Below are 288,358 nucleotides of genomic sequence, written 5' to 3'. Positions count from 1 at the left end.
GCGGGGAGTGAGACACAGTACACAATACACATTGAACCCTGGTTGCCAACAGTTCAGAATTCAAAATAACAACAGAAAATGCTGGAAAAACTCAGCAGGCCAGGCAACATCCATGGAGAGAGAAATAGAGTCAACGTTTCAGGTCGAAACCCTTCGTCAGTTCAGAATTCATGTTGAATTCAAATTATTGGTTGGTCTGTTTGAGTTTCTCTCTCTGCAGGAAACATTCAGGGGAACTGAAAATATAAAGGCAATCACTCGACTGCAATAACTCGGTCATTCCGAAGTTCAGCTCCCAATCACTGTCCAATGGCCCCCCACTGCAAAGTCCGTCTGTGGTTTTGGGGTGAGGACAGGATTGGGCTGTTTGGTGATGATTGATTTGCATGATGCCACTCACTGTCTCGGCTTACACAGAAGACTGGCCACTTAGTGGTACATCACTGCAACACATTTTTGTTGTATTGCCTCAAAGCACTTCATATGATGAATTACTACATAATGAAGAATGGCCACTTGGGCAAGGTACTGAGCTTCACGTGCCTTTAGAACTGTGCCCCAGCGGGGGAGGTGGGGAGCAATTTTTTTTTAAACTGCATCGTTAGTAGTTTCTAACTTCTGTGGTCTCTGATTTTTTTGGCTTGCATATCCTGCCCATGGGCTTATCTGAGGAAGGACGTTCTTGCCATGGAAGGAGTGCAGCGAAGATTCACCAGGCTGATACCTGGGATGGCAGGAATGACGTATGAGGAGAGATTGCGTCGATTGGGCTTATACTCACTGGAGTTTAGAAGATTGAGAGGGGATCTCATCGAAACCTATAAAATTCAGTCAGGCCAGGACAGACTAGATGCTGGAAGGATGTTCCCGATGGTCGGGGAGTCCAGAACCAGGGGTCATAGTCTAAGGATAAGGGGTAGGACATTTAGGACTGAAATGAGGAGGAATTTCTTCACCCAAAGAGTGGTGAACCTTTTTTTTTTATTCATTGATGGGATGTGGGCGTCACTGGCTAGGCCTGCATTTAGTGCCCATCCCTAATTGCCCTTGAGAAGATGGTGGTGAGCCGCCTTCTTGAACCGCTGCAGTCCATATGGTGTAGGTACACCCACAATGCTGTTAGGAAGGGAGTTCCAGGATTTTGGCCCAGCGACAGTGAAGGAACGGCGATACAGGTCCAAGTCAGGATGGTGTGTGGCTTGGAGGGGAACTTGTAGGTGGTGATGTTCCCATGCATCTGCTGCCCTTGTCCTTCTAAGTGGTAGAGGTCACGGGTTTGGAAGGTGCTGTTGAAGGAGCTTTGGCGAGTTGCTGCAGTGCATCTTGTAGATGGTACACACTGCAGCCACAGTGCGCCGGTGGTGGAGGGAGTGAATGTTGGAGGTGGTGGATGGAGTGCCAATCAAGCAGGCTGCTTTATCCTGAATGGTGTCGAGCTTCTTGAGTGTTGTTGGAGCTGCACTCATCCAGGCAAGTGGAGAGTATTCCATCACACTCCTGACTTGTGCCTTGTAGATGGTGGAAAGGCTTTGGGGAGTCAGGAGGTGAGACACTCGCCGCAGAATTCCCAGCCTCTGGCCTGCTCTTGTAGCCACAGTATTTATATGGCTGGTCCAGTTCAGTTTCTGATCAATGGTAACCCCCAGGATGTTGATAGTGGGGGATTCAGCGATGGTAATGCCATTGAATGTCAAGGGGAGATGGTTAGAGTCTCGCTTGTTGGAGATGGTCATTGCCTGGCACTTGTGTGGTGCGAATGTTACTTGCCACTTGTCAGCCCAAGTCTGAATGTTGTCCAGGTCTTGCTGCATATGGACACGGACTGCGTCAGTATCTGACGGGTCTTGAATGGTGCTGAACAGTGTGCAATCATCAGCGAACATCCCCACTTCTGACCTTATGATGGAGGGAAGGTCATTGATGAAACAACTGAAGATGGTTGGGCCTAGAACACTGCCCTGAGGAACTCCTGCAGTGATGTCATGTGATTGAGATGAATGACCTCCAACAACCACAGCCAACTTCCTTTGTGCTAGGTATGATTCCAACCAATGGAGAGTTTTCCCCCTGATTCCCATTGACTTCAGTTTTGCTAGGGCTCCTTGATGCCACACTCGATCAAATGCTGCCTTGATGTCAAGGGCAGTCACTCTCACCTCACCTCTTGAGTTCAGCTCTTTTGTCCATGTTTGGACCAAGGCTGTAATGAGGTCAGGAGCTGAGTGGCCCTGGCAGAACCCAAACTGGGCGTCAGTTAGCAGGTTATTGCTGAGTAAGTGCCGCTTGATAGCACTGTCGACGACACCTTCCATCACTTTGCTGATGATTGAGAGTAGACTGATGGGACGGTAATTGGCCGGGTCGGATTTGTCCTGCTTTTTGTAGACAGGACATACTTGGGCAATTTTCCTGTGGAATTCTCTGCCACAGAGGGCGGTGGAGGCCAGTTCATTAAATATATTCAAGAAAGAGTTGGATATATTTCTTAAGGCTAAAGGGATCAAGGGATATGGGGAGAAGGCAGGGACAGGGTACTGAATTTGAATGATCAGCCATGATCTCATTGAATGGCGGAGCAGGCTCGAAGGGCCGAATGGCCTACTCCTGCTCCTATCTTCTATGTTTCTATGGGATCTGGAAAATCATCAAACGATGTACAAGAGAAGTAGGATTTCAATAGCCTCACGCTTGTGGATTTCAAAGTAATACGGAAAAATTAGTCTAATTTATTCTTTCCCATGATCACAAAACTTTAGGAAGTCCTCACCTCCCTCAATTTTCCCTTCCTCCTACAATGCACAGACTTGTAAAATCCAAGCTTGGTGTTACCTAATCACTAGCTTGTAGGAATGGTCAAATTCCTATCTAGAGATTGAGTTCGATGCAGGCAATCAATCAAAAGGGTTTTTAATGTCAAACTAAGTTTAAACAGATTGATGCAAGAGAACTATGAATACAGGTCTTAACAAGTCGGAGGCTCCACGAGGACTGCCTGGGCGGTCCCGTGGATGGCGTCATGACGTCATCATGTTTTCCCACGTTTGGGTGATCACGTGATTAGCGGCATGACGTCATCGCGTTTGCCCGCGCTCTTAAAGGGACCGCGCACTGTACATGCAAACAGTATATACAATGGTACAGATTTAATCTGTAGCTAACACATCATTAAAGGGAATTATGTACAGTTGTTCAGAGTCCCTCAGTGGCTCTGCCACAAGCTGTTGATTTATTTTCTCTTCTCTCCCATTACTGCCAACCTTGGTGGCATCCTGCACAATGGGCCTTGGGTCTACACCCAGGTTTCTCAACAGTAAAAAAGGCAATTGGAATATGCAGGTCCCCAAGAAGCAGTTTGAATTTTTGTAATTGCTTTCCTGTGGACTCCATCTCTGAGGCCCAGTTTGTTTCATGTTAGCTGTAGTTCTAGTTTTTACTGCCTGACCTCTTAACCCAGTTGTCCACAGAGTACAAAGACATTGGGAATCATTTGAGCCTAAATCGCCTGCCAGGAAATTGATGGGATTGGGTGCAACTCTGATTTTACACGTCGCCCTATTTTACTCTCCATTGAAGACCATTGAAGGACAGAACAACAAGAAAATAGCTTGAGGCCCAACACACCTGTCCCTTTTTTGAGAGAATACGTCCACCCACTGGCCTTCTCAGCATATCCCCAATTCCTTCTCTCTCAAGAAGCACATCTGTCCCTTGAATTCATTTGTACCATCTGTTCCAATGGTTTTGCCTGGTGTCTTATTCCAGAACACTAATAGACTTTGGGTGTCTGGCATCCCTTCTTACTCTTAATTTTTTAATATTTAAAATAAAAATAGAAGATGTTGGGAATACACAGCTTGTCAGTCAGTATTTGTAAACAGAAAAGACAAGTTAACCTTTTGGGTGTGTATCTTTTGTACTGGGTATTTAACAATACTTTACCATTATGAATAACTATAATGGTAAACAATGACTCTTTGATGGCTTGTCATCTCCAAATCCAAGCTACCATAGACTAACATTCACGCCAGGGAATGCTGGTAGATTCATTGACCTAGAACAGTTTAAAATGCAGAATCATAGCTACATCAAAAATGTAAAATCTCACAGGTATTTAGACACTTGCAGCAGTTCTTCTGGCTGAGCCACAGCAATACGAACCCAACAGCACTGAACCAGCATGGCACAAAAAGACTACGGGCTGGATTTTATCAATGGGATCGCGTTGGGGGCGGGACTGCTGGTTGTCGGGTTTCAGTCCCGCCCCCACGACGTCCAACCAACCCATGCTATTTCCCCTTGATTGACCTTGTTAAGCCCGCCCTGCGGGCTTAGCCGGCCAATTAAGGGAAAGCCGGTGACAGAGGATATCAGCGTATGACATTTCATCTGACAAAAAATTTTGACAGATGAATTGTCAGCATTTGACAGCTTTGAGAGGCTGTCAAACACTGACAATCTCTGTTCTGTGGTGAGTCCGTGTACTGAAGACTCACCAAAACTCTTTCCTGAGCAGAAATCAGATGGCTGTTGCATCTGAGAATGTAGCAGCCATTCTGTCATCTCTGCCGTTGAGATGAGGCACCTCCGGATCCCCAAGGATTGAAGCCTGCAGGAAGAAGCAAAGGTAAGTAAACTTTTTATAACACTTTACACTCACCTCTCATACTTACCTCTCCATACTTGCACCCATCACTCACCTTCACAGCGGACTTTTCGACCCCTCTCACCCCTGCAGACCTACTGCTCGCCTCACTGACCCTGGTGAGGTTCGCAGCCATCTGAAAGCCCGCACTTGCAGGGGTAAAATGGGGATAAGCCTCTTAACTGCCTATTAACTACCTGTTAACAAGCAGTTAAGTGGCTGTAATCCCCTTCCAGCCTCCCGGGAAGATGGCATGTAGGCAGGGTGGGAGCGGGTTCGGTACCCGCTCTCAGTTTCTGCCATTTCCCCAGCAGTCCCGCCTCCATACCCACCTCCCCAGGGCTGGCAAAATTCCCCCCTAAGATTCCTGAGCCAACGGCACAGAACCATCAAGGCAAAAAGAAACCTGAGACGCACAGGCCAGCTACAATGAACTAGCATAACAAGCAGAGCAAGCGCGATACTGAACTAATGAACACCGTGGCATGTATCAAACAGCAACTTACATTTATAGGGCACTGCAAATGTGTTTTCAAGAAGCTTTTGAACGCTCGGAGAGAGGTAGCAAGGTAAAGTAGTTTTGGAAGCAATGGCGTGATAGCTGACAGATCAGCCTCCAAAAGGTGGAGCCGATGGGATTGAGTAAAAGCAGTAATCTGGAGTCAGATGAACAAAGGATTGATGCTGTAATGTATGGCTGGAGAAAATTTGAATTAGGGAATAGCAAGGCAGTGGAAAACTTTGAAAACAAGTGCAAGGATGCTGAAATCCATTCAGTTGGCCACAGAGAGCAGGCGGAGCTTGATGAGGATGGGGGTGATGGATGTACAGGACTTTGTGTGGGAGAGGACTGAGGCCACACGGTTCTGAAGGAGCTGAAGTTTGTGAAGGTTGGAAATGGGGATGCAGCAAGAAGAGCTTTTAAGAAATCAGTCCTCAAAGTGATGCAAGGTTTCAGCGGTGGTGAGGAGAGATAGAGGCGTAAGCGGCAATTATTCTGCAGGTGGAAGAGATCTTGGCGATAGATGGGATATGGGATATGAGACTGAAAACTTATCCAGGGTTGAACAAACAGCAAGGTGCACTTCGGTGAATTCAGCTTCATCATGCAGCCGGGGAGGTTGATAGAGTCAGAGCCAGAGGCACAAAGGATTCGGTGAGTGTTAAACAGAATGGCTTCGATCTTGTTCACGTCAAAGTTTCAACTCATCGAAGACTTGATGTCAAAGTGTCAACTGGACAATATAGCAATGGTCATGTGCTCAGCAGCGGATGGAAGAGATAGAATAGGGATTCAGCGGCGCATATGGGTGTAAACTGACCATATGATTGTGGATTAGGTCATCAAGGGGTAATATATGGGTGATAAATAGAAGGGGAATTGAGGATGGAGCCTACTGGAGGTAGCTGTGAGGTGGTGCAGTGTGTTGCACTCAATGAGTGAGTGTGTGTATTGAATGAGTGAGTGTGTGTATTGAATGAGTGTGTGTATTGAATGAGTGAGTGTGTGTATTGAATGAGTGAGTGTGTGTATTGAATGAGTGAGTGTGTGCACTGAATGAGTGAGTGTGTGTATTGAATGAGTGAGTGTGTGTATTGAATGCAGGACTATATGGCAAGCAGCGGGTGGAAGTTTTGGGCAGCCATCTTTCGCCTGGTATAAAACTGGCTCTGGGCAGAACATTCTTTTAAAAATCTACAGAATTGCGAGAAATGGGGTCCAGTCTCGCAGTTCACTCACAAATGCACAAAAACCAGACTGGCCCACTCACACATGCCATAGCCAGCTTTTAAATGACAGCCAAACATCAGACATTTAGGGGGCAATTTTAACAGGCAAGAACGGGTGGGTTGGGATCGGGTGGGTAGTTAAAAAATAATCGCAGCCACAGCCTGGCTCCAACACGCGGATTTCCAGGTTTCACTGAGGCGCGTTTGGCTGTGCGCGAGTAACCAGCTCGCCGGAGTCATTAGCGCAGGCGGGTGGGCAATGGAGACATCATTTATGGTGATAATTGGATGCAAATGAGGGCCTTTTCATAGGAATTTAACTCTCCTTTGGATTTCCTTCCTTCAGCACCGGTTTTCCGGGGCTCGGGAAAGTGACCAGTTAAAAGGAAGCATGTTGCAGGTGCACTTCATGGTGGTCTATCAACTTCAGATAGCCTGAACGTAATAAAGGCTTACAGCTGCTTTGTTAGTTCTCTCTAGCAAACGTTTAACAGGGACTTCATGTCACCATATCGGTTTTGGAGAAGTTTGGAGGCTTTCAAACAGACACCAGCAGGATGGGAGCTGCCTTGGATGTTTTTGACAGTACATAAGAGGAAAGCCATCACCATCCATGGCAGCAATGATGTGCTGTGGTGGGATAAGCGGGTGCAGAGGAGGGAGACGCACAGGAGGGGGGTGCCCAGGAGCGAGGTGCCCAGAAGAGGGGTGCCCAGGAGAGAGGTACCCAGGAGGGGGGAGCCCAGGAGAGGGGTGCCCAGGAGGGAGGTGCCCAGGAGGGAGGTGCCCAGGAGAGGGGTGCCCAGGAGAGAGGGGTGCCCAGGAGGGAGGTGCCCAGGAGAGAGGGGCACAGGACAGAATGAGCAGGCACTCACTTTCACCTCATTGGCTGGCTTCCCACAAGTACAGGGTGCCACTGATTGCACACAAGTGGAAATCCGATACCCACCACAGCAACCAGGAGTTTTTAATCAACTGCAAGGAACATCCTTCCATCAATGCATTGGTGGTGTGCAACCACAAGAAAAGGTTCATGCAGGTGTGCACTAGATACCCTGGGAACTGTCATGATGCCTTCATACTGCAGCAGTCCAACAGTCCAGATCTTTTGGTTCCAGGAAGCAGACGTAAGGGTGTCTCGTAGGGGACTGGGGATACTCCCTTCAAACTTGGCTCATGCCACCAGTGAGGAACCCCACCAATGAGGTGCAGGATCGCTACAACGAGAGCCACATGACCACCAGGTGGGTTGTAGAGAAAGCCATCGGCCTGTTGAAGATGCCCTTCAGGTACCTAGATAGGTCTGGACATGCCCTTCAGTACTCACCCATGAGGGTGTCCAGAATAATAGTGATATGCTGCATCCTGCACAACATTGCGTAACAGAGAGGATTGCAGGTGCAGGGGATGATAGGGCTCATCACTCATCTTCGGATGAGAACATTGAAAAGGAGGACTATGAAGATGGGGCACCCATCGTCAGACCAGCCGCGTGCATGGATGCCAGAATAGCTCGAAAGATCAGCTAGTGGTGACTCACATAGGAAAATATCACAAGTGAAATCCTGCAGTTCACTCCCACCACCAGGACAACCACCACCTCCGCAACACCCCACCCCCACCCAATCCCCCACCCCCGCTTTGCACTAAACATTCCTTCAACCACGCATTCACCCACTGCACATCTGACTAATGGGTCCCGGCATGTATTGCCATTCATCATGAAACAAGTGAAAGGGCGAGTTGACACTCAGGACGAAATAATGGGCAAGACAAGGAAGTGGTGCTAAGCAATACACTTCTTGTGTTGAAAAGGAAACTTAACAACATAATGTTTTATCAATCACCCATGTGCATACCCTTGGTGAATTACAATAGCTTTCTCTTGCGCTTCCTACCGCTTCTACGTGGTGCATCCCATGTGGCTTCAGCAGAGCTAGAGGCAGGCTTCTCAGATCCCTGCCCCGATTGCTGAGATGCCTTTGGCCTATGCCCTCTGGGTTTGGAGCCCCTGAGGGCCCTGCCAAAGACTGCTCCATCCACACCTGTGCAGAGGCAGACTCAGCCATCGTGGAGTTCCCACTTCCACATCCCCTTTCACCACCATCCCTCTTCTGGGCCAGTGCAACATCACTCCTACCACTTTGCTGCAAACCAGCTTGGTGACCATCAGTGATGTGTTGCAAGGCCATGGATAAGGTGTCTGTCATCCTGTTTAAGGCAGCAGACGTGTTGGCATCCAAAGACTGCACAGCCGTGCTAATGGCCTGCATGGACTTATTTGAAAGCAGTGCTTGAAGCTCCATAGAGGCGGCCAATCTCTCCATGGCAGACATTCTTGCAATTACCTGCACCATCAATCCACTAGTGATTGAGTTGGGCATCTCCATCCTCTCCGCTTTTGTGGAGAATGCGAGTGGCCATCTGGTCAGTACCTGGATATAATTGCTGATGCACCTCAAGCATTCTCCTTCTCAATGATAGCCCCCAGGGTTCAGCGTCTGGGACAGCTGAGCAGAGCTTGGAGAGGATTGCGCCCCCCGATGCGGACTCTCCACAGCTGTCCCTGTCACCAGTGTCTGCTCGTGCTCACTTGCAGGTGAAAACCCAACTAACTAAGTGGACCCACCGAAGTGCTAGTATTTGCGTTGGTGAATGGCTGTACGTCCTGTGATGGTGCACCAGAAGGAATGAGGTCCTCTGAGGGATTTTCCTCATGCATGTCCAGCAACATTTGCTGTACGCATGAAGGCTCTGGAAGACAAAAGAATGGAATATGAATTAGTCTTGGCAAAGTTACTATCTTGACAATCAACATACTCAGTCTTCTCATAGTTTAGTCACTGATGATTTAAAGTCAGCCTATGTGCATCAGACTATTTGTGATTCAGTCACCAGCTGCCTGTGGGTCCCCAGCATCTCCATTGCCGATTGAGAGGGGCGCAAATGTGCCACTTATCACCATGACATCCTGCTCTGTATCTGTGAGCTGGACTATTTGTTCTCCAGTTCTCTCCCTTGCATTTTGCGCTCTCTTCTCCTACAAGGGGCGAAGAAACAGACCTGTGAGTGACTGAAGGTGTGGTAATCACCTGATAGATGCAGTGCATTTGGTGAGGGTGACTATGAGACAGATGCATCACACTGCATAAGGATTGGGGTGAGTGGCAATGGTGGCTGGATAAATGGGGAAGTGAATAAGTGAATAGAGTTGTGATCCTGCCATGCAGATGCACAACACACCTGCTGCTTAGCTTGGAGACGCGAAACCCAAAAGTCACAATTTATTGCCTAAATCAAGCTGAAATAGAAGAATCTGACGCGCTTGACTTGACTTCCGGGTTTCAGAATTCCACACCTCTGCTTGGAAGCAGCCTTCACATTAATATCGGGGCATTACTGTCCTGTTTTCCTTCTTCACATTCCCTAGCAGCCCACCCTGAAACCAAACATAGAAACATAGAAGATAGGAGCAGGAGTAGGCCATTCGGCCCCTCGAGCCTGCTCCGCCATTCAATGAGATCATGGCTGATCATCCAAATTCAGTACCCTGTCCCTGCCTTCTCCCCATACCCCTTGATCCTTTTAGCCTTAAGAAATATATCCAACTCTTTCTTGAATATATTTAATGAACTGGCCTCCACCGCCCTCTGTGGCAGAGAATTCCATAGGTTCACCACTCTCTGGGTGAAGAAATTCCTCCTCATTTCAGTCCTAAATGGCTTACCCCTTATCCTTAGACTATGACCCCTGGTTCTGGACTCCCCGGCCATCCGAAACATCCTTCCTGCATCTAGTCTGTCCAGACCTGACAGAATTTTATAGGTTTCGATGAGATCCCCTCTCAACCTTCTAAACTCCAGTGAGTACAAGCCCAATCAACACAATCTCTCCTCATACGTCATTCCTGCCATCCCAGGTATCAGCCTGGTGAATCTTCGCTGCACTCCCTCCATGGCAAGAACGTCCTTCCTCAGGCAAGGTGACCAAAACTGCACACAATACTCAAGGTGCGGTCTCACCAAGGCCCTGTACAACTGTAGCAAGACATCCTTGTTCCTGTACTCGAACCCTCTTGCTACGAAGGCCAGCATACCATTTGCCTTCTTAACCGCCTGCTGCACCTGCATGCTTACCTTCAGCGACTGGTGCACAATAACACCCAGGTCTCTTTGCACTTCCCCTTATCCCAATCTATTGCCATTCAAATAATAATCTGCCTTCCTGTTTTTGCCACCAAAGTGGATAACCTCACATTTATCCACATTATAGTGCATTTGCCATGTTTCTGCCCAATCACCCAACCTGTCCAAATCGTACTGGAGTTTCACGACATCCTCCTCACAGCATACCCTCCCACCCAGCTTTGTGTCGTCTGCAAATTTGGAGGTATTACATTCAATTCCCTCGTCCAGATCATTAATATATATTGTGAACAGCTGGGGTCCTAGGACCGATCCTTGCGGTACCCCACTAGTCACTGCCTGCCACTCGGAAAACGACCCGTTTATTCCAACTCTTTGCTTTCTGTCCGCCAACCCGTTCTCTATCCAAGTCAATACCTTGCCCCCAATCCCATGTGCCTTAATTTTGCACACTAATCTCTTATGTGGGACCTTATCGAAAGCCTTCTGAAAGTCCAAATACACCACATCCACTGGTTCTCCCTTATCTATTTTACCAGTTACATCCTCAAAAAATTCCAGCAGATTAGTCAAGCATGATTTACCTTTTGTAAATCCATGTTGACTTTGTCCGATCCTGTCACTGCTTTCCAAGTGCTCTGCTATTACATCTTCTATAATAGCCTCCAGCATTTTCCCCACTACCGATGTCAGGCTTACCGGTCTATAATTCCCCGCTTTTTCTCTACCACCTTTTTTGAATAGTGGGGTAACATTAGCTACTCTCCAATCCATGGGTACCGTTCCAGGGTCTATCGAGTTCTGGAAGATGACCAGCAATGCATCTACTATCTCTAGGGCCACTTCCTTAAGTACCCTGGGATGTAGACCATCAGGCCCTGGGGATTTATCGGCCTTCAGTCCCATCAATTTTCCTAACACCATTTCCCTACAAATACTGATTTCTTTCAGTTCCTCCCTTTCATCAGACCCTATGTTCCCTGACATCTCTGGGAGGTTATTTGTGTCCTCCTTTGTGAAGACAGAACCAAAGTATGTATTTAGTTGGTCAGCCATTTCCTTGTTTCCCATTATAAATTCCCCTGATTCTGACTGCAAGGGACCTACGCTTGACTTCACCAATCTTTTTCTCTTCACATATCTATAAAAGCTTTTACAGTCAGTTTTTATGTTCCCTGAAAGCTTACTCTCATATTCTATTTTCCCTTTCTTAATTAATCCCTTTGTCCTCCTTTGTTGACTCCTAAACTGCTCCCAATCCTCAGGATTATTGCTTTTTCTAGCCAATTTATATGTCCTCTCCTTGGATCTTATGCTATCCCTAATTTCCCTTGTTAGCCACGGTTGAGCCACCTTTTTTGTTTTATTTTTATGCCAAACTGGGATGAACAAATTCTGTAGCTCATCCATTCGGTCTTTGAATGTTTGCCATTGCCTATCCACTGTCAACCCTTTGAGTGCCACTCCCCAATCAATCCTACCCAGCTCGCTCCTCAGACCATCGTAGTTTCCTTTATTTAAATTGAGGACCCTTGTCTCTGAGTCAACTACTTCATTCTCCATCTTAATGAAGAATTCGATCATATTATGATTGCTCCGACCCAAGGGGCCTCGTACAACAAGATTGCTAATTAATCCTTTCTCGTTACATAATACCCAGTCTAAGATGGCCTGATCTCTGGTTGGTTCCTCGACATATTGGTCCAGGAAACCATCCCGTAAACACTCCAGGAATTCCTCCTCCACAGTATTGTTACTAATTTGGTTGGCCCAATCTATATGTAGATTAAAGTCACCCATGATGACTGCTGTGCCCTTATTGCACGCTTCTTTAATTTCCCTTTTAATGCCATCCCCAACCTCCGCCTTACTGTTTGGAGGTCTATATACCACTCCCACTAATGTTTTTTTCCCCTTAGTATTTCTCAATTCTACCCATACAGATTCCACGTCATCAGAGCTAATATCCTTCATTACAATTGTATTAATCCCTTCTTTAACCAGTAATGCTACCCCACCTCCCTTTCCTTTTTGCCTATCTTTCCTGAATATTGAATACCCCTGGATGTTGAGTTCCCAGTCTTGGCCATCCTTGAGCCAAGTTTCCGTAATCCCAACCAAATCATATCCGTTTACCTCTATTTGCGCAGCCAATTCATCCACCTTATTACAAATGCTCCTCGCATTAAGACACAAAGCCTTCAGGCTTGTTTTTTTAACGCTCTTAGACCTATTAGAATTATTATTTACTGTGGCCACGTTTGATTTAAACCGTTGATTTCTCTGACTGCCACTTTTGTTTTTCTCCTTCCTATCTTTTGCTTTTATCCCTGTTTTCCTTTCCTCTGTCTCCATGCTCAGGTTCCCAACCCCCTGGCATTTTAGTTTAAACCCCCCCGAACAGCACTAGCAATCACTCCCCCTAGGACATCGGTCCCAGCCCTGCCCAGGTGCAAACCGTCCCGTTTGTACTGGTCCCACCTCTCCCAGAACCGGTTCCAATGTCCAAGGAATTTGAATCCCTCCTCCTTGCACCATTCCTCTAGCCACGTATTCATTTGAAATATCCTCCTATTTCTACTCTGACTAGCACGTGGCACTGGTAGCAATCCTGAGATTACTACCTTTGAGGTCCTATTTTTTAATTTACCTCCTAACTCCCTATATTCTGCTTTTAGGACCTCATCCTGTTTTTTACCTATATCGTTGGTGCCTATGTGCACCACGACAACTGGCTGTTCACCCTCCCCCTCCAAAATGTTCTGCAGCCGCTCCGAGACGTCCTTGACCCTTGCACCAGGGAGGCAACACACCATCCTGGAGTCTCGATTGCGGCCGCAAAAACGCCTATCTAATCCCCTTACAATTGAGTCCCCTATCACTATAGCTCTTCCACTCTTTTTCCTCCCAGCCTGTGCAGCAGAGCCACCCATGGTGCCAGGAAGTTGGCTGCTGCTGCCTTCCCCTGATGAGTCATCCCCCCCAACAGTATTCAAAGTGGTATATCTGTTGGAGAGGGGGATGGCCGCAAGGGATTCCTGCACTACCTGCCTGCGCCTCTTACTCTGCCTGCTGGTCACCCATTCCCTTCCTGCCTGTACACCCTTTACCTGCGGTGTGACCAACTCGCTATATGTGATATTCACGACGCCCTCAGCATCGCGAATGCTCCAAAATGAATCCATCCGCAGCTCCAGTGCCGCAATGCGGTCTGTCAGTAGCTGCAGCTGGACACACTTCCCGCACACATGGTCGTCAGGGACGCAGGAAGCGTCCCTGATTTCCCACATAGAGCAGGAGGAGCACACTACGGGGCTGGGCTGTCCTGCCATGACTTACCCTTTAACTAATTAATTAAAATTAAATGAATCCCACCAATTTCACTGCAGTTAAATGATATATTTAAGGGCCCTGGTTTACAAACTGTCCCCGCTACACCACAGCAACCTTAAAAACTATAAACCACAGACTTAAAGTTTTAAAACGAGAGAAATACTCCAACCAATCACCTACCTGTTTTGTGGTGACGTCACACCTCGAATACTTTTTACCTCTCTCCTTGCCTGAGATTGGAGATTGGTATGCCTACCTGAGCCTCTGGGGCCTTTTGTAGTCGCTCTGCCGCTCTGTTCCGCCTCCACCCGCTGCCGATGCCGCACTGAGGCCTACCTGAGCCTCTGGGGCCTTTTGTAGTCACTCTGCTCCGCCTTCACCCGCTGCCGATGCCGCACTGAGGCCTACCTGAGCCTCTGGGGCCTTTTGTAGTCGTTCTGCCGCTCTGCTCCGCCTCCACCCGCTGCCGATGCCGCACTGAGGCCTACCTGAGCCTCTGGGGCCTTTTGTAGTCGCTCTGCCGCTCTGCTCCGCCTCCACCCGCTGCCGATGCCGCACTGAGGCCTACCTGAGCCTCTGGGGCCTTTTGTAGTCGCTCTGCCGCTCTGCTCCGCCTCCTGGATGGCCACCCTAGTGACAGGGAGTGCGTTAATCCGAGAGTGCGTGCCTGTATGATTTAATGCAGGACATAGATTTATTCAGGATGCTTTAGAGGGGACTTTGATGCATTTTGTATTTCATTTCTGTATGTAGTTTTGTAATTGCAGTAAGGTTAGCCTCTGTAATAGAAATTAGATAGTTACTCTTGACGTCAGCCTATCTCTAATTAAAAGGACACAGCAATTCTGTATCTGGAAAAACTTTCTGTTTTTGCTCTGAGGGTAGAACCAGAAGTGCTTTGTGTCATTATTGTCGCAATGTCATCATGAGTTGTTTGGCATGAGATTCATGTAATCCTGATCCATGATAAGGTTTGCCAAACACTCACTCTGATCTCAGACACTCTCTGAAATGGAGAGCCACACTCACTTACTCACACATACACACTCACATATACACACATTCACACTTACACTCAGAAACCCACGTGTGCACTCACACTCACACATACACACTCATACACACATTTGTGTAGAGCAGCTTTAATTGACATTTGTCATATCATGCATGTGTTTTCATGCTCTGATGTCGCTGGCAGTAAGTGGGCTGATGTCAGAGCCCTGTTCCCGAGAGTACTGTGTGCCAGGATAGTCACATTGCACATCCTGCTGTACTCAAAGGGCAGACCTGTTGGAGGAAGGTGAGCGTTCCGTCATTTTATTTTCTCGAATTGCAGGCCGGTAGGTAGAGAGAGCGGCAAGCTATGGAATTGCATTAAACATTTACCCCCACATTGGCACAATAACACTGATCTACATGACTGGAAGGGCAGGTGATGTGTTCTATGGAAAACTAACAGGTTTTCTAAAACCTCCCCTTCACAACAAACCAAATTAGTTTGAGAAAAACATTAATGTTGGTAATTAATGCCTGGCTTCCCTAGAGGTGCCCAGCTAACTAACTTCTGTTCCCGGAGGTCCCTGGCCTTTGTTCCTTGCATCGCCTGAAGTAAATAAAAGTTATAGCATTCTGCAACAATTTCTGAACTGAGAAACCATTCCTTATTCAAAATGTCAAATATAAAGGCCTTTCTTGACAAGAGCAGCCTGTCCCTTTAAGACAGGTAGCGCCTAAATGGCAGTTCTGGAAGCTATAGCACGATGTCTTTTTGGAGCAGTTTTTCCCTGAACTGCACCCAGTGCTAGAGCAGGAAATGTGAGTGCAGAACTGTCTGACATTCATTTTCATACCATTTACATTGCTGCCCCCTTTTCTCAGACATTATTTGGGCACTAAACCCAGGAAAATCGCCCCCAATAATCTAACTGTGGCCTAATAGGTTCAGTACCCTTATTTTAAAACTAGGATCTCATATGCTGTTTTTTTTTTAACAGCTTTATTAACTTGTCCTCTCACTTTTAAAGATTTGTGTATCTAAACCCTTAATTTTCTCTGCTCCTCCAGACCTTTTAAAGTTTTACCATTTACTGTATATTTTGTCTCCTTATTCTCCACATTAAATGTAATCTGACATCTAGCTGGCCAATTCAATGATCTCCTCCTGAAGTCACTTACAGTCATCTTCATAATTAATCACACTCCCTATTTTTGTCCCATCTACAAATTTTGGGATAGTGAGCCCTCATACCTCGCACCTACCTGCTGTTCTTTAAATTGCCTGTTCAAATTAGCTGCATCCACAGTAGTAACCAATGCTTTATATTAATTCTACAGGCCCTATAGATTGAATAGAGTGTTTTTTCCAAGAGAAACTGGTTGATTTGGGCCAACTGAGGAACTCCTTGCCTCCCTCAGTCTTCCCTTTCTTCTACAATCTGCAGATTTTTAAAACCCAAGCTTGGCGTCACCTAACCATTACTGCTTGATTTAACTCACCGTCTCGCATTGTGAAGGGGAGGTTTTAGAAAACCTGTTAGTTTTCCATAGAACACATCACCTGCCCTTCCAGTCATGTAGATCAGTGTTATTGTGCTGAGGTGGTAATAATTGACAGAAAGTTCCTCTTTTATGAATCCCTCCTGTACTGGAAGCCCAGCCGTGTACATTTTCATTTGAAGCCCGGAACATTGTGACGAATTCTTAGATTCTACAGGACTGACTCGTCCCAAGATCAAAACAGTGAGTAAACTGTATGTCAAAAGGGTATTTTTTCTCTTAATTTCTTTTGCCGTTGTGTGTGGATTAGTCAGTAATGAGAACTGCCTGCTCCAGCAAGCTGGGATGCTCATTGTGCAGGTCACTGAAACGATAAGTGTCTCATAATTGAAGCACTTTAAGCAGAGCAGAGGGTGTGATGATAGCCCAGGGACAGATGGTATGAAGGAAACAGTGAGAGTGAAGTTGGCAGCTGTCAAGCAGCTGTATTTGCCTCGACTGCAACCTTCTATTCTGGGTGACAGACTGACAGTGTGTTTTTGGCCCTCTTTATGCTAATTCCCTTGGAAAGATTCTAGAAACAGTAAACCTTGTCTAATGCATAAAAGTTTTTTAAAAATGAAGAATTAATTTTTTTTAGAAAACGTGAGAAACCAATGGTGAAGGACCAAGGCTGATGCCGTAGGACACCACCAAATTTGAAAAGAATAGGGGAGGTGGTGAGTTAAATCAAGCAGTAGTGGTTAGGTGAGGCCAAGCTTGGGTTTTAAAAATCTGCAGATTGTAGAAGGAAGGGAAGTCTGAGGGAGGCAAGGAGTTCCTCAGTTGGCCCAAATCAACTACTTTCTCTTGGAAAAAACACTCTATTCAATCTATAGGGCCTGTAGAATTAATACAAAGCATTGGCTACTACTGTGGATGCCGATACAGCAACCACCTCCATCGCATTTTACAGCAACAAAAACACATCAGCATAATCCTAAACTGAAATGCGGAAGAAATATGATCTCATGCACGAGTCTGTGTCGTATGCGGGACAGCTGGTCAGCTATTCTACCTTTGTTCTAAGAGCTGAGGTGGTAATAATTGACAGAAAGTTCCTCTTTTATTAATCCCTCCTGTTGTGGCAGAGCCACTGAGGGACTTTGAGCAACTGTACCCTTTAACGAGGTTTGACTCCAACCTAAGCCTGTACCAGTCTGTTAGTGATTTCTGTGTTTGTACATACTGTTTGCATGCACGGGGCGCGGTCCCTTTAAGACTGCGGCAAAGCGCGGGTAAACGCGATGACGTCATGCCGCTAATCACGTGACCACCCAAGCGCGGGAGAAACGTGATGACGCCATCCACAGGACCACCCTGGCAGTCCTCGTGGAGCCTCCGACCAGCAAAGACCTGTTTTCGTGGTTCTCCTGTATCGATCTCGACAAAACTGTTTAAACTCGTTAGTTCTGCATTAAAACTTGTTTATTTGATCGCCTGAGTCGACCTCAGTTCTTAGATAGGAATTTGGCAATTCCTACACTGTACTGGATAAAAATCATCCAAGCATGTTAAAACTTTCCCAAACACTGCTATCCATGGTTAGGTCAATCAAGTCTCAAACAGAGTACCCTGAAAGATTCCGGTACTCAGAGCAGTGACACCTTCTAACTACCTCAGGAAAATTCATTTGGCCTTGAAGACTCGAGAGTATATTCACTCATGGAGTCAAGTGTCACGTCATGGACTGGGTAATAACTGCTCCTACACGGATTGCTCTCCTATGGACACAGTTCCTTGTTCCACAGCCCTCCCCAATTTTCCCATCCCTTTTCTCCCACCTACTGTGAAGGTGCTGTCCCTTGCTGGATAATAGTCCACGAGCAACAACAGCCCTCTGGTCCTTCATCCAAGTGGGCATTCTTCTTGTGTGAGCCTGGACAGTGAGTGTCAATTGGCTTATTCACCGTGGAATCATCAGAACCAAGGCACATTGGGCCTGAATTTGCGGTCGGAGGCTTCCCATGGGCAAATGCCTCCGAACCGCAATAAAAGTACGAACCTACCTAATGGTCCCGTACCTACGAAGACTCACGCTCCTGGGCTTGCAGGCATACGCTTGAATAAAGGCCCACGTATCCCAGGAGCACATGCGATTCGCAAGCGTCCCTGGGATCACGTGGGCCAGCCCAACCAATGAGAAAGGGGGAGTCCCATTATGCTTACGGGGATTCCATTTACATACGGCATAATAGGAATCACATAAAAAACACAAATTTCACACAACTGAAATAAAAATAAATCATTACATAGTCAAAATTAATTAAAATACACTGTAATTAAACATTTAAAACCAAAATGTAATTTTTTGAAAGATAAATGTAAACATTTTTAAAGGTTCCAAAATAACCTGAACTAATTTTAAAGGTTTTTTTTAAGTTTAAATGATTTAAAAAAAATGTATTTTAATATTTCTTTAAACCATTACATAAGAACATAAGAACATAAGAAATAGGAGCAGGAGTAGGCCAATCGGCCCCTCGAGCCTGCTCCACCATTCAATAAGATCATGGCTGATCTGATCCTAACCGCCAATCCACTATCACGGGACTATCTCCTGAATCTAACAGAATTAGACACACGAAACAGGAGCAGGATCAGGCTACACGGCCCCTGGGCCCGCTCCGCTACCCACAGGGCCATGACCGATCCGAACCTAGACTCATGTCCAAATTCCTGCCCGCTGGTAAAAGAAGGCCCTATGCCTGCTTTCACCAGGCGCAAGAGTTTTGTGGGCATTCGCTGGGCAGTACTCTCCGCCAGCGAATGTCCATTTCCTTCGGATTCGTACGATCTGTCAAGCTGAAAATTGACAGATCGCATGTTCGGGTTTTTGCGCATTTGCATCGCATGTGGAAACTCGGAACTTGCGGGGCACTTACGGCTGCCTACGCTGTGCGTACATGGTCACAGGCCCCGGAAAATCCAGGCCAGTCCATCTTCCGCCAATGTCCACATATAAGCAATTTCCAGCAAGGGGGGGGGGGGGGGGGTCACTAAATATTTTGGAAATTTAGAGATTTATGCTGAAAGTTCTGATAAGCGTTTTAAAAAGTCTCATTGAATTTTGAGATCCTCAAAATTATGTCAGTGCAGGGAAATAATTATTTTATGAACTTTAGGCAGGTCAATGACAGAATAGTTAGACACAGACTAAAGTGCCCTGTACAATGCCCTAATCAAGCATTCCTTGATCAGGTACAGTATGGGTGAAGTACGGAACAAAACTCCCTGTAGACTGCTCCATCAAGTATTTCCAAGTTGGATTCAATAGGAGTTAGCTATAACCCTTTCTCACACTTGGCTGTCTTTCAGCTTTATTCCTTTACTTCTCTGGCACCTTCCCAAGACATTTTAGAGTGTTTAGCAATACAATCAGGGAAATGGAATCAGTTTCTAATTTCTGGTGAGATATGAAGAATCCTTTTTCCAGTGTGTAGGTATTAGTTGCTGTTACATGGATTATATGTGCTCAATTCATAGATATAGATAAGGTTGACGTAAGCAAGCTATTTAATTTGGTCAATGAGCATAGGACTAGAGGGCACAAATACAAAATTTGCAAACCTCAAGCAAGGTTAGAGATCAGAAAAAACTTTTTTTCACACAAGATATGTAGAATAGACTTCAAGAGAAAATAGTTGATTTGGGGTCAACTGACCCCTTTAAAAAGGAAGCTGGATGGATATCTGTTGAGAAGGGGGATTGAGGGTTAGGGAGCTGGTGTGATGACTTAGACATTGGTCTCTGGGTCCTGGATTCAAATTCAGCCAAGATTAATGGCATCAACATCACTTTTTGTCTATTTTGCTATTGTCACTTTTTGTCTGTTGGATATAAGAATCCTATGTGTAATGACTATGAAGTATCAATCTCGTTTATGTCCATGGGCCCGCAGAGATAAACTGCCCATATTCAGGCTAACTGGCACTCGCCCTCAGAGAGGCCACTAAATGGCTGATTTGGGAAATGCAAAAATGTCACAATAGTACACCAGAAGATTCAGGCAGAGCCACATTATTGGAGGCAAGGGAGCTTTATTCTGCATCTAACCATAGCTGTGGCTGACCTGGGAGTGCTTGGTGCTGGCACAAATGGAGCAAAATGAAAAACATTGCATTCTGTAGCGTTGCCATCGCTCACCTCAGTACGTACAACATTCTGCAAATCCACAGAGACTGAAATGTCGTTAACTTTCTCGTCATTAAAAACAAGATGCGAGGATAGAAAAGGATCCCTATTTACAATAATTTACATGAGCCCTCACAGTCTAGGTTACAACGTTACATATCACCCCAGGCTTGACAGGTTGCGGGGGGGGGGGCGGGCAGCGGAGTTTCTGTCGGGAAACCTGGAATTTCAGGTTTCCCTCCATGGTGTGGAATTTTGACTCCACAGCATGCATAGTTCTGCTTTGGCACATTCTCTCACGTGATTGACAGGCTTGGCTTCCAGTCAGGTGGGGAGCACTCCAGAGGAGGCTGCAGCTGCAGGTAAGTCAAAAAGACAATTAGGGAGACAAAGAGGAACTATGAAATTAAATTATCAAGGAGCATAAAACAAAATAGTAAAATATTTTACAGGCACATCGATAAAAAAAGGAAGGTTGGGATGGTAGGGCCATTAAGGGATAGCCAAGACAATACCACAGGTAATGATAGAGAGATGGCAGAAATATTAAATAATTATTTTGCTTCGGCGTTTACCAGGGAGATAGAACAGGTGGACATGACATTGGATGATGAAATTAGTAATGAGATAAGTGCATTTAAAATTTTAAAAAGGGGATATATTAAACAAACTAATCAAACTCAAAGAGGATAAAACCCCTGGTCCGGATGGATTGCATCCACACATTTCGAAAGAATCTAGGGAAGAGATAGCAGAGGCATTAGTATGCAAATTTAATAATTCATTAGAAAAAGGTGTAGTTCCGTGGACCGGTGGATAGCTAACGTAACACCGATATTTAAGAAGGGGGATAGAACATGTCCAAGGAATTATAGACCAGTCAGTCAGCTTCACATCAGTGGTCAGAAAAATAATGGAATCCCTACTAATGGAAAAAATAGAAGAACATCTAGAAACCAAAATTATAATAATGAATAGTCAGCACGGATTTCAAAAAGGAAAGTCTTGCTTGACCAACCTCATTGAATTTTTTGAAGAGGTAACAGAGAGAGTAGAGAATGGTAATGCAGTAGATGTAATTTATCTGGATTTTCAAAAGGCCTTCGATAAGGTCAGAGAATGGGGAGTCAGGGGACAAGTAGCAGAATGGATTGCTGGCTGGCTTCAAGACAGAAAGCAGACAGTAGGAGTAAAGGGTAACAACAGAAAATGCTGGAAATACTCAGCAGGCCAGGCAGCATCCGTGGAGAGAGAAACAGAGTTAATGTTTCAGGTCTGGGACCCTACACCAGACCTGAAACGTTAACTCGGTTTCTCTCTCCACGGATGCTGCCTGGCCTGCTGAGTATTTCCAGCATTTTCTGTTGTTATTTCAGATTTCCAGCATCTGCAGTATTTTGCTATCATAGGAGTATAGGGCAGCTATTCACAGTGGCAGAAGGTGGGTAGTGGTGTTCCACAAGGATCAGTGCTGGGATCACTGCTGTTCACAAGTTACATTAACAATTTAGACTTTGGAATCAAAAACACAATTTCTAAATTTGCAGATGACACCAAATTGGGTGGGAGGGGGATAGTCAATACTGAGGAGGACTGCAACAAGTTACAGGAGGACATTAATAAACTTGCAGAATGGGCATATAATTGGCCAATGAAGTTCAACACAGATAAATGTGAAGTATTACATTTTGGTAGGAAGAATAGGGAGGTCACATCACTTGGAGGTGCACGTCTAGGTGGGGTAGAGGAACAAAGGGATCTCGGAGTACAAATACACAAATCATTAAAAGTTGCAACACAGGTTAGCAAGGTCATAAAAAAGCAAGCCAAGCACTAAGGTTTATTTCTAGAGGGATAGAATTGAAAAGTAGGGAAGTTATGTTAAACCTGTATCGAACCTTGGTTAGACCGCACTTAGAGTACTGTGTACAGTTCTGGTCGCCATATTATAAAAAGGATATTGAGGCACTGGAGAGGGTGCAGAGAAGATTTACAAGGATGATACCAGAAATGCAAGGGTATACATATCAGGAAAGCATGAACAGGCTGGGTCTCTTTTCTCTTGTAAAAAGATGGCTGAGGGGTGACCTAATAGAGGTCTTTAAAATTATGAAAAATGTTGATAGAGTGGATAGAGAGAGAATGTTTCCACTTGTGGGGAAGAGCATAACTAGAGGCCATCAATATAAGATAGTCACCAAGAAATCCAATAGGGAATTCAGAAGAAACCTCTTTACCCAAAGAGTGGTGAAAATTTGGAACTCGCTACCACAGGGAGTGGTTGAAGCGAATAGTATGGATGCATTTAAGGGGAGGCTACACAACCATACGAGGGAGAAGGGAATAGAGGGTTATGCTGATAGATTTAGATGAGGAAAGACGGGAGGAGGCTCGTGTGGAGCATAAATGCCGGCATGGACTGGTTGGGCCGAATGGCCTGTTTCTGTACCATATATCCTGTGTAATGTAATCCTATGCTTCTGCTAGTGGGACTGTGGTGGGGAGTTCAATCCCCAACTCCGGGGGGGCGGGGGGGGGGTTGTGACCTCTGACCCTAGGAGTGGGAGGAGCGTCTGATCCCCGACCCCAGGGTAGGAGGTGGTTATTGGGGGGGCTGGGGTGGGGCGCTTCTGATGGGCCGAGGGGAAGCACTATCCTTCTCCCCAAAGCTGTCCTTACCTCCCTTCAGCTGCCGAGTTTCCTGATGTCTGGGGGCCTCATTAAAATATTTAATTTCTAACCCGTCTCCTGGGAGCGGGTTAGCTGCTTGCCCCTTGTCCCGCCTCTGTTAAACCAAAATAAGATACTAAAATGCAGCTCTTAATAACTTATTTTCTTTAAAAGGAACTTTCTGGGTCATGCCTCGGTGAAGGTTTGTGTTCTTCAAGACTGCTTATAGCCACTTTTTTGAGCTAAAGGTGATGTTTCTTGGTATAAATGCATTCATTTGTTTCATGTAGGCTTTCCTGCCACTGCACTTGCAAGATTTGGAAATAAAATAGTGATATGGTTAAAGGAATGTTGAGGTTCACACTGATCCCTAAATTTAGGATTTTATAAGTGGTGTATTACTGTGATGTATGATGCTGACCATTGGCGTTTTGTGCGTGAGTGAAGGGCATGGTTATGTTCTGTAACTTTGAAAACTGTTTTCAGTTTGTTGACATATTTATAGTGGAAGTCCCTGGTATTGTACAGTAAACAGGAAGAGGGGGCAAAATTGGTCTTCAGTGAATGTCCAAGACCAATTTCCATCCCAGGGAGCCCACACCATCCATAGTAGAACAGTCAACATCTATGGTGAAATGTGAGAAGTGATATTAAAAACCAATAAATGCAGAATAGCTTGCAAACCCCAGGTTGCAGTCAGCTGCCCGCCCACCTCCCCCCTCCCCATCCTCACAAAAGGGCACAAAATTCAGTTCTCCATGTCTGTTCCTGCAAATCACTTTTTTTGGCACTTTAGATTTAATTTTAATGATTACAGTGCATAATTATATTTCTTTCCAGCACAAGATAATAAACTATTTTTTTGGCAGAGCCAAAAGAACAGTTCAGACTAAAATTTATAGTTTGAGATAACTGCAAGACAAATTATTAATTTGTTCGTATAACACATATGTTAATGAAGGCATTAAACAATTTAATTTAAGTAGGTTAACATCTTGATAAAATAATGGATAGAGCGGAGTATACAAACATGTGAACCACTTGTCCATTATTATTGCCATCGGAAATTTCTATCCTGTTAAGGTTTTAAAAACAGAAAATTTTTGAGAGTTGATCAGCATCTAAAAAAGTGGGGACAACGGGTTACTGTTTGGGTGCATCTCTTCATTAGAACTTGGCTAAAAGGTTTTGTTTTGATATCAATTCAACCTGACTCCCCTGAAGCTACTAAAAAATGAAAATGATTTAAAATAGTTAGAGCAGCATATCTGTTGTGTATGTACCTTTAAGAGAATAACTGGTCTCAGACTGCAGTACCGGCAGTGACCACCCCTGTATAAAAGGCGCTAGTGAGCCTCTGTTGTTTTCAGTTTCACTATTGACTTCCATCAGTAAAGACTTGTTTTGTTCAACTCCTGCTGTCCGTGTCTCAATCATTCATGGACATAATACTGGCGACGAGCAGATACGAACTTACCTACAGTCTGCACCACCTCCTGGGATCCATTCCTACAGCGAAGTGAGCAGAGGTCGAGGCCAGAAAGAAAAAAACAAGTAAGAAGCAGTAGAAACGGGCGTCGACCGTGGGCATCTGCCCCTGTGTTAGCGGAGTTGAAGATTGCTGGAGAAGCTGTCGAAAGCGGGGCCTGGTTCCTGTCGACGGTGCTTCAGCTAATCGGGCTGGTGGCAGGTAGTACACTGATCCTTCCTGGGCTGCGGCGGTCGCGAACTCGGGCGGGTGGCTTGCAACGGGGCCGAGCAGCGTTGTCGGGAAGAAGAGAGAGAGAGGGTGGAGCACACAGGGCGCGGCTGGTGCTACGAAGCCGGGCTGCGTATAGACCCGAGAAGAGGGAGGCAAGAGTCCCACAGGGTTGTTCCACGACGGGAAAATAATAAAAAAAGAAATATTAAACGCGCAAGAAACCGCGAGGAGCTGCAGGTTGCAATGGGAACCGCGGAAAGCAGCGCTAGCAACAGCGGGGAAGAAGGCAAAGCGCGGGAGGCGCCATTTTGTTAAATCGGGGAAGAAGGCAAAGCGCGGGAGGCGCCATTTTAGATTGCAAGATGCCGAAGACTGGCTGTATCACTGCTTTTGATAATACAGTAGAGGACTGGACCAAGTATGTGGAAAGAGTCGAGGTATATTTCGAGCCAAACAAAATAGCTGATGAGAAAAAGGCATCGGTATTGCTAAACGTAATGGGCGCTAGAACGTACGGCCTATTGCGGGACCTGATTACTCCAGCCAAACCAAAGGCGAAGAGTTTTAACGAAATTGTTGCTGTCCTACAGGAACACCTAAACCCTGCACCGCTGTTGATAGCAGAAAGATTTAAATTCCACAGGAGAACTCAGCATAAAGATGAGAGCAATGCTGAGTACCTTACGGAACTACGCAAGCTATCAAAGCACTGCCAGTTCGGAGCAGGACTGGCAGATACCCTACGGGACAATTTTGTCTGTGGACTCCTGAGTGAAGGAACACAGAAGAAGTTTGTGGTAAACCACTGTTATACCTGCCTGTGTGGGTGTTTGTATTCCACTGTGTACATGTCTGTACATGCCTCGGCTGACTCCTCCCACGAGTCCAGGTATAAAGGTGACTGCTCCACAGTCCCTCTGTATTCCGGACTGGTCGACCACTCGAGGCACACCTTCATTCTCTTGTTAATAAAAGCCTGTTAGTTACTCGCTTAACCTCAGTCTTTTGAGTAATTGATAGCGCATCAATTTTATTAACAAGATTTTTTTATAATGGAGAAGATCCTCACACCAGCACGCCTGGACTTAGACCATCGGGAGGCGGACGCATCCACCAAGTTTGCTCACTGGCTTAGGTGCTTTGAAATATTCCTGATCGCCTCCGCTGCAACGGTCAAATCGGATGAGGACAAACTGGATGTCCTGACCTCCAAAGTGAACCACCGAGCGTACTCGGTCATCCAGGACGCGACCTCGTACACGGCTGTTCTCAAGCTCCTCAAGGACCAGTACACGCGCCCAGTGAATGAGGTGTACGCCAGGCACCTCCTGGGGAGTCGTAAACAACAACCTGGGGAATCGACCGAGGAATACCTTCAGGCCGGGCCTGTGGTTGTAAGGATGTAAAGGCCGCTGTGTACACAGAGGAACTTATCCGGGACGCTTTTGTAGCGGGCCACAGGTCCAATTACACCCGACAGCGACTGTTGGAGCAGAGTGACCTCGACCTCAATAAGGCCTCTGAACTCGCACTATCATTGGACGCAGCCTACCGGGGCATGGATGCCTACTCCTCTGCACCGTGGACGCCGCGGGGAACGACAGCCTGGGACACGGTAGGACCGTCTCATAGCGCCGTGCCACCCCAGCCACATCCCAGCAATGGCCCAACTACCGCAGCAGTGTCCCAAGGCCAGAAATGCTACTTCTGTGGCCAGGCCAAACACCCCAGAGCGCGCTGCCCGGCGAAAAATGCGATCTGCTCGGGCTGCAGGAAGAAGGGACACTACGCCAGCGTCTGCAGGGCCAAAGCCACCCCGAACCCCAGCAGCGCCGCGTGTGGGCCGTGCGGGCCGCCATCTTGGGCCTCCCCAGCCATGTGCGAACCACCGGAACAGCAGCCATTTTGGACGCCTCCAGCCACATGGGGATCATGGATGCCGCCATCTTGGACGCCAGCCGGGACGCAGCAGGCCCCCAACACCGCCTCATCTGATACCCGCAGCGACACACCGACCCCTACGCTGGCCTCCGTTATGCTGGACCAAGCGAGACCGCACCAACTGGCCCGGTCCACAATGGACATTAAGGTAAATGGTCACGAAACAACCTGCCTTTTTGACTCTGGGAGCACGGAGAGCTTCATCCACCCCAACACGGTGCGGCGTTGCTCTCTCCCAGTCCTGCCTGCGCACCAGCGGATTTCTATGGCCTCCGAGTCCCAGTCGGCGGACATTAGCGGCTACTGCGTGGTGACACTCTTAGTAGACGGGACTGTGTACGATAATTTTAAACTTCTGGTCCTGCCCCACCTCTGCGCTGCCATTCTACTAGGGTTAGATTTTCAGTGCCACCTTAAAAGTGTTACGATGGCGTACGGTGGACCCCTCCCCCCACTCACAGTCCGCAGCCAGCAGCTTCCAAATTGCCCGCCGCGCACCAGGTGCAACCTCTCCACACTCAGAGTCACCCCCCCCCCCCACTGTTTGCTAACCTCACCCCCGACTGTAAGCCCATCGCCACAAAGAGCAGGCGGCCGGGGACAGGGTTTTCATTAAAACCGAAGTGGAGCGGCTCCTGAAGGAGGGGATTATTGAGGGCAGCACCAGCCCCTGGCGAGCCCAGATTGTGGTCGTTAAGACCGGCGAGAAGCAGCGCCTGGTCATCGACTACAGCCAGACAATAAATCGCTACACCCTGCTGGACACTTACCCACTCCCCCGCATAGCTGATATGGTCAACCAGATCGCGCAGTACTGCGTCTTCTCGACCATTGACCTGAAATCAGCGTACCACCAGCTCCCTATCCGCCCTGAGGACTGCCAGTATACTGCCTTTGAGGCAAACAGCCGCCTCTATCACTTCCTTAGGGTTCTCTCTGGTGTCACCAACAGGGTCTCCGTCTTCCAAAGGGAGATGGACCGGATGGTCGATCAAAATGCGTTGCAGGCCACTTTCCCATATCTGGACAATGTGACCATCTGCGGCCATGACTTGCAGGACCATGACGCAAACCTCGAAAAATTCCTCTGCACCGCCCAACTCCTGAACCTGACGTATAACAAGGAGAAGTGCATATTCCGCACAACCCGCCTCGCCATCCTTGGCTGTGTTGTGGAACACGGAGTCATCGGTCCCGACCCCGACCGGATGCGTCCCCTTATGGAACTCCCACTGCCTCAAGGCCCTGAAGAGGTGCCTAGGGTTTTTCTCCTATTACGCCCAGTGGGTCCCCTACTATGCGGACAAGGCCCGTCCGCTGATCAAGTCCACCTCTTTTCCCTTGACGGCAGAGGCCCGCTTAGCCTTCCACCGTATCAAGGAAGACATTGCCAAAGCCACCATGCACACAGTGGATGAATCCATCCCCTTCCAGGTGGAAAGCAACGCGTCCGACTTTGCCCTGGCCACTACCCTTAATCAGGCGGGGAGACCCGTGGCCTTCTTTTCACGAACCCTCCAGGGCCCGGAGACCAGACACTCCGCTGTTGAGAAGGAGGCCCAGGCTATTGTGGAGGCTGTGCGTCATTGGAGGCACTACCTGTCCGGAAAACGATTTACCCTGCTCACTGACCAGCGTTCAGTTGCTTTTATGTTTAACAACAAGCAGAGGGGCAAAATCAAAAACGACAAGATCTTGAGGTGGAGAATCGAACTTTCCACCTACAATTACGAGATCTTGTACCGGCCCGGGAAGCTCAATGAACCCCCGGATGCTCTATCGCGTGGCACCTGCGCCAGCGCGCAGATCGATAGACTGCGGGCCCTCCACAATGACCTCTGCCACCCGGGGGTCACCAGGTTCTTCCACTTCATCAAGGCCCGCAACCTGCCTTACTCCATTGAGGAGGTCAGGACCGTGACCAGGAACTGCCAAGTCTGCGCTGAGTGCAAACCGCACTTTTATAGACCAGACAGGGCTCACCTGATAAAAGCCACTCGCCCCTTCGAGCGCCTGAGCGTTGATTTTAAAGGGCCTCTCCCCTCCTCCGACTGCAATGTGTACTTCCTCAACATTATTGATGAGTACTCCCGTTTCCCGTTCGCCATCCCCTGCCCGGACATGACCAGTGCCACGGTCATTAAATGTCTGAACGACCTCTTCACCCTGTTCGGTTTCCCCAGCTATATCCATAGCGACCGGGGCTCATCGTTTATGAGCGATGAACTCCGCCAGTACCTGCTCGCTAGGGGTATTGCCACAAGCAGGACCACCAGTTACAACCCCCGGGGGAATGGACAGGTGGAAAGAGAGAATGCGATAGTTTGGAAGGCCGCCCTGCTAGCCTTAAAGTCTAGGGGCCTTCCGACCTCCCGCTGGCAGGATGTGCTCCCCGATGCGCTCCACTCTATTCGGTCACTGCTCTGCACTGCCACTAACGCCACCCCTCATGAGAAAATGTTTGTCTTCCCAAGGAAGTCCACATCGGGGACATCGCTACCGCCATGGCTGACGTCCCCAGGGCCGGTCCTACTGAGAAGACACGTGAGGACCCATAAAACGGACCCCCTGGTCGAGAGGGTCGACCTCCTCCACACCAACCCCCAGTATGCTTACATTGCGTACCCGGACGGGCGGGAGGACACAGTCTCCATACGAGACCTCGCACCCTCGGGGGCCCCAGTAACCCACTACCCACTACCACCCCGCCCCACGATCCAATATCCAACCCCAGCAGATGGCACGCCTGGGCCCCGCGACCCGCTCGACACCCACGAGGACTACACACCAGTGCCCCAGCCTATGCGGGACTCGACGCCGGAAGCTTCACTACCCCTGCCGTCGCCACGTCGATCACAGCGGCAGACAAGACCTCCGGAGAGACTCCAATACACAAACTTTTAATACACTTCACCCCGCTGGACTCATTTTTAAACAAGGGGTGAATGTGGTAAACCACTGTTATACCTGCCTGTGTGGGTGTTTGTATTCCACTGTGTACATGTCTGTACATGCCTCGGCTGACTCCTCCCACGAGTCCAGGTATAAAGGTGACTGCTCCACAGTCCCTCTGTATTCCGGACTGGTCGACCACTCGAGGCACACCTTCATTCTCTTGTTAATAAAAGCCTGTTAGTTACTCGCTTAACCTCAGTCTTTTGAGTAATTGATAGCGCATCAAAGTTACTCTCAGAGAAAGAGCTGACGCTAGATAAGGCTTTCAGCGTGGCAGTATCGTATGAAGCAGCAGCCAGAGGAGCTGCAGAAATTCAACAAAAGCCACAGGAATACGGCACCCACGAAATGACACGGGGATTTGCAAAATGTTATCGCTGCGGTAGAACTAACCATGACCAGAAGGACTGCTGGTCCAAAGACAAAATATGCAGGCAATGCGCAAAGATGGGACACATTGCATGAGTTTGCAGGTCTGGGAAGAAGACCAGCGACAACAAAAAGGCTACTAAGGAACCGTACAAGAAAGTACAAAAGATGACGGACAGTAGTTCCGAAGACCAGATGAGCGATAGTGAATCTGGGAACAGGAGACTAAGCTGTCTCAAACTTCACAATGTAATCGCAAAAGAGGATCACCGAACCATTTGGGTCACCCTCCCAAGTTAAAATGGAATTGGATACAGGATCAGCGCTAACCGTCATGAATCGACGAGACTACGAGCGGCTATTCTCACACATACCCTTGAGAGAGACATCCATCGTCTTGACGACGTATACGGGGCAAAAAGTATACCCCAGAGGGATAATAAGGGTGCCTGTCGAATACAACGGCAAGAAAATACGGAAATTGTATCTCTACATACTGCCAAATGGTGGACCACCGTTATTGGGACGTGAATGGATCAGGAAGATAAATTTAGATTGGCACTCCATTCATGCAATGACGGTGGACGGTAAAAAAGATGAAGACGTCACTCCTGGACGATTGTCAACAATCTTAGCTAACGCCAAAGAGGTATTTCAACAAGAACTGGGCAAGCTTAAAGGCATAACCGCCTCGATAAAAATAGAAGAGAATGCAGTTCCCAAGTTTTTCAAAGCAAGACCGGTACCATATGCAATTCGCCCAGCCGTCGAGGCAGAGCTGGAGAATCTGGAGAAGGCAGGCGTGTTGTCTAAGGTTGACTGGAGCGAGTGGGCGACACCCATCGTTCCTGTCATGAAGAAAACGTTAAGCAATAAGTCCAGGGAGCCAAGGAAGATTCGCATCTGTGGGGATTTCAAGGTGACGGTGAACCCAGTCCTTCACACAGTACAATATCCTCTTCCAAGGATAGAAGACATCTTCGCCTCACTGTCTGGAGGGAAGCGTTTTACAAAAATTGACCTAGCACAAGCATATTTGCAGATGGAGGTTGAAGAATCCTCTAGGAAGTATCTCACGATAAACACTCATAAAGGTCTTTACCAGTATCATCGATTGGTATTCGGAGTAGCATTGGCTCCGGCGATATGGCAAAGAGCGATGGAACAAGTCCTGCAAGGGATTCCGGGGACTCAGTGTTACTTGGACGACATCCTTGTGACAGGTGAAGATGACAGTGAACACCTTAACAACCTAGAACAGGTGCTCACTAGACTACGGGAACATGGGCTACGAGCCAACCGCCCCAAGTGCGAGTTTTATAAGAAACAGATATCGTATTGTGGCCACGTGATTGATGAAGAGGGGTTACATAAGTCCCCTGACAAAATTGAAGCAGTTGTTAAGGCCCCAGCACCTGAAAATGTGTCGCAACTGAGGTCATTCCTCGGATTGGTGAATTACTACCATAAGTTTTTGCCGAATTTGTCGACAATTCTGCAGCCACTGAACGCCCTGCTACGAACGGGGTAGCATGGAAATGGAGCAATGATTGTAAGCGGGCCTTTCAGAAGAGTAAGGACTTAATCACTTCAAGGGAAGTATTGGCTCACTACAACCCAGCACTGCCGATCAGACTGGCGTGTAATGCGTCTCCCTACGGCATTGGGGCGGTACCGTCACATAAATTCCTTGATGGTTTAGAGAGGCCGATAGCTTTTGCGTCACGCTCGTTAACTTCTGCCGAGCGTAACTACGCCCAGATTGACAGAGAGGCCCTCAGCCTAGTGTGGGGGGTGAAGAAGTTCAATCTCTACCTGCACGGTCAAAAATGTACTCTACTAACCGCTCATCAACCTCTTGTCTCCATTTTCAACCCTCAGAAGGGCGTACCGATAATGACAGCACAACGGCTGCAGAGGTGGTCCCTTTTCCTAGGGGTGCACCAATATGACATCGAGTACAAAGGAACTAAACAGCATGGGAATGCTGATGGATTGTCACGCCTACCGTTGCCGACGGTGGAAGAAGAAGACCTTGCAGTGGATCCAATGGAGTTATTCCACTCGACCATAGTCGAATGTCTCCCGGTCACAAATGCAAACATAGAAAAGGAAACACGGAATGATCCGACACTATCACGGGTCTATGATTTAACGGTGAAGGGATGGCCAGCACATGGCGAACCACTGCTGCCAGCATTCTCGCCGAGAAGAGAACAGCTGTCAGTGTGCAGAGGAACCTTGATGTGTGGATCCAGAGTAGTAATTCCACCTAAGTTGACGGAGAGAGTGCTCAATGAGCTTCATGAGGGTCATCTGGGTGGGGTAAAAATGAAGAACTTAGCCAGAGCGTTTGTGTGGTGGCCGGGAATCGATAGAGAAATCGAAGAGATGACCAAGAGCTGTGCAGGATGCCAGAAGGTCCAAAACGCCCCACCACAAGCTCCTCTGCATCCATGGGAGTGGCCCTCATCTCCATGGCAAAGTGTGCACATTGATTTTGCTGGTCCCTTCATGGACTCGATGTTTTTAATTGCGGTGGATGCAAATTCAAAGTGGCCAGAGGTAATAAAAATGTCCTCAACCACCACGGAAAAAACTATCACGGTTTTACGAACCATATTCGCCAGGAATGGGCTGCCTGAACAGATTTGCTCTGACAATGGACCACAGTTTGTGTCTGAAGAGTTCCGGAGGTTCTTAAAGAACAATGGTGTTAAGCATTACACATCTGCCCCATATCATCCAGCCACTAATGGATTGGCCGAGAGGTTTGTCCAAACATTCAAGAAGGCTATCAAGGCAATGTGTAATGAAGATATACCCCTACAACACAAGGTGGACAACTTCTTGTTTGCCTACCGGAATGCGACACATGCGGTTACCAACCAAACTCCAGCCATGATGTTCTTCAATCGAAGACTACGATGCCGCTTGGGTTTGGTTAAGCCAAACGTCCGAAGAGATGTGGAGGACAGGCAGTTTCAAAATATGAATGAAAGGCCGACCAGGAGTTTTAAGATAGGTCAACCAGTTTTGGCCCGGGACTACCGCACTGAGAAATGGCAGCCAGGAATGATTTGTACACGGCAAGGACCTCTCATGTATACCGTGGACGTTGGAGAGAGCATTGTAAGACGCCATACTGACCAGATTCTAGAGTCACTGGAAAACGTCAACTCCACACCACGATCTGATACACCTGGCAATGAAATCGACGTACCAATTGCAGCTACTGCAGAACCGGTAATATTGGAAGCAGATGAACCAAACAACGACATTGATCCCGACTCAACATTGCCAGAAGAACCTGATACCCCAAAGAGGCGTTATCCAGACAGAATCAGGAAGCCTCCTCAAAGGCTGAACTTATAATTGCTTAAACTTAACCAATGTATCTAGCAACCGTAATTGTGATTGTAATTAGTTATCATTTAGTTGTTAAATGAATGTTATGTACTGTTTATCTAAAAGGGGAGGAATTGTTGTGTATGTACCTTTAAGAGAATAACTGGTCTCAGACTGCAGTACCGGCAGTGACCACCCCTGTATAAAAGGCGCTAGTGAGCCTCTGTTGTTTTCAGTTTCACTATTGACTTCCATCAGTAAAGACTTGTTTTGTTCAACTCCTGCTGTCCGTGTCTCAATCATTCACAGACATAATAATATCCTCAATCGAGGTAATCCTCCACCTGGCTCTGGGCTGCCATCGAGTCTGGGACAAAGACAGATGTATTGGAGAATACACTGCCGGATGAGTTTATTGTAGGTGTGCATTGTAAAAGCTTTCACGTTAACCCGCTCCTGAGCGAGGTGCCTGCTGTAGCTACCCCAGCCAGGCGAAGCTGTCAGTAAGTTAAGAAAAACTTTCCTCAGTGAGGCCAGGAGGAGCAGGTGTGCTCCTCTAGGCCCCCACAATTAAAGTACGAGCCTTTTTTGCCCCAGGCTCCCCTCCCCAGTCGCCAGACCCTCGCAACACCCACCTCTTCTCCCCCAGACTTATCTTGCTGCCGACAGTCTTCTCTTGAGGCTGCCCGATCATTGTCCCCCCTCCCCAGCCCTGGAAACAGGCGAGCCGCTGGCCTGCAACATTCAATTGAGGCCCGGCAGTTAAAATCAGCTGGGCTTCCGACAAAGATTCCCGCCTGGGATTGCCATCCGCTCCCACCGGCTTCCCGCCAAAATCGGCTCATTGATTGTAGTAAGCTCCAAAATACCAGAAAATCTTTCAAATAGTGTTAAAATCAACATTTTCTGGCGGATGAAATGGTCCCAGTCCCCACTAGAAAATAAATTGCATGACTTCCGCACTCTCATTCGCCTGCAGTAGTTTCTAAATCCACCACCACAGCAAACTGCACTTCTGTGTGGTTTAGGTTTGTTCCGTACAATAAAATGAATGTTGGGCATTACTTCAGCTTAAGTGATGATGTATCGATGCCCCACTGGAGTTTTAATCTAACTCCTGGTCTTTATGTATCACAAGGCCTATATTCAGGGATTTTTTTTGAACGGTGTCAGCTTTTGCTAGTTTACTAGATTGGCATGAATGCCATTATTAAAATTTTACAACCTATAAATCTAATAGTTTATAAAATTAATAGTGTGTATAGTGCTATGAATGCTGAAATAGCCCCACTTCTCTGATGTCTTTTGCTTCTTCCCGTGGTGCATGGGACAGATATAGTTTGCACCTTTAACCATGTTTATGTTTTCAGTGCAGGGCATGTCTCGAATACACGGCTCATAACTGAAAATCTTACAGCTGGGATTTGACAGTCTGGATAAAGCAGGTAATGAAAGAGTTGATGAAAGCTGGATTCTGAATGAGGCATCTTCCCTGTTGTCATTCTATGCTGTATTAGGGCACTGTGCACGACCAACATTTTATACCTAATCTCAACAGTAAGGGAGCCAGGAAGGACATGACTATGATCAGACCACCAGCGGCTCGTTAATCAGAGTACACAGTGGGGAGGGGTGTGCATCAGAGGACAGCGAGTCCCGCCCTAAAGGTCAAAGACAGTGCGGTACTGAAATCAGCAGAGCAAGGCTGTCAGACACTGCGTAAAGACAAGGTGACTGTAAGCTGGGACCGCGGCACATTTTTCTCTCTCTCTCACACAGACTTTCCATTCTGTGATTACTTTCTTCCTCAGTCCCATCCTCTCCGTACATTGCTAAACTCCATTTCACAGGATAATTATGAATGATGAAGGTCATTTCGTCCATCTTAATTCATCCATCTACAAAGACACTAAAAGTGTCTCATTGCAGCATCCAATTGTTTCTTGAATGATTCCAGGATTTTTGTCTCCACTGATCTATCCAAAGTTCTTTTCATGTACTGCTCACTCTTTGTGTGAAGAAAACCTTCCTGATATCAGTCCTGAATTTGCCTTTATTAATTTGAATCTGCATTCCCTTCTTCTGCTCTTGAAATTTAAAGTAATTTTCCAGTTTTGCCTTTTCCAATCCTATTTAACTCTAAGATCACCTCTCAGACGTCTCCTTTCAAGGCTAAAAAGCCCAATTTTCTCAAGTCTTTCCACATAAGTCTTTCCGGGCATGGCGGCCAGAGGTCGGATTGTGAGCGGGAGAAGCCACCACTTGGAGCCGGTAACAGTGAGGAGGAGGCTGCGGTGACGAGGAGGACGGAGTGGCTGAGGGACATCGTGCTCCCACTGCCACTGGAAGCCATTGTATTGACTTTCTGAACACGGCGCTGTATGAATAGCTGACGTGTCCCTACGGGGAGTAAGCATTCCATTGTAAATGTACTTGTACTGGTTACATATGGCAAATAAAATTGAATTGAATTGAATAACTTAGATTCTATGGATCAGCCTCATGGCTCTTCTCCGTACTGCCTCCAGCATTTGAATATCTCCCTAGTGTTTTGCGAGCAGAACTGGATGTAGTACTCAAGGTGTGATCTGACCCGACTACTCTACAACTTGACTGGGACTTCCTCTGACTTGTATTTTACTGTTTTGACTGCATCGTTCAATGTGTTGAGTGTTGAGTCTACCAAGAATCCAAAGTCTCTTTGAATTTCATCCATAACTATTTCAACATGAGAACATGTCACCCATTTCTTTTCCTATGTGCAGTACTTTACACTGTTCAGCATTACATTGCATCTGCCATGCTTTTACCACAAATATATTGGGCGAGAAACTCGTGGCCCTAGTGCCACTCCGTAGCGCCCTTAAATGGCGCTAAAACAGCGGCCGCCACTCTTTTGCCAGCTGTTGGCGGGTCCCGTGGCGGCTGTCGTTTTGGTCCCTACCTTTGCGCTGCCAGTCACTGGCAGTGCCATCTCCAATAAAAACGGCAGCGCTGTGATGGAAATTGCCGTGCAATGCCAACTTTACGTCACAAGCACGAACTTCGACCCTAGCCACCACAAAGCAAACTTTCCAATCCACCTATCTATCCATCCAATGTGACATCAAGAAATCAACTCATCATCCATATGCATTCTCTTAGTGACTGTCTTGTGTGGGCCTTTGCCTCTCCTACTGATGTCACGCAGTGCTACGCCAGTGGTTGCAGCATGGCTGGTGGAAGGCTGCTGACTTTCAGTGGGGGACACTACAAATGGCCTTGCTGGTTGACCTTGACGAGCTGGTGGCTGGGAGTGTCAAATCAATCTTCTTCTTCTGGTTCTTCTTCACGCTCCTCTCCCTTTTCTTGGTCACCCACTGGTTGAGCAGGCTGCATTTCTTGGGTGTGTGAAATGAGGAAGGCACAAGGGTAGAGATGTGGTGATAGGAGGGCAGGAAAGCATGAGGTGCATGCCAGAAGGAGGATAATGTATGAGGATATCAGCATCTTGAATCCTTTCAACCCCACCGCTGGCCAAGGGCTCAGCCATGCTCCTGCCAAGAATGGCCTGCACCATCTCCTCCAAGGAGGTGAGGTGAGGCTAGGAATGGGAGATGTGTCTCGTCATTGGTGCAGATTGTTGGTAAGTGAGTGATTGGGGGTGGGGGTCGTGCATTGAGCAGTGTGTGAGGTAGTGGTGCAGTTGGTAGGAGACGGCTTTTGAAGATTCATTCACTGACCTTGACCAGTGGTCTGAGGTCATGAACCTTCTTTGGGCACTGGAGCCAGGTGGTGGGGGCGACACTGCTGGCAGTGATGTCCTCGGTGATGTACTCCCACATCGTTCTCTCTGGAAGGCCTCCTGGCCCCTGTGGGTAGAGGGCCGCACTTGCAGTGTTGACTCCCTGCACAAAGCTGGAGTGCTGCATGCGAGACCCTGGGTGCCCCTTCCCTGGCTTGCTGAGCCATTTGTGATAGTGCTGAGGCATATTTCACATTTTTTGAGGCTAGGAAGGGAAGTCACATTTGGGACTTCATTTTAATGTTAAATATTTTTTTAAAAGGCAGAAAGGGCTGAAAAGTGCATTGTTTCACTTCATTTTAATTTGTATTGCTTCAGTGTGCATGGCCCATTTAATTCTCCGGCCTCTTCATTGCCCACAATTCCTTGAGAGCTCCACAGCCTCGCTTCCAGAAGCTGTGCGTGGCTCGAACGCCGCACCTGCACACAAGCTTCAGGTTGGATGCCTCCAGTAACGCCACCGGGATGGCGTTGCACGGCAGATAAGCGCTGCGCCAACAATCTCCATCCCCAAGAGGAATTTTGCTCAATTAGCGTTGCGGCCATTTTCAGTAGCCGTTAACTCCAGTTGCCAGTGACGCTGGCAACTTTACTGGCTAAAACAAATTTCTCCCCCATTTTTTCCAATTCATCCTGTAATTTCTGAATTGCCTCTTAGTTTGGTACCATCAGAAAATCTGACTCATTTGAACTAGTTTCTGAATTTAAGTCATTAATGCAAATTAGAAACAGTAGTTGGTCCAAAACTGAGCTCCCCACTCAGTACTCTTCCCCCTCCCCACCCCCAACCCACACTGATACAACATATCTTCTACCCTTCAGTCAGTTTCTTATTCAATCCCAAGATTTACCCTGAATCCCTACCGACTTAAGCCATTCGTGTGGAACTTTGTCAAAATCTTTTGGAAATTGAGATGCAGAAAATTATAGGGCTTACCATAGTCCACTCGGGTTATCACTTCCACAAATAAGTTTAAATTTGTTGGGCAATATCTTCCCCTTGTAATGTCATTATTGTAATGAGTTGGAGAACATATTTGGGAGCCACTTCTGCACTGGGACAGTTTGCATAGGCAGTGCAGCACAAAAACCTCCCTGTGCCAGGAGTACAATTTCAGGCCCTTAGAAACTGTAGCATCGTCACTGTAGAAAATAGAAATGTCATGATGGAGGTTAAGTATAAGATTTTTAAAATATGAGAAAGCATGGTATGAGAAAAGACCATGGTATGAGAAAAGACCATGGTATGAGAAATGACCATGGTATGAGAAATGACCATGGTATGAGAAATGACCATGGTATGAGAAATGACCATGGTATGAGAAAAGACCATGGTATGAGAAAAGACCATGGTATGAGAAAAGACCATGGTATGAGAAATGACCATGGTATGAGAAAAGACCATGGTATGAGAAAAGACCATGGTATGAGAAAAGACCATGGTATGAGAAATGACCATGGTATGAGAAATGACCATGGTATGAGAAATGACCATGGTATGAGAAATGACCATGGTATGAGAAAAGACCATGGTATGAGAAAAGACCATGGTATGAGAAAAGACCATGGTATGAGAAATGACCATGGTATGAGAAATGACCATGGTATGAGAAAAGACCATGGTATGAGAAATGACCATGGTATGAGAAAAGACCATGGTATGAGAAATGACCATGGTATGAGAAAAGACCATGGTATGAGAAAAGACCATGGTATGAGAAAAGGCCATGGTATGAGAAATGACCATGGTATGAGAAATGATCATGGTATGAGAAAAGATCATGGTATGAGAAAAGACCATGGTATGAGAAAAGACCATGGTATGAGAAAAGACCATGGTATGAGAAAAGACCATGGTATGAGAAAAGACCATGGTATGAGAAATGACCATGGTATGAGAAAAGACCATGGTATGAGAAATGACCATGGTATGAGAAATGACCATGGTATGAGAAAAGACCATGGTATCAGAAAAGACCATGGTATGAGAAATGACCATGGTATGAGAAATGACCATGGTACGAGAAATGACCATGGTACGAGAAATGACCATGGTACGAGAAATGACCATGGTACGAGAAATGACCATGGTACGAGAAAAGACCATGGTACGAGAAAAGACCATGGTACGAGAAAAGACCATGGTACGAGAAATGACCATGGTACGAGAAAAGACCATGGTACGAGAAAAGACCATGGTACGAGAAATGACCATGGTACGAGAAATGACCATGGTACGAGAAAAGACCATGGTACGAGAAAAGACCATGGTACGAGAAATCACCATGGTACGAGAAATGACCATGGTACGAGAAATGACCATGGTACGAGAAATGACCATGGTACGAGAAAAGACCATGGTATGAGAAATGACCATGGTACGAGAAAAGACCATGGTACGAGAAATGACCATGGTACGAGAAATGACCATGGTACGAGAAAAGATCATGGTATGAGAAAAGACCATGGTATGAGAAAAGACCATGGTATGAGAAATGACCATGGTATGAGAAATGACCATGGTATGAGAAATGACCATGGTGTGAGAAAAGACCATGGTATGAGAAAAGACCGTGGTATGAGAAAAGACCATGGTATGAGAAATGACCATGGTATGAGAAATGACCATTCAGCCCAATAATACCCCTTTCACAGCCCATGTATGATTTATATCACAATAGATTTTACTCCATCCATTTAATCTGGAGGGAAAATCTGCATAAATACTCCCTGATCCCTGAAAGTAATAAAGCAAAATTCTAAAATATTCATTCACCCTCACATCACTTACATATTTTGTCCAACTCCTTCTGTAATTTCTGAGCTGCCTTCTCTGAATCCACTGCCCCTCCTAGGTAGGTATAATCTTCGAATTTGACCAAATTGGAATAGAATTTCTGAAGGAGAGGAAGGAATAAAAATTGAAAAACAATCCGAGAGTTACAACATTGATACTTTTGAAGTGTAGTCACTATTTGTTATTTGGCAAATGTGACAGTCAATTGGTGCAGGGCAGAATCCCACAATTAGCAAGTGAGATAATGGCCATGTTATGCTTTTGGGCTCTTTCAACTTTTATTTTCCTCTAGATATATTTGGCTTTTGACTAATCTCAAAGTCTGCCTTGAGTTCTGTGTCCTAAATAGTGTTTTCACTTGTCTTGATATCTAGGTAATATATCGTAACAGCCTGGGGTAACAAACAGAGAACCTGTTTTCAGATTACTTTAGCTACTGGTTCTGTCCTGCACCTGCATGGGATCCTCCTTGTCTTTGAAAGCAGAAGAATGACACTACACTCAAGTCCTGCAGTGGGGCTTGAACCCATGACTTGAAGGACCTGAGGACATAATCTAGGCCGACACTCAGTGTAGTGCTGTATTGTTGAACTGCCATCTTTCAGATGATTAAACGGAGGCCCCATCTGCCTATTCAGGTGGTCATGCAAGATCCCATGGCACATTTTCAAAGAAGAGATGGGAGCTCCCCCAATGTCCTGGCTAACATTCAACCCTCAGTCAACACCATCAAAACCGACTCACTGGTCATGTATTTCATTCCGGTTTGTAGGACCTTGGTATGTGCCAAATGGCTGCTGCGTTTACCTACAAAAAACAACAGTAACTACACTTCAAAAGTAATTCATTGGTTGGGAAGCTCTTTTGGATGGTCTGAGGATACAAAAGGCACTACATAAATGCATTTTTTTCTTTATTTACACTAGACTTTGTTTTGCATTGTAATTAGCCTTAACATAATAGTTCCTAAATTCTTCCATCACTAACTACTGAAGTTGTCTGGCTTATCTAATCTCTGCAGACAAATAGATAAACCAGACAACTTCAGTAGTTAGTGATGGAAGAATTTAGGAACTATTATGTTAAGGCTAATTATAATGCAATTTTAGCAGAGTTGTAAACTATTTATTTTCTACATTATGGGGAACTACTACTGTGAAAAAAAAATTATGTTATTGTTATTCACCTCTTCTATTACTGTTTAATACAGTAGGCAGTTAAAGTGCAAAACAAAGTCTAGTGTAAATAAAGAAAAAAATTGCATTTATGTAGTGCCTTTTGTATAGTGCCAGTGGATCTTTAAAGTTCATCTGAACAGGCAGTCAGGGCCTCAGTTAAACATCTTATCCAAAAGAAGGCACTTCTGACAATGTGTCAGCTTAGATTATGCAATTAAATCCTTGGTGGGGTTTCTGAGTTAGAGAGGAGAATGCTATTAACTGAGCCAACCTGACCCATAAATACTGTGGCTACAAGAGCAGGCCAGAGGCTAGGTATTCTGCGGCGAGTGTCTCACCTCCTGACTCCCCAATGCCTTTCCACCATCTACAAGGCACAAGTCAGGAGTGTGATGGAATACTCTCCACTTGCCTGGATGAGTGCAGCTCCAACACTCAATAAGCTCAACACCATCCAGGACAAAGCAGTCCCTTTGATTGACACCCCATCCACCATCTTAAACATTCACTCCCTTCACCATCGATGCACCATGGCTGCAGTCTGTACCATATACAAGATGCACTGCAGCAACTCGCCAAGGCTTCTTCGACAGCTCCTCTCAAACCCGCGACCTCTACCACCTAGAAGGACAAGGGCAGCAGGCGCATGGGAACACCACCACCTCCAAGTTTCTCTCCAAGTCACACACCATCCTGACTTGGAAATATATCGCTGATCCTTCATCGTTGCTGGGTCAAAATCCTGGAACTCCTTCCCGACCAGCACTGTGGGGCTACTTTCAACACGCGGACTGCAGCGGTTCAAGAAGGCGGCTCACCACCACCTTCTCAAGGGAAATTAGGGAAGGGCAATAAATAGTGGCCATGCCAGCGACGCGCACACATCCCAGGAATGAATAAAAAAAACTCCCACAGTAATGCTATATTAGATTTTTTGTTTTTTTCAAGAAAGGCTGGGTTTGTTGGTTTAAGAAGTTTGTTTTGATCAAATTGATTAAATGATTTGATTTCTTCAATGGAAAACTTCTGCACTGTAATGAACGTTTTCTTCACAAGTCATCATAAGCAACTGTAACAAATCAGTTTGGTGAAGGGGCACTTGCTAGATTTGTCTGAACCGTGTTCTAGGCACATTCTGAGTTAATCCGGTTGTGTATGTGAGATGCACAGCAAACTGTGGAAGTCTTGAGTTTCATGCAGTGCAACTGCTCCCTGCAGTACCAGATTAGCATGCCTTAAGCATTCATACCATGCAGTAGAAAAACTAGGTCAAGTAATGTGACTTCTAATAGAGGAAAATATTGCATCAATGTGGAAAAGACATTAAGGAGTAGGAATCACAACAGAATTAGTTTTATGTTCAATCTTAAATTGTATTCAACTACAAAATGTAGACTTTGAATAACTTGATATATTATCTCACGTTCTAATAGCTTATTCTAAGTAACTGGTTATTGAGCTGTCCCTGTATATCAGTGACTTTGTGACTGTTTTGTGTGCCTGTTTCCACCAGGAATTGGGTTATGACTGTTCTCAAACTTATTTCATGATCCTTACGACATGTACAGCGAGGAGACTTTCATCCTCTCAGTCAGGCTTGGAATCAATTCCAGATTTGAGGGAAATAACTTGGGGTATTCAATGTTTCAGAAATATTTTTTAAGACATAAAAGTTTATGCTGAGGTTAATCTTTACTCCTTGTAATTTTGTGTATCAATACTGTTACGTAACATTACTTGTCAGATTGCTGAGTATAATTTTTTTTCTTGCAAATTTGTTGCTTCCATCAACTCCTTTACATGCTAGCTCTACTGGAGTACTGTTCCATGGGTGCTTATAGTCGATTCTTCATCTGTGAGTGCAATTATTCAACCTAAGATGGTATTAGATTTGAGCTAAATCCTGTCTTCACCATGTCCACACACACTTTCAAGTAGGAATCAAGAAAAAAGAACCCTGGCCAATTTTCCTCTCCCTAACCCAAGGTGCTGAGGCCAATTATAGTGCCCCCTATTGCAGCCCAAGATGGTCAATGGAGTCCTTTGTGCACGCTTTACCTATTGGTGCAGGCAGTGGCCATCTACTTGTGTGGCTGATCAACACTGGTGAAAATCTACAAGTGGTGTCCTCAATGTACCACCTCACATCAATGGTTAGATTGCCACTGAGCTCGCCGAGTCATTTTCCTCCACCAGATCAAAGATGGCTTCTTGCACAAAAGATAGAGTAAGGCATATTCAGTAGACCACTGTGATCCTGGTGAATCTCCTGAGATTACAGTACCAGTTGAGATAGATGCTATAGGCAGCATCTTGAACTCCCATTCAGAGGGTTTTGCAACTCTAGAGAATGTAGTATATCAACTGTAGTGTGTTGGACTCCCATTGAGAGAGTCTTTCTTTTATTCGTTCATGGGATGTGGGCATCGCTGGCAAGGCCAGCATTTATTGCCCATCCCTAATTGCCCCTGAGAAGGTGGCGATGAGCCGCCTTCTTGAACCGCTGCAGTCCGTGCGGTGAAGGTAGTCCCACAGTGCTGCTAGGGAGGGAGTTCCAGGATTTTGAGCCAGCGACGATAAAGGAACAGTGATATATTTCCAAGTCAGGATGGTGTGTGACTTGGAGGGGAACTTGGAGGTGGTGGTGTGCCCATGCATCTGCTGCCCTTGTCCTTCTAGGTGGTAGAGGTTTCGGGTTTGGGAGGTGCTGCCGAAGAAGCCTTGGCGAGTTGCTGCAGTGCATCTTGTAGATGGTACAGACTGCAGCCACGCTATGCCGATGGTGGAGGGAGTGATTGATTGGCATCCCATCCACCACCTTAAACAAACGGGCTGCTTTGTCCTGGATGGTGTCGAGCTTCTGAGTGTTGCTGGAGCTGCACTCATCCAGGCAAGTGGAGAGTATTCCATCACACTCCTTACTTGTGCCTTGTAGATGGTGGAAAGGCTTTGGGGAGTCAGGAGGTGAGAGAGTCACCGCAGAATACCTAACCTCTGACCTGCTCTTGTTGCCACAGTAATTATGTGGCTGGTCCAGTTAAGTTTCTGGTCAATGGTGACCCCCCAGGATGTTGATGGTGGGGGATTTGGCGATGGTAATGGCGTTGAATGTCAAGGGGCGATGGTTAGACTCTCGCTTGTTGGAGATAGTCATTGCCTGGCACTTGTGTGGCACGAATGTTACCTGCCAATGTTATCAGCCCAATCCTGAATGTCGTCCAGGTCTTGCTGCATGTGGGCATGGACTGCTTCATTATCTGAGGAGTTGTGAATGGCACTGAACACTGTGCAGTCATCAGCGAACATCCCCATTTTTGACCTTATGATGGAAGGAAGCTCATTGACGAAGCAGCTGAAGATGGTTGGGACTAGGACACTGCCCTGAGGAACTCCTGTAGCGATGTCCTGGGGCTATGATGCTTGACCACCAACCATCACAACCATCTTCCTTTGTGCTAGGTATGACTCCAGCCAATGGAGAGTTTTCCCCCCCGATTTCCATTGACTTCAGTTTTACTAGGGCTCCTTGGTGCCACACTCGGTCAAATGCTGCCTTGATGTCAAGGGCAGTCACTCTCACCTCACCTCTGGAATTCAGCTCCTTTGTCCTTGTTTGGACCAAAGCTGTAATGAGGTCGGGAGCTGAGTGGTCCTGGCTCTCGTGCCATGCCCCCATTCAAGAGACATGATTACTCTTGTGGTAGAGTGCTGGGCTTCCATTGAGACCAACTGATGTACCTTGTGGTGGAGTGTTGGACTCCTGTTCCAAAGGCCTGGCATCGCTAGTGGTAGAGTGTTGGACACCCATTGCAAAGGTCTGGTATTACTGGTGATTGATTAAATAAACCCATTCAGAGCATCTGATAACTAGCGCTAGAATGCTGGGTCCCCATTCATTTTCTGGTGATTTGTTTGTAGAGTGCTGGACTCAGATTCAGAAGATCAGTTATTTCTAGATGTAGAGCACTTGGTTCTCATTCATAGGGTTCAACAACTCAATATGGATTACTTGGCACCCATTCAGAAAGCCTGGTATCTCTGTTAGTTTAAGAAGTGGACTCCAATTCACAGGGTCTTATAACTCAGTTGTGACATGCTAGACATTCATTAAGAGGGTTGTTACTTGGTTTCAGAATGCTGGAAAGTCAATTTATAAGGCCCTGCATCTCTTACAGTTGATTGCTGGTCTCCCACTGCAAGGGTAACTCCAGTGCTAGAGTGCTGGACCTGCATTCAGAGGTCTGGCATCTCTACTGCAAGCATGTTGGACTCCCATCCAGAAGGTTTCTTAACTCAAAATGCTGTATCCTCATTCTGATGGTTCAGTATCTCTAGCAGTATAGTGCTGCAATTCAGTTGGGAGAGCTGGTTACTCTGGTGGTAGAGTCCTGGTCTCCCATACCAGAGGTTCTGGTATCCTGCCAGTAAATGTAGGATTGAAAGCCTGCCCCAGCCCAAGGCTATATTACAGGAGAGTAGGGCTAGATCATCTGACCATTTTAGGTCATAATTGTTTCAAGGGACACTGTCGAAGGTAAGAGGAACAATGACTATTTCTCATTCGTCTGAAAGGCAACAGTGTAATGCAATTTGAATCAGATTTTTGGTAAATAATCACAGCCTAAATACGATTCGTATTTAAACAGGAATTAAATTCTTGCTTCTGGTCAAGACGTGTATTGGTTGCAATAGAATTTACAACCTTCAGATGCTATTGATTATTTAATTTGGTTTGTGTTACAGCTCCATTGACACAACGGGAATGCTTAGGACCAGAAACTGTTGAAGCTTCCTACTTTAATAGTACAGTAACCATAGTAACTCTTGTATTAATAATCAGAATTTGATTCCCCCCCCAATTTCTTGCTCCTCTCCTAAAGGCACTGGCAGCCTTCCCAGTACCTCACTCGGTGGCTATTCTGCATGTGCAAACTTAGATAGCAAATGTCAGCAGGTTATTCGACACAAAGGGCATTATAGCCCAGCCCAATCTTGTTTTCACTGAATGTCCACATTACATGCACATGTATAGTGATCAGGAATGGGAACACAGGATGATTTCTTCCCCTTTGTCCAGGGGCGCAGAATCCAACTCCCACACTAGATGGCGCCCCAGCTGCAAAATTAGTATTTTTTATCTGCCCTTAATAAAACACGCCATGTTGCATCACAGCTGACCTGTTACAAATTTCAGGTCTACCCTGGATATTTTCTTGGGTTCAGTGTCACTGGTCATTTCCCTAAATGGAGCCCACATTTGGGAAGCTTGTAACTCTCTGAGGGTTAATCCTTTGTGAATGTAATCTAACTTCATAACTGCAGTATAATATAAATTAAACCAAAATCTCTTCTATGCCAAATAGATTTTTAAAAATCTTGAAACATGGCACTCACCATGAGTGTATCTTACACTTTGGGTCCTGTGTGTCTCATACCCATTAATGTACAACACAGATTATAATGCTGTATGTGTGGGGCTATGGGTTTGTTAAAGGTGTAAGGATGTTCAACTGAATTCTGTCATCATCTCGAATGTACCACGTAAGAGTAAGGATATTCGATTGAAGCCGTGTTTCATATTTAGCAAGAAATCCTTGGAGCAGGATCTTGGTCTAGTGCTATGGGGAAGACTTATATGTCTGGCAAAACTCCACAGTATTGGGCAGTGGAACTGTGGGCAGTGGAATTATCACTCATTCTCGATAATGTCTGAAAACATTCAGTTTGAGATCCATTTTCTTAATATTACATTTCATTCAGTCTCTTCCACTTTCCCTGGAGCCTACCATTGAACTGGAATGAGTTGTCGCAGTGGGAGTTCAGACACTCTGGTTGTCAATCTGTAGAACTGTGAGATCGAGGGGTGGGAGATCTGTCAATAGAGGGCAGGCGACCAATCAGATTAATAAAACAGCTGATTGAGGGGTGAGGAACCAATTAATGGAATGGTGAGAGATCATGGGTGATTGAATACAATTGCGGGCAGAAGATCGGTTGACCGAGGGGCGGAAGATCGGTTGACCGAGGGGCGGAGGATCGGTTGACCGAGGGGCGGAGGATCGGTTGACCGAGGGGCGGAGGATCGGTTGACCGAGGGGCGGAGGATCGGTTGACCGAGGGGCGGAGGATCGGTTGACCGAGGGGCGGAGGATCGGTTGACCGAGGGGCGGAGGATCGGTTGACCGAGAGGCGGAGGATCGGTTGACCGAGAGGCGGAGGATCGGTTGACCGAGAGGCGGAGGATCGGTTGACCGAGAGGCGGAGGATCGGTTGACCGAGGGGCGGAGGATCGGTTGACCGAGAGGCGGAGGATCGGTTGACCGAGGGGCGGAGGATCGGTTGACCGAGAGGCGGAGGATCGGTTGACCGAGGGGTGGAGGATCGGTTGACCGAGGGGTGGAAGATCGGTTGATTTGAGGGGTGGAAGATCGGTTGATTGAGGATGAGAGATCGGCCAATGGTTGAGAGATCAGTCGATTGAGGGATTGGTCGAATGAGGTCGATATCTGTCCCTCGAGGGGTAGGGGATCAGTTGATCGAGAGGTGAAAGGTCAGTTGATCAATGGGTAGGTGATGAGTCGATCGAGCAGTAAAAGATTTGTCGACTGAGAAGTGGGCTTCCCTCTAATAATCCAAAAAGTTTTAAAAAGTTGTGTTATATGCAAGTTCCATTCAGGCAGAATCTCATTTTAATGATTCATTATTTCCGGCTAATAAATATTCTTAATTCTTCCAGCCCTTGTATGATATTCAAAGACTCCATCTTTCCCAGCGGCCCAGCTTCCCCTTTCCCTGCTCATTTCCATGTTTTCAATACCAAGCAGGAAACCGAACATCTCCCACTCTCTCGCTGTGCCGCTTGTACACAACGCCGGTTTTGCGCAGGTACATCGTGTTAACAATCCCGGTGAGTGATGTGTGCCAGCTGTTCTTAGATCTCTCACTCCTCGCTCTTTCGATGCTCTCGTCTCTGTTGTGGCAGAATGAATGATCCTGCCTTTGATCAAATTTCAGTTCCCTCCCACTCTGTTCAGGGAGATCTACTGGCCTCTTCATTAGCAACAAAATATATTCAGCTTCCACTTTTAGAAATTAAAATGAACCTTGGGCCTTACATTCACGTCTCATTATTCTGAAGCTGTTTATATTTTCTCAACATTTAAGAATCAAAACTAATATCAATTTGAGAAGGTTTTCTTTGTGCTAATTTTCTCTTCTATGATGAAGGGAAACCAGTGCTTTAGTTCCATGGGATCCATGTGCCCTCACTTACCGCGAGAAAGTGGTTATTTGTCATACCATAGAATCCATAGAATAGTACAGCACAGGAGGCCATTCGGCCCATCGAGTCGGCGCCGGCTCTTTCGACGAGCAATCCAGTCAGTCCCACTCCCCCGCTCTTGCCACGTATCCCTGCAGTTTTTTTCTCCTTTAAGTATTTATCCAATTCCCTTTTGAAGGCTACAATTGAATCTGTATCCACCACCCTATCAGGCAGTGCATTCCAAATCCTAACCACTCGTTGTGTAAAAAAGTTTCCCCTCATGTCACCTCTGGTTCTTGTGCCACTCACCTTGAATCTGTGCCCCCTCCTTCAGCCACTGAAAACACTTTCTCTTTTTTTACTCTATCTAAATCCTTCATGATTTTAAACACTGCTATCAAATCTCCTCTTCGCCTTCTCTGCTCCAAGGAGAACAACCTCAGCTTCTCCAGTCTATCCACGTATCTGTAATCCCTCATCCCTGGAACCATTCTAGTAAATCTCTTCCATACCCTCTCCAAAGCCTTCACATCCTTTCTAAAGTGTGGTGCCCAGAATTGGACACAAAACTCCAGCTGGGGCCAAACTAGTGTTTTATACAGGTTTAGCACGTTAGCCTGGACAGTACGTACCAGTAGGCTATTCGACTATAGATGGCATCATAGTTGAGCCCAGTCCTGTCCGCACACAACATGCATATACGGCCTTCCCAGCAGGATCACTGGATGGGAATCTAGAGTGGGAGCCCTGCTGATTTTCTTTCACTGAACCATAGCACCACCAATTCTGCCCCAGTGAGATAAGCTAGTGAGTGAGCACACAACTGTGATCAAAGCTGGGACCTTCCTGGTCTGTATGGCTCAGTACCAAAATGCCTGAGGCATTTACACACTGAGCCAGAAAGGGATTTGTTTGCATTACTGGACACTTAATACATCCTCCACACAGTAAAAGGTACAGTCACTCTACTTAAGGATAGTGTTTCCAAACATCGAAATCCATATCCACTTTAAATTGCTACTGTTCCAATTGCATTCATGAAGTTGGGGAATGGAACATGTATCCACTTTTGAGCACCAGTGTCAACATGACGCACTCCCAGGTTTGACTAAAGCTCCAACTATACTGCTCAATCAATCATTCCTGGGGCAGTTACACATATGTTAGATGTAGAGTAAAGCTCCCTATACTCTGCCCATCAATGGCCTCAGCCCCCACCTCAGCAGGGCAGCCCCAACTGCACCAGTGTGATATTTCATTCTTCCCAATATCCTTATGATCTCTCTATTGAGACTGGTGATAATTTGTACTGAACCTGTTGGTAGTGTTGTGCGGTGAACCTGCGCATTGCAAGAACTGAGCTGTGACTACCCAAGGAGCTCACTTTGCTTAGGACCCTAACAGTCAGAAGAGAGAGTGAAGACTTTCATCCCATCAGTCCCAGTGGTGATAGGCCTGTCTGCTAACTCAGGTTGGGAGATGCTGTTTTGTTGGATCCAGTTGGAACTGTGTTGTGATAGATCAATGATAACTGTCTGCCATGAAAGGTTACTGTTAGATCCGTGTATCTTGATGTTGTGTCCTTCAATAATTAGACAAGAGACTGCAGGGAACGATCAACAGGTGTTTACTGAATGAGGGTTACTCTAGAACTAACTGTACAGATCACTACTCAGGGTTTATATACAGGTGTGGTCACTGCCGGTACTACAGTATACAGGAGCTGTAAAAAGTAGTTCTCCCCTTAAAGGTACATACATTACAATTCCTCCCCTTTTAGATTAACAGTACCATAACACTCATTTAACAATTAAATATCAAACTAATTACAATTAACACTTTTAACATGCAACATTAACTGAAAATAGTCTATTTATAAATTCAGTCTTTGGGGAGGCTTCCTGATTCTTTCTGGATAACGCCTTTCCCGAGTGTCTCGCTCTTGGTGCGGAGGCGATTCTAACACCCTGTCGTCAGTTGATTCATCAGCTTCCAATGCTATTGTTTCTGAGGTAGATGCGACCTGTACGTCGGGTTCCTCACCAGGTACGTATGGCCGAGACATGGGGTTGACTCGTTCCTGTGACTCTAGGATCTGGTCAGCATGGCGTCTCACAATGTTCTCCCCAACATCCACTGTGTACATTAGTGGCCCCTGCCGTGTGCATATCGTTCCTGGTTGCCATTTCTCTGTTCGGTAGTCGCGGGCCAAGACTGGTTGCCCTACATTGAAGCTCCTTGTCGGCTTCTCATTGATGTGCTGGAATTGCTTATTCTCAACATCTCTTCGTACATTTGGTCTGAGCAAATCCAGACGAGATCTCAACCTTCGGTTAAAGAACATCATGGCCGGGGCCTGGTTGGTGACTGCATGTGTCGCATTTCTGTAGGCTAACAGGAAATTGTTAGTGGAATTGCAGTGGAATGTCGTCATCGCACATGGCCTTTACTGCTTTTTTAAAGAAGGTTTGTACGAACCTCTCAGCCAATCCATTTGTGGCTGGATGATACGGGGCGGATGTGTAATGCCTCACCCCATTCCTTTTCATAAATCTTCGAAACTCTTCGGACACAAACTGTGGTCCGTTATCAGAGCAAATCTGCTCTGGCAAGCCGTTCCTGGCAAATATGGTCTGTAGGACTGCAATAGTTTTCTCCGTGGTGGTGGAGGACATTTTGATCACCTCAGGCCATTTCGAGTGCGCGTCCACGGCTATTAAAAACATCGAGTCCATGAATGGACCAGCAAAATCAATTTGCACCCGTTGCCATGGAGATGAGGGCCACTCCCATGGGTGTAGAGGGGCATGTGGTGGTGCATTTTGGACCTTCTGGCATCCTGAGCAGCTCTTTGTCAGGTCCTCGATTTGCTGATCGATCCCCGGCCACCACACATAAGCCCTAGCAAGGCTTTTCATTTTCACCCCTCCCAGATGACCTTCATGAAGCTCATTGAGCACTCTCTCCCTTAACTTGGGTGGAATTACCACTCGGGATCCACACATCAAGGTCCCCTGGCATACTGACAGCTGTTCTCTTCTGGATGCGAATGCTGGCAACAGTGAGTCGCCATGTGCTGGCCATCCCTTCACCGTCAAATCATATACCCGAGACAGTGTCGGGTCATTTCGGGTCTCCTTCTCTATACCAGCGTTAGTTACTGGCAAACATTCAACTATAGTCGAATGAAATATTTTGACAGGATCCACTGCTGGTGCTTCCTCCGCAATAGGCAGTGGCAGGCATGATAGCCCATCAGTGTTTCCATGCTGTTTCGTGCCCTTATACTCGATTTCATATTGGTGCGCCCCCAGAAAAAGGGACCATCTTTGTAGCCGTTGCGCAGTCATCACCGGAACGCCCTTCTTTGGATTAAAGATGGAGACAAGTGGTTGGTGGTCAGTCAGCAAGGTGAACTTCTGCCTGTGCAGATAGTGATTGAACTTTTTCACTCCCCACACTAGGCTGAGTGCCTCCCTGTCAATCTGGGCGTAGTTACGCTCGGCTGAGGTTAGTGACCGAGACGCAAAGGCTACTGGCCTCTCCGAGCCGTCCGGGAATTTGTGTGACAGCACCGCTCCAATACCATAGGGTGATGCATCACACGCCAACCGAATTGGTAGTGCTGGGTTGAAATGAGCCAACACCTCTTTTGATGTGATCAATGCTTTGCTCTTCTGGAAAGCTCGTTTACATTCGTCACTCCACTTCCATGGTACCCCCGTTTGCAGTAGGGTGTAGTACGGTAGACAAATTCGGCAAGAACTTATGGTAGTAGTTCACCAGCCCGAGGAACGACCTCCGTTGTGACACATTTTCCGGTGCTGGAGCCTTGACTACTGCCTCAATCTTTTCAGGGGACTTATGTAACCCCTCTTCATCAATAACGTGGCCACAATACGAGATCTGCTTCTGGAAAAACTCGCATTTGTGGCGATTAGCTCGGAGCCCATATTCCTTCAATCTAGTGAGCACCTGCTCCAGGTTGGCGAGGTGATCACTGTCATTTTCGCCCGTGACCAGGATGTCGTCCAAATAACACTGGGTCCCTGGAATCCCTTGCAGGACTTGTTCCATTGCCCTTTGCCAAATAGCCGGACCTGATGCTACCCCGAACACCAGCCGGTTGTATTGGTAGAGACCTTGATGAGTGTTGATCGTGAGGTACTGTTTCGAGGCTTCTTCTACCTCCATTTGCAGGTACGCCTGGGCCAGATCAATCTGAGTGAAGCGTTTCCTCCAGATAGCGAGGCGAAAATATCTTCAATCCGTGGAAGCGGATATTGTACAGTGTGAAGGACTGGGTTCACTGTCACCTTGAAGTCCCCACAGATGCGAACCTTCTTTGGTTCCCCAGGCGTATTACTCAATGACCTCTTCATTACAGGAACGATGGGTGTAGCCCACTCACTCCAGTCCACTTTGGACAGTACTCCTGAACGTTCCAAACCTTCCAGCTCTGCTTCGACGGCTGGGCGGATCGCATAAGGTACCGGTCTGGCCTTAAAAAACTTTGGGCTTGCATTTTCCCCTATTTTGATCGTCGCTGCTATGCCTTTTAGTGTTCCGAGTCCCTGCTGGAACACTTCTTGTGCGTCAGTTAGCATTTTCGACAGTCGTCCAGGTGTGACGTCGTCATCCTTTTTGGCATCTACAGTCAGTGCATGTATGGAATGCCAATCTAGCTGTATCTTCCGGATCCATTCACACCCTAGTAGTGGTGGTCCTCCATCTGGCAATACATATAGGTCCATTTTTGGTGTTTCCTTGCCATTATATAGAACGTTCACCCTTATTTTTCCTTTGGGGTAGACTTTTTGCCCCGTGTGCATCTTCAAGACAATCTTTGTATCTCTCAAGGGTATATGTGAGAATAGCTGCTTGTAGTCCCTTCGGTTTATGACTGTTAGGGCTGATCCTGTGTCCAATTCAATTTTCACTTGGACTCCTGCTATCTTGAGCGTGACCCAGATAGTTTGGTGATCCTCCGTTTTGATCACATTATGTAGTTTCAGACAACCCAGCTCTTTGCTTCCGGAGTCTGTATCACTTTTCTGTTCGTCTGAACTACTCTCCGTCACCTTATGTACCTTCTTGTACTTCTCCTGTGGAGATTTCTTGCTGCTGGTTTTCTTTCCCAACCTGCAGACTCTTGCTATGTGTCCTACTTTTCCACACTGTCTGCACACTTTGTCCTTGAACCAGCAATCATTATGGTCATGTGTTGTTCTGCCGCAGCGATAGCACTTCACTGTTCCGTATGACATTTCATTTGTGCCATATTCTTGTGGTCTCCGTTGTATCTCTGCCGCACCCTGTGCTGCTGCTTCGTGTGATACTGCAATGCTGAAAGCCTTGTCCAGCGTAAGATCCTTTTCTGATAGAAGCCGTTTCTGGGTTCCTTCACTTTGAAGCCCACACACAAACTTGTCCCTTAAAGTATCTGCTAGTCCCGTTCCAAACTGGCAGTGTTTCGATAGCTTGCGCAGTTCCGTCAAATACTCAGCATTACTTTCATCTTTAGCTGGTTCCTTTTGTGAATCTTAAATCTTTCTGCTATCAGCAGCGGTGTGGGTTTTAAGTGGTCCTGTAGGATTGACACTATGTTTTCAAAATCCTTTTCTACTGGCTTCTCTGGGGTTACTAGGTTTCGTAGTAAGCCATATGTTTTTGCACCCATTGAATTCAACAATACCAGCGCTTTCTTGTCATCTGGCACTTCATTCGCCTTGCAGTATACTTCTATGCATTCGACATATGTCGTCCAATCTTCGACTTCATTGTCGAACGCTGTGATACTGCCACTCTTCGGCATTTTTGGGTGTGGTTAGACTGGCTTAAAATGGCGTCTCCCGCGCTTTCCTTTCTTCCCCGCTGCGGCTTAAAATGGCGTCTCCCATGCTTGAACACCGACTGCGCTCTGCGCGTTTTCCTGCGCGCCTCTCTTCCCCCGTTGACGCTGCTCGGCCCTTGAACACCGGCTGCGCTCTGCTCTCTCTCGCCTCTCTCCCCCGTTGACGCCACTCGGTCCTGAACACCGGCTGCGCCCTCTGTGCTCTACCCTCTCTCCCCCGTCGACGCTGCTCGGCCTTTTTCTGTGCCATTGGTCGGCTCTAGCTGCCGCTGTCCGGGAAGAGTCTGCGCAGTACCTGTTGCCAGCCCGTTTCGCTGGACCACCGTGACTGGAAAGCCAAGCCTGGCTCTCGACAGCCTCCCCTGCGATGCTCAAATCTCTGCTGGATGACTGGGGTGTTTCCCGTGGTCGACGCCCATGCTTCTGGACTCGGCCTTCTTCCACTGTTCTCCAGGAGCGAATCCCTGGGAGGTGATGCAGAGTTGCAGGTAGGTTTGAATCTGCTCATCGCCAATGTTAGATCCGTGTATCTTGATGTTGTGTCCTTCAATAATTAGACAAGAGACTGCAGGGAACGATCAACAGGTGTTTACTGAATGAGGGTTACTCTAGAACTAACTGTACAGATCACTACTCAGGGTTTATATACAGGTGTGGTCACTGCCAGTACTACAGTATACAGGAGCTGTAAAAAGTAGTTCTCCCCTTAAAAGGTACATACATTACAGTTACCTCGTAAGCAGAGTGAAGTATAAAGTAGAAAAGAATCCCATGCATCTATGCACCCTCGTTCTCGAATCCCACTTCACCCGAATACTACACTCACTTGGTCTTGATTCCCCTTGTGCACCACCATGGGAAATCAAGTAATATATATAGATTAACGTTTATCTCATATACATTTGTGAAGTTTTGTACTTATGATCCTTAAATTACCAATGCAGCAGGTGACATTGTTATACCCATGTACGATGAGTAACTGGCACGGTTATAACCATGTTTATGTGGCAATCAGCACCACTGTAGACATGTACACTGAGCAAGTTGCACTATTTTATTCATGTGCATAGGGCTATCTACACCATTATATCTATGTAGATGGGATAATGGGTGCCAATATATCTGGGTACATGATGTGATTGTTTCATGTATCTGGGTACAACTGTGCCAATCAGCGTGGTTATATCTGAATACACAGGGAAATCATGCGGTTTATATCTGGGTACACAAGATGATCCATGCTTCTATACCTACATACATCAGGCAATCAGCACCATTATGCCTGGGTACAAAACCCAGTACAGAAGGTGATCAGTGCCAATATAGCCAAGTAAAGGAGGTAATTGGTGCCAGGCACATGGGGGTGGTCATTGCTGTTACTCTAGGTACGAGGTACTGGCATCCTTACTCTTCTTGATTACTTAGTTCATGTGATTAATATCTAGTTGAATAAATCACACAGCTCCCTGAAAGGGTTAGTTGGTGAAGTCAGCATGTTGCACAACTATAGAGACCAGGAGGTGTTGGGTTCAGTTCTCAGATTGTGCTGAGTTAGTGGAGCTTGACACGGGCAGCAGTAGGAGCATTGCAATTAGTCTTTATTGCTCCTGGGCATGGGCGAGGAACATAGACCATGCAGGGTGGCTACACTTGATCACTAGCAAGTGACAACTGTTGGAAAGTGTACATGTGAGGATGTCAAGTGAGGACAGGAGTGGGTTGATTGTGATGGCCTCCATGATAAAACAGTAACATTCACTCTGCTTCTCGGCTTCCACATAAGAATGACCACTTGAATGAGGTACAAGAGTCAGGACCTTCAGGGAAGAAGATTGAGAATAAGGAATAAAATAGAATGAAAGCATAAATTCAGGTTTGCAACCTAGAAGGGAAAACAACGGCTCAGCATTCAATATTTTAATGGGCATCTTGGTGACTGAGGAGCTGTCATGTTAATGTCTGGTGAAAAACAGTAGTGAGATCGGAAACCAACAGCACCACCTGCCGACGGCACAAGTAATGTCATCTCATTTTACGAGAAACCTAATTTTATGCAAATAATGAAGTCTGACAATGCAGATTGACCTCATTAAGCTGATAGTTTCTGTACAGTAGGTGCACTGTACAGTAGGTGCACTGTAATCAGCTAGTCTCCAAGCAACATCTCCTGTATGTCAACAGGCAGTCAGGTACAAGGGCTCTGAAGTTCCAAATAGGTGGTTTTAAAGAAAAAGTTTGGCTGCCATCTTGTTTTGCACAAAGCTGAATAATCTAATACTGTTCTAGAAATAAGATTTCTAACATAAGGATTAAAAAAATGCAAATATGCAAGAAAATGACCAAATTTGCCTAGACAGTAATGTGTCCTCATTCTCCTGCTGCTCCACCTCTCCTTCACAGTATATGAAGAGAGAGATTCCAATTGGGATAGCTGTGTTTCCGAGGAGCAGAGCTAAGTGAAAAAGAGCAAGAGTTCAGACTGAAATACCTCTGAAGTACTAAAAAGATCAATATACTGTTAAAGCAACACCAGCCCAAGACATGGCCTTCTCAATATGGTATCCACCTCAACGGTAGTCCGCCTTCCGGGAGCTCCTACCCGATCGTACGTGTGCGGATTTGACACCAGATTGAGTAGGCAGCATTTAACATAATTTTCTAGTAACACTTGAGGGGGGGGGGGCTCCAAACCAACCCTTTGCTCGAGGCCCTTGCAAGGCAAACGCCACTCCTGTTTTTATCTATGAACGCAGGCACAGAGATTGGGCTGCCAGGATGCTGGCTGTCCAGCCAGACATGGACAGTTGGTATGGATACAATCTATTTTATTTATTTGTGTACCTGAGAGATGTGCAAGTGTGATATATCATTTGGCTGAGGTGTAAGTGACTCGGGCAAGGGTTTTTGATAGATAAACAGATAAATACCTACATTCACACACACACAGACACACTCATTCATACATGTACATAATAAAGGCTCTCATCCAAAAACACAGGCTGGAGCGGAAAACGCGAGCTGAGTTGAACCATGGGAGGCTGCAGTGACACTGAGTGATAAGCTGGAGAAGGACAGCCCACACCTTCCTGTAACGTTTAGAAAGTTAACACAGCTGCAACCATGAGGATCGGGTGTCTGATCAGAGCCACAAAATACCAGCTCCTGGGCATCAGTATCGCCTTCCTGGTAAATATTAATAACATTTAGCACGAATTCTAATGTTAACCCATTCTAATGCGCGCCGTGCTGTGCTGAGACAGAAATGTTTTTGCCGACTGAGGGGAATTTAAAAAAAAGGAACGAAATTTGAAGTTCGTTATTTTTACTTTAATACAAAACTGGTTATTTCCAAACGACGTCCTTTGTAGAGTTTAGAACTTCTGGTATAGTAAACTGATGTTTGTGATGTACCAGGCGTTTTTAACTCAACAATTTTTAAAACGCCTCATTGGTTGGGCTAAGGCTGTTCCTAGAGTTGAGAATTTATTTTATATTTTAATGTTTTGTTGGTCGCCTCCACCCCGCCCCATCACCATTGTCTCCCCTCCTTTCCTTAAAAAAGACTTGCATTTATATAGCGCCTTTCATGACCTCAGGACGTTCCAAAGTGCTTCACAGCCAATGAAGTACTTTTTGAATTGGAGTCATTGTTGTACTGTAGGAATCGTGGCAGCCAATTTGCACACAGCAAGGTCCCACAAACAGCAATGTGATACTGACCAGATAACCTGTTTTTAGTGATGTTGATTGAGGGATAAATATTGGCCAGAAAGACTCTCCCGCTCTTCTTCAAAATAGTGCCGCGGGATCTTTTATGTCTACCTGAGAGGGCAGACAGAGCCTCGGTTTAACGTCTCCTCCGAAAGACGGCACCGCCAACAGTGCAGCACTCCACTAGAGTGTCATGGTTCTGATTCTTGCGTATGGTTTACCCCATCCCAGGCCCAAATAGTGAATGTCTGCAAGCTATTTGAGCCTTCGGTGCATCATAACTGAGCAATTATTTCCTCATGATGATTCATCATTAAACAGTACAATCACATGGTAGCAACATTCATCTGTGCCATATTTCTAAACTCGCAAGATGAAACAAGAGACAGTTTTCATTTTGGACACTTCCACCGTAGGCAATACGTGGAGTGAGTAAAGCTCACTCTGCTCGACTGCAACAATTTGCCTCAGACCCAGCTTTAGAAAAACACCTCTTATTGCACCAGTGTGAGTTTCCATTTCCTACACCAGCCATCTTAAGGTCTCTGAGAAATTGCCAGTTTAGTGACAATTTGTTTTAAGTGCAGTGGACCCATGCCCACTGAGAACTGGATTGAAAGAGACTAATTTACCTTATCCAGAATCATCAGTAGTTAAGTAAAACCATAATCTGTACAGACTCACAGTCAAGCGGTCCATGTTCATTGTAAACAGAGATTTCAACCGCCAAGAACATGTGGAGTTTCAGCCCTGAATGATGCTGTTTTTTAAGTCCTTTTCCATCAGCTGTCATCAAAACAGGAGAGATAGGCGACACTACAAATTTCAATTTCTAATGGGACAAATCCATTTATCAAAGCTTCATGACCTATCTTGCTGTTTGTCATGAGAATGGACATGGATTGGAAAGCCCTATTTTTCCAAGAGTATCTCCAACTTCCCCCAAAAACAGACTCAGTATTCTACCTCTTATTAATACACACACACACACACACACACACACACACTTGTGCTTTTCCATGAAGGGCTACTCCTCAAGCATTTGAAAAGGAAATGAAGTTTCCCAACTTGAGGATTGCAGTTTCTGTCATAAGAACTTCTTTTTCAAGAGCAGTTCATATTTATGTCACAGAGAGAATTATAGCTTCAGGGTAATTTTGTCAATGATAAAGGGAACAGAGGGCAAAAAAGTTGTCCCAAAATGCAGCAAGATAAAGTTTGGAAGAAAAACAAAGTGCTGATATCTATGGCAGAAGATTGGAGAACAATTTGGTGATCTAGATAATAACTTAGAAAGCAGAAGCTGATGTCAAACTGTTTTTAACCATTTAAGTTCAATAACTGCACCATGGATATTATATCAATGTTTTATTTATTAACCCCCATTCCGCCAAGGAAAAAGTCATGTTATAAAGAGTTTACCTTGGTATAACCCACAATCAGTTCCCGCAACCCTGCTGAAATCAGCAGGATAACTTTCTATGCTTGAGTTGAAAACATTAACTCAAACTCTTTTTGAAAAAAATCTGTTTAATCCAACATTGTTTCAAAGGAAGTAGTTAAGAACCACATAAAGTATATTTCCTAAAAAAGTAATATTCCAAAAAAAGGATTTTTTTCAGAAGGGGGAAATTCAGTTTAGGTTTCCTTTGTTCATTTGGGTTTTGCGACATACTGAGAATAGCACAAGTCCCTACTGCACGCCCAGCAGTAAATAGTTAATACATAATTAATTAAAATATATAGGTCAACCAGGTCAGAATGGAAGGAAGCCAGCATGTTTTGTTGTAACCAATTGTGTGCTTTGTTCTGTACCTTTCACATAGGGACTGAGTGGATGGATAGAGAAGCTAATTAAAGCATTGCAGCCACAGAAAAGCCACATATGGCTTAAATGACGCCAGTTGTCCACCCCTAGTGTAGAAAAACAGCTGAAGGCAGTGACAGTTTTAAGCTGTTGATGGCTTCCCCAGAATATTTGGCCAGTGGAATTTTTACATCCTCTGTTTGAATTGAGCGCTCAAGTGCACATACAAAGAAAAATCTGCATTTATATAGCGCCTTTCATGACCTCAGGACGTCCCAAAGTGCTTTACAGCCAATTAAGTACTTTTTTGAAGTGTAGTCACTGTTGTACTGTAGAAAACACGGCAGCCAATTTGGGCACAGCAAGCTCCCACAAACAGCAATGTGATAATGACCAGATAATCTGTTTGTTGATTGAGGGATAAATATTGGCCAGGACACTGGGGATAACTCTCCTGCTCTCCTTCTAAATAGTGCCATGGGATCTTTTACATCCACCCAAGAGCGCAGACGGGGCCTCAGTTTAACGTCTCATCCGAAAGGCGGCACCTCCGACAGTGCAGCACTCCCTCAGTAATGCACTGATTTTTGTGCTCAAGTCTCCGGAGTGGGACTTGAACCCACAACCTTCAGAGGTGAGGGTGCTACCCATGGACACTATAGGCTGACATACAGAATAGACTGTCAGCGAGTAGTTAATGCTGAGTTGCCTGATACCTTAAAGTTTAATGTTGATTTATCTTCTGGAGACGGAGAAAAAAAAACTTTCCAGAATCCTTGCACAAGAATGGGTTGGTTAGAATCCATGAAATGCAGATTGTACATTGTACGTGGAAAGAGGCAGCGGGTGGGCGGATTGTATTTATACAGAACAAGGAAAGGACAAAGAAGTTACAACACAGAAATAGGCCATTAATAGGGCACTTGTTACTCATGAAACTGTTACAACAAGAATCAGTGCCTTCAGAGGAGTTGTAGGAGAGAAAGTCAGAGTGGGGGAGGAAGCTAAAAGACTATAAATAAAATGTTCAATTTATTATCATCGCTGTCTTGTAATGAGCAGCTTAGCGCAGTCCAGACTCTCTCATCTCATTACTTTCCTCTTTGTTGTGTTTCACACTAGTTCCTTGGAGTTGCAGTTGCTGCAGTGACCTTGTGGACCTGCTTCAGTGATGAGTTAATTGTTATCCACAATATCACCATTGAAACCAACCGATACACTAGATTTCATGATCTTGGTGAGTTAACTTGCAGACAGCTAAAAAACAGACGCCTTTTCCATACTGACAAAGACATTTCTTCAATCCTGATGAATCACAACCTGCTAATATATCACAGTTCTGTGTCAGGACTATATACACACACCAGAATTTAGTTAAAATAATGAGCTAGCAATAATTTTAGTATCTTGACCCACTTAATTATTCATTCTCAGTAGAAGCTAAATTAAAACTAAGCTGAAATGTTATGACCTATACTGACGGTTGAGCTGACAGGGTCAATGTGCGACACTGTCAACCGTGAGGGATTATGGAGTGTCCTCCTCAAATTCAGCTGCCCTCAAAAGTTTGTCACCATCCTCTGCCTGCTTCACGACGACATGCAAGCCATGATCCTGACCAACGGATCCACCACAGAACCAATTAACGTACGAACCGGGGTCAAACAAGGCTGTGTCATCGCACCAACGTTCTTCCCGGTCTTCCTTGCTGCAATGCTCCATCTCACCCTCAGTAAGCTCCCTGCTGGAGTGGAGCTAATTTACAGAACAAACGGGCAACTGTTCAACCTCCGTCGCCTCCAGTCCAGATCCAAGGTCGTCCCTTCCTCTGTCGTCGAATTACAGTATGCAGACGATGCTTGCATCTGCGCTCACTCGGAGGTCGAACTCCAAACCTTCATCAACACCTTCACCGAAGCATACGAGAGCATGGGCCTTACACTAAACATCCATAAGACAAAGGTCCTCTACCAACCTGCCCCCAGCACACAGTACTGCCCTCTGATTATCAAAATCCACAACAAGGCCTTGGACAACGTGGACCACTTTCCATACCTCGGGAGCCTACTGTCAACAAGGGCAGACATCGATGACTAAGTCCAAAACCGCCTTCAGTGTGCCAGTGCCGCCTTCGGTCACCTGAGGAAGAGAGTGTTAGAAGACCAGGACCTCAAACCCGGCACTAAGCTCATGGTCTACAGAGCAGCAGTGATACCCGCCCTGCTGTATGCCTCCGAGACATGGACCATGTACAGCAGGCACCTCAAAGCACTGGAGAGGTACCACCAACGCTGCACTCCGCAAGATCCTGCAAATCCATTGGCAGGATAAGCGCACCAACGTCGGTGTTCTTGCTCAGGCCAGCATCGAAGCTTTGACCATGCTCAATCAGCTCCGATGGTCGGGTCACATTGTCCATATTCCCCTTACGAGACTCCCAAAACATGCGCTCTACTCGGAGCTCCGGCATGGCAAGAAGAGCCCCAGGTGGGCACAGGAAATGCTTCAAGGACACCCTCAAAGCCTCCTTGAAAAAGTGTAACATCCCCACCGACACCTGGGAATCCCTGGTCCAAGACCGCACAAAGTGGAGGAGAAGCATCCGGGAAGGCGCCGAACACCTCGAGTCTCTTCGCCGGGAGCAAGCGGAAGCCAAGCACAGGCAGCGCACGTCAACCCAAGCACCCCACCCACCCGCACCTTCAACCACCATCTGCCCCACCTGTGACAGAGACTGTAGGTCCCGCATTGGACTCATCGGTCACCTGAGAACTAATTTTTAATGTGGAAGCAAGTCATCCTCGGTTTCAAGGGACTGCCTAAGAAGGAAGAGTCCAATAATAGGCACAATGCTAGGAATCACTAAATTTGAACACAATGGGGAAATAAAGTCTCTCAACTGGTGCTTCACATAATGGAAAACTGTCCACTGGAAGGCTATATTATGCGAGTAAATATGAGCCAGATATTGTCTTTCATAACTGGGACCCGAGTTCAAAACTAGCTCATAATCATGGAATGAAAGTCCCTCTGTCTGCTGGCAATAAGGGTCCAACATGAAATGGGTAGTATCTCAACAACAACTTGAATTTATATAGTGCCTTTAACATCAAGAAACATCCCAAAGAGCTTCACAGAAGCATAATCAGCCAAAAATCAACACCAAGCCAAAGAAGGAAATATTAGGATAGGCGACTAAAAGCTTGGTCAAAGAAGTGGGTTTTAAGGGCGAATCTTAAAGGAGGAGAGATGGGTAGAAAGGTTTAAGGAGCAATTTCCAGAGCTTGAAGGCACGACCACCAATGGCGGAGCAAATGGAGCGGTGGATGCACAAGAAGCCGGAATTGGAGGAACGCAGAGATCTCAGAGGGTTGTAAACTGGAGAAGGTTACAGAGATACATATGGGAGAGGACACTAAAGGACTTAAACACAAGGATGAGAATTTTAAATTTAAACCGTTTGGGGACTGGGAGCCAATGTAAATCAAGAAGAACAGGGCCGATAGGTTAGCCTTTGTGACTGTGACAAAGGTAAACTATCCCTCCTTGTCCTTCTCGACTTGTCTGCAGCCTTTGACACGGTTGACCACTCCATCCTCCTCCAACGCCTCTCCACCATCATCGAGCTGGGAGGGACTGCACTCGCCTAGTTCCATTCTTATCTATCTAATCGTAGCCAGAGAATCACCTGTAATGGCTTCTCTTCCCTCTCCCGCATCGTTACCTCTGGTGTCCCCCAAGGATCTATCCTTGGCCCCCTCCTATTTCTCATCTACATGCTGCCCCTTGGCGACATCATCCGAAAACACAGTGTCAGTTTCCACATGTACGCCGACGACACCCAGCTCTACCTCACCGGCACGTCTCTCAACCCCTCCACGGTCTCTAAATTGTCAGATTGCTCGTCAGACATCCAGCACTGAATGAGCAGGAATTTCTCCAATTAAATATTGGGAAGACCGAAGCCATTGTTTTCGGTCCTCGCCACAAACTCCCTTCCCTAGCCACCGACTCCATCCCTCTCTCTAACATCTGTCTGAGGCTGAACCACACTGTTAGCAACCTTGGTGTCATATTTGACCCTGAAATGAGCTTCCGACCACATATCCTCGACATACCTAAGACCACCTATTTCCACCTCCGTAACATCACCCGTCTCTGCCCTTGCCTCAGCTCATCCGCTGCCCTAACTCTAACCCTAACCCGCTGAAACCCTTATCCATGCCTTTGTTACCTCTAGACTTGACTATCCCAACGCACTCCTGGCTGGCTTCCCACGTTCTACCCTACGTAAACTTGAGGTCATCCAAAACTCGGCTGCCCATGGCCTAACTCGCACCAAGTCCCGCTTACCCATCTCCCCTGTGCTCGCTGACCTACATCGGCTCTCAGTTAGGCAGCGCCTCGATTTTAAAATTCTCATCCTTGTTTTCAAATCCCTCTATGGCCTCGCCCCTCCCTATCTCAAATCTCTTCCTGTAAAACTTCCTCTACACCAGGGATATTCAAATTATGGTCCGTTGTCCAGATCCAGTCAGTGAGCTTGGGCTGTTTGGCCTGTAAACATGGATCGGGTCTCTTGGATCCTCCCTGCATCGGCCTGGCTCCCAGCTCCTCCCCTCCATGTGGTGCCCATATCCTACCACAGGCTGCTGCTGCTTCAAGTGACTGACACTCTGTGGGTTGGAATTTTCAAAATATCAAGAATTCCCATAACATCCATAATATGCAGGGGTGTTCAATCCCATAGCAACAGGAAGTTGGGGATGGGAGCTCATTTTTTCCCGCCTCTGTGGAGCACCTAGAGACGTTTTTCCATGTTATAGTTGTTATACAAATGCAAGTTGTCATTTATTCACAATCTGACAGAGAGATCACAGGATGGCTGTGTTGGAAATGGAAAATTATCACAATTGTGCAATATGGGTCTGTATTCGGAGGTCGGGGCTGAGGCGCATTGTTGGAGAAAGCTTTCCTTTGCATTTAATCGTGCTGCACCTTGCCTGGTAGTGCTTGATGGGGCAGCACAGAGAGAGCTTTACTCTGTTTCTAACTTATGCTGTGCCTAATGGGGCAGTGTAGAAAGAGCTTTACTCTGCATCTAACTGTACTATAGCTGATCAGGAAGTGCTTGATGCTGAAGGTACCTGAAGTAGAAAACGTTCTATTCCCCAGCAGTAACCTTGGTGACCAACCCGCCCCCACCCTGCCAACCCACCTCTTCCCCTAATCATAAAGAATTAATAAAAAGTGTCCATGGAATAGTTCTGTACAGAAACCTTCTGGAGCGGGATCATAGTTTGAAGAGACAGGTGTTCGATAGAAAGTTTGTTTGGCTGCAAGTGTTTGAGTTCAGCTCAGGAAATTAGTTTGCGACATTGCAGGCTCAAAGATAACTCAGCCCCCTGCTCAGCAGTGAGGGCCTCAGCACAACAGGGTAAAAATGCTCATTTATCATGCCACCAGCTAAAATTGTACAAAAGTTATGCCCTGACACATTCTTTTCATCATAACGTCTTAAATTAATCAACCGCCGAATTATTGAAGCAGTTACGGACAACTCAGTGACTTGGTAAAATCAAACAAACTACGGCCTGGTGGTTTTTATTCACCAGTTAAATGTTGCTGTTCAGCCAAATTGCATCAGTCACATAAATTCTCCTGGGCGCAGTTGAGCCACATGGAGGGTGCTTTCATCGCACTTTGTAATGATACAGATACTCCTGAATTCAGCTAGATGTAGCGCTGCCTCTGCATGAAATACTTCCACAATCCTGTGGAAGATAAATACTCACTGATCTAATGAGGCACAGTCTCATACTGTCACAGAAACATTCTCGTCGTCTTGTATAATAGAAATGTTCCTGGAGCCAGCAAGGAATGGAATCAGCCCAGTTGCTGAGTTCAGACTGTTCCATAATACACAAGACTGTATTTCCCTGCATATAAAATCACATACATAAAAGGTCAATCCCTGAACTATTAATCATATGGCATAATGCCACGCTATTTAGAGCACCTTCCCTTGGTGAATACCTCAGCAATAGCCTTAAAGGGACAGGCCAGGTTAGCAGCTGAACATCACAACCATGCGGCAGACCCTGGATTTCCACGAGGAATGCCACGGCAGATCAGCTAGTATATAAACAGCAAGAGGTGCTACAGTGTGTTTCAAAGTTACACCCGTGGAGCTTCAAATGTCAAAGATAAATACCACTCTGTGGTCCAAACCCATCAATATGCTGCTTCTTGTACAATATTCCAGCCTATATATTAATTTAACAACTCCAGCCCATGTAATATTCTCCTTGTGCCACATTCAGCCTGTATGATAGTCTTTCTGTATAACATACTCAATCCGTGTAATTTCTATCTGTATAACACACTCAACCTCTGTGATGCTCTTTCTGTAACATACTCCTATGTGGTTTCTTTCTCAATCTTTCTCTTTCGAACACTTTACCTGTGTAACACAATCCAAACTGTAATTTCTCTCTGGCCTGTGTAATGCTATCTCTGTAACAGGCCCAATTTTTTTCCCCTCTCTCTGACACACTCACTTCATGTAACACATTCCATCCTATGTAACATTCTGTCCCTGATACACTTGTCCCATATAAGACTCTTTCTCGAGCACACTCCAGTGTGTATGATTTCTATGCAACACTGTGTGTTGCTGTGTGACAATTTGCTGTGTAATCCACTCCAACTTGTGTAATATTCTCTCTGTGTAGCACTCTCCAGCCTGTTGAATACTTTCTGTGGAACTCTCTCCTAGTTTCTGTTCCCTGATAGGGTTAAACAGTGCCGCTGGGAGTGCTCAGTGCATTATCTGAGGGGCCCTCGCTCTGCTATCTCTCAGTGACCATGCTATGTACTGCTTCTGCTATCAGCAACTGACAGCTCAGCAACAAAAATCACCCTGGTTATTTTTCTTGCTTCAAGTCACTAGTTCTTGTAAATTTTGAGCAGAGTCGGGAGAGCTGGTGCTGTGTACGTGTCCTGAGCTGTTTTCTTCTGTCTCACCGAACAGTGAAACCTTCCTCTCTAACTGTAACGTGACAGTAGGAGATTCACATTGAAGTGGAATAAACTTGTTTAAATAGTAAATTCTGGCTCTCCGAATGGCCATGGGGTAGATGCACTGTGTAGTGTGGGACTGAACCATGTAAACCGGGAAGGTGCCAGAACCACCTAACACTCACTTTCCAGTGTTTCTCCCATGGGCGATCAGGTAGTATACAAGCAGCAGGATGTGCTATAGTGTGTTTCAAAGAAGGAACACACACTGGGGTTCAGATATCAATGATAAATACCACTCTGATCCAAACCCATCAAAATGTTGCTGGGTTGTAGAATATTCCAGGCTATATATTAATGCAACAACCCAGCACAATTAATACTCTCTCTCTATAATACGCTCAATATGTACTGAGTACACTGATCTCAGTCGGGGCAGTGCCCTGGGATAGCAAAGGGAAATCCAACTCCTGATTTTTATCCAGCCACTCCTGCTGCAATGTGCACGTGTGGATGTTGAGTGAAGACGGGCCTGAGTTCAGCTGTTATCCCTTTGATGGGCAAATAGCCACCTAATACTCACCTTCCAGGCTCATGAATAATGATCACTTGTTTGAGGTTTGAGGAAAATTGCTGCCCCGCTGTGGAACTGTACCCCAGTAATAGTCAACACCTTCAAGGGTAAAGAAGAGGGGAGAGGGGGAGAAACTGGGAAATTGCAGTGGAAATGTCATGCAGGGAAGGCATGTAGAATCAAAGAATGGTAACAGCACAGAAGGAGGGCATTCAGCCCGTCGAGCCCGTGCCGGTTCTATGGAAGAGCACTTCATCTAGTTCCACTCACCCATCCTTACCCCATAGCCCTGCAAATTTCTTTCCTTCAGGTACTTATCCAATTCCCTTTTGAAAGCCATGATTGAGTCTGCCTCCACCACCCTTTCAGGCAGTGAATTCCAGATCCTAACCACTCGCTGCGTAAAAAAGTTTTTCCTCATGTCGTCTTTGGTTCTTTTGCCAGTCACATTAAATCTGTGTCCTTTGGTTCTCGACCCTTCCGCCAATGGGAACAGTTTCTCTCCATCTACTCTGTCCAGACCCCTCATGATCTTGAACACCTCCATCAAATCTCCTCTCAACCTTCTCTGCTCTAAGGAGAACAACCCCAGCTTCTCTAGTCTATCCATGTAACTGAAGTCCCTCATCCCTGGAATCATTCTCGTAAATCTTTTCTGCACCCTCTCTAAGACCTTCACATCCTTCCTAAAGTCCGGTGCCCAGAATTGGACATGATACTCCAGTTGAAGCCGAACCAGTGTTTTATAAAGGTTCATCATAACTTCCTTGCTTTTGTACTCTATGCCTCTATTTATGATCCCATATGCTTTTTTAACCACTTTCTCAACCTGCCCTGCTACCTTCAACGATTTGTGCACATACACCCCCAGGTCTCTCTGTTCATGCACCCCCTTTAGGATTGTACCCTTTAGTTTATATTGCCTCTCCTCATTCTTCCTACTAAAATGTATCACTTTGCACTTTTCTGCGTTAAATTTCATCTGCCACGTGTCCGCCCATTTCACCAGCCTGTCTGTGTCTTCTTGAAGTCTATCACTATCCTCCTCACTGTTCACTATGCTTCCAAGTTTTGTCTCAACTGCAAATTTTGAAATAGTACCCTGGACACCCAAGTCCAAGTCATTAATATATATCAAGAAAAGCAGTGGTCCCTGGGGAATACCATTGTATACCTTCCTCCAGTCCGAAAAACAACCGTTCACCACTACTCTCTGTTTCCTGTCACTTAGCCAATTTTGTATCCATGCTGCCACTGTCCCTTTTACTCCAAGGGCTTCAACTTTGCTGGCAAGCCTATTATGTGGCACTTTATCAAATGCCTTTTGGAAGTCTATGTACACCACGTCAACCGCATTGCCCTCAGCAAAAAACTCGATCAAGTTAGTTAAACACGATTTGCCTTTAACAAATCCATGCTTTGAATTTCCTTTATGTTAACTGCCAATCTATTCTCATACTCTCTCTTTGCCCCTCTTATTTTCTTTTTCACTTACACAGGGGGCCGAGGAGGAGACTCCTTGGGAATTCTGGGGTGTCCTAGGCTCGTCCCCCTCCTCCCTGGGGGGCAGCCAGACACTGGATTTGCTGGCAGCATGGGGCAGGCAGGCGCCAGAGATGCCTCCATAGAGGCACAGGTGCCCACCTGCTCTATGCTAATAATCAAATTCCCTCCTGCTGACCCCACATAATCCGATGGGATCAGTACTGGAGCACACGTCTGGCCTAGAGAAAGTGGATTATACTAACCTTCACCATACAGTGGTTCAGCACTCCCTCTATTGGCCTTTCTCTCGATTATAAACACATAACAGTACCTAATCCTACATCATTCTGTGGCCTCTTTGGGTCAGATTGCCAATACATGATAAATTAAAGGAAGTTTTGTGCTGTGTGCTCAAGACTACTAGTAAATGGATTAACACTGCCCAAACTAAATTTCCTTGTAGGACCCTTACAGCAAGTAGACAAGAAGTGTTTCAGCCTATCATTGGTTAGATTTGAACCCGGGTCCCAAAGGTTAAAGGTCAGTGTTGAACCTGCTCCCTACTGTGCATTTCGTCAATTGCTAAAGATGGTGAGATTTTCGTGTGAGCAGCATTCGCCCAGTCTACCACAGGTGAAAGCCAATTGTGTTGCTATGTCTATCCCTACAGCTGTGTACAGTGGCCTGTCCACCAGCATCTTCCTCGCTCTCCTTGGAATCATCTGTCTGATTGGAATTGTGAAAGAATCAGAAGGCTTGCTCTGTGTGGTAAGTAGTACATTGTTTGGAATACATCACACAAGGTCGCAGGTCATTATTCAGGTAGCAATGAATAAATAGATTGTGTCGGAGGCACACAAAGCTTTGTGTTTCAAGCAACGATCTGACTGTTGTGTGTGTGCATGCACATTTTGTGTGTCTGTCGTTCTCTTTCAGTCCTTTGTCTCTCGTCTCCTGCAACTGCTACATTGCTGGTGCCCTCCCAGCACCAGCATGGTTCCGGGGCTCCCAGCAGCATTATATATCCCAGCCCAGACGTGTGTGCCACCCAGACGTTTTTTGAAAATGCCAGTCACTTGGTATCTAGAAGGCTAAACAAATAAAAAAGAAAGTAAGAGCTTAGGGCCATTCCCAACACGTAACCTACCTCCAAGAAGGCCAGCTGTCCACGAAGAGACAGTGGACCAAAGCAGGAGAGAGACTAAGCCAGCAAGAGCAACCCACCTGAAGCAGGTAAAAACTAAGAACAAAACCAGAAGTACGATTAGTTAATGTAATCAAGTGCCCCTGCTCAACAAGGTAAACCTCAGGAACCATATCCAAATGAATTTATCCAACTACTAAATGCATGTTTTCTCTAGCGTATGCTCAACTGATGAAAATAAGCCCAAAGTACCAAAATATCAACCTATAAGACTCCAAAAAAACACACATTTGCCCGTAAACTTTGGAAAATGAATTAAAAAACAAAATAAGACCCCAATGTGAAAAGGATCAGTAGACTTCTATGTCATTTCCACTAGATCCCCATTAAACATTAGTTTCCCTTCTTTACTTACACTGGGTAAAGAATACCAATTGTAACTTCAGGGAATCCAGGACCAAATTACTTGATATGCGGTTTGTGCTGGGTTCAAATTGCAGCCCAAGTGAGCTGCAACCTGCAAGAACGTACTGAGCGCACACTGCAAAACAGAATTAATCTGAAAGTAAAATGATAACAGTTGTAGCAATTCCCCCAATTGTGAATAAAGCACTGACGAAACACTGACAGGATCATATAAAGACTGAAAAACAATTTAAGATGATAATTGAGAAGGACATAAGTATGATGAAAACCAGGTTAATAGATTGGAGAAAAGCTGATTTTGAGGGGCTGAGAATAGAACGTGGGGAAAAAAATGGGCAACATTATTATCAAACAACGATGTAGAACAGCAATGGGAAACATTTAAAACGGTGTTCAACAGAGTGCAGGAACAATATATTCTGCTAAAAGGAAAGAACAAACTAAACAATAATGAGACTCCATGGATGAATAAATCCATAAGGGAACAACTGAGGGTAAGGAAAGAGGCATACATTAAGTACATAGACAGCAGGGGAGTGCATGATAAGGGAGAATATGAAAAGATTAGGAGAGAAGTCAAAAAAACAATTAGGGAGGCAAAGAGGAACTATGAAATTAAATTATCAAGGAACATAAAATAAAATAGTAAAATATTTTATAGGCACATCAATAAAAAAGGAAGGTTGGGATGGGAATAGGACCATTAAGGGATAGTCAGGATAATACCACAGGTAACGATAGAGAGATGGCAGAAATATTAAATAATTATTTTGCTTCAGTATTTACCAGGGAGATAGAACAGGTGGACATGACATTGGATGATGAGATTAGTAATGAGATAAGTGCATTTAAAATAAAAAAAGGGGATATATTAAACAAACTAATCAAACTCAAAGAGGATAAAACCCCTGGCCCGGATGGATTGCATCCCCGCATTTTAAAATAATCTAGGGAAGAGATAGCAAAGGCATTACTACGCATATTTAATAATGTCAGAAAAAGGTATAGTGCTAGAGGACTGGTGGATAGCTAACTTAATACCGATATTTAAGAAGGGAGATAGAACATGTCCAGGGAATTATAGACCAGTCAGCTTAATATCGGTGGTAGGAAAAATAATGGAACCCCTACTAAAGGAGAGAATAGAAGAACATCTAGAAACCAAAAATATAATAATGAATAGTCAGCATGGATTTCAAAAGGGAAAGTCTTGCTTGACCAACCTTATTGAATTTTTTGAAGAGGGAACAGAGGGAGTAGACAATGGTAATGCAGTGGATGTAATTTATCTGGATTTTCAAAAGGCCTTCGATAAGGTACCCCATAATAGACTGATGAACAAGGTCAGAGAATGCGGAGTCAGGGGACAAGTAGCAGAATGGATTGCTGGCTGGCTTCAGGACAGAAAGCAGAGAGTAGGAGTAAAGGGTAGCTATTCACAGTGGCAGAAGGTGGGTAGTGATGTTCCACAAGAATCAGTGCTGGCACCACTGCTGTTCACAATTTACATTAACGATTTAGACTTTGGAATCAAAAACACAATTTCTAAATTTGCGGATGACACCAAATTGGGAAGGAGCTAGTCAATACTGAGGAGGAAGGCAACAAATTACAGGAGGACATTAATAAACTTGCAGAATGGGCATATAATTTGGCAAATAAAGTTCAACAGATAAATGTGAGGTATTACATTTTGGTAGGAAGAATAGGGAGGTCACTTACCACTTTCCATACCTTGGGAGCCTACTGTCAACAAGGGCAGACATCGATGACGAAGTCCTACAGAGCAGTAGTGATACCCGCCCTGCTGTATGCCTCAGAGACATGGACCATGTACAGCAGGCACCTCAAAGCACTGGAGAGGTACCGCCAATGCTGCCTCCGCAAGATCCTGCAAATCCATTGGCAGGATAGGCGCACTAGTGTCAGTGTTCTCGCTCAGGCCAACATGCCCAGCATCGAAGCTTTGACCATGCTCGATCAGCTCCGATGGACGGGCCACATCGTCCGCATGCCCGACACGAGACTCCCAAAACAAGCGCTCTACTCGGAGCTCCAACATGGCAAGAGAGCCCCAGGTGGGCAGAGAAAATGCTTCAAGGACACCCTCAAAGCCTCCTTGAAAAAGTGCAACATCCCCACCGACACCTGGGAATCCCTGGCCCAAGACCGCACAAGGTGGAGGAGAAGCATCCGAGAAGGCGCTGAACACCTCGAGTGTCTTTGCCGGGAGCAAGTGGAAGCCAAGCACAAAAGTGGAAGGAGCGCACGTCAACCCAAGCACCCCACCCACCGTCTGCCCCACCTGTGACTGAGATTGTAGGTCACACATTGGACTCGTCAGTCACCTGAGAACTCATTTTCTAGAGTGGAAGCATGTCATCCTCGGTTCCAAGGGACTGCCTAAGAAGACGAAGGAGGGTCTTGGCTGGGGAGAGAAACAAAGGGATCTCGGAGTACAAATACACAAATCACTAAAAGTTGCGACACAGGTTAGCAAGGCCATAAAAAAAGCAAACCGAGCACTCGGGTTTATTTCTAGAGGTATAGAATTGAAAAGTAGGGAAGTTATGCTAAACCTGTATCGAACCTTGGTTCGACCACACTTAGAGTACTGCGTACAGTTCTGGTCACTATTATAAAAAGGATATAGAGGCACTGAGTCCGGTAGGGGGCGACGGAGAGTAAACAGAGAAAGGAAAGGAATAAGGAAGCTGATGGCTGAAGGAATACATCCCGTGTCCGTGTGTTGAGCACATTACATGGTGACAGAGGTGGCAAGTACCTGAAATACCCACGTTAAAGACTGTCCGCGTCAATGGAACTAACTTTCCCAGTGAAACCAGTCAGCTCCCGGTGAGTGAAAGTTTACAATACGGGTGTAGCATAGTAGCTAGTTAAGCCAGGATGGAGATAAACAAGAGAGACTGAAAAAAAGTGTACTTACCCCACGTTGCTTACTATCATGGCCACTCAAAGTCCTGCATTCTTTCAGATTTCTCCCCCCTCCGAATTTGATTTTACACGGCCAGAAGAGTGGCCGTTGTGGCTCAGCAGATTTGAACGCTTCAGACAGGCTTCAGGCATTGATAAACAGTCACAGGAAAAACAGGTCAACACGCTATTATATTCCATGGGAGCGGAGGCTGAAGCGATCGTCCAGTGCAGGAATATTACGGCTGATCAACTGAGCAGCTATGACACAGTTAAAATGGAGTTGTCGAATCATTTCATCCCGCGGAGGAATTTGATATTCGAACGTGCAAGATTCCATAGGCGCGTGCAGGAGAGAGGGGAATCGGGTGATAGCTTCATCAAAGTGCAATATGAGCTCATAGAACACTGTGAATATGGAGCTATGCAGGACAAACTAATTCGTGACAGATTGGTTGTTGGACTAAGGGATCTTAAACTCTCTGAAAAATTACAAATGGTTCCAGACCTCACAGTTGACACAGCAAAAACACAGGTTTTCCAAAGTGAAGCAATAAAGAAACAGCAATCAATGCTTCAGAAAGATAGTAATGAGGAGGAGAAGTCCATTGAAACCATAAGTGCCCCTGACAATCAGCCCCCCAAAAACAATTTTCTACCAAATCAAGACAAACTGACTCACATGATTATGTACAGAGGCCTCGCACTGGAACTCAAACTGGAACACATTCCAACCACAAAAGCGGAGTTGCAGATGGTGTGCCCGGAGTACACACAATAGACAAATCTGTCCAGCCAAAGATGTTAGCTGCAGGAATTGCCAGAAAAAGGGACATTTTGCTGCAGTTTGCCGATCCACACCTGTGGTTGCTGAAATATCAGAGGATGACGACAATGAGATAGCTGTAATGTATGTACCTTTAAGGGGGAGAACTACTTTTTACAGCTCCTGTATCCTGTAGTACCGGCAGTGACCACACCTGTACATAAACCCTGAGTAGTGATCTGTACAGTCAGTTGCAGTTTGAACCCTCATTCAGTAAACACCTGTTGATCGTTCCCTGCAGTCTTTGTCTGATTATTGAAGGACACAACATTAAGATACACGGATATAACATTGGCGACGACGCAGATTCGAACCTACCTGCAACTCTGCATCACCTCCCAGGGATTCGCTCCTGGAGAACAGTGGAAGGAGGTCGAGTCCAGAAGCACAGGCGTCGACCACGGGCAACCGCCCAGTCATCCAGCGGAGATTTGAGCATCGCAGGGGAGGCTGTCGAGAGCCAGGCTTGGCTTTCCAGTCATGGTGGTGCACCGAAACGGGCTGGCAACAGGTACTGCGCAGACCCTTCCCGGACAGCGGCAGCTAGAGCCGACCGAGCGGCACAGAAAAAGGCCGAGCAGCGTCGACGGGGGACAGAGAGAGGGCAGAGCGCACAGGGCGCAGCTGGTCTTCAGGACCGAGCGGCGTCAACGGGGAGAGAGACGAGAGAGAGCAGGGCGCAGCCGGTGTTCAAGGGCCGAGCAGCGTCAACAGGGGAGAGGGGCGGGCAGGAAAACGCGAGGCGCTGCCATTGCCACGAGGACCGCCGAGAGCGGCGTTGGCAGCAGCGTGGGAGACGCCATTTTAAGCCGCAGCGGGGAAGAAAGGAAAGCGCGGGAGACGCCATTTTAAGCCGCAGCGGGGAAGAAAGGAAAGCGCGGGAGACGCCATTTTAAGCCAGTCTAACCACACCCAAAAATGCCGAAGAGTGGCAGTATCACAGCGTTCGACAATGAAGTCGAAGATTGGACGACATATGTTGAACACATAGAAGTATACTGCAAGGTGAATGAAGTGCCAGATGACAAGAAAGCGCTGTTATTGTTGAATTCAATGGGTGCAAAAATGTATGGCTTACTACGAAACCTAGTAACCCCAGAGAAGCCAGTGGAAAAGGATTTTGAAAACAGTGTCAATCCTACAGGACCACTTAAACCCCACACCGCTGCTGATAGCAGAAAGATTTAAGTTTCACAAAAGGAACCAGCATAAAGATGAAAGTAATGCTGAGTATTTAATGGAACTGCGCAAGCTATCGAAACACTGCCAGTTTGGAACGGGACTAGCAGATACTTTAAGGGACAAGTTTGTGTGTGGGCTTCAAAGTGACGGAACCCAGAAACGGCTTCTATCAGAAAAGGATCTTACGCTGGACAATGCTTTCAGCATTGCAGTATCACATGAAGCAGCAGCACGGGGCACTGCAGAGATACAACGGAGACCGCAAGAATATGGCACAAATGAAATGTCATACGGAACAGTGAAGTGCTATCGCTGCGGCAGAACAACACACGGCCATTATTATTGCTGGTTCAAGGACAAAGTGTGCAGACAGTGTGGAAAAGTAGGACACATAGCAAGAGTCTGCAGGTCGGGAAAGAAAACCAGCAGCAAGAAATCTCCACAGGAGAAGTACAAGAAGGTACATAAGGTGACGGAGAGTAGTTCAGACTAACAGAAAAGTGATACAGACTCCGGAAGCAAGGAGCTGGGTTGTCTGAAACTACATAATGTGATCAAAACGGAGGATCACCAAACTATCTGGGTCACGCTCAAGATAGCAGGAGTCCAAGTGAAACTGGAATTGAACACAGGATCAGCCCTAACAGTCATAAACCGAAGGGACTACAAGCGGCTATTCTCACATATACCCTTGAGAGATACAAAGATTGTCTTGAAGACGTACACGGGGCAAAAAGTCTACCCCAAAGGAAAAATAAGGGTGAACATTATATATAACGGCAAGGAAACACCAAAAATGGACCTATATGTATTGCCAGATGGAGGACCACCACTACTAGGACATGAATGGATCCGGAAGATACAGCTAGATTGGCCTTCCATACAAGCACTGACTGTAGATGCCAAAAAGGATGACGACGTCACACCTGGACGACTGTCAAAAATGCTAACTGACGCACAAGAAGTGTTCCAGGAGGGACTCGGAACACTAAAAGGCATAACAGCGACGATTAAAATAGAGGAAAATGCAAGCCCAAAGTTTTTTAAGGCCAGACCGGTACCTTATGCGATCCGCCCAGCCGTCGAAGCAGAGCTGGAAGGTTTGGAACGTTCAGGAGTACTGTCCAAAGTGGACTGGAGCGAGTGGGCTACACCCATCGTTCCTGTAATGAAGAGGTCGTTGAGTAATACACCTGGGGAACCAAAGAAGGTTCGCATCTGTGGGGACTTTAAGGTGACCGTGAACCCAGTCCTTCACACTGTACAATATCCGCTTCCGCGGATTGAAGATATTTTCGCCTCGCTATCTGGAGGGAAACGCTTCACCAAGATTCATCTGGCCCAGGCGTACCTGCAAATGGAGGTAGAAGAAGCCTCGAAACAGTACCTCACGATCAACACTCAAAAGGTCTCTACCAATACAACCGGCTGGTGTTCGGGGTCGCATCAGCTCCGGCTATTTGGCAAAGGGCAACGGAACAAGTCCTGCAAGGGATTCCAGGGACCCAGTGTTATTTGGACGACATCCTGGTCACGGGCGAAAATGACAGTGATCACCTCGCCAACTTGGAGCAGGTGCTCACTAGATTGAAGGAATATGGGCTCCGAGCTAATCGCCACAAATGCGAGTTTTTCCAGAAGCAGATCTCGTATTGTGGCCACGTTATTGATAAAGAGGGGTTACATAAGTCCCCTGAAAAGATTGAGGCAGTAGTCAAGGCTCCAGCACCGGAAAATGTGTCACAACGGAGGTCGTTCCTCGGGCTGGTGAACTAATACCATAAGTTCTTGCCGAATTTGTCTACCGTACTACACCCACTGAACACCCTACTGCAAACGGGGGTACCATGGAAGTGGAGTGACGAATGTAAACGAGCTTTCCAGAAGAGCAAAGCATTGATCACATCAAAAGAGGTGTTGGCTCATTTCAACCCAGCACTACCAATTCGGTTGGCGTGTGATGCATCACCCTATGGCATTGGAGCGGTGCTGTCGCACAAATTCCCGGACGGCTCGGAGAGGCCAGTAGCCTTTGCGTCTCGGTCACTAACCTCAGCCGAGCGTAACTACGCCCAGATTGACAGGGAGGCACTCAGCCTAGTGTGGGGAGTGAAAAAGTTCAATCACTATCTGCACGGGCAGAAGTTCACCTTGCTGACTGACCACCAACCACGTGTCTCCATCTTTAATCCAAAGAAGGGCGTTCCAGTGATGACTGTGCAACGGCTACAAAGATGGTCCCTTTTTCTAGGGGCGAACCAATATGAAATCGAGTATAAGGGCACGAAACAGCATGGAAACGCTGATGGGCTATCACGCCTGCCACTGCCTACTGCGGAGGAAGCACCAGCAGTGGATCCTGTCAAAATATTTCATTCGACTATAATTGAATGCTTGCCAGTAACTAATGCTGGTATAGAGAAGGAGACCCGAAATGACCAGACACTGTCTCGGGTATATGATTTGACGGTGAAGGGATGGCCAGCACATGGCGACTCACTTTTGTCAGCATTCTCATCCAGAAGAGAACAGCTGTCAGTATGCCAGGGGACCTTGATGTGTGGATCCCGAGTGGTAATTCCACCCAAGTTAAGGGAGAGAGTGCTCAATGAGCTTCACGAAGGTCATCTGGGAGGGGTGAAAATGAAAAGCCTTGCTAGGGCTTGTGTGGGGTGGCCGGGGATCAATCAGCAAATCGAGGACCTGACAAAGAACTGCTCAGGATGCCAGAAGGTCCAAAATGCACCACCACATGCCCCTCTACACCCATGGGAGTGGCCCTCATCTCCATGGCAACAGGTGCATATTGATTTTGCTGGTCCATTCATGGACTCAATGTTTTTAATAGCCGTGGATGCGCACTCGAAATGGCCTGAGGTGATCAAAATGTCCTCCACCACCACAGAGAAAACTATTGCAGTCCTACGGACCACTTTTGCCAGGAACGGCTTGCCAGAGCAGATTTGCTCTGATAACGGACCACAGTTTGTGTCCGAAGAGTTTCGAAGATTTATGAAAAGGAATGGGGTAAGGCATTACACATCCGCCCCGTATCATCCAGCCACAAATGGATTGGCTGAGAGGTTCGTACAAACCTTTAAAAAAGCAGTAAAGGCCATGTGCGATGACGACATTCCACTGCAGCATAAGGTGGACAATTTCCTGTTAGCCTACAGAAATGCGACACATGCAGTCACCAACCAGGCCCCGGCCATGATGTTCTTTAACCGAAGGTTGAGATCTCGTCTGGATTTGGTCAGACCAAATGTACGAAGAGATGTTGAGAATAAGCAATTCCAGCACATCAATGAGAAGCCGACAAGGAGCTTCAATGTAGGGCAACCAGTCTTGGCCCGCGACTACTGAACAGAGAAATGGCAACCAGGAACGATATGCACACGGCAGGGGCCACTAATGTACACAGTGGATGTTGGGGAGAACATTGTGAGACGCCATGCTGACCAGATCCTAGAGTCACAGGAACGAGTCAACCCCATGTCTCGGCCATACGTACCTGGCGAGGAACCCGACGTACAGGTCGCATCTACCTCAGAAACAATAGCATTGGAAGCTGATGAATCAACTGACGACAGGGTGTTAGAATCGCCTCCGCACCAAGAGTGAGACACTCGGGAAAGGCGTTAGAGAAAGAATCAGGAAGCCTCCCCAAAGACTGAATTTATAAATAGACTATTTTCAGTTAATGTTGCATGTTAAAAGTGTTAATTGTAATTAGTTTGATATTTAATTGTTAAATGAGTGTTATGGTACTGTTAATCTAAAAGGGGAGGAATTGTACTGTATGTACCTTTAAGGGGGAGAACTACTTTTTACAGCTCCTGTATCCTGTAGTACCGGCAGTGACCACACCTGTATATAAACCCTGAGTAGTGATCTGTACAGTCAGTTGCAGTTTGAACCCTCATTCAGTAAACACCTGTTGATCGTTCCCTGCAATCTTTGTCCGATTATTGAAGAACACAACATTAAGATACACGGATATAACAATAGCGTTCCTGGGGTCAATTGGAGATGGGCAGGACCAGCCGTGGACCATCACCCTAAGCCTGTGTGGTCACATGACTGAATTCAAAATCGATACAGGGGCTGATGTCACTGTCATCCCGGTGTGCCTCTACAACGACCTAGGTCAAGAGGCTCTTCAGAGCACCACTAAGATTCTTCAGGGGCCTGGTCAAGTCCCGTTGAATGTCAGAGGAAAATTCTCAGCTACCCTGACCCGTGGTCCACGGTCTACAAAACAGGACGTGTATGTGGTACGCGGTCTACGAACAGCGCTCCTCGGTCGCCCCGCCATCATTTCCCTGCGTCTGGTGTCCAGGTTGGACCCACAAGTAGCAGAGACAGTATCTACGGACCTCGAACGGGAGGTCAGACAGCGGTTCCCCAGACTGTTTCAAGGCATTGGGTGACTGCAAGAGGAGTATCACATTCACCTCAAGCCGGATGCTAAACCTTTTGCTCTCTCTACACCCCGACATGTCTCGCTCCCCCTTATGTCCAAAGTTAAGGAGGAACTCACCCACATGGAGCAACTGGGGATAATTGCAAGAGTTGAGGAACCCACAGCCTGGTGCTCCGGAATGGTTGTAGTCCCAAAACCAAACGAAAAAATCAGAATCTGCGTAGACCTAACAAAACTCAATGAAAGTGTCTGTAGAGAGCTGCATCTCTTACCCTGCATAGAGCACACTCTGGGGCAGCTGAAAGATGCAAAGGTTTTTACAAAGCTTGACGCTCAATCTGGTTTCTGGCAAATACCCTCGTCAGAGGAGTCAAAACGTCTCACCACGTTCATCATGCCATTTGGACGTTACTGTTTCCACAGACTGCCCTTTGGAATATCCTCCGCCCGAGCATTTCCTCCGCCCCTGAGCATTTCCAGCGCCGCATGTCCCGCCTCCTTGAGGGACTTGATGGTGTCTTATGCCAAATGGATGATGTGTTGGTGTTTGGCGCAACCCAAGAACAGCACGATCAGCGACTTTTTGTAATTCTCAGTAAACTACAGCAAGCTGGACTTACTCTTAACTCCAAATGTGAATTCGCCAAAACACAGGTGAAATTTCTCGGCCAGGTCATCGATGGGACCGGTGTCAGAGCAGATCCTGACAAAGTCAAGGCCCTCGCACACATGGCCGCGCCAAGGAATGTATCTGAAATACGCCGCTTCATGGGCCTGGTCAATCACTTGGGCAAATACATACCACATCTAGCCGATAAAACCAAGCCACTCCGGGATCTCCTCAACAGGCAGACCTCATGGTATTGGGGACTCCAGCAGTCCCAAGCTTTCACTGAGATAAAGACGGAGCTAACCACCCTGCCAGGCCTTGCACTGTATGACCTCAATGCACTCACTAAAGTGTCAGCTGATGCCTCATAGTTTAGCTTGGGTGCAGTCCTTTTACAAAAGAGACCTGACACTGACTGGTGCCCTGTAGCCTATGCTTCACGAGCCCTTTTAGAAACAGAGCAGCGCTATGCGCAGATTGAAAAAGAGGCCCTGGCCATTACATGGGCGTGTGAGCGCTATAGAGACTTCCTAATAGGCATGACATTCCAGGTCGAAACAGATCACAAGCCCCTCCTTACACTATTGGGATCTAAAAACCTGGACGAGTTGTCCCCCCGCATTCAGCGCTTTCAGATGCGACGCATGCACTTTCACTTCACTATATCGCATGTGCCAGGGAAGAGCCTAGCAACTGCCGACTTCCTCTCCAGGGCTTCCTACCAGCCGCCGGTGGATGATTCCCCTGAGGTGCAGTGCATAGAGAATTATGTACACTCAATACTCGCTGCACTGCCCATTACCGAGAAACGCCTGGCTGCACTTCGTCAAGAACAGGAAACGGATGAACTACTTCGTCAGGTCTTCGCATACTGCCGTGGGGGCTGGCCAGATCATGCGAAACTTGACAACGCTCTTAGACCTTACGCGGCTGTTTCAGGTGACCTCACTAATGCACAAGGATTGCTGCCACAAGGGTGCCGGTTGGTCATTCCAGCATCAATGCAGAAAGACATTCTGGACAAACTGCATGATGGCCATCAAGGGATCACAAAATGCAGAGCACGAGCCAGGTGTTCTGTCTGGTGGCCTGGATTAAGCGGTCAACTACAACGTAAAGTACAACAATGCCCAAGCTGCGCCCAAATGAGACAACAACCACCAGAGCCATTGATTCCAGATGACACCCCTGAGGGCCCATGGCAGAAGGTTGGGGCTGATCTATTTCATTTGGATAACTCAACTTACCTGGTAATGTTTGACTACTTCTCTAAGTTCATTGAAGTTATCAAGCTCCTCTCCACCACCTCGCATGCAGTCGTTGAATGTATGAAATCCTGCTTTGCCCACCTAGGGGTCCCCCTGCTGGTCCGAACAGATAATGGCCCCCAATTTGCCTCGGACACCTTTCGCTCATTTGCCGACAGCTGGGACTTCACCCATGTCACATCCAGTCCTCTGTATCCTCAAAGCAATGGGGCTGCCGAGCGCGCTGTCCAGACAGCAAAACAGCTTTTTAAAAAGTCACCTGACCCATACCGGGCACTCCTTGCATACCGCTCCACACCTCTTTCTAGCGGATTCAGCCCTGCTGAGTTGCTACAAGGCAGAAAACTTCGTACAACCGTGCCAACTATGCCATCACTCCTGACCCCAGGCTGGCCCGACCTCCAGAATTTTACAGACAAGGACAAACAATCTAAACTAAGACAACAGGCCAACTTTAACAGTCGCCACAGAGCTAAGCCCTTGTGTCCACTCCTTCCAGGTGACTATGTGTGGATACGTGACTCCCGCAAAAGAGGCATTGTGCAAGGACAGGCCAACACCCCAAGATCGTATCTGGTTGATATCCAGGGCCAGATTGTTCGCAGGAACCGCAGACACCTCGCACTTACCCAGCAGCCCCCAGACGCTGCTGATGAGCCTTCCATTCCCGATGACTACAATGGGGATGCGGGTCCTGGAACTCCTCCACCCACAGGGGATACCCCACCTCCGTCTCCTCCACCCACAGGGGATACCCCACCTCCGTCTCCTCCACCCACAGGGGATACCCCACCTCCATCGGGTTCCAGACGATACCCTGAAAGGGTCCGCAATCCTCCTTCATACCTCCAGGACTTTGCAACATGAATAGCTTAAGAACCAAGACACCTCATTGGGTGAGAATAATAGCCGAGGTACTTGGTGGAGGGTTCAGGCACTCACCTTGTCCCTCCAAGCTTACTCTGCTTGCATTATTCGTGTTTCTCTTAAAAAAAAAGAAGAGATATATTGTGCATTAGAGATGTTATGTTTGTTAGAGTTTGTTATTTCTTAAGCACAGCAAAAATGTAATGATTTGAAAGAAGGTCATTTGAAATGTTAATAGTAAAGGAATAGTACAGTATTCAAAGTCTGTTCAGAAAGGGAGATGTGGTGATAGTTACCCTCCGCCCCGGTAGGGGGCGATGGAGAGTAAACAGAGAAAGGAAAGGAATAAGGAAGCCGATGGCTGAAGGAATACATCCCGTGTCCGTGTGTTGAGCACATTACACTGAGAGGGTGCAGAGAAGATTTACAAGGATGATACCAGAAATGCAAGGGTATACATATCAGGAAAGGATGAACAGGCTGGGTCTCTTTTCTCTTGAAAAAAGGCTGAGGGGTGACCTAATAGAGGTCTTTAAAATTATGAAAGCTTTTGATAGACTGGATAGAGAGAGAACGTTGACACTTGTGGGGAAGAGCATAACTAGAGGCTATCAATATAAGATAGTCACCAAGAAATCCAATAGAGAATTCAGAGGAAACCTCTTTACCCAAAGAGTGGTGAGAATGTGGAACTCGCTACCACAGAGAATGGTTGAAGCGAATAGTATGGATGCATTAAGGGGAGGCTAGACAAACATATGAGGGAGAAGGGAATAGAGGGTTATGCTGATTGATTTAGGTGAGGAAAGACGGGAGGAGGCTCGTGTGGAGCATAAACGCCGGCATGGACTGGTTGGGCCGAATGGCCTGTTTCTGTGCTGTGTATACTATGTAATCCTATGTAAAAGAGCATCCCAAGGAATTTGAGTTGTCACCTCATTGTGCAAGTTGTACTGTGATTCAGTCACGTTCCACTGGGGAGCAGTGAAAGCCTGACTATTGTCTGCATCTCCTGCTCAGACTAGTTCAAATGGAGGGCAGGAGTTTCCACTAGGTGGCGCTGTTTTTTTTCCCAAGCGCAATTCGCTCGAAATTAGCAAAAGATCGTGGAATTTTCAGCGCAAATCGAGATTTTGCGGTCTTTTGGGCTAGTTTAAAAAACATTGCATTAGAAGCCTGCCTGCCCACAAAAAAGGCCATGCCCCAGATTAAATTAATCACCATTGCGAGTTTCCACTAATTGGCGGGTGTTCGAGGAGGCTCAAAGCTTTTTTTGGCACAAGGACACTAATAGGCACTCTTTAAAAGCTTTCAATTTTTTTTTAAATTTACTAAAAACCGGACTATTGTACACCAATGCAACTAGTAAATGGTTCTGTATAATTTAAGTCATTTTCAGTTATTTAAAATCAGATTACTCACAGCTGATGGGCTAGACACTCTGATTAGTCTCTGATAGTGATAAACCCATTTTCAGCTGTATTAATAAAAGCACACCAGGTTACCACTCTTAAATATATCATGGATATTATTAATGCACTTTTTAAAAAAAATTACATTCTAAAACGCTGCCCGATTGCACTGGTTCATTGCGAATGTTCAATTCATTTGCATATTGCTGAATGTGAGTGGAAACTTGAAAAAAATAATCCCTTCTGAAAACTAGCGCAGCTTGCGCCCAGATCAGCGATTGCACCCAAAGCGGAAACTCCAGATCGGAGTGTGCATACTTCTTCTTCTTAGGCAGTCCCTCAGAACCGAGGATGACTTGCTTCCACATTAAAAATGAGTTCTCAGGTGACTGATGAGTCCAATGCGGGACCTACCGTCTCTGTCACAGGTGGGGCAGACGGTGGTTGAAGGGGCGGGTGGGTGGGGTGCTTGGGTTGACGTGCACTGCTTGCGCTGCTTACGCTTGGCTTCCGCTTGTTCCCGGCGAAGAGACTCGAGGTATTCGGCACCTTCCCTCCACTTTGTGCGGTCTTGGGCCAGGGATTCCCAGGTGTCAGTGGGGATGTTGCACTTTTTCAGGAGGCTTTGAGGGTGCCCTTGAAGCGTTTCCTCTGCCCACCTGGGGCTCTCTTGCCGTGTCGGAGCTCCAAGTAGAGCACTTGTTTTGGGAGTCTCGTATCGGGCATGCGGACAATGTGACCCGTCCATTGGAGCTGATCGAGCGTGGTCAAAGCTTCGATGCTGGGGATGTTGGCGTGAACGAAAACACGGCCATTGGTGCGCCTATCCTGCCAATGGATTTGCAGGATCTTGTGGAGGCAGCGTTGGTGGTACCTCTCCAGTGCTTTGAGGTGCCTGCTGTACATGGTCCATGTCTCCGAGGCATAAAGCAGGGCGGGTATCACTACTGCTCTGTAGACCATGAGCTTGGTGCCGGGTTTGAGGTCCTGGTCTTCAAACACTCTCTTCCTCAGGCGACCGAAGGCTGCACTGGCACACCGAAGGCGGTGTTGGACTTCGTCGACGTCTGCCCTTGTTGACAGTAGGCTCCTGAGGTATGGAAAGTGGTCCACGTTGTCCAAGGCCTTGTCATGGATTTTGATAATCAGGGGGCAGTACTGTGTGGTGGGGGCAGGTTGGTAGAGGACCTTTGTCTTACGGATGTTTAGTGTAAGGCCCATGCTCTCGTATGCTTCGGTGAAGGTGTTAACGATGGTTTGGAGTTCGACCTCCGAGTGTGCGCAGACGCAAGCGTCGTCTGCATACTGTAATTCGACGACGGAGGAAGGGATGACCTTGGATCTGGACTGGAGGCAACGGAGGTTGAACAGTTTCCCCTTTGTTCTGTAAATTAGCTCCACTCCAGTGGGGAGCTTACTGAGGGTGAGATGGAGCATTGCCACAAGGAAGATCGAGAAGAGCGTTGGTGCGATGACACAGCCTTGCTTGACCCGGTCCGTACATGAATTGAGTCTGTGGTGGAACCATTGGTCAGGATCACGGCTTGCATGTCGTCGTGAAGCAGGCGGAGGATGGCGGCAAACTTTTGAGGGCAGCCAAATTTGAGGAGGACACTCCATAATCCCTCATGGTTGACAGTGTCGAAGGCCTTTGTGAGATGAAAGAAGGCCGGGTGGTGCTGTTCCCTGCATTTCTCTTGTAATTGGCGCGCGGTGAAGATCATGTCCATTGTGCCCCTTAGTGGGCGGAATCTGCATTGCAACTCTGGGAGGAGCTCTTCAGCCACTGGGAGAAGGCGATTGAGGAGGATTCTTGCAATGACTTTCCCTGTGGCAGACAGCAGGGAAACTCCTCTGTAATTACCGCAATCGGACTTGTCACCTTTCTTGAAGATGGTCACAATTACGGCGTCTCTGAGATCCCCTGGCATGCTCTCCTCCTTCCAGATAAGAGTAGCTGCTTAGCCAGAGGTGAATTTTTCACTCTAAACCACAGAGAATCAGCAACAGAAACAGCTATATATATATATACACACACACATCAGAACTCGCAGGTAAATGCACTGTAGGTATTATGAATTAAGGTTTAGGTTTGTATCTAGTGCTTTTATACATGTCAAATTGGCTCTTGAGTTGACACACAAACCAACTGCACTATAAGGACCCATTTAACTCTTAGCTCAACTCAAAAATATCAAGGGTAGAACAGAACACAATTTTGTTTCCAACTAATAATTACTTTGTTAATCTACATAGTTAAGGATAAGGAAATTGTTGATTGAATCATCAGAAACAGAACAATAACTTGGATGCAGAATTCCAGTAACCCATTTACAGTACTAGGTTCAGTGTACGGTAGAATAACTCAGTTTAGTTACACTGTCAGGGTCTCAGCTGGTTTAAGTGTGATATTGTTAATATTCAACTTTGAGCCTTGTCAAGCTTACCCAGCTTCGGTCTGTAGAGTAAGTATCTGTCAGCAACAATTACATAAGACCACTCTTAAATATATCAGGAGCAGAAGAAAACACTGCAGTCAATCTGGCAGGTTCAAGGTTAGAATAATACCGTACATCTAGCAAGATGAATTGAGAAAAATACCCTACATCTCTCAAACCCCTCAATCACTTTCTCTACCCAAATATCTATCCTGTTTCCCCTTGAATTTACTGACACTCTCTGCCTCCACTGTCTCTCTGGCCAGTTGGTTCCACACATTGATCGCCATTTTTGTGAAGCAGTTGAATCTAAACTGCCTCTTCACCTTCGTTCTTCCAGGCTAGAGTCTGTGGCCTCTTGTAGAAATTGAAGATGATGTCGAACATATCATCTGCATCTCTTAAAATCTTGAATACTTGAATAAAGCCTTGCCTTAGCCTTTTCTTCCCTGATGTCAACATTTCTCCGTTTAATTCTGCAGCCTCCTAATGACTGGGTTAGCTCAATACAGGGCTTAACTGAGGATCACTTGATGAGAGTTATTAAACACTGTGGTAAAGCCCTCGTTTTACAGTTTCCTGGAACTGCACTAAACCTTGCCTTTTAACACATACACTGGGCATCCAACGAAGCTGAAGCATCAATAATATGGACCGTCAGCTCTACACTGCAATAAAGAGCCATTTAAAAAGCTGGAATATGCAGGGGAGTCTGGAGCTGCTGTTTACTGAGCAATATTCCTGAGACAGAGAAAAGCCTGGTTTACTGACTAGGTGTTGCAAGGGGAGGGAGTGAATGTACGGGGCTGATGCCTCCACCGCCCCCCTCCACCCTACACCAATGCAGCAGGTGTTAGAGCAGGCAACTAAAAGGATAAATGCTGTGCCCAGAACCCACAGGAACTGACAAGATATTAGAAAGAGAGAGATCAGGCCTGAAAAAACCTGCTAAGGTAAGCCATCAATAGTGTGATACATGGCAAGCACCTGCCATATGCTGGAAAACCATTTCTGCTCATTTTTTAAAAATCCTTTAATGCTTGAAGAGGCTAAGCAGTAAGGGAAGCTTGCCAAAATGCAGCATTGGCATAATAGAAGCAGGACAGAGAATGCTTTGTTTGAATGGGGCACTTAGGATGTATTCTGCAGTTACAAGAGAGCAGTGTATATGGTAACCTGTATGTACAGCAACTATGATTAAATGGGCTTCACACTAGCAGTATATATCTACAACCTGTAACAAGCACTATGCTCTGAAGCTGTGCAGCTGTGTGACATTGTCACTGCTCCATAAACTTTAATGCTCCGGTACAATTATTAAGCTTGCAAGACAAGGTGACCTTTAACTGCAAGGAACAGACCCATTTCGGAGTTGGACCCAAACAACTGAAAGCTTGGACTCCTTTCAAGGATGCCATACTGGAAATCATAGACTGGTCCAACGGTTAATGCCTCTGCTACATCACCAAGGGGTTCAGACTACACACTGTCTGCTTACATACAGAGATCACTGTCTGAGAATTGATTACATTTCATGTGTTCATGCAAAGCACACTGCAAGATCAGGCAGGGTGCCTACTACCTGGGTCTACACATTAGTGGATGAAAGTTAGTCTGTACTGCTGTCGGTTATGGAGTATATGCAGCCGCTCCTGAGGCATCTGCACTGAAGACAGTGGCAGAGGCCGTAGGCAGTGGGAGCTTCTGTCCTGAATACTATAGAGGCCTTGGGCTTCAAAGCTAATACCGCTATTTTGGCTTGTTTCACCATACTGAGCAAACAGAGACTTGGGGAACTTCAAGGTGGGGATTCACAGATCTCGGAGCTGCCCAAAGTTCTGCTCTCACACAGATCACTGGACATGGGGAGGTCATGGCTAACAGCAGTGAGATGCCTCCAGTAGTCAGAGATGACTTGTTCTCAAGTCAACACCATATCTGGCGAATCAACCATCTCCACACAAGTGTTAATCAAAGTGCAGCCAAGACAGTATCAAATGTGGCTGACTCAGATGCAGAGCTGCACACCACAAGGAGGTCTGGGAGAACCAGGTAACCAGCAGGCTGTCAATGAAACCCTGCAGCTGGACATCATACTTGGTCCTTCCACAGGGGAATCACCTCGAAGAAATACGAGGTTAATTGCTGGCATCACACACAGTGCACTGGCACAAAACACACTGACCACAGTCACACATCCATTTGAGGAACTGTGCAGGATTATGTGGGTGTAAATGGTTTTTGGGAAGGTTATTTGCTTATGTTGATTGCAGCTTTAAGAAATGGTGTAGCTCTGGCATTTATTGGATGATATCTTGGTTCACTGTCGGGTGTACTCGTCCTCCTAACTACATTGGTGATTGAACAGCTAATTGCTCATTGTCATTTTCACCCTCTTGCTCTTCCATGACTTTGCCATCCTATTTTTCAGGCTCCATGGTAAGGCAGTTATGAAAAGTGCAGCAGACATTATTTGTGAGACCACAAGGGACGGTTTACTGTAAGGTGCCTAACGATCATTTGATACATACTAAGCATTGCTTTAAGATCCCAAAGGAATGTTCAAAAAGTCATTCTAGTTGTAGCAAGAGCATGTACTTTGCTTCGGTCCATATTTGGCATAAGTCATGGCTGCAGAGGGTACCATCGGACTGTTAGACATATCTTTCTACTCTTCCTTCCCCTTCAAATAAAAGTGGCACAGATGATTGGCTTAAAATGGAAAACTGTTAGAGCTCCCTAGGAAGCAGGCATTATTCTACATTATTCTCTGCTGTTGGTCACATGCTAGATGGGCATTGAGTGAAAAATAACCTTTTCAGTTCATTTAGGGCATAGTGTTGTGTCATGGGGTCTGAATGGCAATATGGATACAATCATTGATCCTCTGGACTCCCGAAAAGCCAGTAGATCTACCGAATATCGTGTTGTTGCTGGTCAGCGCCTGAAACGATGAAGTTGTCAGCCCTGCTGAATAATGAATCTATGACCTCTGTGATACATCTGTGGATATCAAACTAGCCAACATTGCAGATCTCCTCAGTGCTTGTCTGGACAGGAGCCTTGACACACAAAAATTGGAGATTTTAACACCCACTGGAAGTGCCCTATAGATGGTGGAGCTTGTCTATTGCTCTTCCTGAACATGTCACAATATCCTTGATAGGCCTCAGTCTCCTTAAACACAGCTTTTCTATCAAATATTTGGTTTTATGTACCAGCAAGATTTGCTGGTACACCTAGCATGTCACCTGACATCACAAAGCACCCTGTTGTGCTCTTGCTGGTTCACCTTTATGAATCCCCAAATAATATTAGAGGAAGTGTAGGTTTCAGCTTTAAGTATATAGCAACTTACCAATCAGTGAATATTCAAGCAAACAGACTGCAGCCTCTTCATCAACACTTTATAAAATGACTAACAACACACCACACATGCATTTTATTAGCATTGGCATATGGTGTGTTTTCAATTGAAGTACCTATTGTGCCAGACATAATAAGCTTAACTATCATCAGCACAATAGTGCACCGAAGCCACTTCCTCTGAACAGCAATTTAATGGCATCCAATAAACAGGCAGAAACTTTGGGAAACATCGTACTCCCAATATTACTGCTCTCCACAAGTGCAGGTGTTACAGCTAACATTGATTGTCATTTCCAGGCTTATCTCTGTGATATGCTAATAGAAACTTAATGAATGCAGGCAAATCTGGGTCCTATGATGCCATTTGGACCCCGGTGCAACTTTAAGTTCCACCCACCGCTGAATCCACTCAGTAAAGCCTAGCGGGATGGGTTTCAGAGATCCTTTGGAAGCAGTATTTTAAGGGACACTCCGATCACAGGAATCTGTTTGCTTTTGCATTTTGGGGGATTTCCACAGGAGAGTTTGCCTTGAAGACTGATTTTTTTTTCCTGCATTTATTCTGCTTAGACACTCTCAATAAACACACAGCTTATGAAGGGTGCCCATTTTGCTACTTGAATCTTGTTGCATGAAGAGGAAAAGGAAGAGGAGCAGCAGCAGGCTGCCCTGCCACTAAGCGCAGCAGTTGGGTCTTTTAGCAGGTGAGGGGGTGCTCAAAGAAGATCTTACCCAGCCCATAGGGTCTATAGGCCCAGAAAAAGTTTGCTGGACCTGTCTTAAGGAGTAATGCATAAGGAGGCCATGCTTTTCCAGGCAGGCTGTCGGAGACCTCTGCAGCCTCCTGCAACGAGACCTGCTGGCATAGGTGGCCATGCTTTGTCTGTGGCAGTCAAAATCACCAAAGCTCTTAACATCTTTGCCTCAGAACCTTTTTAGGGTCCTACACAGGCCATTTGCTGCATTACTTCAGATATTTTGACCTTGACTCACTCTTCATGAAGTCTGAAACTGATATTGCAGCTATACAAGCACCTGCCTAAATAGCTTTGCATCAAGAAAGAACACTTGGTATATTGTCAATAAATTCGGTTCCACACAGATATTTTTTTCTGATTGAGACCTTGCTCACAAGGTTTCCTCCTGTTTCATCCAGGGCTAGGTTATATCCAAGTATTAGGACAGAAATTACCCATATACTGGCAGGTTAGGTAGAGCTTTTCTTATGGGACATGCCATAAGAACGTTGCTAAATGGATTACGACTAGCTGAAGAGATAACCAGAGTTATTGGCTAGGGAAAAGGAGAGAGAACATCACTAAACGGTCATCTCACTGAAAGCATCACATGATCAAGCACCTCATGGAAGATTGTTCCCTCATGGCCTCATCAGCTGGCTCCATGCAACCCAGTCCAGCACAGAGCTGGAAAGGTCCATGATACCCATTCACATACACACTGCGAGCCAATGCTTACTGCCTACTCATAAAGACTGAGAACTGCACTGCCTACTCGCCCACACATTGCGAGGCAAGTCTTACTGCCGATTAAAAGACTGAGAATCTGAGTGTAATACCTACTCACATACAGACTGTGACCCTGAGTGTAATACCCACTGACACACAGACTGTGACCCTGAGTGTAATACCCACTGACACGGACTATGACCCTGAGTGTAATACCCACTGACATACAGACTGTGACCCTGAGTGTAATACCCACTGACATACAGACTGTGACCCTGAGTGTAATACCCACTGACACGGACGATGACCCTGAGTGTAATACCCACTGACACAGACTGTGACCCTGAGTGTAATACCCACTGACACAGACTGTGACCCTGAGTGTAATACCCACTGACACAGACTGTGGCCCTGAGTGTAATACCCACTCACACAGACTGTGACCCTGAGTGTAATACCCACTGACACAGTCTGTGACCCTGAGTGTAATACCCACTGACACAGACTGTGACCCTGAGTGTAATACCCACTGACACAGACTGTGACCCTGAGTGTAATACCCACTGACACAGACTGTGGCCCTGAGTGCAATACCCACTCACACACAGACTGTGACCGTGAGTGTAATACCCACTGACACACAGACTGTGACCCTGAGTGTAATACCCACTCACACAGAATGTGACCCTGAGTGTAATACCCACTGACACAGACTGTGAACCTGAGTGTAATACCCACTGACACAGACTGTGACCCTGAGTGTAATACCCCCTCACACAGACTGTGACCCTGAGTGTAATACCCACTGACACAGACTGTGACCCTGAGTGTAATACCCCCTCACACAGACTGTGACCCTGAGTGTAATACCCACTGACACAGACTGTGACCCTGAGTGTAATACCCACTGACACAGACTGTGACCCTGAGTGTAATACCCACTGACACAGACTGTGACCCTGAGTGTAATACCCACTGACACAGACTGTGACCCTGAGTGTAATACCCACTGACACAGACTGTGACCCTGAGTGTAATACCCACTGACACAGACTGTGACCCTGAGTGTAATACCCACTCACACAGACTGTGACCCTGAGTGTAATACCCCTGAGTGTAATACCCACTGACACAGACTGTGACCCTGAGTGTAATACCCACTGACACAGAATGTGACCCTGAGTGTAATACCCACTGACACAGACTGTGACCCTGAGTGTAATACCCACTCACACAGACTGTGACCCTGAGTGTAATACCCTCTCACACAGACTGTGACCCTGAGTGTAATACCCACTGACACAGACTGTGACCCTGAGTGTAATACCCACTGACACAGATTGTGACCCTGAGTGTAATACCCACTGACACAGACTGTGACCCTGAGTGTAATACCCACTGACACAGACTGTGACCCTGAGTGTAATACCCACTGACACAGATTGTGACCCTGAGTGTAATACCCACTGACACAGACTGTAACCCTGAGTGTAATACCCACTGACATAGACTGTGACCCTGAGTGTAATACCCACTGACACAGACTGTGACCCTGAGTGTAATACCCACTCACACAGACTGTGACCCTGAGTGTAATACCCACTGATATAGACTGTGACCCTGAGTGTAATACCCACTGACACAGACTGTGACCCTGAGTGTAATACCCACTGACACAGACTGTAACCCTGAGTGTAATACCCACTGACATAGACTGTGACCCTGAGTGTAATACCCAATGACACAGACTGTGACCCTGAGTGTAATACCCACTCACACAGACTGTGACCCTGAGTGTAATACCCACTGACATAGACTGTGACCCTGAGTGTAATACCCACTGACACAGACTGTGACCCTGAGTGTAATACCCACTCACACAGACTGTGACCCTCAGTGTAACACCCTCTCACACAGACTGTCACCCTGAGTGTAATACCCACTGACACAGACTGTGACCCTGAGTGTAATACCCACTGACACAGATTGTGACCCTGAGTGTAATACCCACTGACACAGACTGTGACCCTGAGTGTAATACCCACTGACATAGACTGTGACCCTGAGTGTAATACCCACTGACACACAGACTGTGACCGTGAGTGTAATACCCACTGACACACAGACTGTGACCGTGAGTGTAATACCCACTGACACACAGACTGTGACCCTGAGTGTAATACCCACTGACACAGACTGTGAACCTGAGTGTAATACCCACTGACACAGACTGTGACCCTGAGTGTAATACCCCCTCACACAGACTGTGACCCTGAGTGTAATACCCACTGACACAGACTGTGACCCTGAGTGTAATACCCCCTCACACAGACTGTGACCCTGAGTGTAATACCCACTGACACAGACTGTGACCCTGAGTGTAATACCCACTGACACAGACTGTGACCCTGAGTGTAATACCCACTGACACAGACTGTGACCCTGAGTGTAATACCCACTGACACAGACTGTGACCCTGAGTGTAATACCCACTGACACAGACTGTGACCCTGAGTGTAATACCCACTGACACAGACTGTGACCCTGAGTGTAATACCCACTCACACAGACTGTGACCCTGAGTGTAATACCCCTGAGTGTAATACCCACTGACACAGACTGTGACCCTGAGTGTAATACCCACTGACACAGAATGTGACCCTGAGTGTAATACCCACTGACACAGACTGTGACCCTGAGTGTAATACCCGCTGACACAGACTGTGACCCTGAGTGTAATACCCACTGACACAGACTGTGACCCTGAGTGTAATACCCACTCACACAGACTGTGACCCTGAGTGTAATACCCACTGACACAGACTGTGACCCTGAGTGTAATACCCACTGACACAGACTGTGACCCTGAGTGTAATACCCACTCACACAGACTGTGACCCTGAGTGTAATACCCCTGAGTATAATACCCACTGACACAGACTGTGACCCTGAGTGTAATACCCACTGACACAGAATGTGACCCTGAGTGTAATACCCACTGACACAGACTGTGACCCTGAGTGTAATACCCGCTGACACAGACTGTGACCCTGAGTGTAATACCCACTGACACAGACTGTGACCCTGAGTGTAATACCCACTGACACAGAATGTGACCCTGAGTGTAATACCCACTGACACAGACTGTGACCCTGAGTGTAATACCCACTCACACAGACTGTGACCCTGAGTGTAATACCCACTCACACAGACTGTGACCTTGAGTGTAATACCCACTCACATACAGACTGTGACCCTGAATGTTATACCCACTGGCACAGACTGTGACCCTGAGTGTAATATCCCCTCACACAGACTGTGACCCTGAGTGTAATACCCACTGACACAGACTGTGACCCTGAGCGTAATACCCACTGACACAGACTGTGACCCTGAGTGTAATACCCCCTCACACAGACTGTGACCCTGAGTGTAATACCCACTGACACAGACTGTGACCCTGAGTGTAATACCCACTCACATAAAGACTGTGACCCTGAATGTAATACACACTGACACAGACTGTGACCCTGAGTGTAATACCCACTGACACAGACTGTGACCCTGAGTGTAATACCCACTGACACAGACTGTGACCCTGAGTGTAATACCCACTCACACAGACTGTGACCCTGAGTGTAATACCCTCTCACACAGACTGTGACCCTGAGTGTAATACCCACTGACACAGACTGTGATCCTGAGTGTAATACCCACTGACACAGATTGTGACCCTGAGTGTAATACCCACTGACACAGACTGTGACCCTGAGTGTAATACCCACTGACACAGACTGTGACCCTGAGTGTAATACTCACTGACACAGATTGTGACCCTGAGTGTAATACCCACTGACACAGACTGTGACCCTGAGTGTAATACCCACTGACACAGACTGTGACCCTGAGTGTAATACCCACTGACACAGACTGTGACCCTGAGTGTAATACCCACTGACACAGACTGTGACCCTGAGTGTAATACCCACTGACATAGACTGTGACCCTGAGTGTAATACCCACTGACACAGACTGTGACCCTGAGTGTAACACCCTCTCACACAGACTGTCACCCTGAGTGTAATACCCACTGACACAGACTGTGACCCTGAGTGTAATACCCACTGACACAGACTGTGACCCTGAGTGTAATACCCACTGACACAGAATGTGACCCTGAGTGTAATACCCACTGACACAGACTGTGACCCTGAGTGTAATACCCACTCACACAGACTGTGACCCTGAGTGTAATACCCACTCACACAGACTGTGACCTTGAGTGTAATACCCACTCACATACAGACTGTGACCCTGAATGTTATACCCACTGGCACAGACTGTGACCCTGAGTGTAATATCCCCTCACACAGACTGTGACCCTGAGTGTAATACCCACTGACACAGACTGTGACCCTGAGCGTAATACCCACTGACACAGACTGTGACCCTGAGTGTAATACCCCCTCACACAGACTGTGACCCTGAGTGTAATACCCACTGACACAGACTGTGACCCTGAGTGTAATACCCCTCACACAGACTGTGACCCTGAGTGTAATACCCACTGACACAGACTGTGACCCTGAGTGTAATACCCACTCACATAAAGACTGTGACCCTGAATGTAATACACACTGACACAGACTGTGACCCTGAGTGTAATACCCACTGACACAGACTGTGACCCTGAGTGTAATACCCACTGACACAGACTGTGACCCTGAGTGTAATACCCACTCACACAGACTGTGACCCTGAGTGTAATACCCTCTCACACAGACTGTGACCCTGAGTGTAATACCCACTGACACAGACTGTGATCCTGAGTGTAATACCCACTGACACAGATTGTGACCCTGAGTGTAATACCCACTGACACAGACTGTGACCCTGAGTGTAATACCCACTGACACAGACTGTGACCCTGAGTGTAATACTCACTGACACAGATTGTGACCCTGAGTGTAATACCCACTGACACAGACTGTGACCCTGAGTGTAATACCCACTGACACAGACTGTGACCCTGAGTGTAATACCCACTGACACAGACTGTGACCCTGAGTGTAATACCCACTGACACAGACTGTGACCCTGAGTGTAATACCCACTGACATAGACTGTGACCCTGAGTGTAATACCCACTGACACAGACTGTGACCCTGAGTGTAACACCCTCTCACACAGACTGTCACCCTGAGTGTAATACCCACTGACACAGACTGTGACCCTGAGTGTAATACCCACTGACACAGATTGTGACCCTGAGTGTAATACCTACTGACACAGACTGTGACCCTGAGTGTAATACCCACTGACATAGACTGTGACCCTGAGTGTAATACCCACTGACACACAGACTGTGACCGTGAGTGTAATACCCACTGACACACAGACTGTGACCGTGAGTGTAATACCCACTGACACACAGACTGTGACCCTGAGTGTAATACCCACTCACACAGACTGTGACCCTGAGTGTAATACCCACTGACACAGACTGTGAACCTGAGTGTAATACCCACTGACACAGACTGTGACCCTGAGTGTAATACCCCCTCACACAGACTGTGACCCTGAGTGTAATACCCACTGACACAGACTGTGACCCTGAGTGTAATACCCCCTCACACAGACTGTGACCCTGAGTGTAATACGAACTGACACAGACTGTGACCCTGAGTGTAATACCCACTGACACAGACTGTGACCCTGAGTGTAATACCCACTGACACAGACTGTGACCCTGAGTGTAATACCCACTGACACAGACTGTGACCCTGAGTGTAATACCCACTGACACAGACTGTGACCCTGAGTGTAATACCCACTGACACAGACTGTGACCCTGAGTGTAATACCCACTGACACAGACTGTGACCCTGAGTGTAATACCCACTGACACAGAATGTGACCCTGAGTGTAATACCCACTGACACAGACTGTGACCCTGAGTGTAATACCCACTCACACAGACTGTGACCCTGAGTGTTATACCCACTGACACAGACTGTGACCCTGAGTGTAATACCCACTGACACAGACTGTGACCCTGAGTGTAATACCCACTCACACAGACTGTGACCCTGAGTGTAATACCCCTGAGTATAATACCCACTGACACAGACTGTGACCCTGAGTGTAATACCCACTGACACAGAATGTGACCCTGAGTGTAATACCCACTGACACAGACTGTGACCCTGAGTGTAATACCCGCTGACACAGACTGTGACCCTGAGTGTAATACCCACTGACACAGACTGTGACCCTGAGTGTAATACCCACTCACACAGACTGTGACCCTGAGTGTAATACCCACTCACACAGACTGTGACCTTGAGTGTAATACCCACTCACATACAGACTGTGACCCTGAATGTTATACCCACTGGCACAGACTGTGACCCTGAGTGTAATATCCCCTCACACAGACTGTGACCCTGAGTGTAATACCCACTGACACAGACTGTGACCCTGAGCGTAATACCCACTGACACAGACTGTGACCCTGAGTGTAATACCCCCTCACACAGACTGTGACCCTGAGTGTAATACCCACTGACACAGACTGTGACCCTGAGTGTAATACCCCTCACACAGACTGTGACCCTGAGTGTAATACCCACTGACACAGACTGTGACCCTGAGTGTAATACCCACTCACATAAAGACTGTGACCCTGAATGTAATACACACTGACACAGACTGTGACCCTGAGTGTAATACCCACTGACACAGACTGTGACCCTGAGTGTAATACCCACTCACACAGACTGTGACCCTGAGTGTAATACCCTCTCACACAGACTGTGACCCTGAGTGTAATACCCACTGACACAGACTGTGATCCTGAGTGTAATACCCACTGACACAGATTGTGACCCTGAGTGTAATACCCACTGACACAGACTGTGACCCTGAGTGTAATACCCACTGACACAGACTGTGACCCTGAGTGTAATACCCACTCACACAGACTGTGACCCTGAGTGTAATACCCACTGACACAGATTGTGACCCTGAGTGTAATACCCACTGACACAGACTGTGACCCTGAGTGTAATACCCACTGACACAGACTGTGACCCTGAGTGTAATACCCACTGACACAGACTGTGACCCTGAGTGTAATACCCACTGACATAGACTGTGACCCTGAGTGTAATACCCACTGACACAGACTGTGACCCTGAGTGTAACACCCTCTCACACAGACTGTCACCCTGAGTGTAATACCCACTGACACAGACTGTGACCCTGAGTGTAATACCCACTGACACAGATTGTGACCCTGAGTGTAATACCTACTGACACAGACTGTGACCCTGAGTGTAATACCCACTGACATAGACTGTGACCCTGAGTGTAATACCCACTGACACACAGACTGTGACCGTGAGTGTAATACCCACTGACACACAGACTGTGACCGTGAGTGTAATACCCACTGACACACAGACTGTGACCCTGAGTGTAATACCCACTCACACAGACTGTGACCCTGAGTGTAATACCCACTGACACAGACTGTGAACCTGAGTGTAATACCCACTGACACAGACTGTGACCCTGAGTGTAATACCCCCTCACACAGACTGTGACCCTGAGTGTAATACCCACTGACACAGACTGTGACCCTGAGTGTAATACCCCCTCACACAGACTGTGACCCTGAGTGTAATACGAACTGACACAGACTGTGACCCTGAGTGTAATACCCACTGACACAGACTGTGACCCTGAGTGTAATACCCACTGACACAGACTGTGACCCTGAGTGTAATACCCACTGACACAGACTGTGACCCTGAGTGTAATACCCACTGACACAGACTGTGACCCTGAGTGTAATACCCACTGACACAGACTGTGACCCTGAGTGTAATACCCACTGACACAGACTGTGACCCTGAGTGTAATACCCACTCACACAGACTGTGACCCTGAGTGTAATACCCCTGAGTGTAATACCCACTGACACAGACTGTGACCCTGAGTGTAATACCCACTGACACAGAATGTGACCCTGAGTGTAATACCCACTGACACAGACTGTGACCCTGAGTGTAATACCCACTCACACAGTCTGTGACCCTGAGTGTAATACCCACTGACACAGACTGTGACCCTGAGTGTAATACCCACTGACACAGACTGTGACCCTGAGTGTAATACCCACTGACACAGACTGTGGCCCTGAGTGTAATACCCACTGACACAGACTGTGACCCTGAGTGTAATACCCACTGACACAGATTGTGACCCTGAGTGTAATACCCACTGACACAGACTGTGACCCTGAGTGTAATACCCACTGACACAGACTGTGACCCTGAGTGTAATACCCACTCACACCGACTGTGACCCTGAGTGTAATACCCACTGACACAGATTGTGACCCTGAGTGTAATACCCACTGACACAGACTGTGACCCTGAGTGTAATACCCACTGACACAGACTGTGACCCTGAGTGTAATACCCACTGACACAGACTGTGACCCTGAGTGTAATACCCACTGACATAGACTGTGACACTGAGTGTAATACCCACTGACACAGACTGTGACCCTGAGTGTAACACCCTCTCACACAGACTGTCACCCTGAGTGTAATACCCACTGACACAGACTGTGACCCTGAGTGTAATACCCACTGACACAGATTGTGACCCTGAGTGTAATACCTACTGACACAGACTGTGACCCTGAGTGTAATACCCACTGACATAGACTGTGACCCTGAGTGTAATACCCACTGACACACAGACTGTGACCGTGAGTGTAATACCCACTGACACACAGACTGTGACCGTGAGTGTAATACCCACTGACACACAGACTGTGACCCTGAGTGTAATACCCACTCACACAGACTGTGACCCTGAGTGTAATACCCACTGACACAGACTGTGAACCTGAGTGTAATACCCACTGACACAGACTGTGACCCTGAGTGTAATACCCCCTCACACAGACTGTGACCCTGAGTGTAATACCCACTGACACAGACTGTGACCCTGAGTGTAATACCCCCTCACACAGACTGTGACCCTGAGTGTAATACCCACTGACACAGACTGTGACCCTGAGTGTAATACCCACTGACACAGACTGTGACCCTGAGTGTAATACCCACTGACACAGACTGTGACCCTGAGTGTAATACCCACTGACACAGACTGTGACCCTGAGTGTAATACCCACTGACACAGACTGTGACCCTGAGTGTAATACCCACTGACACAGACTGTGACCCTGAGTGTAATACCCACTGACACAGACTGTGACCCTGAGTGTAATACCCACTCACACAGACTGTGACCCTGAGTGTAATACCCCTGAGTGTAATACCCACTGACACAGACTGTGACCCTGAGTGTAATACCCACTGACACAGAATGTGACCCTGAGTGTAATACCCACTGACACAGACTGTGACCCTGAGTGTAATACCCACTCACACAGTCTGTGACCCTGAGTGTAATACCCACTGACACAGACTGTGACCCTGAGTGTAATACCCACTGACACAGACTGTGACCCTGAGTGTAATACCCACTGACACAGACTGTGGCCCTGAGTGTAATACCCACTGACACAGACTGTGACCCTGAGTGTAATACCCACTGACACAGATTGTGACCCTGAGTGTAATACCCACTGACACAGACTGTGACCCTGAGTGTAATACCCACTGACACAGACTGTGACCCTGAGTGTAATACCCACTCACACCGACTGTGACCCTGAGTGTAATACCCACTGACACAGATTGTGACCCTGAGTGTAATACCCACTGACACAGACTGTGACCCTGAGTGTAATACCCACTGACACAGACTGTGACCCTGAGTGTAATACCCACTGACACAGACTGTGACCCTGAGTGTAATACCCACTGACATAGACTGTGACACTGAGTGTAATACCCACTGACACAGACTGTGACCCTGAGTGTAACACCCTCTCACACAGACTGTCACCCTGAGTGTAATACCCACTGACACAGACTGTGACCCTGAGTGTAATACCCACTGACACAGATTGTGACCCTGAGTGTAATACCTACTGACACAGACTGTGACCCTGAGTGTAATACCCACTGACATAGACTGTGACCCTGAGTGTAATACCCACTGACACACAGACTGTGACCGTGAGTGTAATACCCACTGACACACAGACTGTGACCGTGAGTGTAATACCCACTGACACACAGACTGTGACCCTGAGTGTAATACCCACTCACACAGACTGTGACCCTGAGTGTAATACCCACTGACACAGACTGTGAACCTGAGTGTAATACCCACTGACACAGACTGTGACCCTGAGTGTAATACCCCCTCACACAGACTGTGACCCTGAGTGTAATACCCACTGACACAGACTGTGACCCTGAGTGTAATACCCCCTCACACAGACTGTGACCCTGAGTGTAATACCCACTGACACAGACTGTGACCCTGAGTGTAATACCCACTGACACAGACTGTGACCCTGAGTGTAATACCCACTGACACAGACTGTGACCCTGAGTGTAATACCCACTGACACAGACTGTGACCCTGAGTGTAATACCCACTGACACAGACTGTGACCCTGAGTGTAATACCCACTGACACAGACTGTGACCCTGAGTGTAATACCCACTGACACAGACTGTGACCCTGAGTGTAATACCCACTCACACAGACTGTGACCCTGAGTGTAATACCCCTGAGTGTAATACCCACTGACACAGACTGTGACCCTGAGTGTAATACCCACTGACACAGAATGTGACCCTGAGTGTAATACCCACTGACACAGACTGTGACCCTGAGTGTAATACCCACTCACACAGACTGTGACCCTGAGTGTAATACCCTCTCACACAGACTGTGACCCTGAGTGTAATACCCACTCACACAGACTGTGACCCTGAGTGTAATACCCTCTCACACAGAATGTGACCCTGAGTGTAATACCCACTGACACAGATTGTGACCCTGAGTGTAATACCCACTGACACAGACTGTGACCCTGAGTGTAATACCCACTGACACAGATTGTGACCCTGAGTGTAATACCCACTGACATAGACTGTGACCCTGAGTGTAATACCCACTGACACAGACTGTGAACCTGAGTGTAATACCCACTGACATAGACTGTGACCCTGAGTGTAATACCCACTGACACAGACTGTGACCCTGAGTGTAATACCCACTGACATAGACTGTGACCCTGAGTGTAATACCCACTGACACAGACTGTGACCCTGAGTGTAATACCCACTGACATAGACTGTGACCCTGAGTGTAATACCCACTGACACAGACTGTGACCCTGAGTGTAATACCCACTGACACAGACTGTGAACCTGAGTGTAATACCCACTGACACACAGACTGTGACCCTGAGTGTAATACCCACTGACATAGACTGTGACCCTGAGTGTAATACCCACTGACACACAGACTGTGACCGTGAGTGTAATACCCACTGACACACAGACTGTGACCGTGAGTGTAATACCCACTGACACAGACTGTGACCCTGAGTGTAATACCCCCTCACACAGACTGTGACCCTGAGTGTAATACCCACTGACACAGACTGTGACCCTGAGTGTAATACCCACTGACACAGACTGTGACCCTGAGTGTAATACCCACTGACACAGACTGTGACCCTGAGTGTAATACCCACTGACACAGACTGTGACCCTGAGTGTAATACCCACTGACACAGACTGTGACCCTGAGTGTAATACCCACTGACACAGACTGTGACCCTGAGTGTAATACCCACTCACACAGACTGTGACCCTGAGTGTAATACCCCTGAGTGTAATACCCACTGACACAGACTGTGACCCTGAGTGTAATATCCACTGACACAGAATGTGACCCTGAGTGTAATACCCACTGACACAGACTGTGACCCTGAGTGTAATACCCGCTGACACAGACTGTGACCCTGAGTGTAATACCCACTGACACAGACTGTGACCCTGAGTGTAATACCCACTCACACAGACTGTGACCCTGAGTGTAATACCCACTGACACAGACTGTGACCCTGAGTGTAATACCCACTGACACAGACTGTGACCCTGAGTGTAATACCCACTCACACAGACTGTGACCCTGAGTGTAATACCCCTGAGTGTAATACCCACTGACACAGACTGTGACCCTGAGTGTAATACCCACTGACACAGAATGTGACCCTGAGTGTAATACCCACTGACACAGACTGTGACCCTGAGTGTAATACCCGCTGACACAGACTGTGACCCTGAGTGTAATACCCACTGACACAGACTGTGACCCTGAGTGTAATACCCACTCACACAGACTGTGACCCTGAGTGTAATATCCACTCACACAGACTGTGACCTTGAGTGTAATACCCACTCACATACAGACTGTGACCCTGAATGTTATACCCACTGGCACAGACTGTGACCCTGAGTGTAATACCCCCTCACACAGACTGTGACCCTGAGTGTAATACCCACTGACACAGACTGTGACCCTGAGTGTAATACCCCCTCACACAGACTGTGACCCTGAGTGTAATACCCACTGACACAGACTGTGACCCTGAGTGTAATACCCCTCACACAGACTGTGACCCTGAGTGTAATACCCACTGACACAGACTGTGACCCTGAGTGTAATACCCACTGACATAAAGACTGTGACCCTGAGTGTAATACCCACTGACGCAGACTGTGACCCTGAGTGTAATACCCACTGACACAGACTGTGACCCTGAGTGTAATACCCACTGACATAAAGACTGTGACCCTGAGTGTAATACCCCCTCACACAGACTGTGACCCTGAGTGTAATACCCACTGACACAGACTGTGACCCTGAGTGTAATACCCACTGACACAGACTGTGACCCTGAGTGTAATACCCCTCACACAGACTGTGACCCTGAGTGTAATAGCCACTGACATAAAGACTGTGACCCTGAATGTAATACACACTGACACAGACTGTGACCCTGAGTGTAATACCCACTGACACAGACTGTGACCCTGAGTGTAATACCCACTGACACAGACTGTGACCCTGAGTGTAATACCCACTGACACAGACTGTGACCCTGAGTGTAATACCCACTCACACAGACTGTGACCCTGAGTGTTATACCCACTGACACAGACTGTGACCCTGAGTGTAATACCCACTGACACACAGACTGTGACCCTGAGTGTAATACCCACTGACACAGACTGTGACCCTGAGTGTAATACCCACTGACACAGACTGACCCTGAGTGTAATACCCACTGACACAGACTGTGAGCCTGAGTGTAATACCCACTGACGCAGACTGTGACCCTGAGTGTAATACCCAGTGACGCAGACTGTGACCCTGAGTGTAATACCCACTGACACACACTGTGACCCTGTGTGTAATACCCACTGACACCGACTGTGACCCTGAGTGTAATACCCACTGACACAGACTGTGACCCTGCATGTAATACCCACTCACACAGACTGTGACCCTGAGTGTAATACCCACTCACACAGACTGTGACCCTCAGTGTAATACCCACTCACACAGACTGTGACCCTGAGTGTAATACCCACTGACACAGACTGTGACCCTGAGTGTAATACCCACTGACACAGACTGTGACCCTGAGTGTAATACCCACTCACGCAGACTGTGACCCTGAGTGTTATACCCACTGACACAGACTGTGACCCTGAGTGTAATACCCACTGACACAGACTGTGACCCTGAGTGTAATACCCACTGACACACAGACTGTGACCCTGAGTGTAATACCCACTGACACAGACTGTGATGCTGAGTGTAATATCCACTGACACACAGACTGTGACCCTGAGTGTAATACCCACTGACACAGACTGTGACCCTGAGTGTACTACCCACTGACACAGACTGACCCTGAGTGTAATACCCACTGACACAGACTGTGACCCTGAGTGTAATACCCACTGACGCAGACTGTGACCCTGAGTGTAATACCCACTGACACAGACTGTGACCCTGAGTGTAATACCCACTGACACAGACTGTGACCCTGAGTGTAATACCCACTCACACAGACTGTGACCCTGAGTGTAATACCCACTGACACAGACTGTGAACCTGCGTGTATTACCCACTCACACAGTCTGTGACCCTGAGTGTAATACCCACTCACACAGACTGTGACCCTGAGTGTAATACCCACTGACACAGACTGTGACCCTGAGTGTAATACCCACTGACACAGACTGTGACCCTGAGTGTAATACCCACTCACACAGACTGTGACCCTGAGTGTAATACCCACTGACACAGACTGTGACCCTGAGTGTAATACCCACTGACACAGACTGTGACCCTGAGTGTAATACCCACTGACACAGACTGTGACCCTGAGTGTAATACACACTGACACAGACTGTGACCCTGAGTGTAATACCCACTGACACAGACTGTGACCCTGAGTGTAATACCCACTGACACAGACTGTGACCCTGAGTGTAATACCCACTGACACAGACTGTGACCCTGAGTGTAATACCCACTGACACAGACTGTGACCCTGAGCGCAATACCCACTGACACAGACTGTGACCCTGAGTGTAATACCCACTGACACAGACTGTGACCCTGAGTGTAATACCCACTGACACAGACTGTGACCCTGAGCGCAATACCCACTGACACAGACTGTGACCCTGAGTGTAATACCCACTCACACAGACTGTGACCCTGAGCGTAATACCCACTGACACAGACTGTGACCCTGAGTGTAATACCCACTGACACAGACTGTGACCCTGAATGTAATACCCACTGACACAGACTGTGACCCTGAGTGTAATACCCACTGACACACAGACTGTGACCCTGAGTGTAATACCCACTGACACAGACTGTGACCCTGAATGTAATACCCACTCACACAGACTGTGACCCTGAGTGTAATACCCACTGACACAGACTGTGACCCTGAGTGTAATACTCACTCACACAGACTGTGACCCTGAGTGTAATACCCACAGACACAGACTGTGACCCTGAGTGTAATACCCACTGACACAGACTGTGACCCTGAGTGTAATACCTACTGACACAGACTGTGACCCTGAATGTAATACCCACTCACACAGACTGTGACCCTGAGTGTAATACCCACTGACACAGACTGTGACCCTGAGTGTAATACCCACTGACACAGACTGTGACCCTGAGTGTAATACCTACTGACACAGACTGTGACCCTGAATGTAATACCCACTCACACAGACTGTGACCCTGAGTGTAATAACCACTGACACAGACTGTGACCCTGAGTGTAATAACCACTGACACAGACTGTGACCCTGAGTGTAATACCCACTCACACAGACTGTGACGCTGAGTGTAATACCCACTGACACAGACCGTGACCCTGAGTGTAATACCCACTGACACCGACTGTGACCCTGAGTGTAATACCCACTCACACAGACTGTGACCCTGAGTGTAATACCCACTGACACAGACTGTGACGCTGAGTGTAATACCCACTGACACAGACCGTGACCCTGAGTGTAATACCCACTGACACAGACTGTGACCCTGAGTGTAATACCCACTGACACAGACTGTGACCCTGAGTGTAATACCCACTGACACAGACTGTGACGCTGAGTGTAATACCCACTCACACAGACTGTGACCCTGAGTGTAATACCCACTGACACAGACTGTGACCCTGAGTGTAATACCCACTGACGCAGACTGTGACCCTGAGTGTAATACCCACTGACACAGACTGTGACCCTGAGTGTAATACCCACTCACACAGACTGTGACCCTGAGTGTAATACCCACTGACACAGACTGTGACGCTGAGTGTAATACCCACTGACACAGACCGTGACCCTGAGTGTAATACCCACTGACACAGACTGTGACCCTGAGTGTAATACCCACTGACGCAGACTGTGACCCTGAGTGTAATACCCACTGACACACAGACTGTGACCCTGAGTGTAATACCCACTGACACAGACTGTGACGCTGAGTGTAATACCCACTGACACAGACTGTGACCCTGAGTGTAATACCCACTGACACAGACTGTGACCCTGAGTGTAACACCCACTGACACAGACTGTGACCCTGAGTGTAATACCCACTGACACAGACTGTGACCCTGAGTGTAATACCCACTCACACAGACTGTGACCCTGAGTGTAATACCCACTGACACAGACTGTGACGCTGAGTGTAATACCCACTGACACAGACCGTGACCCTGAGTGTAATACCCACTGACACAGACTGTGACCCTGAGTGTAATACCCACTGACACAGACTGTGACCCTGAGTGTAATACCCACTGACACAGACTGTGACCCTGAGTGTAATACCCACTGACGCAGACTGTGACCCTGAGTGTAATACCCACTGACACACAGACTGTGACCCTGAGTGTAATACCTACGTGCATGTAGCAAGAAAGACGTGCATTTATATAGCGCCTTTCACGACCATCAGATGTCTCAAAGTGCTTTACAGCCAATGAAGTACATTTGAAGTGGAGTCACTGTTGTAATGTGGGAAACATGGCAGCCAATTTGTGCACAGCAAGGTTCCACAAAGAACAATGTGATAATGACCAGATAATCTGTTTTCTTTTTGTTATGTTGGTTGAGGGATAATTATTGGCCAGGACACCGGGACAACTCCCCTGCTCCTCAAGCCTGACCTCTGTCTGTATTATCCACTCCTGTACAGAACGGAGCCTGGGTATGCTATCAACCCGTATACAGATTTCAGCCTGTGAATATTACCTACTCACACATGTATATTTCAGTTAAATATTCAGATGGACAGCTATTACCAATTCACATATAACCATCCACCAATATGACCAAACTGTACCTGTAACATGAACTGATCAATATTTAGAGAATTAATGCTCGAAACTTCAGCAGCACTATAAGATTTGGGCTAAAACTAGAGAAGAGAGGAGCTTGAGGCAAAGTGCTTTTCCAGTTTATTTGCCGGAACTTGTCTCCTATTTTCGAGGGCGCTGACTCTTGCTGAAGTACAATTCCACAGGCACAGGCTATTCTTTGGTGTCTTGGCCAAATGTCTATCCTTCATGTCTCAGCCTGGAAAGTGATTATCAACAGACTATTCGGTTATTGAGAGAATCACAGACAAACCTGAAGCTCGTGCCATATAAATGGATTCTCTAGGAGGACTCACTGGACAGTGATCAGGAGCTGGAGCTCGAATTGATTATTTCCCCCCTATCTGGACAGAACCAAGGCTAATTAGCATCCTTACCACCGCCCCGGTGGAGATCAGCTGTCGGCACAGACCAGAAATCAAGCCGGGGACCAGGTCTGCGTGAATTAGTTATATAGTGGGCTGTGTTTTTACCCACTAGGCCTTTGGGGATGCTGAAGCCCAGGCCCTTTGAGGAGATTCTATAAATAGAGGTTACCTCATTTGAGGCAAATCAATTCTGTGAGGAATGCGGTTATTAATCATACAGTCAATATTTTAAAGAATGTTAATGTTTCAGGCTGAGAGATGTGCTCACTAAAGGTTTAATATTGCAGTGTGTGCTCGCTCTCTGCGAGAGAGTAATAAATCCCCAGCAGGGCTGACAGCAAAGACTTTGAAATGATCAGTCGCTCCGACCTCTGTAATGGAAGCTGGAATGCAGCGCTCAGATTTTCAGATGGTATTGATGATTTTCAGATGGATATTACTAATCAAATTCCCCCGGCACCACTCATCGCAGCTGGGCAACAGTCAGGATGCTACATTTGGCCTCTCCCAGGGTTCCCGCTCCTGATCGCTATCCAGTGACACCCTGCTGGAAAATGCCGGAATGTGGATATCAGGCAAGGGCAGGATCAGGCTTCACTGTGATAGTCAAATAGCGTGCCAACATTTATTGTCTAGGCTCACACAGAAGAATGGCCACTTGAATGAAGTAGCAGAGGGTGGCCGGTAGCTTTGGAACTATCCACTAGCAAGAGTCGACATGTTCAAGAGCGGAGGGAATGGGAGAAACAGCACAAAGACCATAAGAAAGTACAGAGTGAGAAAAAGCAAGATGTCCCATTCTAGCCAGCATCCATATATGAATTCTATTATGGACTTCCCCACCACCACCGATTAATCCTCTACTTGAAGGAATATTTCCACTAGCTCCACTGAAAAAAATCAAAGTACCACTAAATAGCTTTCTAAATATCAACTACCCTTCTCAATGGTAAAGGCTATTCTGGTGTATGGTGTGCTGTTTTGGTTACCCTACCATAAAAAGGATATTGATACATTAGAAATCTATATCGTTCCAAGTAACTACCTTTTAAAAGCCCCAATTGAACCAAAACCAATGACCTTCTCTGGCAGTCTGCTCTACTAGTCCTGTAGCCTGTAGGGGAAAAGATTTTTTTTCTCATTTCTAAACTTGCTCTAAGCTCATGCATTTTATTCTTGTGTCCTCCAGTCCAATTTAAACAGCTTGCGTACTTTCACTTTATATAGTTAAAGGTCCTAAAGGTCCAATATGGCAAGCGGTGTGTGCACTCCCAACCTGCCCCGGAAGTCTACTGCCCAGCATCTTCAATCAGGTGTCCAGGGCGCACCCCAGAAGTATTCAAAAACCTCATTATAATATTAAAATAAGGCTCCTACACTGGTTGTAGCACCCATTTGTGAAATCGGTCTGCCCCAGCACTTGACAAACTACGTGATAAACCTACCAACAAACCATGGCACAGTCAGCAAGAGCCCTGCAGGAGCATTGTTTAAAAAAGCCCAACCTGCCAGACAACTGAGTGGCTGGTTAGTCCTGTTAGGCTGCTGGCCACTGGATCACTCTCTCTCTCTCAGATACCACTGTATCACTCTCTCTCTCTCTCTCTCGCTCTCTCTCTCTCTCTCTCTGTCTCTCAGGTCCACTTTATCGCTCTCTCAGGTCCACTGTATCACTCTCACTCTCTGGCCTAGAAATTCACTAGCCTTAGCGCCGCTTTTGAGGCGCTAGAGGGACTCGCGCCAGAGTTATGGCCAGTTGAAAAATTCCCTGGGGCCCTAAAGCGACGTTGCACCGGTAGCGCTGCGCCGGCACCGATGACGTCATCGGTGTGCGCAGCGTCCCGGTTGCCATGCCGACGGGCCCCAGCGCCGAAATTCAGTTGCGGCCGCCTCGCCCGTGGCAGCCGCAACTAAGACTCTGGCAACCGAGTCTTACACAAGTTAGCGCCGGCGCATTAAGGTCGCGCGGCGGCCGGCCGCTTTCCCGCCGGCCGCCTGCCCGCACCTCCCTCCCCGGACTCCTCCACCCCCCCCCCCCCGCGGAACAGATGCGTCTGGCCTGCAAGCCCGGCACTTGTCCGAGGTGCCGGGCTCATTTTTGAAAAAAACAAACGGCCAGCGATCGGGTGAAGGCAGCGCCTCCTTAACGGGAGGAGGAGGCCTGCACTTCCCCAGCCTGCCGCACCGCATCGGGTGCCGCAGCGCCGGATTAGCGCCGCAATTCGGCACTCAGCGCCCATTGGGAGGCACTCACGCCCGCCAGTAGCGCCGGCAGCCGTCTGGGCGCGGCGCTACTGAATTTTTGGCGCGTGCAAGGGAATTAGCGCCGGCGCTAAATTTCCAGCACTAAAGCCCTGGCGCGGCGTCAACTCAATTTCTAGGCCTCTGTCTCTCTCTCAGGTCCACTGTATCACTCTCTCTCTCAGGTCCACTGTATCTCTCTCTCTCCCTCTCTCTCAGGTCCACTGTATCACTCTCTCTTTCTCTCAGGTCAACTGTCTCTCTCTCAGGTACCACTGTATCACTCTCTCACTCTCTCAGGTCCACTGTATCACTCTCTCTCTCTGTCAAATTCAAATTCAAATTCAAATTCAAATCGCTTTATTGGCATGATAAGGTACATCTTATGTTGCCAAAGCATCAAAATACATTTATGGTTGAACACATAAACGCAGTTCTATTCATACAGTGTATAAACAGGTATATCCCTGAGTGTATAAATATACATTCGCCTTGTTTATATATACTCTTTTCTTAGTTTACTGGTTGTCCCTCTGTTCATGGCAAGCTGTAACATAGTGTGCCGCCAGTGTTACACAGCTTCTCTCCTCCCCCAGTAGGAATGGGAGTTTTTGGTTGTCATTCAGATTTCTGAATTCAGGGCATATTTGTGAGAATTTTTGGTAGAAATTCTCCCTGATGCCCTGATATTTTCCACAGGCTGTGAGGAAGTGCATCTCTGTCTCCACTACTCCCTGACTGCAGTGAGAGCATATCCTGTCTTCTCTTGGCAGCCTGGTCTGCCTGTGTCTGCCTTTTTCGATCGCTAGGCTATGTTCGCTAAGTCTGTACCTTGTCAAGGTTCTTCTCAGTTTGTTATCCTTTACCATGGTCAGGTAATCAGCTATGTTGTATTGTCTGTTTAGGGCCAAGTAGCAATTGAGTTTGCTTTGGGTTTTTGTTGTTTCTGCCCAATATGTCAGATATTTTTCCTTTTGCTTAGCGACGATTGTGTTGGGTCGAATTCTTTGTGTTACCCTGTCACTGTCCTGGGGCTGGTTATTGTTAGTATTGTTAGTAGTTACTTCACTGAGTCCCAGGACTAGTTGACTGAGGGTATTCTTCTTTATGGTCAGCTCTTGGCATTTCAGGGCGTCGTAGTGATAGCATTGGGGGTTGCTCATTTGTAGGTGATTCCAAAATTTGGTGGCTCTTTTTTGGATAGTGATTATTAATGGATATTGGCCTAGTTCTGCCCTGCATGCATTGTTTACTGTTTTCCTTTGAGTCCGGAGGATACTTTTACAGAATTCTGCATGTAGGATCTCAATTGGGTGTTTGTCCCATTTTGCAAATTCTTGTTGTGTTAGCGGTCCCCATACCTCACTGCCATAGAGTGCAATTGGTTCAATTACTGATTTGAACATTTTTAGCCAAATGCTAATTGGGATTTCTATTTGGATTGATTTTTTGATGGCATAGAAAGCCCTTCTTGCTTTCTCTTTCAGTTCACTCACAGCCAGTTTGAAGTTTCCCGTAGAACTGATTTTTAAGCCCAAGTATGTGTAGTTAGTGGTTTGTTCAATTTTGGTTGTTCCTACTGTGAAATTTATTTTGGGTCCCTGATGTTTGGATCTTTGCTGGAACACAAGGACTTTGGTTTTTTGGGGATTTATTGTCAGGGCCCAAGTCTGGCAGTATGACTCCAGCAGGTCCAGGTTCTGCTGTAGACCCTCCTTAGTTGTTGACAGCAGAACCAGGTCGTCTGCATAGAGGAGGAATTTAACCTTGGATTCATATAGGGTGAGGCCGGGTGCTGTAGATTGTTCAAGTAGTTTTGCTAATCCATTAATGTAAATATTAAAGAGTGTCGGTGAGATTGGCGAGCCCTGCATCACCCCCCGCCCCTGTGGGAAGTATTTTGTTTGTTTGTCTCCAATTTTAACTGCACATTTGTTGTTTGTATACATTGATTTAATTACATCATATGTTTTCCCTCCTACCCCGCTTTCGATAAGTTTCAGGAATAAACCGTCATGCCAGATGGAGTCGAAAGCCTTCTGGAAATCTACAAAGCATGCGTAGATTTTGCTTTTGTTATGGTGAACGTGTTTGTCAATTAGGGTCTGTAGGGTGAAGATATGATCGGATGTTCTATAGTTTGGCAGGAATCCAATTTGGCTTTTACTCAAGACATTGTGCTCCTCAAGGAAGTTTATAAGTCTTTTGTTTATGATGCTACAGAATACCTTCCCCAGGTTACTGTTTACACAGATGCCTCGATAGTTGTTTGGGTCGATTTTGTCCCCACTTTTGTATATGGGCGTTATGAGTCCTTTGTTCCAGATGTCAGGGAAATAACCGACACTCAGAACCAAGTTGAAGAGTTTTAGGATAGCCAGTTTCATTTTGTCGTCTGCGTGTTTAATCATCTCGTTTAGTGTGCCGTCTGTCCCGCAAGCTTTTCCTGGTCGCAGGTCCTTGAGTTTTTCAAGAAGTTCTTTTTCTGTTATTATGGCGTCTAGCGGGTTTTGGTTATCTTTTATGGCCATTTCTAGCTTTTCCAGTTTTTTGCATATTGCCTCTCTCTCAGGTCCACTGTATCACTCTCTCTCTCAGGTCCACTGTATCTCTCTCTCTCCCTCTCTCTCAGGTACCACTGTATCACTCTCTCTCACTCTCTGTCTCTCTCACAGGTCCACTGTATCACTCTCTCTCTCAGGTCCACTGTATCTCTCCCTCTCCCTCTCTCTCAGGTACCACTGTATCACTCTCTCACTCTCTCTCTCAGGTCCACTGTATCACTCTCTCTCACTCTCTGTCTCTCTCTCAGGTCCACTGTATCACTCTCTCTCTCAGGTCCACTGTATCTCTCTCTCTCCCTCTCTCTCAGGTACCACTGTATCACTCTCTCTCTCTCTCTCTCTCTCTCTCAGGTACCACTGAATCACTCTCTCTCTCAGGTCCACTGTATCACTCTCTCTGTCTCTCAGGTACCTCTGTATCACTCTCTCTCACTCTCTCAGGTACCACTGAATCACTCTCTCTCTCTCTCTCTCTCTCTCTCAGGTACCACTGAATCACTCTCTCTCTCAGGTACCTATGTATCACTCTCTCTCTCTCTCTCTCACTCTCACTCTCTCTCTCTCACTCTCTCAGGTACCTATGTATCACTCTCTCTCTCTCTCGCTCTCACTCTCTCTCTCTCACTCTCTCAGGTACCACTGAATCACTCTCTCTCAGGTACCTCTATATCACTCTCTCTCTCTAAGGTACCACTGTATCACTCTCTCTCGTGCTCTCTCTCTCTCAGGTACCACTGTATCACTCTCTCTCTCTCTCTCTCAGGTACCTCTGTATCACTCTCTCTCTCTCTCTCTCTCTCTCTCTCTCAGGTACCACTGAATCACTCTCTCTCTCTCTCTCTCTCTCAGGTACCACTGAATCACTCTCTCTCTCTCTCTCTCTCTCTCAGGTACCACTGAATCACTCTCTCTCTCTCTCTCTCTCTCTCAGGTACCACTGAATCACTCTCTCTCTCTCTCTCTCTCTCTCTCTCTCAGGTACCACTGAATCACTCTCTCTCTCTCTCTCTCTCTCTCTCAGGTACCACTGAATCACTCTCTCTCTCAGGTCCACTGTATCTCTCTCTCTCCCTCTCTCTCAGGTACCACTGTATCACTCTCTCTCTCTCTCTCTCTCAGGTACCACTGAATCACTCTCTCTCTCAGGTCCACTGTATCACTCTCTCTGTCTCTCAGGTACCTCTGTATCACTCTCTCTCTCTCACTCTCTCAGGTACCACTGAATCACTCTCTCTCTCTCTCTCTCTCAGGTACCACTGAATCACTCTCTCTCTCAGGTACCTATGTATCACTCTCTCTCTCTCTCTCTCACTCTCACTCTCTCTCTCTCACTCTCTCAGGTACCTATGTACCACTCTCTCTCTCTCTCTCTCGCTCTCACTCTCTCTCTCTCACTCTCTCAGGTACCACTGAATCACTCTCTCTCAGGTACCTCTGTATCACTCTCTCTCTCTAAGGTACCACTGTATCACTCTCTCTCATGCTCTCTCTCTCTCAGGTACCACTGTATCACTCTCTCTCTCTCTCTCTCAGGTACCTCTGTATCACTCTCTCTCTCTCTCTCTCTCTCTCTCTCTCTCTCTCTCTCTCTCTCTCAGGTACCACTGAATCACTCTCTCTCTCTCTCTCTCTCTCAGGTACCACTGAATCACTCTCTCTCTCTCTCTCTCTCTCTCTCTCTCTCTCTCTCAGGTACCACTGAATCACTCTCTCTCTCTCTCTCTCTCTCAGGTACCACTGAATCACTCTCTCTCTCTCTCTCTCTCTCAGGTACCACTGTATCACTCTCTCTCATGCTCTCTCTCTCTCAGGTACCACTGTATCACTCTCTCTCTCACTCTCGCAGGTACCACTGTATCTCTCTCTCTCTCTCTCTCAGGTACCACTGAATCACTCTCTCTCTCTCTCTCTCAGGTACCACTGAATCACTCTCTCTCTCTCTCTCTCTCGCTCTCTCAGGTACCACTGAATCACTCTCTCTCTCTCGGGTACCACTGAATCACTCTCTCTCTCTCTCTCTCAGGTACCACTGAATCACTCTCTCTCTCTCGCTCTCTCAGGCACCACTGAATCACTCTCTCTCTCTCAGATACCACTGTATCAATCTCTCGCTCGCTCTCCGTCCCACGTACCACTGTATCACTCTCTCTCTCTCTCTCAGGTACCACTGAATCTCTCTCTTTCTATCCTGGGTACCAATGTCACACTCTCTGTGTATGATTCAGCTACTTTGTGAACATTAGCTCAGATTTATTACCCTTCTGCCCAGACAGTAATGTCCTTGTTGCATTCACTAGTGAAGAATATTAGGTTTATTTTGGAGGATTGAAGGGTGAAAATTGGAGAGCCAGCCTTGTGGTTAAAGATATTGATTTATTAAGGCAGGGCACAAAAGGAACTAGGATCTGGAGATCGGCTGCTTCAACACAGGGATTGAGCCTGGATTTTATTGGTCTGTGCAGCTCTAAACCACACTGGGCAGGATCTGACACATCTCCGTCCTCAATGATGGCGGAGCCCAGCAAGTGAGTGTAAAAGACAAGGCTGAAGCATTTTCAAACCTCTTCAGCCAGAAGTGCCAAGTGGATGATCCATCTCGGCCTCCTCCTGAGGACCCCACCATTACAGAAGCCAGTCATTCCACGTGATATCAAGAAACGACTAAGCGCACTGGATACAGCAAAGGCTATATGGGCCCCGACAACATCCCGGTTGTCATGCTGAAGAGTTGTGCTCCAGAATGAGCCGCACCTCTAGCCAAGCTGTTCCAGTATAGCTACAACACTGGCATCTACCTGACAAAGTGGAAAATTGCCCAAGTATGTCCTGTCCACAAAAAGCAGGACAAATCCAGTCCGACCAATTACCGCCCCATCAGTCTAATCTCAATCATCAACAAAGTGATGAAAGGTCTCGTTGACAGTGCTATCAAGCAGCACTTACTCACCAATAACCTGCTCACTGACACTGAGTTTGGGTTCTGCCAGGGCCACTCGGCTCCAGACCTCATTACAGCCTTGGTCCAAACATGGACAAAAGAGCTGAATTCCAGAGGTGAGGTGAAAGTGACTGCCCTTGACATCAAGGCAGCATTTGACCGAGTCCTGGTAAAATTGAAGTCAATGAGAATCAAGGGGAAAACTTTCCACTGGCTGGAGTCACAAAGGAAGATGGTTGTGGTTGTTGGAGGCCAATCATCTCAGTCCCAGGACATCATTGCAGGAGTTCCTCAGGGCAGTGTCCTAGGCCCAACCATCTTCAGCTGCTTCATCAATGACCTTCCCTCCATCATAATGTCAGAAGTGGGGATGCTCGCTGATGATTGCACAGTGTTCAGTTCCATTCGCAGCTCCTCAGATAATGAAGCAGTCCGTGCCTGCATGAAGCAAGACCTGGACAACATTCAGGCTTGGGCTGATAAGTGGCAAGTAACATTCATGCCACACAAGTGCCAGGAAATGATCATCTCCAACAAGAGAGAGTCTAACCACCGTCCCTTGACATTACCATTGCCGAATCCCCGACCATGAACATCCTGGTGGGTCACCATTGACAAGAAACTTAACTGGAGCAGCCACATAAATACTGTGGCAACAAGAGCAGATCAGAGACTGGGTATTCTGCGGCGAGTGACTCGCCTCCTGACTTCCCAAAGCCTTTCCACCATCTATAAAGGCACAAGTTAGGAGTGTGATGAAATACTCTCCACTTGCCTGGATGAGTGCAGCTCCAACAACAATCAAGATGCTCGACGCCATCCAGGACAAAACAGCCAGCTTGATTGGCACCCCATCCACCAGCTTAAACATTTACTCCCTCCACCACTGGCGCACCATGGCTGCAGTGTGTACCATCTACAAGATGCACTGCAGCAACTCACCAAGGCTTCTTCGGCAGCACCTCCCAAACCCACAACCTCTTCCACCTAGGACAAGGGCAGCAGGTGCATGGGAACACCACCACCTACAAGTTCCCCTCCAAGTCACACATCATCCTCACTTGGAAATATATCGCCGTTCCTTCATCGTCGCTGGGTCAAAATCCTGGAACTCCCTCCCTAACAGTACTGTGGAGTACCTTCACCACACGAACTGCAGCGGTCCAAGAAGGCGGCTCACCACCACCTTCTCGAGGGCAATTAGGGATGGGCAATAAATGCTGGCCTTGCCTGCGATGTCCACAACCCATGAATGAATTTTAAAAAAAATTAACATCTGCAGACACCAACATCTGCAACTCAAGAAAACCATTCAAGGACATCTTGAGCAATGGCAAGATGTGTTTCCTGATGGAAAGTTTAAGTGAGTCGTTGAACAGTACTCAATTAGAACCTAGATGTAACAGTTCCATTAAACTGGGGAAACCTAGCCATAGGTGTGAGCCGTGGCTCAATGAAGCACTCTTACCTCTCAGTCAGAAAGTTGTGGGTTCAACTCCCACTCCAGAGACCTTTAGTACTGCACTGCCGAGGTGTCGTCTTTCGGATGAGACATTAAACCGTGGCCCGTCTGCCCACTCAGGGTGTCGTAAAAGAGTCCAAAGCACTATTTAGAAAAAGATCAGGGATTTGTCCTCAGTATCCTGGCCGATACCAACATCGCTAATTCAGAATATTTAGTTACTATTACATTGCTGTTTGTGGGACCTTGCTGTGTGCAAGTTAGCTGCTGAGTTTCCTACATTACAACAGTGACTACACTTCAAAAGTATTTAATTGGCTGTAGAGCACTTTGGGACATCCTGAGCTCGTGAAAGGTGGTATACAAATGAAAGTCTTTCTTTCTCTATCCTAGGAGTCACTATATCACACTCTCTCTATCCTAGGTGTGTCTGTATCCCACCATGTCGATCGCAGGAGTCTCCTCATAGCACAGTCTCTATCCCAGATGTATGTATCTCTAAATCATCCTATTTCTTTTATCTGCAGGTGCTGTTCTGTTTTGCTCTCCTGTTCTGTGGAGTGGTACAGCTGGTATATTGGAGGTCTACCTATGAGCAGCTGGTGAGTCACATTCCAAACCTAGACACCAATTACATTTATTCATCTTAATATAACCTGTAACTGAGTGGAGAAGTGGCAGATTTTAAACAATGTACACATTGTAGTTAGTTACAGAGAACAGGTATCACTGGGCGCCATGGTGCCTCTATTAAGTGGGCAGTGCTGTTTTGTGAACAGGTCATTATCTCCATCAAAGCAAAATTGACCTTAATTTGGCCATGGCCACCAACAAGTTAGCAGTTACATTCAGATGTGATGTGGGAGAAGCAAAACTGCTACACTAGTCCAATGGAAAGTGCTCGTCAGTGCTTGAGACAGTAGAGAGAATGTTTTACTCTAGGGCAAATTTTAACCCCCAACAACACATGGGTTTGGGTCGGGTGGGAAGTAAAAATGTAAAAAATCTCAAACCTGAACCCAACCTGCCTCGAACCCTCCCACTTCCGGTTTTAATGGAGGCGGGCGACCAACCTGCTCCCAGGAGCCGTTCCCTCATTTAAATATTTTAATATACCCTCCCAATGTCCTCCATGTCCATAATCTACTTCCGCCCCCCCCCCATTTCCTCCACTGACCCCCGCGATCTTCTTCCCTCCTCCCCCGATCTCTCCAGCCCCTCCGCTATCTTCTCACCACAACCTCCGATCTCTCCCTCCCTCCTTTCCACTCCTGAGCTGTAGCCTGGTGCCGCAGGCCTACCCGCCCGACAGCCAGCCAGCCTCTCAATCTGTCTGTCTGCGGCCGGGAAACGGAGTCCAAAAATGGTAATCAGGTACTGCTGTTACATTTGCCTGGGCCTGAGGGAAACCCGTTCTTCTGGGTTTCCTGACCTAGCGGAAAGTTTTAATTTAACATATAATATATAACTAAATTTTAAAAACTAAACTTAATTTAATTAATTTAATAAACTAAACAAGGTAAATAATTGATTAACACTAAATGAATTAATTAAATAAATAAAATAATGGGAGAACAAGAGATGTGTTGCTGCTGCAATATGTGGGAGCTTGTGGGCATTTTTGTCCAGGGTGACTACATCTGCGGTAAGTGTCTGCGGCTCGAGGAACTTCGGCTCCGAGTAGAGGAGCTGGAGTCCGAGCTGCAGACATTGCGAGACATCAGGGAGGGAGAAAGTTACCTGGACCTTTTGCTCCAGGAGGCAGCCACACACCCTAGATTAAATACTTTAGAACTGACACGTGGTCAGGGACAGGAGGGTGTGACTGTGAGTGAGGCAGGTATGGGGATCCAGGAGGTTGTATTGCAGGAGCCTCAGTCCCTGCGCTTGTCCAATAGATTCAAGGTTCTTGCAACCCTTGTGGACAAGTGCAGGGACTGCGGGGAGGACGAGCAAAGTGATCACGGCACCGTGGTACAGGAAGCCGTTCAAGTGGGGGGAGTAAAAACGAAGGTGGTTGTAGTAGGCGACAGTATAGTTAGCAGATAGACACTATTCTCTGCAGCCAGGAGCGTGAGTTCCGAAGGCTATGTTGCCTATCCGGTGCCAAGGTAAAGGACATCTCCTCTGGGCTGGCGAAGAACTTGGAGTGGGAAGGGGAGGATCCAGTTGTCATGGTCCACGTAGGTACCAAAGACATAGATAGGAAAAATAAGGAGGTTCTGCTGAGAGAGTTTGAGCAGCTAGGGGCTAAATTAAAAAGCAGAACCACAAAGGTACCTGAGCCACGAGCAAATTGGCATAGGGTCAATAGGATCAGGGAGATGAATGCGTGGCTCAAAGATTGGTGTGGGAGAAGTGGGTTTTGATTCGAGGGGCACTGGCACTAGTACTGGAGAAAGAGAGAGCTGTTCCGTTTGGACGATTACACCTGAACCATGCTGGGACCAGAGTTCTAGCGAATTGAATAATTAGGGAGGTAGATAGGGCTTTAAACTAAATAAGGGGGTGGGAGGGTCCCGGTGGAGAGAAATCTAGAATGCTAAAGAGAAAAGACAAGGAAGCAGTGCAGGAAAGTGATTGGGGTAAGGATAACCAGATTGTGTCAGGAAGGGACAGAGCGTACAAACAAAGGAGTGCACTAACAAATAGGGTCCGGGTAAGAAAAAATGGTAATAAGACAAATAGGGCCATAGTACAAAAAAATGTTAAGATGTCTAAAAATGTTAAAAAGACAAATCTAAAGATAGATGAATTAACAGCGCAACTAGATGTAAACGGATACAATTGCAATTACGGAGACATGGCTGCAGGGTGACCAAGGCTGGGAGCTGAATATCCAAGGATATTCGATATTTAGGAAGGACAGGCAAAAAGGAAAAGGAGGTGGGGTGGCGTTTGTACTGTATGTAACTTTAAGGGGAGAACTACTTTTTACAGCTCCTGTATACTGTAGTACCGGCACTGACCACACCTGTATATAACCCTGAGTAGGGATCTGTACTGTTTAGTGTTAGAGCAACCCTCATCCAGTAAACACCTGTTGATTGTTATCTGCCGCCTCTGTCGATTATTTGAAGGACACATTACCTAAAGATATCCAGATTTAACATTGGCGACGAGTCGTTTCGAACCTACCTGCAACTCTGAAGAAGAAGGCCGATTCCACCAGTGCGGGCGTCGACCATCCAGGGAGAACTTGAGCATCGCAGAGGAGGCTGTAGAGAGCTGGGCTTGGTGCTCCAGCCGCAACGATCCAGCGCAGCGTGCTGGCAGCAGGTACGGCGCAGACCCTTCCCGGACAGCGGCGGCGGGAGCCGACCGACGGCACAGAAAAAGGCCGAGCAGTGTCGACGGGTAAGAGAGAGGGTAAAGTGCACAGGGCGCAGCCGGGGTTGAAGACCGAGCGGCGTCAACGAGAGAGGGGAAAACGCGCAGAGCGCGGCCGGTGTACAAGGGCTGAGCAGTGTCCGCGGGGGAAGAAAAGAAGGGAGAGCGCGGGAAGACGCCATTTTTTTTGAGCCGCAGTGGAGAAGAAGGGCGAGCGCGGGAGACGCCATTTTGAGCCAGTGGAGAAGAAGGGACCGCGCGGGAAGAAAGGAAAGCGCGGGAGATGCCATTTTTAGCCAGTCTCACCACACCCAGGGATGCCGAAGAGTGGCAGTGTCACAGCGTTCGACAATGAAGTCGAAGATTGGGCGACATATATAGAACGCATAGAAGTGTACTGCAAGGCGAATGAAGTGCCAGATGCCAGGAAAGCACTGGTATTGTTGAATTCCATGGGTGCAAAAACGTACGGCTTACTGCGAAACCTAGTAACCCCAGAGAAGCCAGTGGAAAAGGATTTTGAAAGCATAGTGGCAATCCTACAGGACCACTTAAACCCCACACCGCTGCTGATAACAGAAAGATTTAAGTTCCACAAAAGGAACCAGCATAAAGACGAAAGTAATGCTGAGTATTTAACGGAACTGCGCAAGCTATCGAAACACTGCCAGTTTGGAACGGGACTAGCAGATACTTTAAGGGACAAGTTTGTGTGTGGGCTTCAAAGTGAAGGAACCCAGAAACGGCTTCTATCAGAAAAGGATCTTATGCTGGACAAGGCTTTCAGCATGGCAGTATCACACGAAGCAGCCGCACGGGGCGCTGCAGAGATACAACGGAGACCGCAAGAATATGGCACAAATGAAATGTCATATGGAACAGGGAAGTGTTATCGCTGCGGCAGAACAACACACGACCATAAGGATTGTTGGTTTAAGGACCAAGTGTGCAGACAGTGTGGAGAAGTAGGACACATAGCAAGGTCTGCAGGTCGGGAAAGAAAACCAGCAGCAATAAATCTCCACAGGAGAAGTACAAAAAGGTACATAAGGTGACGGAGAGTAGTTCAGACGAACAGAAAAGTGATACAGACTCCGGAAGCAAGGAGCTGGGTTGTCTGAAACTACATAATGTAATCAAAATGGAGGATCACCAAACTATCTGGGTCACGCTCAAGATAGACGGAGTCCAAGTGAAAATGGAATTGGACACAGGATCAGCCCTAACAGTCATAAACCGAAGGGACTACAAGCGGCTATTCTCACATATACCCTTGAGAGATACAGAGATTGTCTTGAAGACGTACACGGGGCAAAAGGTCTACCCCAAAGGGAAAATAAGGGTGAACGTGATATACAACGGCAAGGAAACACCAAAAATTGACCTATGTGTATTGCCAGATGGAGGACCACCACTACTAGGACGTGAATGGATCCGAAAGATACAGTTAGATTGGCATGTCATACAAGCACTGACGGTAGATGCCAAAAAGGATGACGATGTCACACCTGGATGACTGTCAAAAATGCTTACTGACGCACAAGAAGTGTTCCAGGAGGGACTCGGAACACTAAAAGGCATAACAGCGACGATCAAAATAGAGGAAAATGCAAGCCCAAAGTTTTTTAAGGCCAGTGCCTTATGCGATCCACCCAGCCGTCGAAGCAGAGCTGGAAGGTTTGGAACATTCTGGAGTACTGTCCAAAGTGGACTGGAGCGAGTGGGCTACACCCATCGTTCCTGTAATGAAGAGGTTGTTGAGTAATACGCCTGGGGAACCAAAGAAGATTCGCATCTGTGGGGACTTTAAGGTGACAGTGAACCCAGTCCTTCACATGGTACAATATCCGCTTCCGCGGATTGAAGATACTTTCGCCTCGCTATCTGGAGGAAAACGCCTCACTAAGATTGATCTGGCCCAGGCGTACCTGCAAATGGAGGTAGAAGAAGCCTCGAAACAGTACCTCACGATCAAGACTCATAAAGGTCTCTACCAATACAACCGGCTGGTGTTCGGGGTAGCATCAGCTCCGGCTATTTGGCAAAGGGCAATGGATCAAGTTCTGCAAGGGATTCCAGGGACCCAGTGTTATTTGGACGACATCCTGGTCACGGGCGAAAATGACAGTGATCACCTCGCCAACCTGGAGCAGGTGCTCACTAGATTGAAGGAATATGGGCTCCGAGCTAATCGCCACAAATGCGAGTTTTTCCAGAAGCAGATCTCGTATTGTGGCCACGTTATTGATGAAGAGGGGTTACATAAGTCCCCTGAAAAGATTGAGGCAGTAGTCAAGGCTCCAGCACCGGAAAATGTGTCACAACTGAGGTCGTTCCTCGGCTGGTGAACTACTACCATAAGTTCTTGCCGAATTTGTCTACAGTACTACACCCACTGAACACCCTACTGCAAACGGGGGTACCATGTAAGTGGAATGACAAATGTAAACAAGCTTTCCAGAAGTGCAAAGAATTAATCACATCAAAAGAGGTGTTGGCTCATTTCAACCCAGCACTACCAATTCGGTTGGCGTGTGATGCATCACCCTATGGTATTGGAGCGGTGCTGTCGCACAAATTCCCGGACGGCTTGGGGAGGCCAGTAGCCTTTGCATCTCGGTCACTAACCTCAGCCGAGCGTAACTACGCCCAGATTGACAGGGAGGCCCTCAGCCTAGTGTGGGGAGTGAAAAAGTTCAACCACTATCTGCACGGGCAGAAGTTCACCTTGCTGACTGACCACCAACCATTGGTCTCCATCTTTAATCCAAAGAAGGGCGTTCCGGTGATGACTGCGCAACGGCTACAAAGACGGTCCCTTTTTCAAGGGGCCAACTAATATGAAATATAGTATAGGGGCACGAAACAGCATGGAAACGCTGATGGGCTATCACGCCTGCCACTGCCTACTGCGGAGGAAGCACCAGCAGTGGACCCTGTCGAAATATTTTATTCGTCTATAATTGAACGCTTGCCAGTAACTAACGCGGATATAGAGAAGGAGACCCGAAATGACCCGACACTGTCTCGGGTATATGATTTGACGGTGAAGGGATGGCCAACACATGGCGACTCACTGTTGCCAGCATTCTCATCCAGAAGAGAACAGCTGTCAGTATGTCAGGGGACCTTGATGTGTGGATCCCGAGTGGTAATTCCACCCAAGTTAAGGGAGAGAGTGCTCAATGAGCTTCACGAAGGCCATCTGGGAGGGGTGAAAATGAAAAGCCTTGCTAGGGCTTATGTGTGGTGGCCGGGGATCGATCAGCAAATCGAGGACCTGACAAAGAGCTGCTCAGGATGCCAGAAGGTCCAAAATGCACCACCACATGCCCCTCTACACCCATGGGAGTGGCCCTCCTCTCCATGGCAACGGGTGTATATTGATTTTGCTGGTCCATTCATGGACTCAATGTTTTTAATAGCCGTGGATGCGCACTCGAAATGGCCTGAGGTGATCAAAATATCCTCCAACACCATGGAGAAAACGATTGCAGTCCTACGGACCATATTTGCCAGGAATGGCTTGCCAGAGCAGATTTGCTCTGATAACGGACCACAGTTTGTGTCCGAAGAGTTTCGGAAATTTATGAAAAGGAATGGGGTGAGGCATTACACATCCGCCCTGTATCATCCAGCCACAAATGGATTGGCTGAGAGGTTCGTACAAACCTTTAAAAAGGCAGTAAGGGCCATGTGCGATGACGACATTCCACTGCAGCATAAGGTGGACAATTTCCTGTTAGCCTACAGAAATGCGACACATGCAGTTACCAACCAGACCCCAGCCATGATGTTCTTTAACCGAAGGTTGAGATCTCGTCTGGATTTGCTCAGACCAAATGTACGAAGAAGTGTTGAGAATAAGCAATTCCAGCACATCAATGAGAAGCCGACAAGGAGCTTCAATGTAGGGCAACCAGTCTTGGCCCGCGACTACCGAACAGAGAAATGGCAACCAGGAACGATATGCACACGGCAGGGGCCACTAATGTACACAGTGGATGTTGGGGAGAACATTGTGAGACGCCATGTCGACCAGATCCTAGCGTCACAGGAACGAGTCAACCCCATGTCTCGCATACCTGGTAATGAACCCGACATACTACTGTTTCTGGGGTAGATGCTACCTGTATCGGAAGCTGATGAACCAACCGATGACAGGGGGCCAGAATCGCCTCTGCACCAAGAGCAAGACACTCAGGAAAGGCGCTATCCAGAAAGGATCAGGAAGCCGCCCCAAAGACTGAATTTATAAATGGACTATTTTCAGTTAATGTTGCATGTTAAAAGTGTTAATTGTTAAATGAATGTTATGGTACTGTTAATCTAAAAGGGGAGGAATTGTAGTGTATGTACCTTTAAGGGGAGAACTACTTTTTACAGCTCCTGTATACTGTAGTACCGGCAGTGACCACACCTGTATATAACCCTGAGTAGGGATCTGTACTGTTTAGTTTTAGAGCAACCTTCATCCAGTAAACACCTGTTGATTGTTATCTGCCGCCTCTGTCGATTATTTGAAGGACACACTAACTAAAGATATCCAGATTTAACAGCGTTGTTAGTAAAGGATGAAATCAGAGCAGTAGTGAGAAAGGATATTGGCTCAGAAAATCAAGTGTAGAATCAGTCTGGGTGGAGTTCAGAAGCACCAAGTGGCAGAAAATATTGGTGGGAGTTGTCCATAGGCCTCCAAACAGTAGTGGTAATGTAGAGGATGGCATCAAACAGGAAATTAAAGATGCATGTAACAAGGATACTACAGTAATCATGGGTGACTTTAATCTACATATAGACTGGACAAACCAAATTAGCAATAATACTGTGGAGGATGAATTCCTGGAGTGTGTACGAGATGGCTTTTTAGACCAGTACATTGAGGAGCCAACTAGGGAACAGACTATCCTAGATTGGGTATTGTGCAATGAGAAGGGGTTAATTAATAATCTTGTTGTGCGGGGTCCTTTAGGGAAGAGTGACCATACATGATAGAATTTTTCATTAAGATGGAAAGTGAAGAAGTCCAATCTGAAACTAGGGTCCTAAATCTAAACAAAGGAAACTACGAAGGTATGAGGAGTGAGTTGGCTATGATAGATTGGGGAGCTTCATTAAAAGGCATGACGGTGGATAGGCAATGGCTAACATTTAAGGAACTAATGCATGAATTGCAACAGTTATACATTCCTTTCTGGTGCAAAAACACAAAAGGAAAAGTGGCCCAATCATGGCTAACAAAAGAAATTAAGGATAGTATTAGATCCAAAGAGGAGTTATATAAAGTTGCCAGAAAAAGTAGCAAGCTTGAGGATTGGGAGCAGTTTAGAGTTCAGCAAAATAGGACCAAGAGATTGATTAAGAGGGGAAAAATAAGAGTCTGAGAGTAAACTTGCAAGGAACATAAAAGCGGATTGTAAAAGCTTCTACAAGTATGTAAAAAGAAAAAGGTTAGTGAAGACAAATGTAGGTCTTTTACAGTCAGAAATGGGAGAATTTATAATGGGGAACAAGGAATTAAACAAATACTTTGGTTCTGTCTTCACAGAAGAGGACACAAATAACTTCCCAGAAATGCTAGGGAACCAAGGGGGCTAACGGGACGCAAATCAACTAGCGCTTGGACGTGGCGCCGCTAACGCCTCCCGTGAAATTCAGCGTTAACCGTTAGCATCACGCGGCACTGCACCGTCTGTGATGACATCATCACCGTGCACAGCGCCCTGCTCGCGCCCTGGCTGTAACATTGGGTGGCACCCCCCGACTTACAGCCAGATGCTATGTCCGCCGGGGTCAGTGGGGCCTATCTGCAGCCGGGGCGACGCTAGTTAAAGGGGAGGTGGCGGGTGGCCATTTTTGTTGCTGGCCACCTGCCAGCACCTGCCCTCGTTGCTGTCCCTGGCCCCTGTGAAATCCCCCCGTGGGGTGTCGGGTGCTCGCACTCCCGATCCCTGGTGACCCAGCCGGGCGCCGGGACGCACTGCGCCAGGCCCCTCCCCTTTAATAAATGGAGGAATACCTGCAGTACCGTGGTTCGTAGCGCTGCGATATTGCCAAGCAGTGCCCCAAGAGGGACGCGGGGCACTTCCAGTAGTGCCCCTTCTCCCTCTCGGGGCGCTACCTGGGAAAATCAGCCGCGGGGGCGCTGACTTTTTCAGGGTGCTAAAATTAGCGCCCCAGCGACGGTAGCACCCCAAAGGGGGCACTACCCAATTTTTACCCCCAAGGGTCTAGTGAGAAGGAGGAATTAAAGGAAATTAGTATTAGTAAAGAAATAGTGCTGGAAAAATTAATGGGACTGAAAGCCGATAAATCCCCAGGGCCTGATCATTTGCATCCCAGAATACTAAAAGCGGTAGCCATGGAAATAGTGGATACATTGGTTGTCATCTTCCAAAATTCTATAGATTACGGAACAGTTCCTGCAGATTGGAGTGTGGCAAATGTAACCCCACTATTTAAAAAAGGAGAGAGAGAGAAAACAGGGATCTACAGGCCGGTTAGCCTAACATCATTAGTAGGGAAAATGCTAGTCTATTACAAAGGATGTGATAACAGGACACTTAGAAAATACCAAAGGGATTAGACAAAGTCAACATGGATTTATGAAAGGGAAATCGTGTTTGACAAACCTACTGGAGTTTTTTGAGGATGTAACTGGTAGAATAGATAAGGAGGAACCAGTGGATGTGGTGTATTTGGATTTTCAGGAGAGGTTAGTGTGCAAAATTAAAGCACATGGGATTGGGGGTAATATACTAGCATGGATTGAGAATTGGTTAACAGACAGGAAACAGAGAGTAGGAATAAATGGGTCTTTTTTGGGGTGGAAGGCGGTGACTAGTGGGGTACCGCAGGGATCAGTGCTTGGGCCCCAGCTATTCACAATATATCAATGATTTGGATGAGGGAACCAAATGTAATATTTCCAAGTTTGCTGATGACACAAAACTAGTTGGGATTGTGAGTTGTGAGGAGGATGCAAAGAGGCTTCAAGGCGATTTAGACAAGTTGAGTGAGTGGGCAAATACAAGGCAGATGCAGTATAACGTGGATAAATGTGAAGTTATCTACTTCGGTAGGAAAAACAGAAAGGCAGGGTATTATTTAAATGGTGATAGATTGGGAAATGTTGATGTACAAAGGGACCTGGGTGTCCTTGTACACCAGTCACTGAAAGCAAACATGCAGGTGCATCAAACAGTTAGGAAGGCAAATGGTATGTTGGCCTTCATTGCAAGAGGATTTGAGTACAGGAGCAAGGATGTCTTACTACAGGACGTTGGTGAGATCACACCTGGAGTACTGTGTGCAGTTTTGGTCTCCTTACCTAAGAAAGGATATACTTGCCAAAGAGGGAGTGCAGCAAAGGTTCACCAGACTGATTCCTGGGATGGCAAGACTGTCATATGAGGAGAGATTGGGTCGACTAGGCCTGTATTCACTCGGATTTAGAAGAATCAGAGGGGATCTCATTGAAACGTATAAAATTCTGACAGGGCTAGACAGACTGGATACAGGGAGAATGTTTCCCCTGGGGGGTCTAGAACAAGGGGTCACAGTCTCAGGATACAGGGTAGGACATTTAGGACTGAGATGAGGAGAAATGTCTTCACTCAGAGGGTGGTGAACCTGTGGAATTCTCTACCACAGAAGGCTGTGGAGACCAACTCACTGAATATATTTAAGGAGGCCAACTCACTGAATATATTTAAGAAGGAGGTATATAGATTTCTAGACACAAAAGGCATCAAGGGGTATGGGGAGAGAACGGGAATATGGTATTGAGATAGAGGATCAGCCATGATGATATTGAATGGCGGAGCAGGCTCGAAGGGCTGAATGGCCTACTCCTGCTGCTATTTTTCTATGTTTCTAAAGAGTAAGTAGGAAGGTGGCAAAGGCTTTAAACTAGTAAGATGGGGAGAGGGATCTACAAGAAACAAAACTGGAAAGGAGAGGAGAGGACAGATTTAAGTAAGGGAGTAACAGGAGTGTAAAAAGATGGTTAAAAATAAAGTGAGAGGAACTTCTACTAAAAATGAGCTAAACTGTCTGTATAGTAATGTACACTGTGTTCGTAATAAAACAGAGGAACTGGAGCCAATAATACGTTGCAAGGAACCAGATTTAGTAGGAATTACTGAGACATGGCTACAGAAAAATCAGGAATGGGAATTAAACATTGTAGGGTATAACATATTTAGAAAAGATAGAGAGGGAAAAGGGGGAGGTGGAGTAGCTGTACTTATTAGAGATAACATAATGGCTGTAGAAAAAAGTGATGCAGCCGTCTGTAAGACAGAATTAGAATCCATGTGGATAGAGATAATAAAAGGTAATAAAGGATCAATCACACTAATAGGGGTCGTCCACAGACCACCTAATAGTGGAAGGGAGGTGGAGGAATAAATATGCAAACAAATTAGGGAAATGAGTAAAAAGATAGAATACTAATCATGGGGGATTTCAACGACCCCAAAATTAATTGGCCAGAAAAGATAGGTAAAGGGGATAAGGGAATGGAGCCCCTACAATGTGTACAGGATTTGTTTCTAATCCAATATGCAAGAAGCCCAACAAGGGAGGATTCGCTATTGGCTCTAGTAATGGGGAATGAACCGGAGCAGATAAGAGAAGTAAAAGTAGGAGAACATCTAGGCAATAGTGACCATAATAAAATATGCTTTAAGATAATAATTGAGAAGGACATAAGCATGATAAAGACCAGGATAATAGATTGGAGAAAATCCAATTTTGAGGGGCTGAGAATAGAACTTGGGAAAATAAAATGGACATCAATATTGGCAAACATCAATGGAAATTATTTAAAACTGAGCCCAAGAAAAATATATTCCACTAAAAAACAAGAACAAACTAAACGAGACACCATCAATGAATAAAGACATAAGGGAAAAATTGAGGGTAGGAAAGAGGCATAGACTAAATACATGGACAGCAGGGCAGAGCATGGCAAAGGAGAATATGAAGAGATTAGGAGAGAAGTCAAAAAAATAATTAGGAAGACAGAGAGGAACTATGAAGTTAAATTATCAAGGAACATAAAACAAAATAGTAATATATTCTACAGGCACATAAATAAAAAAAGTAAAATTAGGATGGGAATAGGGCCACCAAAGGAATGGACAGGATGAAATCACAGGCAGCAATGGTAAAATGGCAGAAGTATTAAATAATTTATTTGCTTCAATATTGGTGTAGTGTCAGAGGACTGGCGGCTAGCTAATGTTAACCTATTTTTAAGAAGGGAGATAAAACATGACCAGGGAACTATAGACCAGTCAGCTTAACATTGTGGTAGGAAAAATAATGGAATCCCTACTAAAGGAGAAAATAGAAAAACATCTAGAAACCAAAAATATAATAATGAAGTCAGCATGGATTTCAAAAGTAAAAGTCTTGCTTCACCAACCTCATTGAATTCTTTGAAGAGGTAACAGAGAGAGTAGACAGGGTAATGCAGTAGATGTAATTTATCTAGATTTCATGGTCAGAGCATGCGGAGTCGGGGGACAATTAGCAGAATATATAGCTAGCTGGCTGCAAGACAGAAAACAGAGAGTAGGGGTAAAGGGTAATTATTCAGAGTGGCAGAAGGAGGAAAGTGAGGTCCCACAAGGATCAGTGCTGGGACCATTGTTGTTCACAATTTATATTAACAATTTAGACTTTGGATTCAAAAACACAATTTCTAAATTTGTGGATGACATCAAATTGAGGGGAATAGTCAATACTAATGAGGGCTGCAACAAATTTCAAGATGACATTAATAAACTTGCAGAATGAGTCTATAATTGCCAAATGAATGTGAGGTATTACATTTTGGTAAGAAGAATAAGGAGGTCACATATTACTTGGAAAATAAGATTCTAAATGGGATAGAGGAGCAAAGGGATCTGGAAATACAAATAAACAAATCACTAAAAGTAGCCACGCAGGTTAATAAGGCCATAAAAAGCAAACCAAGCATTAGGGTTTATTTCTAGAGATAGAATTGAAAAGTAGAGAAATTACGCTAAACTTGTATCGAACCTTGGTTAGAGCACACTTGGAGTATTGTGTACAGTTCTGGTGACCATATAAAACAATATCTGTATCAAACGTGAGCTATATCTGACCTAGGTGTGTCTGTTATTGATCCTGAAAACATCCTTAACCTCGATAAGCGCAGAAATTCACAAAAATGTCAACAAAATCCTTTCAATAACTGATAAAGACAAATCAATTAATCTTTTTCCCAGCTGCCATCCTTGTGTATCAGCCAATGAGGTTATTTGATGACTATCTTTTTTCCAAAGTGCTCAATCCCACACTGCCTCTAGCAGGATGCCCATTCCTGAGATGCCCTCTCTCTCTTTTCCTTTGCTTTCTATAACAGCAGGCCCTGACAGGTGGCCAGTGCAGCAGCTGGCAATCTGCTGGATGGCCTTCTCCTGATGCGTTCGTGCCTCTGCATTTCTCTATATGGTGCGAGTTTTGATAGCGTCAGATCTGATATTAAAGTGGTCAATTGTAACATGTTTGGCCTGGCGTTAACAGGGCAGTAAAGACCTCAGAATGGGGCGGTAGCCTTAATCCTGATGTTGCGGCTGGCTTCATTTTGAAAGCGGCCTGCTGCTGGGCCCCAATTGAAATTCATGTTTAGAACTGGTCAGAGTGTGTGTCGTGCACATTCCAATGATTTCCATGGACAGTGAAGCCCAAGAGGCCTAGTTAGGGTTGCTAACTCTGGTTGGAGGCATTCCTGGGGGTTTGATCACGTGACATTCTGACCCCATTACCATGTGATGCCTGATCACATGACATCTGATCATGTGACATTTGATCGCATGACATTTGTTCACATGACGTCTACAAATGTTATTGCATTTACTTTATGAAGGTTGGGTCCCCTGTAGGTGATTATTTATGCTTGTGATTTCATGCCAGCAGCTGCTGTGGGACAAGTTCCAAGAACCAGGAGGCCGTCCATGAGGCGGGGTAGGGGGGGAACCCGAGGGCAGGGTAGAGGGGTAACCCGAGGGCGGGGTAGGGGGGTAACCCAAGGGCGGGGTAGGGGGGTAACCCGAGGGCGGGGTAGAGGGGGTAACCCGAGGGCGGGGTAGGGGGGTAACCCGAGGGCGGGGTAGAGGGTAACCCGAGGGCGGGGTAGAGGGGGAACCCAAGGGGGGGTAGAGGGGTAACCCCAAGGGGGGGTAGAGGGGTAACCCGAGGGCGGGGTAGAGGGTAACCCGAGGGCGGGGTAGAGGGGGTAACCCGAGGGCGGGGTAGAGGGGGTAACCCGAGGGCGGAGTAGAGGGGTAACCCGAGGGCAGGGTAGAGGGGTAACCCGAGGGGGGGGTAGAGGGTTAACCCGAGGGCGGGGTAGAGGGGGAACCCAAGGGGGGGTAGAGGGGTAACCCGAGGGCGGAGTAGAGGGGTAACCCGAGGGCGGGGTAGAGGGTTAACCCGAGGGTGGGGTAGAGGGGGAACCCAAGGGGGGGTAGAGGGGTAACCCGAGGGCGGAGTAGAGGGGTAACCCGAGGGCGGGGTAGAGGGGTAACCCGAGGGTGGGGTAGAGGGGTAACCCGAGGGCGGAGTAGAGGGTTAACCCGAGGGCGGGGTAGAGGGGGAACCCAAGGGGGGGTAGAGGGGTAACCCGAGGGCGGAGTAGAGGGGTAACCCGAGGGCGGGGTAGAGGGTTAACCCGAGGGCGGGGTAGAGGGTTAACCCGAGGGCGGGGTAGAGGGGGAACCCAAGCGGGGGTAGAGGGGTAACCCGAGGGCGGAGTAGAGGGGTAACCCGAGGGCGGGGTAGAGGGGTAACCCGAGGGCGGGGTAGAGGGGTAACTCGAGGGCGGGGTAGAGGGGTAACCCGAGGGCGGGGTGATGCGCTATCAATTACTACAAAAGACTGGAAGTTGAGTGAGTAACAAACAGGCTTTTATTACCAAAGAACAGAGCATGCCTCTCGTGGTTGCCTGGTATCCAAGAGGGCAGGGGGCTGCCGAGCAGTCACCTTTATACCCGGCCATGAGGGTGGAGCCAGGGGCGGAGTCAGCTGAGGCATGCACAGACAAGTACAACAATGTGCAAGAGTGAACAACAGTGAACAACAGTGAACAACAATACTAACAACAGTGGTTTACCACATTCACCCCTTGTTTAGAATTGAGTCCGGCAGGGTGAAGTGCACTAAAAGTTCGTGTACTGAAGTCTATCAGGAGGCCTTGTAAGCCGTCCTGAGCGTCGCAGCAGCGGCGGTGATGGTGCAGCATCCAACGTTGAACCCGGTGTCTCATTCAGAGGAGGTGTAGCTGGTGGCGGGCCCTGGGGCTGCTGCATGCCGTCTACAGGGGTCGGAGCGCGCGTAATGGGAGGTAGCGATGGTGGTCTCTCAGAGGCACCCGAAGGTGCGAGGTCTCGTGCGGGGACTGTGTCCTGGGGGTAGGCATGAGTAGCGGTGGGTGGCGAAGAGGGTGTTTCAGGAGCACCCGCAGGTGCGAGGTCTCGAATGGAGACTGTGTCCTCCCGCCCGTCCGGGTACACCACATAAGCATACTGCGGGTTGGCGTGGAGGAGGCTCACCCTCTCAACCAGGGGGTCCGCCTTATGGGTCCTCACGTGCTTCCGCAGTAGGACGGGTCCTGGAGAAGTCAGCCATGTTGGTAGCAAAATCCCCGACGTGGACTTCCTGGGGAAGGAGAACATTCTCTCGTGAGGAGTGGCATTGGTGGCTGTACAGAGCAGCGACCGAATGGAATGGAGCGCCGCAGGGAGGACCTCCTGCCAGCGGGAGGTCGGAAGGCCCTTAAATTTTAAGTTTAAAAGGACTGCCTTCCAGACCATCGCATTCTCCCTTTCCACCTGGCCGTTCCCCCGGGGGTTGTAGCTGGTGGTCCTGCTTGTAGCAATGCCTCTCGCGAGCAGGTACTGCCGAAGTTCGTCGCTCATAAAGGATGAGCCCCTGTCGCTATGGATATAGCTAGGGAAACCAAACAAGGCGATGAGGTCATTCAGACATTTAATGACCGTCGTACTGGTCATGTCCGAGCAAGGGATGGCAAATGGGAAACGGGAGTACTCATCAATTATATTGAGGAAGTACACATTGCGGTCAGAGGAGGGGAGGGGCCCTTTAAAATCGATGCTCAGCCGCTCGAAGGGGCGCGTGGCTTTGATCAGGCTCGCTCTGTCTGGCCTATAAAAATGCGGCTTGCACTTGGCACAGATCTGGCAGTTCCTGGTCATGGTCCTGACCTCCTCGATGGAGTAGGGCAGGTTACGGGATTTGATAAAATGGAAGAACCTGGTGACCCCCGGGTGGCAGAGGTCATTGTGGAGGGTCTGTAATCTATCAACCTGCGTGCATCTGGGGGCTCATTGAGTTTCCCGGGCCGGTACAAGATATCGTAATTGTAGGTGGAGAGTTCGATTCTCCACCTTAAGATCTTGTCATTCTTGATTTTGCCCCGCTGCTTATTGTGAAACATAAAAGCCACTGAACGCTGGTCAGTGAGCAGGGTAAATCGTTTTCCGGCCAGGTAATGCCGCCAATGCCGCACGGCTTCCACAATGGCCTGGGCCTCCTTTTCGACAGGGGAGTGTCGAATCTCGGGGCCCTGGAGGGTCCTTGAGAAAAAGGCCACGGGTCTCCCCGCCTGGTTAAGGGTTGCAGCTAGGGCAAAGTCGGATGCGTCGCTCTCCACTTGAAAAGAGAGGGACTCATCCACAGCGTGCATTGTGGCCTTCGCAATGTCTCCTTTTATGAGAGTGAAGGCTGCACAGGCCTCTGCTGTCAGGGGGAAGGAGGCGGACTTGATGAGGGGTCGGGCTTTATCCGCATAGTTGGGCACCCACTGAGCATAGTAAGAGAAAAACCCCAGGCATCTCTTCAGTGCTTTCTGGCAGTGGGGGAGGGGGAGCTCCATAAGGGGGCGCATTCTATCGGGGTCTGGGCCGATGACTCCGTTCTCCACTACGCAGCCAAGAATGGCAAGGCGCGTAGTATGAAACATACATTTGTCTTTGTTGTATGTGAGATTCAGCCGCTGGGCCATCCGGAGGAATTTCTCTAGGTTAACGTCATGGTCCTGCTGGTCGTGGCCGCAGATGGTGACGTTGTCTAGATATGGGAAAGTGGCCTGGAGCGCATTCTGGTCAACCATCCGGTCCATCTCCCGTTGGAAGACAGAAACTCCGTTGGTGACGCCGAAGGGAACTCTGAGAAAGTGATAGAGCCGACCGTCAGCTTCAAAAGCCGTGTACTGGTGGTCCTCAGCCCTGATGGGGAGCTGGTGGTATGCCGACTTCAGATCAATCGTCGAGAACACCCGGTATTGTGCTATCTGATTGACCATGTCAGATATGCGGGGGAGTGGATATGCATCCAGCTGGGTGTAGCGGTTGATCGTCTGGCTGTAGTCAATAACTAGGCGCTGTTTGCCGCCAGCCTTCACCACCACCACTTGTGCTCGCCATGGGCTATTGCTGCTCTCGATAATCCCTTCCTTCAGGAGTCTCGCTACCTCGGATTTAATGAAACCCCTATCCCCGGCACTGTAACGCCTACTTTTGGTAGCGATGGGCTTACAGTCGCGGGTGAGGTTAGCGAACAAGGAGGGGGGGGAGACTTTAAGGGTGGAGAGGCTGCAAATGGCGCGCGGTGGGCGATTTAAAAACTGCTGGCTGCAGACTGTGAGAGGGAGGAGGGGTCCACCGTACGCTAAAGTGACACTCTTAAGGTGGCACTGAAAACCCAACCCCAGTAGGACGGCAGCGCAGAGATGGGGCAGGACCAGAAGTTTAAAATTTTTGTATTCAGTACCCCGCACTGAAAGAGTCACCATACAGTAGCCACCGACGTCCGCTGACTGTGCTTTGGAAGCCATAGAGATGCGATGACGCGTCGGCAGGACCGGGAGAGAGTAACTGCGCACCGTGTCGGGGTGTATAAAACTCTCCGTGCTCCCGCTGTCAAAAAGGCAAGTAGTGGCGCGGCCGTTTACCATAATGTCCATCATGGACCTGGACAGTTGGTGCGGGAGAGATTGATCCAGCGTCACGGAAGCCAGCGTATGTTCAAGCGCATCGATGCGGTCGTCCGATGAGGCGGTGGTGGAGTCCGGGTCCCCCATAACCGAAGTCGGAGGCGTCCAAGATGGCGGACAAAATGGCGGCGCCCATGGTCCCGATCCCCACGCGGCTGGGGGAGCCCAAGATGGCGGACAAGATGGCTGCACCCACGGTTCGCACGCGGCGCTGCTGGCGTTAGCGGTCTTCCCTTTGCAGGCGCTAACGTAGTGACCTTTCTTCCCGCAGCCGGAGCAGGTAGCATTCTTCGCGGGGCAGCGTGCTCTAGGGTGTTTAGCTTGGCCACAAAAATAGCATTTTTGTGCCTTGGACATCGCTGCAGCAGTCGGAGGTGGCGGTCCCATGGCCCAAGATTGCGGCGTCCACGGCGCGGGGCGATTAGGGGAGAAAGCGTCCATATTTCTGTGGGCCGCGTCGAGCAAGAGCGCGAGGGACACTGCCTTTGTCAGGTCTATTTCACCCTTCTCTAGCAGCCTCTGCCGGGAGTAGTCGGACCTTAGACCCGCAACGAAAGCGTCTCGTATCAGTCCCTCCGCATGTGCCGCGGCTGATACTTCCTTGCAGTCGCAGCCGCGTCCGAGTACCCGCAGTGCCCGTAGGAAGGCCTCCACCGATTCCCCGGGCTGCTGTCTGCGAGATCTTAAAAGGTGCCTGGTGTAGTGTATGTAACCGTCTACCTTTAAGAGACTATTGTATGTAACCGTTCACCTTTAAGAGAACTATTTTAGGTGCGGCACTACTTGTTTGGCTTCTGTATACGGTAATACCAACGGTGACCACACCGGTATATAAGTGCTGTGGCATGATTTATAGGGCAGATTCGCCCTGACCTTCGAATAGTAAAGTCCTGTTGTATGTTACTCCTGAAGTCTGTGTCGTAATTAACTGCACAACCCACAGACTTTACAGTGGCGACGAGTCCGATCGTACCCTGCGGCAACAATATTTTCAAGCAACGAAAGAGCGTCGAAAAGAGGCAACCGCCCTCGTCATTCGGCTGGGAGAAAACTCAAGGCTGCAGCAATAGAAAGGAGGAAGACTTTAGCGACAAAAACTTCCATCAGCAACAGGCACTGACTGTCCCTTCTGCCACGGTGACTGTGAGTAAGGGAAAGTGAAAAGAATAGCCGGAGGATAAGGGCTGGGCACTCGACCACGGTCGAGGGGGAAAAGGAGCCGGAAAAAAAAAAAAGTCGGGTCCAACGGCGTCGTGAGAGACCGCGACCGGCAGGAAAAGCCGGGCGGTGACCGAAGCCACGAAGCGCTGCGACCGGGAGCGTAGGCGCGGGAAGAGAGAAACTCAGCCGCAGCCGGGGAGAGAAGCACCGGACTGCGAGAGGGCTGGGAGGCGCGATTGGGGTCCGAGCGAGCGGGAGAGGCAGAGCCGACCAAGAGAGACTGCGCGAGAGCCAGTCCAGCGGCTGAACTGTCCTCCGTCAACGGGGTGTAACCAGCGCCGGTAGAGCCGAGCGAGCGGGAGAGAGGCAGAGCCGAGCAAGGGGAACTGTGCGAGAGCCAGCCCAGCGGCTGAACCTGTTCGCCATCAATGGGGTACCCAGAGCCGGTCGCCCTGCCATAAAATTTAAAAAAAAGGGAAAGCCTTGAAGCCGACGCGCAGGCTGTGAACCTGAAAGCCAGCGGCCGTCGCCCGTGGGGGAAAGTGTACCCCTCCCACCAGGGAAGAAACGCGGGAAGCCGCCATTAGGCGGGGAAGAAGACAGAAGCGGGAAACCGCCATTGAAGTGGGCGGGGAGAGAAGATAAGAGCGGGAAACCGCCATTTTCGCGGGAAAACCGCCATCTTAGAAAAAAAAAAGAAATAATAATTTAAAGAAATACTTGTGTTGTTCCCAAAGAGAGGAAGATGCCTAAGCGTGGTAACATCAACGATTTTAATTCGGAGATAGAAGACTGGGCCACGTACGTGGAACGCATTGAGATCTATTGTGAGGCCAACAAAATAGAAGAAGACGACAAAGCTATAACCTTGCTAAACTCGATGGGCGCAAAGACATACGGGCTCTTGAAGCATCTACTATCACCAGCTAAACCATCGGATCAGACTTTCGATGAGATAGTGGCTGTTCTGAAGGATCACTTGAACCCCACACCGTTGATGTTGGCTGAACGATTCAAATTCTATGCGAGAACGCAACGGAAAGACGAAAGCAACGCGGAATACTTGGTCGAACTGCATAGACTAGCGAAATACTGCCAGTTTGAAGGGAATCTGACAGAGGCATTGCGAGACAAGTTCGTATGCGGACTGTCCAAGGAAGGGACGCAAAAGCGACTACTCGAAGAGAACGACCTTACACTTGACAGGGCTGTCCTTATAGCAGCATCGCACGAAGCCGCAGCGAAAGGAACTACGGAAATGCAGCTAAAGGCAGCGGCACTCGGTGTGGACCAAATTACCTCGAGTATAACAAAATGCTATCGCTGTGGGAAGACAACACACGATCAGAACCAATGCTGGTTTAAGAACCAGGAATGTAGGAAATGTGGCAAACTGGGTCACATCGCTAAGGTATGCCGGTCAGGGAAGAAGACCAACAACCAAAGGAAGCCATCACAGGAAAAGTACAACAAGGTACACAAGGTGGCTGAGAAGAGTTCAGACGAACAGAATTCAGACTCAGACCCAAACGGCCAGGAGCTGGGTAGTCTGAGAATTCATAATGTGAGTAAGGAAGCTGACCTACAAACTATCTGGGTCATGCTAAAAATAGCTGGAGTCCAAGTGAAAATGGAGTTGGACACTGGATCAGCTGTATCAGTCATAAATCGAAGGGATTACCACAGGCTATTCTCACATATACCCTTAAGAGATACCAAGTTCGTATTGCAGGCATACACGGGGCATAAAGTATACCCCATGGGAAAGATAAGAGTCAAGGTGAGAGATAGGGGTAAAGAACACCCAAGAATGAACTTATACGTACTACCTGAGGGAGGACCACCACTTCTAGGACGGGAGTGGATCAAGAAAATAGACATGGAATGGCACTACCTACAAGCAATGACGAGTGAGGACTCGGTGCAGACAAGCAGCTCAGACTCTGAGCCGGAAGACAATAAGTCCAGCCCAAGTATGAAAAACAAGGTTAACATGAACTCACTGACTAAGGTTGGAAAAACGATGGCGTGTATAAAGACAGAGAATTCTGAGTCTGTTCAAGTTACAGACATATGCATTACGGAGGAACACCGGGCTCGAACTCAACGTTATCTCAAAGTACGACAACAATTAGAACAATTGAGTTACCATCTCGTACAAGAGATGAAAACAATGAAAAAGTTCTATGACACCGAATGGGAGAGTCTGGAAAGACAACAGAACCTGCTGGCTCAATCAGAGAGCGACCATAGAGCCATCGTGACCAATTACCGATCACATCTCCCTTATGATGTTCAGGAGTTAGAATATTTGCATGATCTAGAGATACAGCATAAAGGCAAACCACGTTACACTGAGGATTTTGTCCTGCAATTGGAGACGGAGCTAGTGCAGGCAAGGTTAAGAGAAGCTGAATCGCAATGTGCACTTAAAGAGATGCAGAAAAAAATCTTGGACATAGAAAAGAGAAACGCTTCTTTACCTGATGAGAATAATGTGGCCATGTTGCAAGAGGAGCTTATAGGGGCGAAACTGAAAGAAGCTAAGCAAAGGATGTTGGAACTTGAAACACAGAACCAAATCAGCAGTAACCAGCTATGTCGAGCAGAGAAGGAGTGCAATGGTCTACAGGAGAAGGTGCAATATCTCTCAGCCCAGAATAAGGGACTACTCACTCAGTTAAATGAAAGTAAAGTGAAAATGGCTGAGATAGACTGCAAGAATAAAGAAGATTTGATGGCAGTGAGACTTCGAGAGGCAGATAGCATAGCAGCCTTGGCTGAACTCCAACAGAAAATTGCGAAAGAAGCAAATGAAGAGGAATCTTCAGGAAGCCAGGATTTTATTCCAGTTCTTCTCTACGACTCCTTACAAGCAGAGTGTGAGAAGTTGAAAGAACAGTATGAACAGGCCCAGGCTATAATTCTGGAGGGGGTTAACTCGGCAACCTCCGAAAAGCTAGTTTCAGTAGAAGCATATGAGCAACTAAAGGTTGAACATGAGCAAGAAGTCCAAAGGCTGCAGGAAATTCTTGATGAGCTCAAGGCCAAGACAGACTCATCGGTAGAAGTTCCATCCATAGATGAGAAATTAGAGGTGAAAGACATGGCAGAACATGAAAGACAAGATGTCCAAGAACTCATAAAAATATTGAAGGAAACCCAAGACAAATATGAGGTGGCAATGACCGAGGTTCAACAACTTGAAGAACAGATTCAACTGGGAATCCTTTCAGTGGAAGAAAAGGAAACTGTAAGAAACACAGAGACTGTAAGAATGGCCCCTGAACATGAGCTAGAGAGCATCAAGGCGCAACTTCTCCGAGCGCTGAAAGCCAAAGTACAAGAGGAAAAGAAGGTGAAAGCATTGGAGGAAAAGGTGGATGAAATGGAGAAGACTCTGATCCACAGTGTTCCCATGGAAGAGTTAACGGTCAGCCAACTCCTTCATATGCTGAGGGACAAGACTCTGCAATGGGAACAATCTGAACACGAGCTTCAATCTTCAAAGGGAAGGAGTTCGGAGCGCTCAAAAGTTATGGAAATAGCTGAGGTTGCAACACAGATTTTACTGGGATGCCAAAAGTACGCTGAATCACGTCTATGTGAACAACAGAATGTTGAAACAGCTGCTCCAGTAGAAGGATTGAATAGCCCGATCAATCAATCCCCGATGGAAGGGGAAGTATTGAAATCACAAATGAGGTCCTTAGTGAAGGATTTGCAGGAAACCCAGGAAGAGCGGGATGACTATGAACGCATGAAGTCCCTTCAGGAAAGATGTCTAGGGAGGGAACAACAGTCGGCTAACGTCCAGTTGGGTAAGGAAGAAGTAGCAGGCCCTCTCGCTAGACTAGCTCAGGATGACACCGAATATTACCATGACCTGTTGAGTGACACGGAATATTACGAGGACTTGGTCTGCCCAGCTTGTGATGAAAACTCCCAAAGTGCAGAAATCAGGATGAAGCACTTAAAGTCTAAAGAACATAGGGAGATGGTGGCGCTACAGCTGGCAGCTGATAAGGGAGCCCCGAGAGTCTCCAAGAAGCAAAAAAGGAAAAGACGAAGCCGAAGATGATAACCATCCAAATCATTATCACTTCTAATGGGAAAGTAGGGAAAAATTACTAAGGCAGTCCAGCTGTTTGTAAAAGTCAGCACTGCTGGCTCAGCAGGACGGAAGTTCAAGCTGTTACGTCAAGGGAAAGACTATTGGATGAGTCACTCTAGCAATGTGAACCGGCTACACCACAGAGATGTTGTTCGGACCGAGTCAAGACCAGAGACTGAATCTGTGAACTGTTCCCACAGAGACTGAACCTGTGAACTGTTTCCCGCAGAGACTATATCTGTAAATTGTTTTACATGAAGTTGAATATATGTTATGTTTAATGGGGAATACGTATGTTGTAAGCTAAAAAGGGAGGATTGTAGTGTATGTAACCGTCTACCTTTAAGAGACTATTGTATGTAACCGTTCACCTTTAAGAGAACTATTTTAGGTGTGGCACTACTTGTTTGGCTTCTGTATACGGTAATACCGACAGTAACCACACCGGTATATAAGTGCTGTGGCATGATTTATAGGGCAGATTCGCCCTGACCTTCGAATAGTAAAGTCCTGTTGTATGTTACTCCTGAAGTCTGTGTTGTAATTAACTGCACAACCCATAGACTTTACACCTGGCATAGACCGTGTTAACCGGGCGTGCATACTGCCCTTTCAGTAGGTCGATAGCCGCTGCGTAGGTCGTCGCATCTTGGATTAAAGTATAGACTTGGTGGCTCACCTTCGAGGCCAGGATTTTCAGTTTATTTTCATCGAGAGTCACGGTTGAGGCTTCCAGATACGCCTCAAAGCAACGCAGCTATTGTGCGAATTTAGTCGATGAACCCGCTTCTTGGGGGTCTAGGTCCAGGCATGTTGGTCTGAGGGCTCGCAGCAGCGCCTGCTGCTCAGCGTTTTGCGCCATCGGTTGATCAGCATTCGGAGCCAACATTTAACTTTGGTAATAAAATTGATGCGCTATCAATTACTACAAAAGACTGGAAGTTGAGAGAGAGTAACAAACAGGCTTTTATTACCAAAGAACAGAGCATGCCTCTCGTGGTTGCCTGGTATCCAAGAGGGCAGGGGGCTGCCGAGCAGTCACCTTTATACCCGGCCATGAGGGTGGAGCCAGGGGCGGAGTCAGCTGAGGCATGCACAGACAAGTACAACAATGTGCAAGAGTGAACAACAATGAACAACAGTGAACAACAATACTAACAACAGTGGTTTACCACACGGGCTAGGGGGGTAACCCGAGGGTGGGGTAGAGGGGTAACCCGAGGGCGGAGTAGAGGGGGAACCCGAGGGCGGGGTAGAGGGGTAACCCCGAGGGCAGGCTAGGGGGGTAACCCGAGGGCGGAGTAGAGGGGGATCCCGAGGGTGGGGTAGAGGGGTAACCCCGAGGGCAGGCTAGGGGGGTAACCTGAGGGCGGAGTAGAGGGGTAACCCGAGGGCGGAGTAGAGGGGTAACCCGAGGGCAGGCTAGGGGGGTAACCCGAGGGCGGAGTAGAGGGGTAACCCGAGGGGGGGGGCAGAGGGGTAACCCCGAGGGCAGGCTAGGGGGGGTAACCCGAGGGCGGAGTAGAGGGGGAACCCGAGGGCGGGGTACAGGGGTAACCCCGAGGGCAGGCTAGGGGGGTAACCCGAGGGCGGAGTAGAGGGGGAACCCGAGGGGGGGGGTAGAGGGGTAACCCCGAGGGCAGGCTAGGGGGGGTAACCCGAGGGCGGGGTAGGGGGGTAACCCGAGGGCGGGATAGGGGGGTAACCCGAGGGCGGGGTAGGGGGGATCCCGAGGGCGGGGTAGGGGGGATCCCGGGGGCGGGGTAGGGGGGTAACCCGAGGGCGGGGTAGGGGGGTAACCCGAGGGCGGGGTAGGGGGGTAACCCGAGGGCGGAGTAGAGGGGGAACCCGAGGGCGGGGTAGAGGGGGATCCCGAGGGTGGGGTAGGGGGGTAACCCGAGGGCGGGTTAGAGGGGGAACCCGAGGGGGGGGTAGAGGGGTAACCCGAGGGCGGGGTAGAGGGGGATCCCGAGGGGGGGGTAGGGGGGTAACCCGAGGGCGGGGTAGAGGGGGATCCCGAGGGCGGGGTAGAGGGGTAACCCGAGGGCGGGGTAGAGGGGTAACCCGAGGGCGGGGTAGGGGGGTAACCCGAGGGCGGGGTAGAGGGGGTAACCCGAGGGCGGGGTAGAGGGGGAACCCGAGGGCGGGGTAGAGGGGGATCCCGAGGGCGGGGTAGAGGGGTAACCCGAGGGCGGGGTAGAGGGGTAACCCGAGGGCGGGGTAGGGGGGTAACCCGAGGGCGGGGTAGAGGGGGAACCCGAGGGCGGAGTAGAGGGTTAACCCGAGGGCGGGGTAGAGGGGGAACCCGAGGGCGGGGTAGAGGGGTAACCCGAGGGCGAGGTAGAGGGGGAACCCGAGGGCGGGGTAGAGGGGTAACCCGAGGGCGGGGTAGAGGGGGAACCCGAGGGCGGGGTAGAGGGGGAACCCGAGGGCGGGGTAGGGGGGGAACCCGAGGGCGGGCTAGGGGGGTAACCCGAGGGCGGGGTAGAGGGGGAACCCGAGGGCGGGGTAGAGGGGGAACCCGAGGGCGGGGTAGAGGGGTAACCCGAGGGCGGGGTAGAGGGGGAACCCGAGGGCGGGGTAGAGGGGTAACCCGAGGGCGGGGTAGAGGGGTAACCCGAGGGCGGGGTAGAGGGGGAACCCGAGGGCGGGGTAGAGGGGTAACCCGAGGGCGGGGTAGAGGGGGAACCCGAGGGCGGGGTAGAGGGGGAACCCGAGGGCGGGGTAGAGGGGTAACCCGAGGGCGGGGTAGAGGGGGAACCCGAGGGCGGGGGTAGAGCGGGAACCCGAGGGCGGGTAGAGGGGGAGCCCGAGGGCGGGGTAGAGGGGTAACCCGAGAGCGAGGTAGGGGGGGTAACCCGAGGGCGGGTAGGGGGGTAACCCGAGGGCGGGGTAGAGGGGGAACCCGAGGGTGGGGTAGAGGGGGAAGCCGAGGGCGGAGTAGAGGGGTAACCCGAGGGCGGGTAGGGGGGTAACCCGAGGGCGGGGTAGAGGGGGAACCCGAGGGCGGGGTAGAGGGGGAACCCGAGGGTGGGGTAGGGGGGGATCCCGAGGGCGGGGGTAGAGGGGTAACCCGAGAGCGGGGTAGGGGGGTAACCCGAGGGCGGGTAGGGGGGTAACCCGAGGGCGGGTAGGGGGGTAACCCGAGGGCGGGTAGGGGGTAACCCGAGGGCGGGTAGGGGGTTAACCCGAGAGCGGGGTAGGGGGGTAACCCGAGGGCGGGGTAGAGGGTAACCCGAGGGCGGGGTAGAGGGTAACCCGAGGGGGGGGGTAGAGGGGGTTACCCGAGGGCGGGGGTAGAGGGGTAACCCGAGAGCGGGGTAGAGGGTAACCCGAGGGCGAGGTAGAGGGTAACCCGAGGGGGGGGGTAGAGGGGGTAACCCGAGGGCGGGTGGTAGAGGGTAACCTGAGGGCGGGGTAGAGGGGGAACCCGAGGGCGGGGTAGAGGGTAACCAGAGGGCGGGGTAGAGGGGGAACCCGAGGGCGGGGTAGAGGGTAACCCGAGGGCGGGGTAGAGGGGTAACCCGAGGGCGGGGTAGAGGGTAACCCGAGAGCGGGGTAGGGGGGGTAACCCGAGGGCGGGGGTAGAGGGGTAACCCGAGGGCGGGGGTAGAGGGTAACCCGAGGGCGGGGTAGAGGGGTAACCCGAGGGCGGGGTAGAGGGGGTAACCCGAGGGCGGGGTGGAGGTGGAACCCGAGGGCGGGGTAGAGGGGGTAACCCGAGGGCGGGGTAGAGGGGGAACCCGAGGGCGGGGGGTAGGGTAGGGGGGGAACCCGAGGGCAGGCTAGGGGGGGTAACCCGAGGGCGGGGTAGAGGGGGAACCCGAGGGCGGGGTAGAGGGGGTAACCCGAGGGCGGGGTAGGGGGGGAACCCGAGGGGAGGTAGGGGGGTAACCCGAGAGCGGGGTAGGGGGGTAACCCGAGGGCGGGGTAGGGACGGGGGGGTAACCCCGAGGGCAGGCTAGGGGGGTAACCCGAGGGCGGGGTAGGGGGGGAACCCGAGGAACCCACCCATTTCAGAGCTCCCACATTTCAGAGCCCCCCCGCCTCGCAAATTCTGAAACCTGCCATTCCTGACACTCCAGCCTCCTCCGCGCAGTCGCTACTCTCTGCGGGGTTACGTCACTGAGCCAGAGGCTTCTCTAACAGCAGGAAAGTTTGGGGGGGGGTGCGGGTGGGGGCCATTGCGCTGGTAAATTAAAATCACTGAATCTCCTGGGCTGCTGGAGGCAGTGCTCGGGGGAGGAACCCCCAATTCCGGGAAATTCCCTGTCATTTCCGGGAGGGTTGGGAACCCTAGTCCTAGCCAAGGTAAGTTTGAAATGATTTTAGTGGGGCCCGGAGGAGCACTCCTGCACTGACAGCAGCATACTATCTCTATCCTCATTGATCAGTATCTCACCTAGTTTGTTATCCAATGTCTCCCTTAGTCTGCAATCAGTTCCCTCAGCTATTTTGCTGTTCTTTGTTCAGTCTGTGACATCATGTCCCATGTAACATTGCTAACACCAGGGTCTGTGTTCTGAGTCATTACCACTTTATGCTTCTAAAGGCACCAACTGTAATTAATCAGCCCCTTACTAATACTGAACACACTCTCCTCAGAGGCTTCCTGACTCTGTCCGGATAACGCCTCGGTGGTGTAGTAGTTTTCGGCGGGGTAGTAGGTTCTTCTGGCAAGGTCGATTCGGCTTGAAGGACAGTGTCAGGTTCATCTGATTCTAGTATTACCAGATCGGAGGTAGGTGCTCTGGGTATCTCTGCTTCAACATTAGCCGTGTAAGGTTGTGGAGTAGGTTGGTCCTTTGTGGATGACCCTATGATCTGGTCAACATGTCGCCTTATGATGCTGTCACCAATGTCCATGGTATACATCAGCGGCCCTAGCCTTTTCCCAATAGTTCCAGGCTGCCATTTCCCGGTACGGTAGTCCCGGGCCAAAACTTGTTGACCTATCTGAAAGGATCTAGTTGGCCTTTCATTCATGCCCTGAAATTGCCGGTTCTCTACGTCCCTTCTGACGTTTGGCTTAATCAAATCCAGCCGGCATCTTAGTCTTCTATTGAAAAACATCATGGCGGGAGTTTGGTTTGTGACCGCATGTGTTGCATTCCTGTACGCCAACAAGAAGTTATCTACCTTATGTTGTAGGTTGATGTCTTCATTACCCATGGCATTTATGGCCTTCTTGAAGGTCTGGACAAACCTTTCAGCTAATCCATTGGTGGCGGGATGGTATGGGGCTGACGTGTAGTGCTTGACCCCATTCCTTTTTAAGAACTTCCTGAATTCTTCGGACACAAATTGCGGTCCATTATCAGAACAGATCTGTTCCGGCAGGCCATTCCTAGCAAATATGGTCCGTAATACTGTGATGGTTTTTTCCGTGGTGGTGGAGGACATCTTTATTACCTCCGGCCACTTGGTGCATCCACCGCAATTAGAAACATTGAGTCCATAAATGGACCAGCAAAGTCGACGTGTACCCTTTGCCAAGGAGATGAGGGCCACTCCCATGGATGCAGAGGAGCTTGTGGTGGCGCGTTTTGGACCTTCTGGCATCCTAGACAGCTCTTGGTTATTTCTTCGATGTCTCCATCAATACCTGGCCACCACACAAACGCTCTTGCTAGGTTCTTCATTTTCACTCCACCCAGATGCCCCTCGTGAAGCTCCTTTAGCACCTTATGCTGAAGTTTGGGTGGAATCACCACTCTAGATCCACACATCAAGGTTCCTCGGCACACTGACAGCTGTTCTTTTCTTTGCGAAAATGCGGGCAGCGTTGGTTCGCCATGTGCTGGCCATCCCTCCACCGTTAAATCGTAGACTCGTGAGAGAGTCGGATCATTTCTTGTTTCATTTTCGATCATCGAATTTGTTACTGGTAGACATTCCACTATGGATGAGTGGAACATCTCTACCGGGTCCACTGTAGCCGCCTCTTCTACTACTGGCAACGGTAGGCGCGATAACCCATCAGCATTTCCATGCTGTTTGGACCTTTTGTATTCGATGTCATATTGGTGTGCCCCAAGTAACACGGACCACCTCTGTAGCCTTTGCGCTGTCATAGTGGAAACGGCCTTGTTAGGGTTGAATATGGACACCAACGGCTGGTGGTCTGTCAGTAATGTGAACTTCTTGCCCTGCAGGTAATGATTGAATTTCTTTACTCCCCACACAAGGCTGAGGGCCTCCCTATCTATCTGAGCATAATTTCGCTCAGCGGAGGTCAATGATCGGGACGCAAATGAGACTGGCCTTTCCGAGCCATTTGGTAACTTGTGTGAAAGTACTGCTGCAATTCCATAAGGGGAAGCATCACAAGCTAGACGAAGAGGTAACGTTGGGTTGAAATGAGCCAACACTTCCTCAGAGGTAAGCAACGCCTTGCTTCTGCGAAAGGCCTTCTTACAGTCCTCGCTCCACTTCCATGGTACTTCTTTCCGCAACAGAGCATTCAGCGGATGGAGCACCGTGGATAGATTTGGCAGAAACTTGTGGTAATAATTAATCAACCCCAGAAACGATCTCAACTGTGATACATTTTCCGGAGCGGGGGCCTTCACGACAGCTTCTATCTTGTCAGGTGACTTGTGCAGCCCCTCTTGGTCAATGACATGACCGCAGTACGAGATCCGTTTCTGGAAGAACTCACATTTCTGGCGATTAACTCGAAGGCCATATTCCTTCAACCTGGTGAGCACCAGTTTCAAATTTGCGAGGTGTTCCTCCTCGTCCTCTCCTGTAATCAGGATATCGTCCAAGTAACACTGAGTGCTTGGAATCCCCTGTAAGACCTGCTCCATGGCCCTCTGCCAAATTGCTGGAGCCGAAGCTACTCTAAAAACCAGTCTATTATAACGATACAAGCCTCTGTGTGTGTTGATTGTGAGATACTGGCGCGACTCTTCCTCGACTTCCATTTGTAAGTATGCTTGTGCCACGTCTATCTTGGTGAAGTGTTTCCCACCAGACAATGAAGCAAAGATATCCTCAATCCGCGGAAGCGGGTACTGTACCGTGTGAAGCACCGGATTAACTGTGATCTTGAAGTCTCCGCAGATGCGGACCTTTCCCGGTCCCCCTGGCTTGTTACTTGATGAAGACTTCATGACGGGAACAATGGGCGTGGCCCACTCACTCCAGTCCACCTTAGACAGTACCCCTGAACGTTCAAGCTCTTCCAGTTCTGCCTCCACAGCAGGTCGTATCGCGTAAGGTACCGATCTGGCTTTGAAAAATTTTGGGCTTGCATGTTCTGCAATCTTGATTTTTGCCTTAATTCCTCTCAGTGTTCCCAGTCCTTGCTGGAATACCTCTTTAGCTTCATCCAATATTCTGGACAACCGTTCAGGTTTGACATCTTCCTTTCCGGAATCTACCGTCATTGTGTTTAGTGAGTGCCAGTCTATCTTTATTTTCCTGATCCACTCCCGTCCCAGAAGTGGTGGACCTCCCTCGGGTAGCACATACATGTCCATTCCTCGGTGATCTTTGCCCTTGTGTCTCACCTTGACTTTTATCTTTCCGATGGGGTATACTTTATGCCCCGTGTATGTCTGCAATACTATCTCCGTATCCCGTAGGGGAATATGTTTGAACAACTTTTTGTAATCTTGCTTATTCATGACCGTCAACGCCGATCCGGTGTCCACTTCCATTTTCACTTGGACTTTTGCAATCTGTAGTGTGACCCAGATAGTTTGTCGGTCAGCTTCTTTACTCACATTGTGAATCCTCAGACTACCCAGTTCCTTGCTGTTGGAGTCTGAGTCCGAATTCTGTTCATCTGGACTCTTCCCAGTCGCCTTATGTACCTTTCTGTACTTCTTCTGCGGTGACTTATTATTGCTGGTCTTCTTTCCTGACCGGCATACTTTAGCTATGTGACCAGGCTTGCCACATTTCCTACATTCCTGGTTTTTAAACCAGCATTGGTTCTGATCGTGTGTTGTCTTCCCACAACGATAACATTTCGTTGTACCCGAAGTCATTTGATCCATACTGAGTACCGCTGTCTTCCGCTGCATTTCCGCCGTGCCTCTCGCTGCGGCTTCGTGCGATGCTGCAATAAGGACAGCCTTCTCAAGTGTAAGATCGTTCTCTTCGAGCAGTCGTTTTTGTATTCCTTCCTTCAACATTCCGCACACGAACTTGTCTCTCAGTGCCTCTGACAGATTTACCCCAAACTGGCAGTATTTTGCTAGTCTACGCAGTTCAACCAGGTACTCTGCGTTGCTTTCCTCTTTTAGTTGCGTTCTCACGTAAAATTTAGATCGTTCCGCTAACATCAGCGGTGCGGGGTTCAAATGATCCTTCAGGACAGCAACAATATAAGCGAAAGACTGATCCGCCGGTTTAGCTGGTGATAGAAGATGCTTCAATAACCCGTATGTCTTCGCACCCATTGAGTTTAGTAAGGTTAGAGCTTTGTCATAATTTGCTATCTTATTGACTTTACAATATATCTCGATGCGTTCTACATACGTGGCCCAATCTTCCACATCAGAATCGAAACCGTTGATGTTACTACGCTTAGGCATCTTCACACTCTTCCTGAGAAACAACAACGAAATATTTCTTTAACTTTTTTTTCCAAAATGGCGGTTTCCCGCGCTTGTCTTCTTTCCCCGCCCACTTTCAAAATGGCGGTTTCCCGCTTCTGTCTTCTTCCCCGCCTACTGGCGGCTTCCCGCGTTTCTTCCCCTGGCGGGAGGGGTAAGCTTTTCCCTCGGGCGACGACCGCTGGCTTTCGGGGTTCGCAGCCTACGCGTCGGCTTCAGTGCGTTCCTTGTTCCCTTTTCTCGGCAGGGCAACCGGCGCTGGGTACAACCGTTGACGGCGAACAGTTTCAGCCGCTGGGCTGGACCTCGCTCAGTCTCCCTCGCTTGGGCTCTGTCTCTCCCGCTCGCTCGGGCTCTGTCTCTCCCTCAGCGGCTTCCAATCGCGCCTCCCAGCCCTCTCGCAGTCCGGTGCTTTCCTCCCCGGCTGCGGCTGAGTTCTCCGCGATTTATTTATTTTTATATCTTCCCGCGCCTTACGATCCCGGTCGCAGCGCTTCGTGGCCTCGGTCGCTGCCCGGCCTTTTTCACTCCAATCGCGCCTCCCAGCCCTCTCGCAGTCCGGTGCTTTCCTCCCCGGCTGCGGCTGAGTTCACCGCGGTTTATTTATTTTTATATCTTCCCGCGCCTTACGATCCCGGTCGCAGCGCTTCGTGGCCTCGGTCGCTGCCCGGCCTTTTCCGCCGGTCGCGGTCTAGCTGTCTCACGACGCCGTTGCGTCTCCCAGCCCGCTTGTACCGTGGCTTCCGTGCTCCATGCTGCCCCAGTCTCAGCGCCTCTGGGCCCGACTTCTGTCCGGCTCCTTTCCCCCGACCGTGGTCGAGTTCACCGCCCTTATCCTCCGTTTATTTTTTTATTTTCCCTTTACTCACAGTCACCGTGGCCGACTTGCTTCTCGTGCTGATCGGCTCACTCACCACTGTGGCAGAAGGGACAATCAGTGCCTGTTGCTGATGGAAGGCTTCGTGTCTGAATTCTTCCTTCTTCCTTGCTCTGCAGACTCGAGTTTTCTCTCAGCAGAACGACGAGGGCGGGTGCCTCTTCTCGACGCTCGTTAACTGCTTCGGAAGTATTGTTGCCGCAGGGTAAGATCGAACTCGTCGCCACTGTAAAGTCTGTAGGTATTATGGCGAATTAATACACAGACTACAAGAGTAACTTTAACAGGACTTTACTATTCGAAGGTCAGGGCGAATCTGCCCAATAAATCCTGACACAGCACTTATATACCAGTGTGGTCACCGTCGGTATTACAGTATACAGCAGCCAAGATAAAGTAGTGCCACACCTAAAATAGTTCTCTTAAAGGTAGAACAGTTACATACACTACAACAACCAAGGTCCACACTGCCTGCTGCCCGTCAGCAACCCCACAGGAGATAAGCTAGTATTAATTAAACATTTGGTTAACTATTGGCTGAGCTGTTGAAGCTGCAGACGTGACTCACAGACAGTAGCAATTAATCTGGTGCAGACAGTCTTGGATTTATGTCAGTATAATTCTGAGAGCCTTCACTCAATATCCATTACATACAGAGCCTAATGTGAATACACAGCCTATGGCTCAGGGGCTCATTTAATGAATTCTCTGAGGTTCGTGAGCCATCATTAATAGCCAGAGATTGAACTGAGTTTTGCTTTGTGGAGACTGACAGAGATTTCTCAAGCAGACCGTCCAATCAAGCTTGTTTAGGGGAGGCACACAGTATAACTGTAATTCACGTGGCTTTGCAGCACCTCCAGCTGGGTACAGCTTCCTAAGGATGTTAAGCCTCCCATTCTGTAAGATATTTACACCATCTGTAAAATTCAACTACTTTCCAGAATCTGACCCCATACTGACCCCAGTGCAGGTAAAGGATCATTGCTAATATCTCCATAACGGATTCCGAAATATACTCAAGATCAGAACTGACATCCCAGTGCTGGACTACACTTTGGGCTGGATTTTGCCAGCCCTGGGGAGGCGGGTTTGGAGGCAGGACTGCTGGGAAAATGGCAGAATCTGGGGGCGGGTACCCATCCCGCCCCCAACCCGCCTCCGTGCCATCTTCCCAGGAGGCGGTACCCGACCCGCACCGGGTCCCGTCTCCTGGAGACGGGAAGGGGATTACAGCCACTTAACTGCCTATTAACAGGTAGTTAACAGGCAGTTAAGAGGATTGTTCCCATTTTTCCACCAGAGGCGCAGGCTTTCTGACATTGGGAAACCCCGCCAGGATCACCAAGGCGAGCAGTGGGTCTGTGGGGGTCGGAGGGGTGCAAGTGTGGAGAGGTAAGAATGTGAGGTGAGTGTAAAGTGATAGAAAATGTTTACTTACCTTTGCTTCTTCCTGCAGGCTTCAACAGTTGGGGGACTGGATAGTCCCGCATCTCACCGGCAGAGATGACAGATGGCTGCTGCATTCTCCGAGGCAACAGCCATCTGATTTCTACTCACAAAAGAGGTTTGATGAGTCCTGAACACAAGGACTCATCAAACAACAGAGAATGTCAGTGTTTGACAGCTTCACAGAGCTGTCTAACGATGACAATTCAAATTTTTGACAGATGAAACATCATAGAGTCATAGAGTCATAGAGTCATAGAGTAATACAGCACAGATAGAGGCCCTTCGGCCCATCGTGTCCATGCCGGCCATCAAGCCCTGTCTAATCTAATCCCATATTCCAGCATTTGGCCCGTAGCCTTGTATGCTATGGCATTTCAAATGCTCATCCAAATGCTTCTTAAATGTTGTGAGGGTTTCTGCCTCCACAACCCTTTCAGGCAGTGAGTTCCAGACTCCAACCACCCTCTGGGTGAAAAAGTTCTTTCTCAAATCCCCTCTAAACCTCCCTCCCTTTACCTTGAATCTATGCCCCCTAGTTATTGACCCCTCTACTAAGGGGAAAAGCTCCTCAGCATCCATCCTATCTATGCCCCTCACAATTTTGTACACCTCAATCATGTCCCCCCTCAGCCTCCTCTGCTCCAAGGAAAACAAACCCAATCTGCCCAGTCTCTCTTCATAGCTGAAGCGCTCCAGCCCTGGTAACATCCTGGTGAACCTCCTCTGCACCCTCTCTAACGCGATCACATCTTTCCTGTAGTGTGGCGACCAGAACTGCACACAGTATTCCAGCTGTGGCCTAACCAGTGTTTTATACAGCTCCATCATAACCTCCTTGCTCTTATATTCTATGCCTCGGCTAATGAAGGCAAGTATCCCATATGCCTTTTTTACCACCTTATCCACCTGTTCCGCCGCCTTCAGGGATCTGTGTACCTGCACACCCAGATCCCTCTGACCCTCCGTCTTGCCTAGGGTCTTACCATTCATTGTGTATTCCCTTGCCTTGTTAGACCCCCCAAAGTGCATCACCTCGCACTTTTCCGGGTTAAATTCCATTTGCCACTGTTCCGCCCATCTGACCAACCCATCTATATCGTTCTGCAGACTGAGGCTACCCTCCTCGCTATTTACCACCCTACCAATTTTAGTATCATCCGCGAATTTACTGATCATACCCTTTACATTCATATCCAAGTCATTAATGTAGACCACAAACAGCAAGGGACCCAGCACCGATCCCTGTGGTACCCCACTGGCCACAGGTTTCCAGTCACAAAAACAACCTTCGACCATCACCCTCTGCCTTCTGCCACTAAGCCAGTTTTGTATCCAATGTGCCAAGGCACCCTGGATTCCATGGGCTCTTACCTTCTTGACCAGTCTCCTGTGCGGGACTTTATCGAAGGCCTTACTGAAATCCATGTATACCACATCCACTGCGTTACCCTCATCCACACACCTAGTCACCCCCTCAAAAAATTCAATCAAATTAGTCAGACATGATCTTCCCTTGACAAAGCCATGTTGACTATCCCTGATTAATCCTTGCCTCTCCAAGTGGAGACAAATTTTGTCCCTCAGGATTTTTTCCAGTAATTTTCCTACCACTGATGTTAGGCTCACTGGCCTGTAGTTCCCCGGTTTTTCCCTACTACCCTTCTTGAATAATGGTACTACATTAGCGGTTCTCCAGTCCTCTGGCACATCCCCTGTGGCCAGAGAGGTCCTGAATATATGTGTTAGAGCCCCCGCAATCTCCTCCTTTGCCTCACACAGCAGCCTGGGGTACATTTCATCGGGGCCTGGGGATTTATCCATTTTTAGGCCAGCTAAAACCGCCAATACCTCCTCCCTCTCGATGTTAATATGTTCGAGCATATCACAGTCCCCCCGCCCTATTTCTATGTCTACATCGTCCTTCTCCATAGTGAAAACAGATGCAAAAAATTCATTTAGAACCCCTCCTACATCTTCCGGCTCCACACACAGATTGCCACTTTTGTCCCTAATGGGCCCTATTTTTTCCCTAGTTATCCTTTTACCCTTAATATACTTATAAAACATCTTCGGATTTTCCTTTATTTTGCTCGCCAGTGTTATTTCATGGCCCCTCCTTGATCTCCTAATTTCTTTTTTAAGTATCCCCCTGCACTTTTTGTACTCCTCTAGGGCTTCCTCCGTCTTTAGCCTTTTGTATCTACCAAAAGCCCTCCTTTTTTTCCTAATCCATTCCCGTATATCCCCTGACATCCGCGGTTCCCTGTGGTTTTTGGAACCACTCTTGACCTTTATGGGAACATGTTGCCCTTGTATGATCTCAATCTCCCTTCTGAAAGCCTCCCATTGCTCCGATGCGGATTTTCCTACAAGTAGCTGATCCCAGTCCATTTTGGCCAGATCCTGCCTTATCCTATTAAAATCAGCCTTCCCCCAATTTAGAACCTTTATTTCCGGCCCATCCCTGTCCTTTTCCATGACCACCTTAAATCTTACCATATTATGGTCACTATCACCAAAGTGCTCACCTACTAGCACTTTTTCCACTTGGCCGGCCACATTCCCTAGAATTAGGTCCAGTACCGCCCCCTCTCTTGTAGGACTTTCTACATGCTGGCTCAAAAAGCTCTCCTGGATGCACTTTAAGAATTCTACACCCTCTGAGCCTTTCACACTTTGACTATCCCAGTTAATATTGGGGAAGTTGAAATCCCCCATTATTATTACCCTATTATTTGCACATTTCTCTGAGATTTGCCTACATATCTGTTCCTCTATCTCCCCCTGACTGTTTGGAGGCCTATAGTACACTCCCAGCAAAGTGCTTGCCCCCTTTTTGTTTTTAAGCTCCACCCATATGGCCTCATTAGAGGACCCAGCTAATATATCATCCCTCCTTACTGCAGTAATTGACTCCTTAATTAATATTGCGACACCCCCTCCTCTTATACCTCCCCCTCTGTCTCGCCTGAAGATTCTGTACCCCGGAATATTGAGCTGCCAGTCTTGCCCCTCCCTCAACCATGTCTCAGTGATAGCAACAATATCATACTCCCATGTGTTTATCAACACCTTCAGTTCATCCACCTTATTTGCAAGGCTCCTTGCATTAAAATAGATGCCATCCAGCCTTGCCCTTATATATTTGCCCTGCCTACCAAGCTGACTTGTTTTTTCCTCCATAATTGGCAGCACATCCCCCCCTACTTCAGCTCCCCCCTGTATCCCATCCCCCTGCCAAGTTAGTTTAAACCCCCCCCGACAGTGCTAGCAAACCTCCCCGCAAGGATATTTGTCCCGCTCTGGTTCAGGTGCAACCCGTCCGACTTGTACAAGTCCCACCTTTCCCAGAAGCAGGCCCAGTGATCCAGGAAAGTAAAACCCTCCCCCCTACACCAACTCTTTAGCCACGCATTCATCTGCTCTATCCTCCCATTCCTATACTTACTAGCACGTGGCACTGGGAGTAATCCAGAGATTACACCCTTTGAGGTCCTGCCCTTTAATCTGTTACCTAGCTCCCTAAATTCTTGATGCAGGACCTCATCCCTCTTTTTACCTATGTCGTTGGTACCAATGTGGACCACGACCACTGGCTGTTCACCCTCCCCCTCCAGAATGCCCTGCAGCCGCTCAGTGACATCCTTGACCCTGGCACCAGGGAGGCAACAAACCATCCTGGAGTCACGTTTGCGGCCACAGAACCGCCTATCTGTTCCCCTTACTATAGAATCCCCTACCACTATTGCTCTCCCACTCTTTTTCCCCCCCTCCTGGGCAGCAGGAGCACCCCCAGTGCCAGGAAGTTGGCTGCTGCTGCCTTCCCCTGGTGAGTCATCCCCCTCAACAGTATCCAAAGCGGTATACCTGTTTGAAAGGGGGATGTCCGCAGGGGTTCCCTGCACTACCTGCCTGCCCTTGTTGCTCCGCCTGATGGTCACTCCCTGTGCTGCCCTACCCTGAGGCGTGCACAACTCGCTAAACGTGGTATCCACGAGCCTCTCAGCATCGCGCATGCTCCACAACCCATCCACCCGCAGCTCGAGCGCCGCAATGCGGTCTACAAGTAGCTGCAGCTGGATGCATTTCCCGCACACATGGTCGTCAGGGACACTGGCAGCGTCCCTGATTTCCCACATGGAGCAAGAGGAGCAGAACACGGGTCTGAGCTCTCCTGCCATGACTTACTCCTTTAATTAATTTAAAAATTAATTCAATACCCCAGTTACAGGTATACTCTAGGGCGCTTTATTTACCAACTGTCCCCACTACACCTTAATCCCGAGAAATTTAACACCACAGAATTCAAGCTTGTACTGAAAAGAGAGAAATACTCACCAACCAATCACTTACGTGCTCCCTGTTGACGTCACACTCTGATTATTTTTTACCTCTCTCCTCTGATGTTGATTTGGTACGCTTCTGCCTTGGCGCCGGTTTTTAAGCCGGGCCTCTGCTCCTCCTCCGCTGCTGCTCTCCCCCGAACTGGTCGGGCTTCTGCCTTGGCGCCGGTTTTTAAGCCGGGCCTCTGCTCCTCCTCCGCTGCTGCTCTCCCCCGAACTGGTCGGGCTTCTGCCTTGGCGCCGGTTTTTAAGCCGGGCCTCTGCTCCTCCTCCACTGCTGCTCTCCCCCGAACTGGTCGGGCTTCTGCCTTGGCGCCGGTTTTTAAGCCGGGCCTCTGCTCCTCCTCCGCTGCTGCTCTCCCCCGAACTGGTCGGGCTTCTGCCTTGGCGCCGGTTTTTAAGCCGGGCCTCTGCTCCTCCTCCGCTGCTGCTCTCCCCCGAACTGGTCGGGCTTCTGCCTTGGCGCCGGTTTTTAAGCCGGGCCTCTGCTCCTCCTCCGCTGCTGCTCTCCCCCGAACTGGTCGGGCTTCTGCCTTGGCGCCGGTTTTTAAGCCGGGCCTCTGCTCCTCCTCCGCTGCTGCTCTCCCCCGAACTGGTCGGGCTTCTGCCTTGGCGCCGGTTTTTAAGCCGGGCCTCTGCTCCTCCTCCGCTGCTGCTCTCCCCCGAACTGGTCGGGCTTCTGCCTTGGCGCCGGTTTTTAAGCCGGGCCTCTGCTCCTCCTCCGCTGCTGCTCTCCCCCGAACTGGTCGGGCTTCTGCCTTGGCGCCGGTTTTTAAGCCGGGCCTCTGCTCCTCCTCCGCTGCTGCTCTCCCCCGAACTGGTCGGGCTTCTGCCTTGGCGCCGGTTTTTAAGCCGGGCCTCTGCTCCTCCTCCGCTGCTGCTCTCCCCCGAACTGTCATATGCTGACATTCTCTGTAACCAGCTTCCCCTTAATTGGCCTGCTAAGCCCGCTGGGTGGGCTTAGCTAGGTCAATCAAGGGAAAATAGCGTGGGTTGGCCAGAAGTCGATAGAGGCAGGACTAAAACCCGACAAGCAGCAGTCCCGTCTCCAACGTGCCCCCATTGGCAAAATCACCCCCTTTGTGTGTTTGTGCATCTGTCTGTCTCTCTCTCCTGAAGTGGAGTACTGATAATACTGTTACTGACTCTGATACAGGTCCAAGATTTGGAACAGATAGCCTGGTTACTAACCCTAGTACAGGTCCAGAATCAATACTGATACCTCCTGTTACTGACCCCAGTACAAGTTCACGAGCAGTATTGGTACCCCCATTGCTGATCTCAGTACACATCCAGAATCAGCACAGATATTCCCGTTACTGAGTTCAGTGCAGGTCCAGGATCAATCCCGAAACCCCCAATACTGACTCCATTATAGGTCCAGGTTTAGTACTGATATCCTGGTAATTGACCCTAGTGCACTTTCAGGGCCGGTACTGATACCCAAGTTGGTGACCCCAATCCAGGACTAGTATTGATATCCCTGTTAATGGTTCTGATCCAGGTTCAGCACTAGGTTATCAATCAGCATAAGAACATAAGCAATAGGAGGAGGGGTAGGCCATACAGCCCATCGAGCCTGCTCCGCCAGTTAATAAGATCATGGCTGAATTTTGACATCAACTCCACTTTCCCGTCCTATCCCCAGATCCCTTGGCCCTCTTAGTGCCCCACAATCTATCGATCTCAGTCTTGAATATACTCAAAGACTGAGCCTCCACAGCCTGCTGGGGTAGAGAATTCCAAAGATTCACAACCTTTGGAGTGAAGACATTTCTCCTCATCTCAGTCCTAAATGGCCGACCCCTTGATCTGATGACACCGGTACTGGTCCACTGTCAGTACACGTCCAAAATCATTGCAGACATCACACCTACTGAGACCAGTCCAAGTCCAGACTTGATATTGGTAACCTAGTGAGTGACCCCAATCCAGAACTAGTACTGATACCTCTGTTCCTGGCTCCAACCTCTGTTGGTGGAAGAGCAACAAGACCATTCTGGGGTCAAGGCTCTGACTTATGAGGAGAGATTCATCCAACTGCACTTGATTTTATTGCAAAAACAAAATTCAAAGGAGATTATGACCCTGGTCTTTAAAATGCTGAGATATATGGATGATGTGGATGTGAGCAGGGTATTAAACACAGAGTCCACAGGTTTAAAATTAACAAGCCTCAAGAAAAACTAGGAATTAGAGTCTAGATATTGCTGGAGGTTAAAGGATTACTCTGGCAGCAAGAGGGCAGCAAAGCTGGGAGTCTGTCAAGATGCGTGATTCCCTTGTAAGCGTTGAGGGTGCTGTGCACTATTGCACCTAAACCATGCATTAGGCTGTTTTGCTCATTAATTTGTGGATAATTGATCCTACATTATAATATTACTACCCTTTAAAAGTACTTCATTTTCTGTAAAGCGCTTTGGTACACGCTGAGGTCGTGAAAGGCACTATATAAAACATAAATCTTTCTTAAGGGGCTAGTCTGCCACATTTCAGTCTTCCTGCAGTACGTATGCAATGTGCTCCTACCACTCACAGAAAACAGGCATTGCAACTGAGTCACCTCCTTACCTGCCAGGACTCTGAAGAAAACTGCAGTATCACTGAGTTACTGTTGACATTCTCTACAATGGGTATTGTTTTCAGTGCTCCCCTGGCACTTGGCTTAGTAAAGGAGGATGAGGATGAGCAGAGGAGAACATAAGAATTAGGAGCAGGAGTAGGCCATTCAGCCCTTTGAGCCTGCTCCACCATTCAATAAGATCATGGCTGATCTTCAACCTCAACTCCACTTTCCCACACTATCCCCATAACCCTTGATTCTCCTAGAATCCAAAAATCTATCTATCTCAGCCTTGAATATACTCAATGACTCAGCATCCACAGCCCTTTGGGGTAGAGAATTCCAAAGATTCACAACCCTCATCGCAGTCTTAAATGGCCGACCACTTATCCTGAGACTATGTCCTCTAGTTATAGACTCTCCAGCCAGGGGAAACAACCTCTCAGCACCTGTCAATCCCCCTCAGAATCTTATATGTTTCAATGAGATCACCTCTCATTCTTCTAAACTCCAGAGACTATAGGCCCAATCTACTCAATCTCTCCTCATAGGACAGCCCTCTCATCCCAGGAATCAATCGAGTGAACCTTTGTTGCATCGCCTCTAAGGCAAGTATGTCCTTTCTCAGATAAGGAGACCACAACTGTGCACAGTACTCCAGGTGTGGTCTCACCAAAGCCCTGTACAATTGTAGTAAGACTTCCTTATCCTTATACTCCAATCCCCTTGCAATAAAGGCTAACATGCTGTTTGCCTTCCTAATTGCTTGCTGTAACTGCATGCTAACTTACTGTGTTTCCTGTACCCCTAAATATATATATTTTTTTAATTCATTTTTATGGGATGTGGGCATCACTGGCAAGGCCAGCATTTATTGCCCATCCCTAATTGCCCTTGAGAAGGTGGTAGTGAGCCGCCTACTTGAACCACTGCAGTCCGTGTGGTGAAGGTGCTCCCACAGTGCTATGAGGTAGGGAGTTCCAGGATTTTGACCCAGTGACGACGAAGGATAGGCAATATACTTCTAAGTCAGGATGGTGTGTGACTTAGAGGGGAACTTGAAGGTGGTGGTGTTCCCATGCGCCTGTTGCCCTTGTCCTTCTAGGTGGAAGAGGTCATGGGTTTGGGAGGTGCTGCCGAGAAGCCTTGGCGAGTTGCTGCAGTGCATCTTGTAGATGGTACACACTGCAGCCACGGTACGCCGGTGGTGGATGGATGAATGTTTACGGTGGTGGATGGGGTGCCAATCAAATGGGCTGCTTTGTCCTGGATGGTGTTGAGCTTCTTGAGTGTTGTTGGAGCTGCACTCATCCAGGCAAGTGGAGAGTAACATAGAAACATAGAAGATAGGAGCAGGAGTAGGCCATTCGGCCCCTCGAGCCTGTTCCGTCATTTAATGAGATCATGGCTGATCATCCAAATTCAGTACCCTGTCCCTGCTTTCTCCCCATATCCCTTGATCCCTTTAGCCTTAAGAAATATATCTAACTCCTCCTTCTTGAATATATTTAATGAATTGGCCTCAACTGCCTTGTGTGGTAGAGAATTCCACAGGTTCACCGCTATCTGGGTGAAGAAATTCCTCCTCATCTCTGTGGTGTATGTGCCTTTAAGAGCAATTATGGTGTCTGTGCCTTTAAGAGCCCCAGGTGTGCGTAATGCCGGTAATTGCCACTTGGGCTATATAAGCCTGTGTATTGTGTATATCCTTTAGAAACCCCTCCCCAGACTTGCTTAGTAAATACCTATGAACCAACTCCTGTCTTCAGTGTCTTTATCTACACACGGACACTGCAGTGGCGACGAAGTGGAAACGGACTTACCTGCAATTCGGCAGCACCTCAAGGACATCGATTCCTCCAGCGTCCAGAAGACTCAAGGAAGTAAGAGAAACTGTGGTTTCACCAGCTGGCCAAGCTGGTGACAGGTACTGCGCTAATCCTTCCTGGGCGTCAGGCTGGAGCTCCAGCGGTGGGCTCTACAGCTGAGACAGGCAGCGAAATCGGAGGCAAGCAATAACGGACTGGGAGGGTGCACTCGAGAGACGGCCGGCGCGGCAAGCAGGTCAGCGTTTAGACCTCCGTCGGGAATGAGTCTCCAACAGTGAATAAACGGAAACCACAGTAAAACAGCGTTGTTATCGGTAGCAGCGGCGGGAAAGCGCGGGAAGCGCCATATCGTTGCTACAGAGAGAAAAAAAGAAAAAAAAAGCGCGGGAAGCACCATATCTTTTCTGAAATGCCTAAATCTGGTAATATTGAGGCTTTTGATGGCGAAATAGAAGATTGGACCACATACGTGGAAAGAGTAGAGGTTTATTGCACTGCAAATGGAATAACAGATGAAAGAAAAGCTTCAGTACTTCTGAACTTAATGGGCGCGAAGACATACGGGCTGTTACGAAATTTAATCACTCCAGCCAAACCAAAGCACAAGACTTTTAAAGAAATTGTTGATACCCTGCAGGAGCATTTAAACCCAACACCGCTGCTGATAGCGGAACGATTCAAGTTCTTCAAGAGAAATCAACACAAGAATGAAAGTAACGCTGATTACCTAACCGAATTAAGAAAGCTATCAAAGTACTGCCAATTCGGAGCAGGACTATCGGATTATCTTCGAGACAAATTTGTTTGCGGTCTCTTAAGTGAAGGAACACAAAAAAGACTGCTTTCTGAAAAAGATTTAACATTGGACAAAGCTTTCAGTATGGCTGTATCATACGAAGCAGCAGCAAAAGGAGCTGCAGAGATACAACAAGAGACACAGGACTTCGGCACCCATAAAATGACACAGGAGTTCGGAAGATGTTATCGCTGCGGCAGATCCACCCATAACCAGAGGGACTGCTGGTTCAAGGGCAAAGCATGCAGGCAATGTGGTAAGATTGGACACATTGCACGGGTATGCCAATCTAGACAAAATAAATCCACTGACAGAAAACAAAAAATCAATAAAGAAAAGTACAGGAAGGTACAAATGATGACGGACAATAGCTCCGAAGACCAGAATAGCGATAGCGACTCCAGAAACAAGAGGCTAAGCTGTCTCAAATTACATAATGTACTTGCCAAAGAGGATTACCAAACCATTTGGGTTACCCTCACAATAGCAGGGTCCCCAGTTAAAATGGAGCTAGATACAGGATCAGCTCTAACCGTAATAAATCGACGAGATTACGAGAGGCTATTTTCGCATATACCTCTAAAAGACACATCCATTATCTTAAAAACATATACGGGGCAGAAAGTCTACCCCAAAGGAAAAATAAGGGTGCCTGTGTTATACAACGCCAAAGAAGCGTTTCAAGAAAAACTAGGAACCTTGAAAGGCATCACCGCCTCAATAAAAGTGGAAGATACAGCAATTCCAAATTTTTTTAAGGCAAGACCGGTGCCATACGCAATACGTCCGGCAGTCGAGGCAGAGCTGAAGAATTTGGAAAAGGCAGGCATATTATCCAAAATAGATTGGAGCGAATGGGCAACACCCATCGTTCCAGTCATGAAAAAAACATTGAAAAATAACTCTGAGGAACAGAAAAAAATTCGCATCTGTGGGGACTTTAAGGTGACTGTAAACCCGGTCCTTCACACGGTACAGTATCCTCTTCCGAGGATAGAAGATATTTTCGCCTCACTATCCGGAGGGAAACGTTTCACAAAAATTGACTTGGCACAGGCATATCTACAGATGGAGGTTGAGGAGACCTCTAAAAAGTATCTCACAATAAACACACACAAAGGCCTGTACCAGTACAATCGACTGGTTTTTGGAATAGCATCAGCTCCAGCTATCTGGCAAAGAGCTATGGAGCAAGTCCTGCAAGGGATTCCGGGGACTCAATGCTACCTAGACGACATCCTTATAACAGGAGAAAACGACAACGAGCACCTTGCCAATTTGGAGCAGGTGCTCACTAGGCTGAAAGAACGGGGCCTACGAGCAAATCGCCCCAAGTGCGAATTTTTCCAAAATCAGATATCATATTGTGGCCACATAATTAATAAGGAAGGATTGCATAAGTCACCTGAAAAAATTGAAGCAGTTATAAAAGCCCCAGCACCTGAAAATGTTTCACAATTAAGGTCATTCCTGGGATTAATAAATTACTATCATAAATTTTTACCGAACTTATCAACTATTCTACACCCTCTTAATGATCTCCTACAGACAGGAGTGATTTGGAAATGGAACGAAGACTGTAAACGTGCCTTCCATAAATGTAAAGACTTAATCACATCCGAGAAAATTTTGGCTCATTACAACCCATCACTACCAATCAGACTGGCATGCGATGCATCCCCTTACGGCATAGGAGCGGTATTGTCCCATAGATTCCCTGATGGCTCGGAACGGCCGATAGCTTTTGCGTCACGCTCATTGAACTCAGCTGAGCGTAACTATGCCCAGATAGACAGGGAAGCACTCAGCCTGGTATGGGGAGTGAAGAAATTCAACCATTACCTACAAAAATTTACCTTGCTGACTGACCATCAACCCCTCATCTCCATATTCAACCCTAAAAAAGGTGTCCCCATTATGACGGCACAAAGACTACAGAGGTGGTCCCTTTTTCTAGGGGCACACCAATACAATATTGAATACAAAGGGTCAAAACAGCATGGGAATGCTGACGGTTTATCACGCCTACCGTTGCCAACGATAGAAGAGGCACCTACAGTAGACCCAGTAGAGATATTCCACTCTACCATAGTGGAATGTCTACCGGTGACAAATTCTGCCATTGAAAGGGAGACAAGAAATTACCCTACTCTCTCACGGGTCTACGATTTAACAGTGAAGGGATGGCCAACACATGGCGAATCACTGTTGCCAGCATTCTCGCAAAGAAGAGAACAGCTGTCAGTGTGCCGAGGAACCTTGATGTGTGGATCCAGAGTGGTGATTCCACCCAAACTCCAGGATAAAGTGCTAAAGGAGCTTCACGAGGGGCATCTGGGTGGAGTGAAAATGAAGAACCTAGCTAGGGCGTTTGTATGGTGGCCAGGTATCGATGGAGACATCGAAGACATGACCAAGAGCTGCCTAGGATGCCAGAAGGTCCAAAATGCTCCGCCACAGGCCCCTCTACATCCATGGGAGTGGCCCTCATCTCCCTGGCAAAGGGTGCAAATCGACTTTGCTGGTCCATTTATGGACTCAATGTTCTTAATCGCAGTTGATGCACACTCCAAGTGGCTGGAGGTAATAAAGATGTCCTCCACCACCACGGAAAAAACCATCACAGTATTAAGGACCATATTTGCCAGGAATGGGCTGCCGGAGCAGATATGTTCTGATAATGGACTGCAATTTGTGTCCGAAGAATTCAGAAAGTTCTTAAAGAACAATGGGGTAAAGCACTACACGTCCGCCCCATACCATCCCGCCACCAATGGATTGGCTGAAAGGTTTGTCCAGACCTTCAAGAAGGCCATCAAGGCCATGGGTAATGAAGACATAAAACTTCAGCACAAGGTGGATAACTTCTTATTTGCATATAGGAATGCAACGCATATGGTTACTAACCAAACTCCCGCCATGATGTTCTACAATAGAAACCTAAGATGCCGGCTGGATTTGGTCAAGCCCAACATCCGAAGGGACGTGGAGAACCGGCAGTTTCAGGGCATGAATGAAAGGCCAACTCGGGCCTTCCAGATAGGCCAACCGGTTTTGGCCCGGGACTACCGTACCGAGAAATGGCAGCCTGGAACTATCTGCACATGATTAGGACCACTGATGTATACCGTGGACATCGGAGACAGCATAATAAGGCGCCATGCTGACCAAATCATCAAGTCATCCGAAAAGGGACAACCTACACCACCACTCTATACATCTAACGATGAAGTAGAGATACCCATATCTACCTCCGATCCGGTGATACTGGAGCCCGATGAACCCGACACTGGCCTTCAAGCCGAATCAGCCTTGCCAGAAGAACCTACTACACCACCAGAAACTACTACACCCCCGAGGCGTTATCCGGACCGAGTCAGGAAGCCTCCTGAGAGACTAACTTATAATTAATTAATACAGCAATGTATATTATTTTGCATATAACATGTAATTAATAATTACTTAAAATATGATGTACTAGTTAGCTAGAAGGGGAGGAATTGTGGTGTATGTGCCTTTAAGAGCCCCAGGTGTGCGTAATGCCGGTAATTGCCACTTGGGCTATATAAGCCTGTGTATTGTGTATATCCTTTAGAAACCCCCCCCCAGACTTGCTTAGTAAATACCTATGAACCAACTCCTGTCTTCAGTGTCTTTATCTACACACGGACACTGCAATCTCAGTCCTAAATGGCTTACCCCTTATCCTTAGACTGTGACCTCTGGTTCTGGACTCCCCCGCCATCGGGAACATCCTTCCTGCATCTAGTCTGTCTAGTCCTGTTAGAATTTTATAAGTTTCAATGAGATCCCAATCTCTCTTCATACGTCATTCCTGCCATCCCAGGTATCAGTCTGGTGTATCTTTGTTACACTCTCTCCATGGCAAGAACATCCTTCCTCAGATAAGGTAACCAAAACTGCACACAATACTCAAGGTGTGGTCTCACCAAGGCCCTGTACAACTGCAGCAAGACATCCTTGCTCCTGTATGCGAATCCTCTCGCTATGAATGCCTTCTTAACCGCCTGCTGGACCTGCATGCTTACCTTCAGCGACTGGTGCACAAGGACACCCAGGTCTCATTGCACTTCCCCTTTTCCCAATCTATTGCCGTTCAGATAATAATCTGTCTTCCTGTTTTTGCCACCGAAGTGGATAACCTTGCATTTATCCACATTGGGCAGATGCATGGCAAATGCAGTATAATCACCCAACCTGTCCAAATCATACTGGAGTATCTCTGCATTCTCCTCACAGCACACATGCCCACCCAGCTTTGTGTCGTCTGCAAACTTGGAGATACTACATCGAGGGCTAGATTTTCAGTCGCTTGCGCCAGCAGTTAGCGCCTTAAGAGAAGTGATTTCCGGGCGCTATGCGTGTAGCGCCCGGGCGCAGCGCAGTTTGCGCCCCGCCCCAAATTAAGTTGCCCGTTAGCGCCGGCGCAAAGTTTAGCGCCCGCCCGGATGCGCGCGCAGAAAATGACGTCACATCCTCGTGCAACGCCCTTTGGCCGCCCCGATTGCAAACTTCAGTCGGACCGCCCCATTGTGCGGCGGGCGGCCGGAGCGTTTGGAAAAAGGAACGCAACACAACCAGCGCGGGCCCCGGGGGGCGCTAATTAAAGGGAACGTCCTCTCCAGTATAAAGGCCAGCCTTTTTTCAGAAAACAGTCTTGTGCAACGCATTTCTGGAGACACAACAAGGAGGATAGCTAACTGGTTTCAAGCAGCAAGAGCCAGGTATTTTTGGACTCAGGCAATAGCGCTGCAAGTGGCCATTTGGAAATTAGACTGCCAGGATTTGATGGGGGCTGCATGGGGTGCCAACGCGCAGCTGCAGCGCCATGTCCGTAGGGCTCGCAGACGCATTGTGAGAGGGGCAGCCCTGGCTAGAGGCAGAGGGGGCTACAGGCGTCGGCCACGTAGGCCTTACCCAGTCAGGCTATACCGCCAGCAGCGCTCCTACCTAAACATGAGTGCCGCGCGATGTGTTAGAAGGCTCCGATTCCGAAAGGAGGTGATTGCAGAGATCTGCCACCTGCTTCGCCGAGATCTGCGGCCAAAGCTCAGGTGCAGGACGTCTCTGTCGGTGGAAGTGAAGGTGACGGTGGCATTGAACTTCTATGCCACCGGCTCCTTCCAATACGCTGCTGGGGACATAGCAAACATCTCCCAGTATGGCGCGCATCGCTGCATCCGCCACGTGACCGAAGCACTGTTCAGAAGGAGAAGCCAATTCATCTCCTTCCCCATGGCCCTCGAGAGCCAGCATCAGCGCGCATTGGGATTTGCCAGACTCGGGGAATTCCCCTTGGTGCAGGGCGCCATTGACTGTACGCATGTGGCTTTGCGGGCCCCTCTGGAGCATGGCGAGCAGTATCGCAACAGGAAGGGCTACCATTCTCTGAATGTGCAGCTGGTATGTGACCACAAGCAGCGCATCATGGCAGTCAATGCCAGCTTCCCAGGCAGCAGCCACGATGCCTTTATCCTGCGGCAGAGTACTGTGCATGACATGTTCCAGGCACAGCCTCCCCCAAGAGGATGGCTCATCGGGGACAAAGGCTATCCTTTGTGCACCTGGCTCATGACCCCGCTCCGCGCGCCCAGGACCGCTGCTGAAGAGGCCTACAACGAGAGCCATCAAACCACCCGCAACATCATCGAGCTAACTATTGGGGTCCTCAAGCAGCGGTTCCGCTGCCTTGATCGCTCCGGAGGAGCTCTCCAGTATTCGCCGGACCGGGTCTCCCAATTTGTGGTGGTTTGCTGCATGCTACACAACCTGGCTATCCGCAGGACTCAGGCACTGCCACCTGACGTTGGACCAGCACCTCAGGAGGAGGAGCAGGAGGAGCATGAGGAGGAGGAGGAGGAGGAGGAGCAGGAGTACGTTCCCAGGAGGGAGCGACCAGGGCCAAGGGCCGCACGACGCCACCTTATTACACGGTACTTCTAAGCCCCCTGTCAGGGAATGGCCAGGAGCCATGAGGGAAGATGAATGCAGCCGCTCCGCAAGCCCTCAGCCGGCGAAGCCAACAAACACTAAGAAGAACAACCATGGAGACTGCATGAATAAAGATAATTTTTTATTGCACAAAAATGAAAAGCCCTTCCCACATGAATCCCCAAAAACAATAAACGGGCCCCACAAAAAGCCCAACAAACGACTCACTCCCACAAACTGGGGAGGAGCCACTCCACCTTTATTCAAACCGGGCCTCAACGTCGGCCTAACGCAAAAAATAAGCCCTCCAAAAGCACAACCATGGGCAAAATAAAGATGGCCACCGCCATATTAAAGGAAAGCTGCCCACACCCTCTACTGAGTGGCCCGCGAGGGCGAGACCTTGGCCAGCATTTTGCCTCCCCTGCCCGGCCTGCTGCTCCTTCGCAAGCTCTGCCCAGTGGCTGCTGCGAGGCTGGGGGAAGGCGCCTGAGGCTCAGATGCCCTTCCGCCAGATGCCGCTGGGGGGCGGCCTACACGGCGTTTGGGCCTCGAGGGGCCGTCTGCTGAGTGGCGCACCTGAGCCTGGCCACCATCAGCTGCAGCCGCTTGCCGTTGACGCCCCAGAGGGGGAATGGCGGCGACGGATGGCGCAATGTGGGCCAGCTGGCGTCTGGGATGCGCTGGCTGGTGCTGTGGCGCGGTGGCACTCGGCCGGGCCCGCACTGCAGGATCCGCAGCAATCAGCCGACGGGCGGCTTGCTGGGATGGTCCAGCGCGGCGCCTACCCTGGCGATGCCTACCTGAGACAGCGCGTGTGGCAGCAGTGAGTGGCCCTGTGGTCCTGGTGTGCGCGCGCATCACATCCGCCAGGGTCTTGACGGCATCAGTCAGCATGCGGCCACTCGCGGCAGTTGCTGCCCCGAACTCGCACACACTGGTCGCCAGCGACTCGATGGCCTCAGGCATGCGCCCCACCACGCTCATGAGCTCCGTGTGGCGCCGGTCCGAGTCGTCGGCCATCTTATCCAGCTTCCGCACCTCCTCCGAAGTGAAGGTGTCCGGACTGGAGTCGCGACTCTCCCGCTGGGGAGGAGGGGGCCGAACTAGGGGACCCTTGCCGCGTTGGTGACGGCGAGTGTGCCGAGCAGCAGCACTCCCCTCTGATCCTTCCCCCCTTTGGGGGGAAGGCCGCGGGCCACGCGCACGGCTGCTGGGTGGCTGGACGCCACTGGTCCCAGAAGCTGCATTGCCCTGCGACAGTTCCTCCAGGCACTCGTCCAGTGAGGAGGTGTCAAGCATTTCCTCCTCTCCTGCGGGACGTGACTGTTCCCCCGAAGGTCCGGCTTGCTCCTCCTCCTCCTCCTGGTCAGAGGTGCTGTCACTGGCAGCTTCAGGGTCCTGCTCGTCACCAGCTGAAAGCAGGAATGCACAAGAGTAGCTTCAGAGTGAGGAGACGGCATCAGCGAGGGAGTTAGGACTGGTGGGATTCAGCGCATTGGTGGGACAGTGGCAAAGGAGGTAGCTCGGGTGGGCCAGTGCGACGCGAGAGGGCCAAAAGGCGAGGTCCTTACCATTGCCGGGCAGTGGAGGGTCGGATACACCGCACGCTGTGGGGACAATCACACGGGCTCCCATGAGCACACACACGCGCTCCTCCAGCCGAGTGAGCTTCTGCAGCTTGGCGCGGCCACCCCTGGCACGGGCCTGGCGATTAAACGCTACTTTAGCCTGCAAGAGAAAGGACGGGCTGTAAGTGCGCAGTGAAGCCCTGATGTAGTGTGCACTGCCTCCCATGGTGGAATAGCTTGGACAGAGTGAAGCCCTGATGTAGTGTGCACTGCCTCCCATGGTGGAATAGCTTGGACAGAGTGAAGCCCTGATGTAGTGTGCACTGCCTCCCATGGTGGAATAGCTTGGACAGAGTGAAGCCCTGATGTAGTGTGCACTGCCTCCCATGGTGGAATAGCTTGGCCAAAGTGTAGAGTGCCGAATGGCCATTTGATGCTCATGACTGTCCCAATGCTGCTGGCTGAGGGCTGGCCAATAGGACTTTCAGGTCCCTTTGCCCATCATGTCAGGTGTACATGCAAGAATGAGGAGGAGACTGGAAAGGCTACTCACCTTCACAATCCTGGTCAGATCGTTGTATTTTTTACGGCATTGTTTGTGGGTCCTGGGGGCCTCGCCGGTGAACGTCACCCTCTGGGCGATCTGCTTCCAGGCTTTGGTGTAGTCATGGTGGGTTGGATTCCTCCCACTCTCTGGAAACAAGATCTTGCGCCTCACCTCCAGAGCTGTGACCATTATGTCCAGATCACCCTCTGAGAAGCGCAGGGCACGCTGACGGGCCTTCTCTGGCGTTGCCATGACTCCCTGGGGCTGAGCAGCAGTGTTGAGGCCTCTTTGCAAGGCTGCAGTGTGCAGGGCGTGGCAGCAGACCAATTCGTCCCTTCCCCCTTTAAGAGCTGGTCGGCACCACGGGGTCTGCTGTCAGTGCAAAAATGACCGCACCCGCGCTGCGCCCCGCCTGGGCGCTATCCCTCTGGACCGCCGGCTTAGCGCCTAAAGGTAGGAGTGGAACGCCTCTTTTAGCGCTCCACCACTCTCTTAGGGCGAAGCCACTGAATTTCCGGCAACGGGGCGCTACTTTGGGGCGGGCGCTAACTTCGGGCGGGCGCTAAGGTTAGCGCCCCAAAACTGTCTATACTGAAAATCTAGCCCCTAGTTCCCTCGTCTAGATCATTTATATATATTGTGAATAGCTGAGGTCCTAGCACCGATCCCTGTGGTACCCCACTAGTCACTGCCTGCCACTTGGAAAAAGACCCATTTGTTCCAACTCTTTGCTTCCTGTCTGCCAACCAGTTCTCTATCCAAGACAGTACCTTACCCCCAATCCTGTGCGCTTTAACTTTGCACGCTAATCTCTTATGTGGAACCTTATCGAAAGCCTTCTGAAAGTCCAAATACACCACATCCACTGGTTCTCCCTTATCTATTCTACCAGTTACATCCTCAAAACATTCCAGTAGATTAGTCAAGCATGATTTACCTTTTGTAAATCCATGTTGACTTTGTCCGATCCTGTCACTGTTTCCCAAGTGCTCTGCTATTACATCTTTTATAATGGACTCTAGCATTTTTCCCACTACCGATGTCAGACTTACCGGTCTATAATTCCCCGTTTTCTCTCTACCACCTTTTTTAAATAGTGGGGTAACATTAGCTATCCTCCAATCCATGGGAACTGTTCCAGAGTCTATAGAATTTTGGAAGATGACCAGCAATGCATCTACTATTTCTAGGGCCACTTCCTTAAGTATCCTAGGATGTAGGTTATCAGGCCCTGGGGATTTATCGGCCTTCAATCCCGTCAATTTCCCCAACACCATTTCCCTACAAATACTGATTTCATTCAATTCCTCCCTCTCATTAGACCCTATGTTCCCTGACATCTCTGGGAGGTTATTTGTGTCCTCCTTTGTGAAGACAGAACCAAAGTATGTATTTAATTGGTCTGCCATTTCTTTGTTCTCCATTATAAATTCCCCTGATTCTGACTGCAAGGGACCTATGCTTGACTTCACCAATCTTTTTCTCTTCACATATCTATAGAAGCTTTTACAGTCAGTTTTTATGTTCCCTGCAAGCTTACTCTCATAATATATTTTCCCCCTCTTAATTAATCCCTTTGCCCTCCTTTGCTGAATCCTAAACTGCTCCCAATCCTCAGGTTTGCTGCTTTTTCTGGCCAAATTATATGTCCTCTCCTTGGATCTTATGCTTTCCCTAATTTCTCTTGTTAGCCACGGTTGAGTCATCTTTTTTGTTTTCCATCACACTCCTTACTTGTACCTTGTAGGTGGTGGAAAGGCTTTGGGGAGTCAGGAGGTGAGACACTCACCACAGAATACCCAGCCTCTGACCTGCTCTTGTTGCCGCAGTATTTATGTGGCTGGTCCAGTTAAGTTTCTGGTCAATGGTGACCCCTAGGATGTTGATGGTGTGGGGGATTCGGCGATGGTAATGCCGTTGAATGTCATGGGGAGGTGGTTAGACTCTCGCTTGTTGGAGATGGTCATTGCCTGGCACTTCTGTGGCACGAATGTCACCTGCCACTTATCAGCCCAAGCCTGAACGTCATCCAGGTCTTGTTGCATGCGGGCATGGACTGCTTCATTATCTGAGGAGTTGTGAATGGCACTGAACACTGTGCAGTCATCAGCGAACATCCCCATTTCTAACCTTATTTTGGAGGGAAGGTCATTGATGAAGCAGCTGAAGATGGTTGGGCCTAGGACACTGACCTGAGGAACTCCTGCAGTGATGTCCTGGGGTTGTGATGATTGACCACCAACCACCACAACCATCTTCTTTCTCTCTGAACACCAACTTTTAATAGTTTCTCACCATTTAAAAATACCGTTTTTCTATTCTTCCTACCAAAGTGAATAACCTCACATTTCCTCACATTATACTCCATCTGCCACCTTATTGCCCAATCACTTAACCTGTCTATATCTCTTTGCAGGCTCTTTGTGTCCTCCTCACAGCTTACTTTCCCACCTAGCTTTGTATCGTCAGCAAACTTGGATACATTGCACTCGGTTCCTTCATCTAAGTAATTAATATAGATTGTAAACAGCTGAGGCCCAAATACTGATCCTTGTGGCAGTCCACTATTTACAGCCTGCCAACTGGAAAATGACTCATTTATCCCTACTCTCTGTTTTCTGTCCATTAACGAATCCTCAATCCATGCTAATATATTACCCCCAACCCCATGAGCCCTTATCTTGCAGAGCAACCTTTTATGTAGCACCTTATCGAATGCCTTTTGGAAATCCAAATATACTACATCAACTGGTTCCCCTTTACCTATCCTGCTAGTTGCATCCTCAAAAATCTCTAATAAATATGTTTTAAACACAATTTCCCTTTCATAAAACCATATTGACTCTGCCTAATCATATGATTTTCTAAATGCCCTGTTACCACTTCCTTAATAATGGATTCCAGCATTTTCTCAACGACTGATGTCAGTCTAACTGGCCTATAATTCCCTGTTTTCTCTCTCCCACCTTTGTTGAATAGCGGGGTTACATTTGCATTAGGAGGGCTGCCAAAGATGTCAGATAGCATCAAAAGTATACTACTGCAGATGCTGGAAATCCGAAATAACAACAGAAATTGCTGGAAAAACTCAGCAGGTCAGGCAACATCCGTGGAGAGAAATTTGAGTTGACGTTTCGGGTCGAAACCCTTCTTCAAAACTGGAAAGAAAATAAAATAGATCGAAGGCAGGGCTGCGATCGAACAAAAGAAGGAACTATGTGGAACAATCTTTGTTCCAGTCCTACTCAGGTCCCCTCCCTCACCTCTTTTTCCGATACATTGATGACTGTATCGGTGCCATTTCCTGCTCTCGCCCCGAACTAGACAATTTCGTTCACTTTGCCTCCAATTTCCACCCTTCCCTCACCTTCACTTGGTCCATCTCTGACTCTTCCCTTCCCTTCCTCGACTTCTCCGTCTCCATCTCTGGGGATAGGTTATCGACCAATATTCACTACAAGCCCACTGACTCCCACAGCTACCTGGACTACACTTCCTCCCACCCCGCCTCCTGTAAGGACTCTATTCCATTCTCCCAGTTTCTCCGTCTCCGCCGTATCGGCTCCGACAATGCCACCTTCCACACCAGTGCTTCCGACATGTCTTCCTTTTTCCGCAACCGAGGATTCCCCTCTACTGTGGTTGACACGGCCCTCGACCATGTTCGTTCTGTTAGATCCGTGATTCTGAGAGTATGATGTTTTTCAATAACCACACGGATGCTGTAACTTAACAATCAACAGGTATTTACTGGAGTAGGGTAGTCTCAAGACTGGGGGTACAGAGACATGCTCAAGGCTTATATACAGGTGTGGTCACTGCCAGTACTACAGTATACAGGAGCTGTAAAAGTAGTTCTCTCTTAAAGGTACATACACTACAATTCCTCCCCTTTTAGATTAACAGTACCCATAATATTCAAATAACAATTAACACTTTAACATGTATATTAAACAACAATAGTCCATTTATAGATTCAGTCTTTGGGGCAGCTTCCTGATCCTTTCGGGATAGCGCCTTTCCTGAGGTTCTTGTTCTTGGTGCGGAGGCGATTCTGGCCCCTTTTCGTCGGTTAGTTCATCGGTTTCCACTGCTACTGGTTCGGAGGTAGATGCTACCGGTATGTCGGGTTCATCCCCAGGTACGCGAGACATGGGGTTGACTCGTTCCTGTGACGCTAAGATCTGATCGACGTGGCGTCTCACAATGTTCTCCCCGACATCCACTGTGTACATTAATGGCCCCTGCCTTGTGCATATCCATTTCTCTGTTCGGTAGTCACGGGCCAAGACTGGTTGTCCTACATTGAAGCTCCTTGTCGGCCTCTCATTGATGTGCTGGAATTGTTTATCCTCAACATTTCTTCGCACATTTGGTCTGAGCAAATCCAGACGAGATCTCAACCTTCGGTTAAAGAACATCATGGCCGGGGTCTGGTTGGTGACTGCATGTGTCGCATTTCAGTAGGCTAATAAGAAATTGTCCACCTTATGCTGTAGTGGAATTTCATCGTCGCACATGGCCTTTATCGCCTTCTTAAAGGTTTGTACGAACCTCTCAGCCAATCCATTTGTGGCTGGATGATACGGGGCGGATGTGTAATGCCTGACCCCATTCCTTCTCATAAATTACCGAAACTCTTCGGACACAAACTGTGGTCCATTATCAGAGCAAATCTGCTCTGGCAAGCCGTTCCTGGCAAATATGGTCCGTAGGACTGCAATCGTTTTCTCTGTAGTGGTTGAGGACATTTTTATCAACTCAGGCCATTTCGAGTGAGCATCCACTGCTATTAAGAACATTGAGTCCATGAATGGACCAGCAAAATCAATGTGCACCTGTTGCCATGGAGAGGAGGGCCACTCCCATGGGTGTAGAGGGGCATGTGGTGGTGCATTTTGGACCTTCTGGCATCCTGAGAAGCTCTTGGTTAGGTCCTCGATTTGTTGATCGATCCCCGGCCACCACACATAAGCCCTAGCAAGGCTTTTCATTTTCACCCCTCCCAGATGACCTTCATGAAGCTCATTTAGCACTCTCTCCCTTAACTTGGGTGGAATCACCACTCAGGATCCACACATCACTGACCCCTGGCATACTGACAGCTGTTCTCTTCTGGATGAGAATGCTGGCAACAGTGAGTCACCATGTGTTGGCCATCCCCTCATTGTCAAATCATATACCCGAGACAGTGTCGGATCATTGCGGGTCTCTATATCCGCGTTCGTTACTGGCAATCGTTCAATTATTGACGAATAAAATATCTCGATAGGGTCCACTGCTGGTGCTTCCTCCACAGTAGGCAGTGGCAGGCGTGATAGCCCATCAGCGTTTCCATGCTGTTTCGTGCCTTCACATTCTATTTCATATTGATTCGCCCCTAGAAACAGGGACCATCTTTGTAACCGTTGTGCAGTCATCACTGGAACGCCCTTCTTAGGATTAAAGATGGAGACAAGTGGTTGGTGGTCGGTCAGCAAGGTGAACTTCTGCCCATGCAGATAGTGGTTGAATTTTTTTACTCCCCATACTAGGCTGAGGGCCTCCCTGTCAATCTGGGCGTAGTTGCGCTCAGCTGAGGTTAGTGACCGACGCGCAAAGGCTACTGGCCTCTCCAACCCGTCTGGGAATTGGTGCGACAGCACCGCTCCAATACCATAGGGTGATGCATCACATGCCAAACGAATTGGTAGTGCTGGGTTGAAATGGGCCAACACCTCTTTTGATGTGATCAATTCTTTACACTTCTGGAAAGCTCGTCTATGTTCGTCATTTCACTTCCATGGTACCCCTGTTTGCCGTAGGGTGTTCAGTGGGTGTAATACCGTGGACAAATTTGGTAAGAACTTATGGTAGTAGTTTACCAGCCCGAGGAACGACCTCAGTTGTGACACATTTTCTTGTGCTGGAGCCTTGACTACTGCCTCAATCTTTTCAGGGGACTTATGTAACCCCTCTTCATCGATGACGTGGCCACAATACGAGATCTGCTTCTGGAAAAACTCGCACTTGTGGCGATTAGCTCGTAGCCCATATTCCTTTAATCTGGTGAGCACCTTCTCCAAGTTGGCGAGGTGATCACTGTCATTTTCGCCCGTGACCAGGATGTCGTCCAAATAACACTGGGTCCCTGGAATCCCTTGCAGGACTTGATCCATCGCCCTTTGCCAAATAGCCGGAGCCGATGCTACCCCGAACACCAGCCGGTTGTATTGATAGAGACCTTTATGAGTGTTGATCGTGAGGTATTGTTTCAAGGTTTCTTCTACCTCCATTTGCAGGTACGCCTGGGCTAGATCAATTTTGGTGAAGCGTTTACCACCAGATAGCAAGGCGAAAATATCCTCAATTCATAGAAGCGGATATTGCACCGTGTGAAGGACTGGGTTCACTGTCACCTTAAAATCCCCACGGATGCGGACCTTCTTTGGTTCCCCAGGCGTATTACTCAACGACCTCTTCATTACAGGAACGATGGCTGTAGCCCACTCGCTCCAGTCTACTTTGGACAGTACTCCTGAACGTTCCAACCCTTCCAGCTCTGCTTCGACGGCTGGTCTGATCGCATAAGGCACTGGCCTGGCCTTAAGAAACTTTGGGCTTGCATTTTCCTCTATTTTAATCGTTGCTGTTATGCCTTTTAGTGTTCCGAGTCCCTCCTGGAACACTTCTTTTGCGTCAGTTAGCATTTTTGACAGTCGTCCAGGTGTGACGTCGTCATCCTTTTTGGCATCAACCTTCAGTGCCTGTATGGAATGCCAATCTAATTGTATCTTCCGGATCCATTCACGTCCTAGCAGTGGTGGTCCTCCATCTGGCAATACATATAAGTCCATTTTAGGTATTTCCTGGCCTTTGTATATCACTTTCACCCTTATTTTTCCTTTGGGTAGACTTTTTGCCCTTTGTACGTCTTCAAGACAATCTCTGTAGCTTTCAAGGGTATATGTGAAAATAGCCGCTTGTAGTCCCTTTGGTTTATGACTGTTAGGGCTGACCTTGTGTCCAATTCCATTTTCACTTGGACTCCGTCTATCTTGAGTGTAACCCAGATAGTCTGGTGATCCTCCATTTTGGTTACCTTATGTAGTTTCAGACAACCCAGCTCCTTGCTTCTGGAGTCTGTGTCACTTTTCTGTTCGTCTGAACTACTGTCCATCACCTTGTGTACCTTTTTGTACTTCTCCTGTGGAGATTTCTTGCTGTTGGTTTTCTTCCCAGACCTGCAGACTCTTGCTATGTGTCCTGCTTTTCCACACTGTCTGCACACTTGGTCCTTGAACCAACAATCCTTCTGGTCGTGTGTTGTTCTGCCGCAGTGATAACACTTCCCTGTTCCATAGGACATTTCATTGGTGCCATATTTTTGTGGTCTCCGTTGTATCTCTGCAGCGCCCCTTGCGGCTGCTTTGTGTGATACTGCCATACTGAAAGCCTTGTCCAGCGTAAGATCCTTTTCTGATAGAAGCCGTTTCTGGATTCCTTCACTTTGAAGCCCACACACAAACTTGTCCCTTAACGTATCTGCTAGTCGCACTCCAAACTGGCAGTGTTTCGATAGCTTGCGCAGTTCCGTTAAGTACTCAGCATTGCTTTCGTCTTTGTGTTGGTTCCTTTTATGGAACTTAAATCGTTCTGCTATCAGCAGCGGTGTGGGGTTTAAGTGGTCCTGTAGGATTTCTACTATGCTTTCGAAATTCTTGTTCATAGGCTTCTCTGGGGTTATTAGGTTTCGCAGTAACCCATAAGTTTTTGCACCCATGGAATTTAACAAAACCAGTGCTTTCCTAGCATCTGGCACTTCATTCGCCCTGCAGTACACCTCAATATGTTCCACATATGTCGCCCAATCTTCGACTTCATTGTCGAATGTAGAGATACTGCCACTCTTCGGCATCCCTGGGTGTGATTTAACTGTCAAAAATGGCATCTCCCGCCCTTCCCCTTCTTCTCCGCTGGCACAAAATGGCGTCTCCCACGCTTTCCTTCCTTCCCGCGCTCGCCCTTCTTCTCCGCTGTGGCTTCTAAAAATGGCGTCTCGCGCGCTCTTCCTTCTCCGCGGCTCAATGGCGTCTCCCGCGCTCTCCCTTCTTCTCCCCGCGAACACTGTTCAGCCCTTGAGCCCTGGCTGTGCTCTGCGCGTTCTTTTTTTTTTGTGCGCCTTTCCCGTTTCCACTGCTCGGTCCTGAACCCGGCTGTTGCTTTACCCTCTCTCTCTCCGTTTTGTTTTTCCTCGACGCCGCTCGGTTTTCAACCCCCGGCTGTGCCCTGTGCGCTTCACCCTCTATATTACCCCGTCGACGCTGCTCGGCTTTTTCTCTGCCGTCGGTCGGCTCCAGCTGCCACTGTCCGGGAAGGGTCTGCGCTGTACCTGGTACCTGTCGTCAGTCTGTTGCTGATCGTCGTGGCTGGGGAACCAAGCCTGGCTCTCCACAGCCTCCCCTGCGATGTTCACTCTCTGCCGGACGACTGGGCGGTTGCTCGTGGTCGACGCCCGTGTTTCTGGCCTCGACTTTCTTCCACCGCCCTCCCGGAGCGAATCCTCGAAGGGAAATGCAGAGTTGCAGGTAGATTCGAATCGACACTCGTCGCCACTGTTAGATCCGTGATTCTGAGAGTATGATGTTTTTCAATAACCACACGGATGCTGTAACTTAACAATCAACAGGTATTTACTGGAGTAGGGTAGTCTCAAGACTGGGGGTACAGAGGCATGCTCAACGCTTATATACAGGTGTGGTCACTGCCGGTACTACAGTATACAGGAGCTGTAAAAGTAGTTCTCTCTTAAAGGTACATACACTACACGTTCTATCTCCCGTACTTCTGCCCTCACCCCTGCCCCTCCCTCCCGGAACAATGATAGGGTTCCCCTTGTCCTCACCTTTCACCCCACCAGCCTCCACATTCAACGGATCATCCTCCGCCATTTCCGCTACCTCCAAAGTGATCCCACCACCAAACGCATCTTCCCCTCCCCTCCCCTTTCAGCATTCTGTAGGGACCGCTCCCTCCGAGACACCCTAGTCCACTCCTCTATCACCCCAAACTGCCCTTCCCCTTCGCCTGGCACCTTCCCGTGCAAGCGCAGGAGATGTAACACCTGCCCCTATACCTCCCCCCTTCCCACTGTCCAGGGCCCCAAACACTCCTTCCAGGTGAAACAGCGATTTACTTGTACTTCTTGCAATCTAGTATACTGTATTCGCTGCTCACGATGCGGTCTCCTCTACATTGGCAAGACCAAACGCAGATTGGGTGACCGCTTTGCGGAACACCTCCGTTCAGTCCGTAAGGGTGACCCCGAGCTTCCGGTCGCCTGTCATTTTAATTCACCGCTCCATTCCCACTCGGACCTCACCATCCTTGGCCTCTAGTATTGTTCCACGGAAGCTCAACGTAAACTCGAGGAACAGCACCTCATCTTCCAATTAGGCACTTTGCAGCCTTCCGGACTCAATATCGAGTTCAACAATTTCAGATCATAACCTCGGCCCCTATTACTTTTTTACTTATAATTTTTTCCACCCCTTTGTTTTGGGTCTTCCTTTCCCCCCCCCCCCCCCCTTTCCTTTTGTTTCTCTCTCCCACCTGGCAGCTGTCTCCTATCCTGCCAGCACACTTCACACCTAATCTCAGCTGTCTTTTGTCTCCACTGAGCCATTACCATCTCGTCTGGTTTCGAATACCTTTTATTGTCTCTTTTACTTCCTTTGTTCGATTGCAGCCCTGCCTTCGATCTATTTTCTTTTCTTTCCAGTTTTGAAGAAGGGTTTCGACCTGAAACGTTAACTCAGATTTCTCTCCACGGATGTTGCCTGACCTGCTGAGTTTTTCCAGCAATTTCTGTTGTTATTTCAAAAGTATACTGTCTGGACCTGCTGTTTTGTGATGCATTATGTTAGATCCGTGGTTCAGTGGATAAATAATTACACGGATGCTGTACATAAACAAATAACAGGTCTTTACTGGAGGAGGGCAATCTCTAGACTGGAGTACAGAGACATGCGCACAGCTTATATACCGGTGTGGTTACTGCCGGTACTACAGTATACAGGAGCTGTAAAAAGTAGTTCTGACTTAAAGCACATACACTACAATTCCTCCCTTTTTAGATTAATAATACCCCCTTAATATTCAAATAACAATTACATTTTTACATGTACATTCAATAACAAAAGTCCATTTATAGATTCAGTCTTTGGGGCGGCTTCCTGACCCTTTCGGGATAGCGCCTTTCTGGAGGTTCTTGTTCTTGGTGCAGAGGCGATTCTGACCCCCTTTCATCGGGTAGTTCAGCGGGTTCCACTGCTACTGGGTCTGAAGTAGATACTACCGGAATGTCGAGTTCATCCTCAGGTACTCGAGACATGGGGTTGACGCATTCCTGTGATGCTAAGATCTGATCGACGTAGCGTCTCACAATGTTCTCCCCGACATCCACTGTGTACATTAATGGCCCCTGCCTTGTACATATTGTTCCAGGTTGCCACTTCTCTGTTCGATAGTCCCGGGCCAAGACTGGTTGCCCTACATTGAAGCTCCTTGTCGGCTTCTTGTTGATGTGCTGGAATTGATTGTCCTCAACATTTCCTCGCACATTTGGTCTGAGCAAGTCCAGATGAGATCTCAACCTTCGGTTAAAGAACATCATGGCCGGGGTCTGGTTGGTAACTGCATGTATCGCGTTTCGGTAGGCTAATAAGAAATTGTCCATCTTATGCTGTAGTGGAATTTCCTCGTCGCACATGGCCTTTATCGCCTTCTTAAAGGTTTGTACGAACCTCTCAGCCAATCCATTAGTGGCTGGATGATACGGGGCGGATGTGTAATGCCTTACCCCATTCCTTTTCATGAATTTTTGGAACTCGTCGGACACAAACTGTGGTCCATTATCAGAGCAGATCTGCTCTGGCAACCCGTTTCTGGCAAATATGGTCCGTAGGACTGCAATCGTTTTCTCTGTAGTGGTTGAAGACATCTTTATCACCTCAGGCCACTTTGAATCAGCATCCACTGCTATTAAGAACATTGAGTCCATGAATGGACCAGCGAAATCAATGTGCACCCGTTGCCATGGAGAGGAGGGTCACTCCCATGGGTGTAGAGGGGCATGTGGTGGTGCATTTTGGACCTTCTGGCATCCTAAGCAGCTCTTAGTTAGGTCTTCGATTTGTTGATCGATTCCCGGCCACCACACATAAGCCCTAGCTAGGCTTTTCATTTTCATTCCCCCCAGATGACCTTCATGTAGCTCATTTAGCACTCTCTCCCTTAACTTGGGTGGAATCACCACTCTGGATCCACACATCACTGTCCCCTGGCATACTGACAGCTGTTCTCTTCTGGATGAGAATGCTGGCAACAGTGAGTCGCCATGTGTTGGCCATCCCCTCACCGTCAATTCATATACCCGTGACAGCGTCGGATCATTGAGGGTCTCCTCTATATCCGCGTTTGTTACTGGCAATCATTCAATTATCGACGAATAAAATATCTCGATAGGGTCCACTGCTGGTGCTTCCTCCACAGTAGGCAGTGGCAGGCGCGATAGCCCATCAGCGTTCCCATGCTGTCTCGTGCCTTTATATTCTATTTCATATTGATTCGCCCCTAGAAACAGGGACCATCTTTGTAACCGCTGTGCAGTCATTACTGGCACGCCCTTCTTAGGATTAAAGATGGAGACAAGTGGTTGGTGGTCAGTCAGCAAGGTGAACTTCTGTCCATGCAGATAGATAGAGGGAGAGATGCACAGGGCGTACGCAATACCTCAAGCAGAGACAATCCATTAAGAGACACTAGGCAGATGTGCAGCAGCATCTACTTCCGCCTTATGGATCAGAAAATGAAAAAAATAAAAAAAAATTAAAAAATTTAAAAAAATTAAAAAATTAAAAAATTAAGGACTAGTTACTAGAAAGAGCTGTAACCAAGTAGTATTAGCATTTATAGACAATTGAGATGATCTTTTTTTCCCCCATTTAGACACGACAAACACATATCATTCTTTAACCTATCATAGTAAAAGATCAAACTTAACATGAAATCCTTATATATTTCGACCTGGAATATCCAAGGTCTACGCTCTTCGGTGCTCGATGTGAAGAGTAGGACCTCAGAGTTCATAGATGAAACTAAAGATCTGGATATTATCATTTTACAGGAAACTTGGTATAGAGGAGAAGGACACACTGGCCGTCCCCAAGGGTACACAGAGCTGGTGGTCCCCTCCAATAAATTGCCAGGAGTAACCCAAGGCAGAGACTCTGGAGGCATACTGATTTGGTTTAAAACAGAGCTTAAGAATTGCATCAAATTTATAAAAAAGGGCGAAAACCACATGTGGCTCAAAATTGAGAGGGGGATTATCTCTAACACTCAAGGTGTTTTCATTTGCGCACTCTATATCCCCCCAATGGAATCCCCGTACTTTAAAGAGGACACCTTCTCCAACATTGAGAGGGAGATTATCCAATTCCAGGCCCAGGGGAACGTGTTGATCTGTGGTGACCTCAATTCAAGAACTGGCGAAGAACCAGACTTCACCAATAATCAGGGAAACAATTGCATATTCGGGAATAACCACTTTGATATCCCTTCCCATCCATACAGGCATAACTGCGACAAACAGACAAATACTAACGGAAAACAGCTCCTGCAGCTCTGTCGAAGCCTGGGTCTGTACATTGTCAATGGTAGGTTCATGGGAGACCTCTTAGGAAGATCGACCTATTGCTCACCTCTTGGCTGTAGCACCGTAGACTATATGATTACGGATTTGGACCCATCCTCTTTCAGAGCATTCACAGTCAAACCACAAACAACACTGTCAGACCACATTCAAATTACTATGTATCTTAAAAAGACAGAAACAACCAACACAGAAACACAACCCAGTAAGCTGTACAACACCAAAAAATCATACAGATGGGCCAAAAACAGCACGGAAAAATACCAGAAAGCAATTAGCAATCAATCAACTCAAGCTCTCTTGGACACCTTTCTATACACTCACAATAAAGAAGGCTTAAACCGGGCAGTGAATAACCTAAATAATATTTTTGATAATTTGGCAACAAGGTCAAACTTGAAAGCTCGCAAGAACAAACCCAAAACAAAAACTATGAAAAATGGTTTGACCCAGATTGCCATAACATGAGGAAAAAAGTTAGAAAAATATCAAACCAAAAACACAGACAGCCAGAAAATGAGGAATTACGCCTTACTTATTGTCAGACACTAACACAATACAGAAACACACTCAGAACCAAAAAAGAGCAGTATATTAAGAATACACTCAGCTCCATTGAGGAATCCATTGATTCCAATTGTTTCTGGGACAACTGGAATACATTACACAAAAAACAACACGACGAATTGGCCATTCAAAATGGAGACACATGGGAAAACCACTTTGAAAAATTATACCAGAAAAACACACAAAGGCCAGAGCAACACCAAATATGCAAAAAACTGGAAAAGCTCGAAATGGCCATAAAAGATAACCAAAACCCGCTAGACTCCATAATAACAGAAAAAGAACTATTTGAAAAACTCAAGGACCTGCGACCAGGAAAAGCTTGCGGTGCAGACGGCATACTAAGCGAGATGATTAAACACACAGACGATAAAATGAAACTGGCTATCCTAAAACTCTTCAACTTGGTTCTGAGTGTTGGTTACTTCCCTGATATCTGGAACAAAGGACTCATAATGCCCATATACAAAAGTGGGGACAAAGTCGACCAAAATAACTATCGAGGCATCTGTGTAAACAGTAACCTGGGGAAGGTATTCTGTAGTATCATAAACAAAAGACTTATAAACTTCCTTGAGGAGCACAATGTCTTGAGTAAAAGCCAAATTGGATTCCTACCAAACTATAGAACATCAGATCATATCTTCACCCTACAGACCCTAATTGACAAACATGTTCATCAAAACAAAAGCAAAATCTATGCATGCTTTATAGATTTCCAGAAGGCTCTCGATTCCATCTGGCACGACGGTCTATTCCAGAAACTTATCGAAAGCGGGGTAGGGGGAAAAACATATGATGTAATTAAATCAATGTATACAAACAATAAATGTGCAGTTAAAATTGGAGACAAACAAACAAAATACTTCCCACAGGGGCGGGGGGTGATGCAGGGCTCGCCCATCTCACCGACACTCTTTAATATTTACATAAATGAATTGGCAAAACTACTTGAACAATCTACAGCACCCGGCCTCACCCTATATGAATCCAAGGTTAAATTCCTCCTCTATGCAGATGGCCTGGTTCTGCTGTCACCAACTAAGGAGGGTCTACAGCAGAACCTGGATCTGCTGGAGTCGTTCTGCCAGACCTGGGCCCTGATAATAAATCCCCAAAAAACCAAAGTCCTTGTGTTCCAGCAAAGATCCAGACATCAGGGACCCAAAATAAATTTCACACTAGGAACAACCAAAATTGAACAAACCACTAACTACACATACTTGGGCTTAAAAATCAGTTCTATGGGAAATTTTCATCTAGCTGTGAATAAACTGAAAGAGAAAGCAAGAAGGGCTTTCTATGCCATTAAAAAATCAATCCAAATAGAAATCCCAATTAGCATTTGGCTCAAAATTTTTAAATCAGTAATTGAACCAATTGCACTCTATTGGCAGTGAGGTGTGGGGACCGCTAACACAACAAGAATTTGCAAAATGGGACAAACACCCAATTGAGATCCTACATGCAGAATTCTGTAAAAGTATCCTCCGGACTCAAAGGAAAACCGTAAACAATGCATGCAGGGCAGAACTAGGCCAATATCCATTAATAATCACTATCCAAAAAAGAGCCACCAAATTTTGGAAACACCTAAAAATGAGCAACCCCCACTGCTATCATTACGAAGCCCTGAAATGCCAAGAGAGGACCATAGTCCTGGGACTCAGTGAAGTAACTACTAACACTACTAACAATAACCAGCCCCAGGACAGTGACAGCGTAACACAAAGAATTCGACCCAACACAATCGTCACTAAGCAAAAGGAAAAATATCTGTCATATTGGGCAGAAACAACAAAAACCCAAAACAAACTCAATTGCTACTTGGCCCCAAACAGACAATACAACATGGCTGATTACCTGACCATGGTAAAGGATAGCAAACTGAGAAAAACCTTGACAATGTACAGACTTAGTGAACATAGCCTGGCGATCGAAAAAGGTAGACACAGGCAGACCCGGCTAGCAAGAGAGGACAGGATATGCTCTCACTGCAGTCAGGGAGTGGTGGAGACAGAGATGCACTTCCTCACAGCTTGTAGAAAATATCAGGGCATAAGGGAGAATTTCTACCCAAAATTCACAAAAATATGCCCGGAATTCAGAAATTTGAATGACGACCAAAAACTCCCATACCTACTAGGGGAAGAGAGAAATTGTGTAACCTTAGCGGCACACTATGTTACAGCTTGCCATAAACAGAGGGACAACCACTAAATATAAGAAAAGAGTATATACAAATTATATGAATGTATATTTATACACTCAGGGATATATCTGTTTATACACTGTATGGATAGATCTGTATTTATGTGTTCAACCATGAATGTTTTTCGATGCTTTGGCAACATAAGATGTACCTTGTCATGCCAATAAAGCGATTTGAATTGAATTGAATTGAATTGAATAGTGGTTGAATTTTTTTACTCCCCATACTAGGCTGAGGGCCTCCCTGTCAATCTGGGCGTAGTTGCGCTCGGCTGAGGTTAGTGACCGAGACGCAAAGGCTACTGGCCTCTCCAAACCGTCCAGGAATTTTTGCGACAGCACCGCTCCAATGCCGTAGGGTGGTGCATCACATGCCAAAGGAATTGGTAGTGCTGGGTTGAAATGGGCCAACACCTCTTTTGATGTGATCAATTCTTTACACTTCTGGAAAGCTCGTCTACGTTCGTCATCCCACTTCCATGGTACCCCTGTTTGCAGTAGGGTGTTCAGCGGGTGTAATACCATAGACAAATTTGGTAAGAACTTGTGGGAATAGTTTACCAGCCCGAGGAACGACCTCAGTTGTGACACATTTTCCTGTGCTGGAGCCTTGACTACTGCCTCTATCTTGTCAGGGGACTTATGTAACCCCTCTTCATCGATGACGTGGCCGCAATACGAGATCTGTTTCTGGAAAAACTCGCACTTGTGGCGATTAGCTCGTAGCCCATATTCCTTTAATCTGGCGAGCACCTTCTCCAAGTTAGCGAGGTGCTCACTGTCATTTTCGCCCGTGACCAAGATGTCGTCCAAATAACACTGGGTCCCTGGAATCCCTTGCAGGACCTGATCCATCGCCCTTTGCCAGATAGCCGGAGCCGAGGCTACTCCAAACACCAGCCGGTTGTATTGATAGAGACCTTTATGGGTGTTGATCGTAAGGTAATGTTTCGAAGCTTCTTTTACCTCCATTTGCAAGTACGCCTGGGCTAGATCAATTTTTGTGAAGCGTTTACCACCAGATAGCGAGGCGAAAATATCCTCAATTCATGGAAGCGGATATTGCACCGTGTGAAGGACTGGGTTCACTGTCACCTTAAAATCCCCACAGATGCGGACCTTCTTTGGTTCCCCAGGCGTATTACTCAACGACCTCTTCATTACAGGAATGATGGGTGTAGCCCACTCGCTCCAGTCCACTTTGGACAGTACTCCTGAACGTTCCAACCCTTCCAGCTCTGCTTCAGCCGCTGGTCTGATCGCATAAAGCACTGGTCTGGCCTTCAGAAACTTTGGGCTTGCATTATCCTCTATTTTAATTGCTGCTGTTATTCCTTTTAGTGTTCCTAGTCCCTCCTGGAACACTTCTTTTGCGTCAGTTAGCATTTTTGACAGTCGTCCAGGTGTGATGTCGTCATCCTTTTTGGCCTCCACCTTCAGTGCCTGTATGGAATGCCAATCTAAATGTATCTTCCGGATCCATTCACATCCTGGCAGTGGTGGTCCTCCATTTGGCAATACATATATATCCATTTTAGGTATTTCCTGACCTTTATATGTCACTTTCACCCTTATTTTTCCTTTGGGGTAGACTTTTTGCCCCGTATACGTCTTCAAGACAATCTCTGTAGCTTTCAAGGGTATGTGTGAAAATAGCCGCTTGTAGTCTCTTTGATTTATGACTGTTAGAGCTGACCCTGTGTCCAATTCCATTTCCACTTGGACTCCGTCTATCTTGAGTGTAACCCAGATAGTCTGGTGATCCTCCATTTCGGTTACATTATGTAGTTTCAGACAACCCAGCTCCTTGCTTCCGGAGTCTGTGTCACTTTTCTGTTCGTCTGAACCACTGTCCATCACCTGGTGTACCTTTTTTACTTCTCCTGTGGAGATTTCTTACTGTTGGTTTTCTTCCCAGACCTGCAGACTCTTGCTATGTGTCCTGCTTTCCCACACTGTCTGCACACTTGGTCCTTGAACCAACAATCTTTCTGGTCATGTGTTGTTCTGCCGCAGCGATAGCACTTCCCTGTTCCATAGGTCATTTCATTGGTGCCATATTCTTGCGGTCTCCGTCGTATCTCTGCAGCGCCCCTTGCAGCTGCTTCGTGTGATACTGCCATACTGAAAGCTTTGTCCAGCGTAAGGTCCTTTTCTGATGGAAGCCGTTTCTGGGTTCCTTCACTTTGTAGCCCACACACAAACTTGTCCCTTAACGTGTCTGCTAGTCCCGCTCCAAACTGGCAGTATTTCAATAGCTTGCGCAGTTCCGTTAGGTACTCAGCATTGCTTTCGTCTTTGTGTTGGTTCCTTTTATGGACCTTAAATCGTTCTGCTATCAGCAGCAGTGTGGGGTTTAAGTGGTCCTGTAGGATTTCTACTATGCTTTCAAAATTCTTGTTTACCGGCTTCTCTGGGGTTATTAGATTTCACAGTAACCCATAAGTTTTTGCACCCATGGAATTTAACAGAACCAGTGCTTTATTAGCATCTGGCACTTCATTCGCCCTGCAGTACACCTCAATACGTTCCACATATGTCGCCCAATCTTCGACTTCATTGTCGAACGTAGAGATACTGCCACTCTTCGGCATCCTTGGTTGTGCATTAACTATCACCAATGGCGCCTCCCGCGCTTCCCCTTCTTCTCCGCTGGCACAAAATGGCGTCTCCCGCGCTTTCCTTCCTTCCCGCGCTCGCCCGTCTTCTCTGCTGCGGCTTCGCAAAATGGCGTCTCCCGCACTCTTCCTTCTTCTCCGCGGCTCAATGGCGCCTCCCGCGCTCTCCCTGCTTCTCCGCGGCTCAATGGCATCTCCTCTTGCTTCGCCCCGTGGACCCTGATCAGCCCGTGATCCCTGGCTGTGCTCTGCGCGTTCTTCTCTTGATATTTGTCGACGCCGCTCAGTCTAGAACCCGGCTGTTTCTTACCCTCTCGCTCTCCGGTTTTTGCAGTATTTTTCCTCGACGCCGCTTGGTGATCAACCCCCGGTTGCGCCCTGCTCTCTTCACCCTTTTTCTTACCCCGTCGACGCTGCCCGGCTCTCTCTCTCTGCCGTCGGTCAGCTCCAGCCGCCGCTGCTCGGGAAGGGTCTGCTCTGGACCTGTCGTCGGTCTCTTACTGCTCGTTGTGGCTGGGGAACCAAGCCCGGCTCTCCACAGCCTCCCCAGCGAAGTTAGATCGCTGCCTGACTGCTGGGCGGTTGCTCGCGGTTGACGCCCGTGTTCCTGGACTCGACTATTTTTTTTGTTTTTTTTTTGTTTAATGTTGCAGGTAGATTCGCATCAACACTCGTCGCCACTGTTAGATCCGTGGTTCAGTGGATAAATAATTACACGGATGCTGTACATAAACAAATAACAGGTCTTTACTGGAGGAGGGCAATCTCTAGACTGGAGTACAGAGACATGCGCACAGCTTATAAACCGGTGTGGTTACTGCCGGCACTACAGTATACAGGAGCTGTAAAAAGTAGTTCTGACTTAAAGCACATACACTACACATTACAGCTACAGGCCCAGACATACCTACCTGGCAACAAACAAAGAACGGTGTCTCTGGAGGCGGTTACATAGCTATCATTATCTGCTTCTGGAAGACCTGCAGACAACATCCAACCTATGGGACGGAACTGCCAGTTACCATATAGGTGACTGCAGCCGTCAGTTTCTATGCCTCAGGCTAATGCAGAGGTCATCAGCAGCATCAATAGGCTCCCAATGCTTTATTCAACAGGGACAACAATTTCATCTCCTTTCCCACCGAATGGCAACAGCAGGATGACGGGGCTGTGAAATTCTGACTTTCCAAAAGCAAAGTGGGTGACTGATAGTGCCCATGTGCCCATCCAGTCCTCCAACCACAATGGCCCAATATGAATAAATATGAAAGGAGTTCTGCTTCATCAGTGTGCAGCTGAGCAATGACCAATGGCACTGTGTCACACAGGTCCATGAGTCCTTCGCAGGCAGCAGTCATGATGCTTTCATTTGAAGGCAGTCATCTGAGCCTGGCTTATTTGAAGATGAAGGCAGACTGGAAAAAAGGCTTCTGGAGGACTTTCTTTAGCCTTGGCTATTGACACTCTTACTACACTGATGGCCTTGGGGAATCAGGTCAACCTTCTCACACCCACCTCATACAACACCTCCACTTCACCAGCCAACAAACATGCTGTCGCCACAGACTCCATTTCCTGCTCAAACATTTGCTTTGCCATCCACCGTTTTTTTTGCCAGCTATTTCCTTTGACAAGTTCCCAGTGCCAGACTCAGTCCAGGCTGGGAGCTTACTTTAAATAATATATGATGGCTGCTCCCAGAAGATAGGAAAGAGTTGACCGTTCATGATTTGTGCGAACGAAAGACTTGCAGTCCTCTGGTCTGGGACTGGAAAATATATCCTAGTCATCATCTTTCTGTAATTTTCTGCCTATCTTATTGGACTAGTTACTTTTGAAAAAGTTGTCCTTCTGTACAACACAGCATATCCCTTGTTTCCCTAGTCAACAAAATAGACCAAGCAGGTTCCTCCCATCTGCGTTTTCCAGGGATCTTGCTGTGTAATCCTCCGACCAGGTTTCCTCTGCACTAATGCAGAGCATTGATTTTTTTTGCGCTTGAAAAATAGTGTTATGCTGGTCCATGGCACAGGCTCATCTGCCCTGGCAGCTCAGAGGTCTGGTTGTGCCAAATCTTCCAATGGAAGTCTCTAATCCCTAATTTGAATATGCTACTAGCATATGAAAGCCATGCCCAGAGAGCTTGGGTTATAGCACACTTAGCTGGGAGGCAGTAAATATGGACATAGCCGCTCTAAAAGAATCTCACCATTGAAGGGCAAAATGGCTAATTGCTCACAATGACCTAGCGGAGACATGTGGACAGCACTGCTTTTGATGCTGAAAGGTTGGAGATCCTGCTTCAGGGGGTGCACTAAAGGAGGGTGGCCCTATTTCGAACTGAATGCCCTCCACCCCAATAAAACTTAAGTGTAAGCAGATGGAGAAAGGTTGAAGACTCAGTCAATGCAATTGCCCAGATCCCTTGTATCTGGCTGCAAATGAAAAAGAAGTTTGCTGCTATCAGTAAGAAGGTAAAGCTAACTAATTTTTCTTTCTTTTCTTGTGGATGTCCTTCAAACGTGGTACAAACCTAAACTGGAGTGTCTGGACTATGTAAGTGACCAAGCCCAGAAATACAGATGAATTCAGGCCACGTCAGGTGGAGCACTTTTCAGGTGCATGTTCCATGATGAGTTGGGAGGGGACAGGAGGAGGAAAATCGGCAAAACAAAGTGTATCTCCTGTTGCCAGGCTGTAACAAAGTGTATTTTTAAATGTTTACATTGTTGCTGAAGAGATGTGTGTGTATGTGATTGTTAACATTTGAATACAATGTGTTTCATCAGGTAGAGAACGCAGTGAAGGACGTGTATGATTTTCTATATGACGATTACATGAGAAACATCTCAAGCCCTTCAAAGCAGAATTTAGTAGCCATTCACTCAACTGTAAGTAATGGTATTATCAGCTTCCACTGTCCCATCAGACTTCTGCTGTAGTAGAGATACTAATTGGAAACTATGAAATGTAGACATTACAGAAATCTGACAACAACAACAAAACTTGCATTTATATAGTGTAGATATGTGGTTGGAAGCTCACCTCGGGGTCAAATAAGACACCAAGGTTGCAAACGGTCTGGTTTAGCTTCTGACAGTTGCCAGGGAGAGGGGTGGAGTCGGTGGCTAGGGAACGGAGTTTGTGGCGGGGACCGAAGACAATGGCTTCAGTCTTCCCAATATTTAGTTGGAGGAAATTTATGCTCATCCAGAACTGGATGTCAGACAAGCAGTGTAACAAATTAGAGACAATGGATGGGGTCGAGCGAGTTGGTGGTGAGGCAGAGCTGGGTGTCGTCCGCACACATGTGGAACCTGACGTGTTTTCGTATGATGTTGCCGAGGGGCAGCATGTAGATGAAAAATAGGAGGGGACCAAGGATAGATCCTTGAGGGACTCCAGAAGTAACGATGCGGGAGCGGGATCTGAAGTCATTGCAGGTGATTCTCTGGCTACGATTGGATAGATAAGAATGGAACCAGCTTTGTTGACAAAAACTCTCAGCTATGCACAAAATGGTTGCCACATTTAACTGCACTACATTTGTATTGAAGCACTTTGAGAGATATAAGGCACTGTGTGAATGCAATTCTTCATTTTCTTTCAGCGGGTTAAGGCAGTGGGCAGCTGAGCCATACAGACCAGGAAGGTTTGATCCCTAGTCAGTGCTGAGGTAACAGATCATGGCTAAGGCCCCATGATAAGTATTGCAATTGGACTCAGCCTGCCAACACCCATTGTTTAGGGTCATGCAGAGTGGGTACTTGGGTGAGTTACCAGACAACGATAAACATTCATGCCAACCTATAAAAGTTGACACAACCCCAGAAATTGCTGACAACTCAAAAAGCAGCCCTGAATATAGTTGTGAGGTGCCATTTGAACTGCATATAAAGAAATCGGATGCATGGGTTTAGGAGTCAGAGTTCCCAGCAATTATGCCCCCATTAGACATCATTTTCTTCCGATTTAAGTTGCACACATATAAATAAATCACACACACATAAGGAGCTGGCCAGACTGGTGGAGCTGAACCATTTAAAGGTCCTCAACAGCATGGAGTACTTTTACTTCATACTTGTCTGCATCTTTTGAGAAGGTTTTTTTCTGTTGTGGGAGCTATAGAGTTGCACTTCAGAACTGTCACAGTGAGAGTCTCTCTGGTCATCAGCACATTTTCAACCCCCACTCATAGAAAGGGATACCACTGAGCAGCATGGGTTTCCCTATCGTGATTCTGCTGCTGCTATCCTAACAAGGGTGGAGGAGAACAGAATAGAGCAAAGAAGAGTGAGGCAGCATCAAAAAAGGATGAGGACTGTAATGATATCAGCAAATAGTGATGGTATTTGCCTGTTTGATTATTTATGCCTTACCAGCATATTTGCCTGATTGATTATTTATGCCTGACCAGCAGAGGGCATGTGAGAGACAAGCAGTTTAGTTTTAGTTTCGTTTTAGATGGATCTCTAAGATGGTGTCTCCTGTAATGCTGTTAACTGAGTTGAACATACTTTAGATAAAAAGACATCTCTTTCATGAATGTGTCGTAATTGAACCCACATACAAACCAATACATGGTGACAGAAGTGATTGAAAGAGATGAAGAGGAAAAATCTGAAGTTAAATCAGCTCTCCACATATTAGCAAGCCAAAAGAGAACATCGTTACTTACCATTGGAGAATAGCTAACGAAGTGAAAAAATGGTAGGATTACACCCACCGGTGAAGCTTCAGTTGACAGGTAATGTGGCTGAAAATTGGAGGAGATTCAAACAACGTTTGGAGTTGTATTTAGCGGCAATCGGAGCTGACGAGAAATGTGATAAAATGAAAGCGTCAGTGTTCTTACATGTCGTGGGTGATGAAGCGCTGGGGGTGTATAATAACTTCACATTCGCTGCTGATGGAGACAAAATGAAGTTGGATAAAATAATGGAACAGTTTGAGGCCTACTGCATACCTAAACGTAACGTGATGTTTGAGAGGCACAGATTTTTCACATGTGTACAGAAAACGGGAGAGACTATTGATCAGTATGTGACTGAACTGAGAAACCGAAGCAAAACATGTGAATTTGGGGGACTGACAGACTCGCTGATAAAAGACAGACTGGTGTGTGGTATTCCAGATAATGGTCTAAGGGAAAGACTGCTAAGAGAGCAAAATCTAGACCTGGGAAAAGCCATAGCACTGTGTAGGGCTACAGAGACTGTGAAGTCGCAGGCAAAGGAGCTGTTCAGTGACAGTAGCTGCAACATGGATGCAGTGAGAAAGAACGGACACAAACCATTTAACAAAAAGAGCGCCAATGTGAAAAAAGAGGCGTGGCCAGCGAACAAAAATGAAAGGGACAATCGAAAGTCATGTAGTCGATGCGGTACACAGCATCCACCAAAAAAGTGTCCAGCATATGGTAAAACATGCAATAGTTGCAACAAAAACAACCATTATGCCCGTTGCTGTAAGAACCAAGTGCAACAAAGCAAGGTCCATGCAGTAGATGAAAGCGAGATAGAGGAGTTCTACGTAGATGTTGTGTCTGAAAAGAAAAAAGAGACAGGATGTTGACACTAAAAGTGAATGACATACACATTCCATTTAAATTGGATACTGGAGCACAAGTTAATGTGATATTAGAGACTGATTTTAAGAAAATTAGACCCAGACCAAAGATACATGGAATAAAAGTGAAAGTGACAGGATACTCAGGTACTAATATACCAGTGAAAGGAAGATGCATTGTCAAAGTGACACACAAGGACAGAGAGCACACGCTAGCATTAATCGTGGTGCCAAAGGATGTGCAAGCCATACTAGGTTTAATAGCCTGTGAGAGACTGAACCTGGTAAAGAGAGTCCTCATTGTGGAAAGTGAAGGAGAGACAGTCTATGATGAACTCATGAAAGAGTACAACGACCTATTTAAGGGTCTAGGCTGCCTTCCAGGAGAACACACGATCAGAGTAGATAAAAGTATGCCAACGGTCATACATCCATGCAGAAAAGTTCCGTTTGCTCTTCAAAAGCAACTGAAGGCAGAATTGGACAGGATGGAAAGCCTGAACGTGATTCAGAAGATAGATGAGCCAACTGAGTGGGTGAGTTCCCTCGTCGTTGTGGACAAAAAGAATGGAAAGCTCAGAATTTGCCTGGATCCAAGAGATCTAAACAGAGCAATAAAGAGAGAGCACTTCAAGCTTCCTACACGTGAGGAAATCATGTCACAGTTTGCAAATGCAAAGTATTTCAGCAAGTTAGATGCATCATCAGGATTTTGGCAGATGAAATTGGACGAGGCAAGTTCAAGACTGTGCACGTTCAACAGTCCATTTGGCAGATACAGATTCCTAAGGTTACCATTTGGCATTGCCTCAGCTCCTGAAGTGTATCACAAAACTATCCATATGATCTATGAGCACCTGGAGGGAGTTGATACATCAATGGATGGCATCATAGTATGGGGAACCACGAGAACTGAGCATGACGAGAGACTGAAAAAAGTGCTGGAAGCAACAAGGAAAACAAACCTGAAGCTGAATAGAGAGAAATGCCAGCTCGGGGTGACAGAACTGACATTCGTGGGAGATATCCTTAGCAGTGAGGGCATCAGACCAAATCCCAGAAAGGTGTCCACCATTGAGAATATGCCAAAGCCACAATGCAAAAAGGACGTGCAGAGGTTTAATGGAATGATCAACTACATGGGGAAATTCATATCCAACCTCTCAGAAAAGATGGCGCCACTGAGACGACTAACTGAAAAGAACATAGAATGGGAATGGAATCATGAGCATGAGAAGCCATGGAGCAATCTAAAGAAACTGCTCACAGAGGAACCAGTTCTGAGGTTTTATGACCCAGCGAGACCCATCAAGATATCATCAGATGCATCACAGAGTGGGCTCGGTGCCGTTCTTCTGCAAAAATATGACTACTGGCAACCTATTGCATATGCATCGCGCTCAATGACAGACGCGGAGACGCGATATGCTCAAATAGAAAAGGAGCTGCTCAGCATCACATACGCCTGTGAAAGATTTCACCAGTTTGTGTCAGGACAAGCAATCAGTGTAGAGACTGACCATAAGCCCTTGATTGCATTGTTCCAAAAGTCACTAAATAGCTGTCCACTTAGAATACAAAGAATAATGATCAGGCTGCAACGCTATACACTGAATGTTGCGTATACACCGGGTAAGCTGATGTATACAGCAGACACGTTGTCCAGAGCTGTTGACCCAAGTGAGCCCGCAAACACCAAAATGGATGAAAAAGTGAACGCCTACGTGGACATGATCACAAGTGCACTGCCCATAGCAGATGCAAAAATGGAGCTCATAAAGACTGAGACAAACAAAGATGAAACAATGAGACGACTGAGGAAAAGCATCTTGGATGGATGGCCCAACATGAAGCAAGACTGCTCACCTGACATGGCAGAGTACTGGAACTGCAGGGCGGAACTATCAGTGGTCGAAGACATCATCTACAAAGGAAGTAAAATAGTTATCCCAAAGAGTCTGAGAAAAGAGATGCGAAAAAGGATCCATGGAGGACATCTGGGAATCGAAAAGTGTAAGAAAAGAGCACGAGAGGTGATGTACTGGCCACGAATCAACCAAGATGTGACAAATGAGGTGTCAAACTGCACAATATGCCTGAAATATCGAGCAAGCAATCCGGTAGAACCACTAAAGCCACACCCAGCGCCAGACAGACCTTACCAGAAGGTAGGCGCTGACCTATTCGTATGTCAAGGGAAGGACTATCTTGTAGTCACAGACTATTACTCCCTGTATCCAGAGGTTTGTAGACTGTGCACCACCACTTCAGATGCTGTGATAACATGTATGAAAGCCATATTCTCCAGACATGGCGTGGCAAGCGAGGTCTTCACAGACAACGGACCCCAGTTTTACAATGCAAGTTTCCGACACTTTGCCAAAGAGTGGGACTTTGTCCACACAACGTCAAGTCCTCACTTTCCACAGTCCAATGGACTAGTGGAAAAATCGGTCCAGACAGTGAAAAGACTGATGTGCAAGGCAAAAGACAGTGGAACTGACTTCTACCAGAGCATGCTTGTATACCGCACAACGCTGCTCGAGTGTGGTATGTCACCAGCCCAACTCCTTATGGGACATCTGCTAAGGTCAAACCTACCCATCCCGGAGAACCTCCTGAAAACAAAAGAGGGGGAGAAAGTGAGGAAGTTCAAAGAACAACAGAAAGAAAAGCAAAAGTACTACTATGACAGAGGAACACAAAACCTACCTGAACTCCACACTGGTGACCAAGTAAGGTTCAAAGACAAAACAAACATATGGACTCAGAAGGGAACTGTCCTGAGTGAAGTTCAACCAAGATCATACACCATTCAGACAGATGAGGGTGCTGTTCTGCGAAGAAATCGTCGAGATCTTCTCATGGGACCAGCCACAGCAAGTCAAAAGACTGATACTGTTGAACAACCTGATCACACAGCTGAGAAACCATCATCTGAGGCAACAACTCAGATTCAAGGACAATCAATCAGAAAATGCTCAAGATGCGTGAAGCCTCCTGAGAGGCTCATAGAGCAAGTTTAAGGACTCTTGTTATAGAAGGAAGTAATGTTATCTTATTCTCTCTTCAAGTTTTAGTGTATTTACATATTTCATGTGAACACACAAAACAAGGTTAAAAAACCTTGATAATGATAATGATAATGTAAGTTCATTAAGTGTTACAGTTAAAATGCAGAGTAATACAAAGAAAACATGTTGTTAGATAAAAGTAAAATACTTTTGTTTTAAGAAAGGGAAATGTAATGATATCAGCAAATAGTGATGGTATTTGCCTGTTTGATTATTTATGCCTTACCAGCATATTTGCCTGATTGATTATTTATGCCTGACCAGCAGAGGGCATGTGAGAGACAAGCAGTTTAGTTTTAGTTTCGTTTTAGATGGATCTCTAAGATGGTGTCTCCTGTAATGCTGTTAACTGAGTTGAACATACTTTAGATAAAAAGACATCTCTTTCATGAATGTGTCGTAATTGAACCCACATACAAATCAATACAAGGAAAACCTACTATTACCACCCCCACCCCCCACAATCCGTATATAGGCCCCGCAGACCTTATGAGATACTGAATGAGAAGCTGTGCAATCGGCAACCTGTCTTCACTAAGGAAGCCCTGGATGAGTTTTGCCAGCTTCTGGATGATAGCCTGAAGCCCCGATCAAGTAAGAGAGCAGCTCTATCCATGACTGTCTGTACAACTCTCAACTTTTATGCCACAGACACCTTCCAAGCTGCAACTGGGGACTTTTGCAGCATCACTGAGTTGTATGCTCCTCCACATGCCAGGTTACTGACATTGTTTCAGAGCTGGGGTGTTCAATCATTTTGGAATGACTCCTGGACAATGACATGAAAGGGCTGTTCAGTTCTATCATGTTGCTGATTTCCCCAAAGTTAAAGGAGCAATAGATAGCATCCACATTGCACTACAGGATCGAACTTTGGAGCCAACCAATTTTCTGAATAGAAAGAAATTCTGCTCCCTTAGTGTTCAAATAGAATGTGACCAGTTACAATGAATCCTGACAAATCTTCAGAGTTGCCACAGTGCATCTGTCACAAGAAACCCCAGCCTTCCAGCTCTAATCAGGCAAGACAGCAGACTGTCTGGGTGGCTCCTGGAAGACAAGGCTTCCATCATCAGGGAGCATTCTCGGGGACTCGCTGTGCAAAACATCCAGACAAACTTTCCCTTTTTCTAAGCAGTTGCAGAAAAGCCACAGGAATCTTTGTGCAGCTCACTAATAGCTTGCACTGGAACAGCTGAACATTGAATGACGTGCTCTCAAGCTGCATTGTCATCGGAGCCTACTTGCATGCTACACTGGTTTGCAACCACAGAAAGTGTAATTTGCACTGCCACAGGGCTGGTTGTCTGGGTGCTCTGCCAAGTTCTAACATCTGGATTTCTTGTGCGCGATTCCAGGAAATGATTGCTCACAACTGCCGCAAGCAAATATGCGTGGGTGGCGACCACTATGCTTAAAGCCGTTTGAGAAGATCACCCATCAAGACTATTTGGCCCCAAGACCGCGGAAGGAGTAGGGGTGCGAGAGTTCGGAAATACGCTGCCTCCACCAGCACATATCCTCCTTTTCATTCCTTGCTCATTCTCCCACTCTGAGGCACCACTTTTCAGAACAGCAACATGGCATCAAACGTCTGTTATAAGGCATTCCTCCCTGAAACCAGAGTAAGGCGTCTTTTTCTCCTAAAATATAGGCTGTTTCCAAGATGACCGATCATGTTACACACTCCACCTGGCATAGTCACCAACACGGAGCCAAGCACCGCAGGGCATTAAGATACTGAGTTTGAACAGGGAGGACCAGTTGAAGCACAGACCACCTGTCTTCTAAAGGTAGGCCATTGGGTATCCACCCCATTCCCATGCAGCTGAGAAACATGAGGAGGTGGTAGTGGAAGAACAGCAATCACCTGCTGAGGCTTCCAGCATTAGATATTTCCTGTCTGCATGGCAAGGGATCAATATCCTCCTGGTCCTGCCATCAGGTGGATGATCAAAAGACCATCGAGACAACCTTTCGGGCAACGCTGTACACCCCACAAGTGTTGTCGGTGAATATGCATGGGTCGATGAAACCTTACAACTGCAGAGCACCGTGAAGCAAGCGGCTACTTCATGAGCATATGCGGGGTAGCCCCGAGGACAAAAGGCTACTGACACAAAAAAGGCTATATTCTCCTCTGCAATCCTGTCCAAAGTCGCGGGGGTTGGGGGGAGAGGAATAATTAAGCAAAATCTCGTGGTGAGGTCGACTGCCACCTCATCACCCCAACCTCAATGTCCCAACCTCAATGTACCAGTGTTAGTCGTGGCTCAATTGGTAGCACACTCCCCTCTGAGTCAGAAGGTTGTGGGTTCAAGTCCCACTGCAGGGACTTGTGCACATAAAGCTAGGCTGACATTCCAGTGCAGTGCTGAGGGAGTGCTGCACTGTCAGAGGTGCCGACTTTTGGATGAGAAGTTAAACCAAGGCCCCGTCTGCTCTCTCAGGTGAACGTAAAAGATCCCATGGCACTATTTCGAAGAAGGGTAGGGGAGTTATCCCGGTGTCCTGGCTAATATTTCTACCTCAACCAACATAACAAAAACAGATTATCCAGTCATTTTCACATTGCTGTTTGTGGGAGCTTGCTGTGCGCGAATTGGCTGCCGCGTTTCCCATATTACAACAGTGACTCCACTTCATAGAGTCATAATGGCACAGAAGGAGGCCATTTGGCCCATCGAGTCCATGCCAGCTCTCTGTCCCATTCCCTCGCTCTATCCCCGTAGCCCTGCAAGTTTATTTCCCTCAAGTGCCTATCCAGTCTCCCCTTGAAAACATTGAGGCCTAGAAATTCAGTATAGCCACGTTTGGGGCGCTACAGCATGGCGTTCGCTAACTTTTGCGCCCGGCGCAACTTAGCGCCACCTTCGCCGATATTCAGTTGCATCGCCCCAAGAGGTTGCTGCTGCGCTAAAGCAGGCGATGCACGACTATCATTAGGCACTAAGCCGGCGATCCGGGGCGCAAACACCAAAGGCGGGCGCAGCGCAGGTACGGCGAGGTGCTCATTGAGGGCAGACAGTCAGGCGCCAGTCAGCACTTAAAGGGGGAGGGTGGAATTGCTTGGCTGCCACGCCCTGCACACTGCAGCCCTAAGGCAAGGCCTGAACACTGCTTCTGGAACAGCTCCACACCCAGGAGAATGGAGAAGGCCAGGGAGAGAGCGCAGCGCTTCGGCGAGGGTGACCTGAGGCTGCTGGTTGGCGCAGTGGACCGCAGGCGCCATATCCTCTTCCCTGAGGGTGGCAGGAGGCCGCTGCCCGCCGAATATCGGAAAGCATGGAGGGATGTGGCAAACAGGGTCACGTCCAACAGCATGGTTGGCAGGACACCAACCCAGTGCCGGAAAAAATTCAACGACCTCACTCGGGTTGTCAGGGTGAGTACCCTTTCCAGTATCCTCCTCATCCCTGCATGTGCACCTCACTTTACAGCCAAACAGGTCTGAAAGCCCTAATGGGCAGCCCTCATCCAGCAGCTATGGGACTGTCATGAAAAGCACTTGCGCAATCAGGACTTTAGACACTGTCAGGGCTATTCGACCATGGGAGGCAGTGTGGGCAAGATCAGGGCTTCACACTGTCAGGGTTAATCGAACATGGGAGGCAGTGCAGGCAAGATCAGGGCTTGACACTGTACTTAGAGGCGGTCCTTTCTCTTGCAGGCCAAGCTGGCGCATAACAGAAGACAGCAGCGACAGACCGGGGGAGGTCGTCCTGACCTGAAACAGCTGAGCGACCTCGAGCAGCGAGTGGAGCAGATCATGGCAGGCCGGCTGAGTGGCCCCGTCGCCACTGGAGATGCTGACCCTGTTCTGGGCACCAATGGTAAGGTCATCACCTTTTTGACCTCTCCCTTTCCACTTGCGCCTCACAGCAGCATCCTTTGCCACTATCGAACCAATGCAGTGGACAGCAGCACTCATGCCTCCCTCGCTGCCGCCCTGTCCTCACTCTAAAGCAACTCTTGTGCCTCCCTGCTTTCAGATGGTGACTCACCAGGTGAGGAGGCGGCCCCTCAAACTGGCACTGTGTCTGAGTCAGACATAGAGGAGGAGGAAGAGGAAGCCAGCCCATCAGGGACACCCTCGGCCAAGGCAGCCCATGGCCATGATGGTGACACGTCTTCCCTGGAGGGGAGCAGGGGGGAAGGGTCGGAGGATAGTGAAGCTCCGGGGACCAGCGGGCTGCAGCAACGCGGGAGGGGTGGGGAAGCTCGGCGGCCTTCTCCCTGGAGGGTGAGTGCGGCCTCCAGTCCTTCTACGGTGAGCGCAGAGGAGGTGCGGCTCCTAGCGGAAATGGGCGCCCAGGCTGAGCGCAGGCACACTGAGCTCATGGCTGCAGTGGCAAGGATGCCTGACTCCATAGAGTCACTGGCAAGGAGTGTGCAGGAATTCAGGGCAGCACAGGCCAGGAGTCTGCAACAATTCAGTGCAGCACAGGCCAGGAGTCTGCAACAATTCAGTGCAGCACAGGCCAGGAGTCTGCAGGACATCACTGCAGCACAGGCTAGGAGTCAGCAGGGCTTCGCTGCTTCACAGGCGGCTTCTAGCCAAGTGCTCAGTCGTGCCGTGCATTCACTGGCTGCTGTCATGCAGACACAGACCAGGGCCACACGGGCACTAACTGCTGCCACACTCGCTGGATTGGCCAGGCATCGCCGGGGCACTCGCTGTGCCGCAGCAGCCCAGCAGTCTGTGCCTCAGCAGATTGCTGCGCATGCTGCAGTGCTGGCCCGTGCACGTGCCAATGTATCAGCCGACCAGGGAGTGCCTGTGATCTGTCAGGTTGGCAGCATTCCTGCAGCCAACACTGTCACTCCTCCATTGCAGCTGCCACCAGCTGTTGGACAGACTGCTGCTGCCCAAGCAGAGTTGGAGCTGGTCCAGGCCGACCCCCAAGGGCATCTGCCGTCTCATCATCTGACCCTCAGCAGCCTTCCCCCAGCCTTGCTGCAGCCACTGGGGTCCCATTGAGGAGGAGCTGCAGGGCGGGTAGGGGCCAGTCACGGAAGCGAAACGGATCACCCTCGCAGGGGAAAAAGTAGAAGGTGTGGCCAAATGTTTTGTTTTACTTATAAAAGCCAAGACTGGTGTATTTGTTTCATATATAAAGGTCGAGACTGCTGTATTTGTTTCATATTTAAAGGCCGAGACTGGTGTATTTGTTTCATATATAAAGGCCGAGACTGGTGTATTTGTTTTACTTGTAAAGGCCGAGACTGGTGTATTTGTGTTTTTGGGGGGGGTTTCTCTCCATTAGTTTGTCATGTGGGAAGGGCACAGAGGTATCACAGTAAAAAAAATTCTTAAATCGCACTGTCCATGCTTTCTTTTGGAAGTCCTGGTTGCCCTGCTCGGCTGAGGGCTTGTGGAGCAGCTACATTCATCTTCTGCCATTGGCACAAGCCATTCCCTGAGAGGGGGCCTAGAACCGACTTGCAATAAGCCGCCGACGGGCGGCCCTTGCACTTTCTGCCTCCGTCCTGTGCTGGTCCTCCTCCTCCTCCTCCTCCTCCTCCTCCTCCTCCTCTGGTGGTCCTCCAATGTCTGCTGGCAGTGGCTGAGTCCTGCGGATAGCCAGGTTGTGCAGCATGCAGCACACGACAACGAAATGGGAGACTCGCTCAGGCGAGTACTGTAGGGCTCCCCTGGAACGATCCAGACAGCGGAACCGTTGCTTCAGGACGCCGATTGTTTGCTCAATGATGTTCCTGGTTGCTTGATGGCTGTCATTGTATCCCTCTTCAGCAGGGGTGCTGGGCGCACGGAGCGGGGTCATCAGCCAGGTGCACAAAGGATAGCCTTTGTCCCCGAGAAGCCATCCTCGTGGGTGAGGCTGGGCCTCGAACATGTCTGCCACAGAAGTCTGGTGCAGGATGAAGGCATCGTGGCTGCTGCCTGGAAAGCGGGCATTGACAGCTAGGATGAGCTGCCTGTGGTCACACACCAACTGCACGTTGAGCGAATGGTAGCCCTTCCGGTTGCGGTAATCCTCAGCATTCTCTAGAGGTGCCCGCAAAGCCACATGCGTGCAGTCAATGGCGCCCTGCACCATGGGGAAGCCCGCTAATGCTGCAAAGCCCATTGCACGCTCTTGCTGCTTGTCAACGGTCATGGGGAAGGAGATGAACTGGCGTCTCCTTCTGAAAAGGGCATTGGTCACCTGGCGGATGCAGCAATGTACCGCAAACTGGGAGATGTTGGAAATGTCCCGAGTAGCGGATTGGAAGGAGCCGGTGGCATAGAAGTTGAGAGCCACCGTCACTTTCACTGCCACCGACAGAGACGTCCTGCTCCTCAGCTGTGGCTGCAGATCTCCGCAAAGCAGGTGGCAGATTTCAGTGACCACCGCCCTTCTGAATCGCAGCCTCTGAACACACTGCTCCTCAGACATGTTCAGATATGAGAACTGCTGGCGGTATACCCTGGGTGGGTAAGGCCTCCTTTGCCGACGCCTGTTGCCCCTTCTCCGTCTGGCCATGACTGGCACTCTCTGACGGCGTCTCTGAGCCCTTTGAATGCAATGGAGAAGCCCAACGTTTCCACCCATTGCAGCCCCCATTATATGTTTCCAATCAATGCTATGACACTGAAGTTAAAGACAAGTGCAAAGCTGTGGCCTGAAGCCACAAGTACCTGTGCGAGTGTTGAGCCAAACCAGAAAACTCTCTACCTTTTTCTCTCTCCAAAGATCCGTCTCTCACAAAGAAGGAGTGGTGCAAAATGACTGCCATTTATACTGCAGGAGGAGTCCCCTTTAATTAGCGCCCCCCGCGCCCCGCAGCGACTAGGAACCGTTCCCCTCTACCAGTCACTAAGGGCGCCAGGCGCACAATAGGCCGGCGCCACTGAATTTCCGGTTCGGGGCGCACAAAGGGCGTTGCACCATGAAATGACGTCAGGATCTGCGCGCGCAGCTGAGCGCGCGCAAAGGTTTTGCGCCGCCGCTAAATCTTAACTGAAGTTCGCGAGAGGCGCAGATCGCACTGCGCCCGGGTGCTAGCCGCTTAGCGCCCCACTTCTCCTCCTCCTAAGGCGCTAGCGGCTGGCGCAAACAACTGAATTTCTAGGCCTGAGTGTCTCCCCTTCCATCACTTCTGTCGGCAGCAAGTTTCAGGTCCTCACCACTCGCTGCGTAAAAAAGTTTTTCCTCACGTCCCCCCTGTATCTCTTGCCCAAAACCTTAAATCTGTGTCCCCTAGTGCATGTACCATCAACTAGTGGGAACAGCCTTTCCCCGTCTAGCCTATCCAAACTCGCCATAATCTTGTACACCTCTATCAAATCACCCCTCAACCTCCTTTGCTCTAATGAAAACAAATCCAGCTTCTCCAACCTGTCCTTGTAGCTAAGATCCCCCATCCCCGGAACCATTCTGGTAAATCTCCTCTGCACCCTCTCAAGTGCCTTCACATCCTTCCTAAAGTGTGGTGACCAGATCTGGACGCAATTCTCCAGTTGTGGCCTAACCAATGCTCTGTAAAGATTCAGCATAACTTCTCTACTTTTGTACAATACCTCTATTTATGAAGCCCAAGATCCCATATGCTTTGTTAACCACTCTCTCAGTATGTCCCGCCACCTTCAGGGACCTATGCACATTAACTCCCAGGTCCCTCTGTCCCTGCACACTCTTTAAAACTGTGTCATTAAGTGTATATTGCCTCTCCCTGTTCCTTCTGCCAAAATGCATCACCTCACACTTCTCTGTATTAAGTTCCATCTGCTACTTGTCTGCCCATTCTGCTAGCCTTTATATGTCCTGTTGTAGTCGATTGGTATCATCCTCCCTGTTTGCCACACCCACAAGTTTGGTGTCATTGGCAAATTTAGAAATTCTACTCTGTATTCCAATATCCAGGTCATTTATATATATCAAAAAAGCAGTGGCCCCAGCAGTGACATTTGGTAAACCCCACTGTCTACCATCCTCCAGTCTGAAAAACAGCCATTTACCACAACTCGCTGTTTTCTGTCCTTAAGCCAATTCCTTATCCAAGCTGCCACTGACCCATCTATTCCATGAGCCTCAATTTTGTTAACCAGCTTTCTATGTGGTACTTTGTCAAATGCCTTCCGAAAATCCATGTAGACAACATCCATTGCATTCCCTTCATCAATCCTCCCTGTTACTTCATCAAAAAATTCAATTAGATTAGTCAAACATGAACTGCCTTTTACAAATCCATGTTGGCTCTCCTTAATTAGCTCAAACCTCTCCAAATGCCTGTTAATTTTTTCCTTGATTATTGTTTCTAAAACTTTACCCACCACTGATGTTAAACTGACCGGCCTGTAGTTACCAGGATTGTCCTGACCGGCCTGTAGTTACCAGGATTGTCCTGACCGGCCTGTAGTTACTAGGATTGTCCTGACCGGTCTGTAGTTACCAGGATTGTCCTGACCGGCCTGTAGTTACTAGGATTGCCCTGACCAGCCTGTAGTTACCAGGATTGTCCTGACTGGCCTGTAGTTACTAGGACTGTCCTTATACACTTTCTTGAACAATGGTGTCACATTTGCCACTTTCCAATCCTCAGGCACCTCCCCCGCATCTAAGGAAGATTGGAAAATTATGGCAAGCACTTCTGCTATCTCCTCCCCCAATTCCCTTAGCAACCTGGGATGCAAGCCATCTGGACCAGGTGTCTTATCCACTCTAAGCATACCCAGTCTTTCTGGTACATCCTGTCTATCAATTTTCACCCCTTCCATTGCTTCTACCTTTTCCACTTATACCGATATTTTGTCACATCCACCTCCTTAGTAAACACCGATACAAAGTACTCATTGAGTATTCTAGCCTTGCCCTACGCCCCTAAGCATATATCACCTTCTTTGTCCCAAATAGGCCCCACCCCGGCTCTTACTACCCACTTACTGTTTATATGTCGGTAGAAGATTTTTGGGTTCCCTTTTATGTTAACCGCCATTCTACTTTCCTATTCTCTCTTTGCCAATCTTATTTTCATCTTCACTTTCCCTCTCAACTTATTGGCCCTAAAATTAGGATCGGGAGCTTGCCGCGCGTGCAAGCCCCCGATGTTCACTCACCCGGCGCGCCGACATCTGAAGCCCGGGCCTTCTTGCATTTCCTGTCACTGGCCCGGTTCAGATGTCGGCGCAATGTGTTTACCAGATCCAGCGGCGTAGTTAGTGCGATGTGCCGGCTGGGATCAGGTGAGCACTGTGCAGCCAATCAGGGGAGGGGAAACTCATTCATGAGTTTGACAGTAAGAGCTGTCAAACTCATGAAAACTCCTGGCCCCAAAACACTACTTAAACCTGAAAGAAAATTAAAAAAAACATTGCACTACTTAAATGAACAATAAAGAACTCTGAAAAGCTATTTTAAACAATAATTTTAAAATTTGAAAAAAAAAATTATATAAAAAATCGGGGCTAAAACTAAACTTACCTTACTGTAAATTCTTTAAAAATAACAAACCTGTGGAAAAAAAAATTCTCAATTGTACTAAAAGCCCACTTACCTGAAAAACTAAGTACTTACGTGTGGTTTTTCAATGCATAAAGACCGGAGGCCTTTACACACGCGCAACTCTGAAAAAAAAAAGGAATTTCACTGTGCACGCGCTGCCTGTGCAGTCGCGCGCGTTCTGCCTCTTAACCCCTTGGGTCAGAGGACAGGAAATGCCGGTTTTCAGCGCATGCGCTGTGCATGCTGAAAACCGGCAATTCCTCCGGGCACACGCGTGAGTACCCCGTCCGTACTCACGCGTTGTGCCCGGAATTACTGGGCCATTGTATTTGGTCTGGTTCTCCCTTGAAGAATTCACCTGACATTCATCATACACCCTCTATTTTTGTTTCATCATCTTCTCAATCTCCCTCGTCATCCAAGGAGCCCTTGCTTTGGTTCCCTTACCCTTCCCTCTTGTTGGAATGTACCTAGCCTGTACTTGGAACATCTCCTCCTTAAAGATCACCCATTGTTCCGTTACAGTTTTTCCTGTCAGTCTTTGGTTCCATTTTACCCTGGCTAGATCCTTTCGTATCCCATTGAAGTTAGCCCTATTCCAGTTTATAAGTTCCACTCTAGATTGTTCCTTGCTCCTCTCCATTGCTAATCTAAATCTTATGATACGATGATCACTCGTACCCAAGTGTTCTCCCACAGACACTTGGTCGACCTGGCCCACCTCACTCCCCAGCACCAGATCCAGCAATGCCTCCTTCCTTGATGGGCCAAGAACATACTGGTCAAGGAAATTCTCCTGAACACGTTTCAGAAATTCCTCCCCCTCCTTTCCCTTTACCCTAGCATTATCCTAATCGATATTTGGGTAATTAAAGCCCCCCAGTATCACCGCTCTATAGCTCTTGCATATCTCTGCATTTTCCCTGCAGATTTGCTCCTCTCCCTCCCTCTCACTATTTGGAGGCCTGTAGAATACCCCCAATATTTAAACTAACTTGGCAGGGGGATGGGATACGGAGTGGAGCTATACTAGGGGGTGATGCACAGCCAAATATAGAGGAAAAAACAAGTCAGCCTGGAAGGCAGAGCAAATATGTAACGGCACAAGGGAGTATGGCAAGGCTGGATGGTATTTATTTTAATGCAAGGAGTCTTGCGAGTAATGCAGATGAATTGAAGGTGTTGATGAATACATGGGAGTATGATATTGTTGCTATCACAGAGACATGGTTAAGGGAGGGGCAGGACTGGCAGCTCAATATTCCGGGGTATAGAATCTTCAGGCGAGACAGAGGGGAGTGTAAAAGAGGAGGGGGTGTCGCAATATTAATCAAGGAGTCAATTACTGCTGTAAGGAGGGATGATATCTTAGCAGGTTCCTCTAATGAGGCCATATGGGTAGAACATACAAACAAAAAGGGGGCAAGCACTTTGCTGGGAGTGTACTATAGGCCCCCAAACAGTCAGGGGGAGATAGAGGAACAGATATGTAGGCAAATCTCAGAGAAGTGTAGAAATAATAGGGTAATAATAGTAGTGGATTTCAACTTCCCCAATATTAACTGGGATAAATGTAAGAAGTCACACAACACCAGGTTATAGTCCAACAGTTTTATTTGAAATCACAAGCTTTCGGAGCGCTGCTCCTTCATCAGGTGACGAAGGAGCAGCGCTCCGAAAGCTTGTGATTTCAAATAAAACTGTTGGACTATAACCTGGTGTTGTGTGACTTCTTACATTTGTCCACCCCAGTCCAACTCCGGCATCTCCACACCATGGTTAACTGGGATAGTCAGAGTGTGAAAGGCTTAGAGGGTGCGGAATTCTTAAAGTGCATCCAGGAAAGCTTTTTGAGCCAGCATGTAGAAAGGCCTACAAGAGAGGGGGTAGTACTCGACCTAATTCTAGGGAATGTAGCCGGGCAAGTGGTAGATGTGTCAGTAGGAGAGCATTTTGGTGACAGTGACCATAATTTGGTGAGATTTAAGGTAGTCATGGAAAAGGACAAAGATGGAACGGAAATAAAGGTTCTAAATTGGGGGAAGGCCAATTTTAATATGATAAGGCAGGATCTGGCCAAAATGGACTGGGATCAGCTACTTGTAGGAAAATCCACATCAGAGCAATGGGAGTCTTTCAGAAAGGAAATAGAGAGAGTACAACGCCAACATGTTCCCGTAAAGGTCAAGGGTGGGACCAACAAACCCAGGGAACCCTGGATGTCAAGGGATATACAAGAATGGATTAGGAAAAAAAGGGAGGCTTTTGGCAGATACAAAGGACTAAAAACAGTGGAAGCCCTAGAGGAGTATAGAAAGTGCAGGGGGGTACTTAAAAAAGAAATTAGGAGAGCGAAGAGGGGGCATGAAAAAACACGGGCGGGCAAAATAAAGGAAAATCCCAAGGTGTCTTATAAGTATATTAAGGGCAAGCGGATAACCAGGGAAAGAGTAGGGCCCATTAGGGACCAAAGTGGCAATCTGTGTGTAGAGCCGGAAAATGTAGGTGAGGTTTTAAATGAATATTTTGCATCTGTGTTCACTATGGAGAAGGGTGATGTAGGCATAGAAATCAGGCAGCAGGATTGTGATATACTTGAACAAATTAGTATTGAGAGGGAAGAGGTACAGGTTGAGCGTCCAAAATCCGGAGTTCTGGAATCCGAGGTGTTCCGGAATCCGGACTCTGGGACGCTTGGTGACAGGGTCATCCGGAATCCGTAAAATGTTCCGGAGTCCGGAAATCCGGATTTTGGATGCTCAACCTGTACTTCAAAAAGCCATTAACTTTTGTCGTCTTTTTTTGAAAAATCCTGTGAAAAATGCGAGTGATGCAATAAAACTTTAGTGTTGTGTTTTATCCTCCTTAATCTGCACAGCTCCACTAAGTGTTTCCGCCAGGCTGCAACCACGGCACCACACCGCCCTGGTGACCTAGTGTGGGCCATCGGATGCTCTGCAGAGCTCGCAGCGTCCCTCCCCTTTAACAGAAGGGAAGGGGCAGAGAAACGCATCAGTGCTACGCGGAGTGGCCCAGGCATTTCCGGACTCGGAACGCGTTTCTAATGGCCGAAGTCTGGAAACGCCTGAGCCCAGGTTGCGATATTTCTGGACTTCGGACATCAGAAACATTTTCCGAAGTCCGGAAAAACACGAAAACCGGCTCGGGCTCGTCCCAAGGTTGCCGGATTCAGGACGCTCAATCTGTACTAGTGGCTTTAGCGGGCTTAAAAGTGGATAAATCCCCAGGCCCTGATGGGATGTATCCCAGGCTGCTGTGTGAGGCAAGGGAGGAGATTGCAGGGGCTCTGACACAAATTTTCACAACCTCTCTGGCCACAGGGGAGGTGCCAGAGGACTGGAGAACAGCTAACGTAGTACCATTGTTCAAGAAGGGTAGTAGGGATAAACCAGGGAATTACAGGCCAGTGAGTCTAACATCAGTGGTAGGGAAATTATTGGAAAAAATTCTGAGGGACAGAATTAGTGTCCACTTGGAGAGGCAGGGATTAATCAGAGATAGTCAGCATGGCTTTGTCAGGGGGAGATCATGTCTGACCAATTTGATTGAATTTTTCGAGGGGGTGACTAGGTGTGTAGATGAGGGTAGTGCAGTTGATGTAGTCTACATGGACTTCAGTAAGGCTTTTGACAAAGTCCCACATGGGATCCAGGGCAATTTGGCACATTGGATCCAAAATTGGCTTAGTGGCAGGAGGCACAGGGTGATGGTCGAAGGTTGTTTTTGTTACTGGAAGCCTGTATCCAGTGGTGTACCGCAGAGATCGGTGCTGGGTCCTCTGCTGTTTGTAGTGTACATTAATGATTTAGATATGAATGTTGGAGGTATGATCAGTAAGTTTGCAGATGACACGAAAATTGGTGGAGTGGTAACTAGCGAGGAGGGAAGCCTCAGGCTACAGGACGATATAGACGGGATGGTTAGATGGGCAGGACAGTGGCAAATGGAATTTAACCCTGAAAAGTGTGAGGTGATGCATTTTGGGAGGACAAACAAGGCAAGGGAATATACAATGAATGGTAGGATCCTAGGAAGGACCGAGGATCAGAGGGACCTTGGTGTGCATGAACATAGATCCCTGAAGGCAGCAGGACAGGTAGATAAGGTGGTTAAAAAGGCATATGGGATACTTGCCTTCATTAGCCGAGGCATAGAATATAAGAGCAGGGAGGTTATGATGGAGCTGTACAAAATGTTAGTTAGGCCACAGCTGGAATACTGTGTGCAGTTCTGGTCACCACACTATAGGAGGGATGTGATTGCATTGGAGAGGGTGCAGAGGAGATTCACCAGGATGTTACCTGGGCTGGAGCGCTTCAGCTATGAAGAGAGACTGGACAGGCTGGGGTTGTTTTCCTTAGAGCAGAGAAGGCTGAGGGGGGACCTGATTGAGGTGTTCAAAATTATGAGGGGCATAGATAGGGTAGATAGAAAGGAACTTTTCCCCTTAGTAGAGGGGTCAATAACCAGGGGGCATAGTTTCAAGGTAAGGGGCAGGAGGTTTAGAGGGGATTTGAGGAAAAACTTTTTCACCCAGAGGGTGGTTGGAATCTGGAACTCACTGCCTGAAAGGGTGGTAGAGGCAGGAACCCTCACAACATTCAAGAAGCATTCATGAGCACTTGAAACACCATAGCATACAAGGCTACGGACCAAGTGCTTGATAATGGGATTAGAATAGACAGGACTTGATGGCCAGTGCGGACACGATGGGCCGAAGGGCCTCTTTCTGTGCTGTATAACTCTATGACTCTATGGGCAGGATTTTCATTGGGCCGTGGAGTCGGGATTGGAGGCATGGCAGGGGGGGGGATTTAATTTCCTGAAATCAGGGGTCCCAACCACATCCCGCACCCAAACCCGCCTCCATGCCAGTTTCAAAGGAGGCGGGTACCCGCCCCGCACTCAGACCCGCCTACCCGAGACGGGAAGGGATTAGTGCCAATTAACTGCCTGTTAACAGGTAGTTAACAGGCCGTTTTTAGCCTAATCCCTATTTTTAAGGTTGAAGTGTGGGATTCCCGACAGCTCCAAACCACGCCAAGTCAGAGGAGGCGGGCCGTCAGGTTGAAGGACTTGGAGGGGTCAAGATGTCGGTGTTCAGGTGAGTGATGTGTGCATGAGTGCAAAGGTAAGTGTGTTTGGTGTGTCTAAAGTGATTAAAGAAGTTTAAATGACCTTTTCTTACCTTTTCAGCCTTCCTTCCTTTAGGTCCCGGGAGTCCCTCATCTCACCGGCACAGAAAGCAGAATGGCTGCGAACTGTCAAAAGTGACAGCCTTCAGCTTTCTGTGCAGGAGAGATTTCTAACTGAGTCTGTGGAGAAGGACTCAGGTTAGAAGTAAGACTGTCAGTGTTTGACAGCTTCAAACAGCTTTCAAACACATATTTCATCTGTCAAAACCTCTTGACAGATGAAATTTCAGTCTGTGACGTCACCTGTTGCTGGGTGGCCCTTAATTGGCCTGCTGAGCCCGCTGGGCAGGCTCAACAAGATCAATCAAGTTAAAATCACGTGGATTGGCCGCATCTCGATGGAGGCGGGACTACAACCCCGAAAGTTGTAGTCCCACCTCCAACCCGACTCCTGAATGAAAATCCTGCCCTATGACTCTAATAGCGTGATCCACCCTTTTTGCTCCTCAACTCTAACCAAATAGATTCTGCCCTTGTCCCCTCAAGGACATCCTCCCTTTCCAACACTACAATGTCTTCCTTAATCAGCACTGCCACCCCACCTCCCTTTTTTCCTTCCCTATCTTTTCTGAACAACTTGTACCCTTGGGTAGGATTGATTGGGGAATGGCACTCAAAGGGTTGACGGTGGATAGGCAATGGCAAACATTCAAAGGCTGAATGGATGAGCTACAGAATTTGTTCATCCCAGTTTGGCATAAAAATAAAACAAAAATGGTGACTCAACCGTGGCTAACAAGGGAAATTAGGGATAGCATAAGATCCAAGGAGAGGACATATAAATTGGCCAGAAAAAGCAATAATCCTGAGGATTGGGAACAGTTTAGGATTCAACAAAGGAGGACAAAGGGATTAATTAAGAAAGGGAAAATAGAATATGAGAGTAAGCTTTCAGGGAACATAAAAACTGACTGTAAAAGCTTTTACAGATATGTGAAGAGAAAAAGATTGGTGAAGTCAAGCATAGGTCCCTTGCAGTCAGAATCAGGGGAATTTATAATGGGGAACAAAGAAATGGCAGACCAACTAAATACATATTTTGGTTCTGTTCAGGTTGGTGGAGAGGTGAAGTTGGTGGCGAGGTGAAGTTAGTGTCATTGGCATTCTTCTGAAAGCTGACTCCAGGTTTATGGATGATGTCTCCAAGGGATAACACCAATCAGGAGGGTGGAGGTTTGGGGCATGCTAGAGGTGATTGTGTGGCATGCGAGGGGAGGCCATTGGAGACTAAATGCTGGCCAGATTGTAATCCATTTTGGTGTTGCATTGGGAACAGGGGTAAGCCATTCAGCCCCTCAAGCGTGTTTCACAATTCAATTCGATTTTGGCTGCGCCCACAATTGGTCTCTAATGGCTTCTCCTCTCACGCCACATGGTCATCTCTGGCCTGCCCCAAAGCTCCATCCTCAGAAGGTTATGGGGAGATTTAATAGAGGTGTTCAAAATTGTATGGGGTTTTGATGGAGTGATTAAGGAGAGGCTGTTTCCCGTGGTGGGTGGGTCAGTAACCAGAGGACACAGATTTAAGATGATTGGCAAAGGAACTAGAGCAGAGATGAAGAATTTTTTTTTTTTAAACACCGTGAATTATGATCTGGAATGCCCTGCCTGAAAGGGTAGTGGAAGCAGATTCAAAAACTTTCAAAATGGAATTGGATATATACTTGAAAAGGAAAAACTGACAGCGATGGGAAGAGAACAGAGGAGTGTGACTAATCGATAGCTCCTTCCACGAGCTGGCACAGGCACGATGGGCTGAATGGCCTTTTTCTGTGCTGTATTATTATGATGATTATGAGGACACAAATAACCTCCCAGAGATGCCGGGGAACATAGGGTCTGATGAAAGGGTGGAACTGAAAAAAATGAGTATTTGTAGGGAAATGGTGTTAGGAAAATTGATGGGACTGAAGGCCGATAAATCCCCAGGGCCTGATAATCTACATCCCAGGGTACTTAAGGAAGTGGCCCTAGAAATAGTAGATGCATTGCTGGTCATCTTTCAGAACTCGATAGACTCTGGAACAGCACCCATGGATTGGAGGGTAGCTAATGTTACCCCACTATTCAAAAAAGGTGGTAGAGAAAAAGCGGGGAATTATAGACCAGTAAGCCTGACATCGGTAGTGGGGAAAATGCTAGAGTCCATTATAAAAGATGTAATAGCAGAGCACTTGGAAAGCAGTGACAGGATCGGACAAAGTCAACATGGATTTACAAAAGGTAAATCGTGCTTGACTAATCTACTGGAATTTTTTCAGGATGTAACTGGTAAAATAGATAAGGGAGAACCAGTGGATGTGGTGTATTTGGACTTTCAGAAGGGTTTCAATAAGGTCCCACATAAGAGATTAGCGTGCAAAATTAAGGCACATGGGATTGGGGGCAAGGTATTGACTTGGATAGAGAACTGGTTGGCGGACAGAAAGCAAAGAATTGGAATAAACGGGTCGTTTTTCGAGTGGCAGGCAGTGACTAGTGGGGTACCGCAAGGATCGGTCCTAGGACCCCAGCTGTTCACAATATATATTAATGATCTGGACGAGGGAATTGGATGTAATATCTCCAAATTTGCAGATGACACAAAGCTGGGTGGGAGGGTATGCTGTGAGGAGGATGTCGTGAAACTCCAGTACGATTTGGACAGGTTGGGTGATTGGGCAGAAACATGGCAAATGCACTATAATGTGGATAAATGTGAGGTTATCCACTTTGGTGGCAAAAACAGGAAGGCAGATTATTATTTGAATGGCAATAGATTGGGAGAAGGGGAAGTGCAAAGAGACCTGGGTGTTCTTGTGCACAAGTCGCTGAAGGTAAGCATGCAGGTGCAGCAGGCGGTTAAGAAGGCAAATGGTATGTTGGCCTTCGTAGCAAGAGGGTTCGAGTACAAGAACAAGGATGTCTTGCTACAGCTGTACAGGGCCTTGGTGAGACCGCACCTTGAGTATTGTGTGCAGTTTTGGTCGCCTTACCTGAGGAAGGACGTTCTTGCCATGGAAGGAGTGCAGCGAAGATTCACCAGGCTGATACCTGGGATGGCAGGAATGACGTATGAGGAGAGATTGTGTCGATTGGGCTTATACTCACTGGAGTTTAGAAGATTGAGAGGGGATCTCATCGAAACCTATAAAATTCTGTCAGGCCTGGACAGACTAGATGCAGGAAGGATGTTTCTGATGGCCAGGGAGTCCAGAACCAGGGGTCATAGTCTAAGGATAAGGGGTAAGCCATTTAGGACTGAAATGAGGAGGAATTTCTTCACCCAGAGAGTGGTGAACCTGTGGAATTCTCTGCCACAGAGGGCGGTGGAGGCCAGTTCATTAAATATATTCAAGACGGAGTTGGATATATTTCTTAAGGCTAAAGGGATCAAGGGATATGGGAGAAGGCAGGGACAGGGTACTGAATTTGGATGATCAGCCATGATCCCATTGAATGGCGGAGCAGGCTCGAAGGGCCGAATGGCCTACTCCTGCTCCTATCTTCTATGTTTCTATATTAAGTGCCCAGTCCTCACTGTTTTTAAGCCTCATTTCCGTTATTGCCACAACATCATATTGCCACTCGGCTAATTGTGCTTGTAGCTCACCAACCTTATTCACCACACTTTGTGCGTTTACGTACATGCATTCTAAACCCTTTTTTGAATTTTTCGTAGTCTTTCTTAGTCTGTACTTCAAAAGTACTTCATTGGCTGTAAAGCACTTTGAGACGTCCAGTGGTCGTAAAAGGTGCTAGAAAACTTGCAGTTTTCTATCTGATTGGACTACTCCTGTTGCTATGCCAGTCAAGAAGCACGTAAACATAGTAGTAGGTTAGGCGCTACGAAGAAACCTTGGAACTACTCACGCTTTGCCACGGTAACTTTGCCGAAATTGCCGTGGAAACTCCGTTTATACGTGTACATATAGGCCTAGAAATTCAGTTGGTTGCGCCAGCAGTTAGCGCCTTAAGAGAAGTGAATTTCGGGTGCTATGCGTGTAGCGCCCGGGCGCAGCGCAGTTTGCGCCTCGCCCCAAATTAAGTGGACCCTTAGCGCCGGCGTAAAGTTTAGCGCCCGCCCGGCTGCGCGCGCAGAAAATGACGTCACATCCTCGTGCAACGCCCTTTGCGCGCCCCGATTCCAAACTTCAGTCGGACCGCCCCATTGTGCGGCTGGCGGCCAGAGCGTTTGTAAAATGGAACGCAACACAGCCGACGCGGGCCCCGGGGAGCGAAAATTAAAGGGCACGTACCCTGCAGTATAAAGGGCAGCCATTTTGCAGCAAACACTCTTGTGCAACGGATTTCTGGACACACAACAAGGAGGAGAGCTAACTGGTTTCGTGCAGCAATAGCTCAGGTATTTTTGGACTCAGGTCAAAGCGCTGCAAGTGCCCTGTTGGAAATTTGACTGTTTGCCAGCATTTGATGGGGGCTGCATGGGGTGCCAACGCGGAGTTTCAGCGCCATGTGCGTAGGGCTCGCAGACGCGGGGTCAGAGGGGCAGCCCTGGCTAGAGGCAGAGGGGGCAACAGGTGTCGGCAACATAGGCCTTACCCAGTCAGGGTATACCGCCAGCTGCGCTCCTACCTCACCATGAGTGGCGCGCGATGTGTAAGAAGGCTGAGATTCCGAAAGGAGGTGGTTGCAGAGATCTGCCACCTGCTTCGCAGAGATCTGCGTCCAAAGCTCAGGTGCAGGACGTCTCTGTCGGTGGAAGTGAAGGTGATGGTGGCATTGAACTTCTATGCCACCGGCTCCTTCCAATCCGCTGTTGGGGACATAGCGAACATATCCCAGTTCGGCGTGCATCGCTGCATCCGCCAGGTGACCGATGCCCTTTTCAGAAGGAGACGCCAATTCATCTCCTTCCCCATGGCCCTGGAGAGCCAGCATCAGCGTGCAGTGGGATTTGCTAGACTCGCGGCCTTCCCCTTGGTGCAGGGCGCCATTGACTGTACGCATGTGGCTTTGCGGGCACCTCTGGAGCATGGCGAGCAGTATCGCAACCGGAAGGGCTACCATTCTCTCAATGTGCAGCTGGTGTGTGACCACAAGCAGCGCATCCTGGCTGTCAATGCCTGCTTTCCAGGCAGCTGCCACGATGCCTTTATCCTGCGGCAGAGTACTGTGCATGACATGTTCGAGGCACAGCCTCCCCCAAGAGGATGGCTACTCGGGGACAAAGGCTATCCTTTGTGTACCTGGCTCATGACCCCGCTCCGCGCGCCCAGGACCGCTGCTGAAGAGGCATACAACGAGAGCCATCAAAGGAGCAGAAACATCATCGAGCAAACTATTGGGGTCCTCAAGCAGCGGTTCCGCTGCCTTGATCGTTCCGGCGGATCTCTGCAGTATTCGCCGCAACGGGTCTCCCAATTTGTCGTAGTTTGCTGCATGCTACACAACCTGGCTCTCCGCAGGATTCAGGCACTGCCACCTGACGTTGGACCACCACCTCAGGAGGAGGAGCAGGAGGAGCAGGAGGAGGAGGAGGAGGAGTACGTTCCCAGGAGGGAGCGACAAGGTCCAAGGGCCGTCCGTCGGCAGCTTATTGAACGTAACTTCTAAGCCCCCTGTCAGGGAATGCCTTGTGGCCATGAAGCAAGATGAATGCAGCCGCTCCGCAAGCCCTCAGCCGGCGAAGGCAACAAAGACTAACAAGAACAACCATGGACACTGTCTGAATAAAGATAAATTTATATTTGACAAAAATGAAACCCCTTCCCACATGAATCCCAAAAACAATCAACGGCCCCCACAAAAAGTGCAACAAACGACTCACTCCCACAACCTGGGGAGGAGTAACTCCACATTTGAACAAACCAGGCCTCAACCTCGGCCTTAACGCAAAAAACATACCCATAAACAAAACAACCATGGGCAAAATAAAGATGTTCACCGCCATATAAAATGAAAGCTGGCCACACCCTCTACTTAGTGGCCCGCGAGGGCGAGACCTTGTCCAGCCTTTTGGCGCCCCTGCCCGGCCTGCTGCTCCTCCGCAAGCTCTGCCCAGTGGCTGCTGCGAGGCTGGGGGAAGGCGCCTGAGGGTCAGATGTCCTTCCGCCAGATGGCCTTGGGGGGCGGCCTACATGGGCTTTGGGCCTCGAGGGGCCGGCTGTTGATTGGCACACATGTGCATGGTCACCATCAGCTCCAGCCGCTTGCCGTTGACGCTCCACTGGGGGAGTGGCGGCGACGGATGGCGCAATGTGGGCAAGCTGGCGTATTGGAGGCGCTGGCTGGTGATGTCGCACGCTGGCACTCGCCCGGGCACGCACTGCACGATCCGCACCAATCAGCCGAAGGGCGGATCGCTGTGCTGCTGCAGCGCAGCGGGTGTCCTGGCGATGCCTGGCTGAGGCAGCGCGTGTGGCAGCAGTGAGTGCCCCTGTTGCCCTGGTCTGCGCCCGCATCACATCCGCCACTGACTTGACGGCATCAGCCAGCGACTCCATCGCCGGAGGCATCCGTTCCACTACCTCCATCATCATCCGGCCACTCTCGGCATTTGATGCCCCAAACTCCCGCACACTGGTCGCCAGCGACTCGATGGCCTCAGGCATCCGTCCCACCACCTGCATGAGCTCTGTGTGGCGGCGGTCCGAATCCTCAGCCATTTGGTCCAGCTGGCACACCGCCTCCGAGGTGAAGGTGGCCGGACTGGAGGCGGGACTCTCCCGCTGGGGAGCAGGGGTCCGAGCTAGGCGACCCTTGGCACGTTGCTGGCGCCGAATGTCCGCAGCAACTGCACTCCCCTCCGATCCTTCCCCCCTCTGGGGGGAAGGCCGCGGCCCACCCGCAGCCCTCCTGGGTGGCTGGACGCCACTGGTCCCAGCAGCTGCACTCCCCTCCGAAAGTTGCTCCAGGCTCTCGTCCAGGGAAGACGTGTCCAACACTTCGCCCTCTGCTGCGGGACCTGAGTCCTCCCCTGATGGTCCGGGTTGCTCTTCCTCCTCCTCCTCCTCCTCCTCCTGTTCGGAGGGGCTGTCACTGGCAGCTTCAGGGAGCTCTTCGTCACCAGCTGAAAGCAGGAAGGCACAAGAGTAGCTTCAGAGTGAGGAGAGGGCGTCAGCGAGGGAGTCATGACTGGTGGCATTCAGTGCATTGGTGGCACAGTGGCAAAGGAGGTAGCTCGGATGCGCAAGTGCGACAAGAGAGGGCCAAAAGGCGAGGTCCTTACCATTGCCAGGCAGCGGAGGGTCGGCTTCTCCGCACGCTCTGGGCACAATCACGCGGCCTCCCATGAGGCCACTCACGCACTCCTCCAGGGGAGTGAGCTTCTGGAACTTGGCGCGGCCTCCCCCGGTGATGTCGCGGCGCTTGCGATTATTCGCAAGTTTAGCCTGCAAGAGAAAGGACGGGCTCTAAGTACGGTGTGTAGCCGTGACGTAGTGTGCACTGCCTCCCATGGTGGAATAGCTTGGCTAGAGTGTAGCCCTGATCTAGTGTGCACTGCCTCCCATGGTGGAATAGCTTGGCCAGTGTGTAAAGTGCAGAATGTGCAATTGATGCTCATGACTGTCCCAAAGCTGCTGGCTGAGGGCTGCCCATTAGGCCTTTCAGGTCCCTTTGCCCATCATGTCAGGTGTACATGCAAGAATGAGGAGGAGAGTGGAAAGGGTACTCACCCTGACAATCCTGGTCAGGTCATTGTATTTCTTCCGACATTGCACCTTGTCCCTGGGGGGCATCGCCGTAGGACGACACCCTGGTGGCGATCTCCCTCCAGGCTTTGGTGTAGACGCGGTGGGTGGGATTCCTGCCATTGTCTGGGAACAAGATCCTGCGCCTCTTCTCCAATGCTGTCAGCATGATATCCAGATCACGCTCTGAGAAGCGCAGGGCACGCTCACGGGCCTTATCATGCGTTGCCATGGCTCCTTGGCCTCAGCAGCAGTGTTGAGGCCTAGTTTGAAAGCTGCAGTGTGCAGGGCGTGGCAGCAGACCAAATCGTCCCTTTCCCCTTTAAGAGCTGGCCGGCGCCACGGGGTCTGCTGTCAATCAAAAAATGACCGCACCCGCGCTGCGCCCCGCCTCGGCGCTATCCCTCTGCACCGCCGGCTTAGCGCCTAAAGATAGTCATGTAACGCCTCTTTTAGCGCTCCAGCAACCTCTTAGGGCGAAGCAACTGAATTTCGGCGAAGGGGGCGCAACTTTGGGGCGGGCGCTAAAGTCGGGCGGGCGCTAACGTTAGCGCCCCAAAACTGGCTATACTGAATTTCTAGGCCATAGTTTCTGACACACTTCCGGTGAGTTACTGCAGTGGAACGTGAGCGGCTCTGAGGTAATTCGTGGCAATAGGGAAAGTGTGGTTTCCAGAAGGCAGTTGAAGCACGTCATTAGGTAAATATCACTTGATCAAATTCGAGCACTTTATTTCTCTTTAGTGCAGATTGCTTCTGTTGTGAAGGGTCATATTAAAATTGCAGCTGATGATAGAATGGTGCAAGATGGCATTTAAACAATAGCAGATAGAAAAAAATAACCTGGTATTTCATTCAACTGGAATACTTGTCCAGGAGCCAGATCCAGGTGCTACTGGAAGCAGTTATCAACAAGTGACTGCTACAGCAATCTTCTTGGCTGCATCTTTGCTTCTTAGCAAATGTAACCCCACTATTTAAGAAAGGAGGACGAGAGAAAACGGGGAACTACAGACCAGTTAGCCTGACATCAGTAGTAGGGAAAATGCTAGAATCTATTATTAAGTACGTGGTAACAGGGCACTTAGAAAATAATAATAGGATTGGGCAGAGTCAACACGGATTTATGAAAGGGAAATCATGTTTGACGAATCTGGTAGTTTTTTGAGGTTGTAACTAGCAGAATAGATAAGGGGGAACCAATGGATGTGGTGTATTTGGATTTTCAGAAGGCATTCGATAAGGTGCCACACAAGAGGTTATTAAACAAAATTAGGTCTCATGGGATGGGGGTAATATACTAGCATGGATTGAGGATTGGTTAACGGACAGAAAACAGAGAGTAGGAATAAACGGGTCATTTTTGGGTTGGCAGGCTGTAACTAATGGGGTACCTCAAGGATCAGTGCTTGGGCCTCAGCTATTCACAATCTATATCAATGATTTGGATGAGGGGATCAAATGTAATATATCCAAGTTTGCTGATGATACAAAGCTGGGTGGGAATGTAAGTTGTGAGGAGGATGCAAGGCGGCTTCAAGGGGATATAGACAGGCTAAGTGAGTGGGCAAGAACATGGCAAATGGAATATAATGTGGAGAAATGTGAAGTTATCCACTTGGTCAGAAAAATAGAAAAGCAGAGTATTTTTTAAATGGTGAGAGATTGGGAAAAGTTGGTGTTCAGAGGGATCTGGGTGTCCTTGTACACGAATCACTGAAAGTTAACATGCAGGTGCAGCAAGCAATTAGAAAGCAAATGGTATATTGGCCTTTATTATAAGAGGATTTGAGTAACATAGGAAACATAGAAACATAGAGATAGGAACAGGAGTAGGCCATTCGGCCCTTCGAGCCTGCTCCGCCATTCAATGAGATCATGGCTGCAATTATATAGGGCCCTGGTGAGACCACACCTGGAGTATTGTGTACAGTTTTGGTCTCCTTACCTAAGGAACGATGTACTTGCCATAAAGGGAGTGCAACAAAGGTTCACCAGACTGGTTCCTGGGATGGTGGGATTGTCCTATGAGGAGAGATTGAGTGGACTAGGCCTATATTCTCTAGAGTTTAGAAGAATGAGAGATGATCTCATTGAAACATACAAAATTCTTACAGGGCTTGACAGGGTAGATGCAGGGAGGATGTTTCCCCTGGCTGGGGAGTCTAGAACCAGGGATCACAGTCCCAGAATAAGGGGTCGGCCATTTAGGACTGAGATGAGGAGAAATTTCTTCACTCAGAGGGTGGTGAATCTTTGGAATTCTCGACCCCAGAGGGCTGTGGAGGCTCAGTCGTTGAGTATATTCAAGACAGAGATCGATAGATTTTTGAATATTAAGGGAATCAAGGGATATAGGGATAGTGCAGGAAACACGAGTTGAGGTAGATCAGCCATGATCTCATTGAATGGCGGAGCAGGATCGAGGGGCCGATAGGCCTACTCCTGCTCCTATTTGTTATGTTCTTATGTTCTTTCATTTTCTCCTCCTCTTCCTCATCCTCCTTTAGTACTGTTTTAACATGGGCTTCCCATCATCCTGCTGCATGAGGACTCTTTATTGTATAAACTACGCAACGTGCAGCAGGCAGTGATTATTAGGCAGTGATTATTTCCGAGATCTTGGCAGGACGACAGAGAACCACCATGCCTAAGCAGTTTTAACGGCAGAAGTTTTGTTTGAGCATGTCAGTGATGTGCTGCACAATAATTTGGGTTGAGGAATGTACCTTATAATGTTTACATTCCACTCGTTCTCAGGAGTTTTGCAACAACTCATCAAACATAGCTACAGAGTCTCCCAGCAGCCACCCAACCAGTCGATAGGCCCAATTTTAACCCGGAGCAGGAATCAAGTGTGCAGAGGTGGGGGCTGCGTCCAGCGTCAAACCACGCTGGCCTTGGCAACATGAGGCCTGGGCAATTTTAACTCCCAGGCCTTATCTGCATGCCCCCAATCAGTTGGCCAGCAGGCCGGAGCGGAATATTGAACAACAGGAGGCTGCCAGCTGGGTCCAATGGAATATTTGCCGGCACTCGGGTAAATCGCGGGATGAGGGCTTTCGGAAGTGTCTCACATTGGAGTACTCCTGCTCCTCCAGGTCCCACAAGGAAAGTTTAACAAAAAGTTTAAAAAGTACTTGTTTAGGCCTCTTCTGGCCATGGCTCCTCTTCCCACTGTCTTCCCAAGGCACAGCAGCTTGCCCACTCACAGGATTACAGACAGCAGGAGGGACCATGCTGAGGCCACCAGTTAAAATGGCAGGCGGAGACTGATGATGTCATTGGACCTCAATCTGCGTATTTAAAGAAAAAACCCCCATCAGCTTCAGGTGGGTGTCCTGGCTGCCTGCTCAGAAGAGCCGTCTAAAATAGGAGACAGCTGAAACAGAGCTGAAATGGAGCAGGAAATCGGTGGGTAAGTCTCCTGGCTGATTTTAATGAGAAAGGGCTAATCAATAATCTTGTGGTAAAGCGGCCTTTAGGGACAAGTGATCATAATATGTTTGAATTTTATATTAAGTTTGAGAGTGATGTAGTCCAATCTGAAACTAAGGTCTTCAATCTAAACAGAGGAAACTACAAGGGTAAGAGAGACAAGTTGGCCATGGTAGATTGAGAGACTACATTAAAAGGTATGGAGGTGGACATACATGCAAGGAAATAATGCATAATTTTCAACAAATATATATTCCTCTAGGGCATAAAAACCCAAAAGGAAAAGTGATCCAATCATGGCTAACAAAAGAAATTAAAGCTAGTATTAAGTCAATGGAGGAAGCTTATAAAGTTGCCGGAAAAAGCGGTCAGCCTGAGGATTGGAATCTTTTTAGAAATCAGCAAAGGGGGACCAAGAAATTGATAAAGAAAGGGAAAATGGAATATGAGCACAAACTAGCGAAAAATATAAAAACAGATTGTAAAAGCTTCTATAGGTATGTGAAAAGGAAAAGACTGGCGAAGGTAAATGTAGGTCCTTTACAGTCAGAGACAGGAGAATTTATAATGGGGAATGAGGAAATGGCAGAGAAATGAAATAAATACTTTGGGGTCAATTTTCAGTGTGCCTTGGAGGCGTGCGGGGGGTTAAATTCCCGAATTCGGGGGTCCCGACACCATCCCGCCCAAAACCCGCCTCCATGTAAGTTTCAAAGGAGGTGGGTACCCGCCCCGCACTGGGACCCGCCGACCCGAGGCGGGAAGGGATTAGTGCCAATTAACTGCCTGTTAACAGGTAGTTAACAGGCAGTTTTTAGCCTAATCCCTATTTTGAGGGGTGTCGTGTGAGATTCCCGACGGCTTCAAACCACGCCAAGTTAGAGGAGTCAGGCCGTCAGGTTGAAGGACTTGGAGGGGTCGAGATGTCAGTGTTCAGGTGAGTGATGGGTGCATGAGTGCAAAGGTAAGTGTGTTTGGTGTGTCTAAAGTGTGTAAAGAAGTTTAAATTACCTATACTTACCTTTACAGCCTTCCTTCCTCTAGGTTTCGGGAGTCCATCATTCAGCCGGCACAGAAAGCAGAATGGCTGCAATCTGTCAAAAGTGACAGCCTGCAGCTTTCAGTGCTGGTGAGATTTCTAACTGAGTCTGCGTAGAAGGACTCAGGTCAGAAGTAAGACTGTCAGTGTTTGACAGCTTCAGACAGCTGAAACACTGATATTTCATCTGTCAACACGTCTTGACAGATGAAATTTCAGTCTGTGACGTCACCTGTTGCCGGGTGGCCCTTAATTGGCCTGCTGAGCCCGCTGGGCGGGCTCAACAAGGTCAATCAAGTTAAAATCACGTGGATTGGCCGCATCTCGATGGAGGCGGGACTACAACCCCGAAAGTTGTAGTCCCGCCTCCTTCCCGACTTCTGAATGAAAATCACCCCCTTTGTTTCTGTCTTCACGGAGGAAGACACAAAAAGCCTCCCAGAAATACGAGAAAACCAAGGGTGTGGTGAGAATGAGGAACTTAAAGAAATTATTATTAGTAAAAAAACAGTACTAGCAAAATTAATGGGACTAAAAGTCGATAAATCCCAAGGACCGGATGACCTACATCCTAGTGTTTTGAAAGAGTTGGCCATTGGGATAGTGGACGCATTGGTTGTCATCTTTCAAAATTCTATAGATTCTGGAACGGTTCCTGCAGATTGGAGGATAGCAAATGTAACCCCGCTATTTAAGAAAGGAGGGAGAGAGAAAACGGGGAACTACAGACCTGTTAGTCTCACATCAGTAGTTGGGAAAATGCTGGAATCTATTATAAAGGATGCAATAACTGGGCACTTAGAAACTAATAGTAAGATTGGGCAGAGTCAACATGGATTTATGAAAGGGAAATCCTGTTTGACAAACCTATTGGAGTTCTTTGAGGATGTAACTAGTGGAGTAGACAAAGGGGAACCGGTAGATGTGGTGTATTTGGATTTTCAAAAGGCCTTCGATAAGGTCCCACACAAGAGGTTGGTGAACAAAATTAGGGCACATGGAATTGGAGGTAATATACTAGCATGGATTGAGAATTGGTTAACAGACAGAAAACAAAGAGTAGGGATAAATGGGTCTTTTTTAGGATGGCAGGCTGTGACTAGTAGGGTACCGCAGGGATCGGTGCTTGGGCCCCAGCTATTCACAATCTATATCAAAGATTTGTATGAGGGGACTAAATGTTACATTTCCAAATTTGCTGATGACACAAAGCTAGGTGGCAGTGTCAGTTGCGAAGAGGATGTGAAGAGGCTTCAAGGGGATCTCAACAGGTTCAGTGAGTGGGCGAGAACATGGCAGATGGATTATAATGTGGATAAATGTGAAGTTATCCACTTTGGTAGAAAAAACAGAAAGGCAGAGTATTTCCTAAATGGTGAAAGATTGGGGAATGCAGATGCTCAAAGGGACCTGGGTGTCCTTGTACATGAGTCACTGAAAGTGAATGTGCAGGTGCAGCAAACCATTAGGAAGGCAAATGGTATGCTTGCCTTCATTACAAGAGGATTTGAGTACAGGAGTAAAGAAGTCTTACTCCAATTATATAAGGCCTTGGTGAGACCACACCTGGAGTACTGTGTACAATTTTGGTCTTACCTAAGGAAGGATATACTTGTCATAGAGGGAGTGCAACAAAGGGTCACAATGGGATGGCGGGACTGTCGTATGAGAAGAGATTGAGTAAACTAGGCCTGTAGTCTCTTGAATTCAGAAGAATGAGAGGGGATCTCATTGAAGCATACAAAATTATTACAGGGCTTGATAGGGTGGATGCTGGGAGAATGTTTCCCTTGGCTGGGGAGTCTAGAACCAAGGGCCAGAGCCTCAGGATAAAGGGTAGGCCATTCAAGACTGAGATGAGAAGACATTTCTTCACACAGAGGGTGGTGAATCTTTGGAATTCTCTATCCCAGAGGGCTGTGGCGGCTCAGTCATTGGGTATACTCAAAACAGAAGTCGATAGATTTCTGACTAGTAAAGGCATCAAGGGATATGGTGATAAGGCCGGTGAATGGAGTTGAGGCAGAAGATCAGCCATGATCTCATTGAATGGCGGAGCAGGCTCAAAGGGCCAAATGGCCTACTCCTGCTCCTATTTCTTATGTTCTTATGTAGTAACTGGCACTAACTTGCATTCTAAAATATCTGTGGTCAGACATCATCTGAACATTAATTGAATGGAAACCCTTTCTATCTATCCCTGATGCCCAGGTGGGTGCCATCAACGACACCCTGTATCCTGGGAAAGTGAAAGTTATGTGCCCTGTGCAGTGGCTTGGAGGGATCCAGTGGCATAAAAGCTTAATACTGTGATAACCCTCAAAGTAAAGGGAAAAGCCACCCCTGCCCGAAAAGTTGTCTGGAACAGATGGCATAGCTCAGTGACACCTCAGTGACAAAAACAGGTGTCCTCTGACATGCCCAGCTCGGAGTGCCTGGGTCTGTGAATGCAGCTCCGCGAGGAGTGCCTGGGTCTGTGAATGCAGCTCTGCGAGGAGTGCCTGGGTCTGTGAATGCAGCTCCGCGAGGAGTGCCTGGGTCTGTGAATGCAGCTCCGCGAGGAGTGACAGGGTCTGTGAATGCAGCTCCGCGAGGAGTGACAGGGTCTGTGAATGCAGCTCCGCGAGGAGTGACAGGGTCTGTGAATGCAGCTCCGCGAGGAGTGACAGGTGCCTAACAAAAGATCACCGGTGCTGCAGCTGCCATTTTAGGAACTCATCTTCTTTCTCTAAATCGTGGAATGCATTAGCAGCCCCTCAGAAGAATCCCCATCCACAGCACTTGTTTGCTGCAACTTCCTTTGCTGCAGCAACCATCGATAATGTAGGAAAGTGTGTTAAACAAATTATGCTGAGATGCAAAAGTGGCAACCTCCCCAGCAAAAGGAATTAGTGCAGTGAGCCTAAAGCTTTTTCCTAAAAAGAAAATACAGACACGTTTTGAGTGAACTAGCTTTAAGGATCCAAATTCAGCATACCAGTGAATTGGTTGAGCACCTATTTTATCGGGTGAAATGAGCACTGGTGAAAAGCTCACCCAACCTTTTGCATGGCACCTCATTACCATAACTTCTCCTTCGCAAGGAACCTGTTGCTAGACAGCAGCATAATCATCCTTTGTCCCACTTTTTTGTCCGCCATGAATTGTGGCACACAGGACCTGGGGCGCACACGTGCACCCAAAATCCTGACCCTCGCTTCCCCGTGGGACTGCCCAAGTGGCCAGCAGAACCTTGCAATGATGGGTCTTCTAAATGTTCTCTAGATGGGTCGGTTGGGAAATGCACTGCCCTGTATGGTACTGAGCCAAACAGACCAGCAACTCTAGGCTCTATCTCTGGACTGTGCTAAGTTAGCTGATCCAATTAGAGGCAGTAGTAGGAATACCAGAGTTGGTGTCAGTGGCCCCGGACTAGGAAAGGAAAGAATCAGCCAGTGTTTCTCTTCCTGATTGCAGTCCAGTGACTGTAGCTAAAATGTGTGCGTGTGTGTGTATGGACATTGAGGGAGGAAATGATTATGTCTGGCTGTGATGCCCTCCACAGCTGAATAACTCATTCATTCTCTATGTTCATACATGAAGAATAGCCACTTAGGTGAGGTACCGAGGAGTTGCCAATGACCACAACAAGAGTCAGAACCTTCAGGATTGGGGTCAAGGGAGGCGGGGAAATTATGGCGGAAAAGACTAAATGATTCTAAATCCTTCCATTCTAAAGCACCCAATAAGAATTCAGATTGTGAACAAATTCATTGTTAAAATCAGAAGCTACATGAACCCAAATCATTAGGACATGTAGCTTCCAATTTTAACAATGACTTTGATCACAATCTGAATTCTTATTGGGTGATGTTTTGCACAAAGCCCAGGATCGCCCAATGCAGTTCCGTAACACAGTATTGTGTTGTGAGGTGTAGCTAATTAAACCAACCCGTCTCTATTCTGTTATAGTTTTCTTGCTGTGGAAAAAACTCAACATTCAGCCACTACAGCCGTGTTGAGAACGAAACATGCTTTGCAGATGGTGCTCCTCAAAAGGTACGGCAAGTATTGGAACTAAAGACAGCATGAAAGATTTTCGGCCAGGATTGTAGACAGCAGTAGGGACCATGTCTAGGATTACAGACAGCAGTAGGGGCTGTGTCTAGGATTACAGACAGCAGTAGGGAGCGTGTCTAGGATTACAGACAGCAGTAATTTCCAAATTCGCTGACGACACTAAACTAGGAGGAGGGGTGGGCTCTGATGAGGATGTCAGGAGGCTACAGTGCGATTTGGACAGGTTGGGGGAATGGGCGGATACGTGGCAGATGCACTATAATGTGGATAAATGCGAGGTTATCCACTTTGGGGGTAAAAACAGGAGGGTAGATTATTATCTAAATGGCAATAGATTGGGAGATGGGGAAGTGCAGAGGGACCTGGGTGTTCTTGTGCACCAGTCACTGAAGGAGAGCATGCAGGTGCAACAGGCGATTAAGAAGGCAAATGGTATGTTGGCCTTCATATCAAGGGGGTTCGAGTATAGGAATAGGGATACCTTACTACAGCTGTACAAGGTGCTGGTGAGACCGCATCTGGAGTATTGTGTACAGTTTTGGTCGCCCCATCTGCGGAAGGATGTTCTTGCCATGGAAAGAGTGCAACGGCGATTCACCAGGCTGATACCTGGAATGGCGGGAATGACCTACGAAGAGAGATTAAATAGTTTGGGCTTGTACTCACTGGAGTTTAGAAGATTGAGAGGGGATCTCATCGAAACATATAAAATTATGGCAGGCCTGGACAGGCTGAATTCAGAGAGAATGTTTCCAATGGCCGGGGAGCACAGAACCAGGGGCCACAGTCTAAAAATAGCGGGCAAATCATTTAAAACAGAGATGAGGAAGAATTTCTTCACTCAAAGAGTGGTGAGCCTGTGGAATTCCCTGCCACAGAGGGCTGTGAAGGCTAATTCAATAAATATTTTCAAGAGAGAATTGGATATATTTCTGAAGGCTAAGGGGATTAAGGGTTACGGAGAAAAGGCGGGGACGGGGTACTGAACTGGTAAGATCAGCTATGATCTCAGACGAAGATCAGCCATGATCTCATTGAATGGCGGAGCAGGCTCGAAGGGCCGAATGGCCTACTCCTGTTCCTATCTCTGTTTCTATGTTTCTATGTTTCTATGTCTAGAAATACAGTCAGCAGTAGAGACTGTGTCTAGGATTACAGTCAGGAGTAGGGACCGTGTCTCGGATTACAGACAGCAGTAGAGACTGTGTCTAGGATTACAGACATCAGTAGGAAGCGTGTCTAGGATTATAGACAGCAGTAGAGACCGTGTCTAGGATTACAGACAGCAGTAGAGACTGCGTCTAGTATTACAGATAGCAGTAGAGAGCGTGTCTAGGATTACAGACAGCAGTAGAGACTGCGTCTAGGATTACAGATAGCAGTAGAGACTGCGTCTAGGATTACAGACAGCAGTAGGGACTGTGTCTTGGATTAGAGACAGCAGTAGTGGCGGTGTCTAGGATTACAGACAGCAGTAGGGACCGTGTCCAGGATTACAGACAGGAGTAGGGACCATGTCTAGGATTACAGTCAGCAGCAGAGACTGTCCAGGATTACAGACAGCAGGAGGAAGCGTGTCTAGGATTACAGACAGCAGTAGGGACTGTGTCCAGGATTACAGACAGCAGTTGTGACTGTGTCTAGGATTGCAGACAGCAGTAGAGACTGTGTCTAGGAGTACCGACATCAGTAGGAAGTGTGTCTGGGATTACAGCCAGCAGTAGGAAGCGTGTCTAAGATTGCAGACAGCAATATGGACCGTGTCTAGGCTTTCAGACAGCAGTTGGGACCGGGTGTAGGATTACAGACAGCAGTAGAGACTGTGTCTAGGATTACAGACAGCAGTAGGGACTGTGTCTAGGATTACAGACAGCAGTAGGGGCTGTGTCTAGGATTACAGACAGCAGTATGGGCTGTGTCTAGGATTACAGACAGCAGTAGGGACTGTGTCCAGGATTACAGACAGCAGTTGTGACCGTGTCTAGGATTGCAGACTGCAGTAGGGTCTCTGTCTAGGATTACAGACATCAGTAGGAAGCGTGTCTACGATTACAGACAGCAGTAGGAAGCGTGTCTAGGATTACAGAGAGCAATAGCGACCGTGTCTAGGCTTACAGACAGCAGTAGAGACCATATCTAGGATTACTGACAGCAGTAGGGAACGTGTCTAGGAATACAGACAGCAGTAGAGAGCGTGTCTATGATTACAGACATCAGTAGGAAGCATGTCTAGGATTACAGACAGCAGTAGGGATTGTGTCTAGGGTTACAGACAGCAGTAGAGACCGTGTCCAGGATTACAGACAGCAGTAGAGACCGTTTCAAGGATTACAGACAGCAGTAGAGACCGTGTCCAGTATTACAGACAGCAGTAGGGACTGTGTCTAGGATTACAGACAGCAGTAGGGACTGTGTCTAGGATTACAGACAGCAGTAGGGTTGTGTCTAGGATTACAGACAGCAGTAGGGACTGTGTCTAGGATTACAGACAGCAGTAGGGACTGTGTCTAGGATTACAGACAGCAGTAGGGACTGTGTCTAGGATTACAGACAGGAGTAGGGACCATGTCTAGGATTACAGACAGCAGTAGAGACTGTGTCCAGGATTACAGACAGCAGGAGGAAGCCTGTCGCGGATTACAGACAGCAGTAGGGACTGTGTCCAGGATTACAGACAGCAGCTGTGAATGAGTCTAGTATTGCAGACAGCAGTAGGGACTGTGTCTAGGAGTACCAACATCAGTAGGAAGCGTGCCTGGGATTACAGACAGCAATAGGAAGCGTGTCTAGGATTACAGACAGCAATAGTGACCGTGTCTAGGCTTACAGACAGCAGTTGGGACCGTGTCTATGATTACAGACAGCAGTAGGGACTATGTCTAGGATTACACACAGCAGTAGGGACTGTGTCTAGGATTACAGACAGCAGTAGAGACTGTCTCCAGGATTATAGACAGCAGTAGGGACCGAGTCCAGGATTACAGACAGCAGTAGGGACCGTGTCTAGGATTACAGACAAGAGTAGGGACTGTGTCTACGATTACAGACAACAGCAGAGACCATGTCTAGGATTGCAGACAGCAGTAGGGACTGTGTCTAGGATTACAGACAGCAGTAGGGACCGTGTCTAGGATTACAGACAGCAGTAGGGACTGTGTCTAGGATTACAGACAGCAGTATGGACTGTGTCTAGGATTACAGACAGCAGTAGGGAGCATGTCTAGGATTACAGACAGCAGTGGGGACTGTGTCTAGGATTACAGACAGCAGTAGGGACTGTGTCTAGGATTACAGACAGCAGTAGGGTTGTGTCTAGGATTACAGACAGCAGTAGAGACTGTCTCCAGGATTACAGACAGCAGTAGGGAGCGTGTCTAGGATTGCAGACAGCAGTAGGGACTGTGTCTAGGATTACAGACAGCAGTAGGGACTGTGTCTAGGATTACAGACAGCAGTAGGGACTGTGTCTAGGATTAAATACAGGAGTAGGGACCGTGTCCAGGATTACAGACAGCAGTAGGGACTGTGTCTAGGATTATAGACAGCAGTAGGGTCTGTGTCTAGGATTACAGACAGCAGCAGGGACTGTGTCTAGGATTACAGACAGCAGTAGGGACTGTGTCTACGATTACAGACAGCAGTAGGGACTGTGTCTAGGATTACAGACAGCAGTAGGGACCGTGTCTAGGATTACAGACAGCAGTCGGGACCGTGTCCAGGATTACAGACAGCAGTAGAGAGCGTGTCCAGGATTAGAGATAGCATTGGAGACGGTGCTTGGGATTACAGACAGCTGTAGGGAACTTGTCTAGGATTACACACAGCAGAAGGGACTGTGTCTAGCATTATAGACAGCAGTAGGGACTGTGTCTAGGATTACAGACAGCAGTAGGGTTGTGTCTAGGATTACAGACAGCAGTAGGGACCATGTCCAGGATTACAGACAGCAGTAGAGACTGTGTCTACGGTAACAGACAGCAGTAGGGACAGTGTCTAGGATTACAGACTGCAGTAGGGTTCGTGGCTAGGATAACAGACAGCAGGAGAGACCGTGTATAGGATTACAGACAGCAGTAGAGACTGTGTCCAGGATTACAGGCAGCAGTAGAGACCGTATCCAGGATTACAGACAGCAGTAGAGACCGTGTCTAGGATTAGAGACAACAGTAGGGACTGTGTCTAGGATTACAGACAGCAGTAGAGACCGTGTCTAGGATTACAGACAGCAGTAGGGACTCTGTATAGGGTTACAGACAGCAGTAGAGACCGTGTCCAGGATTGCAGACAGCAGTAGGGACTGTGTCTAGGATTACAGACAGCAACAGGAAGCATGTCTCGGATTACAGACAGCAGTAGGGACTGTGTCTAGGATTACAGACAGCAGTTTGGAATGTGTCTAGGATCACAGACAGCAGTAGAGACCGTGTCTAGGATTACAGACAGCAGTGGGCAGCATGTCTAGGATTACAGAGTGCAGTGGGGACTGTTTCTAGGATTACAGACAGCAGTAGGGACCGTTTCCAGGATTACAGGCAGCTGTAAGGAGCTTGTCTAGGATTACACACAGCAGTAGGGTCTGTGTCTAGGATTACAGACAGCAGCGTGGAGCGTGTCTAGGATTACAGAGAGCAGTGGGGACTGTGTCTAGGATTACAGACAGCAGCGTGGAGCATGTCTAGGATTACAGACAGCAGTAGGGACCGTGTCTAGGATTACAGACAGCAGTAGAGACTGTGTCTACGATTACAGAAAGCAGTAGGGACCGTGTCTAGGATTAGAGACAGCAACAGGAAGCATTTCCAGGATTACAGAAAGCAGTTGGGACTGTGCCTATGATTGCAGACAGCAATAGGGACTGTGTCTAGGATTACAGACAGCAGTAGAGACCGTGTCTAGGATTACAGACAGCAGTAGAGACCGTGTCTAGGATTACAGACAGCAGTAGAGACCGTGTCTAGGATTACAGACAGCAGTTTGGAATGTGTCTAGAATTACAGACAGCAGTAGGGACCGTGTCTAGGATTACAGACAGCAGTAGAGACCATGTCTAGGATTACAGACAGCAGTAGAGACCGTGTCTAGGATTACAGACAGCAGTAGAGACCGTGTCTAGGATTACAGACAGCAGTTTGGAATGTGTCTAGAATTACAGACAGCAGTAGGGACCGTGTCCAGAATTACAGACAGCAGTAGGGACTGTGTCCAGGATTACAGACAGCAGTTGAGACTGTGTCTAGGATTACAGACAGCAGTAGGGACCATGTGCCGGATTACAGACAGCTGCAGAGACTGTGTCTACGATTACAGACAGCAGTAGAGACTGTGTCTAGGATTACAGACAGCAGTTTGGAATGTGTCTAGGATTACAGACAGCAGTAGAGACCTTGTCTAGGATTACAGACAGCAGTAGGGACGGTGTCCAGGATTACAGACAGCAGTAGGGACCGTGTCTAGGATTACAGACAGCAGTTTGGAATGTGTCTAGGATTACAGACAGCAGTAGAGACCTTGTCTAGGATTACAGACAGCAGTAGGGACCGTGTCTAGGATTACAGACAGCAGTTTGGAATGTGTCTAGGATCACAGACAGCAGTAGAGATCATGTCTAGGATTACAGACAGCAGTGGGCAGCATGTCTAGGATTACAGAGTGCAGTGGGGACTGTGTCTAGGATTTCAGACAGCAGTAGGGACCGTTTCCAGGATTACAGGCAGCAGTAGGGGCTGTGCCTAGGATTACAGACAGCTGTAAGGAGCTTGTCTAGGATTACACACAGCAGAAGGAACGGTGTCTAGGATTATAGACAGCAGTAGGGTCTGTGTCTACGATTACAGACAGCAGCAGGGACCGTGTCTAGGATTACAGACAGCAGTAGGGACCGTGTCTAGGATTACAGACAGCAGTAGGGACCGTGTCTAGGATTACAGACAGCAGTAGGGACCATGTCTAGGATTACAGACAGCAATAGGGACCGTGTCTAGGATTACAGACAGCAGTAGGGACCGTGTATAGGATTACAGACAACAGTGGCGACTGTGTTCAGGATTACAGACAGCAGTAAGGTCTGTGTCCAGGATTACAGAGAGCAATAGAGACCGTGTCTAGGATTACAGACAGCAGTTTGGAATGTGTCTAGGATTGCAGAGAGCAGTAGGGACTGTGTCTAGGATTACAGACAGCAGTAAGTAGCGTGCCTAGGATTACAGACAGCAGTATGGACCGTTTGCAGGATTACTGACAGCAGTAGAGACTGTGGCCTAGAAATTCAGTATAGCCACGTTTGGGGTGCTGCAGCATGGCGTTTGCTAACTTTTGCGCCCGGCGCAACTTAGCGCCGCCTTCGCCGATATTCAGTTGCATCGCCCCAAGAGGTTGCTGCTGCGCTAAAGCAGGCGATGCACGACTGTCATTAGGCGCTAAGCCGGCGATCCGGGGCGCAAACACCGAAGGCGGGCGCAGCGCAGGTGCGGCGAGGTGCTCATTGAGGGCAGATAGTCAGCACTTAAAGGGGGAGTGTGGAATTGCTTGGCTGCCACGCCCTGCACACTGCAGCCCTAAGGCAAGGCCTGAACACTGCTTCTGGAACAGCTCCACGCCCAGGAGAATGGAGAAGGCCAGGGAGAGAGCGCAGCGCTTCGGCGAGGGTGACCTGAGGGTGCTGGTTGGCGCAGTGGACCGCAGGCGCCATATCCTCTTCCCTGAGGGTGGCAGGAGGCCGCTGCCCGCCGAATATCGGAAAGCATGGAGGGATGTGGCAAACAGGGTCACGTCCAACAGCATGGTTGGCAGGACACCAACCCAGAGCCGGAAAAAATTCAACGACCTCACTCGGGTTGTCAGGGTGAGTACCCTTTCCAGTATCCTCCTCATCCCTGCATGTGCACCTCACTTTATGGCCAAACAGGTCTGAAAGCCCTAATGGCCAGCCCTCATCCAGCAGCTATGGGACTGTCATGAAAAGCACTTGCGCAATCAGGACTTTAGACACTGTCAGGGCTATTCGACCATGGGAGGCAGTGCGGGTAAGATCAGGGCTTGACACTGTCAGGGCTAATCGAACATGGGAGGCAGTGCGGGCAAGATCAGGGCTTGACACTGTACTTAGAGGCGGTCCTTTCTCTTGCAGGCCAAGCTGGCGCATAACAGAAGACAGCAGCGACAGACCGGGGGAGGCCGGCCTGACCTGAAACAGCTGAGCGACCTCGAGCAGCGAGTGGAGCGGATCATGGCAGGCCGGCTGAGTGGCCCCGTCGCCACTGGAGATGCTGACCCTGTTCTGGGCACCAATGGTAAGGTCATCACCTTTTTGACCTCTCCCTTTCCACTTGCGCCTCACAGCAGCATCCTTTGCCACTATCGAACCAATGCAGTGGACAGCAGCACTCATGCCTCCCTCGCTGCCGCCCTGTCCTCACTCTAAAGCAACTCTTGTGCCTCCCTGCTTTCAGATGGTGACTCGCCAGGTGAGGAGGCGGCCCCTCAAGCTGGCACTGTGTCCGAGTCAGACATAGAGGAGGAGGAAGAGGAAGCCAGCCCATCAGGGACACCCTCAGCCAAGGCAGCCCATGGCCATGATGGTGACACGTCTTCCCTGGAGGGGAGCAGGGGGGAACGGTCGGAGGATAGTGAAGCTCCGGGGACCAGCGGGCTGCAGCAACGCGGGAGGGGTGGGTAAGCTCAGCGGCCTTCTCCCCGGAGGGTGAGTGCGGCCTCCAGTCCTTCTACGGTGAGCGCAGAGGAGGTGCGGCTCCTAGCGGAAATGGGCGCCCAGGCTGAGCGCACGCACACTGAGCTCATGGCTGCAGTGGCAAGGATGCCTGACTCCATAGAGTCACTGGCAAGGAGTGTGCAGGAATTCAGGGCAGCACAGGCCAGGAGTCTGCAACAATTCAGTGCAGCACAGGCCAGGCGTCTGCAACAATTCAGGGCAGCACAGGCCAGGCGTCTGCAACAATTCAGAGCAGCACAGGCCAGGAGTCTGCAACAATTCAGTGCAGCACAGGCCAGGAGTCTGCAACAATTCAGTGCAGCACAGGCCAGGAGTCTGCAACAATTCAGTGCAGCACAGGCCAGGAGTCTGCAACAATTCAGTGCAGCACAGGCCAGGAGTCTGCAGGACATCGCGGCAGCACAGGCTAGGAGTCAGCAGGACTTCGCTGCTTCACAGGCGGCTTCTAGCCAAGTGCTCAGTCGTGCCGTGCATTCACTGGCTGCTGTCATGCAGACACAGACCAGGGCCACACGGGCACTAACTGCTGCCACATTCGCTGGATTGGCCAGGCATCGCCGGGGCACTCGCTGTGCCGCAGCAGCCCAGCAGTCTGTGCCTCAGCAGATTGCTGCGCATGCTGCAGTGCTGGCCCGTGCGCGTGCCAATGTATCAGCCGACCAGGGAGTGCCTGTGATCTGTCAGGTTGGCAGCATTCCTGCAGCCAACACTTTCACTTCTCCATTGCAGCTGCCACCAGCTGTTGGACAGACTGCTGCCGCCCAAGCAGAGTTGGAGCAGTCAGCAGCCGGCCCCTCCAGTCCCAGGGCTGGTCCAGGCCAACCCCCAAGGGCATCTGCCGCCTCATCATCTGACCCTCAGCAGCCTTCCCCCAGCCTTGCTGCAGCCACTGGGGTCCCATTGAGGAGGAGCTGCAGGGCGGGTAGGGGCCAGTCACGGAAGCGAAACGGATCACCCTCGCAGGGGAAAAAGTAGAAGGTGTGGCCAAATGTTTTGTTTTACTTCTAAAAGCTGAGACTGGTGTATTTGTTTCATATTTAAAGGCCGAGACTGGTATATTTGTTTTACTTGTAAAGGCCGAGACTGGTCTATTTGTGTTTTTGGGGGGGGGGTTTCTCTCCATTAGTTTGTCATGTGGGAAGGGCACAGAGGTATCACAGTAAAAAAAAATCTTAAATCGCACTGTCCATGCTTTCTTTTGGAAGTCCTTGTTGCCCTGCTCGGCTGAGGGCTTGTGGAGCGGCTACATTCATCTTCTGCCATTGGCACAAGCCATTCCCTGAGAGGGGGCCTAGAACCGACTTGCAATAAGCCGCCGACGGGCGGCCCTTGCACTTTCTGCCTCCCTCCTGTGCTGGTCCTCCTCCTCCTCCTCCTCCTCCTCTGGTGGTCCTCCAATGTCTGCTGGCAGTGGCTGAGTCATGCGGATAGCCAGGTTGTGCAGCATGCAGCACACGACAACGAAATGGGAGACTCGCTCAGGCGAGCACTGTAGGGCTCCCCCGGAACGATCCAGACAGCGGAACCGTTGCTTCAGCACGCCGATTGTTTGCTCAATGATGTTCCTGGTTGCTTGATGGCTGTCATTGTATCCCTCTTCAGCAGGGGTGCTGGGCGCACAGAGCGGGGTCATCAGCCAGGTGCACAAAGGATAGCCTTTGTCCCTGAGAAGCCATCCTCGTGGGTGAGGCTGGGCCTCGAACATGTCTGCCACAGAGGTCTGGTGCAGGATGAAGGCAACGTGGCTGCTGACTGGAAAGTGGGCATTGACAGCTAGGATGAGCTGCCTGTGGTCACACACCAACTGCACGTTGAGCGAATGGTAGCCCTTCCGGTTGCGGTAATCCTCGGCATTCTCTAGAGGTGCCCGCAAAGCCACATGCGTGCAGTCAATGGCGCCCTGCACCATGGGGAAGCCCGCTAATGCTGCAAGCCCATTGCACGCTCTTGCTGCTTGTCAACGGTCATGGGGAAGGAGATGAACTGACGTCTCCTTCTGAAAAGGGCATTGGTCACCTGGCGGATGCAGCAATGTATCGCAAGCTGGGAGATGTTGGAAATGTCCCCAGTAGCGGATTGGAAGGAGCCGGTGGCATAGAAGTTGAGAGCCACCGTCACCTTCACTGCCACCGACAGACGTCCTGCTCCTCAGCTGTGGCTGCAGATCTCCGCGAAGCAGGTGGCAGATCTCAGTGACCACCGCCCTTCTGAATCGCAGCCTCCGAACACACTGCTTCTCAGACATGTTCAGATATGAGAACTGCTGGCGGTATACCCTGGGTGGATAAGGCCTCCTTTGCCGACGCCTGCTGCCCCTTCTCCGTCTGGCCATGACTGGCACTCTCTGACGGCGTCTCTGAGCCCTTTGAATGCAATGGAGAAGCCCAACGTTTCCACCCATTGCAGCCCCCATTATATGTTTCCAATCAATGCTATGACACTGAAGTTAAAGACAAGTGCAAAGCTGTGGCCTGAAGCCACAAGTACCTGTGCGAGTGTTGAGCCAAACCAGAAAGCTATCTACCTTTTTCGCTCTCCAAAGATCCGTCTCTCACAAAGAAGGAGTGGTGCAAAATGGCTGCCATTTATACTGCAGGAGGAGTCCCCTTTAATTAGCGCCCCCCGCGCCCCGCAGCGCCTGGGAACTGTTCCCCTCTACCAGTCGCTAGGGGCGCCAGGCGCACAATAGGCCGGCGCCACTGAATTTCCAGTTTGGGGCGCACAAAGGGCGTTGCACCATGAAATGACGTCAGGATCTGTGCGCGCAGCTGAGCGCGCACAATGGTTTTGCGCCGCCGCTAAATCTTAACTGAAGTTCGCGAGAGGCGCAGATCGCGCTGCGCCCGGGCGCTAGCCGCTTAGCACCCCACTTCTCCTCCTCCTAAGGCGCTAGCGGCTGGTGCAAACAACTGAATTTCTAGGCCTGTGTCTAGGATTACAGACAGCTGTAGGAAATGTGTCTAGAATTACAGACAGCAGTAGGTAGCGTGTCAAGGATTACAGACAGCAGTAGGGACTGTGTCCAGGATTACAGACAGCAGTAGGGACTGTGTCCAGGATTACAGACAGCAGTAGGGACTGTGTCTAGGATTCCAGACAGCAGTAGGGACCGTGTCTAAGATTACAGACAGCAGTTGGGACTGTATCTAGGATTACAGCCAGCAGTTGGGACTGTGTCCAGGATTGCAGACAGCAGTAGGAAGCGTAGCTAGGATTACAGACAGCAGTACGGACTGTGTCCAGGATTACAGACAGCAGTAGAGACAGTGGCCTAGAAATTCGGTTGTGGGTCCGCCAGGGCTTTAGCGCCCGAAATTTGGCGCCAGTGTTAATGCCGCTGCGCCCGACGAAAATTCGGTTGCCCCGGGCCCAGACGGCGGCGGGCGCTAATGGAGGGTTTTAGCGCCTCACTATGGGCGTTCAGTGCAGTTTTGAGGCGCTAATCCCCCGCTGCGGCACCCGAGGCGGTGCGGCAGGCTGGGGTACTGCAGGCCTCCTCCTTCTGTTAAGGAGGAGCTGCCTGCAGCCGACCGCTGGCCGGCCGATTCGCCCGACAAATGAGCCCGGCACCTCGGGGAAGAGCCGGGCTCGCGGGCCACACACATCAGTGCTGCGGGGGGGTGGTGGAGGAGTCCGGGGAGGGAGGTGCGGGCAGGCGGCCGCCGGGAAAGCGGCCGGCCGTCGCTCCACCTTTATGCGCCGGCGCAAAGGTGTGTAACATCCCTTTCAACAATCGTTGGTTGCGGCTGCCACGGGCTTGGGGCCGGGTTACCACGGCAACCGGGACGCTGCGCACACCGATGACGTCATCGGTGCCGGCGCAGCGCTACCGGCTAACGCCGATGGTAGGGCCCAACGCAATTTCGTTACCAGCTATAATTCCGGCGCAAGACCCTCTAACGCCTTTAATTGGGCGCTAACCCCACCGAATTTCTAGGCCAGTGTCTTGGATTACAGGTAGCAGTAGGGACTGTGTCTTAGATTACAGACAGCAGTAGAGACCGTGTCCAGGATTACAGACAGCAGTAGAGACCATGTCCAGGATTACAGACAGCAGTTGGGACTGTATCTAGGATGACAGACAGCAGTAGGGACTGTGACCAGGATTACAGACAGCAGTAGAGACTGTGACTAGGATTACAGACAGCAGTAGGGACCATTTCCAGGATTACAGACAGCAGCTGGGTCTGTCTGAGATTACAGACAGCAGTAGGGACTGTGTCTAGGATTACAGACAGCAACAGGAAGCATGTCCAGGATTACAGACAGCAGTTGGGACTGTGTCTATGATTGCAGACAGCAGTAGGGATTGTGTCTAGGATTACAGACAGCAATTGGGACTGTGTCTAGGATTACAGACAGCAGTCGGGACTGTGTCCAGGATTACAGACAGCAGTTGGGACTGTGACTATGATTACAGGCAGCAGTAGGGACTGTGTCTAGGATTACAGACAGCAGTAGGGACTGTGTCTAGGATTGCAGACAGCGGTAGGAAGCATGTCTAGGATTACAGAGAGCAGTTGGGACTGTGTCTAGGATTACCGACAAGAGTAGGGACTGTGTCTAGGATTACAGACAGCAGTCGGGACTGTGTTCAGGATTACAGACAGCAGTAAGGTCTGTGTCCAGGATTACAGACAGCAGTAGAGACCGTGTCTAGGATTACAGACAGCAGTTTGGAATGTGTCTAGGATTGCAGACAGCAGTAGGGACTGTGTCTAGGATTACAGGCAGCAGTAAGTAGCGTGTCTAGCATTACAGACAGCAGTATGGACCGTGTCCAGGATTACAGACCGCAGTAGAGACTGTGTCTAGAATTAGAGACAGCAGTAGGTAGCGTGTCAAGGATTACAGACAGCAGTAGGGACTGTGCCCAGGATTACAGACAGCAGTAAGGACTGTGTCTAGGATTCCAGACAGCAGTAGGGACCGTGTGCAGGATTACAGACAGCAGTAGGAAGCGTATCTAGGATTACAGACAGCAGTTGGGACTGTGTCTAGGATTACAGTCAGCAGTAGGGACCGTGTCTAGGATTGCAGACAGCAGTTGAGACTGCGTCTAGGATTATAGACTGCAGTAGGGACTGTGTCTAGGATTACAGACAGCAGTAGGGTCTGTGTCCAGGATTACAGACAGCAGTTGGGACTGTGACTATGATTGCAGACAGCAGTAGGGATTGTGTCTAGGATTACAGACAGCAGTTTGGAATGTGTCTAGACTTACAGGCAGCAGTAAGAAGCGTGTCTTGGATTACAGACAGCAGTAGTGACTGTGACTAGGATTACAGACAGCAGTAGGAACCGTGTCCAGAATTACAGACAGCAGTAGAGACTGTGTCTAGGATTACAGACAGCAGTAGAGGCCGTGCAGCAGGTGATCAGGAAGGCCAATGGAATCTTGGCTTTTATTGCAAGGGGGATGGAGTATAAAAACAGGGAAGTATTGCTGCAGTTATACAGGGTATTGGTGAGGCCGCACCTGGAATACTGCGTGCAGTTTTGGTTTCCATATTTAAGAAAAGATATACTTTCTCTCGAAGCGGTTCAGAGAAGGTTCACTCGGTTGATTCCAGAGATGAGGGGGTTGACGTATGAGGAAAGGTTGAGTAGGTTGGGACTCTACTCATTGGAGTTCAGAAGAATGAGAGGCGATCTTATCGAAACATATAAGATTGTGAGGGGGCTTGATCGGGTGGATGCGGTGAGGATGTTTCCACTGATGGGTGAGATTAGAACTAGGGGGCATAATCTTAGAATAAGGGGCTGCCCTTTCAAAACTGAGATGAGGAGAAACTCCTTCACTCAGAGGGTAGTAAATCTATGGAATTTGCTACCCCAGAGAGCTGTGGAAGCTGCAACATTAAATAAATTTAAAATGGAGATAGACATTTTCCGAGCAGATAAGGGAATTAGGGGTTAGGGGGAGAGGGCAGGGAAGTGGACGTGAGTCTAGATTCAGATCAGCCATGATCCTATTCAATGGCGGAGCAGGCCCGAGGGGCCGTATGGCCTACTCCTGCTCCTATTTCTTATGTTCTTATGTTCTGTGTCTAGGATTACAGACAGCAGTAGAGACTGTGACTAGGATAACAGTCAACAGTAGGGACTGTGTCTAGGAATACAGACAGCAGTAGGGACCGTGTCTAGGATTACAGAGAGCAGTTGGGACTGTGTCTAGGATTACCGACAAGAGTAGGGACTGTGTCCAGGATTACAGACAGCAATAAGGTCTGTGTCCAGGATTACAGAGAGCAGTAGAGACCGTGTCTAGGATTACAGACAGCAGTTTGGAATGTGTCTAGGATTGCAGACAGCAGTAGGGACTGTGTCTAGGATTACAGGCAGCAGTAAGTAGCGTGTCTAGGATTACAGACAGCAGTATGGACTGTTTCCAGGATTACTGACAGCAGTAGCGACTGTGTCCAGGATTACAGACAGCAGTAGGAAATCTGTCTAGGATTACAGACCGCAGTAGAGACTGTGTCTAGAATTACAGACAGCAGTAGGTAGCGTGTCAAGGATTACAGACAGCAGTTGGGACTGTATCTAGGATTGCAGCCAGCAGTAGGGACCGTGTATAGGAATACAGACAGCAGTAGGGACTGTGTCCAGGATTACAGACAGCAGTAGGGACTGTGTCCAGGATTACACACAGCAGTTGGGACTGTATCTAGGATTACAGACAGCAGTTAGGACTGTGTATAGGATTACAGACAGCAGTAGGGACCATGTGCAGGATTACAGACAGCAGTACGGACTGTGTCCAGGATTACAGACAGCCGTAGGGACTGTGTCTAGGATTACAGTCAGCAGTAGGGACCGTGTCTAGGATTGCGCACGGCAGTAGGGTCTGTGTCTAGGATTACAGACAAGAGCAGATACTGTGTCTCAGATGACAGATAGCAGTAGAGACCATGTCTAGGATTACAGACAGCAGTTGGGACCATGTGCAGGATTACAGACAGCAGTAGGGACTGTGTCTAGGATTGCAGACAGCAGTAGAGACCATGTCTAGGATTACAGACAGCAGTTTGGAATGTGTCTAGGATTGCAGACAGCAGTAGGGACTGTGTCTAGGATTACAGGCAGCAGTAAGTAGCGTGTCTAGCATTACAGACAGCAGTATGGACCGTGTCCAGGATTACAGACAGCAGTAGAGACTGTGTCTAGGATTACAGACAGCAGTAGGAAATGTGTCTAGGATTACAGACCGCAGTAGAGACTGTGTCTAGAATTAGAGACAGCAGTAGGTAGCGTGTCAAGGATTACAGACAGCAGTAGGGACTGTGTCCAGGATTACAGACAGCAGTAGGGACTGTGTCTAGGATTGCAGACAGCAGTAGGAAGCGTGTCTAGGATTACAGAGAGCAGTTGGGACTGTGTCTAGGATTACCGACAAGAGTAGGGACTGTGTCTAGGATTACAGACAGCAGTCGGGACTGTGTTCAGGATTACAGACAGCAGTAAGGTCTGTGTCCAGGATTACAGACAGCAGTAGAGACTGTGTCTAGGATTACAGACAGCAGTTTGGAATGTGTCTAGGATTGCAGACAGCAGTAGGGACTGTGTCTAGGATTACAGGCAGCAGTAAGTAGCGTGTCTAGCATTACAGACAGCAGTATGGACCGTGTCCAGGATTACAGACAGCAGTAGGGACTGTGTCTAGGATTGCAGACAGCAGTAGAGACCATGTCTAGGATTACAGACAGCAGTTTGGAATGTGTCTAGACTTACAGGCAGCAGTAAAAAGCGTGTCTAGGATTACAGACAGCAGTAGGAAACGTGTCCAGAATTACAGACAGCAGTAGAGACTGTGTCTAGGATTACAGACAGCAGTAGGGACTGTGACTAGGATTACAGTCAACAGTAGGGACTGTGTCTAGGAATACAGACAGCAGTAGGGACCATGTCTAGGAATACAGACAGCAGTAGGGACCATGTGCAGGATTACTGACAGCAGTAGGGACTGTGTCTAGGATTGCAGACAGCAGTAGGAAGCGTGTCTAGGTTTACAGAGAGCAGTTGGGACTGTGTCTAGGATTACCGACAAGAGTAGGGACTGTGTCTAGGATTACAGACAGCAGTCGGGACTGTGTTCAGGATTGCAGACAGCAGTAAGGTATATGTCCAGGATTACAGACAGCAGTAGAGACCGTGTCTAGGATTACAGACAGCAGCTTGGAATGTGTCTAGGATTGCAGACAGCAGTAGGGACTGTGTCTAGGATTACAGACAGCAGTAGAGACTGTGTCTAGGATTACAGACAGCAGTAGGAAATGTGTCTAGGATTACAGACCGCAGTAGAGACTGTGTCTAGAATTAGAGACAGCAGTAGGTAGCGTGTCAAGGATTACAGACAGCAGTAGGGACTGTGTCCAGGATTATAGACAGCAGTAGGGACTGTGTCTAGGATTGCAGACAGCAGTAGGAAGCGTGTCTAGGATTACAGAGAGCAGTTGGGACTGTGTCTAGGATTACCGACAAGAGTAGGGACTGTGTCTAGGATTACAGACAGCAGTCGGGACTGTGTTCAGGATTACAGACAGCAGTAAGGTCTGTGTCCAGGATTACAGACAGCAGTAGAGACTGTGTCTAGGATTACAGACAGCAGTTTGGAATGTGTCTAGGATTGCAGACAGCAGTAGGGACTGTGTCTAGGATTACAGGCAGCAGTAAGTAGCGTGTCTAGCATTACAGACAGCAGTATGGACCGTGTCCAGGATTACAGACAGCAGTAGAGACTGTGTCTAGGATTACAGACAGCAGTAGGAAATGTGTCGAGGATTACAGACCGCAGTAGAGACTGTGTCTAGAATTAGAGACAGCAGTAGGTAGCGTGTCAAGGATTACAGACAGCAGTAGGGACTGTGTCCAGGATTACAGACAGCAGTAAGGACTGTGTCTAGGATTCCAGACAGCAGTAGGGACCGTGTGCAGGATTACAGACAGCAGTAGGAAGCGTATCTAGGATTACAGACAGCAGTTGGGACTGTGTCTAGGATTACAGTCAGCAGTAGGGACCGTGTCTAGGATTGCACACAGCAGCAGGGACCGTGTCTAGGATTACAGACAAGAGCAGATACTGTGTCTCGGATTACAGACAGCAGTAGAGACCATGTCTAGGATTACAGGCAGCAGTAGGGACCGTGTCCAGGATTACAGACAGCAGTAGGGACCGTGTCCAGGATTACAGACAGCAGTTGGGACCATGTGCAGGATTACAGACAGCAGTAGGGACTGCGTCCAGGATTACAGACAGCAGTTGGGACTGTGTCTAGGATTGCAGACAGCAGTAGGAAGTGTGTCTAGGATTACAGACAGCAATTGAGACTGTGTCTTGGATTACAGACTGCAGTTTGGAATGTGTCTAGGATTACAGACTGCATTAAGGACCATTTCCAGGATTACAGACAGCAGCTGGTCTGTCTCTGAGATTACAGACAGCAGTAGGGACTGTGTCTAGGATTACAGACAGCAACAGGAAGCATGTCCAGGATTACAGACAGCAGTTGGGACTGTGTCTATGATTGCAGACAGCAGTAGGGATTGTGTCTAGGATTACAGACAGCAATTGGGACTGTGTCCAGGATTACAGACAGCAGTCGGGACTGTTTCTAGGATTACAGACAAGAATAGGGACTGTGTCTAAGATTACAGGCAGCAGTTGGGACTGTGTCCTGGATTACAGACAGCAGTAGGGGCTGTGTCTAGGATTCCAGACAACAGTATAAAGTGTGTCCAGGATTACGGAGAGCAGTAGGAAGTATGTCTAGGATTACAGACAGCAGTTGGGACTGTGTCTAGGATTACAGACAGCAGTTGAGACTGCGTCTAGGATTATAGACTGCAGTAGGGACCGTGTCCAGGAATACAGACAGCAGTAGGGTCTGTGTCCAGGATTACAGACAGCAGTTGGGACTGTGTCTAGGATTACAGACAGCAGTAGAGACTGTGTCTAGGATTACAGACAGCAGTAGGAAATGTGTCTAGGATTTCAGACCGCAGTAGAGACTGTGTCTAGAATTAGAGACAGCAGTAGGTAGCGTGTCAAGGATTACAGACAGCAGTAGGGACTGTGTCCAGGATTACAGACAGCAGTAAGGACTGTGTCTAGGATTCCAGACAGCAGTAGGGACCGTGTGCAGGATTACAGACAGCAGTAGGAAGCGTATCTAGGATTACAGACAGCAGTTGGGACTGTGTCTAGGATTACAGTCAGCAGTAGGGACCGTGTCTAGGATTGCACACAGCAGCAGGGACCGTGTCTAGGATTACAGACAAGAGCAGATACTGTGTCTCGGATTACAGACAGCAGTAGAGACCATGTCTAGGATTACAGGCAGCAGTAGGGACCGTGTCCAGGATTACAGACAGCAGTAGGGACCGTGTCCAGGATTACAGACAGCAGTTGGGACCATGTGCAGGATTACAGACAGCAGTAGGGACTGCATCCAGGATTACAGACAGCAGTTGGGACTGTGTCTAGGATTGCAGACAGCAGTAGGAAGTGTGTCTAGGATTACAGACAGCAATTGAGACTGTGTCTTGGATTACAGACTGCAGTTTGGAATGTGTCTAGGATTACAGACTGCATTACGGACCATTTCCAGGATTACAGACAGCAGCTGGTCTGTCTCTGAGATTACAGACAGCAGTAGGGACTGTGTCTAGGATTACAGACAGCAACAGGAAGCATGTCCAGGATTACAGACAGCAGTTGGGACTGTGTCTATGATTGCAGACAGCAGTAGGGATTGTGTCTATGATTACAGACAGCAATTGGGACTGTGTCTAGGATTACAGACAGCAGTCGGGACTGTTTCTAGGATTACAGACAAGAATAGGGACTGTGTCTAAGATTACAGGCAGCAGTTGGGACTGTGTCCAGGATTACAGACAGCAGTAGGGGCTGTGTCTAGGATTCCAGACAACAGTATAAAGTGTGTCCAGGATTACGGAGGGCAGTAGGAAGTATGTCTAGGATTACCGACAGCAGTAGAGACTGTGACTAGGATTACAGTCAACAGTAGTGACTGTGTCTTGGAATACAGACAGCAGTATGGACCGTGTCTAGGAATACAGACAGCAGTAGGGACCATGTGCAGGATTACTGACAGCAGTAGGGACTGTGTCTAGGATTGCAGACAGCAGTAGGGATTGTGTCTAGGATTACAGACAGCAATTGGGACTGTGTCTAGGGTTACAGACAGCAGTCGGGACTGTGTCTAGGATTACAGACAAGGGTAGGGACTGTGTCTAGGATTACAGGCAGCAGTAGGGACTGTGTCTATGATTACAGACAGCAGTTGAGACTGCGTCTAGGATTATACACTGCAGTAGGGACTGTGTCCAGGATTACAGACAGCAGTAGGGTCTGTGTCCAGGATTACAAACAGCAGTTGGGACTGTGACTATGATTGCAGACAGCAATAGGGACTGTGTCTAGGATTACAGACAACAGTACGAAGCGTGTCCAGAATTACAGAGAACAGTCGGAAGCATGTCTAGGATTACAGCAGTAGAGACCGTGTCTAAGATTACAGACAGCAGTTTGGAATGTGTCTAGAATTACAGAGAGCAGTAAGAAGCGTGTCTAGGATTACAGACAGCTGTAGGGACTGTGTCTAGGAATACAGACAGCAGTAGGGACCGTGTCTCGGATTACGGGCAGCAGCAGGGAGCGCGTCTAGGATTACAGACAGCAATAGGGACCGTGTATAGGATTACAGACAGCAGTAGGGACTGTGTCTAGGATTGCAGACAGCAGCAGGGACTGTGTCGAGGATTACAGACAGCAGTAGGGACTGTGTCCAGGTTTACAGACAGCAGTAGGGACTGTGTCGAGGATTACAGACAGCAGTAGGGACCGTGCCTAGGATTACAGACAGCAGTAGGGACCATGTGCAGGATTACAGACAGCAGTTGGGACTGTGCCTAGGATTACAGACAGCAGTAGGACCGTGTCTAGGATTGCACACGGCAGTAGGGTCTGTGTCTAGGATTACAGTCAGCAGTAGGACCGTGTCTAGGATTGCACACGGCAGTAGGGTCTGTGTCTAGGATTACAGACAAGAGCAGATAATGTGTCTCGGATTACAGACAGCAGTAGAGACCATGTCTAGGATTACAGACAGCAGTAGGGACCGTGTCCAGGATTACAGACAGCCGTAGGGACTGTGTCTAGGATTACAGACGGCAGTAGGGACAGTGTCTCGGATTACAGACAGCAGCAGAGACCGTGTCTAGGATTACAGACAGCAGTTTGGAATGTGTCTAGAATTGCAGACAGCAGCAGGGACTGTGTCTAGGATTACAGGCAGCAGTAAGAAGCGTGTCTAGGATTACAGACAGCAGTATGAACCGTTTCCAGGATTACAGACAGCAGTAGCGACCGTGTCCAGGATTACAGACAGCAGTAGAGACTGTGTCTAGGATTACAGACAGCAGTAGGAACTGTGTCTAGGATTACAGACAGCAGTAGAGACTGTGTCTAGGATTACAGACAGCAGTAGGTAGCGTGTCAAGGATTATAGACAGCAGTAGGGACTGTGTCCAGGATTACAGACAGCAGTAGGGACTGTGTCTAGGATTACAGACAGCAGTTATGACCGTGTCTAGGATTACAGACAGCAGTAGGGACCGTGTCCAGGATTACAGACAACAGTAGGGACCGTGTCCAGGATTACAGACAGCAGTTGGGACCATGTGCAGATTACAGACAGCAGTAGGGACTGTGTCCAGGATTACAGACAGCAGCTGGGACTGTGTCTAGGATTGCAGACAGCAGTAGGAAGCGTGTCTCGGATTACAGACAGCAGTTGGGACTGTGTCTAGGATTACAGACAGCAGTAGGGACCATGTGCAGGATTACAGACAGCAGTACGGACTGTGTCCAGGATTACAGACAGCAGTAGGGACTGTGTCCAGGATTACAGACAGCAGTAGAGACTGTGTCTAGGATTCCAGACAGCAGTAGGTACTGTGTCTAGGATTACAGACAGCAGTCGGAAGCGTGTCCAGGATTACAGACAGCAGTAGAGGCCGTGTCCAGGATTACAGACAGCAGTAGGGACTGTGTCTAGGATTCCAGACAGCAGTAATGTCTGTGTCTAGGAATACAGACAGCAGTAGGGACTGTTTCTAGAATTACAGACAGCAGTAGGGACCATGTCTAGGATTACAGACAGCAGTGTCGACTGTGTCTAGGATTACAGACAAGAATAGGGAATGTGTCTAGGATTACAGACAGCAGTAGGGTCCGTGTCTAGGATTACAGACAGCAGTAGGGGCTGTGTCTAGGATTACAGACAGCAGTTGGGACCGTGTCCAGGATTACAGGCAGCAGTAGAGACCATGTCTAGGATTACGGACAGCAGTAGGGACCGTGTCTAGGATTACAGACAGCAGCAGGGACCGTGTCCAGGATTACAGACAGCAGTAGGGACCGTGTCCAGGATTACAAACAGCAGTAGTGACCGTGTCCAGGATTACAGACAACAGTAGCAACCGTGTCCAGGATTACAGACAGCAGTAGGGACTGTGACCAGGATTACAGACAGCAGTAGAGACTGTGTCTAGGATTACAAACAGCAGTAGGGACTGTGTCTAGGAGTACAGGCAAGAGTAGGGAATGCATCTGGGATTACAGACAGCAGTAGGGACCATGTCTAGGATTACAGAGAGCAGTGGGGACTGTGTCTAGGATTACAGACAGCAGTAGAGACCATGCCTAGGTTTACGGACAGCAGTTGGGACTGTGTCTAGGATTACAGACAGCAGTAGGGACTGTGACCTGGATTACAGATAGCAGTAGAGACTGTGGCTAGGATTACAGACAGCAGTAGGGACTGTGTCTAGGATTACAGGCAGCAGTAGGAAGCGTGTCTAGGATTACAGACAGCAGGAGGGACCGTTTCCAGGAATACAGACAGCAGTTGGGTCTGTGTCTAGGATTACAGACAGCAGTAGGAACGGTTTCCAGGATTACAGACAGCAGTAGGGACCGTGTCCAGGATTATAGACAGCAGTAGGGTCTGTGTCCAGGATTACAGACAGCAGTTGGGACTGTGTCTATGATTGCAGACAGCAGTGCTGGGACTAGAATCCTGGCGAATCGAATAACTAGGGCTGTCGAGAGGGCTTTAAACTAATTAGTGGGGGAGTGGTTTCAAGAGAGCAAAAAATAAAAATGTCAGCGGAGAAGGCAATAGAGCAAGGTAGCAGTGGGGGAATTAAAAACCAGAGCATGTCAGGAAGGGACAGAATGTATAAAGATAAAGGTAAAGTAGTAAAGGGGGTAAAAGCAGAAATAAATTGTCACAAAACATATTTAAAAGTTCTTTATCTGAATGCACGGAGCATTCGTAACAAAATAGACGAGTTGACGGTACAAATAACTACACATGGGTATGATCTGGTGGCCATTACAGAAATATGGCTGCAAGGTGACCATGACTGGGAACTAAACATCCAGGGGTATTTGACAATTAGGAAGGACAGACAGAAAGGTAGGGGAGGTGGTGTGGCTATGTTACTAAAGGATGGAATCACTGCAATAGTGAGAAATGATATTGGGTCAAAGGATCAGGATAGTGAAACGGTTTGGGTGGAGATAAGGAATAATAAGGGGAAAAAGTCATTAGTGGGCGTAGTCTATAGGCCTCCTAACAGTTGCAACTCTGTTGGTCGGAGTATAAATCAGGAAATAGTTGGGGCTTGTAATGAGCGAACAGCTATAATCATGGGGGATTTTAACTTTCATATTGACTGGACAAATCACATTGGGCAGGGCAGCCTTGAGGAAGAGTTCATAGAGTGCATTAGGGACGGGTTCCTTGAGCAGTATGTTACTGAACCTACCAGGGGGCAGGCAATCTTGGATCTGGTCCTGTGTAATGAGACAGGATTAATAAAAAATGTCCTAGTAAAGGATCCCCTTGGAATGAGTGACCATAGAGTCATAGAGTTATACAGCACAGAAAGAGGCTCTTCGGCCCATCGCGTCCGCGCCGGCCATCAAGCCCTGTCTAATCTAATCCCATTTTCCAGCATTTGGTCCGTAGCCTTGTATGCTATGGCATTTCAAGTGCTCATCCAAATGCTTCTTGAATGTTGTGAGGGTTCCTGCCTCTACCACCCTTTCAGGCAGTGAGTTCCAGATTCCAACCACCCTCTGGGTGAAAAAGTTTTTCTTCAAATCCCCTCTAAACCTCCTGCCCCTTACCTTGAATCTATGCCCCCTCGTTATTGACCCCTCTACTAAGGGGAAAAGTTCCTTTCTATCTACCCCCCTCATAATTTTGTATATCTCAATCAGGTCCCCCCTCAGCCTTCTCTGCTCCAAGGAAAACAACCCCAGCCTGTCCAGTCTTTCTTCATAGCTGAAGCGCTCCAGCCCAGCTAACATCCTGGTAAATCTCCTCTGCACCCTCTCCAAAGCAATCACATCCTTCCTATAGTGTGGCGACCAGAACTGCACACAGTACTCCAGCTGTGGCCTTACCAGCGTTTTGTACAGCTCCATCATAACCTCCCTGCTCTTATATTCTATGCCTCGGCTAATGAAGGCAAGTATCCCATATGCCTTTTTAACCACCTTATCCACCTGTTCTGCTGCCTTCAGAGATCTATGTACATGCACACCAAGGTCCCTCTGATCCTCCGTCTTTCCTAGGGTCTTACCATTCATTGTGTATTCCCTTGCCTTGTTAGTCCGTCCAAAATGCATCACCTCACACTTTTCAGGGTTAAATTCCATTTGCCACTGTTCCGCCCATCTGACCAACCCACCTATATCATCCTGTAGCCTGAGGCTTCCCTCCTCGCTATTTACCACCCCACCAATTTTCGTGTCATCTGCGATCTTACTGATCATACCTTTTACATTCACATCCAAATCATTAATGTAGACCACAAACAGCAAGGGACCCAGCACCGATCCCTGCGGTACCCCACTGGACACAGGCTTCCAGTCACAAAAACAACCTTCCACCATCACCCTCTGCCTTCTGCCACTAAGCCAGTTTTGGATCCAATGTGACAAGGCACCCTGGATCCCATGGGCTCTTACCTTCCTGACCAGTCTCCTATGCGGGACTTTATCAAAAGCCTTACTGAAATCCATGTAAACCACATCCACTGCACTACCCTCACCCACACACCTAGTCAGCCCCTCAAAAAATTCAATCAAATTGGTCAGACATGATCTTCCCTTGACAAAGCCATGCTGGCTATCCCTAATTAATCCTTGCCTCTCCAAGTGGAGACTAATTCTGTCCCTCAGAATTTTTTCTAATAATTTCCCTACCACTGATGTTAGGCTCACTGGCCTGTAATTCCCTGGTTTATCCCTACTACCCTTCTTGAATAATGGTACTACGTTAGCTGTTCTCCAGTCCTCTGGCACATCCCCTGTGGCCAGAGAGGTTCTGAAAATTTGTGTCAGAGCCATAACATGGTTGAATTTCAAATTCAGTTGGAGGGTGAGAGAGTTGGATCTCAAACCAGCATACTAAGCTTAAATAAAGGAGACTATGAAGGTATGAGAGCAGAGTTGACTAAAGTGGACTGGGAAAATAGATTAAAGTGTAAGACGGTACATGAGCAGTGGTGTACATTCAAGGAGATATTTCACAACTTTCAAGAAAAATATATTCCACTGAGGAAAAAGGGGTGTAAAAGAAAAGACAGCCATCCGTGGCTAAGTAAAGTAATAAAGGATAGTATCCGACTGAAAACAAGGGCATATAAAGTAGCCAAATCTAGTGGGAGGATAGAAGATTGGGAAGCATTTAAAAGCCAGCAAAGAATAACTAAAAGATTAATTAAGAAAGGGAAGATAGATTATGAAAGTAAACTAGCAAAAAATATAAAAACAGATAGCAAGAGTTTCTACAGTTATATAAAAAGAAAAAGGGTGGCTAAAGTGAATGTTGGTCCCTTAGAGGACGAGACCGGGAAATTAGTGGTGGGGAACATGGAGATGACAAAAACGCTGAACAAATATTTTGTATCAGTCTTTACAGTAGAGGACATTAAAAATATCCCAACACTGGACAAACAGGGGGCTATAGAGGGGGGAGGAGCTAAACACGATTAAAATCACTAAGGAGGTGGTACTCGGTAAGATAATGGGACTAAAGGCAGATAAATCCCCTGGACCTGATGGCTTACATCCTAGGGTCTTGAGAGAAGTAGCGGTAGGGATTGCGGATGCATTGGTGGTAATTTTCCAAAACTCCCTGGATTCAGGAAAGGTCCCAGCAGATTGGAAAACTGCTAATGTAACGCCCTTATTTAAAAAGGGAAGTAGACAAAAGGCTGGAAACTATAGACCAGTTAGCCTAACATCTGTGGTTAGTAAAATGTTGGAGTCCATTATTAAGGAAGCAGTAACAGGACATTTGGATAAGCATAATTTAATCGGACAGAGTCAGCATGGTTTTATGAAGGGGAAGTCATGTTTGACAAATTTGCTTGAATTCTTTGAGGACGTAACAGACAGGGTGGATAAAGGGGAACCAGTGGATGTGGTGTATTTGGACTTCCAAAAGGCATTTGACAAGGTGCCACACAAAAGATTACTGCACAAGATAAAAAATCACGGGATTGGGGGTAATATACTGGCATGGGTGGAAGATTGGCTATCTAACAGAAAACAGAGAGTTGGGATAAATGGTTCATTCTCGGGTTGGCAATCTGTGACTAGTGGTGTTCCGCAGGGGTCAGTGCTGGGACCCCAACTCTTTACAATCTATATTAACGATTTGGAGGAAGGGACCGAGTGCAACATATCCAAGTTTGCCGACGATACAAAGATGGGAGGGAAAGCAGTGAGTGAGGAGGACATAAAAAACCTGCAAAAGGACATAGACAGGCTAAGTGAGTGGGCAGAAATTTGGCAGATGGAATATAATGTTGGAAAGTGTGAGGTTATGCACTTTGGCAGAAAAAATCAAAGAGCAAGTTATTATCTAAATGGAGAGAAACTGCAATGTGCTCCAGTACAAAGGGATCTGGGGGTCCTGGTGCATGAAACACAAAAAGTTAGTATGCAGGTGCAGCAGGTGATCAGGAAGGCCAATGGAATCTTGGCTTTTATTGCAAGGGGGATGGAGTATAAAAGCAGGGAAGTCTTGCTTCAGTTATACAGGGTACTGGTGAGGCCACACCTGGAATACTGCGTACAGTTTTGGTTTCCATATTTAAGAAAAGATATACTTGCTCTCGAGGCAGTTCAGAGAAGGTTCACTCGGTTGATTCCAGAGATGAGGGGGTTGACTTATGAGGAAAGGTTGAGTAGGTTGGGCCTCTACTCATTGGAATTCAGAAGAATGAGAGGCGATCTTATCGAAACATATAAGATTGTGAGGGGGCTTGATCGGGTGGATGCGGGGAGGATGTTTCCACTGATGGGTGAGACTAGAACTAGGGGGCATAATCTTAGAATAAGGGGCTGCCGTTTCAAAACAGAGATGAGGAGAAACTTCTTCACTCAGAGGGTAGTAAATCTATGGAATTTGCTACCTCAGAGAGCTGTGGAAGCTGCGACATTAAATAAATTTAAAACAGAGATAGACAGTTTCCTAGCTGATAAGGGAATTAGGGGTTACAGGGAGTGGGCAGGGAAGTGGACGTAAGTCTAGGTTCTGATTAGCCATGATCCTATTGAATGGCGGAGCAGGTCCGAGGGGCCGTATGGCCTACTCCTGCTCCTACTTCTTATGTTAGTAGATACCGTGTCTAGGGTTACAGACAGCAGTTTGGAATGTCTCTAGGATTACAGCCAGCAGTAGCGACTGTGTCTAGGATTACAGACAGCAGTAGGAAGCGTGTCCAGGATTACAGACAGCAGTAGAGGCCGTGTCCAGGATTACAGACAGCAGTAGGGACTGTGTCTAGGATTACAGACAGCAGGATGGAGCGTGTCTAGGATTACAGACAGCAGTAGGGAGCGTGTCTAGGATTACAGACAGCAGTAGGGACTGTGTCTAGGATTACAGGCAGCAGTAGGAAGCGTGTCTAGGATTACAGACAGCAGTGGGGACCATATCTAGGAATACAGACAAGAGCAGGGAATGTGTCTAGGGTTACAGACAGCAGTAGGGACCATGTCTAGGATTACAGAGAGCAGTAGGGACTGTGTCTAGGATTACAGACAGCAGTAGGGACCGTGTCCAGGATTACAGACAGCAGTAGGGCCCGTGTCCAGGATTACAGACAGCAGTAGGGACCGTGTCTTGGATTACAGACAGCAGTAGAGACCGTGTCCAGGATTACAGACAGCAGTAGGGACCGTGTCCAGGATTACAGACAGCAGTAGAGACAGTGTCTTGGATTACAGACAGCAGTAGGGACTGTGTCTAGGATTACAGGCAGCAGTATGAAGCATGTCTAGGATTACAGACAGCAGTAGGGACCGTGTCCAGGATTACAGACAGTGGTAGAGACTGTGTCTAGGATTGCAGACAGCAGTCGGGACTGCGTCTCGGATTACAGACAGCAGTCGGAACTGCATCTCAGATTACAGACAGCAGTCGGGACTGTGTCCAGAATTACAGACAGCAGTAGAGACCGTGTCTAGGATTACAGACAGCAGTAGGAACTGTGTCTAGGATTACAGACAGCAGTAGGAAGCGTGTCCAGCATTACAGACAACAGTAGGGACTTTGTCTAGGATTACAGACAGCAGTAGGGACTGTGTCTAGGATTCCAGACAGCAGTAAGGTCTGTGTCTAGGATTACAGACAGCAGTAGGGACTGTGTCTAGGATTTCAGACAGCAGTCAGGACCGTGTCTAGGATTACAGACAGCAGTAGGGACCGTGTCTAGGATTACAGACAGCAGTGGGGACCGTGTCTAGGATAAGAGACAGCAGTAGGGACTGTGTCTAGAATTACTGACAGCAGTAGGGACTGTGTCTAGGATTACAGACAGCAATAGAGACTGTGTCTAGGATTACAGACAGCAGTTGAGATTGTGTCTAGGAGTACAGACAGCAGTAGGGACCGTGTCTAGGATTATACACAGTGGTAGAGACTGTGTCTAGGATTACAGACAGCAGTATGGATGGTGTCTAGGATTACAGACTGCAGTAGGGACTGTGCGTAGAATTACAGACAGCAGTAGGGACCATGTCTAGGATTGCAGACAGCAGTCGGGACTGCATCTAGTATTACAGACAGCAGTCGGGACCGTGTCCAGAATTACAGACAGCAGTAGAGACCGTGTCTAGGATTACAGACAGCAGTAGGAACTGTGCCTAGGATTACAGACAGCAGTAGGAAGCGTGTCCAGCATTACAGACAACAGTAGCGACTTTGTCTAGGATTACAGACAGCAGCAGGGAGCGTGTATAGGATTACAGACAGCAGGACGGAGCGTGTCTAGGATTACAGACAGCAGGACGGAGCGTGTCTAGGATTACAGACAGCAGTAGAGGCCGTGTCCAGGATTACACACAGCAGTAGGGACTGTGTCTAGGATTCCAGACAGCAGTAAAGTCTGTGTCTAGGATTACAGACAGCAGTAGGGACTGTTTCTAGAATTACAGACAGCAGTAGGGACTGTGTGTAGGATTACAGACAGCAGTCGGGACTGTGTCTGTGGTTACACACAGTAGGGACCGTATCCAGGAATACCGACAGCAGTTGAGATTGTGTCTAGGATTACAGACAGCAGTAGGAAGCGCGTCTAGGATTACACACAGTGGTAGAGACTGTGTCTGGGATTAAGGACAGCAGTAGAGACCATGTCTAGGATTACAGACAGCAGTAGAGACTGTGTCTAGTATCACAGACAGCAGTATGGATGGTGTCTAGGATTACAGACAGCAGTAGGGACCGTGTCTAGGATTACAGACAGCAGTAGGGGCTGTGTCTAGGATTTCAGACAGCAGTAGGGACCATGTCTAGGACTACAGACAGCTGTAGGGACCGTGTCTATGATTACAGACAGCAGTGGGGACTGTGTCTAGGATTAAAAGCAGCAGTAGGGACTGTGTCTAGGATTACAGACAGCAGTAGGGACCGTGTCTAGGATTACAGACAGCAGTAGGGACCGTGTCTAGGATTAGAGACAGCAGTTGGGACCGTGTCCAGGATTACAGACAGCAGTAGGGACCGTGTATAGGATAAGACACAGCAGTAGGGACCGTGTCTAGGATTACAGACAGCTGTACCGACCATGTCTAGGATTGCAGACAGCAGCAGGGACCGTGTCCAGGATTACAGACAGCAGTGGGGACCGTGTCTAGGATTACAGACAGCAGTGGGGACCGTGTCTAGGATTACAGACAGCAGTGGGGACCGTGTCTAGGATTACAGACAGCAGTAGGGACCGTGTCTAGGATAAGAGACAGCAGTAGGGACCGTGTCTACAATTACAGACAGCAATAGAGACTGTGTCTAAGATTACAGACAGCAGTCGGGACTGTGTCTAGGATTACAGACAGCAGTAGGGACTGTGTCTAGGAATACAGACAGCAGTAGGGACCGTGTCTAGGATTATAGACAGCTGTAGAGACCGTGTCTATGATTGCAGACAGCAGTAGGGACTGTGTCTAGGATTACAGACAGCAGTAGGGACTGTGTCTAGGATTACAGACAGCAGTAGGGACCGTGTCTAGGATTACAGACAGCTGTAGAGACCGTGTCTAGGATTACAGACAGCAGTCGGGACTGTGTCTAGGATTACAGACAGCTGTAGAGACCGTGTCTATGATTGCAGACAGCAGTAGGGACCGTGTCTAGGATTACAAACAGCAGTAGGGACCGTGTCTATGATTACAGACAGCAGTAGGGACTGTGTCTAGGATTACAGACTGCAGTCGGGACTGTGTCTAGAATTATAGACAGCCGTAGGGACTGTGTCCAGGATTACGGACAGCAGTAGAGACTGTGTCTAGGATTACAGACTGCTGTAGGAGCCATGTCTAAGACTACAGACAGCAGTATGGACCGTGTGTAGGATTACAGACAGCAGTATATACCGTGTCTAAGATTACAGACAGCAGTTGGGACTGTGTCCAGTATTACAGACAGCAGTAGGGACCTTGTCTATGATTACAGACAGCAGTCGGGACTGTGTCCACCAGAGCCCTTCAGCACTGACCCCGACAGAGTATGTGGGATCAGTGGGAGGGCACCTCATGTGCATGAGCCCAGTAGGCGCTCCCACCGCTACTTGCAAATCCCAGGTGCCTGCCAGCCAACACAGGCTGGAAACTCCCCCCTCCCCCGACAGAAATGATTTTCACACCCTTTCATTCCTGTGACATGGTTCCCCGTAATAGAAGTATATTTTTTTTAAGGTACCTTTTTTTTTGGATTCAAGGCCTCTTCTCTGTCCTGTACCGCTAACCACCGCCCCCACCCCCGCCATCTTCCTGCTCCAGCGGGTTCCACTTACACCCTTCTGAATCTCGCCGAGCATTACCAGCCTCCACCATTGTGCTGGGTCCCACTGAGGGTTAGGGACCAGGAACACCCAACATAGGGAACCCCCCACCCACCCCACCTGATGCAGGGAACCATGGGCAGATGGAGGTTCTACCCCAGTAAAGGCCACTCCCCCCCCACCCCACCCCCACCTGATGCAGGGAACCAGGGGCAGATGGAGGTTCTACCCCAGTAAAGGCCACTCCCCCCCCACCCCACCCCCACCTGATGCAGGGAACCAGGGGCAGATGGAGGTTCTACCCCAGTAAAGGCCACTCCCCCCCCACGCCCCCCACCAGAAACTGCCAACAAAGTCCTCGACCCATCATATCCCTATTCCAGCCTATTTCCTGGGCAGTTAGGGCACCAGAAGGCCCATGCGAACTTGGGGTCATTGGGCTAAAAATTCAGTTTGGGGCGCCAAGCTCGCCTGGGCGCCGGAATTACCGCTGCACGCGGAGCCACTTGCGCCATCGGGATATTCAGTTTCAGCGCCCCAAATGGAAGCCGGCCGCTAAACAAGGCTTTCGGCGCCCCGCTTGGGGTGCTGCAACTGAATATCGGCGCGCAAAGTGCCGCAGCGCCACCCGCTGCGGCACGGCAGGCTGCGGTACTGCAGGCCTTCCTCCCACTGTTAAGGGGGAGGTGCCTGCAACAGCGCGATCCCCACTCGCGAGTGCCAGCAAATGAGCCCGGCACCAAGGAGAAGTGCCGGGCTCTCGAGAACCATCGGCAATGCCGCGGGGGGGGCGGTGTAGGAGACCGGGGACGGAGGTGCGGGCAGGCGGCCGCCGAAAAAGCGGCCGGCCGCACCTCCACCTTAACTCGCCCCACTACCGCCACAGGTAGGCCCCTGTGTACCGGTCGCTATTTGCGGCCGGCGCGGAAGAGGCGGGCGCGACCTAATATGGCGCTCGGGGTGATAGCGGGGCGCTGCGCACACCGATGATGTCATCGGTGGCGGCGCAGCGCTACAGGCTAACGCCGCCATTAGCACCCCGCTAAATATCGCGGTGGTTGTGGCCAGTGGCGCTAAAGCCTCTGAGTGGCCTCTTTGGGCGCAAACTGGTGGCGCAAGCAACTGAATTTCTAGGCCATAGTGTCTTATTACATCTCTGAGAAGCATCTCAAAGCATACAATGAATTACTTTGATGTGCAGTGACATTGTTGTGTCGGCAAACTTATCAGCCATTTTGCCTACAGCAAGATACCACAAACAGCTATGAGATGAATAACAGTTCATTTGTTTTTGATGGTGATGGATGAGGGAGGTATGTTGCCCAGGTTACTGGACAACTCCCTAATCTTCTTTAAACAGTGTCATGGGATCTTTAACAGACAGACTGGCTTGGTTTAACGTCTCATCCAAAGGCTGGCACCTTTTGCAATGCAGCACTCTCTCAGTACTGCACTGGAATATTAGCTAGATCGTGTGTTAAGATCAAGGAGTAGAGTTTAACTCTACAACTTTCTATGGCTACTAATACAATGGTGGACACCCAATACCCTAAACAGTATGAGACACTACTCCCCAGAAAATTTAGCGCTGAAATGTTAGGCCTACAGGTTCCAAGTGGACCCAATGAGGACAGCGAGCACAAATGGGACCAGAAGCCTTCTCACAGCTGTCTCAAAATGCATCCAATATAAAATTTGGACCTCTGCGCGTGGTCACTCCTGGCATCCCTGCTATTGTGTCCATAGTCCCCTTGCTCCTCCCTGCTTCTGCTGGTGCCCATCCCTCCATGCTGGGAAAGTGTCCACAGCACAGCAGATAGCCTGCAGCCTTTCACTGGCTACTGCTGCCCAACAGTGCGGCCCCAGTGCTTCCAACACCTTGTGAGAGACCTGCCCAGAGCACCACAAAATTGATGCAAATAGCTGACCTCACTTTATCCAGCGAAGTCAGCTCGTTCGTGCACAAGCCATGGGTCCTATTCTAAAAGTGCTCAAAGCTGAGTCAAGCTGACAGTTGAACCTTTTTTCTCAAAGTCACTGCTTCTTCCGTGGTGACTTTTAGCTGTGGATTTTCATAACCATGTGTTTTATCCATTAGGATTGTCTTCAGGCAGTGGAGAATCGGATCACCAGCCTCATGGCTATCTTCGGAGCACTGACGGTGTTGGTGGGAATTGTTACGGTAACATGTCAATCCAGGGCCACATTGCAACATAGAAACTGATTTTTGCTGTTGATACATTAAGAATATTTTGAAAAGTCTAACTACAGTACAAGGGGATTCTGCTGGGGGACAGAACTTAAAGAAAACTGCAGTTGAGGACAAATGAAATATCTTTAAGGACACATTACTGACTATACAGGATAAATACATAGCAAGGACTATTACTGTACGTGTTGACTAAATAGCTGTCACTCTAAAGGGATTAACAGTACTGTACAAAGTAAAATACATTGGAAAAATAAACGCTACATAATCTATGGGATACAGATGAGGGAAGCCACATGAGGAATATGGGAACCTCCAAAACCATTGGAGGAACTTTCAATTCTGGTGAGGTGTAAAACAAGCGATATCAAATTGGTCGCCTGTTATAAACCCCACACGATTATTCCTTCCCGTTAAAGTCTATGGAGTGATTAGAGGTAATCCTCGCAGCCCACATCCCAAGATACTGCTTTACATATTATGGAGACAGGTAGCTATCGCTCGCACCATACAGTTCCCCATGGTCTGAAGGCTAGCAGTCAGTGCTTCCACCTGTGATACACTGACTGGCTTGGAGGTCTGCTTGTTAAGGGGGAACATATGTAGATGTTCCTGGAGATACCAAACGCTGCATGGAACAGTGGGCTAGAAATTCAGTAGGCTTTGCGCCCAGTTTTCGCCCAAAGAGGGCTTTTGCGCCACTTGCTGAGATTGCGCCGATATTCAGCGCTGCGGTAATGGCGGCGTTAGCCAGTAGCGCTGCGCCGCCACCGATGACGTCATCGGTGTGCGCAGTGCCCCGCTACCGCCCCGCTGCCGGCCCGACCGCCATATTTAGTTGCGGCCGCCTCTTCCGCAGCGGCCGCAAACAGCGATCTGAAAACGGAGCCGTCCTGCAGCCTTAGTGGGGCGAGTTAAGGCGGAGGTGCGGCCGGCCGCTTTTTCGGCGGCCGCCTGCCCGCACCTCCTTCCCCGGCCTCCTCCACCGCCCCCCCCCCCCGCGGCATTGCCGGCTGTTTTCCGGGAGCCCGTCACTTCTCTGTGGTGCCGGGCTCATTTGCCGGCACTAGCGAGCGGCGATCTCGCTGTTGCAGGCACCTCCCCCTTAAGAGAGGGAGGAAGGCCTGCAGTACCGCAGCCTGCCGCTCCGCAGCGGGTGGCGCTGCGGCACCTAGCGCACCGAAATTCAGTTTCAGCGCCCCAAGCGGGGGCGGCCACACCCTTGAATAGCGGCCGGCTTCGACTTGGGGCGCTGAAACTGAATTTTCGGCGGGCGCAAGTGGCTCCGCGCGCAGTGGTAACTTCTGGGCGCAAGCGAGCTGGCGGGCCCAAACTGAATTTCTAGGCCAATATCTCTCCCGATTGTGCGGCAAAGGATGGCATTGGATTCAGCGGCTATGCCAGCCAATTGCCACACATCTGCTGAGCAGCTGCGCAGTCCATCCATAAATGCTCTGCAAACATCCATTATTTCACTGCAGAGCCCATGAGACCGTCGTCCGCTCACGTTACAAGCAAAAAATGTAAGTCTCCACTCAGCAATATCAGGCTCCACTTCCATGCATTCATCCTCTGGCTTCCATGTGCTCAGTGACTCGCCCAATGACAACGCCACATCTGCACGATCTTGGTGAGTCCCAATGACTCCACCTGGGCTGGTGAGTGAAAGTGACAGGGTTACTGAACCAGTGTCAAATGTAGACGGATCTGGTGTCTATCAGCTGCTTCCTGTAGCTCTTTGTTTTCTTGTTCTGAGACCATTAAAGACACACAATAATTAGCAGAATTCTGCTGTTACTTAAATAATATCCATATCATTTTATTTTAGAGTTTGTCAATTATTTTGTTGCTGGTCTGATCTGTTTCAGCCATGATCTATTTTGAATGGTGAAACAGGCTCGAGGGGCTGAATCACCAATACTACTATGTCTATGTTTCCATAATCAGAGCTTATCATAGAAGCACTTGGTCATCACCAAGTGACTGTGGGCACAGGGGCCCTGAGTCTCTGAACATTGAACTTCATATCACAAAATGGTTTTATTGTGCACAAATATATTTACAGTCAGTGCTTCTTTTCACTGTCATGCGTACCCCATGTTCTTAAACCTATCCTGGTGATACCTGAAGACCTGGGATGGCAGTGGTGATTGCCTACATTCTGGTATCATGAGCCCCTTGGGACGAAGGTGGTCCTCATCTCAGGGCTTCTGAATCCCAGGAGGATTCTTCAGCAGGCTGTGTCACCGCTGCAGGTATCTGGAAAATGTGGTCTTATATCCTGGCACCTACATGAGCAGGCATCTGAGGGGACTGCCCGGAAAAGTCACGTCATTTGGAGAGAATAGTGTCATGAAAGCAGACTTTAGCCACACCACTTTGTACTAGGTCCTGGACCTGAATGCCCACTGATCAGCAGGAGGGCAGATCTGATGACATCAGTTAGGTGTTTGATAAGGTGTCACATAGGAAGCATGTTGATAAAATTAAGGCACACAGTTTCAGCACAAACAGGAAGGTGGCTAAAGGACAGAAACCAGACAGTAGTGCAAACTTTGATGTCCCCTAGGTGCCAGTGTTTGTATCATTGTTTTTTTCATAATTTATATATATTTTATTCATATTCACTTTCCTTGGGAATAGGAGCCACAATATCAAAATTTGCAGATGACACAAAAATAGAGAGGTGGTTAACTGTGATAAGAACTGTAATTGACTTTAGGAGGACAGAGACAGGCAGATATGTGTCAGATGAAATTTAATGTGGGGAAATGTGAGGTGATACAATATGGGAGGAAGAATAAGAGGAAATACACACCAAATGGTAAAACTGTAAAAAGAAGCAAAGAGACTTAGGGGTTCAGTTATATAAATCTTTAAAATGGCAGGACAAAGTATAGGTTTTATAAATAGTGGCAAATTGCACACTATGGTGTAGGATTCTAGCACCAGGTACTGAAGTTAACAGTTAAGAAGGTAGGAATAAGAAAAGAAGTAGGATGGAGCATTTTTTATGGTTGCTCTTATAATTATTGATATTAAATGCTAGTTTCTGTTATCCCTCCAGGTCTACGGAATGATCCTGACTGCCTTCTTCTGCTTTGCTGGTTGCTTGGCCGAGGTCTGGTACACAAAAGGGAAGTACACGGTGGCCAAGTAGTAACGAGCACTGAGCTTGAACCAGAAACTCGGAGCTGGTCGGAGAGGAAGAGACACCCTGTGAACTGAGCTTTCCTGATACTACGAAAGATGTCACCTCTCAGAGCTCTGATTCTCTTTACACTGAAGTGCTATGTTCTCATTCTGAGGGACTGAGAATGACCGCGTGTCTACTTCACACTGATGTTGCCAGCAAGCCCCACCGCTCTCCCCCTCCCCACTGCGCTGTGCCTACAGATTCTGCTTGTAAAGAGTGCTATGCTTTGCTTCATGGTGTTGTAGCAAGAATCTGTGATATTGTGATTCTGCCACTGACTGTCTTTTTTTTAAATACATAATTTTAAAATGAAAAAAGGTTTTAAAAATTAAAATAGAGAAGCTTAGCAGTTCTCCTTCTTACTGGGATTGGCAGTTGGGATGGGGAACATAAGAACAGGAGTAGGCCATTCAGCCCCTCGAGCCTGTCCTGCCATTCAATGAGATCATGGCTTATCTGTATTTTAACTCCATCTACCTGCCTTGGCTCCATATCTTTTTATATCCTTGCCTAACAAAAATCTATCGATCTCAGAATAAATTAAATTGAGCTAGCATCTACTGCTTTTTGTGGGAGAGAGTTCCACACTTCTACCTTCCTTTGCGTGAAGAACTGTTTCCTAACTTCTCTCCGGAATGGCCTGGCTCTGATATTAGGATTCTGACGAAAGGTCATCGACCTGAAATGTTGGGCTGGATTTTGCCAGGCCCGAGGAGGCGGGAATGGAGGCGTGTGGGGTGTTAAAATTGCAAAAAGTGGCAGGCAGGCCCGACTCTGCCTCCATCCCACCTCCAAACAATTTTCCCAAATGCGTGGTTTCTGATCCCATCTCCGTCCCGCCTCCAAGAGGCGGGATAGGCCCTTAACAACCACTAAATTGCCTCTATAATCCCATTTTGAGAGGCCTTTCTGATTTTAACACGTTTCCCATGTGATTCATGTCTCCTCTGAAACACGACGGTGAAACCTGGCGGGAGCACAATTGGATTGCTGACTATCAGCTGCAGCTCCACCATTAAATAGGAGATTTGATCAGTCATCATTTGCAGGTGGCAGGACTTTGTTGTGGCAGGACTTTGTTGTCTCAGGTCTGGGGGAACTTTTAGCAAGCATAACCATAGCTGTGGAAGTTTGGAGCCTGACACCCATCTCCAGTGTGACCTCCTGGGAAACCCCTCTCACCACCTTGACTGAGTGCTTCCTCAACTGAGGCATCTACCAGAAGCATGGGAACCATTTATTTCCTTCCTTCCTGGACATCAGATTTGAACGAAGACCAGCCGCGGCAGCAGCAGAACCATGAACAACAGCAGCACCAACAGCAGCAGCAACAACAGGAGCGCCAAGCTGCTGCTCACCCACCTGAAGCTACACAGGCCAGAAGGCGCCAGCCCATGGAAGCCCGTCAGCGCAGGAGATACCCCCCCAAACAGGGTCTACAGACAGAGGATCAGCTACCTCAACATGAGTGAGCAGCAGTGCCAAAGGCGGCTCCGACTTTCGCGAGAGGTAGTGGGTGACATCTGCGCAATGGTGCAGCAAGACCTGGAGCCCAGAGGAGCAGGTGGACACCCCTTACCAGTGACCGTCAAAGTCACTGCCGCACTCAACGTTTTTGCTTCAGGCTCATTCCAGGGATCAGCAACAGACATCAGCGGCATCTCTCAGGCGGCCACACACACTTGCATCACGAAGGTAACCGATGCCCTCTTTGCCATCACGCACAATCACATCCATTTCTCCAAGGATCAAGCAAGTGTCATGGCGCGTGTGGTTGGATTAGCTAATCTGGCAGGCTTTCCAAGGGTGCAGGCCATCGTTGACTGCACACATGTGGCCCTTAAGGCAACCCATCACAATCCAGGTATTTTTGTCAACCGCAAGGGCTTCCACTCCCTCAACATGCAGCTGATGTGTGACCACAAGAAGGAAATTTTGCATGTTTGTGCCAAGTACTGCGCCAGTCTAGTGTGCCCCCGCTCTTCAGTCCGCCAGACCAACTTAACGGATGGCTACTTGGAGACAAGGGCTATCCCCTGAAGACGTGGCTAATGACGTCATTGAGGAGCCCATCCAATGAAGCTGAGGAGAGCTACAATTACAGCCACATTTCCACCAGATCCATAATCGAGCAAACCATCAGCATGCTGAAGGTGCCTGGATAGGTCAGGTGGAGCCCTGCAGTACTCAGCAGCCAGGGTCTCCAGAATCATCGTGGTTTGCTGTGCACTTCACAACATGGCACAGCGTCGTGGCTTGCAGATTCCTGAGGACCAAGTGGCTCCTCACATCCTCCTCAGATGAGGAGGAGGAGGAGGAGAGCAAAAATGAACATCTTGCAGAGGCCCATCAACCAGTGGCAGCAGTACGCGACCACATTGCTGCCCGGGATGCAAGGAACGCACTCATTTTGGCCAGATTTGCTTAGCCTAGCCAATCAAGCACTTTTACCTTGCAGCTTCTTACCAGAGCATCGACAATGGCCAAGAACCAGCGGATTCCTAGCACTCTGACCACCATACTGACAATTGCAAGTAATCCTAAGCCCTCAATGTGGAAATCCCATTTACGAAATGACACACGCCACAACTGCAACAGTTGCTATCAGAATTTTTATTTACAATAACCGACTGATGGCATTTTAAAAATAAACACATTTCACCCAAGTGACTACCCTTGTGACTATTTGTGCAGTATCTTTCTCTTACGCGTGCTCCTACGCGGTGCTTCCCCTTTGGCCTCAGCAGATGTGGAGGCCCTTTGCTCACTTTCTTGCTGCTCTTGTCTCGACACCTTTGGCGGGCATCCTCTGAGGTTGTGAACCTGTGAGGGCTCGGCAACAGTCTGCTGCTCCTGCGGCTCTGCAGGGGTTGAGATACCGATCTCAGTTGGGTGGGGACTCTGGTGGGGCTCTGACCGAGGACTTGGCAGTGGCTTGGAAGTGTGAGTGCTTGGAGAGGTGCCCCCACTTCTTTGTTCTCTGCCACCAACATCCCTCTCATGGGTCAGGTCCACCTCAGCGCTTGCAAGTGGCTTGAGAACACCTTGCTGCACATCAGGGGGGCCATGGGGACCCGTATCTGCACGGTCAATCCTACTCAGAAGGACTTCCATGAAGGTCTGGTTTCTCTGTTCAATAGCTGACCATCGCTCCTCCAGAGATGTCAGTCTATTCTGAAAACTCACCAGCTCCTCCATGGCCATAGCCATCCTCTTGTCTACTGTAGCCATCCTTTCCACGGAGGTTGCCATCCTTTCCGTGGTGCTGTGTTCATGCGCCAATGACTCCACAAAGGCTCTGCTCATGTTCGCGATGGACTCCTCCATTCGCTCCACACTCGCAGCGACCCTGGAGACAAAACCTGCCAGAGATTCCTGCACCTGTTCCTGGAGTTCCAGCACCGCTGTTCTTCTGGATGGACCCAGAGGCAGAGGGTCGACATGCAGCTGAGCGAGCTGGGACAGTCCTGCGCCCTCCGACTAGGATTCTCCACTGCTGTCCCTGTCTCCACAATCTGCTGATGCTCACTTGTGAGCTGTGATACACCAGGTGACAACACTACTCTATCTCGCGATGGTCCCACCGAGGTGTGAGTGTCTGCGCTGGTGCTGGGTTGGCTGAATTCTGCTGACGCTATGCCCTCAGAGGTTGCAGCTTCCTCTGAGGAATCTGGAAGCTCAGGCTGTTCCTCCTGGATAGTGGGGACAGGTGCTTGCGATGGTCCTGTGGGGGAGTAAAGCAAAGAGTCAGAGATGTGAGGCCAAGCTTACATGCACATTGCATATTGCAGATGATCATAAGTCCATCTGTTAGAGCTTCAGAATCATTATCAGCGACTCATTCAATGTCAATGAGAAAGATGAAAAACTATTCTGTCACCAGCTTTCTCTGATGCACCCGTCTGTCCGTCCCCCACTTGCGCATCGTCCTCGAGTCCCACGACGTCCAGGACCGCCTCCTCCCAAGGGGTGAGGTGGGCTACTGAGGGTGGCCCTCCTCCTGTCCTCACTGTTTCCCTCTTATTGTGAGCTCTCTTTTCCTGCAATGAGGGAGACAAGTGGAGTTTGAGTGAGAATGAAGGAGTGTAGAGAATCCATAGCATAGATGCTTAGAAGGAGACAAAGATGGAGTGAGTTGGCAAGACCAAGGGCCCTCCCTGTGTTTTGTAAGTTGCTTTCATAGCATCACAGTGATAGGGAGTGTGAGGGCTGCACAGTCAAATAGTTAGGTGAATGTGACCATAGAGAGAGAGAGGGAATGGGTAAGGGTGCAGGGATGTCAGTGTCAAGTGGGATGTGGAGGAAGAGGTTGCTGAAGCTGAGTGCTGGTGAGGAGAGGCAATGGGGATCAGATTGAGGGTGATGGCAAAGTCATACTCACTTTTCCAGTGCGCAGAAGGTCATGAAACCTCTTCCTGCACTGAAGCCAGGTTCTGCGGATCATCGACAATGCGTTGACCCCCTGGGCCCCTGGATCCACACAGCCTTCTTCCTCCCTGAAGAAGGGAAGAGCACCTCCTTACTAGCTCTTGCTCCTTCCACCAAAGCTTGCAGGGCGACGTCATCAAATCTGGGAGCAGACTTAGGTCTCCCGCTGCTCATATTGCCTCCAGGTCCCTCTCGCTGCAAAGGCCAAAAGGTTGGCAGTCTGCAGAAGAAGCAAGGCTTCTTGCAGACCTTAAATGCAGCAGCAATGATGAAATCATCGGAGGCGAGTTTCAGACTGAAAAAAGTAATTGGGCCATGGGTTCACACGCTGGAACTCAATTGTCCAATTATGTGAGAATCGCATCAATCTCCCACATCGATTTGGAATCGGGTGGATAACACAAAAAGCGGATGACACGACCCCAGCCCGCCCCCTGACAAAATCCAGCCCGTTAACTCTGTTTCTCTCGTCACAGATGCTGCCTGACCTGCTGAGTTTCTCCAGCATTTTCTGTTTTTATTTCAGATTTTCAGCATCTGCAGTATATTCTTTTTGTATTCGGATTATGTTCCCTTGTCCTAGACTCCCCCACCTGTGGGAAAAGTGGAAGGCTGATAATGGGCTTCTGCCTGTCCCCCGACTGATGCCATTCCTGGGAAGCCTGTGTGACCACAACACATGTGACAAGTTCACAGTCATTTCTTTCACACTGGCTGATTTGGAGTGAGGAAAGATTGATTAGCATAGGAGAGGGAGGGAAGGAAGGAAGGAGCAACTAGGCTGGGGAGGTGAAGGTGGGCAGTTGGGTTAGGAGATAGATGGAGGGACTGTGTTAGGCACCAGAATGAGAAGCTGGGTTGGTGAGAAGGTATTAGGGGTGGGAGGGAGGGAGGGAGAAGCTATTGGCTCAGCTACGTGTGATCTAGCATAGGTGAGAATTAAAAATTAAGTTGGAACATCAAACAAGCTGCCCCATCGTTGCTGGTGAGTTAATGGACAAGAATATAGTAGTAGTGTCAAACACAGGCGTATCACCTCTTTAAAGAGAAGCACACTGGTTCAGTAACCAGTGCATGTAGAGCTCCAGCCTGGAATGTTATACTTTCATCACCGTTGGGATACCAATGCTGCTTCTTCTTGTAATACATGCCGGGTTTCATAATGTTGGTGTCTGAACAAAGCACTTTCAACACCACTTTTGATATTAACCCACCTCTCTCTCATATTGTCCTGCTGCATTTTCAATGTCATCCCATTAGAGTGTCACTCTAGTCTTATTCTCATATCGTTCCATCTCACTTAGCCTATCTGCTGCCCTGGCGTGTCACTAACATCTCACCAAGCAGTAATGCTTCCCTCCGCCTCTAACTGAAGGGAGTTTTCGCTTCAGAGCATCCCTTCCCCCACAGTACATCTCCAAATTAACAGTACTCCTGACCTCAGCATTAGATCCTTCCCATTCCAAAATTAAAATGTTTCACTGTTTGGTACCCACTGTGTGCCTCACACACACAGGCAGCGAGATGACATGATTGACAGATGAATAGCCCCAATGTTTAACAAACAATACAACTTCTGTACGATGCTGCTTCCACTGATGAAAGGATGAATTATGCGATGTTCTCAGCTCCTTCAGATGGACTTTCCTGCAGTGAGAGTCCGTTTGTTAACTTAAATACTTGGTTCTAACCCCTTCCCCCTTGCTGGCGATGGCTCAGTGAGTCAATGATCCGCCTGGTTTGGTACTGAGCCACACAGGCCTGGAGAGTCCCAGGATTAATCTCTCCCTGTGCTGTTAGCTGAATGCAGCAGCTGTGGTGCTACAATTGACCTCAGCTCCCCTCTGTTAGGGAGGGCAAAATCAGGTAGGCTTCCCAGTCCTGATCGTTAGCCAATGACTCCTGTTGGAATATGTGCTTGTACGGACTTCAGGTGCTTACTGCCTGCAGAAATTCCTATCAGTGCTAAAGGAGCGATCTCCAAGTACTACAACTTTATAAACATCCCAGCCCAATTGTGGAACAGATGCAGAAAAATCAGCTGCCACTCTGTCTTTGTACATATTTGTTGCTTTAAGACATATCGCAGGGCATTTGTGCTTTTAGAATCACAGACATGCTCAGTAAGAAAGATTGAACTCGCATTTATATAGCACCTTTCACATCCTTGGGACATCCCAAAGCACTTCACAGCCACTGAAGTACTTTAGAAGCGTAGTCACTGTTATGTAGGCAAACACGGCAGCCAACTTGTGCACAGTAAAGTCCCACAAACTGCAGCGAGATAAATGACCAGATAATCCATTTTTACTAGTGTTGGTTGAGAGATAAATGTTGGCCAGGACATCTCTCCTGCTCTTCTTCATATGTTGTCTGACATGGAATCTTTTATGTTCACCTTAGAGGGCAGATGATGTCTCGGTTTAACATTTCATGTAAAAGACAGCACCTTCCACCGTGCAGTACTGTCTCCCTCCCGGGACTGCACTGATGGGTCAGGCTAGATTATGTGCTCATCTCTGAATTGGGGCTTGGCCCTGCAACCTGCTGATTCAAAGGCAAGCGTGCTACCAGTGAGCCGAGGCTGATACAATAAGTATAGAAGACATGGGGGCCATTTCTTTAGCAAAATGCTTTTTCTGTAAGTTAGAGGAATAAAAGCTGATGAGATTGAAATGTCTCTGTGGTTTTATTGAATTCACCAGCACAACACCAAAAATAAACATTCCCAATCTCACTGAAACAGAATCACACAGGCAGATCGGCAAAATACAACACCAGCAATACGCAGGCAGATACAGCAATACGCAGGCAGACAGCTTGAATACAGCATTGCACAGGCAGGGAGACCAGAAAGAGCATTATACAGGCAGAAAGCTCAACTGCAGCATTATACAGGCAGGGAATCCAGATACAAATCTATAGAGGCAACAATCTAAATGCAGAATGATGCAGGAAAGATTTGGAAAACAGCACCAGGCAGGCAGAAAGTCCAGGTACAAAATTATACAGCTAGGAAGCAACAGACAGTGCTTTACAGCAAGGAAGCTTTACTACAACACCAGCCAATCAGAACGTTCAGGTACAACATCACACAAGTAGAAAGCCTGAATACAACACAGTCAGGCAGAGAGCCCAGATGCAATGCAAAACAGGTAGCAACCCCTTCCCCTTCAAGTAAAGATGGCACAGATGATTGAAGGCATCGTGGGAGTTCCCAGGGAAGCAGGCATTGACCTGCATTATTCTGCACTGGTAGTCACATACCAGCTGGACATTGATGGCATAAAAGCCCCCGAGGTTCACCTAGGACACAGCATTGTACACAAGGCCAGAATGGCAACACAGGTGTAATCAGTGAGCTCTTGGGAAGCCATCAGAGGTGTAAAATTGTGATACCCTCTCATGCTGCCTCTGTTACTGGTCAGAGGAGAAAGTAACGCAGTTGCTAGCCCTGTTGAATAATTCATTTATGACCTTGATGCATAGAGGACAGCAAACTGGCTGATAACGCTGGTGTCACCAGTGCTAACCTGGAAGGAGCCTGATGCCCAGGAGTTTCCTTGGGAGGCCTCGGCCAATTTATAACGGTCGGGCCTCATTTCCATCCTGCCAGCCAGCTGCCCTCCTGAAACGGGTGGAAAGAGGCAACTGACTGGCTTCAGGCAGGTCAAATGTGTGGGGCCTGGTGGGCTAGGAACATACCGCATGTGCAATGTAGGGCTTTGGGGAAAAAAAGGGCTGTTCCAGCTAAGTAAATCTTCTACAGTGCTGATAAACCGCTTCCACCCATTAGTAATTTGGCATTGTGTGAAAACTAGGCATAACGTGTAGGCACTCCACACTCCTGATATCACTGCAGTCTAACCCGCAAGCACTGGTGCTATTTGTAAGAACGGTCATTTCTAAAGTAGGGAGATTAATACAAAACAAATACAAAATATAATAATATAGAACAGGAACCAGGCACTGCATCCAAACCTGCAGCATCTCAACAGAAAGCTGGCCAACTGGCAAGAGCCAGGAAATCCTGCAAAAACAAAGAGAGAGATAGAAACTGCATTTAAATGAATGTACGCCCTATACTAGTTGAATTTTGAAGCCTGACAATAGTTGAAATAATATTTCTTAAACTAATTTTTGAACATTTTTTTCCTAAGTTCCACCACTGGCCCACCCTTCCAGCAAGGCTAATTGTCCAGTTTTGGACCTGGCAAAAGGTGGCAACTGTACTCAGCTTAGCCACTTACTATACATCTGAGGAAGTTGTCTCACCCCTAATACCTCTCAGAGCCCTGTAATTGAGGTTACAAAGCTTTTGGCTTAAGCAATGTTTGTGATCTCAATGTTGCTAAGCATATTTGCAAAGAAAAGTGTTGGTCGATAAAGCAACTAAAAGCTATTGGTGTACTAGAGGACTCGAATGATGTAATTGTAGTTAGATAAAAGTGACTCCCAGAAATGAAAACAGATTTTCATCTACCTTTCTTAGTGTCTACCCACTGTTGAAACCCAGCTGGAGCCAACAGTGCCTCCAAGGAATCATCTAATTGTAGAAGTTTGGCATAAAAATAAAACAAAAAAGGTGACTCAACCGTGGCTAACAAGGGAAATTAGGGATAGCATAAGATCCAAGGAGAGGACATACAAATTGGCCAGAAAAAGCAGTAAACCTGAGGATTGGGAGCAGTTTAGGATTCAGCAAAGGAGGGCAAAGGGATTAATTAAGAGGGGGAAAATAGAGAATGAGAGTAAGCTTGCAGGGAACATAAAAACTGTAAAAGCTTTTATAGATATGTGAAGAGAAAAAGATTGGTGAAGTCAAGCGTAGGTCCCTTGCAGTCAGAATCAGGGGAATTTATAATGGGGAACAAAGAAATGGCAGCCCAATTAAATACATACTTTGGTTCTGTCTTCACAAAGGAGGACACAAATAACCTCCCAGAGATGTCGGGGAACATAGGGTCTAATGAGAGGGAGGAACTGAAAGAAATCAGTATTTGTAGGGAAATGGTCTTAGGGAAATTGACGGGATTGAAGGCCGATAAATCCCCAGGGCCTGATAATCTACAACCTAGGGTACTTAAGGAAGTGGCCCTAGAAATAGGAGATGCATTGCTGGTCATCTTCCAAAATTCAATAGACTCTGGAACAGTTCCCATGGATTGGAGGGTAGCTAATGTTACCCCACTATTCAAAAAAGGTGGTAGAGAGAAAACGGGGAATTACAGACCGGTAAGCCTGACATCGGTAGTGGGGAAAATGCTAGAGTCCATTATAAAAGATGTAATAGCAGAGCACTTGGAAAACAGTGACAGGATCGGACAAAGTCAACATGGATTTACAAAAGGTAAATCGTGCTTGACTAATCTACTGGAATTTTTTGAGGATGTAACGGTAGAATAGATAAGGGAGAACCAGTGGATGTGGTGTATTTGGACTTTCAGAAGGCTTTTGATAAGGTCCCGCATAAGAGATTACCGTGTAAAGTTAAGGCACATGGGATTGGGGCAAGGTACTGACTTGGATAGAGAACTGGTTGGCAGACAGGAAGCAAAGAGTTAGAATAAACGGGTCTTTTTCCAAGTGGCAGGCAGTGACTAATGGGGTACCGCAGGGATCGGTGCTAGGACCCCAGCTATTCACAATATATATAAATGATCTAGAAGAGGGAACTAGATGTAATATCTCCAAGTTTGCAGACGACACAAAGCTGGGTGGGCGTGTGTGCTGTGATTGGGCAGAAGCATGGCAGATGCAGTATAATGTGGATAAATGCGAGGTTATCCACTTTGGTGGCAAAAACAGGAAGGCAGATTATTATCTGAACGGCAATAGATTGGGAGAGGGGGAAGTGCAACGAAACCTGGGTGTCCTTGTGCACCAGTCGCTGAAGATAAGCATGCAGGTGCAGCAGGCGGTTAAGAAGGCAAATGGTATGTTGGCCTTCGTAACGAGAGGGTTCAAGTACAGGAACAAGGATGTCTTGCTGCAGTTGTACAGGGCCTTGGTGAGACCACACCTTGAGTATTGTGTGCAGTTTTGGTCACCTTATCTGAGGAAGGATGTTCTTGCCATGGAGGGAGTGCAGCGAAGATTCACCAGACTGATACCTGGGATGGCAGGAATGACGTATGAGGGGAGATTGGGTCGATTGGGCTTATACTCGCTGGAGTTTAGAAGAATGAGAGGGGATCTCATTGAGACTTATAAAATTCTAACAGGACTAGACAGACTAGACGCAGGAAGGATGTTCCCAACGGCCGGGGAGTCCAAAACCAGGGGTCACAGTCTAAAGATAAGGGGTAAGCCATTTAGGACAGAGATGAGGAGGAATTTCTTCACCCAGAGAGTGGTGAACCTGTGGAATTCTCTACCACAGAAGGCAGTGGAGGTCAATTCATTAAATATATTCAAGAAGGAGTTAGATATATTTCTTAAGACTAAAGGGATCAAGGGATATGGGGAGAAGGCAGGGACAGGGTACTGAATTTGGATGATCAGCCATGATCTCATTGAATGGCGGAGCAGGCTCGAGGGGCCGAATGGCCTACTCCTGCTCCTATCTTCTATGTTTCTATGTTTAAGAGGAGAGGGAGTTAACTGACACCCAAGATAAAATTGCAGTAAGACTTCTTAAAAAAAAATCAGATTAGGAGTTAAAATAGGTGGCTGAAGGAAAGGGGGTTAAAGCGATATGAGAACATGGCGGCACATGGGATTAGGACTACTTCTCATGTGGAGGATAAACACCAGTACGGACTGGTTGGGCTGAATAAATTTCTGTGTTCTGATTTCTATGTCATTCTATAATACTGGTCATTCTTCTCTGAACCATTTCTAATGCATGCAATCCTTTTGAGGTAAGGTGTTCAAAACCGAAACCTCACTCCAGAATTGGCCTCACCATTGGTCTATACCATATCAGTATCATTTGTTCTGACTTGTAATCTAATGTTTTCCAAATGTGGCTAGAATCTGATTTGTCTCAACAGCTGCTTCACACTGATCAAATATTTTCAGGGTATCATCAGTGATCATTCCCAAATGTATTTCCTTTCAGCTTCTGCCAATGAAGGTACTTTCATGTTATACACACTTACAGTTTCCTGTTCCCATGTGCATTGCTTTCCTTTGTTGATATTAACATTAATCTGCCATATCTCTGTGTGAGTAAGAAAGAAAGAAAGAAAAATAAACAGTTTCCAACGTTGCAACAGTGACTACGCTTTAAAAAGTATTTCATTGGCTGTGAAGCGCTTTGGGACGTTCTGAGGTTGTGAAATGCACTATATAAATGCAAGTTCTTTCGTCTTTAGCTCTGTCATCCCCATCGCTGGTTCAAGTCTTTCTGAAGATAACCAATCTTGTTTCTATTTATTTCCTGCCCACAGTTTTGAGACATCAGCAAATGTAATACTACTAATAGAGATACCCTGCTCCATATCATTTACTCAGAATGAGCAGTGGGAGTCCCAGAATATCTCCCTGTGGAACTCTGCTGGTTACTTTTTCCTAGGATTTTCCATTTATTGCCACTCATTGTTATCTGATTGTAAGACAATTCTCAACCCAGCTAAGTAATCCTTATATGAGGAATTTTGTTCATTTTTCAAAATTTCCAGAACACGAGATTTACAGGATTACATCATCCACTAGCTTCAGGAGGTTCAATAGATTTGTAAAGTACAATCCATTATTTCTAACATTATCCTGACCTGTGTCTATGATGTCTTTGCTTTTAGATGTTCATTTATAGCATCCAGCAACATGCCCTCAACAATTTTTTCCCATACTGACGTCTGGCAAACAGCCTGTAATTACCAGGTTCACACATCACTTCTATTTCAATATCAGAACAATTTTTGATATCCTCCAGTTCTTCAGTAACTCTCCAGCATTTAGGTAACTGAAAAATATTATCCAAAACATCACTATTTTTCTCTTTTCATTCCTTAAAGATTCTCAGATGTATTTCATCTGGCCCAGGGATCTTGTGAATATTTAATCCTTCCAGTTTCTGCATGATACATTCTTTATGTCTTCTATATGTGTTGTGAATTACTTAGCCCCATTTACTATGACTAGAACTTATCTGCAGTCATCTTTTGCAAATATATATGTGCCATATCCTGATCGTAGATCATGAGGTTGTGAAAGGTGCCATATAAATGCAAGTTCTTTCTTCCTTTTCACATCATAACAACAGGAGGAGGAAGATGGTGATGCTAAGGAAGAGGAGGAAGAACAGATGCAACTATCGCCTTGTCAACTATACTGATTACAAGCATGATGAAATGGGGGGATGCAGCCCATCCTTGAGTTTCTCCAGAGACCTTCTGTCATTGCCTCTCTCTCTTTCACACACACACAGACACACACAAACACAGGTATACACACAGGTTCTCTGTTTTAAAGAAATCAATATAAACTTAATCTGAATTACATTTTTGGAATTTGTCCTCTATCCTTTTTTCAAATATGAAAAAACCATTGATGGGAAACTGCTAGAAATTAAAGGAAAATATTCCAGCAGTTTAGCTACTAGGAACAGCATCAGGCCATTCAGCTCGATGAGCCTGTTCGGCCATTTAGTTAGATCACGATGTCACATGGCACGGCTGCATCCTGGTAAAGTAGATACACTGCATGTGCTCAAACTGCAGAATCTGGATTCAGCTGACAGCTCCGCAACAAAATATCAAGTCCCAGCCCCTGCTTGTGGGAGAGGTTCTGGGCTTCAAATAAAAACTCTCATGAGGACATAAGAACATAAGAAATAGGAGCAGGAGTAGGCCATTCGGCCCTTCGAGCCTGCTCCGCCATTCAATAAGATCATGGCTGATCTGATCTTGGCCTCGACTCCACTTTCCTGCCCGTTCCCCATAACCCTCGACTCCCCTGTAGCTCAAATGTCTGTCTATCTCCGCCTTGAATATATTCAGTGACTCCGCCTCCACAGCTCTCTGGGGTAGAGAATTCCAAAGATTCACAACCCTCTGAGAGAGGAAATTCCTCCTCATCTCCGTCTTAAATGGGTTGTAAAGTCTGTAGGTTGTGCAGTAAATAACTTCAGAGACTTTAGAAGTACAAACAAAACAGGTCTTTACTATTCAGAGGTCTGGGCGAATTCTGCCCTAGCTAACGTATTCCAACCCTTATATACTGGTGTGGTCACTATCGGTATTACAGTATACATGAGCCAATAAATAGTGCCACCCTAAAGTAGTACTCTTAAAGGCGAACGGTTACATTCTATAGTTCCCTTAAAGGTAAACGGTTACATACACAACACTCCTCCCTTTCTAGCTTATTACTTACAGAATCCCGTTAAACATACAATCTTCAACTTATATAGACAGTTTGCAGATATACTCTCGATGGAGTCAACGTCATATAACTTCATGTTTAACATAACATAATAACATATATAACTTCATGTCAAAACAGATCACAGATTCAGTCTCCGTAGGAACAGTTGCAACATACTCTTAGTGGAAACAGTTTACAGGTTCAGTCTCTGTGGAGGTTTCCGGATTCTGTCCGGATAACGCCGCAGTGGTGTCGTCATTCCCAGCGGTCCAGTAGGTGTCTCTGGTAAAGTCGATTCAGCTGGAACAACAGTGTCAGGTTTATCTGATTCTAGTATTACTAGATCAGAAGTAGGTGTTCTGGGTACTTCAGTTTCAACATTACTCGGGTAAGGTGGTGAAGTCGGCTGTTCATTTGTGGCGGACCCTATGATCTGGTCAACATGGCGCCTTATTACCTTGTCCCCAATGTCCACCGTGTACATCAACGGTCCTAGCCTTTTTTTAATAGTTCCAGGCTGCCATTTCTCCGTACGGTAGTCCCGGGCCAAAACTTGTTGCCCCATCTGGAAAGATCTGGTGGCCCTTTCATTCATGCCCTGGAATTGCCGGTTCTCTACGTCCCTTCTTACGTTTGGTTTGAGCAAATCCAGCCGGCATCTTAGGCGTCTATTGCAAAACATCATTGCGGGAGTTTGATTCGTGACCGCATGTGTTGCATTTCGATAGGCCAACAAAAAGCTATCCACCTTATGCTGTAAACTTATGTCTTCATTACTCATGGCCTTTATGGCCTTCTTGAAGGTCTGGACAAATCTTTCAGCCAGTCCATTGGAGGCGGGATGGTATGGGGCTGATGTGTAATGTTTAACCCCATTGCTTTTTAGAAATTTCTTAAATTCCTCAGACACAAATTGCGGCCCATTATCGGAACAGACCTGTTCTGGCAGACCATTCCGCGCAAACATTGTCCTTAGCACCGTAATGGTTTTTTCCGTCGTGGTGGTGGTCATCTTAATTACTTCCGGCCACTTGGAGTGGGCATCTACCGCTATTAAGAACATCGAGTCCATGAAAGGCCCCGCAAAGTCGATGTGTACTCTTTGCCAGGGAGATGAGGGCCACTCCCATGGGTGCAGAGGAGCCTGTGGTGGCGCGTTCTGAACCCTCTGACATCCTAGGCAATTCTTCGTTATCTCCTCTATGTCCCCATCGATGCCTGGCCACCACACAAACGCCCTAGCTAGGTTCTTCATCTTTACGCCCCCCAGGTGTCCTTCGTGCAGCTCCTTGAGTATTTTCTTTTGGAGTTTGGGTGGAATCACCACTCTAGACCCACACATCAGGGTTCCTCGACACACAGACAGTTGTGCTTTCCTCTGTGCGAATGCTTGCAGTGTTGGTTCGCACTGCGCTGGCCATCCCTCCACCGTTAAGTCATAGACTCGTGAAAGAGTCGGGTCATTCCTTGTCTCATTTTCGATCATTGCGTTCGTGATCGGCAAACACTCCACTATTGATGAGTGGAACAACTCTACTGGGTCTACTGTCCTCGCTTCTTCTACCATTGGCAATGGTAAGCGTGATAGCCCATCAGCGTTTCCATGTTGCTTGGACCGTTTGTATTCAATATCATACTGGTGTGCCCCAAGTAAGACTGACCATCTTTGTAGCCTTTGTGCTGTCATGTTGGACACGGCCTTGTTCGGGTTAAATATGGACACCAACGGCTGGTGGTCTGTCAGCAATGTGAACCTCTTACATTGCAAGTAATGGTTGAATTTCTTCACGCCCCACACAAGACTGAGGGCCTCCCTGTCTATCTGGGCGTAATTTCGCTCCGCGGGTGTCAAAGATCGGGACGCAAAAGCCACTGGCCTTTCCGAGCCATTTGGTAGCCTGTGCGAAAGTACTGCTCCAATTCCGTACGGTGAAGCATCACACGCCAGCCGAAGGGGTAATGCTGGGTTGAAATGAGCCAACACTTCTTCAGAGGTAATCAACTCCTTGCTTCTGCGAAAAGCCTTTTTGCACTCCTCACTCCACTTCCATGGTGTCTCCTTTCGCAACAGCTCATTCAGTGGATGCAGCACCGTGGACAAATTTGGTAGGAACTTGTGGTAGTAATTGATTAACCCCAAGAATGATCGTAACTGTGACACGTTCCCTGGAGCGGGAGCCTGCACGACTGCTTCTATCTTCTCCGGTGATTTATGTAGTCCCTCGCGGTCAATGATATGACCGCAGTATGAGATTCGTTTTTGGAAAAACTCACACTTATTGCGGTTAACCCTAAGGCCATACTCCTTTAACCTGGTGAGTACCAGTTTCAAATTCGTGAGGTGTTCCTCTTCATCCATTCCCGTGATTAGGATATCATCCAAATAGCACTGCGTGCTTGGAATTCCTTGTAACACCTGTTCCATGGCCCTCTGCCAAATTGCTGGTGCCGAAGCCACTCCAAAGACCAGTCTGTTATAACGGTACAACCCTCTGTGGGTATTGATAGTTAGGTATTGGCGTGACTCTTCCTCAACCTCCATCTGTAAATATGCCTGAGCTAGGTCTATCTTCGTGAAGTGTTTTCCTCCAGCCAACGAAGCGAAAATATCTTCAATCCTTGGCAGCGGGTATTGTACCGACTGAAGCACCGGGTTCACTGTGATCTTGAAATCCCCGCAGATACGGACCTTCCCCGGTCCCCCTGGCTTACTACTTGGTGAGGATTTCATGACGGGTACAATGGCCGTGGCCCACTCACTGTGGTCTACTTTTGACAGAACCCCTGATCGTTCAAGTTCTTCTAGTTCTGCCTCCACTGCTGGTCGTATTGCATACGGTACCGACCTGGCCTTACAAAACTTTGGGCTTGCATGTTCTGCAATCTTGACCTTTGCTTTAATACCTCGTAGCTTTCCCAGTCCTTGCTGGAATACCTCTTTAGCTTCGTCTAATATTCTGGCCAACCGTTCAGGTTTGACGTCCTCTTTTTCGGGCTCCACCGTCATGGTGTTTAGTGCATGCCAATCCATCTTTATTTTCCGGATCCACTCCCGTCCCAGAAGTGGTGGGCCTCCCTCAGACAACACATACAGCTCCAACCGGTGGTGAACTTTATCTTTGTATTTCACCTTGACCTCTATCTTCCCGATGGGGAATACTTTTTGCCCCGTGTATGTCTTCAGTATCAGATCCGCATCCCGTAGTGGAATATGCTTGAAAAACTTTTGATAGTCATGCTTATTCATGACCGTCAACGCCGATCCGGTGTCCACTTCCATTTTTACTGGGACCTTTTCAATCGGTAGCGTTATCCAAATAGTTTGACGGTCGGCTTCATTGCTCACGTTGTGAATTCTTAGACCGTCCAGTCCTCTGCCTTTGGCGTGTGTGTCCGACTTCTGTTCCTTCAGACTCTTCCTATTTGCGTCATGTACCTTTCTGTCCCATTTTTGTGAGGACTCATTATTGTTGCAAGTCGTTCCTGACCGGCACACTTTAGCTATGTGCCCGATCTTGCCACATTTCCAGCATTCCTGGTTTTTACCCCAGCATTGCTTTTGGTCGTGTGTTGACTTCCCACAACGATAGCATTTGGTGATATTACCTCGTTTAGGCATCTTCTCTTCTCGAGAACAACACAAGTATTTCTTTACTTATTACTTTTCTGAAATTCTTAATAATTTCCAAGATGGCGGTTTCCCGCTTCTTCCTTCTTCTTCAGCGGTTTTTCCCGAAAAATGGCGGCTTTCCCGCGCTTCTCGCTCTCCCCGCCCACTTCAATGGCGGTTTTCCCGCGCTTGGCGGTCTTCACCCGGTCCCCCAACGCCGTCTGTCAGCCCGAGTGCGGTCCTTATCTATAATGCGATCGCTGGATCGCGAAGCGGCTGCCGGCCCTTATCTGTAGATCCGATCGCTCTCGCGGCTCTCGGCCCTTATCTGGAGATGCGATCGCTGGCTTGCAACGCCTCCCGCTCGGCTCTGGCTCCCCCCGCTCGCGCGGCTCTCGGCTCTGACACTCCCGCGCCTACTCGCAGGCTCAGCGCTTCGTGGCAGCGGTTGCTGCACGGCTTCTCACATTGCCCGCGGTCCGGCTGTCACCCGACGCCGTTGGACCCGAATGCTTTGCCCTTCTCCTCCAAATACTTCTACCCCGTTTTTAAATTTTTTTTAATTTGTTTTAACTACTCACAGTCTCTTCGGCCGCCTTGTTTTAGGCTGATTGGCTCGCTCAAGATGTGATAGCAGGGTAATCTGTGCCTGTTGCTGCCGCAGCTTTGCTGTTAATCTTCCAGCTTCCAGTAAGTACTATACTTTTAGTAGACGGAGCCTCGTGTTTTCTTTTTGAAGCTCTCTGCTACTGGTTAGTCTTGCCGCAGGGTACGATCGGACTCGTCGCCACTGTAAAGTCTGTAGGTTGTGCAGTAAATAACTTCAGAGACTTTAGAAGTACAAACAAAACAGGTCTTTACTATTCAGAGGTCTGGGCGAATTCTGCCCTAGTTAACGTATTCCAACCCTTATATACTGGTGTGGTCACTATCGGTATTACAGTATACATGAGCCAATAAATAGTGCCACCCTAAAGTAGTACTCTTAAAGGCGAACGGTTACATTCTATAGTTCCCTTAAAGGTAAACGGTTACATACACAACATGGGTGACCCCTTATTCTGAAACTATGCCCCCCTCGTTCTAGATTCCCCCACGAGGGGAAACATCCTCTCAGCATCTACCCTGTCAAGCCCCCTCAGAATCTTACATGTTTCAATAAGATCACCTCTCATTCTTCTAAACTCCAGTGAGTATAGGCCCAACCTGCTCAACCTTTCCTCATAAGACAACCCCTTCATCCCAAGAATCAACCTAGTGAATTGTCTCTGAACTGCCTCCAATGCAAGTATATCCCTCCTTAAATAAGGAGACCAAAGCTATGCAGTACTCTAGGTGTGGTCTCACCAACGCCCTGTACAGTTGTAGCAAGACTTCCCTACTTTTATACTCCATCCCCCTTGCAATAAAGGCCAACATTCCATTTGCCTTCCTAATTACTTGCTGTACCTGCATGCTAACTTTTTGTGTTTCACGTACGAGGACACCCAGATCCTTCTGTGCTGCAGCATTCTGTAGTCTCCATTTAAATAATATTTTGCTTTTCTATTCTTCCTACCAAAGTGGATAACCTCACATTTTCCCACATTATACTCCATCTGCCAAATTTCTGCCCACTCACTTAACCTATCTATATCCCTTTGCAGACTGTGTGTGTCCTCCTCACAACTTGCTTTTTCAACTATCTTTGTATCATCTGCAAATTTGGCTACAGTACACTCGGTCCCTTCATCCAAGTAATTAATATAGATTGTAAATAGTTGAGGCCCCAGCACTGATCCCTGTGGCACCCCACTAGATACAGTTTGCCAACCTTAAAATGACCCATTTATCCCAACTCTGTTTTCTGTTAGTTAACCAATCCTCTATCCATGCTAATATGTTAACCCCAACACCATGAGCTCTTATCTTGTGCAGTAACCTTTTATGTGGCACCTTATGCAATGCCTTTTGGAAATCCTAATACACTACATCTACTGGTTCCCCTTTATCCACCCTGCTCGTTACATCCTCTAAGAACTCTAATAAATTTGTCAAACACGATTTCCCTTTCATAAAATCATGCTGACTCTGCTTGATTGTATTATGATTCTCTAAATGTCCTGCTACTACTTCCTTAATAATGGATTCCAGCATTTTCCCAATGACAGATGTTAGGATAACTGGCCAAAATTTCCTGCTTTCTGTCTCCCTTCTTTCTTAAATAGGGGTGTTACATTTGTGGTTTTCCAATCCACTGGGACGTTTTCAGAATCTAGGGAATTTTGGAAGATTACAACCAATGCATCCACTATCTCTGCAGCCACTTCTTTTAAGGCCCTAGAATGCAGGCCATCAGGTCCAGGGGACTTGTCAGCCTTTAGTCCCATTAGTTTGCCTAGTTCTTTTTCTCTAGTGATAGTGATCGTTTAAGTTCTTCTCTCCCTTTTGCCCCTTGATTTTCCACTATTATTGGGATGCTTTTAGTGTCTTCTACCGTGAAGACAGATACAAAACATTTGTTCAAAGTCTCTGCCATTTCCTTGTTTCCCGTTATTAATTCTGCAGTCTCATCCTCTAAGGGACCAATGTTTACTTTAGCTACTCTCTTCCAATTTATATACTTGTAGAAGCTCTTACTGTCTGTTTTTATATTTCTTGCTAGTTTACTCTCATAATCTATTTTCTCCCTCTTTTTGTTTTAGTCATCCTTTGCAGGTTTCTAAAAGTTTCCCAATCTTCAGGCCTACCATTAATCTTCACAACATTGTATGCCTTTTCTTTCAATTTGATACCCTCCTTAACTTCCTTAGTTAACCACGGATGGGTCGTCCTTCTCGTAGAGTCTTTCTTTCTCAATGGAATACATCTTTGTTGAGAGTTATGAAATATCTCCTTAAAAGTCTGTCACTGCTTATCTACCATCTTACCTTTTAATCTATTTTCCCAGTCCACTTTAGCCAACTCTATCTTCATACCCTTGTAATTGCCTTTATTTAAGTTTAAGACACTAGTTTCAGGCCCAAGTTTCTCACCCTCAAACTGAATGTGAAATTCTATCATGTTATGATCACTCTTCCCTAGAGGATCCTTTACTATGAGATCATTAATTAATCCTGTCTCATTACACATCACCAGATCTAAAATAGCCTATTCCCTGGTTGGTTCCACAACATATTGTTCTAAGAAACTGTCCTGAATGCACTCTATGAACTCATCCTCAAGGCTACCTTTGCCAATTTGATTTGTCCAATCTATATGAAGATTAAAATTGATTATCGCAGTACCTTTCTTACAAACCCCCATTATTTCTTGATTTATACTCTGTCCTACAGTGTGGCTACTGTTAGGGGGCCTATAAACTATTCCCACCAGAGACTTCTTTCCCTTATTATTTCTTATCTCCACCCAAATTGATTCTACATCTTGATCTTCCGAGCCAAGATCATTCCTCACTACTGTACTGATCTCATCCCTTATTACCAGAGCTACTCCACCTCCTTTTCCTTTTTGCCTATCCTTCCAAAATGTCAAATACCCCTGAATATTCAGTTTCCAGACTTGGTTACCTTGCAACCACGTCTCTGTAATGGCTATCATTTATTTCTATTTGTGCTGTTAATTCATCTATCTTGTTACGAATGCTGCGTGCATTCAGATAAAGAGCCTTTAACTTTGTCTTTTTACCATTTTCCCCCTACTGTGACCCTATTTGCTGGTGCACTGTTATGCTTGTATGCTCAGTCCCTTCCTGCCACACTCTGGTTATCATTGCCCATATCACTACCCTGCACTATTGCCTTGTCCTTTCTCTTTAACTTTCCCCTCACCTGAACCCTCCCCGCCACTGTTTAGTTTAAAGCCCTATCTACAGCCCTAGTTATTTGATTCGCCAGGACACTGGTCCCAGCACTGTGCAAGTGAAGCCCGTCCCAATGGAACAGCTCCCTCTTTCCCAGTACTGGTGCCAGTGCCCCATGAATCAAAACCCATTTCTCCCACACCAATCCTTGAGCCACGTATTCAACTCTCTGATCTTATTGACCCTATGCCAATTTGCTCGTGGCTCAGGTAATAATCCAGAGATTATTACCTTTGTGGTTCTGCTTTTTAATTTAGCCCCGAGCTAATCATACTCCCTCAGCAGAACCTCTTTCTTTGTCCTACCTATGTCGTTGGTACTTACTTGGACCACGACAACTGGATCCTTCCCCTCCCACTCCAAGTTCCTCTCCAGCCCCAAGGAGATGTCCTTTATCCTGGCACTGGGCATGCAACATAGCCTTTGGGACTCACGCTCTTGGCTGCAGAGAACAGTATTCCCCTAACTATACTGTCCCCTACCACTGCTACATTCCTTTTTACTCCCCCAGCTTGAATGGCCCCCTGTACCACGGTGCTGTGGTCAGTTTGTTCATCCTCCCTGCAGTCCCTACTCTTGTCCCTACAAGAACCTCGTACCTGTTGGGCAAGGGCTAAGGCTCCTCCAAAGCTACCTTCTGGATCCCCATACCTGCCTCACTCATAGTCACACCCTCCTGTCCCTGACCACGGACCAAATCTGAAGTATTTAACCTAAGGGGTGTGACTGCCTCCTGGAACAAAGTGTCCAGGTAACCCTCCCCCTCCTGATGTATCGCAGTGTCCAAAGCTCGGACTCCAGTTCATCAACCCTAAGCTGAAGTTCCTCGAGCTGCAGACACTTACTGCAGATGTGGTTGCTGTGGATCACACTGGGGTCCACCAGCTCCTACATGCTACAACTGCAACACATCACCTGCCCTGCCATCTCCATTGTATTTTATTTAACTAATTAGGTTTCCAGGTTTTGAAATATTCAATTGTCTATTAAGTTTTTAATCTAGGTAATAACCTTGTTTAATTTATTAAATTTAGTTATATGCTTTAGGTCTTTACTGTAACTTAGCCCACAGTCCTAATTTAACTCTAGTTGTTTATATTTTTTTATGTATCAAGCAGCACCTCTTACCCCCACCTCATCAAATTCCCGAGTTTAGTACTCTGTAGAAGCAGTACTCCGTGCTACTTACAGACAAGACAATTCATCAACAAGTTTAGTTATGTTATTGTGAATTTTCTTTTTTGAATTAAAAATTTTGTTTAAAACCTTATTTTCGTGGTTAGAAATTTCAGTTAAAATGGCAATGATTTATTTTTTCAGAAAGCATTTTGAGTGATTTGTGGGAAAAGATACGAATACTCTGAAAGACACTCAGTAAAAGCGTGTGTTATATGACAGGCAAGGTGTGACATGAAAACATTGAAAATCCAAATGTGCACACTTTCATAATGCGATTCGCATAAAGGTTGGTCAATAGAGTTTTTGATGGGACTTGCGCCCATGTACTGAATCTAATATATTATAAATGTATGTATAAAATCAAAATGTCAGCTTGGCCAAGTGGTAGCATTTTCACCTCAGAATCAGACAGTCATGTGGTTTATGCCCCCCGTCCAAAGACTTGAGTACATAATCTCTACCGGCACTTCAGTTCAGTACTGAGGGAGTGCTGCATTGCCAAAGGTGCCAACTTTTGGATGAGAAGTTAAATCGAGGCCCCATTTGCCTATTCAGGTGGATGTAACAGATCCCATGGCACTATTCGAAGAGCAGGAGAGTTCTCCCTGGTGTCTTGGCCAATATTCATCCCTCAATCAACATCTCCAAAAATAGATTAACTGGTCATTTACCTCACGCTATCTGTGGAGCATTACTATGTGCAAGTTGTCTGCCATCTTTGTCTACATACAAAAGTGATTACATTTCAAAAGCAATTCATTGGCTGTGAAGTACCTAAGGACGTGAATGTCTTATATCAATTCTTTTTTTCTTTCTTTACTATTTCCCTTTATGTTAACAACCAGTCAATATTTGTTCCCCTTTTAGCTTTTCCAGTCATCTTTTGTGCTTACTCTTTATATTTGGCTTGATTTTCTTTTATATTATTAGCTCTAGATTTGTCAAATGCCTTTTATCCTAAGACTCATTTTAATTTTATATTTTCTCCTCATCCAAGGAACTTTGGCTTTTCTTGTATCATCTTTACTTCTTGTGAAATTATGTCTACCCTGTACCCTAATTATCTCCTGTTTGAACATTTTTCTTTCAGCTTCTCTGGGCTACCTTCCTTTATCGCTCATTGAAATGAGCAGTTTTAAAGTCAAGTACCTTAGACTGATCTCTCTGCTTTTCAATTTTCAGATCAAATAATCATATATCATATGGTCGCTGTTTCCTAGGTGTTCCCCACCCTTACATTATCTGCTTGCCCCACTTCCTAGAACTAGTTTCAGCACTGCCTCTTTAGACTAAAAACATACTGATCTAGAGAGCAGTCCTGGATACATTGTAGAATTCCACTTCTTTGCCACTTACATTACCTTACCCCAGTCTATCTTTGGATAAGTAAATTCATCCATTTTTAAGGTCTTCTTGTTACTGCATTTTTCTCTAATTTGTATGCATAATCTGTTCCTCCATCTCCTTTCCATTGTTCAGCAGTTTCCCAATAAAGTAACAAATCCTTCCTTACTCCTTAACCCTAAGCAAATATCTAAACCAGCTTTTGCACCACTCCCTATATCACCCCTATGTTCTAGTGCTGTAATGGAATCTTTGATTAACACTACCAACCCTCCTGAATATATTGTAACTATGAATGGCTAACCCCATACTTGCCTGTCACTTCTCTAATAATGCTATATCATACCCACCGTAGCAATTTGTGTCTCTAGATCACAACTTTTATTCACCATATTTTACATTTGCATGCATGTAACTCAAATCTTCCTCTGCCTGTTTGGCAATGTCACTCATTTGTACCCTCCTCCTTCTGTTTCTTCCTTTTATCTTTCCTACACTTTCTTCTTTGTGACGTTTTATCCCCTTCTTTCCTTATCTTGCCTTGCCTTCCCTTGCAATATTAGCTTAAATCATTCCTCACATTAGGAACTCTCCCATTGAGGACGGTGATCCCAGCCTTGTTCAGTTCTGACGAAGGGTCATCGACCTGAAACGTTAACTCTGTTTCTCTCTCCACAGATGCTGCCTGACCTGCTGAGTATTTCCAGCATTTTCTGTTTTTATTTTTGTTCAGGTAAAGTCTGTCCATCCTCAAAAAAAAAATCAAAATCAACTTTTATTGTCATTGTTAGTGCACAAGTGCAGTACAACGAAATGTAGGCTTGCGGCTCCCGAGAGTGTACATTTAGATTAAGACATTTAAACATTCAACATACTTTTGGCTTGTAATACATTAACATAAGCATAACCATAATAAAGTGCATTGGCAGATGTGCAGGCTTTAGAGTTTATTTGTGTTCAGTAGGATGACAGCCCTGGGAAAGAAGCTGTTCCTAAATCTGGTCGTACGGGTGTGAATGCATCTGTAGCACCTCCCAGATGGCAGGAGGGCGAACAGACTGTGGCTGGGGTGGGTAGGGTCTTTGATGATGGACCGTGACCTCCGTAAACAGCGTTTCTGGTATATGTGCTCTATGGTCAGTAGCTGGGTGCCGGTAATGCGTTGGGCAGTTTTGACTACCCGCTGCAGGGCTTTCCGGTCGTAGTAGCTACAGCTGCCATACCATACTGTGATACAGTTTGTCAGGATGCTCTCTATTGTGCAGCGGTAAAAGTTAGAGAGGATCAGGGGTGACAGGTTACATCCCTTCAGCCTCCTTAGAAAATATAGGCGCTGCTGGGCCTTCTTCACCAGAGAGGAGGTATTAAGGGACCAGGAGAGGTCTTCCGTGATGTGGACTCCGAGGAACTTAAAGCTGTCCATCCTGTAAAGGATACTCCTGTCAATATTAATTTCAATGTCCCAGGAATCTGAATCTATCTCTCCTACACTCTCTCCATTCACATATTTAACGTCCTTATCCTACTATTCC

General features: G+C 47.9%; 1 protein-coding gene across 1 annotated transcript; it reads left to right on the top strand.

Annotated features, from left to right (window-relative positions):
* Window positions 1-57,350: 57,350 nt before the first annotated feature.
* LOC147106663 (tetraspanin-32-like) lies at window positions 57,351-270,216 on the top strand. The gene is made up of 8 exons (XM_086007699.1): window positions 57,351-57,568; window positions 61,023-61,137; window positions 69,650-69,747; window positions 118,393-118,467; window positions 190,899-191,000; window positions 227,476-227,562; window positions 259,806-259,889; window positions 262,984-270,216. Exons 1-8 carry the CDS (start codon window positions 57,503-57,505, stop codon window positions 263,074-263,076), a joined length of 720 nt encoding a protein of 239 aa, XP_085863825.1. The 5' UTR covers window positions 57,351-57,502; the 3' UTR covers window positions 263,077-270,216.
* The last annotated feature ends 18,142 nt before the right edge of the window (window positions 270,217-288,358 follow it).

The sequence above is a fragment of the Somniosus microcephalus genome, chromosome 15 (genome assembly GCF_052327205.1).
Source record: "Somniosus microcephalus isolate GS21.2 chromosome 15, FLI_Smic_1.0, whole genome shotgun sequence".
Lineage (NCBI taxonomy): Eukaryota > Metazoa > Chordata > Chondrichthyes > Squaliformes > Somniosidae > Somniosus > Somniosus microcephalus.
Note: the sequence above shows the minus strand (reverse complement) of the source record. Positions and strands in the feature narration are given on the sequence as shown.

Bases quoted from the DNA above. Each gene is read 5' to 3' on its own strand.
- LOC147106663 (XM_086007699.1), top strand. From the start codon at position 57,503: ATGAGGATCGGGTGTCTGATCAGAGCCACAAAATACCAGCTCCTGGGC. The intron at 61,138-69,649 runs GTGAGTTAACTT...CTATCCCTACAG, and splicing joins CACTAGATTTCATGATCTTG to CTGTGTACAGTGGCCTGTCC. The intron at 118,468-190,898 runs GTGAGTCACATT...GTGTTTCATCAG, and splicing joins GGTCTACCTATGAGCAGCTG to GTAGAGAACGCAGTGAAGGA.